General features: G+C 44.8%; 4 protein-coding genes, 1 long non-coding RNA gene, 1 other non-coding gene and 1 pseudogene across 22 annotated transcripts; all 7 read left to right on the top strand.

Annotated features, from left to right (window-relative positions):
- Nucleotides 1-62860: 62860 nt before the first annotated feature.
- Nucleotides 62861-118165, top strand: LOC134728369 (putative L-type amino acid transporter 1-like protein MLAS). Of its 8 annotated transcripts, XR_010110249.1 has the most exons (6): nucleotides 62863-66393; nucleotides 82269-82390; nucleotides 82811-82952; nucleotides 110234-110272; nucleotides 113307-113470; nucleotides 118026-118165. XR_010110249.1 is itself a non-coding variant. In XM_063597549.1 (5 exons), exons 1-4 carry the CDS (start codon nucleotides 65856-65858, stop codon nucleotides 83553-83555), a joined length of 915 nt encoding a protein of 304 aa, XP_063453619.1. In that variant the 5' UTR covers nucleotides 62861-65855; the 3' UTR covers nucleotides 83556-83597; nucleotides 83806-83942. The 8 variants fall into 8 exon arrangements, 5 of the variants coding, with proteins under 5 accessions (XP_063453619.1, XP_063453618.1, XP_063453620.1 ...); XM_063597549.1 differs by lacking the exons at nucleotides 110234-110272; nucleotides 113307-113470; nucleotides 118026-118165 and adding exons at nucleotides 83443-83597; nucleotides 83806-83942 and having other exon boundaries at nucleotides 62861-66393; XM_063597548.1 differs by lacking the exons at nucleotides 110234-110272; nucleotides 113307-113470; nucleotides 118026-118165 and adding exons at nucleotides 83440-83597; nucleotides 83806-83942 and having other exon boundaries at nucleotides 62862-66393.
- Nucleotides 118166-119462: 1297 nt separating this feature from the next.
- LOC129394219 (serine/threonine-protein kinase SMG1-like) lies at nucleotides 119463-134382 on the top strand. 2 transcript variants are annotated; one of them, XM_055099850.2, is made up of 9 exons: nucleotides 119463-119523; nucleotides 120800-121013; nucleotides 124679-124804; nucleotides 125182-125254; nucleotides 126177-126274; nucleotides 127998-128170; nucleotides 130619-130843; nucleotides 133123-133224; nucleotides 133943-134382. In XM_055099850.2, exons 7-9 carry the CDS (start codon nucleotides 130634-130636, stop codon nucleotides 134210-134212), a joined length of 582 nt encoding a protein of 193 aa, XP_054955825.2. In that variant the 5' UTR covers nucleotides 119463-119523; nucleotides 120800-121013; nucleotides 124679-124804; nucleotides 125182-125254; nucleotides 126177-126274; nucleotides 127998-128170; nucleotides 130619-130633; the 3' UTR covers nucleotides 134213-134382. The 2 variants fall into 2 exon arrangements, with proteins under 2 accessions (XP_054955825.2, XP_063453626.1); XM_063597556.1 differs by having other exon boundaries at nucleotides 130723-130843.
- LOC134729279 (serine/threonine-protein kinase SMG1-like) lies at nucleotides 134263-173778 on the top strand. Of its 6 annotated transcripts, none has more exons than XM_063597492.1 (17): nucleotides 134263-134352; nucleotides 137969-138124; nucleotides 138832-138949; nucleotides 139420-139507; nucleotides 139597-139698; nucleotides 140318-140458; nucleotides 141008-141207; nucleotides 141595-141791; nucleotides 141960-142124; nucleotides 143224-143378; nucleotides 145862-146004; nucleotides 146153-146354; nucleotides 149232-149374; nucleotides 150351-150498; nucleotides 150873-151032; nucleotides 151762-151841; nucleotides 165014-173778. In XM_063597492.1, the coding sequence occupies exons 3-17, from the start codon at nucleotides 138871-138873 to the stop codon at nucleotides 165114-165116; spliced, it is 2106 nt and encodes a 701-aa protein (XP_063453562.1). In that variant the 5' UTR covers nucleotides 134263-134352; nucleotides 137969-138124; nucleotides 138832-138870; the 3' UTR covers nucleotides 165117-173778. The 6 variants fall into 6 exon arrangements, with proteins under 6 accessions (XP_063453562.1, XP_063453561.1, XP_063453560.1 ...); XM_063597491.1 differs by lacking the exon at nucleotides 134263-134352 and adding an exon at nucleotides 137572-137814; XM_063597490.1 differs by lacking the exons at nucleotides 134263-134352; nucleotides 137969-138124 and having other exon boundaries at nucleotides 138506-138949.
- Nucleotides 134492-136346, top strand: LOC134729282 (putative uncharacterized protein encoded by LINC00269; annotated as a pseudogene).
- Nucleotides 140040-140143, top strand: LOC129394350 (small nucleolar RNA U13). The gene has a single exon (XR_008621553.2). It is a non-coding gene; the product is annotated as a small nucleolar RNA U13 (small nucleolar RNA).
- Nucleotides 172413-192997, top strand: LOC129394197 (nuclear pore complex-interacting protein family member B9-like). Of its 4 annotated transcripts, none has more exons than XM_063597513.1 (8): nucleotides 172413-172501; nucleotides 172725-172811; nucleotides 181672-181854; nucleotides 185465-185564; nucleotides 185728-185872; nucleotides 190006-190066; nucleotides 190176-190211; nucleotides 191562-192997. In XM_063597513.1, the coding sequence occupies exons 1-8, from the start codon at nucleotides 172445-172447 to the stop codon at nucleotides 192930-192932; spliced, it is 2040 nt and encodes a 679-aa protein (XP_063453583.1). In that variant the 5' UTR covers nucleotides 172413-172444; the 3' UTR covers nucleotides 192933-192997. The 4 variants fall into 4 exon arrangements, with proteins under 4 accessions (XP_063453583.1, XP_054955692.2, XP_063453584.1 ...); XM_063597514.1 differs by lacking the exon at nucleotides 172413-172501 and adding an exon at nucleotides 178213-178298 and having other exon boundaries at nucleotides 172689-172811; XM_055099717.2 differs by lacking the exon at nucleotides 172413-172501 and having other exon boundaries at nucleotides 172684-172811.
- A 4840-nt stretch (nucleotides 192998-197837) lies between these two features.
- LOC134729284 (uncharacterized) lies at nucleotides 197838-201005 on the top strand. Its single transcript, XR_010110252.1, has 3 exons — nucleotides 197838-198262; nucleotides 198391-198484; nucleotides 200827-201005. It is a non-coding gene; the product is annotated as an uncharacterized LOC134729284 (long non-coding RNA).
- Nucleotides 201006-205131: the final 4126 nt, after the last annotated feature.

Here is a 205131-nt window from a genome sequence, read left to right on the forward strand (position 1 = left end):
AGATTGTGTTTTCAGCAACTTGCTCACTATGGTAGTCTTAATGCTTAGCACAGTGCCTGCAAAACCACAGGTGCTCCATAAAGATTTATAGAATGAATGAATGAATGAATGAATGAATACATTCAGGGGCTGCACAGAAAGGGAGAGCTCAAGGGTCTCATTCATTCGTCAGCCTTTGGGGATGGAATAGGTGGTGACAGTTATAAAGGGACCCAAGGGTCTAAAGCCTGATAGAATAAAAGCCCAGGGAACCAGCCTGGGCTGGGAACAGTGGCACTAAGCTTCACACTAAAAGGCTGATCCCCGAAAAGGTGATGTTTCAGTTAGACCTTGAATGAAGAGACTGCCTGGGGAACTTGCACAGGTAAAGCCTATAGGGTGGAAAGTGCTTACTGTCCAGAGTGACAAAGGGCTTAGGGTGAGCAGAAATGGAGAAGAAGGGTATGACTAGTAAAGTGACATAGGACAAGATTGTAGGTCCAGATTGCAAAAGCCATTTAGCCAGTCACTTTGGGCTTTAGGAAACACAGAGCCATCCAAGATTGGTTTTGTTTTGTATGAATATTTAACAAGCAGCTTAATAATTGGAAACAATGCCAATTAGTTCTCTGTCATCGTTTCCATGTCACGTTTGCAAATTCAGCACACACAGATATGCCATGAGCTATGTCAAAGAAAACCCAAAACATACAAACAGCTCATTTGATCTGAAACTCTAAGCTCTTTTACTCAAAAAATGTTACAGGAAACAAGCTTATAAACAGTGTTTACAGGCAGTGTCATTTGGGAGCTAAAGCATTTCTGTTTTGCTGAAGCTCTTTAAAAAATTTATGGCAAGATCAACATTATAATGCCAATAAAGGGAATTTTTAAAAGGCTGAATAAATAAAGAAATGTAACCACTGGTTAAACACAGGAGGATATGACGAGACTTGAGCTGAAGAATTGTTAGACTAGAAGAGCTTTTAAAAATTTTTAAACGAAAATAATATACGTTCATTGTTAAAAAAAAAAAAAAAAAAGAGGGTGGAGGGGAAGAAACAAAACAATACAAATAGTTTTTTTTTTGTTTTTGTTTCTGAGATGGAGCCTTGCTCTGTCACTCAGGTTGGAGTGCAGAGGCGTGATTTTGGCTCATTGCAACCTCTGCCCCCAGGTTCAAGTGATCCTCCCACCTTAGCCTCCTGAGTAGCTGGCATTACAGGGACATGCCACCATGCCAGGCTGATTTTTGTATTTTTAGTAAAGACAGGATTTTACTGTGTTGAGCAGGCTAGTCTTGAACTCCTGACCTCATGTGCTCTGCCCGCCTTGGCCTCCCAAAGTGCTGGTGTGAGCCACTGCACCCGGCCAAAATATTTCTTCTAGTAGTTACCTCCATATCTCTACATAATATGCAAAAACTGTTGTTTCTTGATTTATCAATTGTGGACATTATGTATTGACTGCCAGCCATGATGGATGAGGATTTAACTAATTTTTCACTACATTCCTTTTTCTTTTTTTTTGAGACAGAGTTTCACTCTTGTTTTCCAGGCTAGAGTGCAATGGCAGGATCTCAGCTCACTGCAATCTCTGCCTCCCGGTTTCAAGTGATTCTCCTGCCTCAGCCTCTCCAGTAGCTGAATTATAGGCATGTACCACCACGTTTGGCTAATTTTGTATTTTTAGTAGAGACAGGGTTTCACCATGTTGGCCAGGGTGATTTCAAGCTCCTGACCTCAGGTGATCTACCTGCCTTGGCCTCCCAAAGTGCTGGGATTACAGGCGTGAGTCACTGTGCCCGGCCACATTTTTTTTCTCTTCCCTGTCTTCCTGCTATGATTATCTTATTATATATATTTACCTTTGCAATTTTAGGGACAAATTTAGGCTAGAGTTCTACATTTTAGGCTGTTATAAAAGCAACGCTTATGACAGCCCTGGGGAAGGAGGCCAGGTGGCCGCAGGTGGCGCAATATGGGTGGATGGCAGGTGAGGAAGGACAAAGCCTTGGGGGCATCCTTCATATTTCTCTTTCTCGGACAGTCCATGTCCATAGAACCAGATGATTCTCTTGGCTCTGCCTTCAAAATATATCCAATTAGACTGCATCTCTCGATGCCTGCGATGCTTCCATTCCGATCTGAGCCGTCTTCTCTTGCCTGCGTTATTGTAATTGCCTTCTGATGGGTCTCCCTGTTTCTGCTATTGCCTCTCTGCCAAAGGAGACATTTAAAATGTAAGTCAGAGCACACCACTTGTATTCTAACCACACACCTCCCCCACCGCCCCCACAGCTCTCCACTTCATTCAGAGTCAAAGCCAACTCCCTGCTGCCACATCTGGACCACAGCTGCTGCCTGGGTTTCACCGCCAAGACCCTCCTCCTTTCTCACTCTGTTCCACACTGGCCTGGATGTTTGTTCCTCAACCAAACCAAGCACACTCCCACCTCCGAACCTGTGCATTTTGATCCCTCTGTCTAGAATATTCCGACCCCAGCAATCTGCATGGCTCATTTCCTTTCACCAGCTGCTCTGGAGGGAGTGGCACTAAAGCCAGGAAATGGCAGGTGCAGATCAGCATTTGAGGGAGCTTGAGAGGTGGGGTAGAAGGAGAATCGGGCACCGAGGAGGAGGAGGACCCAGCCATGCCTCTAACATGATGGCCTCAGGCCTGATTTTTGGTTAAAGTAGAAGGAGCAATGGGAAAGGGAGACGCTAGAACCTGAAAAAGAAGGAAAAGTGGACCGGGCACGGTGGCTCATGCCTGTAATCCCCGTGTGTCCGGAATTGGTGGGTGCTTGGTCTCACTGACTTCAAGAATGAAGCCGCGGACCCTCGTGGTGTTACAGTTCTTAAAGGTGACGTGTCCAGAATTCGTTCCTTCTGATGTTTGGATATGTTCGGAGTTTCTTCCTTCTAGTGTGTCTGTGATCTCGCTGGTTTCAGGAGTGAAATCGCAGACCTTCACAATGAGTGTTACAGCTCTAAAGGCAGCACATACATAGTTGTTCATTTCTCATGGTGGGTTCATGGTCTCGCTGGCTTCAAGAGTGAAGCTGCAGACCTTGGCGGTGAGTGTTACAGCTCGTAAAGGTAGTGCAGACCCAAAGACTGAACAGCAACAAGATTTTTTGCAAAGAGCAAAAGAACAAAGCTTCTACAGCGTGGAATACGACCTGAGCACATAGCCACTACTGGCTCGGGCAGCTGCTGCTGGCTGCTTTTATTCCCTTATCTAGCCCCACCCACATCCTGCTGATTGGTCCATTTTACAGAGAACTCATTGGTCTGTTTTACAGAGAGCTGGTTGGTCTGTTTTGACAGGGTGCTGATTGGTGCATTTACAATCCCTGAGCTAGACACAAAAGTTCTCCAAGTCCCGCTAGATTAGCTAGGCACAGAGCACTGATTGGTGCATTCACAAACCCTGAGCTAGACACAGGGTGCTGATTGGTGCATTTACAATCCCTTAGCTAGACATAAAGGTTCTCGAAGTCCCCACTAGACTCAGGAGCCCAGCTGGCTTCACCCAGTGGATCCCGCACCAGGGCCACCAGTGGAGCTGCCCACTAGTCCCGTGCCTAGCCTGTGCCCGCACTCCTCAGCCCTTGGGCGGTGGATGGGACCGGGTGCCGTGGAGCAGGGAGCGGAGCTTGTCGGGGAGGCTCGGCCGCGCAGGAGCCCACGGCAGAGAGGTGGGGGTAGGCTCCGGCATGGTGGGGTGGAGGTCCCCAGCCCTGCCCTGTGGGGAGGCAGCTGAGGCTTGGTGAGAATTTGAGCGCAATGTCGGCCGGCGGGCACTCCTGGGGCACCCGGCGCACCCTCCACAGCTGCTGGCCTGGGTGCTACACCCCTTACCACTCGGGGCCGGTGGCGCTGGCCAGCGGCTCCGAGTGCCGGCCCGCTGAGCCCACGCCTACGTGGAACTCGCGCTGGCCAGCAAGCGCCGCACGCAGCCTCGGTTGCTGCCCGTGCCTCTCCCTCCACACCTCCCCGCAAGCTCAGGGAGCCGGCTCTGGCCTCGGCCAGCCCAGAGAGGGGCCTCCACAGCGCAGTGGTGGGCTGAAGGGCTCCTCAAGCATGGCCAGAGCGGACACCAAGGCCGAGGAGGCTCTGAGAGCAAACGAGGGATGCGAGGGCTGCCAGGGCTGCCAACACGCTGTCACCTCTCACCAGCACTTTGGGAGGCCAAGGCGGGTAGATCACTTGAGGTCAGGAGTTCGAGACCAGCCTGGCCAACATGGTGAAACCCCATCTTTACTAAAAATACAAAAATTAACCGGGTGTAGTGGCACACACCTGTAATCCCAGCTACTCCAGAGGCCGAGGCACGAGAAGAACTTGAACCTGGGAGGAGGAGGTTGCAATGAGTCAAGATTGCACTACACTCTAGCCTGGATGACAGAGCAAGACTCCGTGTCAAAAAGGAAAAAAAAAAAAACCAAAAAGTTAATGGGGGAAGAATGTCCCTAAGGAGGGAGAGGGCGCAAGATGAAAAGGATAAGGGTATGAAACAAAATTAATTAACAAGTTCATGCCTGAGAGCCATACTTTTCTCTACGAAATGGAAGGCAGGGTCCAATCCAAGGGGGCTGGGGCCAACTTAGGGGACAGAGAAGTGATCACGTGGGTTTCAAGCTCATCAGCTGCTGAGGGGTACAGGAGAGGGAGATGACAAGGGGAGTATAAATGGATTTCCCAGGGAGGGATAGCATTAGGAGAAATACCTAATGTAGATGACGGGTTGATGGGTGTGGCAAACCACCATGGCGCATGTATTCGTATGTAACAAACCTGCACATTCCACACATGTATCCCAGAACTTATAGTACAGTTAACAAAAAAAAAAAGTGAAAAAAAAAAAGATGATGTTTCCACTGAGACGCACTAATTGTGAGCGAAGTAGGATCATGGATAAACATCAGCAGGTAGGTTTTGCATTTGCTCAGTGTGAGACAACTATTGTATGCCTACATAGTGCATGGCCTTGTGCTTCCTGATCCATTCTTCGTGATTCCCTTGCTCTATGTGTACGGCAGGTCTTCACCCCTGCAGGTAGTGTTTCCCAGTCTACCTTGTCAGCTAAATTTTGGCAGCATATGGCACCTATTAAGAACTGGCTGGAGCTTGGAAGGCAGAATAAGGCAAAAAGGCGAGTATTTCTCCCTTTTTTTTTCTGTGCTTTAAGTGTGGTTTCCATCAGCAGCTACTTCTCTTCCATGACTCCAGGTTCCTCCACACAGTTCCGGGTTGTCCTCATTTATTCCCGTCCAGTAACCCTGCCTTCTGCTTTCCCCCCTGCAGTGAAAGGATGGCAAAAACATCTCCTGTTACCTGAGGCTTATGAGCTCTTCTAACATCTGTATAAACGACTTCATAAATTAAATTATCTCTATTTCAAATTTTAAAAAAAAGGATTTCCCTGAATGCTGAGCGACCCAGCAAAACTGGAGTTGAATTTGAAGTCTCCACATTTGTGCTTGTATGATGTATGCTTTTCCCCTAGCAGTGCTTGGCAGTATGTTGTAATAATAACAACCACAATAATGATAACTAACATTTAATAGAGGATTATTATTTTCCCTATTTAAAAAATGAGGAAACTGAGGCACAGAGAGGTTACATAGTCAGTGAGTAGTCAGTGTTACTCAGGGTTCTCCAGAGAAACAACAGAACCAGTAGGATATTCATTCATTCATTCACTCATTCAGAATTGGCTCATGTGATTATGGAGGCTGACAAGTCCCAAGATCTGCTATCAGCAAGCTGGAGATCCAGGAGAGCTGATGGTGTAGTTACAGTCTGAACGCTGGTAACCTTTATAGCCAGAAAGAGCCCATGCTGCACTTTCAGTCTGAAGATAGGAAAGAACAAATGTCCCAGTTGAAAGAACTGTCAAGCAGAAGGAATTCCCTCTCACTTACGGAAATGCCAGCCTTTCTATTCTATTTCTGCCTTTAACTGATTGGACAAGGCCTGCCCACATTAGGGAGGAAAATCTGCTTTACTCAGTTTACCTATTCAAATGTCAGTCTCATCAGAAACACCCTCGTAGACACTTGTAGAATAATGCTTGACAAATGTCTGAGCATCCCATAGACCAGTCAAGTAGATGCATGAAATTAACCATCACGGTGGTGGAGCCTCAATTCAAACCCAGGCAATCTCTACCCATTGGAGTCTGAGGCTGAGCAATTTTGAGATAGTGGCTGAAATATTGTGGAGTGATTGAAGTAATGCTCTAACGGAAGTGTAAGCTGGGAAATATTAGTACTGATGATATTACTACTAATAATTATTGCTTTTAGAGATCAAGCCAAGATAAAGGTTTGGGAGTGGGAGGTATTGGAAGTCTCCAGGGAGCTTAGGAAACAGTTGAAACAAAAGTGCTGAAAGGTGTATTATGGAAGGTATAGGAGAAGCTGCTGCAACAGAAGGACCAGAAAATACAGAGGTTTAAACAGAATGGAAGTTTATTTCTTCCCACATAACAGTTCAGAGGTGGGTGAGAAGGGTTTGCCAACCCCGATACATAGTTACCATCTCTAGCCCAGCTTTTCCAGTTGTTAGCACCTCCCAGCCAATGGGAAGAAGGATTGCACAGAGCAGTGCATGGCTACCTTTTCTAGGATCTGCACCTGAGCTGTCTGCCATGGCGACCATCTGTGGCTATTGCGCACTTGAAATATGGCAAGTGAGAATGAGGACGTGAATTTTGTATTTAATTTCATTCTAATTAGTTTAAATTTACATTTTGAAAAATCATACTCCATTCAGTTATTGTAAAGCTTTTAAGGATGTTTGAATAACTTGGATATATTGAATGTGCTTTTTCAACTACAAATTGTATAAAACTGAAATACAGATCAACTCTCCCTTCCTTCCTTTCTTCCTCCCCCGCTTCCTTTTTCTTTCTCTTTCTTTCTTTCTTTCTTTCATCTTTTTCTTTCTCTTTCTTTTTGAGACAGGGACTTGCTCTGTCACCCAGGCTGGAGTGCAGTGACACAATTGTAGAGGACTGCAGCTTTGACCTCCTGGGCTCAGGCAATCCTCCCACCTCAGCCTCTCTAGGAGCTGGGACCACAGGTGTGCTCCACCATGCCCAGCTAATTTTTGTATTTTTTATAGAAACGGGGTTTCCTCATGTTGCCCAGGCTGGTCTCGAACTCCTGGGTTCAGGTGATCCACCTGCCTTTGCCTCCCAAAGTGCTGGGATTACAGACGTGAGCCACTGTGCCCAGCCCAGATCAACTATTTCTAATGAAAATGTAGCATCTTCATTGAAATGCGCTGTGAGTGTAAAATACCCACTGGATTTTGAAGACTGAGCGTGGAAGAAAACAATATAAGTTATCTGATTAATACTTTCTTATATTGCTTACATGTTGAAATGATAATATTTTGGACATTTTGGGTTACATAAAATATATTATTGAAGTTAATTTCCCTTGTTTCTTTTTACTTTTAAAAAATACAGCTACTAGAAAATTCAGAATTACATATGTGGCTCACGTTATATTTCTGTCGGACAGTGCTGGTCTAGACAACTAAAAAATGTACACGTCACTTGAGCTCACATCCATTGAGCAGGAATTAGTCACGTGTAGGCACCAACCTGCAAGGGATGCTGGGAAGTGTAGATGTCATCTCAGCTAAGCAGCCAAGTATCTGCAGAGAATTAGCAGTGATGGACAGTCAGCAGCCTCTGCTTTGGAAAGACCAGAAGTTATGATCAGAGATGGTACAGGCATGACAAGGTCCAGGATGTAATAGAGTGTAAATAGTTAATCCAGAGGAGGAGGTTAAGCAATTGTGGATAATCATTTTGTCATTAAATGCAAGATACTTATCTTCCTATTTAGTCTACCAAAAAGACACAAATACAATTATTTTCAACAACTGTCTTGGACACTATTACCAAGTTGCACCTTAAATTTTAAGTGAGCATTACAATTTTATACATATCATCATATAATCCTTATAAGAGCCAGCACTCAGCACAATGCCTGGCTTGTTGTAGGTGCTCAACAAACATTAGTTGAACAAATATATGAATGAATTAGGCCATTTAGATGGAGATAAAAGAAAAGGAAGTAAAAAATACATAATTCATTTATTCAACAAATATTTGAGCATTTACTGTGCTAGGCACTGGGGATATAGCAGTGAACAAAAGAGACAATTCTCTTCTCTGGAGGAACAAGGCTTAAAATAAACAAGCAAGCATACAAATATTGTAATATGATATCAGTTCACAATAAGTACAGTCATGTGCTGCATGACAATGTCTCGGTCAATGACAGACTGCATGTGTATGATGATAGTCCCATAAGATTATAATATCGTATTTTTACCGCATGTTTTCTTTGGTTAGATACACAAATACTTACCACTGTGTTACAGTTGCCTACAGTATTCAGTACCACAACATGCTGTGCAGGTTTTTAGCCTAGGAGCAATCGGCTATATACCATGTAGCCTAGATATGTAGGAGGCTCTACCGTCTAGGTTTGCGTAAGTACACTCGATGATGTTTGCACAATGACAAAATCACCTGACATTGCATTCATCAGAGTGAAGTGAGTAAGGTAGAATTGGAGATGTCTGTGGGAAGAGCATGACAGGTAAGAGGAACAGCAAGTTCAAAGACCCTGAGGCCAGAATGTGTTAGCGTTAGTGGAGTAACAGCCAAGAAGCCCAAGTGGCTGGCAAGGAGTGGGTTAAGAGTAAGAATACCAGAAGATGAAGTCAGAACTGGTGACAGACTAAGATTGTGTTTGATTTTTATCTTCAGTGAGAGGGAGACCCGCAGAAGAGTGTCCTTCTTTGAACCTGTTTAAAATTGTTACTGCACCTTTTTGTAAACAATTCCTGTCACAGAAGGCAAGGAGGTGTGAACAACCTTGTGAATAAGAGCCCAGGTAGGGAGAGAGCCAAGCTTTCTCTGACTTTTGCTAAAGAGCTTTCAGAAATTGGTTTACTTAGCTGTGTTTAGCTTTCCCACACTTCCTCTTTGGCGGACTGAAGAGACAGCAAAGTGTTATTTTGGGCTTCCTTCCAGACTTGGAATTAGTTTGTTTTCGTCTTTTATCACAAACATCCTGCTGCCCTTTGACAGTGTTCCTGGTAATGGAACCTTTTTGTTTTGTTATATTTTAATCTGCTTAGTGCATGTGGCTTGTCTATCTGGCTTCACAAATCACTGGTTATCATCACAGTCAATGGTCTGTGTCCAGCCAATTTCACAGACAAACACCTCTTTCCTGGTCACAGTCCCTGATGTGGGGAAGTCTGATTTACAAAGTCAATAAAAATGCATTCAGGGAATTACTGGGCCCTGCTGGCTTAATATACGAGATTAAAATCTCCAAGTTTGGGACAACAAGAAGTCATTTAACACACGTAAGATGGCAAGTGGGTTATGGAAATGTCAGCTGGTCAGGGTCAGGCACCACTGGGAGGGGATTTATTGGAAGATGAAGAGACTAATTGATTAATTGCCTTCAGTACTTTTCCCAGGGTGACCTGGGGAAGATATCATACTACATCACTGGTCACTTTGGAGAGTGGACAATTTTTCATAGTGGAAGGTCATCTAGACCCAAACCAGGAGGGTATTTTTAAAGAAAAATAATTTTTTAATTAAAAGTTTTACTCATTGCCAAATTAGTAAGTGTTCCTTTTACATGTTGTAGTTTGGCTAACCTGGAAGGTGGACTCTAAGAGAGGAATTCGCATGCAGTTTACTAGGGAGTACCCTTGGAATCACACAACTCAGGGAGGGAGGAAAGCAGGCCTGGCAGAGGAAGAAATTGGGCTGTGATGCAGTTGCAACAGAGGCTTAAGCTGATCGCGGGAAAACTCGGGAACTGGGATTAGGGAAAGGGACCAGTTATTGGATGTAGATATCCCCAAGAAAGGTGTGTGACCCTGAGTGAGGCTGCTCTCAGCTGAGGACAATTCTTGGAAAGTGTTTCAGCTGAGAGTTGTTAGTGGCTAATGTTCCCAGCAGCTGAGGAAGGAGTTCATCAGGCCAGCAGTGGGGATCTGGGTGGCACACCACAGCATCCACTACAATAAACATCTTAGAAAATAGAAGCAAAAGGAAGAAAATAAAAATGACTCCAGATTCCACCATGTTGAGAAGAGGATTGTTAACTTTTTGGTGTGTATCTTCTAAATCTTTTATATCATAAATATATAGGTAAAGGCATAGATACCTATATCTATATACAGATACATATATAGGTATATACATAGAGATATATGTACATATATCAATTGTGTATTGTGTATTTTCTTTATACATATGCAAAAATGAATCATGTTATTTCATCTTGTTTTTTCTTAACATAAACTTTTTTTCTGTGTTAATGTAGATTAAAACAGATACATCTAGTTCTTGACCCAGAATTTCACAGCAAAGAATTTGCACTGGGGAAATAATCTGAGATGCACATACAAGATGTTTACTGCCGTATTATTTATAACACTTAAAAAATCTGGAACAACCAAATGTCCAACAGTTAAGGGTCTAATTAAATTACATTATAGGATATCCCTACTGTGACCATCAAAGTTTAGAACAGGGGTCCCCAACCCCTGGGACCGGTACCGGGCTGCATAGCAGGAGGTGAGTGGCGGGTGAATGAACACTACCAACTGAGCTCCGTCCCTGTCGATCATCGGCAGCATTAGATTCTCATAGGAGGGCAAACCCTGTTGTAAACTGTGGATGCGAGGGATCTAGGTTGCACACTCCTTATGAGGATCCAATGCCTGATAATCTGAGGTGCAGTTTCACCCAAGAATCCTCCCCCAACCCTGCCCCAGTCCATGGAAAAATTGTCTTCCATGAAACTGGTCCTTGGTGCCAAAAAGGTTGGGAACCACTGATTTAGAAGTTTATTTTAATGATGTGAGAAACTGTGACCAATATATGGTTAATTTTTAAAAAATATACAAACATTAGCATTTTGTAGAAAAAAGCTTATGTGCATTGAAAAAGAAATAGTAGAAGCCAGGCACAGGTGGCATGTGCCTATAGTCCCAGCTACTCTGGAGGTTGAGGAAGGGTCACTTGAGTCCAGGAGTTCAAGGCCAGCCTGGGCAACATAGTGAGACCCGGTCTCAAAAAATATATATACAGAAACAGTAGAATATCAACCAAAATGTTACCAATGGTTATATCGGGTCTCGAATTCCTGGCCTCAAGTGATCTGTCTGAATCAGCCTCCCAAAGTGCTGGGATTACAGGCATAAGCCACTGAGCCTGACCCCAATGGTTCTGGCTAGTGCCTTTTCTTTTCTTGTTTTTAAAAATTGTTTTGCATTCTTTTTCTTTGTCGGAATGTGTTCTTATTATTAGAGTTTATAGATTTAGGTGGTACAAAATGCAGTTTTGTTACATGGATACACTGTGTAGTGGTGAAGTGTGGGCTTTTGGTGTAACCATCACCTGAATAATGTATATTGTACCCAGTAGGTAATTTCTTATTCCTCACCTGCCTTCCCATGCCTCCTTTTTGCGTCTCCAATGTCTATGATTTCACTCTGTATGTCCATGTGGACCCATTGTTTAGCCCCCACTTATGAGTGAGAGCATGTGGTATTTGACTTTCTGTTTCTGAGTTATTTCACCAAGTATAATGGCTTTCAATTCCATCTTTGTTGCTGCAAAAGACATGATTTCATTCCTTTTTTAGCCAGATATGTATCACACTTTCTTTATCCAGTCATCCACTGATGGACACTCAGGTTGATTCTCTATCTTTGCTATTGTTAATAGTGCTGTAATAAACATATGAGTGCAGATATCTTTTTTATGTAATGATTTCTTTTCCTTTGGGTAAATATCCGGTAGTGATTGCTGGATTGCTTGGTAGTTCTATTTTTAACTCTTTGAGAAATCTACATACCATTTTCCATAGAGGTTGCATTAATTTACATTCCCACCAATAGCGTATAAGCATTTCCTTTTATCTGCATCCTCGCTGACATCTGTTGTATTTTTTGACTTTTTAATAACACTCACTCAGAATGTATTATTTTGTAATTAGAAAAAAGCATTTAAAATATTTTTGGTTGGTCCCCAAATATTTTTAACACTACTTAAAAGTTAAACCAGTAATTAATGCACATGGCACAACAGTCAATAAAACAAAATGCCATACAATGAAAAGTTGTCTCTCATTCCAGAAACCTCCTTCTTCTCCAGTTCTTTCCCCAAGAGGCAACCGCTATAAGGAGTTTCTCATCCATCCTTGTGGAAACGGCATATGTAACATATACACACACAATAGCACAGTCTTTACACTGTTCAACACCCCCCAACTTAATGTACCTTGGAGAACTTTCTAAATCACAACATATAGATCAACTTTATTCTTCTATTGCCTAAGTAGTATATTACTATATGGCCATATCATACTATGGATAACTTTTTATTTTTGCAAATATTGTTGTAATGACCATTATTCTACAATGTTAAAAAATACTCATGTATGGGTTTTTGTTGGACAAATTCCTAGAAGGAGAATTGCTGAGTCTGTTGGTAAGTGTATTTTAAATTCTGAGAGGTATTTTCAGACTTCTCTCCAAAGAGGCTGCCTCATTACCAGGAATGTGTATGCCTATGACTTCACACCCTTGGGATATCTTGTTCTATCAAAGTCTTTGTTTTTGTCAGTCTGGTGGGTGAAATGTACAGCTTGTCAATGTTTTAGATTGCATATCTTTATAAACAATCATCTTTAAGGGAAGGACAATAAAGTAAGGTTGTGAGAGATTTTGTATTTTAATTTTCCTTTCTTTCCTCTCTCATCTCCGCTTTCCTTGTTCCCTCCCTTTGAGTTTGAGATGAGAATGTCTACAGAGGATGTAGGGTAAGGGTGGAGGAAGAAATAGAGTTAGCAAATAATGAAGAGAGAAGTCCTGTAGGTAAGGAAGGAGGGAATGGAATTTTCTCTTACCTCTGAAGTTAGCTCATTCATCCGACAAATACTTCTTAGGGAGTATATTAGGGAGTATCATTTACTCTCATCTGCCTCCCTCTGTTGCAGGGGAGTTTACTTTTCCACCTCATTGATGTTGAACTTGACCATGTGACTTGCCAGTGAGGAAGTAGCAGATTTGATGTAAGCTGAGGCTCCGTACTTGGTTGCACCATTGATGTGACTGCATTTGACTGTGTCCAGTGATTTACCATGACAAGAGCTTTCTCCCACATGGCTGCTGCCCCTTTTTCCTGGGCCCCAGTACAAGTACACTTGGTCAGACCTAAACTCATGCACAGCCTGGAGCCAAGCAAGGCTGAGCTGCAGGCTGAAGCAGAGCTTTCCGGGTAACCTGAACTCCTGTTGGCCTGCAGATTCATGAGCTTGAGAATAAATGTTCCTTGAATAAATCATTGAGCTTTGGGGTAGTTTGTTGTGCAACATGGTGACTGTGGCAGTAACTGACTGAAACACCCACTCTGTGCCCAATGTTCTTTTAGAATATTCCAGTAAACAAACAAAAATAAATAAAAAAACTTTCTTCTACCACTGAGTTTACTTTCTTGTAGGGGGAGATAGACACTAAGCAAATATGTCAGATGGCGATAGGTGTCATGGGCCTCTGCTGTCAACACAACGTGTTCATTATTCAGGCCTCCTTAAGGCAGTCTCTGGTTTCTGTCTGAGGACATAGTTGGGCTATCCCTGCTATGGCCTCCAGGTTGTGGACAAACCGATCCTGTAGTTCCCCCCCCCCTTTCCACTGTGCCCTCTCCTTCCTGTGCTCCCTGTGGTCCTGCCAATTTCTTCCTGGCAACACAGGGCAAGAGCTGGCATGAATTAATAGCCACCATTCATTGAGCATCAAGTTCTATGTGCCTGGCACTGTGATAAGCATTCTATATGTTTGAATGTGCACAAACTTTTATGAGATAGCTACCGTTATTATCTCCATTGTACAGATGAGGAAACTGAGAATCACAGAGAAGAGGCGGAATCAGAACTTGAACCATGGCAGACAATCTCAGGAGTCCATAATATCTTAACTGTGATACTATAAATGCGTGTCAACAGAAAGCAAATCTTTCTGTTTCTTCTAAAAAGTTGGATATTTTGACTTTTGGAGTAAATATTCCTAGGATCACTGATTTTTCACTCACTGGCTCTTGCTTTTTTGCAACAGTTAAAGTCATAATCAATTAAATTATTTAGCATATAAACCTAATCTGTTCCAGGAGCTCTCTACACTTTAGGGATATAAAAATTAGGATAGACTTGGTATTCTAGTGAGTCTAGAAGTTCACAGTCTAATAATAAAGATGTAAACAAATGACCACAGCAGGCTGCAGATTGGATTATATAAAAATATAACAGTAATAATAACATAGCAGATAACATTTGTCGAGCACTGACAACATGCTAGACATTGTGTTAAGTACTTTACAGACATTATCTTGCATGAGATTCTACAGATGAGGAAACTAAGGCTTAAAGAACCATCCCCTGCCCACGGTAGTGCTGCCAGATGAAATTCAAATTTCAATTAAACTTGTCCCATACTTATACCGAAAAATTATTCATTGTTTATCAGAAATTCAAATTTAACTGGGTATTCTGTATTTTTAGTTGCTGAATCTGGCAACCCATGCCCAAGGTCACCTTTGGACCCAAAGCTGTTTCACGCTGGAGATGAGGCTTGCCATCCCCACCACACACTGTACCTAAAACACCCACACAACCAACAGGCAGCATGCTTTCAAATGCCCCTTGGAGCCGGGTAATCTTCAGACCTTACTGGCCTTCTAGAGTCAATGCACCAGAATGGTATAGGCACTCAGAGAAATTAGTGGTGTGTGTGTGTGTGTGTGTGTGTGTGTGTACAGAGATGGAGACAGGAGGTAAGGGGGAGTCTTGCCACCTTTGCCCTCCAGGTGCCGAGGAGACAGCAGCTAAGCAGCAAAATGAGTGGCTCATCTCTGGGCTGCTCCTTCCGGAGGGAAATCAATGATTTAGTTAAAGCCTCGCCTGCCCTGTGCTGCGGATTGGGGCCATCCCGAAGGAGCTGCTCTGCAGAGCCTTTTTATAAACCGGCATCAATTTACACTCCAAATGAAGTCCTAATAAACTGCTGCCGCAGCCCTGCCAGGAGTAGGCCGGGTAAACACTTCCTTTTAATAAAACACGTGCACACTGGTCTCAGCAGGGCTGGAGCTTTTGTGCACACAGCGTCGGAGCCTGGACCCAGGGGCCTGGGGGAAGAATCCCTGCACAGCCCATTGGTGTAAGTTCATCTGTTCTCACTCGCCCAGGTCGCTGCTCCTGGTCTTTAGATTCCTAGTGTGGGAGAAGCCTTAGATTTCCACCAGGACAATCCCACATTGGATGCTGCTGGAACTCTAGTGTTTCCCAACAATCCGTCCACCATTCCTCACCGCTTTCCTTGGGGGAACAGTGAAGCCATGCTTGTTAGGAACTCTGGTCTAGAGTCAGGAAGTTTGAATTCACGTACAGATTCGATCTCTTGCTAGCTGTGTGACCTTGAGTATATTTACTCAGCTTCTCTGTGCTTTGTTTTATCATTTATAAAATAAAGATAATAGCATCTACCGTTTAAAGTTGTTGCACAGTGACTGGCATAAATACTTAATTACAACTGTTATTGTGATTTTATTACTAAGCTGGCTTTATATATCATGATGTGACATTGTTAGCACATAATGAGTGCTCAGTAAATGGTATAGTATTTGTATTATTATATTTAGTATGATTACAAGAATTGGTAGTCCATATCAGAAAAACCTTTATAACTTTGAGACAAGGTTATGTTGCTATAAATTCTATCTGTTGTCCTAACTCCATCCTCCTGAAACTAAACAAAACAAATTTAATCCTAACAACCTTCAAATATTTGCCCCACTCTCAAATGTGTCCTAAATTCTGTTTCATTTAGGTGAAACTGCACCAATTACTTCAGCTACTGATCCAAAGATGCCCTAGTTTTTTTCCTAGGAAGCCTCATGTTTAAAATGGGGAATCAAATACTTATCTTCCAGGAGGGCCTAAGTTAGTGCTCATTAAAGCTCTAAGTTTGTAGCACAAAGTAAGTACTCTTTCCTTCTGCCTCCCACGTGAAAACAGAGCGTGCTAGTCCCACCTCCCGAAAGCCAGCCCAGCTAGTGATTATGACTGGGGTAAGTTTGCCTGGGTGCAAAGCTGGCTTCATCAAAGCCGTCTGACCTTGGGCAAGTTATGTAACCTCTCTTTGCTTCACATACCTCACCCGTAAGATGGCAATAATAACACCGTGTGCTTGTGTTGATTTGCTGAGACAATCCGGGTAAAGCATGTACCACAGTGCCTGGTGTACGGTAGGTTCTCAATCCATCTTGGGCGATTATTATTCCAAGTGAGCCACACAGAACTAAAAGTAGTGCTCAAAAGGAGAGCACTGTTTCTGCCTTAGTCCTTTTGTGTCGCTGTACAGGAATCCCAGAGCCTGGGTAATTGATAAAGAAAAGAGGTTTAGCGGGGCACGGTGGCTCACACCTGTAATCCCAGCACTTTGGGAGGCCGAGGAGGGCGGATCACGAGGTCAGGAGATCCAGGCCATCCTGGCTAACACGGTGAAACCCCCTCTCTACTAAAAATACAAAAAAATTAGCCGGGCGTGGTGGCGGGTGCCTGTAGTCCCAGCTGCTCGGGAGGCTGAGGCAGGAGAATGGCGTGAACCCAGGAGGCGGAGCTTGAAGTGAGCCGAGATGGTGCCACTGCACTCCAGCCTGGGCGACAGAGCGAGACTCCATCTCAAAAAAAAAAAAAAAAAAAAGAAAGAAAAGAAAAAGGTTTATTTGGCTGATGGCACAAGAAGCATGTACAAGAAGCATGATGCCAGCATTCGCTTCTGGTGAGAGCCTCGGACTGCTTCCACTCATGGTTCAAGGGAAAGGGAACTGGTGTGTGCAGGGACCACATGGTGAGAGAGGAGGCAAGAGAGAGGGGAGGGAGGGTCCAGGCTCTTTTTTAAATAACCAGCTCTCATGGGAACTAATAGAGCAAAAACTCACTGCCCTCCTCCCCTGCATGGAGGCCATTCAACTATTCATGAGGGGTCTGTCCCTATGACCCAAACACCTCCTGCCTCCAACATTGGAAATAAAACTTCACCCTGAGATTTGGAGGGTCCAAACATCCAAACTGCAGCAGTTCCCTAACCCTTTCTTTGGTCCAGCATCAATCCATCCTCGTTGGCCATTCCAGCATCAATCTGCCCTTGTTGGCCATTTCAGCATCAATCTGCCCTCCTTGGCCATCTTCTCCCACTGTCGACTTGTTTCAAGCTTATAGTCTTTTCTACACAAGCCATCACTAAGTGTCAACACTCCTACCTTATCCTCTACCACCTGTTATTTCCTTTGGGCTCAAATATAGGCCTTCCCATTAATCTGTATTGAATTTCATCTTGCTAGCTTTGTGCCATGATTCCAATTGTTCAAGAAGCTTTTGGATGCTCCGTCTGTCACCAAACACTGGCCAGCACTCCTAGTGTCCTGGCTCACAAACAAAGTGGATGTTATAAAACCTGGAGGAAGAGCCAGAGCTTGTAGTGGACTTCTGTTGCTCCTGCCTGCCCAGAATTCATGCCCAGTTTTTGCTAACTGCCCTTCAGTATTTCTTTAGTAAACCATCCCTTTCCCATGGAATGTGGTTTTGGTGGGGTTGTCAGTCAAGGTGCTGGAGGAGGGTGCAGGTCCCAAGCTGGGCCAATAAGAGTATTTCTCTGGGGTTTAACTGTTGAGAATGACAGGAGGAACTCTCCCAATCCCAAGGAAAAAAGAAGAGAAAAGAGGCTGGGCATGGTGGCTCACACTTGTAATCCCAGCACTTTGGGAGGCTGAGGTGGGCAGATCACCTGAGGTCAGGAGTTCGAGACCAGCCTGGCCAACATGGTGAAACCCCGTCTCTACTAAAAATACAAAAAATTAGCCAGGGGTGGTGGTATGCGCCTGTAATCCCAGCTACTCAGCAGGCTGAGGCAGGAGAATCGCTTGAACCCAGGAGACAGAGGTTGCAGTGAGCTGAGATCACACCATTGCACTCCAGCTTGGGCAACAAGAACAAAACCCCACCTCTAAACAAAACAACAACAACAAACAAACAAACAAAAAACAAAAGAAAAAGGTAGAGCTGGTTTATTCTGAGGACGGTAGACAGTGGACAGGAATTTGTTGACTATTTCCTACCTGTGGATCCTTTGTGCTGTCTTTTTCCTGTCCTTTTAGGGGCCTACTTCTTCAGTTTTGCCTTGATGTCATATATCAGCTTTTATTGCCACAAGAATGCTGTGTAACAAACCATCACCCAATCTAGTGACTTAAAACACTAAGCGTTTACTTAGCTCATGAATATAAGGAAAACCAAGTGGGTTTTTGGGTCTTGGTTAGGTTCACTCATGAATCTGCAGTTACCTGAAGGTCAACTAAACAACTCTACTGGTCTTGGCTGGACCCTATCACATTTGTAGGGGGTCAATTGGGAATTGGGTCAGCAGTTCTAGGATAACCTTCACTGGGACACCTGGGGTGACTCAGCTGTGTTCATCGTGGCATCCTCTAGCAAGTTAGCAGGGCATGTTCTCAGGATGCAGGCAGAGGAGCAAGAGAAAGGACTGCCAGGGCCTTTCCAAGCTCCTGCTTGTATCACCACTGCTAGCATTTCACTGGCCAAAGCAAGTGAGAGAATCCACAAAGTCACAAAAACTGTGGATACAGAGAGGGACTGAGAGTTGAACATGCTATTGGATCAACCACATGCCATGAGCTACTTCAAAACCTGAAAAGTTTATTTTATACCCAGTGTTTGTTTTTGTTGCTTGCAACTAAAGAGCCCTCACTGATGAAGAACTGGAAGGTAAAATGGACTTACATCCACATCCTAGTCTTGGAAGCCAACAGAAGAGAATGTTTCAAAATAGAAGCCATGTCAACACCTTTGGCTTCCCTTGTTCTGGGGCTCTTGGAGCTGGACTGAACCACACAAACAGTATCCCAGGTCTCCAGCTTGCAGATGGCCTGTTGTGGAACTTCTCAGCCTCTGTAATCATGTGAGCCAGTTCCCCTAATAAACCCCCTCTTTATCTATCTATCTATCTATCTATCTATCTATCTATCTATCTATTATATCTCTCATCATCTATTATCTGTCTATAATATCATCTATTATATCTGTCATTATCTATCATCTATCTGTGTATCTATCTATATATAATAACATCTGTTATATCTATCATCATCTATCTATCTCTCATCTATCTATTTAGTCATCTATCCTATTGGTTCTCTCTCTCTGAAGAATCCTGACTAATACACCTGGTAAACTGAGAAAATCAGAAAAGGAAAACTTACCTCTTATGTAACCAAATTACATCTGGGGAGCAGCCCCTCTGGAGGGCAGAGTGGAATGAAAGCCAGTTCTAGGGAAAAGAACTAGGGAAGGGAGGACAAGGTCTTAATTTGTGTCATCTGTGACAGCTGGAGCCAACTCATGTAATAGGGTCATCTAGCTCCACTAGTTACTTCTGTGTGACCTTTCATGGGTGAATTGACCTCTCTGGGCTTCATCCTCAAAGGATTATGAGACTTGAATAAAATTCCACCCGTAAAGGATTTGTAAAGCATGATGCTTGCCTCGTAAATTGCCCTTTCTTTTTTCATCCACTGTGCAGCTACTAAATTACTGTCTCTTGGCTCCAAACCCAACTTTCTATATTCAGCTTTGTGCTGCTGGGACTGAGACTCACATTTCTGCAGTGTCAGCTGCTCCCTGTGAGGCTTAGTCCATAAGGGGCACTAGTGCGAGACCATGAAGTGGGAAGAGGAAGTAGAGACCTGCTTCTTTCTGTTGGCTTCCTGATGCTGCAAGCATGTTCTTAACAAGCTTCTTCATCCCAGGTCCAGCCTATAGTTTTTCCTAAGCTCACAAAACCAGTCTCATCGGAGACTCTAACACCGGCACCGGCTGGCTAGCTGCCCCCTCTCCTCAGAGATTTGGGTCCCAGACCCAGAGGAACTCTCCTCTGAGTTTCTGAGTTTTTTTTTTTTTTTTTTTTTTGACAGTTTTGCTCTTGTTGCCCAGGCTGGAGTGCAATGGCGTGATCTTGGCTCACTGCAACCTCTGCCTCCCAGATTCAAGTGATTCTCCTGCCTCAGCCTCCTGAGTAGCTGGGATTACAGGCGTGCACCACCATGCCTGGCTAATTTTGTGTTTTTAGTAGAGACGGAGTTTCTCCATGTTGGTCAGGCTGGTCTCGAACTCCCAACCTCAGTTGATCCGCCAGCTTTGGCCTCCCAAAGTACTGGGATTACAGGCATGAGCCACTGCACCCGGCCCATGTCTGAGTTTTAATAATTCCAATCTCTTCTCTTGGTGCCCCAGTCTCTGGTGGCAGCTGCTTCCTGCAAGGGCTACTTCTGTGATACCTCAAGAGTTTTGTTTATCTTCTTGCAGTTACCTAGTCATCACCTTTATATCCTGTTGAAAATACATCACCATGTACCCCATAAACATATACAGTTATTCTATGTCAATATAAAAGAAAATATAGCATGAAAGATTTTTTACACTAAATTCCTCCTGTTCCAATAACTAGTATGACTCCTGTCTCCTGACTGGACCCTGACTGAGAAGCCCGTTTTCTCTTTCACAGAACCTCATACACAGTGCTACTAAAGGATCCTTTCCATTGTCCTGAATGTTTCTTTCCTCCTATTCCCATTGATACAGATTTTTGTCTTATAGTGATCACTAAACTTGTTTGTGTCAGAATCCACTGGGACCTCTGTTAAAACATTTTTGGGGATGGCACCTCTAGAGAATCAGGTGAGAATCTGGAATCTGTATTTTTATTTGTATTTATTTATTTTTTGAGACAGGATCTCATTCTGAACCCAGGCTGAAGTTTCAGTGGCACAATCTCGGCTCACTGCAGCCTCCACCTCCCAGGTTCAAGTGATTCTCCTGCCTCAGCCTCCCGAGTAGCCGGGACTCCAGCACATACCACCACACCCGACTAATTTTTGTATTTTCAGTAGAGACAGGGTTTCACCATGTTGACCAGGCTGGTCTCTAACTCCTGATCTCAGGTGATCCACCTGCCTCGGCCTCCCAAAGTGCTGGGATTACAGGCATGAGCCACTGTGCCCAGCCTGGAATCTGTATTTTTAATAAATGCTCCAGGGAACTCTGAGGCATAGTTTGGTTTGGGAAGTCACTTTTCTGCAGGCAGAGACCAGGTTTTTCTGTCTTTGTTTTCAGGACTGTGGCATTGGGCAGTCCTCAACATGAATGCTTATTGAATGAATAGGTACATGTTGTAGTTGCACGACTCCGCAGCTATTTCCTCCCCATAAAATTGAGAACCAAAAAGAACTGAAAAGGACTTTGTTTTTCTCTTAATGAAAGCATGTATAAGGGTGGTCAGTAGAATAGAAGATACACTCAATCCTGCTTGCTTCTAAGATAAGATGCTGGACCAAAAGACCCAGGCCTGAGTTTATTAAGAATAATTGTAACAAATATTTTGAGAAATTATCCTGTAAAATAACAGATCATTGTTTTTTATTAGTATTCATCTTTTTTTATTATCATACTTTAAGTTCTGGGATACATATACAGAATGTGCAGGTTTGTTACATAGGTATACATGTGCCATGGTGGTTTGCTGCACCCATCAACCCATCATCTACACTAGGTATTTCTCCTAATGCTATCCCTCCCCTTGCCCCCGACCCCTGACAAGCTCTGGTGTGTGATGTTCCCCGCCCTGTGTCCATATGTTCTCATTGTTCAACTCCCACTTATGAGTGAGAACATGTGGTGTTTGGTTTGGTTCCTGTGTTAGTTTGCTGAGAATGATGGTTTCCAGCTTCATCCATGTCCCTGCAAAGGACATGAGATCATTCTTTTTTATGGCCTTAGGAAGTACTGAGCACTTAAATGGTGGGCTAAGCTAAACTTCTTAGTTAATTGATGTAAATAATGCCGTTGGGAAAAGGTCTTTTTTGTTTTTTGAGATTTATTTTATCCAATTTAGTGAAATCAGGTGAAAGTGGATTACTAGTCCCTTCACCAGTAAAAGCTGGTTTGGAGGCAGCTGTTGGGGAAGTTCATCATGCCATGAAAGTTGGGAAGAGGAAGATGGTTTTTCAATAGTTTGCCTCTCATAGAAGGGAGAAAAGCTCTGAGAGGTTAAGAATGAACCAATATACAATACTTATCCCTAAGTTAAATAGATGGTGTGTATCCAGCACTTGTTTCAACTATATTAAATGAATCTGTAGGAAAAGTGACTATTAATTGGTGGATCAATATTACTTTCTCCTACAGAAGTGATTCTTGGAGATATAACAACCCTCCACGTTCAGATGTCTCCAGGTAAAGCTTAGCCAATCCTGGAATGTTGGACCTCAGGTGTAATTATGAGAGTTATAAGTATACAGACAATATAGGGGCAGAAATTATCAGTTGATAGTAGCTAGAAAGTCTCTATTTAGCAACTGTGATAGGAGGAGGAACACATGTTGAAGTATATCCATACTATTGAGGCATTGACCCAATAGGAAGAGTACATTTCCTAGCATAGGGTATAAATCTAGGAGTTCAGAACTGGATACACTAACATTAACTGGGATTCCTTTGGTTGGCCCATCTCTCAAATATGTTTTTTCCTTACTGTCAAAGAAGAATCTTGACAGACAATTCATTTCCTAAAACCTAGCCTTTTGCAGATGAACCTGACAGATCAATGTCTGTTTGTAAAACCTTGTCCATCTTATACATTACAAGAGAGGCTTGTGGGTCACTGGGAGGTAATATCTAGGAAGTTACCATGTCTGGAAGGAGGTTTAGGATTATAGAGCTGTCATTGCTGCCTGAAGGACACCATGGGAGTTGGGTAAGGATCATTCTTCTGAATTAAGTTAATTACATGTGGTCAACTAAGTCTTTGTGTGAGAAAATCTGCAGGCTTTTTTGGACTTGGCTACCTGCGTAACGAGAAAGCTCAGTGTGAAGCCAAGGAAAAAGAATGTATAGTATGCCTGAGGCAGAAGGAATAAATGGCAAGGAACAGCCTCAGGGGCCAAGCGTTTGGCAGAGGGGAAATTTGAAAGGCATCATAACTGAAAAACAAAAGAGGCAGGGAATATGATCCGTTAGGGGAAGATAGTTGGGTAGATTTCACAGGCGGATGAAGGATGGCTTAATTGGATAGCACATCATTAGGCTGTGGAATTGGCACAAAGGCCTAAATCCGTTTAGATATTATTTAGCCCATGATGTAAGGACTCACATCTGCCTCAGATATTAATAATAGTCCCTGCCCCCTCAAGAGCCACACAAAGGAATATGGGCAGAGCCAACTCTACTCCAAGGAAAACACTGGGGCCTAATAACCCACTCTTGTCCCTAGAAGTTGAAGCTTTTGCTCTCAGCCAATCTTAGTCATGCCATTTGCCTAACCTTGATAATAAGAATGTGCTGGTATTTCAGTCTTTTTAGGAGATGCACTTTGAGGCACGGGGGAGGGTATTTCTGTTGCAGAAACTATTGAACTGGTCATTGTTGTGTATTTACTTAGAATAAATGAAGCAATTATGTTTGTTGCCAACAAAACACAGCCAAATATGTAAGTAGTTTGATGATAGGGCATCAATGGCTTCCCAAACCTGTGCCTGTGTGAATTGGCTCTTTGGACTGGCTTTGGGGCTCCTGATCACAAATGGCCCCCATGAGAATTCTCCAATGTCCTGGCATGGCACAGATCAAACCTATACAATGTGCTGTTTGTTTCTACCAGGTCAGGTACCAGACTACAGGAGTAGTTGTGGCACTTTATAGGGAACATTGATCATGGTAAGAAAACCAAATTACCTGGTGTATTAGTCTGTTCTCATGCTGCTATGAAGACATACCTGAGACTGGGTAATTTATAAAGGAAAGAGGTTTAATTGACTCACAGTTCTGCAGGGCTGGGAAGGCCTCAGGAAACTTACAATCATGGTGGAAGAGGAAGCAAACACATCCTTCTTCACATGGCGGGAGGAAGAGGAAGTGCAGAGCAAAGGTGGGAAAGTCCCTTATAAAACCACCAGATCTCATGAGTACTCACTCACTATCACGAGACAGCATGGGTGAACCACCCCCATGATCTAATCACCTCCCACGAGGTCCCTCCCCGAACACATGGGACTTACAATTTGGATTATCATTCAAGATGAGATTTGGATAGGGACACAAAGCCAGACCCTATTACCTGGGCTAGTGAGTGATAAGAAAATAATAAGTTTATACTCGTAATAGGGCATTTTTCCTAGCTAATGCTGGTAAATAAAACATTCAATCTCTCCTTAACCACCCTCTCTCACCACTCTGTCCCCATCTGTCTATATCAATTCACACCCATAGAAGCTTGTTTTATTTTTTATAATTTCAACTTTTATTTTAGATTCAGAGGGTACATGTGCATGTTTGTTACATGGGTATATTGCATGATGCTGAGGTTTGGGGCATGATTAATCCCATCACCCAGGTAGTGAGCACAGTACCCAATATGTAGTTTTTTATCCCTTGCCCTCCTCTTGCACACTCTCCTCTAGTAGTCCCCAGTATCTATTGTCATATTTATGTCCATGTGCATTCAATGTTTAGCTCTCACTTATAAGTGAGGAGATGCAGTATTTGGTTTTGTGTATCTGCGTTAATTCACTTAGGATAATGGCCTCCAGCTGCATCTATGTTACTGCAAAGGACATGATCTCATTCTTTTTTATGGCTGTGTAATATTCCATGGTGTATATGTACCACATTTTCTTTATCCAATCCATTGTTGATGGGCACCTAGGTTGAGTCCATGTCTTTGCTATTGTGAATAGTGCTGCCATGAACATATGAGTGCACGTGTCTTTTGGACAGAGCAATTTATTTTCTTTTGGATATATACCCAGTAAAAAAAATTTGTTTTAAATAGGAGGCGGGGGAAGGAGTTGATATGGGAAAGAGGTCAGAGAAAGGAAGAGGATGGAGGAAACAGAAGTCCCCCATTCTAAAGTTAGGAGTTGGATTTGGGAAGTCACAGGGCTGTGGAAATGAAATAGGTCTGGGTGACACCTGAGGTCATGCATTTCCAACAAGTCCTCAGAAGATGCCCCTTCTGCTGGTTCTTGGACAACATTTTGCATAATTCTTTTTCAAATAATTTTTTGATCACATGCCACAATAGGCATATGTTTATATTTCTAAATTATACAAATATGATATTATGTATATTATAAAGCATACAAAAATAGGAAAAATTAAAATGAGATCATACTAAGTAGAAATAGAAATCTGCATGTTTCCTTCCTATATCTCAGTTAGTCATCTTGTCATTCCTAAGGAGGTGTGCACAACACTTTGAGGGGGGTCACTGCTCCAGAAGGGAGATGTACAAACTCACTATGGAGAGCCCTCAAATTTTTCTGACTTCTGTTCTTGCTGGGGATTAGATGTCTGAAACATCCATGAACTGCCTGATATCCCAGTCGTTTTCTGATGGTTTCCCTACTGGGTTTTCTGTTACTTGCACCCAAAGGAACTGCAATGGACCGAATGTTTTTGTTTCCTCAAAAATTCATATGTTGAAATTCTAACCTCCAATGTGATGGTATTTGGAAGTAGGGCCTTTGGGAGGTAATTAGCTCATAAGAGTGGAGCCCTTGTGAAAGGGATTAATGCCCTGATAAGAAGAGACACAAGAACTAGCTAGCTCTCTTTCTGACATGAGAGGATACAAGAAGATGACCCTCTGCAAACCACGAAAAGGATCCTCACCAGACACTGGATCTGATGGCACTTTGATCTTGGACTCTCCAGCATCCAGAACTGTGAGAAATAAATGTTTGTTGTTTATGCTACCCTGTCTGTGTTAATTTGTTATAGCAACCAGAATGGACTAACGCAGAAAACTTGACTAATAAATGGGCAATTGGAGTCGTCACACAGACAGAAGGAAAATATGAGTTATAGGCAGGGAAGAGGGCAAAAGAATTCCCAGGGTCAGGTACAAAAAGAGACATGAGGCTGTACATGGGAAATTGAGTCAGGGAGCAAAACAGGCTATGGAGCATGAAACTGGTTAGGATAGGTGATTTAGTTCTAAGGACCTGGACAATGCAAAGATGTCAGAGATTGTTTTCCTGCTTCCTTCTGCTTAAAGAAATGGGCAGTAGCAGCAGCAACCAACAGAAGAATCTGCTTCTGTTCTACAGGAAACCAATTAGCGATAATACCAGTATGGGCACACCTACCCTTAGCTTTCATAGTCAGGGAGGAGGTATGGGACTCTGAGTGTTGGGGATTCCACACTTACAGAATCCTCTGAAATGATGTCTGGTAGGAAGGTAAATCAGTTTGATACAAATCCCACAAGAGGTGGACTGGTGTGAAAGAAATTTTGAAATTTAAAAGGTGAACAAGCATGTGAAGAGGTGCTCAAACTCATTAGTAATAAGAGAAATGCAATGACCGGGTGTGGTGGCTCACGCCTGTAGTCCTTGCATTTTGGGAGGCTGAGGCAGGAAGATCGCTTGAGACCACGAGTTTGAGACCAGCTTGGGCAATGTAGCAGACCAGACCTTGTCTCCACAAAAAACAAACAAACAAAAAATCCAGGTATGGTGACATGCACCTGTAATCTCAGCTACTTTGGAGGCTGAGGTGGATAGATCGCTTGAGCCCAGGAGTTTGAGGCTGCAGTGAGAAGTGATCATGTTACTGCACTCTAGCCTGGGCGATGGAGTAAGACTCTGTCTTTAAAAAAAACAAAAAATAAAAACAAGAATTCCAGAATATATCACTTTATACTCTAGACTGGCAAAATTAGAAAGCTGGGTTATACTAAGTTTTGGTGGGGAAGGGTGGTTTCTAGGAGCCTTATGTATGTTGAAGGAAGTACAGACTGGTACAGCTCTTCTGCAGAGCATTCTGGCAATACTGAAGCAAACAGAATATTCACTGAACCAGTGGGCCCTAAAGGTGACATGGATGATAATGATCCGCACAGCATGAATGGTGGCAGCAGTCCTGGTGTCACTGGCAGGATGGAGAGGCAAAGCCTGGAGGTCTATACAGCAGTTAGAAGACTAGTTACACAGAAAGCAATATGGATACATCTTAAAAAGAGTGCTGCGTTGTCTATGGTGTGGAAAGGCAGTGGGGTTAAAAGGGGATACCCCAATACACAGGGGAGGGGCCTTCCATAGATCAATGATAATATTTCAGGCTGAAAGATTTATTTATTTTCTTATTCTTTTTATATTTTAGAGACAGGATCTCACTCTGTCACCCAGGCTGGAGTGCAGTGGTATGATCACAGCTCACTGCAGCCTTGAATTCCTGGGCTCAAGCGACCCTTCTGCTTCAGCCTCCCACGTAGCTCAGACTACAGGTGAGCAGCACCATGTCTGGCTTCAGACTGAAAAAATTTTTTAATCTAGAATTTTTTTTAGACTAGAAATTATTTTTGAGACCAGAAAAAAATTCTTCTATCTAGTTAAGTCTTCTTTGTTGTACTTCTTCTGCAGAATAGTGGTGGAATTCAACAACTTGACTGTTAGTTGAAACTAAACCCAGTGTGTAAGATGTAAAATGGTGAGTGGGTGATCTTCCCAAAAGGATTTCCTTGGCTCCAACTTCACCACACACCACACACACACACACACACACACACACAAACATTCACACACACACACACACAGTCCATTTCTTCCTCTATTTCTCGAATGCTGTTGCTTCTAACATCCCATTTTTTTGTGTGTTAATACACCATGTGGACTTGTCTTCCTAGGAGAGGATTTTAACTTGTGAGTTAATTAGATCAGTAGTCCCACTGGATATTCTAACTGTCAATTCCCAAGGTCCATCCCAGACCTGTTCCATCAGCATTTTTCATAGTTGAGGACCGTGAATCTGCACTTTTATTAAAATAGATGGTAAAATTGGTATTTCAGCACCCTACGTGATTGTGATCATCTGGCAACTTTGGATGTCAGGATACTAGCCAGCATTTCTCAACATGGATGGCATGGTACTGTCAGCAGGAGAGCTAAAACCAATCAAGCAACCTAAGGAACAGCTAACCAAACCAACCAACCAACCAACCAACCAAACAAGCAAGCAAGCAAGTAACCAAACAGCTAACCAACCAATCAACCAACCAACCAATAAACCAACCAAGCAAACAAACAGCAAAGCAACCAAGCAACTAACCAACCAACCAACCAATGAACCAACCAACCAACCAACCAACCAATCAAACAAACGAACAATAAGAACTGGCCCCAGACCAATCAACTAGAATCTTAATAAATGGGTCCTTTCTAGGGGATTCTACTGTGCAGCCGGCGTTGAGAACCACTGTCTCTGGGCAATATTCCCCAAACTTCTCTGCTGATGTGAATCACCTGGGGTGCTTGTCAAGCTTACAGCTTTCCAGGATTCTCTGGAGATTCTGACACCCATGCATCTGGTTTGAAGCCCAGGAATTTGTGTTTTTAACCAGTACAAGGCTTGATCTTGCCTACAATAGTGAGATAAAAATAATCATCTTCTACCAATGTGAAAAGGAATCCCCTTCACTGTTCTCTTTCTTCCCGTATCTAACTCTGGGAAAATTTCTCACTCAAAACAGGTGCATTTTTGGTAGTTTGTTTACCAGTGTTCACCACTGAGTAATAAGGTATTTAGTCTTTAGACCTGTGCCTTTTTATGCAGCGATGGCTTTGTTCATTGTCCTTAGGGGCTCTCCTCTGTATTTTTCTCCCATGTAAAATGTACATTTTAGAATGTAGCCCTACTGCATTCCCTGGAGTTGATATGGTATTGACATTCCCTGTCTGTAGATCCACTAGTGTGGAGGTTAGGAAAGCAATGTGGCATGGAGTAACTACTGTCACTTATAAGGAGGGTCCCAGGATGCTCTTTGAATGGCTCTCCTGGCTTATGTCAATCCTTTTTTTGAGACCAGCAGGTAAGGACTCTGGATTAATCCATTCTCATCAGCCATATCAACATATCTGGGAGATCTCCATTCTCTCTCTGGACCAGACATTCTTCTTGAAATTCTTTTGGGGGTCATTCTCAACTCTTGACCTTATCTGAATTAAACTTATCAATATATTTGATAGATACTACTATCTATCCCTTCTCCCAAATGGGCAAAGGACATAAACAAATTATGGGAGACAAACTATAAGTGATCAGTAATGATAACAAATGCAAATAAAAGAACAATAATCCATTGAGTTTTCACTTGGTCTGGCAAAGTTTAAAGATTAATAATAGTATGCATTGTTGATGAGGTTGCTGTGAAAAAGGCAATTCCCATTGGTGGGAACTCTGAATTGGTCCAACAACTTTGGAAGAAAATCCGGCAGTAGCTATCAAAATTTAAAATATACATATCATTGAGAAAGCAATTCTGGCTTTAGTAATTTGCTTTATAGAGCTATGCACAAAAGTATGCAAAGACAGACAGATAGACGGACAATTTATTGCAGCACTTTTCATAATAGGGAAACATTGAGAAACAACCTAAATGTCCAGGTAAATAATCTATCGTACATCCAGATACTCTGCAGCTGTTAATGTGAGTGAGGTGGATCTGTAGGTGCTGACGTGGAAAGACAACTATGTCATTCACTAAAGAAAGCAAAGCTTCTACTAATTAAATAGTGAGGAATACCCAGCTTGCTTATAACTTCTTAAAAACATTTGTTCTGAGGTTATAAGAAATAAAGCTATAAAAGCAAAGGCTTAAATCTCATTTCCATCACTTATGAGCTGTGTGATTTTGGCCAAGTTACTTCTTTGAACCTCAATTTCTTTATATGTAAAGTGGGAGTCATAACAGCCACTTCACAGAATTCTGACGATGTTTAAAAGAGATCATGTATAAAACCCTTGTCACAAATAACACTCAACAAAGGTTAACTCCTATTCCTTTAAAAGCAAAAATTAAGGTGATATACATGAAGGTCTGTATAAACGGTAAGAGTAGATCAGCTCCTTTTTGATATAGTTTGGATATTGGCCCATGCCCAAATATCATGTTGAATTGTAATTCCCAGTGCTGGAGGTGGGGCCTAGTAGGAGCTGTTTGGAGCATGGGGGCAAATCCCTCATGAATGGCCGTCGCATACCCCCCATACCTCAAGTGAGCTCTTGCTCTGAGTTCACATGAGATCTGGTTGTTTAAAAGTGTGTGGCACCACCCACCCCACACACTCTCTGTTGCTTACCCCTGTTTTCACTATGTGATATGCTTGCTCCCTCTTCACCTTCTGCCATGATTGGAAGCTTCCTGAGGCCTCCCTAAAAGCTGAGCACATGACAGCATCATGCTTCCTGTAAAGCCTGCAGAACTGTGAGCCAATTAAACCTCTTTTCTTTATAAATTACCCAGTCTCAGGTGTTTCTTTATAGCAATGCAAGAACAGCCTAATACACTTATCAATCATAGTTATCCTCTATAAACTATGACAAAGTTTTCTAGAATTGGCCTAGCTTTTTTTTTTCTTTTCTTGGAATCTGGGTTTCAGGGAGGCTGCAGCTCAGGGGTGGGAAAATGTGGAGTATAGATGGACTTATTCTAAGACCCACATAGCGCCCCTTAGCCTGATTCAGTCTTAATTCATTTATTTTCTGTCATTCTGAGCTCTTATTTGAAGCCTTTAAGACAGGGATTTAGCTAAAGCTGTATTTCAAGGCCCTAAATCCAAATGCTTGCCTGAGTTTGAAAGGTAACAAAAAATGAGTGAAGTGGGCAGGAAATTCAATATTAAAAACTAGGAAAAGTCTATTTCTAAAAAGAAATCTGTTCATTCTGTCCTCTGCCTATCCCCATCTAGTTTTTATTTTCCTTTTTTTTTTTTTTTTTTACTAGATATAGGAACAGAACATGTTTTCTTTCTTTTGTAACTCTAAGAAAAACAACACAAGTACAATGATAAATGAGAACTGAAATGCAGTCTCAATATCGAGGAGACTATAGGGAGTGGTGGAGGCTGCAGCAAACAGGAAATGCTACATCCTGGCTTAGGGTGGGCCGCTGACACTCAGCTGTAGCCCAGTGATGCCATGCAGAATCATAGGCTTAGTGCTGCCAGCATTTCTACTTTTCAAGAGAAGCTGGAAATTTGTTTTTTATGTAAAACATCTTGATTATTTTTTTTAGTGGTGACAACTATTCTCTCAAATATAAAAGCATATAAGATCCCAACATGGAAAGCCCAACAAGACACATCTGTGGGCCAGATGCGGCCTGAGGGACTGAGCTTGCAACCTTGGTTTTTGCTTCTTCACAGAGAGTATCAGAGAAAAGAGCGACGAGAGTGAGTTTATTAGTCAGATTGCACTCAGAAAACAGATGGCGCACCCAAGTTAGTCTAATTTGTGAAGGATTTATTAAGAAGAAGACTGAGCACAAGAGTGTGAGTAGGGTGGTGGGGGATCTGAGGCATGGCGCAAGACCTGGGACTGGTGGTGGTGGAGTTGCCACCTCCCACACATCAAAAGGATGAGGGGAGCGGGAGTTGAGCAGAGCAAGCCTCTTTGAGACGTACAGTGACTTTCTCAGAGATGGAACCAGATAAATAAATATCCTGACCACCTTCCTTCCTGCTCCTGGTGCTTCCCATTGGCCAAATCCAACCGGAACATGAGGACATGGCAGCCCATGGATGTAATGCAGCCAGCTTAGCCCCTGGGGCACACAGGAGGATGCAAGGAAGTGGAGAGGAGATCTGGTGGGACAAATGGAGACATCTGGCATAGGGAATGCAACCAACAGATGTTTGAGGATTCCTAAGGCTTCTTGTGAGTCAGGTCCCAATTCTCAGAGTCAAATCAAGTCACATTCAAGTCACCAGCCCTTCCCACATTTTAACTAAGGAGAAGGAGAGCCTGGGAAGAAGCCATCACTAGGGGCAGCCCAGAGGACAGCTGCAAGGGAACTTGGCGGGGGGTGGGCAGTGCAGGCCTTCGGAGAGGATCCATCCTCTGCTGCAGGAACACAGGATTGGGAGTGCATTAGGCTTGTTGGCAGCTCCGCAAAACAGAGATCTGAATCTGCCTTGTTCCTTTGTTCCTCAAGCAGAGTCTGGCATAAGCAGTTGCTCAGTAAATGCTTCCTGAATAAATGAGATGTTTGGGTAAAATGTGGCAGTCTGATTATATTCTCAATGTAGAACCATCTTGCTGCATTTCTGAGCAGATAGACCACTGGGGACTGTTGGGGTATCCTGGTCTTTTTAGGAACTACTCTTGGGGATACCCCAACATCAGAAGGGCCCGGATGGAGCAGCTATATCCCTGTATCACTCTGGGATTTCCTGGTTCAAGGAACAAAACCTAAATTCTCTTCTCCAGCTGCCTCCCACTCACCAGCTGGAAAGAACTCTGGGAACAAGTGGCTTGTGTCTCTGCATATTCCTCACTTGGCAAATCAAAAAACAGTTGGATTAGAGGATTAGGCATTAAATGAATGGCTAATGGCTTCTGTGAGACACTGCACAGAGGCCATAAAGCAGGTGGCAGGGCACAAGCTGAGCTGTAGAGTTTACAAAGGCAGGCCTCAGGCCTTCATCCTGGAGAAACTCTGAGAAGAAGGAGAACACGGGAGAAGATGAATCTATTCCTCCTTCGTAAGGCCCAGCTGGGCTGTTATCTTAACCCCTGCTCTATGGATTGCTAAATCAAAACAAAGGATTCGGGTCAGAGGCTTGTTTTCCTTCAGTCAATTGATATTTTTTAAACTTATACCATGTGGTAAGCTTGTTCCAGGGTCTGAAGACAGACATGAATAACATTGGCACTCTTCCTACCTTTACCTGAGCTTATAGTTGAGAATATATATCAGAATTACATGGAACTTATAATGCAGAGTCCAGGGCCTCATTACTAAACTATCCTGACACAGATCTGGGGCAGGTATCAAGAACCTGTACTTAAAAAAGACAAACATCCTGGGTCCTTCTAATGCAATTGGTCCAGCCATATCTTGAGAACCAACTGGTCTACCAGGAATCTTACACATTGAGAAAGAGTTCCCTGGCCAGACAATTAATACCCAGCTCCCCCAAATTGGAATTCTGCTTCACCTTAGGGACTCAGGTAAGCAGCAGAGAAAAAACATCTCAAGTAGGAAGAAAAAGAAAAAAAACCCCACTTACATTGTCAAAATTACTCTTGAAAATCACTTAGGAAGGTACCATGTTGGAGGTTGTTCTATCAATTTTAAAAAGACCAGCCCAGTCATTTTCTCTCCACTATAGGAAGAAATCTGTTTCTTCAGTTGGACACCAAATGAATGGCTAGATTAGAGGTCCTGCTGTTTAAAAAAGTTAATAAAGCTGAAAAAAAGAGCACCATTCTTTAAATACTCCATATGGTGTGGTATTCTGTTTGTAGGAGGCACACAAACAATAGCAGATTTGAAGCCCCATTTCAGGCTCACTATGGGGTCTGCACATATTGAATGAAGTGGCAGGCAGAATTGCCTGTATTATTTAAGTTATTATTATTTTTTCTTAATTTTTTTCCCAAATCAAAGTGGTTGGATTTGCAGAAATTAAATGTGCATGTGATACAACTCCACAGTTCTAGATAGACCATGAAAAGTGCCTGCCACTTACATTTTCCCATCCTGGGAAAGCCCAGCTTGCCTCCAAGCCCATCACTGTCTTTGGAGGAATTCTTGATGACTGAGTCCCTATTCTTTGCATCACGTGAACAATGGGTTATTGCAACCAGGTTGTATACTGCACAACCTTTGGGGGTGCCATTCACAAAGACTGTAGTGTGAATGGTGTCCCTGGAATTATGCAGTACACAACCTGCACAGCCTAATGTGCTGGCCCTTATTGTGCCCAAAGGCAGTCAGGAAGCCCTAAAAATCTGCTCCAGGCTTTTCACTGGGTGTGTGGAAGGTACACTTAGGTTATTGTTTTCAAATAACACAGCAGTGAAAAGCCAGACAAATGAAATACCCAAGAGAATCCGAGTATCTGTATTTCCAATTACACTGAACATGCATTCTTCACCCACATAAGTGCCAATTTGTATTATTCTAAGTTCCACTGAAATTGGCCCAAGCCCCTGGGGCACTTCTTGCCTAGTTTCACTTGTTACCCTGGGATAATTGGTTTAAAACTGATTACTGGGTCACTAATTATGGAGCCTATTGACAGTGTATTTCAGCTTAGGGAAGCAATTAAAAAGTTCACCCTAATTAATCAGGGGTAATTAACAGGTCTTAAATTTCATCAAGAGATTAATTATCAAGAAATCCAGAACAAATCAATGTGCATTCCAGGACGGTGAAAGAGGACTTTATCATTGGAGCTGGAGGTTATTTGGATTATCCATTCATTCATTTAACAAATGTTTACTGAGCACCTACACGGTGCCAAGCACAGAGCCTAGTGGCTTTGCAGTTCCAGTAGCTTTGCTGATGTGACTTTCCATTAGACAGGGAATGGTGGAACACATGACCAGGCACTTTTTCAAATGGTTGCAGAGAGGCTCCCTGAAGGCATAATCACAATATTTCAAGTTAATTGTTTTGAGCACTTATTACATGCTATGTGCAGGACTAAGAGCTTCTATCTATTATTTCATTAAACCTTCACAATGACCCTATTATGTAGAAGCTATTGGTTATCACCATTTAACAGGTAAGGAAACTCAGGCATAGCTGGGTTAAGAAACTTACCCAAGAAGACACAGTTAGGAAATAGTAGGGCTAGGTTTTGAATCCAGGGAGAGTGACTCTATGCTTTGGTACACCTCTCAGTGTGTCAGTGTTCTGAGAAAGGATCAGGTTACCCTTTCCCCAAGGGAGGTTAGTGGAAAGACAGCCAAATGAAGTGAAGTGTGGGGCTTTAGAGTCAGACTACCTGCGTCAAATCCTGGTGCCACTGACTAACCATATGAGCTTGGGCAAGTTCACCCCACCTCTCTGTGACCCCACTTTCCTCTTCTGTAAAATGGGCATGTAATGGTACCAACCACACCATGCTAATTTAAGGTGATGCATGTAAAACATTTCAGATCGTTCCCGGCGCCTGGTAGCTGTTGGGGCCATTTACTACTGCCTTCTTGCTGAGCCAGGAAGTTACTGTCTTAGCTCTTTTTCTACCAGCTGGCATAATTCTGCCATACAGATCCTTGTTTGGGTTTTAGGAATGATTTTCTATTTAGTTTGGGAGTGTGCTATGATCTGAATTGTGCCTACCCAAAATATGTTGATGCCCTGATCCCCAGTGGGATGGTATTTGGAGATGGGGTCTTTGAGAAGCAATTAGGTTTAGATGAGGTCATGCAATGGAATTCGTGTTCTTATAAGAAGAAACATCAGAGCATTCACATTAATGTTCTCTTTCTCTCATTCCTGACCATGCTGGCACTCTAACCTCAGACCTTCAGCCCCCAGAACTGTGAGAAAATACATTTTTATTGTTTAAGCCACCCAGTCTAGGGTATTTTGTAGTGGCAGCCTGAACTAATACAGAATGTTTGCTAATTTTCCAGAACTGATTGCTTGGGGCCACTTCAGAGGTTAAGCTACCAGACATCAGAGTGTCATTCCCATCACTCTAATACAAAAATGATCTGTTGCCTGCAAGGCAACTTTGATAACAGGGAGTATGGCAGTCCTAGAGAGTGACGCTTCTGTAAATTCTATCCTTGCTTCTTTTCTGGGGCTGAAAAGTAATAGATCAGGCACACAGAGGTGGAGGCAATGGGCTCTTCCCAGTGCAATGCTTTGGTGATGTCCAGAGACCTATAGAGGTGAGAAATACTGAAGAGGACATCCGCCATTTTTGTCTGTCTAGCATCAATCCTAATTCCTGTAACTACACTCTGGTTTTTCTCTGATGATGTTAGAGTACTATCAGTAAGGAGATGTGGGCTGCAAATAGAGCCCAGATGTCCTTGTGTTCATCTCAACCACCAGCCTGAGACTACAAAAATAAGGATGCACTTCCTAGGTCTGACCGACGGCCACAGAAAGTTTATACAAGTTATGGTGGTCAGGAGTGTGGCAACTGGAGTCAGATGGCTTGGGTTCAAATCCTGTCCCTGACACTGCCTAGCTGGGTGACTGGGTAGGTTACTTAACCTGCATAACTTAGCTTCCTCCTCCATCAAATGGGGATTCAGTTTGCCAAGAGGATTCAATGACACTGAGTATGTAAAGTGAATAACTCAGTGCTTGGGACATAGTGATCACCCCGGATAGCCTTTGTTGTTATATAACAATCCCTAGAACCACTTGGAAGATGAGGTGAACATTCAATTTACTCCTAGAGTTCCTTTCCCAAAACAGTCCTGAAGACTCTTAAGGTCTTCTCCCCACTGTTTTCTGCCTTATATATCAGGGAATAGTCAGAAAAATACTTATGAACAGAGAAGGTCAATAAACTTGGAATGACTTTCAGTTCTGTAGTCTCTGAATCTTTTCCCTTTGGTCTTGCAAAGCAGCAATTTCCCACCTTCCCCTAACTCCTTGGTGGAAGTGCTTTATATGAATATTGTTTCTATATTGAATTAAGACATTACTATAGTGCTAAGCTTTAGTGGAAGACTTTCTGTAGGGGCAGGGAGCGTAGTTACAGGGTTTTTCCAGGGCTTTGCACCTGGAAAAGAGGTATGTCTTGCAGACCAGAAGAAGAAACTGGGAAAGAACTCAAAGGATCATTCAGGGCTGGGCTCAGGTTCTCTTGTTATGTACAGTGAGGATGTCTAGCAAGATGGTCCTTGGTGAGGGAAGGAGAGTCTGAGTTGCACCAACCTCTGTGGTCCAGAGACTATCTTGTTGTGTCAAGACAGTGTGTGAAATGCTATAAGGCTTAAGAGTTCTGGGAGCAAGCTAACTGTGGCAGGATTATACACTTTACTTGTTTAGCTAGAGTGTTTTTCTAATTTTTCGGGGGAGTAGGGGTGGGAGTTTCTTAGTGTTTGCTTCTCTTTTGTTCTCTCTTAGCACTTGGCAATTTGAATATCCCAGCTAGCTTAGCTCTGCTACAGGGCTGGGGTGGTTATATCCATGTTGGAGCAAAGCTTTAAAAGGCAGCATGATTTTTTTTTAGATTAGAGGTGAAATTCTTTAATTCTTCCTTTCTTCCTTCCATCCATCCCCATCCAACCAACCATCCATCCATCCATCCATCCATCCATCCATCCATTTGTGTACCCATTTGATAGCCCATTTATCCTTGCATTCATCCATCCATTTACCCATTTAATAACCCATTCGTCCATTCATTATTGCATTCATCCATCCATTTGCTCATCCTTTTATTTACCCATACATTTAGCCAACAAATATCTCTGAGCACCTGCTGTGGGCCAGGCACTGTTCTAGGCATTGGAGATACAGCAACAAACAAAACAGAGACTTGCTCTTAAGGAGCATACTTCCTAGTGGTAAAAGATAAATGACAAACAAATGCAGTATGTAGTATACCAGGTGGTGACAAGTGCTTTGGAAACTATAAATCAGGGAAGGGAAATAGGGAGTGTTAGGGGTGAGCAATTAGAAAAGGAATTTGAGAGGACAAAACCATGGCCACAGATTCTAGCAGTTCTTCCCTACCAAGAGACTTTTAAGAACATGTGATATTAACTTAGTGACCTCCTGAGGCTTATTACATTATAGAAACAGAGGCAGCTCAATGGCAGGTGGTTGCCCATGCACAGAGTCATTTAGCTTGTGCACGCATACTTGAAGAGGACATCTGCCATTTTTGTCTGTCTAGCATCAATCCTAATTCCTGTAACTACACTCTGGTTTTTCCCTTGGGGAGCCAATCTGCTCCCTTTCTCATGGACCTTCGTTTAGAGGGGGCTGATCTCCCTCCCAAGCTTTATAATGAACACGTGACCCAGGATTGGCTCAGTAGGTTCATTTTTCCTGGCCACGTGGATGGTTTCAGGCATTACCTGACCATGTAAATCTAAGGAGAATTCCCCTGGACTTTGATGGGAGCCAGTGAAGAGGAGGATCTCTCTTTTTTGATGGTTATAAATATATTATAATGAAATGAGATATAATTTAAACATCTACAACTGCCAGTGGCCACCTTTGCACCTAGGGAAGAGGCTACCTGAGAATGAAGCCAGCACAAAGGTGACCTGGGAGATGGAAAGAGATTAAATCTTGGATCATCTGAGCCTGGTCCACCTATCCCTAGACCATCAGCTTTGTGAGCCAATAATTTTTTCGATAAACTTATGTCATTTTTGTTTTTAACTTTTAAGTTCAAGGATACAAGTGCAGGTTTGTTAACAGGTAAACTTGGGCCATGGGGGTTTGTGGTACAGATTATTTCATCACCCAGGTATTAAGCCTGGTACCCATTAGTTATTTTTCCTGATCCTCTCCCTCCTTCCACTCTCCACTTTCCAAAAAACCCCAGCATGTGTTGCTCCCCTCTATGTGTCCATGTGTTCTCATCATTTAGCTCCCACTTGTAAGTGAGAACATGCAGTATTTGGTTTTCCATTCCTGTGTTAGTTTGCTAAGGGTAATAGCCTTCAGCTTGATGCATGTCCCTGCAAAGGTTATAATCTTGTTCTTTTTTATGGCTGCATAGTATTCCATGATGTATATGTACCACATTTTCTTTATCCAGTTTATTATTGATGGGCATTTAGGTTGATTCATTGTCTTTGCTATGGCGAATAGTGCTGCAATGAACATATCATTGCATGTGTCTTTATAGCAGAATGTTTTATGTTCCTCTGAGTATATACCTAGTAATGGAATTGCTGGGTTGAATGGTATTTCTGTCTTTAGGTCTTTGAGAAATTGCCACACTGTCTTCTACAAACTAACTTACACTCCCACCAACTGAACTAACTTACACTCCCACCAACTGTGTATAAGTGTTCCTTTTTCTCCACATGGAGGACTGATGCTCTACCTCACCAGCATCTGTCATTTTTTGACTCTAATACTAGCCATTCTGACTGGTATTAGACGGTGTCTCATTGTAGTTTTGATTTACATTTCTCTAATGATCAGGGATGTTGGGCTTTTATTCAAATGATTGTTGGCTGCATATATGTCTTCTTTTGAAAAGTGTCCCAAGAATCCTGATTAACATGGTGCTCAGTGAATACTTATTGAATGGATAAATCAGAACTTTGCTGGAAGGAATCTTAAGAAACCAGAATTCTGCTCCCTTTGTCCCTATATTTCACATTGAGAAGTTCAATGTGACCTCTAAGGTGACATCAACTGGCTCTTCGCAGGTACCTTTAAAAAGATGTTTCATTTATGTTCAGAATCATGATGCATAGGAATTAGACATGCCTTATAAGTATGTTTAGGTATGATTTCAGTGTATTTCGAAAGTAATACATGCTCAATACAGAAAACAGAAAAGCGCAAAGAAGAAAATAAAAATTATGTATCTATCCAGCCCCTAAATAACTTGGCACACCAAGTTTTTGCTTTGCCTCCATGTTTTTAAAATAAAATTTAGAATATACTCAATAAATCTGTATTTAAATCTGTATTTATTTTCACTGAAAATATATTTTTACTATTTTCCATGCCAGTGATTACTCTCCCATAACAACATATTTGACCACAATCTGGAAAGAATTTAAAGTTCTAGAAAAGTGCAAAGAACAACTTAATAGACATCTATACTCCCACCCTGTGCTGTTAACAACTATTAATATTTTATTATATTCACTTTCAGTCATTTTTCAAAGGGAAAACAGTACATAGGTAGCTAAAATCTCCTACCAGTGAGTCTTTGTTTATTTTTCACAATTGTAAAGGCACTCTGAAGAATATCATTATTGAGCCTGTACACAATACAAAATTATACGACCTTCGTGTACATCCACCACTCCCTCAGGGTGAAGTCTTGGAAATGGTGGAACTGCCAGATCAGTGGGTGAATTTGTACTCCTGCCTGCCATAAACGATAACTCCCTTGTCCCTATATTCTAGCCAACACTGGCTCATTCTAATTCACTTCAAAAAAAAGTTTCATTTGAGAAAGGTGACATTTTATTATTGCTTTATTTTGTATTTCTTTGATTTCTAGTGATGTGACATATACACTTAATATGTACCAGCCAGTTTATAATTTTTCTATTATTAATTGCATTTTCACATCCTGTGTGCTTTTGTTTGTTGGGTATTCATCGTTTCTTTTTGAGTTAAAGGAGCTGCTTCGATATTAAGGATATCATCATAAATGGCAAACATATATTCTGCTGTGTATCAATTGCCCTTCAGTTTTATTTATGATGGTTTTTGACATAAGTTGTTACTGTTTTTTATGTGTTATAATCAAGTTTGACAGACTTTTCCTTTATGTTTTCTGCATTTGGTGTCATGCTTAGAAAACCCTTCTCCATCCCTAGTTTCTAAAATTGTTCACCCATGTTTTCAGTGTCCTTATGGTTTATTTTTACATAAAATTTAAAAAAAAACTAGAATTAATTTTGGGGTATGGTATGGGCTAAGATTCTAACAAATTTTTCCCAGATGGGTATCATGTTGTCTCAACATAATGATGATTGATTAAAAATGCCATATACTACATTGACTTTTATAGATCTATGTCAATTTCTGGAAATTTTATTCTGTTCCATCAATGTGTATGCCTTTGCTACACATCACTACAGTGTTTTAATTATTACGTCTTTATAATATAGTTTCCTATCTATTTTAATGAATCTCTCTTCTTCTTAAAACTTTGGTCAAACTTGTGTTTTCCTTTCTCTAAATGAGATTCTTAACCAAGGGTGAGCATAAAAACAATCTGTGGAGGACTTTAATTAATCTGCCCAGGGCTCACATCCCAGAAAATTCTGATTCATTGGGTCTGGTGTGGGAGCTGGGCATCTTTCAAAAATAAATAAATAACACATGCATATACACATAATATATGCATTATATATAAAAGACTCCCTAGTTGATGGGGAGGCCCCTAGATTAAGAACCACAGCTCCCACGTGAGAACACATGGACACATAGAGGGGAGCAGCACACACTGGGGCCTATTGGAGGGTGGAAGGTGGGAGAAGGAAGAGGATTAGGAAAAATAATTAATGAGTACTAGGCTTAATACCTGGTGATGAGACAAGTTTACCTATGTAACAAACCCGCACATGTACCCTGAACTTAAAATAAAAGTTAAAATAAATAAATAAGAAGACAAAACCAAATAAAAAGAACCACAGCCCCAGCTTCAAAAGATTTTTTTTTTTTTTTTTTTTTTTTTTGAGACGGAGTCTTGCTCTTTCGCCCAGGCTGGAGTGCAGTGGCCCGATCTCAGCTCACTGCAAGCTCCGCCTCCCGGGATCACGCCATTCTCCTGTCTCAGCCTCCCGAGTAGCTGGGACTACAGGCGCCCGCCACCACGCCCGGCTAATTTTTTCTATTTTTAGTAGAGACGGGGTTTCACCGTGTTAGCTAGGATGGTCTCGATCTCCTGACCTCGTGATCCGCCCGCCTCGGCCTCCCAAAGTACTGGGATTACAGGCGTGAGCCACCGCGCCCGGCCAAAAGATTTTTATAATTTCAGAATCCTGTGTCAGAGTTCCCCTCTTCTCCCACTTCTATCCTGTTTCCAAGTGCAAGATGTTCCCTGGGGGCCACCTGGGGTGCTCTTATGTAATTGGTCTTGAGGATTTAGCTCAGGCTTTGGGGTTTTTGAAAGCTTCCTCAGTGATTCTAACGTGCAGTCAGGGTTGGTGATGACTGGTTTAGAAACTCCTTCTCAGTTCTGACCACTAAATCCTTGCTCTACTGTACAGATAGAATTCTATCTGTGAATTAGTATGGATTTCAATCCTGGTTATATATCAGAATCATCTGTGGTTCTTAAAAAACAGACTGAGCTGAATGTATACATTAAATATTGACCATCAGCATTAAAAAAATACAACTGGGTGTGGTGGCTGACACCTGTAATCCCAGAACTTTGGGAAGCTGAGGTGGGAGGATAGCTTTAGGCCAGGAGTTTCAGACCAGCCTGCGCAACATAGCGAGACCCCTGTCTCTACAAAAAAAAATTTAAAAATTAGCTGGGCATGGCGGCATATACCTATGGTCCCAGCTACTCGGGAGGCTGAGGTGGGAGGACGGCTTGAGCCCAGGAGGTTGAGGCTGCAGCGAGCCTATGATTGAGCCACTGCACACCAGTCTGGGCAACAGAGTGAGGCCCTGTCTCCAAAAAAAAAAAAAGAAGAAGAAAGAAAATAAGTCCAATTTCATAGTTGATTCTGATGCACAGCAAGACTAAATGGCCATTCTCCAGGTAACTGTCCTTTTTAAATGACTAACTCTATTTTTCAGGTGAGAGACCACCTGTTTAAATACATGCATGTAGAACTGATCCTTATTGATATAAATGTTTCATCATGTTTTAATAGAAAGTGGTTCTCAGACTTAAGCATCAGAGCCACCTGGAGAACTTGCTGAGCCCCAGCTCCAGAGTTTCTGAGTTAGTTGACATGGGCCTAAGAGTTTGCATTTAACAGGTTCCTTGATGCTGCCCCAAGGACCACACTTTGAGAAACATTGAGCTGTGGCATTCATACAAATTTTAGACTTGTTGTGTCACGGAGAAATTACTCCATAGCAATGATCTTAAGTATGCTCTCCAAGCTTAAGATCTGAAGCTGTGATCTGAAGACCCCTGAGAAGTGATGGCAAGGGGTATCCAAAACTCTCTGTGCACCTATCACTGCTGAGAGTCACTGCTAAAGCATCTTATTAAACTCCTAGGGCTGTACCTTCAGTCTGACTTTATTGAGCTTCTTACACATCCCCCTCCAGTTCCAATGTTGCCCTCATTATTGTGAGTGTGTAACCCCTGATGCATGACCTCAGTGGTTGTGGTGTTGCATGACATGGTGTATAGGGTGAATGACAAGTTGTTCCCTAAAGGGTAAGACCTTGCCAGGATTATCTGGGGAAGGGAACATGTCTTAGAATGGGTTGAGGACACTTAGATGGCCAGAAGAACTGCCTCCATACCCAACTCACTTGGAAGCATCATCTTCCAACCCATTTTCTCCAGAGGAGCCAATTAAGTGTTCTACAATGCAACTCCAATCATGTCACTCCCTTGCATAAGCCCTTCAATAGTTCCCCAATGGCTCCTAGAATAAAATCCAAAATTCTGGACATGGTGGTATAGGTTGGGTTCCCCAGAAAACAGATGGAGTTTGGCATGAAGCATGCTCATTCTTAATCCCTTGGGACAAACACTCATGGATGCAGGAGATGGAAACACAAATGGGCAGAAAGAGTTAAGCCAAATTGCTGGGATTACAGGCGTGAACCACCGCACCTGGCCGAGTTAGACCTTTGAGAAATTAAAAGACCTTAAGAGGCTGAGTGTGGTGGCTCAAGCCTGTAATCCTAACACTTTGGGAGGCCAAAGCAGGCAGACCACCTTAGGTCAGGAGTTCAAGACCAGCCTGGCCAACATGGTGAAAGCCTATCTCTACTAAAACTACAAAAATTAGCCAGGCATGGTGGCGGGTGCCTGTAATCCCAGCTACTCGGGAGGCTGAGGCAAGAGAATTGCTTGAATCTGGGAGATGGAGGTTGCAGTGAGCTGAGATTGTGCCACTGCACTCCAGGCTGAGTGACACAGCGAGACTCATCTCAAAAAAAAAAAAAAAAAAAAAAAAAAAAAGACCTTAGGAGGTAAAAGACCCAGCCTTGGGGGCAAGAGTCTATGCTTCATGGGTCAGGGAATGGGAAGAGACTTGAACAACCCTCTCGCCTAGAGGCTCCTAGCCTAGGACTTCTGGGAGCTTCTCCCATAGCACAGTGTATCAGAGAGCCCCACAGTTGGACTCCTGGGTCCAGAGCCCTGATCCACCATGCCTGAGCTGCGCACCTCTGAGCCTCAGCTTCCTCGCCTGTGAAATGGAGATGTTAAACATCCACAGTAGCCCGGGCGCGGTGGCTCACACCTGTAATCCCAGCACTTAGGGAGGCTGAGGTGGGTAGATCACCTGAGGTCAGGAGTTCAAGAACAGCCTGGCCAACATGGCAAAACCCCATCTCTACTAAAAATACAAAAATTAGCTGGGTGTGGTGGCACGCTCCTGTAATCCCAGCTACTCAGGAGGCTGAGGCAGGAGAATCGCTTGAACCCAGGAGATGGAGCTTGCAGTGAGCCGAGATCATGCCACTGCACTCCAGTCTGGGTGACAGCTCGAGAATCCGTCTCCAAAAAAAAAAAAAAATCCACACTAGAGCAGCATTCTCACCATGTAATGGAATAAGGAGCATGTCTGGTTCTTGGTGAAATGTACAGTTGAGTTTAAGGCCCAGCTGTGGCCAACACTCACACACACACGTCTGCTGTGGAATGCACAGGCGGCTGCTGCCTGTCACGAAACGAAAATCCACCAGCCCAATCACTAAGGTTAAAGTCGCTTTTTGTTGCTGCGGGTGCTTTCAGTCAGCTGATTCCCAGAGAGAGCTATTACCTTTTGGGAGTCCATGAAACTTTAGAATGATGGCCTTCTGATGGAAAATGCTAGAAGTGTGGTTGAATCTAACTCCTGATTGGTGGGCAGTGCAGGGCAGGACGGGGCCGTGGTGGCCTCAGGCTCAAGGGCAGATGGCCTTGGCTTCAAATCCCAGCTCTGCCTCTCACCCCCGCGGACTCAGCAGTCCTCACCCAGGGATGGGCTCACCTGCAGCTTCTGGGCTGCTTTCCTGGTTTCCTCCAGTTAAGGAACAAGCTGTCCTGAACTAGGGCAGGAAAGACCAGAGTCACGTAGTCCCCATCATCTCTCCTAGTTCCAGGCTGGTCCAGGCCCTGCTGTGGAACTGACTCGGCAGAGACCCTCCAGGAATGCCTGCCACGGTCATTCCCTGGGGACCCAGCTGGCTTCTATGCAGTGCTCAGGGCTCCAAGGGTGCATTTCCAGAAAGAGCCAGACGGACACGATGTCTTTTCTGCCCTGGCTTCCAGAGTCACAAAGCACTGCTCCTGCGGCATCCTGTTCACCACTCCCGCCAGGAGCACCTGCCCAGGCTCAGGGCAAGGGGACATCACCCCACACTTCGGTGGGAAGGGTTCAAAGAAGCGACAGCCCTCCATATAAGTTATCACACTGAATCTTCCAATCACTCCACGGGGCAGGGCCTGTGATTCATCTGTCTTGCACACACAGGGAAACCAAAGCTCAGAGAGGCAGAGAAGGCCTTGCCCGGGCACACAGGTGGCAGGTGAAGAGCCCGTTTTTAAACCCAGGAAGTGGGTCCACGCAGCCTGAACTCCCAGTCGTCCCAGCGCCCACTTCCTACATGCAGTCAGAACCCAGGCTGAGCTCCAGGCCCTGCTGCACATTTCTGAGCTTTTCAGCAGCTTAGAGGGAAACACAGGCAGTGTCTATAACCAAAACCACATTAGGCGCTGCCTGGAAGCCCGGACCCCCACCCCCACCCCCAGCGCCGTCCCATCTGCACAGGCCCCTACCAGTGCTGACCTGTCACTATGCACTCAGCTCCCAGCACGCAGGCACAGCCCCAGTGTGGCCCCGGTGACCCTGGGCAGACAATCCCAGAATGGAGACCTCGAGGCTTCGCCTTTGACCCTCTCACCATAGCCAGAAGTTTTGGCAAAAACTGCCCACAGAGGGTCCCCACCCTCCATGTCTGGACAAGCTGCAAGCTCCTCAGGCTGCTGGGGCCCCCCCTCCTCCCTGCCTTCGCAAGAGTCAGGGCTACAGGGGAATTGGCTGCCTTGTGGAGTTGGAAACAGCCCACCAGGTCCAGGGGATCCAGGGAATGGCTCTATGCCCTGTGGGGGCTCTTCTAGCTTTGGCAGCAGCAGCGGCAGCACCTACTGAGCCCCACGCCCATGTGGCAGGCACTGATGGAAGCCCATTACAGCCACCACACAGCCTGTCGTACACCTGGGGAAACTGAGACTCTAAGAGGACAAACCAAGGGCAGAGTTAGGCTGGGTGGGGCTTGACGCTCATAAAATGTGGGGTCCTGTTTAAGAGAAAGAAGACAAAACCAGGAATAGAGCGGTGGCTCACGCCTATAATCCCAGCACTTTGGGAGGCTGAGGCGGGTGGATTACCTGAGGTCAGGAGTTTGAGACGAGCCTGACCAACATAGAGAAACCCCATCTCTATTAAAAATACAAAATTAGCCAGGCGTGATGGTGCATGCGTGTAATCCCAGCTGCTAGGGAGGCTAAGGCAGGAGAATCGCTTGAACCCGGAAGGTGGAGGTTGTGATGAGCCGAGATCGTGCCATTGCACTCCAGCCTGGGCAACAAGAGCGAAACTCCGTCTCAAAATAAATAAATAAGAGAAAAGTGGAACAAGTCACCAACCCACTTCCGCCAGCAAAGGCTTGTGGTGCTTTCCACAGGTAGCTGGGCCATCCGTGCTCAGATAATGGATGTGATGGTCTTCAGCCTCATTGGTGTGCTCACCGGTGTCCCATTCTAGCTGCCTGGGGCTCACCACACGCATAAAGGAAGGGCCCTGACTTCCTTTGGGGGCCCTGAGGGGGAGCAGCTTTCTGTAACCACATGGCTGCTCCAGCCCTCATGCATCTTAGAGACAGGACAGGAACTCCTGGGGACGATGAGGCAACACACAGGCATCCTCTTCTCAGCCCAAGGCTGGAAAGCTTAATTGGCAGGAAACCTGCACGCAGTGGAATGGCTGGGGCCTGCCGCTCCCCCGACTGATTCCTGCAGTCCTGGGGAGGGAGAGAAGAGCCCGCACCTTGGAACGGGCCAGGCCTCAGTGGCCCTGACTGGCAACGTGGCTTTGGGCAAGTTGTTTATATCTGTCTGTCTGTCTTCATCAGTAAACTAGAAATACTTCTTGAAGGGTTGTTCTGAAGATTTGAAGTAGTTGCTCAGAAAGTGACTGGCACATCTGTGCCCTGGGAGCGGGGACGTGTGGCTGGCAGGAGGAGAGGACATCTCACTGCACACCTGCCTGTTACCCATGTGCACAGACCAACGTCTCACTGCACACCAACCTGTTACCCATGTGCACAGACCGACATCTCACTGCACACCCGCCTGTTACCCACGTGCACCAGACTGACGCCTCACTGCACACCCACCTGTTACCCACGTGTACAGACTGACGCCTCACTACACACCCACTTGTTACCCACGTGCACCAGACTGACGCCTCACTGCACACCTGCCTGTTACCCACGCGCACCAGACTGACATCTCACTGCACACCCGCCTGTTACCCATGTGCATAGACTAACACCTGACTGTGCATCCGCCTGTTACCCATGTGCACAGACTGACGTCTCACTGTACATTCATCTGTTACCCATGTGCACAAGCAGCCTGCTCCTTCACAGCCCAGCTAGAGTGTGCAATGGGATGTCAACCCAGCTAGACCATGCAATGAGATATTACTTGGCAATCAGAAAGGACACAGCTCTAACTCACGCTGCGGTGTGGGTGAGCCTCAAAAGCACCGTACTAAGTGACAGACGCAAGACACAAATGTTCCACATGTTACATGACTCAGTTCCTATGAAACCCACAGAGACAGAAGCAGCACGGCGGGGGTGGGGGCAAGAGCTAAAAAGTACCAAGCTTCCTCCTTGAGGTGCTGAAAATGTTCTAAAATTGACTTGGGATGGCTGCACAACTGTGAATATACCCAAAACCATAGAATTGTACACTTCAATTTTTATTTACTTTTTCTGTTTTTTTTTTTTTTTTTTTTTTTTTTGAGATGGAGTTTCACTCTTGTTGCCCAGGCTGGAGTGCAATGGCATGATCTCAGCTCACTGCAACCTCTGCCTCCCAGGTTCAAGCGATTCTCCTGCCTCAGCCTCCCGAGTAGCTGGGATTACAGGCATGCACCACCACGCCTGGCTAATTTTGTATTTTTAGTAGAGACGCGGTTTCGCCATGTTGGTCAGGCTGGTCTCGAAATCCCGACCTCAGGTGATCCACCCGCCTTGGCCTCCCAAAGTGCTGGGATTACAGGCATGAGCCACCGTGCCCGGCCTATTTACTTATTTTAAGAAAGGATCTCACTCTGTCACCCAGGCTAGAGTGCAGTGGTATGATCACAACTCACTGCAGCCTCAACCTCCGGGGCTCAAGCCATCCTCCCACCTCAACCTCCCAACTACCTGGGACCACAGGCATGTACCACTGCACCTGGCTAGTTTTTGTATTTTTTGTAGAGTCAGATTCTTGTTATGTTGCTTAGGCTGGTCTCAAACTCCTGGCCTCAAGCAGTCCTCCCACATCGGCCTCCCAAAGTGCTGGGATTACAGGCATGATCCATCGCACCCAACCAGGTTGTACACTTTAGATGGGAGAGTTGCATGGTATGTGAATTCTATCACAATAATGCTGTGGGTTTTGTTGCTGTTGTTGTTGTTTGAGACCGAGTCTCTCTCTGTTGCCCAGACTGGAGTGCAATGGTACAGTCTTGGCTCACTGCAACCTCTGCCTCCTGTGCTAAAGCAATTCTTGTGTCTCAGTCTCCCGAGTAGCTGGGATGACAGGCACCTGCCACCATGCCTGGCTAATTTTTGTATTTTTAGTAGAGATGGGGTTTCGCCATGTTGGTCAGGCTGGTCTTGAACTCCTGACTTCAGGTGATCTGCCTGCCTTGGCCTCCCAAAGTGCTGCGATTACAGGCATGAGCCACTGCGCCCAGCCTATAATGTTGTTTTTTTTTTTTAATTAACTGGATAATTATAAACGTGAACACGTGTGCACAGAACTGATGCATGTGTCTGCCGGCGTGGACACTCCTGGGCTTCCTTCTGGTAGCTCAGCCGCCTCTCTTGACCCTGACCCTCACTGCTTGATGTTAGGAGACAAGCCCAAGGCATCTAGGTTGCCGGCTTCCACCTTGGAAGGCCAGGGCCCAGCAAAGTCAAGGTGATGTGATGTGGCTGAGCAGGGAGGCCATCTTCCTTGCAGACAGGGACTCTGTCACTTTGGACTGGACTCTTGTCCCACAGTGCTGGCCAGGGACAGGTGCAGAGTTGTGCTTGGTTGGCATGGGACGCTGATGAGGGCTGTGTTGCGGCCAGGCCCAACCACCATGAGCCGAGATCATGCCACGGCACTCCAGCCTGGAAGACAGAGTGAGACTCTGCCTCAAAAAAATAAAAAAAATAAAAAGTTATAAATAGAACTACCCTATGATTCAGCAATCACACACTTCTGGGTATATATCCAAAAGAGCTGGCTGGGCACAGTGGCTTATGCCTGTAATCCCAATATTTTGAGAGGCCAAGGCAGGAGGATCACTGGAGCCCAGGAGTTGGAGAACAGCTTGGGCAAGATGGCAAGACCCCCTGGCTACAAACAATTAATTTTAAACCCTGGTATGGTGTCCTAGCTACTTGGGAGACTGACGCGGGGGGATCGCTTGAGCCCAGGAATTAGAGACTGCAGTGAGCTATGATGGCATCATTGCACTCCTGCCTAGTTGACAAAGTAAGACCCTGACTCTTTTTTTTTGTTTTTTGGCTGTGAGTGTATTCAATGCAAAATAATCCTCTCTAATTTTACTGAGGTGGCTGGCCATGTCCACGACCAAATCTGCCTCTAAACTGGAATTCGGTTGCTGACCCAGCCCGAGCCTCGGCTTTCTTGTCGGCATCAGGGGCACAGCACTCCGTCTGTAGGTATGTCTGTCGGCTTCCCCTCTTGTAAGTCTTGCAGGTCGCCCACCCTCCAGACCTTTAGGCCGAGGCCTGCCAGTCCCTGGACGGCTGCAGCGTAGGGTGGCAGGCACAGTTTCCAGGGACAGATGAAGGTAATCACGGAGATACTGGATACCCTGATCGGTAAGGTAGCAGTAGAAATGTCTCCAGGCAAGCCAGGCACGGTGGCTCATGCCTGTAATCCCAACATTTTGGGAGGCTGAGGTGGGCGGATCACGAGGTCAGGAGATCGAGACCATCCTGTCTAACATGGTGAAACCCTGTCTCTACTAAAAATACAAAAAATTTGCCGAGCGTGGTGGCAGGTGCCTATAGTCCCAGCTACTGGGGAGGCTGAGGCAGGAGAATGGCATGAACCCAGGAGTTCAAGGTGGTCTTGAACTCCAGGAGGCGGAGCTTGCAGTGAGCTGAGATCACACCACTGCACTCCAGCCTGGGTGACACAGCAAGACTCCGTCTCAGGAAAAAAAAAAAAAAAAAAAAAAAAAAAAAAGCAACAATGCAGGGACTCCTGATACATGCTCCAATGTGGATAAACCTGAAGGACATTATGCCCAGTGAAATAAGCCAGACACAAAAGACAAAAACCACAGGATCCCACCCACATCAGGTCCCCAGAGTCCTCAGATTCAGAGAGATGGAAGCAGAATGGTGGGTGCCAGGCCTGGGGGAGGAAGCTGGACATAGTGTTTAGTGGGGTCAGGACAGAATTTGAGTTTGGGATGATGGAAAAGTTCTGGAGACAGATGGTGGAGATGGTTGCACCACAATGTGACTGCATTTAACGCCATCAAACTTTACACTTAAAAATGGTTAAGATGGGCCGGGCATGGTGGCTCATGCCTCTCATCCCAGCGCTGTGGGAGGCTGAGGCAGGTGAATCACCTGAGATTGGGAGTTCAAAACCAGCCTGACCAACATGAAGAAACCCCGTCTCTACTGAAAATACAAAATTAGCGGGTGCCTGTAATCCCAGCTACTCAGGAGGTTGAGGCAGGAGAATCACTTGAGCCTGGGAGGCGAAGGGTTGCAGTGAGCCAAGATCGCACCATTGCACCCCAGCCTGGGCAACAAGAGCAAAACTGCACCTCAAAAAAGAAAAAAAAAAGGCTAAGATGGTAAATTTTATGTTATGTATATTTTATCACAATAAAAAGTAATATTTTTTGCAGCCAAGGTATGCTAAAAGAAATGGCTTTTTTATTTTTTATTATTTATTAATTATTATTATTATTATTTGAGACAGAGTCTCACTCTGTTGCCCAGGCTGGAGTGCAGTGGCGTGATCTCAGCTCACTGCAACCTCTGCCTCCTGGGCTCAAGCAATTCTCTTGCCTCAGCCTCCTGAGTAGCTGGGACTACAGGCGCCCACCACCACATCTGGATAATTTTTGTATTTTTAGTAGAGACAGGGTTTCATCATGTTGACCAGGCTGGTCTCGAACTCCTGACCTCAAGTGATTCACCCGCCTCGGCCTCCCAAAGTGCTGAGATTACAGGGGTGAGCTACTGCGCCCCAAGAAATGACTTCAAAAGGAAAAATGTAAGCACCAACATAAGCTGGTGTAATGTAATGTAATTCCCACCAATGTAAGTTGGCAGGAATCCTTGCTCTGTATAGAAGGGTCACATTTTCTTATCACTGCTTCCAAGTGTGACAGCAGTGGCCTCATGGCCTTATCTCGGGGAAAGCACTTCCTTCCAAGCACCATGAAGGTCTCCCGTGCTGAGACAAGATGGAAGCTCCTAGTCCCGCCTGAGGACTGACACGGCCTGTGCTTCTCGGTCTCTCAGGACGCGCGGGCGGCCATGCGCCCCTTCGACCCCTCCACTCTGCTGCCCACCTGCTGGGATTACTGGACCTATGTGGGCTCGCTCACCACCCTGCCGCTGACTGAGTCGGTCACCTGGATCATCCAGAAGGAGCCCATTGAAGTGGCCCCAAGCCAAGTGAGCCATGCCCGTAACTGGCATGATGGCGCTTCATGGAAGGCGTCTCTCTTGCTTGGCAGCGTCACTAAGATGCTGCATAAGAGCCTTGAGGAGTTATATATATTCTTTCATGCATTTGGGGTGTTCTTACACAAGAAGAAAGTTCCAATTGAAGTAGGAGCTTGTTGAGATTGGACAGCGGTTCCAGTGATCACAGCGAGCATGTTCTGAGCAACGCCATAATCTATCACACACAGACACACAAGGCATCCATGGGAGTTGTCCCAGGGTCATGGGTCTGCATGGTTTTTGTTTTCTTCCTTTTTCTTTTCTTTCCTTTTTTTTTTTTTTGAGACAGAGTCTCACTCTGTCGCCCAGGCTGCAGTGCAGTGGCTCGATAGCTCACTACTACCTCCACCTCCTGGGTTCAAGCAATTCTCCTGCCTCAGCCTCTCGAGTAGCTGGGATTACAGGCACCCATCACCATGCCTGGCTAATTTTTGTATTTTTAGTAGAGACGGGGTTTCACCATGTTGGCCAAGCTGGTCTTGAACTCAGGTGATCTGCCCACCTTGGCCTCCCAAAGTGCTGGGATTCCAGGCATGAGCCACCGAGCCCGGCCTCCTTTTTCTTATCTAAATAGTTTCATTGCTTTTTTTTTTTTTTCCAAAAATTAGTTAATAATCCTTGTATACATTTTTAAAAGTTATACTATTGGGCTGGGCGTCATGGCTCATGCCTATAATTTTAGCACTTTAGAAGGCTGAGACAGGCAGATCACTTGAGGCCAGGAGTTTGAGACCAGCCTGACCAACATGGTGAAACCCTGTCTCTACTAAAACTACAAAATTAGCCAGGCGTGGTGGTGCACGCCTGTAATATCAGCTACTTGGGAAGCTGGGGCAAGAGAATAACTTGAAGCCGGGAGGTGGAGGCTGCAGTGAGCCAAGATCGCACCACTGCACTCCAGCCTGGACAACAAGAGCAAAACTCCATCTCGAATAAATAAATAAATAAAAATACAAAAATTAGCCGGGCATGGTGGCGTGTGCCTGTAGTGCCAGCTACTTGGGAGGCTGAGGTAGGAGAATCACTTGAACCTGGAAGGTGGAGGTTGCAGTGAGCTGAGATGGCACCACTGCACTCCAACCTGGGCGACAGAGTGAGACTGTCTCAAAAAAATAAAATAAAAAATAAATAAAAGTTATACTATCATTTTTTTCTGGAAATCTTAAGAATCTATAGCAATTCTGTCTGTCCAAGGCAGTTCAGAGCCACAGGCATGCTGCCTATGCCCCGCCCCCGCCCCCGCCCGGCAGACATTTCTCAGCAGTCGCAGCAGGACTTAGCATCTCTGGCTCATCTCTTTCCGAGGGCTCCAGGTGAGCTCTTAGAGGGTCTTTCAGTCTCCTGGGCCTGTGAAAATATTCCCTTATATACAAATCATGGCATGATGTCATTTGCACGTGGAGATGTGGGATGCAGAATATCTGCCTACCTCCAAACCAGAGCTGTTGGACGTGGGGAAGGCTTTTGTTGAAGGTGGCCCCTTGTCAGCAAGGCCCTTATGCTACTCAACAAGCATATATGTGACAAGTGCCCATTCTGGGTCTGTGCCACCAAGAGAGGGTGGGAGGGGGGCAGGTGTGGAGGGGCGGCACAGGAACAGGGCATTCGTCTCAGAATACTGCTGTCTGGCAGGAAAGTAGAAACGAAGCCAATAGTATTAAGCCAGGGTGGCTGGTGTCATATAAAAATGCAGGGCAGGAGCCCCTTATCCTGAGCAGGGGAGCCAGGGAGGCACATGTCCTGGAAGGCGGGGAGTTTTCCAGGGGAGGAGAAAGGCTGCCTTTCTGAGACAGTCAACAAATGTGCAGACCACAAATGTGGATGAGCACACTGTGGTCATGGCCCAGGAGGCCACGTGCACCATGCGCGCGCAATTCTAGGGGGCGCTGGATCATCACGCAGGGCTAACTGGCCCAGTATGCTGTCAGCATGTAGACATAATCTCACTTCTGAATTTAATTAAATGCGTGAGTTGCCTCACAGAGTTCATAAGTATATTCTGTGAACAAGTGAGATAATACATAAAAAGTCTTTTTTTATTTTTTATTTATTTTTTTTTTGAGACAGAGTTTCCCTCTTGTTGCCCAGGCTGGAGTGCAATGGCGTGATCTCGCTCACCACAAGCTCCACCTCCCAGGTTAAAGCGCTTCTCCTGCCTCACCCTCCCGAGGAGCTGGATTACAAGCATGAGCCACCACATCTGGCTAATTTTGTATTTTTAGTAGGGATGGGGTTTCTCCATGTTGGCCAGGCTGGTCTCAAACTCCTGACTTCAGGTGATTCACCCACCTCGGCCTCCCAAAGTGCTGGGATTACAGGCATGAGCCACCACACCTGGCCTCCCAAAGTGCTGGGATTACAGGCATGCGCCACCACACCTGGCTAATTTTGTATTTTTAGTAGAGACAGGGTTTCTCCATGTTGGCCAGGCTGGTCTCAAACTCCTGACTTCAGGTGATTCACCCACCTTGGCCTCCCAAAGTGCTGGGATTACAGGCATGTGCCACCACACCTGGCTAATTTTGTATTTTTAGTAGAGACAGGGTTTCTCCATGTTGGCCAGGCTGGTCTCAAACTCCTGACCTCAGATGATTCACCCACCTTGGCCTCCCAAAGTGCTGGGATTACAGGCGTGAGGCACCGCATCCAGCCATAAAAAGTAGTCTTTTAGTTCCTTGAGTGAAAAGTAAATTCAAATGTTACTTTAGCATTTACATTATAGGTGTTAGTTATCTATTGCTGTCTAACAAATAGCTCCAAAACATAGTGGCTTTAGAAAACAATCATTTGGGCCGGGTGCAGTAGCTCATGCCTGTAATCCCAGCACTTTGGGGGCCGAGGCGAGTGGATCGCCTGAGGTCAGGAGTTCAAGACCAGCCTGACCAACATGGTGAAACCCTGTCTCTACTAAAAATACAAAATTAGCCGAGCTTGGTGGTGCATGCCTGTAATCCCAGCTACTCGGGAGGCTGAGGCAGGAGAATTGCTTGAACCCGCGAGGCAGAGGTTGTAGTGAGCCGAGATCGCGCCATTGCATTCCAGCCTGGGAAACAAGAGCGAAACTTTGTCTCAAAAAAAAAAAAAAAAAAAAAAAAAGTCTTGATCCAGAATGTTGGGTCTGAGTGTGGCTTTTCTGTCTCTCTTTCGTGATGTTGTCTCTCTCTTGGCAAGCTCATTCTTTTGGTGGAAAGAGAGCTACCACTTGTGCCAGGATGGTTTCCATTAATCTATGTAACATTTATTGAGTGCCAATTACGTGGCAGGCTCTATTCTAGACTCTGGGGACAGAGCCTAGACTGTTTCAGGTCTGAAGAGCCTTTGCCTCGGAGCTCACATTCTGATGGAAGGAGGTAGACCACAATGCATCAACACAGAAAGTCTGGGGTGGTAAGTCACAGGGAGAGGACATGGCTGGGTGGGGAGGTCTCTTCTACAGGGGCCATTTGGGCAGAGACCAAAGGAGGAGTGAACCACATGGCTACCCGAGGGCAGAGAATTCCAGGCAGAGGCTGGAGGCAGGAGCGCCCTTCTGGTGTTCAAGGTGCAGCCCGAGGGTGAGGGCAGCCAAGTGCAGGGGTGAGGAGAGAGGCATGGGAGGCAAGGGTGGGTACTGGGGCCCCATAGGCTGGGTGGAGACTTTGGAGCTGCTGCTGGGTTCTGAGCAAAGGGCATTTTCGAGTGGAAAGGCTCAGTTTGGCTGTGCTGCCAAAGAGTTTTCCAAAGTGGTCGTTCCTGTCCTTGCCAGCAGGTCATTGTGTGCTTTCTGGAGGGTGTGCCCAGGTGTCTCCTGTGGATTTAATTTGCACTTCCCTAATGATTCATGATGTGGAGCACTTTGTGCAGATTCATTGGCCATCTGCATATCCTCTTTCACCAGATACCTACTTGAGCCATTTGCCCATTTTTCTCTTGGGCTGTCTGTGGTTTTCTTAGTGATTTTTGGGAGTTCTTTATATATTCCAATTATAAGGCCTTTGTCCATTTTACAAATCTCTTCTCCCACTCTGGGGCTGCCTTTCACCCTCTTTTTTTTTGTTGTTTTTTGTTTTGTTTTGTTTTTGAGATGGAGTCTTGCTTTGTCACCCAGGCTGGAGTGCAGTGGTGCAATCTTGGCTCACTGCAACCTCCACCTCCCAGGTTCAGGTGATTCTCCTGCCTCAGCCTCACGAGTAGCTGGGATTACAGGTGTACACCACTGTGCCTGGCTAATTTTGTATTTTTAGTAGAGACGGGGTTTCTCCATGTTGGTCAGGCTGGTCTCGATCTCCCGACCTCAGGCGATCCGCCTGCCTCATCCTCCCAAAGTGCTGAGATTACTGGCATGAGTCACCGCGTCGGGTCTGGATCAAGCTTATAGCAATGGTTGCACCTGATCAGTTACACAAGCCAATAGGTGCCCTTTCATGTAAGCCAGTTTGGGTTTCTTTTTACCTATTACTTGCTTGGAAAAAATCCAAAATCAGTACAGTGTTTTTCTTTTCCTTTTTTTTAGATGGAGTGTCGCTCTGTCACCCAGGCTGGAGTGCAATGTCACGATCTCAGCTCACTGCAACCTCTGCCTCCCGGGTTCAAGCAATTCTCCTGCCTCAGCCTCCCGAGTAGCTGGGATTACAGGCACCCGCCACCACGCCCAGCGAATTTTTTTTTTTCTTTGAGACAAAGTTTTGCTCTTGTCGCCTAGGTTGGAGTGCATTGATGCCATCTTGGTTCACCACAACCTCTGCCTCCCAGGTTCAAGCAATTCTCCTGCCTCAGCCTCCCAATTAGCTGAGATTACAGGCATGGGCCACCACGCCTGACTAATTTTGTATTTTTACTAGAGACGGGGTTTCTCCATGTTGGTCAGGCTGGTCTTGAACTCTCAACCTCAGTGATCCACCCGCCTCAGCCTCCCAAAATGCTGGGATTACAGACGCAAGCCACTGCGCCCAGCCTTTTTTTTTTTTTTTTTTCATTGTCAGTAGAGATTTGGTTTCACCATGTTGGTCAGGCTGGTCTCGAACTCCTGACCTCAGGTGATCTGCCTACCTTGGCCTCCCAAAGTGCTGGGATTACAGGCATGAGCCACCGTGCCTGGCCCAGTATTTTTATTTTCATAGCATTAAAAAATATTCCTGCCAGAAGAGAGAAAGTTTTACAATCAACCTAATTACATTATCTTCCAATGTTACCTTACAGTCAGATAAGCACAGAAAATTAAGCAGATGCTAATCTGTTTCCCAAGGTGATAAAAGCCGTTTCATTCCGGGGAGATAAAGAATAAGTAGGTTAGGTCAGGCACGGTGGCTCACGCCTGTAATCCCAGCACTTTGGGAGGCTGAGGTGGGCAGATCACCTGAGGTCAGGAGTTCAAGACCAGCCTGGGCAACACGGTGAAGCCCCGTCTCTACTAAAAAAAAAAAAACGCAAAAAATTAGTCAGGCATGGTGGCAGGCACCTGTAATCCCAGCTACTTGGGAGGCTGAGGCAGGAGAATTGCTTGAACCCGGGATGCAGAGGTTGCAATGAGCCAAGATTGTGCCACTGCACTCCAGTCTGGGCGACAGAGTGAGACTCCGCCTCCAAAACAAAAAAAAATACAAAAACTAGGCTCACGCCTGTAATCCCAGCACTTTGGAAGGCTGAGGCAGGTAGATCATGAGGTCAGGAGATCAAGACCATCCTGGCTAACACAGTGAAACCCAGTCTCTACTAAAAATACAAAAAACTAGCTGGGTGTGCTGGCATGTACCTGTAGTCCCAGCTACTCGGGAGACTGAGGCAGGGAGAATTGCTTGAATCCAGGAGGTGGAGGTTGCAGTCAGCCGAGATCGTGCCACTGTACTCCAGCCTGGGCAACAAAGTGAGACTCCATCTCAAAAAGAAAAAAAAAAAAAAAAAAAAACTAAGGCTAGGCACGGTGGCTCACGCCTGTAATCCCAGCACTTTGGAAGGCTGAGGTGGGCAGATCATGAGGTCAGGAGTTTGAGACGAGCCTGGGCAACATTGTGAAACCCTGTCTTTTCTAAAAATACAAAGAAAAATTAGCCAGGCGTGTTGGCATGCACCTATAATCCCAGCTACTGTGGAGGCTGAGGCAGGAGAATCGCTTGAACCTGGGAGGCGGAGCTTGCAGTGAGCTGAGATGGTGGCCACCGCACTCTAGCCTGGGTGACAGAGCGAGACTCCGTCTCAAAACAAAACAAAACAAAACAAAATCTAGCCAGAAATCGCTTGAACCCGGGAGGTGGAAGTTGCAATGAGCTGAGATTGTGCCACTGCCCTCTAGCCTGGGCAACAGAGTGAGACTCCACCCCTCCATGCCCCCCCAAAATAAAGTGTCTGGCTCTTTAAAGGAGATCACACTTGGTGGTGATGCGGGTGAAAGAGGATTGGGTTGAAGGAGTCAAAGTAGAAGTGGGAAAGCACCAAGCTGGGAAATGGGCACATTTCTGTTCTGCGTCTAAGGTGATGCTCCTGACTTCGATTCCATCGATCAAGAGGAGTTTGCTGAAGGACAGGGTGTACAGCTGCCTTGCCCGCTCCTGAACCAGGCCCGGGGTGAAGTGTGTTGTGCACATTCAGCAGCTCCAGCCCCGCTGTGGGTCGCACTGACATGCTGGGCCCAGCCCACGCCCCAGAAGCTCGCAGCGCCGTTGGTCTGGGGAATGGTGTTTTAGGAGAAACTCCTGAAGTGACAGGATGGTGTCATTGGGCATAAGGGCCATGGCACTCCCACTGAGTTGCGACAAGTTCTACAAAATCGTCCCTGGTTTTTAATAAGGAAACTGAGGCTCACTTGACAAGTTGAGAAAGTTGTCGCTGACCCGCTAGGCCAAGGGATACGCAGCATTTCACTCTTGCCTTCTCTGATTTGTGCAATTAGTCAAGGAAAAAGTGCAGCAAAGAGAGAGTCCTGAACCTTAAAACCCAGGAGAAAACTTATCCTACAATGCCGGGCAGTTCACGCTGATGGAAGCAGCAGCCAGAGGAAGGCACTTGGCTGGGCTTCCTGCAGCGCTGTGAGAATAGCCCGCTCCTCTGGTGGGGAAGGGGTGACACAGTCAATGGAGGGGGTGGTCTCTGAACCTGGAGCTTGGGATGGGGGCAGACAGCAGCTATTCAGCCATTCTCCATGGGCTGCCCATTTCCATGGGGACCTGGAGACAGAGAAAGGCCCAAGCGGCCAGAGGGGCCCTGGGCTCCAGTTCTACCAGCCCCACATTGACATCGTGTCCAACAAGATACCAAGAGAAGCAGGGAGTGGCTGACCTTCATTTTCCGTATCAACACAGGGGGCCCTCTGCACGCACCAACATCTTTGTCTCCTGAAAAATGGCCTTTGTCAGTTATTTTTAAAAACTGGTGTTAATCCTGGACACGGAGATACTCCCAGGAAGACATCCGAGCCTGGACACACTGAGATGAAACCACAAACACTCCGAGAGAAAATGACATTGATTCCAGCCCTCAAAGCAACGGGACAAAAAACAAACAGGAGGCTTACCTCCCGCCCCAGGGGCAGCGGCCAGTGTCTGCGGCTCTGCGGGAAGGGCTCTCACTGTGACCAGATTGTGGCTTCTGATTGTATTGTAGAATTTCTGGCCCAGCTTTTAAGGTTCAAGGCTTCCTCCCTTTGCTTTTATGTTATTTTCTCGTTTAATAAAGATACACCTGTGTGAGAAGCATTGCCTGTTCCCAGCTGCCACCGCCTCCTCCTCCTCCGCTTCCTCCCCATCCCCAGCACGTCCTTCCCATCGACCCTCCAGAGAACCAAGCTCAATTCAGAGCAGGCCATGTTCCCAGCTACATCCCCTCAGCCTTGCCCCCCTGAGACAGAATCCACATTCCTGCCCCTCCGCCCCCACCCTCTCCTGGCAGCCCACTCTGTGCCGACCAGAATATCGGCCCCCTCCCACCCCAGGGCTCTTGTGGCTGTTCTGATGGACCTAAGGGCACCCTTCCCCGCCCGCCCCACACCACCTGCTCAACACCTGCTCCTCCTGTTCCCTCAGCCTGAGCTGAGCCCCCAGATGGCACCTGGCACACAGCGGTGCCCAGCAGTAACGGAGCTGTCATTTTTTGACACTTGTCCCTCCTGCTGAAAGGTGGGCTGTCCATGCACTGCTGCATCCCCAACTCTGTGCCCACCAACCCCGTCTTGATAAATGGTTCCTCCATCCACCCGACGCCACAGGCAATCTCGGGAGCCCCCTTGGGCCCTCCTCTCCCCTCACTCCTTGCACCCAGGGCAGCAGCACGCTCTGCTGGAGGACCCTCAAACTGCTGCCTATTCCAAGTCCGTCCACTTTTCTCTGTCCCTTCTGCTGCAGCCTGAGTGACAAGCTGGGCTTCCAGTTTAGCCACTTCCTTTCCAGCCTCTTCCCCTCTTCCCTCAAATCCCTTTTTCTTTTAACAGTGGGTTTTTTTGAGAAACCGACACTTGGCCATTCTGCTGCCCTGTTCAAAACTGAGGCTTTCCACTAGGCTTGGGATCGAGCACGAGCTTCTCCCAGCAAGTTTCGCAGCCTGGCCCTCTTCCACGTCACCTTGTGTGTGTGGGCCTCTGGCTGGGGTTGCTGTCCCCACGGCTGCTTCACAGTCACTCCTTTCCATCCTCAACCAGCTCTCAGACACTTGTCCCAACCACGGTCTCCCTGTGTCCCCTCCCCAGCTGTTGGCATCAGGCATGTGTTGCTGCATGATGCTTGCATCCCCCTCTGGAATGTGAGCCCCCAGGGGCGGGATCCTCAACCATTCTGCTTGCCCACGGCACAGAATAAACGAATAAACGCGGTCGGGCGCCATGGGCTGCAGTGCTCCCACTTGTAAGCTCGGGGACTGCTGTGCACTGCCCCTGGGCCTCCAGGCGCTGCTCCCTCTCCTGGGCTCATCCTCCTTCGTCAGTGCCAGCCCCAGGCAGCAGCATCCCCTCCCCCCGCACCCAGGCTCCTGCACATCCCACGTTATCACAGGGGTGCACATGAAAGGGTCACCCGCAGGCTGGGGTGTCATGAGGACATGCATTCTCACAAAGCCAGGCGTATGTCTAGCTATTGTGAAATGTTTGCTGAGTCAATGAATGAATTGCAGGATACTAGATGGATCTGGCTACAAATGTTTAGAAACTACCTTAAATCCAGTTAACTGGGGGCTGTCATCATCGAGAAGTCTAGACAAAATGAGTGACAGGGAGCAGGTGTGATCAGACATGGAGCAGACATGGATCACACATGGAACAGACATGGCTCACACATGGAGCAGCATGGACCACATGTGGAACAGACACGGTTCACACGTGGAACAGACACGGTTCACACATGGAACAGCATGGACCATACATGGAACAGACACAGATCACACATGGAACAGACATGATTCACACATGGAACAGACATGGTTCACACATGGAGCAGCATGGATCTCACATGGAACAGACATGGTTCACACATGGATCACACATGGAGCAGACATGGTTCACACATGGAAAAGACATGGTTCACATGTGGAGCAGCATGGATCACACATGGAGAAGCATGGAACACACATGGAACAGACACGGTTCGCACATGGAACAGACATGGCTCACACATGGAACAGCATGGATCACACATGGAGCAGCATGAATCACATATGGAGCAGCATGAATCACACATGGAACAGACATGGTTCACACATGGAACATACATGGTTCACACATGGAACAGACATGGTCCACACATGGAACAGACAGTTCACACATGGAACAGACATGGTTCACACATGGAGCAGCATGGATCACACATGGAACAGACACAGTTCACACATGGAACAGACACAGTTCACACATGGAGCAGCATGGTTCACACATGGAGCAGGCACCACTCACGCATGCCGTAGCATGCATCAGCCTGGTTTTCGGGCCCACACAATAGAAGTCATTGTTTTGGTGGTAAACAATATCCACCTGGATATTTTCCAAAATAGAGAATTGAATTATAACCTACAAATTTCCATCCTCACATGGAAATTTGACCTGGTTGAATGGCATCTGCCCTGCAGCCACTGTGCCCAAAACTGAGAGGTGGGGCAAAGTAGCTGAAGAAAGCAGCGCTGAAGCTGGCAGCTGCAAAGAGTGCAGGGCCCTCCAGTCTCTACAAAATTCACAGCTGCTTCCAGCCTCATGCTGGGACGTGGGCTGAGCAATGAATTCTTCTTGCAATCCAGGGCAGAGTGGAAGAAAGTTCAAGGTGAGCATCAACTCATTCAATCACTTAACAATAGGCAGGTTTGGCTCATACTGCAGAGGCCAAGCAGGAGAACCTGGCTCCTGTGTCTCTGGAAATGTTAAAATGCCTGTCAACAGGAAAAAAAGATCTGTCTCTGCCATCCTGTAGGTAAGTTTGCCACCTACGCACTAAAGATTAAGGCCATATTTTTTCAATGTTGAGATTATTCCCTTTGTCTGCAAACAGGGGCTTAGGACAACAGCCCTTTGTTCTCTCACAGTCCCGGAGGCCAGAGGCAAACATCAAGGTGGTGGCAGGGCCAGACTCCCTCGGGAGGCTGCAGGACCCCTCCTGCCTCTTCCAGCTTCTGGGGGCTCCAGGTGTCCCTTGACTCAGAGCCGCCCACTCCCATCCCCGCCTCCATCTTCACGCTCCAGCCACTGAGACCACGCCCGACACAGCAAGTGTGGGCTGCTGCAACCGCTGTCCCTCCGTGTTCCCTCTGCACACATTGGAAAGAAAGTCTGAGGGTGGAAGCCAGGCATTCGGCCAGCCGTGGGAGCACAGTTCGGCAGTGACGGCAACACCAGCAGCTCAGGGTCCTCCACCCGCCAGCCCCGGGAGCACAGTTCTGCAGTGAGGATGACACCAGAGGCTCAGGGTCCTCCACCTGCCAGCCCTGGGAGCACAGTTCTGCAGTGATGGCAATGCCAGCGGCTCAGGGTCTTCTACCTGCTGGTCCCCAGGAGGCGGGCGCAGGTGTCTCCCTGCTTCACAGAAGAGGAAACTGAGACTTTGAAAGCTGAGCCGAGTCACTCGCCTGGTGCCACATTAACCAGCAAGTGGTAGAGGTGAGATCTGAACCCAGGACCATTCGATTCTAGGCCTGAACTGCTTTTATCTTTTGGCTGTATAGTTCACACAGAACATAACATTAACCGTTAGTCATTTAAACACGTACAAATCCGTGGTGTTTAAGTCACTCCCAGTGTTGGGCAACCATCCCCATCATCTAGTTCCAAGACATTTTATCACCCCAAAGAGAGACCCCATCCACTCAGCCCTCACTCTCCATCGCCCCTTCCCCCCGCCCTAAGCAGCCACGAATCTCGTCCGTCTCTCTGGATCCTCCTGTCCTGAACATTCGTGCACTCGGAATCATACAACCCGTGGTCACTGACCCTTTCACACAGCCCAGTGTTTTCAGGGGTCCTGCACATTGCAGCGCGTCTTCCTGTGTGCAGCTGAATGACGCTCCAAGGGATGGCGGACTACGCTGGGTTTATCCATCATCCACGGATGGACGGGCCTGAACTCTGACCCTGGCTCCTACTGTTGCTTCCATGTCATCTTTTTTTTTTTTTTTCAAGACCAGTCTCGCCGGGCGCAGTGGCTCACGCCTGTAATCCCAGCACTTTGGGAGGCCGAGGCGGGGGGATCACGAGGTCAGGAGATCAAGACCATCCTGGCTAACACCGTGAAACCCCGTCTCTGCTAAAAATACAAAAAATTAGCCGGGCATGGTGGTGAGCGCCTGTAGTCCCAGCTACTTGGGAGGCTGAGGCAGGAGAATGGTGTGAACCCAGGAGGCGGAGCTTGCAGTAAGCCGAGATCGCGCCACTGCACTCCAGCCTGGGTAACAGAGCGAGACTCCGTCTCAAAAAAAAAAAAAAAAAAAAAAAAAAAAAAAAAAAAAAAAGACCGGTCTCATTCTGTCGCCTAGGCTGGAGTGCAGTGGCGTGATCTCAGCTCACTGCAGCCTCAACCTTCCCCAGCTCAGGTGATCCTTCTACCTCAGCCTCCCCAGCAGCTGGGACTACAGGTGCACCACCACCACGCTGGGCTAGTTTTTGTATTTTTTGTAGAGACGGGGTCTCCCTATGTTGCCCAGGCTGGTCTTGAACTCCTGGGCTCAAGAGATTTTCCCACCTTGGTCTCCCAAAGGGCTGGCATTACAGGCGTGAGCCACCGCGCCCAGCCTCCAAGTCATCTTTGACACGCAGAGCACGCCTGAGAGCAGCAACAAGACTAATGTTGGGGCCAAAGCTAAGAAGTGGGGCGGAGCCTCCCTGGTGGCCAGTCGTCAGCCCAGTGCCTGAAATGCATGCAAAGTCTATTTTTATTTTGCGTAGTTGAACCTGAGCAAAAAATCTGGCCCTACAATCTCTAACCTTGCTCCTAACTGGCACCTACCCTATTGCACAAGAAGCTATCTAGGGGAGGACTCAGTGAGCACTCGGTGAGTTTGTCCAGCCGTGGTGGTACTGTCTCCTTCCCTCTGCAGGCACAGCGGGAAGAATAGGGCGGATGGAGGGCTCTCTGCACCTTCCACAGCCAGCAGCGTGGACGGCAGATTACAAGTTAGTATCTGTGTGACCTCCGCACTCCCCTGCCGGTGGCTGCCTGGGCTGCTGAGATTTCGCTTGGTTTTATCACTGCAGAGGAATGCCCGCCATACCGGGGGGGCGAGCAAGGTCCAGAATGACAAGCCGTGGCATTCCTCAGCCGCCCCCTCCCCGGGGTGGGGCCTGGACATTCCTGGCTGCAGCTAGAGGTCCCAGCACGACAGGGATTCTGACCCCCCCTCCACCACAGCTATTGTTCAGAATTCTGTGGATTCCAGAGGCATCTGCCCAGCAGACTGTCTTGCTGTGAACACCCAGCTCTGCAACCGGTGTTTGCGTGTTTGCCCTGGGAGGCTGAACGCTCACCCAGAACAAAGGCCTCCCCACATGCCTGCTGTGAGCTTCCAAGGACTCGTTAGGACACACGCCAAGGAACCCCGGGTGGGGGTGATACCGAGGAGCTTCCTCCCTGACCCACACACACCCTTTGAACAGGTCTTTGGCTGCTCACCAGTCTGGTCAATCTCAGGGCAGTATTTATATTCCTTCCCGTTTCCAGGCCTAGGAGCCTTGGCATCCTGCTCTCGCCTCTAACTGAAATTACCTCTCAACCCTTTTTAGCTAAGATGCCTCTCGCATTCCCCAGGAATAACAAGCTTTAAAGCCCCTTCACACTGAAGCCTGCCTTTGAATTCCCCAGCTAGATTTGGGGGTGGGGGTCTTATGGCTCCCGGTGAACCCCCGGTTCTGTTGATTAAATTGAGCTCAGGCAGATTGCTGGCTTCCCAAAGCCTGTGTTATTACTGCTTCTCAAAGCTACGGGCACCGGATCGCCATCTTTGGCAAGATTCTTTTGGGATACAATGGGAATTACTGGGTGGCCTCGGTTCGGTTCTTCCCTCGTCTCAGTTCGCGGCTCACCAGCCACATTGATGCAGCCCCCAGGCTGGAAGGAGGCTGCAGGAGCTTCCCCTCAGGTCATCCTCTCATCCCTCCCCCGTGCCCCAGGAGCTGGTTGTGGGGGCGGTTCCATCCCCTCGGCCCATCCGGGACAGGAGCCTAGGTTCCCTTCGGGGGGTACCCCAAACCCCATCCTTGGCCTCAGGCCAGCCCTGGTGCACTGCCCGCTCCCAGGCTTGACGAGAGGCTGCGGGCCAGTGGGTGAAGGGGCTCGCCCTGACTGCCAGGCCCCGCCCAAGCGCACCCGGGAGGACGGGCTGGGATGACGCGGGCGCCGGGGGGGGGTAGGTCGCGAGGCCGGGGTCTCCATGGCGCAGGAGTACGGGGGCCTTCGAGGACCACGCGGGCCTGGGAATCGCCTGCCAGGCTAGGCCGGACGACGCACATGCTCCGAGCGGGGTCGAGGGGGCGGGGCTGAGGGCCGCCGACGGGCCACAGGGCGGGGAGGAGCCGCGGGCGGTGGGCGGGGCCAGTGGGCCGGGGCCTAAAAGGCGGCGCGGGCAGCGGGCAGCGGGCGGCGGGCGGCGGGCACAATCCTCGCTTGGCTGCGGCTCTCGGGTGTCCCAGGCCCGGCCGGTAAGCAGAGCATGGCGGGTGCGGGCCCGAAGCGGCGCGCGCTAGCGGCCCCGGTGGCCGAGGAGAAGGAAGAGGCGCGGGAGAAGATAATGGCCGCCAAGCGCGCGGACGGCGCGGCGCCGGCAGGCGAGGGCGAGGGCGTGACGCTGCACCGGAACATCACGCTACTCAAGGGCGTGGCCATCATTGTGGGCGCCATCATGGGCTCGGGCATCTTCGTGACGCCCACGGGCGTGCTCAAGGAGGCAGGCTCGCCGGGGCTGGCGCTGGTGGTGTGGGCCGCGTGCGGCGTCTTTTCCATCGTGGGCGCGCTCTGCTACGCGGAGCTGGGCACCACCATCTCCAAATCGGGCGGCGACTACGCCTACATGCTGGACGTCTGCGGCTCGCTGCCCGCCTTCCTCAAGCTCTGGATCGAGCTGCTCATCATCCGGCCTTCGTCGCAGTACATCGTGGCCCTGGTCTTCGCCACCTACCTGCTCAAGCCGCTCTTCCCCACCTGCCCGGTGCCCGAGGAGGCAGCCAAGCTCGTGGCCTGCCACTGCGTGCGTGAGTACGGGGCGCGGGCCGGGGGTTGGGAGGTCGTAGTCCCTGGGTCCCTGCATCCGTGTGTCACTACGCCCCTGGCTCCCACATCTCTACATTTTTGCGTTCCTGGACCGTCCCGGCAGTTCTAGGCTAAGGTCATTGGTCCCAGAAACCACGTGCGTTTCTTTCATTCATTCTTTTACACTTCTCCCCACGGGCTGGGAATATCTTCAGTGACGGGACAGTAGGGTCCCTGCCCTGCCCTTCGGTGGGCATTTCATTCCCCCACTTAAGCGGTTCAGGCAAGTGCCAGCCTCCCGTTGGCCCCGCTGAGCAATACTCCCAGCCTCTTGCGTGGCACCCACGTGGAGTAACTGAGCAACCGGTTTATTGTTAAAGCTCCGATTGCTGACTGGTTGGTGAAAAGGAAATTGCAGTTAAAAAGAAAATTATTCATTTCTGCTCTCCACACCAGCTCGTCAGGAATCAGTGACACGGGCTGACTCATAAGAAAACAGTAGTAATAAAATCGTGTGCGGGTAGTGACTGGTGCTGGTTCAGGCTAAGGGATCCCCCCTGAGGATTGCCCAGTAGTGAGAGAGCGGAGCTTGGCTGCAGATTCAGTCTGTGTTGCAGTGAATGGACGTGCGGGTCCCAGGTTACTCTGGGAAACAGCCATGGGGCTCCTGTTTTGGTGGGCATGGTGCTGGTGTGTTCTTCACCAGGCCAGAGAGAACTGCTTTTCAAAATAGTTTTCTTTTCTTTTCTTTTTTTTTTTGAGATGGAGTCTTGCTCTGTCGCCCTGGCTGGAGTGCAGTGGCGCGATCTCGGCTCACTGCAAGCCCCGCCTCCCGGGTTCACGCCATTCTCCTGCCTCAGCCTTCCGAGTAGCTGGGACTACAGGCGCCCGCCACTACGCCCGGCTAATTTTTTTTGTATTTTTAGTAGAGACGGGGTTTCACCGTGTTAGCCAGGATGGTCTCGATCTGCTGACCTTGTGATCCGCCCGCCTCGGCCTCCCAAAGTGCTGGGATTACAGGCGTGAGCCGCCGTGCCCGGCCTCAAAATAGTTTTCTTGTGGGATTTCAGGGGGAAAATCACTTGTACCAGATACCACATGATTTGGTTGGGTGGCGTGGGAAGGCGGGTCTTGGCAATTCTCAGGTTCATCCCATGGCAAGGATCGGCCTGGATCTCAGTAGTGTGTGTACACATTCAAGGTGGGAAGGGTTAATTTATAGTTGGGGTCTTGAGCCATGAAATCAGGGGAGTGGCTTCTGACTGGCAGGACCTGTTGGCGCTGTTTTCTGCCACACCGTACTTTGGGGAGAAGGGGGAGGGGGAGGCATTTCTTCATAAATGTGAGAATGCCCCGAGGGCAAGACTCAGCAGGGCTCTGTGTGGTTTCTCTGAGGCTCTGAGCAGAGCAGCCGCACCACCATGCAGGTCAAAGCCGGGAAAATTCGTAGTAGGACAGGAGTAGGGAGAGCCTGTGGCTTCCAGCTGGGCGTTGGACATGTGAATGTAGGGGATGACTCTGATTTCTTTTTTTTGTCATTAGAATTTCACTGGTTCAGTCTCCCTCCCGCCTAGGTACATGTCCGCCTGGTATGTAACAACATGGATAATAGCTTATGCAGCCTGCACTCTTACCTTTAAAAAATGAATCCCTGTTGGCTGGGTGTGATGGCCCACGCCTATAATCCCAGCACTATGGGAGGCCAAGACGGGCAGATCTACCAAGGTCAGGAGTCCGAGACCAGCCTGACCAACATGGTGAAACCCCATCTCTACTAAAAATACAAAAATTAGCTGAGCATAGTGGCTCACGCCTGTAATCCCAGCTACTTATGAGTCTGAGGCATGCTCCGGGACGTGGAGGTTGCAGTGAGTTGAGATCCTGCCACTGCACTCCAGCCTGGGTGACAGAGCAAGCCTGTCTCAAGAAAAAAAAAAAAAAAAAAAAAAAAAAAAAAAAAAGCAGCCCCTGGGTGCTGAGTGTCTGACTTCCTGTTGGTGCCAGGAGTGAGTTGTGGGAAATGCTTCATTGGCCACCAGGAAGGAGACATAGGATGGGGGCGCTGCCTAGTTTTCTCTTTCTAATAAAAATCACATCAGTCATACATGAATTCATCATCATTTAAAAATTCAAACCAGCCAGGCACTGTGGCTCATTCCTGTAATCCCAGCACTTTGGGAGGCCGAGGCAGGCGGATCACCTGAAGTCAGGAGTTCGAGACCAGCCTGGCCAACATGGGGAAACCCCATCTCTACTAAAAATACAAAAAATTAGCCAGGCGTGGTGGCAGATGCCTGTAATCCCAGCTACTCGGGAAGCTGAGGCAGGAGAATCACTAGAACCCAGGAGGTGGAGGTTGCAGTGAGCTGAGATCGCACCACTGCACTCCAGCTTGGGCAACAAGGCGAAACTCTGTCTCAAAAAAAAAAGCAAAAATCAGCTGGGCTTGACGGCGCACACCTGTAGTCCCAGCTACTGGGAAGCTGAGGCAGGAGAACTGCTTGAACTCGGGAGCCAAGATGGTGCCACTAAGCTCCTGCCTGGGTGACACATTTCTCCTCCTTTACCACCCCCCAGCCCCAGAGTTTCTGTGGCTGACAGTGTACGCTTCCAGAGCTGCTTCTGTTACAAATATATCGCTGGCCTATTTATTTAAAAGATCATAATGTACAACTTGTTCTCCACCTTTTTTTTAAGCCTAAAATGGTTTTGCCATGTTCCCAGGCAGTACGCAGAGGCTACCCTCTTTAGCTGCTAGGAAGACTTCCCTGTGTCGGCAGGAACAAGTGTGCTCACCGCCCCCACCCCCCAACCCCCCGTAGACCCCTGTGGAGGGCATTTGGGGTTTCCCAGCTTTGTGCAAATGGGAAAAGGTTATGTGGTTTTTTGTGTTTTGTTTTTGTTTTTGTTTTGAGACAGAGTCTGTCTCTGTCGCCCAGGCTCGTTGCTCACTGCAACCTCTGCTTCCTGGTTTTAAGCAATTCTCCTGCCTCAACCTCCGGAGCTTAGATTACAGGCATGTGCCTCAGCCTCCCAATTTGCTAGGATTACAGGCATGAGCCATCGCACCCGGCGGGGTGTGGATTCTAATGTAATAGCTAATGTGCCTTCCAAAGAGGCTGTACCAAGTCACACGTTCCTGGATTTATTTTGTGGTAATAGGGCTTTAAAAAGTATTTTTATTTATTTATTTTTATTTTATTTTATGTTTGAGATGGAGTTTTGCTCTTACCCAGGCTGGAGTACAATGGCGCGATCTCGGCTCACTACAACCTCCACCTCCCGGGTTCAAGCGACTCTCCTGCCTCAGCCTCCCGAGTAGCTGGGACTACAGGTGCCCACCATGCCCAGCTAATTTTTTGTATTTTTAGCAGAGACAGGGCTTCACCATGTTGGCCAGGCTTGTCTTGAACTCCTGACCTCAGGTGATCCACCCGCCTCTGCCTCCCAAAGTGCTGGGATTACAGGCTTGAGCCACCGCACCCGGCCTAAAATAGCTTTCCAGCAGTCCTTTTGGTCCCAGTAGGTAAAGCCTCAAGGCAGGCTCTAGAGTGCCAGCCCTCTCTGACCCAGAGGTGAGGGTTAATGTTAATAGGATCCCTTTCAGCGAAAGTTAGGGCCACACTTCTCATGTCCCTAAGCCATTTGTACTTGTTTTTTTTCTCTGACCCACCTGTGTATGTGGTGAGTATGTGTGTATGTGTTGCTTTTTTTTTTTTTTTGGAAAGTGATTTTCAGTAACAGAAAGGGATGTGCTCTCTGCAAGAGTGAGTCTATTCTTGCCCCTGTGTGTAAGGCAAGAAGGAGAAGTTGTGTTCTCTGAACAGGCAGACCCTGCTGAGAGAGGGAGGTGTGTTGGGGTTCAATCATTCTGGTGGGAAAGATATTAGAGATAGTTATAGAAATAGACACAAATCTTGGAAGGCCGAGAAGTTGGCATAACTTTGGTAATTAGCTCTGGCTGAAGGCGGCCTGATCCCTTTACCTTTAGTTAAACAAATAAACATAGAAATAAAAGAAAGGCAGAGTAGTTTACCTAGCTAGCTTGTTTACCCATATAATCTTAAGACCCTGGGTGCTTAAATGCTTTTTACTCGGGAAGTCCACAATGTCTGTTACACTCTAATGGTGTTGACTCAAGCTTTTGTTAATTAATCATACTGAATAAATGCGCGTCTGACTAGCTGATCAGGGCCAAGTAGCAACTGTTTACAGGACTCAGCCGGGAGCCTATAAACGGCTGGGACCCTCAGCTGCACTGGCAGAGCAGAATATCTGTGTGTCTGTACTTTATTCATCTGTCATGGGGTCACGGGTCTGTAACGGACAGACTCCCTGCAGCTGGTGCCCCCTCGAAAGGAGTGCTGTCGCAGAGGTGGGCTTGGCTGAGGCTGGTAGAACTCCAAGCTGATTCTCAGGTCATTCTGACTTCAGTTCGGAAAGGGCAGTGGATGTCCCAGGAAGGGAGACCCTGCCCTTGTAGGGGGACTTCTGACAGGTGCAGGGGGCAGCCTGGAGCCCGGACCAGTGGGCAGGATGGGCGCTCCAGGGTGTGAAGGAGAGGCTGGGCGTTTGATCTGTGGACATTGTTCCTGGAGCAGTGAAAAGCCATAGAAAGTGATTTTATTTATTTATTTATTTATTTTGAGACGGAATTTCGCTCTTTTTGCCCAGGCTGGAATGCAATGGCACGATCTCGGCTCACTGCAACCTCTGCCTCCCGGGTTCAAGCGACTCTCCTGCCTCAGCCTCCCGAGTAGCTGGGATTACAGGCATGCACCACCATGCCTGGTTAATTTTGCATTTTTTAGTAGAGACAGGGTTTCTCCATGTTGGCCAGACTGGTCTCGAACTCCTGACCTCAGGTGATCCGCCCACCTCGGCCTCCCAAAGTGCTGGGATTACAGGCGTGAGCCAGTGTACCCAGCTGATTTTTTTTTTTTTTTTTAAATGATCACACATAAGGTTGGGTTCCAGAATTTTCTGCTTAGGAAGGGAAAGGGCACCTTTTACCCCCTTAGTCCTTGAGCCTGATCCTACAGAAGGTACAGTGCCTTTCGGGTCTGGATCCTCAGCCCTCGGGCCTCTGAGGCTGCCTTGGGAGAGGGTACGGATTTGAGAACAAGGTTCTCAGTTTTGCTGGCTGTCTTTTCAGTCGCCCAGGCACGTCCCACAGAAAGTTTCTTTTTGTGAAATAATCGTGTGAAATGGGTTGGCCTCGGTGCTTAGAACCATCCCACTGACGGTGAGTGGAAAAAATCCCTTGCTTGTCAGTCTGGTTAGGAGATGAGGTCCTTTCACGCGTGTCTTCATGTTGGTGCGCTTTTCACTGGTCATAAAGATGAGAGGAACCAGCTCCATGTGTCTCTTTCTGGATGGCCATATGGAACTTGGCATGACAGTAGGGTTGTGTGGGTTATTTATTGCTTGATGAAGACTTGGCAGCGTGTACTGGAAATTCAAGCGATGCTGGGTTTTATCAGAAGGCGCAAAGGCTGGAGTTGAGATTCTGGCTGGGCCTGGATTTGGTTTGGGCAGTTTATCTGACCTCCCTGGGCCCCAGCTGGCTCTGCATAGTGAGTAGGGTAGCCTCTACTCAAAGTCCCGGCCACAGCCGTGGACCGGCACTGGCCAAGGCGAGCTCTCAGTAAGTGGGAACTCACAGGTTCAGAAGATGCTGTGGGCCTCAGGGGCTTCCACCTCCAGGGAGGTGCTCTCAGAAGAAGGGCCTGATGGGCTCACCGCATCGTGGAGAAGATACCCCGGCTCAGTCTCAGTCAGTTCCCCAAGCGCACAGGTGTTCGGGAAGTGGCCTGCAGACAGCTCCTCCATGCCTTGAAAGCAGAAGTAGCCCCCTCCTGTTTCCCTGTCCCAGTTGGGTGAAGCATGGGAGCCTGCTGGGACAGTCCCAGGCGTGCCATCACGCAGGGGCAGGCCGTCCATCGGTCTCGCGGGACTCTGGCTGCGGGTGGCTGAGGACACCTGGCCTCATGGGAGATGGTGCCAGGGTCCCTGGAGTGAGGTGGGTCTCCTCCCCATGGCTGTCACTCCTCGGCAGATTGGTGTGGGCGGGTGTGCGTTTAGGAACCTGTGAGCTGAGACATTGTCCAGCTAGCATCAGGCCAAAAGCAACCAAGGCTTTGAGAAATCCACCTGGCCCCGCCGAGCCTGTTTCTGGCTGTGGAATGGGATTTGCCCCAGCGCCAGGTGTCTGGGAATCGCAGGCCTCCGTGTGTGAAGGTGCCAGTTGCACAGGCTGTGACCGTCCCTCCACATGCTTGTATCTCCTGCTCGCTGTGCACGTTGAGCAGCCCTCAGCCTCACTGTCTTCTCCTTTGGCAAAAAGAGGGAAGGAGCATGGGAACAAAGAGAGGGAGGGAAGAGCCAGAGACAGGAGCCAGGGTTTCCTTTAGTCTGGAGCTCTGGGTGTGAGATGATGTCACCCACCCACACTCGGCACAGGCCCAGGGTCGGGGGGCTGTGGGTGGAAGTAGGAATCGCCACAACTGTCTCTGAGCCCCTCCCTAAAGGGTGAAGGGTGTAAGGGGTGGGTTTTGATGGCTGTGGGCTTAGCTGTGGTCAGTGGACTCAAAGGCCAGTTGGCCAGTTAGCAGTGACCAGAGAGCAGAGGGGGCCTGTGTGTGTTTTGCCCCAGGGTCTTCAGGCTGCCTGGCTGCCTCTATCCGCCCCCCTGGGGTGTCCAGCACCCCCCTGGGGTATCCAGCACCTGTAACCTGTAGCCCCGCTTCTCAGTCCAGGCCTGTTCCAGGGCCCCCCCGGGGTATCAAGCACCTGTAGCCTGTAGCCCCACTTCTCAGTCCAGGCCTGTGTAAAACCTGGCCCCGGGTTGGGTTTTGGGATCCCTGCACCCCTCCATCCCCAACCCCGCACAGCTGGGACCCTGGCTCAGCTAGCAAAGGTTCTGCGTGTTTAAGGAGCTGGGTGGGCCCCAGAGCTCAAGCCGTGGGCTCATTGCAGGCGGCAGCCAGTGATTAGTGCTGAAATCCGACTTTCCCAGCCAGACATGAAAGTGCTGCCGGCGCCTGGGCAGGTCACGCTGCATCACGGGATTCGGGGCAAGGCCGTAGGGGGAGTTCACAGAAGCACATGACCTGAGCCACACAGGAGAGCCTAACGGGCACTTCTGACCCTTTTTTCTTGGGTCACAGACCTCTTTCATAATCCAGCAGAATGTGCAGAATCTTGTCCAGGAATGTGTACCAGCCACCTTCACACAGAAGGGTGGGCTGCGCAGACCCCCGAGGGCCCAGGCCAGGGTGAGAGCCACCCCCTGGAGAGGGGTGTCCAAGGTAGGGCACATGCTTGCACCACCTCTTGGCACCTCTTGGCCACCACTTTCCACTCCAGCCTTTGAAGCCAGTGATAATCCCCAATTTACAGCTGGGGAAACTGAGGCAGGAGTGAGCCAGGAGCCAGGGGCCACAGTGCCCACCTCTACACTGAGGCCGTTTGTCATCAGGCATAGGGGAGCACACAGCCACGCCTGGGGAGTCTGGTGGGTGCCAGGGGTCTGGGGAGGTGTCAGCAAGACTGGGTGGCCCAGTCGGCCCAGGTAAGGACACAGGTGGGTCAGAGGCTCATCTGTGTTCCCCAGCAACCCCTAGGGGCCCTTCGCACTCCTCCACCCTTCTCCATCCTTCCCAGACTCACATCCAGGTATCCTGGACAGCCACAGGGTTCTGCCCCCCAGTAGGCCTGGCCCTCCCTGGAGCATCACCTGGATGGCTGGCCATGGGCAGGCCTTGCCTGGCCCGTCTGCAGGGACAGGGCATGTGTATGCACGCAGATTGGTACTGTGTGCCCGCGTGCTCCCCAGAGGCCCTGTGGCAGCACCCCCTTCCCGCCGCTGCGCTTTTCCAACAGGAGGCCCCCCCCGCAGCGTCTCCTTCCCTGATTGTGGCCAAATCCTGAACTCTCCCTCTGGAAGGCGGACCCTCCGGGGTGGCCACAGCTCGTGCCCTCCGGGAGCGTGGGAGGCGTCTCTTTCTCTGCATCCCTGGCCGTCAGACCGCCCCAGGTGGGGACCATTCTCTGGCATTGCCCGCCCCTCCCCTGCCCTAGGATTTGCCCACTATGTGAGGAATGAGCACCAACCTCCTATTCCGGGCCTTGGAGCGTGACGCCCGCAAACTCGATCCCTGCTGAGTCATCCTGACCTCGGGGTGGGCCAGCATCTGTCACTGCTGAGACACTATATGTGTGAGCTGCTTGTTAACGAGAAAGCCAGAGTCTGTAAAATATTTGAGGAGATTTATCCGGAGTTAAATGTGAGGACCAAGGCCTGGAGGCCCTGAGGACATGTGCCCCAGGGGGTGGGCCACAGCTGGAGTTCATACCTTGTACAAGGACAGAAGTTACAGGCAGATATCAGTCAGTATGAAAGGTATTTGTTGGTTCTGCCAAGAAAGGCGGGACAACTCCAAGGCGGGATGGGCTTCCTGGTCACAAGTGGGTTCAAAGATTTCTTTTTTATATATATATATATATATATACACACACACACACATATATACACATATATACACACACATATATATACACATATATATACACACATATATATACACATATATATACACACATATATATACACACATATATACACACATATATACATATATATATATTTTTTGAGATGCTTTTGTTACTCAGGCTGGAGTGCAGTGGCATGATCTCAGTTCACTGCAACCTCCGCCTCCTGGGTTCAAGTGATTCTCCTGCCTTAGCTTCCTGAGTAGCTGGGACTACAGGCATGCACCACCATGCCCAGCTAATTTTGTGTTTTTAGTAGAGACGGGGGTTTCACCATGTTGGTCAGGCTGGTTTTGAACTCCTGATCTCAGGTGATCCACCCACCTTGGCTTCCCAAAGTGCTGAGATTACAGGCATGAGCCACCGTGCCTGGCAAAAGATTTTCTGATTCACAATTGGTTGAAAGAGTTATTAGCTAAAGACCTGGAATCAATAGAAAGGAGTATGTGGGTAAGACAGGAGGTTGTGGAGACCAATATTGTGTTTTGTTTTGTTTTGTTTTGTTTTTGTCACCCAGGCTGGAGTGCAGTGGCATGATCTCGGCTCACTGCAACCGGGTTCAAGTGATTCTCCTGCCTCAGCCTCCCAAGTAGCTGGGATTGCAGGTGCCTGCCGCCACCATGCCTGGCTAATTTTGCATTTTTAGTAGAGATGGGGTTTCTCCATGTTGGTCGGGCTGGTCTCGAACTCCTGACCTCGTGATCTGCCCACCTCAGCCTCCCAAAGTGCTGGGATTACAGGCATGAGCCACTGAGCCAGGCCAAGATCTGTGTTTGAATGTTAGTGCTGGTCAGCTGTACCTGAATTCCAGAGGGAGGGGGTATAACAAGGCCTGTGTGACCTTCTTCCCATCATGACCTGAGCTCGTTTTTCAGGTTAACTTTGGAATATCCCTTTGGCCAATAGGAGGGGTCCCTTCAGTCAGTTACGGGGCTTAGAATTTTATTTTTGGTGTACGTGCTCAAACTGCAGCTGCTACAAAACCAAGGCCACGGTGACCCCGGGGCCAGTCCAGCTTTGTCCCTGTGCTCTCGAGCTGCTGGAGGCCAATGCAGGATTCTGCCCACGGCTCACATGTGTGGCTTCAGAGCCTGAGGGTTCTTGGGGCTGTGTCTTCACCTGGTACCGTGTAGGGGCCCTGTGAGCTGAGTCAACTGGAAGAGCCCAGAGCCTCTGCAGAAGGCCTGAGCAGGGCCCGGGCACTGTCCCTGGAGCTCTGAGTCCCTCAAGCTGTGTGGCCTGGAGCCAGGCGCTTGACTTCTCTGGTCGTTTGCTTCAGAGCTGGGAGCCTGGGGTGGCGTAGGTCTTTGGCAGGGGTCAGGTAGGGGAGGGGCCAGCCAGGAATCAAACATCCCTGACAGGTGAGGGGGCAGGTGAGGAGGGCAGGGCAGGAGCCCCTAGAGCACTTGTGCAGCAGCATCTGGACCAGTGCAAGCCCTGAGATGGCTTCAGGTCCTGCTCAGAGCTAAGGGCTCCCCGTCACCAGGGATTCTTCCATCACTGCACCTGCAGAGCCCATCGGGATTGGGGAGAGGCCCTGGCCTTAATTTGGAACAGCTGCATCCGCCTGTCGGGTGTACAGGCTGTGCACTGGTTAAGCCTGAGCGCAGAGTCTGTTCAATGAGTTCACTGTGTGGTATTTGCTTCCGCTTGCTGTTGAGTTGGACTGGCCTGGACGCTGGCCAGGAGCCCAAGTAGACTTGGTGCTTCTCTTTGACAGCCAGGATTGAAAAGCCTAGTTAAGTGGGCAGAGCACGAGGGTGAGATTTAGGAGACCTGGATGTCCTCACTTTGCTGCCCAGGAACTGCTGTGTGACTTTCAGCAAGTGGGACAACCTCTCTGAACTACGTTTACTCCAGCTATAAAATGGAGGTGTTGGATTGGCTGCCACAAGTGTCCTTCCACCTCCACAATACCGTGACTGGAGCGGGTTTTCACTCCTTTTTCTTGTTAGCATAACTGTTGGAGCTATAGAGGGTTTGGAGTGGGGTATGGGTTTCTGGGCCACAGATGTGTGAGGCTCCGCACTTAGCCAGCAGTGGCAACTCCTTATCACTGGTGCCCATGGCTTCATCTGTGCCCTGAAGATACTCATGCTGCGGTGACTGGTCAGATTAATGGTGATGCTTTCATGGGGCGCCGTAAGACATGTCCGCGAGGTATTTCGCCCATGCAACGGGAGGCAGTGTTCCAGTCTGTTGGAGACATGAAAGGGAGGCTCAGTCCCTGCAAAGGAACTTGCCCGAGTTCACACAGCATTTCAGCACCGGGTGGCCTGGCTTCAGAGTTTCAGAGGGAGGGGTGGCCCTTCCTGTCGGTCCTGGGGGTCTCCTGGAGTCAGGACCCTTGGGAAACCCAAATCCACCAGGACGCTTGCATCAGGAGAACCTGACTACATGAGAAGCTGCACTTTTCCGGTTCTCCTGCTTACCCTTGACTTGGGGTGTCGGCAAATTTCAGAGCTTGCCAAATCTGCATCTTCCTGGCCTGTTTAAAATGAATGTGTCAGCCCCATTCTGGACAGCAGCTGACACCTCCTCCCCCATGCCAGCCAGGACAGTGTGGTTGGGTGTAACTCAGCCCCGGTTAAAAATGGAAAAAAGTACAAAGACATGTGTTCAACGGCTGGTGACAGAATTTGAAAATGTGACACCAGCCTGTTAGTAATTTGTTTTCACAGAAACCTGATTCAACACTGAGCAGACAGGTGGGGCCAGGGCCTTGGGATCATCTCTGTGCTTGCCCAGGGACATCTGTATGTCTGGCCCAAAGCGGGGGCCTTGTGCTCTGCAGAGACTGGACATCAAAATTGAGCCATTATAAGCAGACCATCCTGGCCAGGCACGGTGGCTCACGCCTGTAATCCCAACACTTCGGGAGGCCAAGGTTGGCGGATCGCCTGAGGTCAGGAGTTCGAGACCAGCCCGGCCAACATGGTGAACCCTTGTCTCTACTAAAAATACAAAAATTAGGTGGGCGTGGTGGCAGGTGTCGGTAATCCCAGCTACTGAGGCAGGAGGCTGAGGCAGGGAGCAGGAGAATCACTTGATCCCCGGAGGCAGAGGCTGCAGCTACTCGGGACGTAGAGGTGAGAGAATGGCTTGAACTCAGGAGGTGGAGGTTGCAGTGAGCCAAGATCGCACCATTGCACTCCAGCCTGGGCGACAAAAGCGAGACTTTGTCTCAAAAAAAAAAAAAATGGAAACACTGCCTTTGCTTCCCTGCCCCGGAACTGCTTCATTTTTCTTGGGGTTTCTGGACCACTTTGACCTCTCTCTGTGGCCAGCAATGGTGGGGAGGTGGGTGGATCTGGAGCTGGCATGGGCAGGCTCAGCATTCCAGCCCATTCTGGGGTGAGGTTGGCCTTGGGTGAGGACAGGCGTCACTGGGTCAGACATTCATTTTCTGGAGCCCAGGGGCGGTGACGTGTCCATCAGGGAAGCACGCGCCTATGCTGGGGGGGGGGGGGGGCTCCCTGGACCAGCAGCGCCGGCCTCCCTGGGACCTTGTTCTGTGCATATGTGTTGTCTCCCTCTCCCCCGACCTGCCTGATCAGAAGCTCTGGGTTTCCATCCCACTCCCCCACCACTGCTTTTACAAGTCCCCCCAGGGGATGACACGGGAGATGGTGGGGGCTGTCTATCAGTGGAGAAGGTGGGGGCTGTCTATCAGTGGAGAAGGTGGAGGCTGTCTATTGGTGGAGATGGTGGGGGCTGTCTGTCGGTGAAGATGGTGGGGGCTGTCTGTCAGTGGAGAAGGTGGGGGCTGTCTGTCGGTGGAGATGGTGGGGGCTGTCTGTCAGTGGAGATGGTGGGGGCTGTCTGTCGGTGGAGATGGCGGGGGCTGTCTGTCGGTGGAGAAGGTGGGGGCTGTCTGTCGGTGGAGATGGTGGGGGCTGTCTATCAGTGGAGAAGGTGGAGGCTTGTACTCAGAGCAGCGGATATTTAGACTTGAAGGGGCCAGGGAGGAAGGTACTGGTTCTACTAAGCCCCATGTTCACTGGGCAGCCACTAAGTTTGGGACTGTGTGTGTACCGAGTGGATTCCGACAAAGAAGCAGTCTCAGGAGCCCCAGCCAGCTGCAGAGGGGGGCCCAAGCTCCAAGGCTGGGTGTCAGGTTTGCCAGGTGCTGGCTCGGCTAGGGGCCGCAGGCTGCGCTGGGCGGGACTGGGCTGGGCTGGTACCTGTGCCCGGTGTCAGGCCAGCTGTAGTTGCAGCGGTCAGCTGCCGCTCTCTGGCCCCATGCGAACTGCTGTGCCAGGTGCACCCTGGGGGACCAGGCTGCCTGGGCTTTCTGGAACTGGTGAAGCTGCCGCCACTTCCTCTATGCTGTCTCCAGCAGGCAATTCTGGGTAAACGATCTTCATTTGCCTATAAAGCTGCACAGCTCACAGGCCTTGGACCGTTTCTGCCCAGCCCCAGCATTGGCCCTTTGGACAGACTCTGAAACCGTGCGCAGAACGCACCCTGTCATTACAAATGACTCCTGGAGGCAGTCCCCGGGGGCCTGGCAGGAGCACCTCTGTTTCTGTTGGGTCTGAAAATGACAGACCAATCGCTTGAACCCGGGAGGCGGAGGGTGCAGTGAGCCGAGATCGAGACATTGCCCTCCAGCCCAGGCAACAAGAGCAAAACTCCGTCTCAAAAAAAAAATCTTCACAAATGTAATTTGTAATGGCTGCAGAAAATTTCAGCTTTGAATGTACTGCGTCCTAATCAGTTTCCTATTGTTGAGAATTAGTATAATTTCCAGGTGTTTTGTTTTTGTTTTGCTATTAATAAGTAAAACTGAGATGAATACTTCTGTATCAATCTTGATCCTTATTTTAGATAATTTCCATTTCATTCCTCCCATTTCTTGAGTGCTTCCTATGGTCAGGTGCTGTGCTGTGTGCTGAGTATGGAGGAGGTAGGCTGAGATAGACGTGACCTTTGCTCTTGCAAAGCTGATATCCTAAGGGTTGGACAGATGCTAAATGTGCAAAGAAACCCAATACTTGCAGATGGTGCTGGGTACTACCAAGGAAAGAAATAGGGTATATGACAGAGTACCTGGAAAGAGCACTGGCCAACTTTTATGGGCAGGGAGGTCAAAGCAAACCTGTCTGGAGATGAGACAGGCCAGGAAAATCAGGGCAGGGGCCAGAGTAGGGCAAATGTGGTGTCTAGAGCCTCATTTTTTTTTTAGACGGATTCTCGCCCTGTTGCCCAGGTTGGAGTGCAAAGGCAGGATCTCGGCCCACTGCAACCTCTGCCTCCCAGGTTCAAGCAATTCTCCTGCCCCAGCTTCCTGAGTAGCTGGGATTACAGTACAGCCTCAAATTTAAGGAGGGACTCACTCACAGGATTGTGCAAATGCAAAGTTGGCTTTTGCATGACCCTGGGAGTAGGTGCCTCCTTAAATTTTGCACCCTCAGCAACTCCATCCCCTGTCACTTTGCTAGTCCCAACCCTGATGGGAACAAATGCAGGGAAGGCATTCCAGATGGCGGGAACAGCAAGTACAAAAATCCAGAGGCCAGAAAGGCTTGGTGTGTTTCAGGAACAGAAACTCGGTTCCCATGACTGAAATGGAGTAGGGAAATCCTAATGGAGCCAGAGAGGCAGAACCACCAAAAGGAAGAAGAAAAAAATGTTGGAAGTTATGAGAGTTGCTCACGTTTGATTCATTGGATTAATTTTATTGAAATGGAGTCTCACTCTGTTGCCCAGGCTGGAGTGTAGTGGCACGATCTAGGCTCACTGCAACCTCCACCTCCTAGGCTTAAGTGATTCTCTCATCTCAGCCTCCTAAAGTGCTGGGATTACAGGCGTGAGCCAGCATGCCCCACCTGAAGCAATTTCTTTGTTGTCTTTTTTTTTTTTTAACTTCTCCCATAGAAATAATTAACCCTCAAAAACACTCAGTGTTGACAAAGGGTGGTGTGAGGACACAGAAAGTATCAGACTATCATTGGCAGAAACTTCTGGAAAGCAACTTAACAGTCTGTGTCCAAAGACTTAAAATCATTAACAGCCTTTTCCCCAATAACTCCACTTCTCGGAATCTATCCTAAGGAAATCTGCCACAGCCAGAGTGATTTTTTCCGCCCCCTTAAGAAATGGTCTCATCCTGTTGCCCAGGCTGGAGTGCAGCGGCACCATTATGGCTCACCACAGCCTGAAACTCGTGGGCTCAAGCGATTCTCCCACCTCAGCCTCCCAAGTAATTGGGATCACAGGCATGCCTCCACATCCATATGCCTAGTTGGATAATATTTTGACCAATAAAGGAAAAGAGGGCCAGGCGCGGTGGCTCACGCCTGTAATCCCATCACTTTGGGAGGCCGAGGCGGGCGGATCACGAGGTCAGGAGATTGAGACCATCCTGGCTAACACGGTGAAACACCGTCTCCACTAAAAATACAAAAAACAAAATTAGCCGGGCTTGGTGGCGGGCGCCTGTAATCCCAGCTACTCGGGAGGCTGAGGCGGGAGAATGGCTTGAACCCGGGAGGCAGAGCGTGCAGTGAGCCGAGATTGCGCCACTGCACTCTAGCCTGGGCGACAGAGCGAGACTCCTTCTCAAAAAATAATAATAAAATAAAAAAATAAAAAAGAAAAAGAAAGGTAATACCAGAGATTGTGTCCAGTTGCTCAAGCAATTTCTAACTTGTCTAATTTTAAAAAATTTTAAATTTTTATACAAAATTAGCCAGGCATGGTGGCATGTGCCTGTAATCTCAGCTACTTGGGAGGCTGAGGCAGGAGACTCACTTGAACCTGGAAGGCAGAGGTTGCAGGGAGCTGAGATCACACCATTGCACTCCAGCCTGGGCCACAAGAGTGAAACTCCGTCTGAAAAAAAAAATTTTAATTTTTTTTTGTAGAGATGGGGGTCTCACTATGTTGCTCAGGCTGGCCTATAACTCCCAGGCTCAAGGATCTTCCAGTCTCAGCCTCCCATCACTGGAATTACAGGCATGAATCACTTCACCTAAATGATTTTTTTTTTTTTTTTTTGAGACAGTCTTGCTCTGTCACCCAGGCTGGAGTTCAGTGGCACGATCTCGGCTCACTGCAACCTCTGGCTCCCGGGTTCAAGCAATCCTCATGCCTCAGCTTCCCCAAATAGCTGGGATTACAGGTGTGCGCCACCATGCCTGGCTAATTTTTGTATTTTTTTGTAGAGACGGGGTTTCACCATGTTTGTCAGGCTGGTCTCTTGACCTCAAGTGATCCACACACCTCGGCCTCCCAAAGTGCTGGGATTACAGGAGTCAGCCATCCATGGTGCCCCGCCTTTTCTCTTTCTCCTCCCTCCCTCCCTCCCTACCCTCCGCAGCCCAGCCTGGAGTGCAGTGGTGGGATCATAGGTCACTGCAGCCTCCACCCGCTGGACTCAAGTCATCCTCCTGCCTCACCCTCCTGAGTTCCTGCGACCACAGGCACGCGCTACCACGCCGGGTAATTTTTGTAATTTTTGTAGTCCCCATCATTTAGAACTGGCAGGATCCTCCCTTAGTGAGGGATTGGTGGCCATAAGCAAGGAGCCCAAGGTGGAGGGGATATGCATGTGTGTGGAGGTGTCAACTCCTCATAATCTTCAAGTACTTTTGGTAACAATTTTTAATTGCACAAGCGATATATAAAGATGTTTTCTTTGCAACATAAAATGATAGGTTGACTCCTTATGCAGATAAGGTTTAGACACTTGTTTAAGGAGCATTCTGGCCCACCTTTTAAAAAATGTGTATGCATTCACTTTATGCATCAGATGGTTTAGGGAATTTTTTTCCCTGGGGCATGGGGCATGTCATGGGGTAGATGGTCAGGTACGTCTCCTCTACCCAGCTGATTCTCTTTTTTTTTTTTTTTTTTTTGGAGACGGAGTCTTGCTCTGTCGCCCAGGCTGGAGTGCAGTGGAGCGATCTCTGCTCACTGGGAGCTCCGCCTCCCGGGTTCACGCTATTCTCCTGCCTCAGCCTCCGGAGTAGCTGGGACTACAGGCGCCCGCCACCACGCCCAGGTAATTTTTTGTATTTTTTAGTAGAGACGGGGTTTCACCGTGTTAGCCAGGATGGTCTCGATCTCCTGACCTCGAGATCTGCCCGCCTCGGCCTCCCAAAGTGCTGGGATTACAGGCGTGATCTACCGCGCCCGGCCTTCTCTCTTTTTTTCTCCTTTCCTTTCCTTTCCTCCCTCCTTTCCTTCCTTCCTTCCTCCCTCCTTTCCTTCCTTCCTCCCTCCTTCCCTCCCTCCCTCCTTTCCTTCCTTCCTTCCTTCCTTGCTTCCTTCCTTCCTTCCTTTTTCTTTCCTCCCTGCTTTCTCTCTCTCTCTTTTATTTTTTTGAGACAGAGTTTCACTCTTGTTGTCCAGGCTGGACTGCAATGGTCTGATCTCGGCTCACTGCAACCCCGGCCTACTGGGTTCAAGCGATTCCCCTGCCTCAGCCTCCCAAGTAGCTGGGATTACAGGCGCCCTCCACCATGCCCGGCTAATTTTTGTATTTTTAGTAGAGGCGGGGTTTCTCCATGTTGGCCAGGCTGGTCTGGAACTCCTCACCTCAGATGATCTGCCCACCTCGGCCTCCCAAAGTGCTGGGATTACAGGCGTGACCCACCGCGCCTAGCCCCCAGCTTCTTTCACCAGCAGAAGGCGGGCAAGCCTCAGGGTGAGAGGACTTCAAAGCACATTTCACATTGCAGAGGACAGGGTTTGGTGGTCGTGGGTACTCCCTTCCCTTCCATCGTTTAGTTTTTTTCATTGGGAAGAAATGGTAAAAGGTGCTAGGACTCGATGGGCACATTTCAGGTGGAGGTTGGGAAGGTGGATATCCACCTCTCGATCTTACTATTTTCACTTTCCACCCCGCCCCATAGAAAGTGGGAAAACTGGCGCACGTGAATCCAAGGACACGCCTGTGTGCGCTCGCACCCCAGGGCACCAGCCCCCACCACCCACACCGCAGGTCCTTGATTGGACGCCTGTTTTCACCTGACTGCCCAGCCCTCCGGTGCTTTCCGGGAAGCGTTTGGGAGAAAAGTGTGTGGCCGCAGTAGTGGAGAGCCCCTGTCTTAGGATTCGTCACTGCTACGCCCAGACCTCTTCGCCGTCCAAGAGCCTGGGGCCGTGGGGGGCGGGGCGGCCTGCTATCGGCCCCGCCTCTCTCCCCAGGCCCGGCGGGGCCGACCCCGCCTCTCGCTCCCAGCATGCCGTGCGACAGTGGCGGCGCGGCGGGCGGAGCCGGGAGGCGGGGAAGCAGTGGCCTTGTGAGCATGAGGAGCTGCCGCCACCGCCTGCTTCTCGTCGTCCTCGTCCTCCGGGGCCCCGGCGTCGTGGGCCGCGAATGGCCCTGGAAGAGACGTCGCTGCCCCTTCATCCGCCTCTCTCTCACCGCGCCGCTCTCGCCTCCTCATCCTGCGCTGCGGGCTCAGGCGGAACCCGGAACGGCCGTCCTCTTACCCCGCCTTCTGCCGCCGCCGCCGCCTCCTCCTCCTTCTCGGCTTCCTCCTCAGCCCCGGGCCGGAGCGGGGTGTCGGCGGCGGCCGGTTCGGGCGGCGACTCGCGCTTCTCTGGGCGGCGGCGCTTGGCCATGTCGTGTCGGGGAAGGTAATGAGCCGCAGAGCCCCGGGGTCTCGGCTGAGCAGCGGCGGCGGCGGCGGCGGCGGCACCAACTATCCGCGGAGCTGGAATGACTGGCAACCCAGGTGGGTGACCGGCCCGGGACCCCGCCCCGACCTCCCGGGCTCCGCCTCGGGCGGGCCGAGGCCTAGGGCCGCGGGGCTGGGAGGCGCGGCCTAGGCCCTCCACCCACCGGAGCCGGGCGCGGCTTCCTGGGTCTCCTCCGCCCCGGCTGGGGGAGGAAGGCCGCGGGGAGGCGAGGCCTAAGTGCCTCTCCCCTCCCTGCTTGTTCAGCCCGGGGCTGAAGCCGAGACCCGGGGCTCCTGGCGGTGGCACTGGCCTAGGGTCCGGACCAGGAGGTGAGAAAGAGGCGGGGGTGGGGGGGCGGGGGGCATTCCACTTACCGCCTCCCCCTGACCCCGAGTTGGGAGATCCTGAGAGTCCAGGACCCTCCCTGTTACTCATTCACTTTCTCGGTTCCCCAGTCTTTCAGCCGCCACGTGAGAGCTCTTATAACCTCTGTTCCTTTCTGTGACCCCCACGTGTTAATATTGAAAAAACCAAAACAAAACTCCGGCTAAGGCATTGCTCTGACTTTAGGCAGAACATTCATTAGTGGAGCATGAGATGAGATTGTGTGACTGTTGATGGGATCGACCCACTCTGGTCTTGGGCGATGGAAGTTTTCCCTAAGTGCAAGGCCAGTTACTCTGGTGAATCGTAATTCATACCTGGACACTTGAGTGAACTCTTTGGGCACCCACTTAGAAGTCTAGAGAATTTCCTCTTTTATGGAGGATTTGATGTCAGACCGTTTTGGGGCTTAGTTAGATTTGAATATATTAGGAACATTAACTTTTTAAATAAATGTAATTTCCTGTCTTTTTGAGCAATGGGGGGAGGGCAGCTGTGCCTAATTTAGGATTGATTTATTCTAACCTCTCTTTCTAAATAAATGCTTGTATTCAGAGTCTGTTTGGAATTTAACCCAATCCTTAGAACTCCTTAAATATACAGAAATATATTTTAGGGGCAATTGATTCATGGAACTCTGCTACTTTGGAGCACAATTGTATTATAATTGTCCGGAAACTGGCCAGATAATGTAGAACGCACAAGTTGTTGAGAAGCCCTTTTGTTTCCTGATAGTCACATGTAATTCCAGCAGTATTTGGAAATAATTTGCTAAGATGTTAGAATGTAACATTTCAAGACTCATTAGAAAAATCAATAAAATCATCTTTGGCTAATGGGTAGTACACATCTTAGTCTGTTTAATATGCCTTTCCAAAAAAAACTGTGTCTGTTGAGAATTGGTGTATATAACTAGATGACTTTAATAATTAGTGCCTGAGTCTAGAATTGAGATGTTTAGTCGTAAAAAAAAAATTGTTCGATAAACAGCGTTGACTTGTCTTGTACCACTTAGGAGTTTGTGAGTGCTTTAAATAAAATTAGTTAAGTATTTTTCTTCCTATGATTGACATGCTTAGTTTTGCCTTTTTATTGAAATGTGTGAAATTTGATTATCTGGCATCTAACAAATCAGGTGGTAAATGAATGACAATGGATTTTCTATTATTTTTCAGTATTGTGATCAGTATAAGTATTTAAGAGAATTTAGTAACCTTTTAGAAGAATAAAGTGCCTTCCCAAATAGTCCTACAGCTTTTGTAAAGTGTAAATTGTAGTTTGTAGTTATAAATACATAGAGAAGAGTCGCAGCCACGTGCTAGGGCCAGCTGACTTCATTGCTGACAGGTATGAAGCCAAATGGCTTATGTAGTTATGGAATATGTACATGAGCTATTAATAAATATTATCCATGTTGTTTCTTTCAAGTGCTTTATTTCTTGGCTCTGGGGAGGGGCGATGGGGGAAGGGAGGAGCTTACAAGAAAGCTTGCAAGGTTTCTTTGAAGCTGTGCTTTTTGTAGGAAAGTTTCAGGATGTAATGCCTTGGTGATACATTTGGTTACAGGGAGTAACAGTTTGTTAGGATGTTGGAAAGATTTGATTTTCTCCTGTTGTAGAGGGAACAGGGAAGTGTGGACATACCCCATAGCATAACTTGATTTGTTGCTAAGATTGTCATAGCTGATTTGTTAGTCAATAAAAATACCTGGGGTGTTTGCCAAGTCATAAATTTTTATTAGTTAAATTTGAGGTGATTCTGTCCCCTATTCAGAAAGATGACAGACTCCAGGTAACTGACGGAATGGATCTTGATCTTGCTTCTTGCTTAAATGAAGGTTTAGAACATCTTCAGATGCAGGCACATTTATTATGGTTCATCTGAATAATTTTGGTGAAAATTTTTTTTGCCTCTTATGTACCATTTTGTCCCTGGTGTTTTGGTTCTGTTTTCCTTGATGTAGAATTTTTTTTTTTTTTTTTTTTTTGTCTTCCTGAGAGGAGTCTTGCTCTGTCTCCCAGGCTGGAGTGCAGTGGTGTAATCTCGACTCACTGCAGCCTCTGCCTCCCGGTTACAGGGAAAAATTCTCCTGCCTCAGCCTCCTGAGTAGCTGGGATTACAGGCGTCCAGCTAATTTTTGTATTTTTAGTAGAGACGGGATTCCACCATGTTGGCCGGCCTGTTCTTGGACTCCTGACTCAGGTGATCCGCCTGCTTTGGCCTCCCAAAGTGCTGGGATTACAGGTGTAAGTCACCGCACTCAGCCGATTTAGGCTTTTGAAAAAGCAATACTTGTTGATTTCTTTTAGTGTTAGTTTGCCAGTTGGTGTGGAAAATGACTGTTGAGTCAATTTTGACCACACATGATACTTCACACATACTGACAGGAAGTGTTCCAGGTGGCTGAATACGTGAATGTCATATGGCAAGAGAGCAAACCCCTGTTCCATAGAAGCATACCTCCAACAGTAAGCATTTATATGGCACTGGCTTATAGTCTTCCTTTTCATTCACTGTGCTCTCAGTCAACTCTTCTGTCAGTTTTTTTGAGACACGGTCTTGCTGTGTCACCCAGGCTGGAGTGCAGCGGCACAGATACTTGGCTTACTGCAGTCTCGACCTCCCAGGCTCAAGCCTCCTGCCTCAGCATCCACAAGTAGCTGGGGCTACAGGGGCTTGCCAACAGCCCGGCTCATTTTTGTATTTTTTATAGAGATGGGGTTTTCACCACGTTGCCCAGGCTGGTCTTGAACACCTGAACTCAAGCAATCTGCCCACCTTCAGCCTCCCAAAGTGTTGAGATTATAGGTGTGAGCCACCACACCCGACATTTAAGAATGGTTAAGCAGGCCGGGGGCAGTGGCTCACGCCTGTAATCCCAGCACTTTGGGAGGCTGAGGTGGGTGGATCACCTGAGGTCAGGAGTTCGAGACCAGCCTAGCCAACCGACATGGTGAAACCCCCGTCTCTCCAAAATAAATAAATAAATAAATAAATTAGCAGGATGTGGTGGTGCATGCCTGTAATCCCAGTTACTCGGGAGGCTGAGGCAGGAGAATCACTTGAACCTGAGAGGCGGAGGTTGTAGTGAGCGACATCACACCACTGCACTCCAGCCTGGGCAACAGAGCAAGACTCCTTCTCAAAAAAAAAAAATTAAAAATTAAAAAAAGAATGGTTAAACAAATGAGTGGTCTTAGGTCAGTTGTATTATTTGAAATCTGTGGGTTCCTCAAGCGTAAAGTTGAGAAGGTTTTGGGAACCACTGGATGCCTCTGGGTTTTTTCATATGAAGAAACAGGGGTGGTGGCTTCTTAGAACAAAGGGATATCTGACCTATGGAGGTTGCCCTCTTTACTCCTCTTCCCTAAAAAAATGACCTATCATTGCCAATAGCTAAAGTCTGTCATTTTTTCCACCTTAGTTTGGAAGATAATCTTCTAGTATCAATCAAGACAGAGATCAGAATGATGTGTTTTAAAATTAAATGTGTAATTCATAATTGTACATTTTAATATTCTAAAGTGACATTGATTAATTTGACATTGGAGTCAAATAGATTGATTAATTCAACAAAGAAGAGAAGGCATTCAACTCAACAGAAAACAAGTAGATTTTACTTCTCCACTCGGGGTGTTAGGACATTAATTATGTACTTGGTCTTACTTGTTTAGTAGTAGATCTATATTGAGTGTCTTACTGTGCCCAAACTTAGGATCTTTCTATATTTCTAAAAGGATGAAACTGTATAATAAAAACACCTTCCAATTTTGGTAGATTGTAGACAGATCAGAGTATTCAAAAGTACACACGTCTTCTCTATTGTGAAAGACCAAAAAATGGAAATGTGTTGTGAAATTAGAAAAGCTGTATACTAGTATGTCTGATGTTGTGAGAAGCTGGATTTTTGAAACCAGAGTTGTCTATTCAGCCTTTTATCAGTCTGTACTAAGTTTGATGTCCATAGGTACATAATATAGGGAAATACATAAAGGATAAAATTAAGTGAAGTTACATATTTTATACTTATTAGGTGGGTGCAAAAGTAATTGAGGTTTTGGCAAAAACCGCCGTTACTTTCACACCAGTCTAATATTAAATGGAACTAGAGTCAAATAGAATTTAGCGATTGCCAGTTCTGTTCCACAGATTTCAAAGTACACTAAGGAAAATTTCAGCAAATTGTGTGTGGCTGTTTTACTTGGGGGGAGAGTAAAACAGCCATAATAAACTAAAAATAAAAATTAAAACTAAAGGAACATTTGTTTTTATGTTTTTCTTTTCTTTTCTTTCCTCTTTTTTGAGATATGCTCTTGCTCTGTTGCCCAGGCTGGAGTGCAGTGGTGCAATCACTGCTCACTGCAGCCTTGACTTCCTGGGCTCTGGGAATCCTCCCGCCTTAGCCTCCTGAGTAGCTGGGACCACAGGTGCATACCACCACACCTGACTAATTTATTTATTTTTCCTCTCTCTCTCTTTTTTTTTTTTTTTTTTTTTTGAGACAGAGTTTTACTTTGTCGCCCAGGCTGGAGTATAGTGGCACAATCTCAGCTCACTTGCAACCTCCACCTCCTGGTTCAAGTGATTCTCCTGTCTCAGCCTTCCAAGTAGCTGGGAATACAGGTGCATGCCACTATGCCCAGCTAATTTTTCTGTTTTTAGTGGAGATGAGATTTCACCATGTTGGCCAGGCTGGTCTTGAACTGCTGACCTCAGGTGATCCACCCGCTTTGGCCTCCCAAAGTGCTGGGATTCCAGGCATGAGCCACCATGCCTGGCCTCCTCTCTCTTTTTCTGAAACAGAGTCTCACTCCAGTGCCCAGGTTGGAGTGCAGTGGAACCATCTCACCTCACTGCAGCCTCCATCTCCCAGGCTCAATAAGTCCTCCTACCTCACCCTCCCAATAGCTGGGACCACAGGTGCATGTCACCACCCCCAGCTACTTTTTTGTTGTTGTTTTCTGTAGAGACGGGGTTTTGCCATGCTGCCTGGGCTGGTCTTGAATACCTAGGCTCAAGTGATCCTTCCTCCTTGGCCTCCCAAAGTGCCAGGATTACAGGTGTGACCCACCATGCTTGGCACGCTAATTTTTTATTTTTATTTTTTTGTAGAGATGGGGCCTCCCCATGTTGCCCATGCTGGTGTCAAACTCCTACTCCATTATGAAATAAGTCATTCCTTATGAAACAGTTAGTAATCGTATCTTTAAGTTGAACCTTCCCCTCACCCCAACTTTTTTTTTTGAGATGGAGTTTTGCTCTTGTTGTCCAGGCTGGAGCGCAATGGTGCAATCTTGGCTCACTGCATCCTCCGCCTCCCAGGTACAAGCTGTTTTCCTGTCTCAGCCTCCCAAGTAGATCAGATTACAGGCATGTGCCACCACACCTGGCTAATTTTTTTATATTTAGCAGAGACGGGGTTTCACCATGTTAGGCTGGTCGTGAACTCCTGACCTTAGGTGATCCACCTGCCTCGGCCTCCCAAAGTGCTGGGATTACAGGTGTGTGCCACTGCACCCCGCCTTTTTTTTAAAGACATAGTTTCACTCTGTCTCCCAGGCTGGAGTGCAGTGGCACGATCTTGTCTCAGTACAACCTCCACCTCCTGGGTTCAAGTGATTCACGTGCCTCTGCCTCCCGAGTAGCTGGGACTACAGGCGCATGTCACCAGGCCCGGCTAATTTTTGTATTAGAGACAGGGTTTCGCCATGTTGGCCAGGTTGGTCTCGAACTCCTGACCTCAAGTTCCCACCTTGGCTTCTCAAAGTGCTGGGATTACAGGAGTGAGACACCGTGCCTGGACCCCCCAACCCATTTTGTTTTGATTCCTTTATAAATTAGTATAATGGAAGGTTTTTTTGTTTGTTTGTTTTTCATAACAGGTAATGAAATACTCTAATTCAGTAAATATTGATGCTTCTAGGGAGATGTGTGTGTGTGTGTGTGTGTGTGTGTGTGTGTGTGTGTATGTATGTATATATAAATTTTTTTTTTTTTTAAGATGGAGTGTTGCTCTGTCGCCCAGGCTAGAGTGCAGTGGTGCATTCTCGGCTCACTGCCAGCTCCACCTCCTGGGTTCATGCCATTCTCCTGCCTCAGCCTCCCGAGTAGCTGGGATTGCAGGTGCCCACCACCACGCCTGGCTAATTTTTTGTATTTTTAGTAGAGATGGGGTTTCACCGTGTTAGCCAGGATGGTCTCGATCTCCTGACCTTGTGACCCGCCTTCCTCGGCCTCCCAAAGTGCTGGGATTACAGGTGTGAGCCACTGCGCCCGGCCATAAATTATTTTTTTTTGAGATGGGGTCTCACTGTGTTGCCCAGGCTGAAATGCACTGGTGCAATCTTGGCTTACTGCAACCTCGGCCTCCTGGGTTCAAGCGATTCTCCTGCCTCAGCCTCCCAAGTAGCTGGGATTACAGGCATGTGCCACTACTCCTGGGTAATTTTTGTATTTTTAGTAGAGACGGGGTTTCGCCATGTCGACCAGGCTGGTCTCGAACTTCTGACCTCAAGTGATCTGCCTGTCTTGGCCTCCCAAAGTGCTGGGATTACAGGCACTGGGCTACTGCACAGGCTACTGCACTGGGCCACGGCCAGGAGTTTTATGACTTGTAAAACCACTGTCTTCAAGGAGGCTATAAGTTATTATGGGAGAAAAGTAAAGGGCTTTGTAAAGGGGAGAGCATGTGGATTTTGTGATGTAATTCTCAGTATACCTTCCTTCCTTCCTTTCTTTTTTTTTTGAGACAGTCTTGCTCTGTCACTTAGGCTGGAGTGCAGTGGCATGATTGACAGGGTTTCGCCAGGTTGGCCAGGCTGGTCTTAAACTCCTAACCTCAGGTGATCTGCCTGCCTTGACCTCCCAAAGTGCTGGGGTTACAGGCCAACATGGTGAAACCCCATCTCTACTAAAAATACAAAAATTAGCTGGATGCAGTGGTGGGCGCCTGTAATTCCAGCTACTTGGGAGGCTGAGGCAGGAGAATTGCTTGAACCCAGGAGGTGGAGGTTGCAGTGAGCCAAGATCATGCCATTGCACTCCAATTTGGGTGACAGAGTGAGACTGTCTCAAAAACAAAAAAACAAAAACAAAAACCTGGAGGGTTAGAGGAGGGAAATGGGGTGATGGAATTGGTCTGTACAATTTTCACTGTGAATTTGGGGGAGAATCCCCCCCAAAATAGAAGAAAATTAGGATAAGGCCAGGTGCAAATTGTCAGTGTGTAGAGGAATTGGGTACTTATGAGGAGTAATACAAATAAGAGGTGAAGCTGAAGCACTGGGTTGGGAACCCTATTGTAGACCTTTAATCATAGTTCAAGTGTCTTTTTGTTTGTTTGTTTGTTTGTTTGTTTTTGGAGACAGAGTTTTTGCTCTTGTTGCCCAGGCTGGAGCACAATGGTGCCATTTTGGCTCACTGCAACCTCCGCCTCCCGGGTTCAAGCAGTTCTCCTTCCTCAGCCTCCCAAGTAGCTCTAGGGATTACAGGCACGCACCACCACACCTGGCTAATTTTTTGTATTTACTAGAGACGGGGTTTCACCATGTTGGTCAGGCTTGTCTTGAACTCATGACCTCAGGTGATCCACCCATCTCGGCCTCCCAAAGTGCTGGGATTACAGGCGTGAGCCACCACCCTGGCCCAGTTTAAGTGTATTTGGATTGACTTTAGGGAATCATTGAAATTTTACCTGCCGGAAAGTGGCACAATTTAGGAAGATTAAATCTAGTTGCTTCTTGAAAAAGTGTGTGGGCTGGCCGTGGTGGCTCATGCCTGTAATCCCAGCAGTTTGGGAGGCTAAGGTGGGTGGATCTCCTGAGGTCGGGAGTTCGAGACTAGCCTGACCAACATGGAGAAACCCCGTCTCTACTAAAAATACAAAATTAGCCGAGTGTGGTGGTGCATGCCTGTAATCCCAGCTACTTGGGAGGCTGAGGCAGGAGAATTGCTGGAACCTAGGAGGCTGAGGTTGTGGTGAGCTGAGATTGCGCCGTTGCACTCCAGCCTGGGCAACAAGAGCAAGACTCCGTCTAAAAAAAAAAAAAAAAAGGAGTGTGTGTGTTAGAGTGCGTGCACACACGTGCAAGAGAGATCGCAGTGGGAGGCAGTTAATTGGAACAATATAGAGAAGGGGCTGCTAAGGACCTGAGTATTATGTTTATATTTAACAATTTAAATTAAGATAAGGCTGTGTATGGTGGCTCACACCTGTAATCCCAGCACTTTGGGAGGCCAAGATGGGTGGATCACCTGAGGTCGGGAGAGACCAGCCTGACCAACGTGGAGAAACCCCATGTCTACTAAAAATACAAAAATTAGCCGGGCGTGGTGGCATATGCCTGTAATCCCAGCTACTTGGGAGGCTGAGGCAGGAGAATCACTTGAATCCGGGAGACGGAGGTTGTGGTGAGCCGAGATCGCGCCATTGCACTCCAGCCTGGGCAACAGGAGCGAAACTCTGTCTCAAAAAATAAATTAATTAACTAATTAATTAAGGTAAAAGTGTTCAGCTCAATATGTGAGAATTTCCATAAGCAAAAGCCCCTCATTTGTTATCTGGTGTTGATTGAGGATGATTACTAAAGTGATACTTTTTATCTGCTCAATCTTCATGTTAGACACATGTATGGAATGTCATATAAGTGTCATATAAAATGGAGTGTGGTCCATGGTGTCTTTTGGGAACATTGAATTGTTAAATTCTTTAGGATTTTCTGCCTTTGTTATCTGGCTCTTGTTCCTTATCCTAATCACCTAAAACAAATCCCTGAGGCTCCTTTCATTGGACCACCCTTAATGATTTAGAGGAGCTGTTTGTTAATCTTTTCACATTGTCATCATTTTGGTTACCTGTCTTTGACTATCTTGAAGTTTTTCAGAGCCCATTTTATTTTTGGAACTATAAAATGAAACATACTTCCCCTTGTATAGAGGCCTAACAGTAAAGATTACAGAAATTTTGTGGTTTCATATGTATAGGAAATGCTCCCTTATTCTGTGTTTTTGTTTTTTGTTTTTTTTTAATGTAGAGTATAACTTACTAAATTCTTGTGGAGTTCGCTCATGCAGAGATACTTGGTTTTATAATGTTATTCTTTTCCATCTTGTATTAAGCGAGTGTACTTTTCCTTTTTAAATTGAATTCGTTTTTGAATTCTATTGTGGTGCTTCTTTGAGATAAAATTTATGTATGTATAGGTGGTGGTGGTTTTTTTTTTTTCTTTTTTTCTTTTGAGGTGAAGTCTCGCTCTTATCTCCCAGGCTGGAGTGCAATGGTGCGATCATGGCTCACCGCAACCTCCGCCTCCCGGGTTCAAGTGATTCTCCTGCCTCAACCCCCTGAGTAGCTGTGATTACAGATGCCTGCCACCACGCCTGGCTAGTTTTTGTACTTTTAGTAGAGATGGGGTTTCACCATGTTGGCCAGGCTGGTCTGGAACTCCTGACCTCAGGTGACCCATCCGCCTCAGCCTCCCAAAGTGCTGGGATTACAGGCGTGAGCCACCACGCCCGGCCTGTATAGGTCTTAAATTCAGTAAATTTTGACAAATGTATACAGCTGTGTAACCATGACCTCAGTCAAGGTACAGATATGCAGTGACTTTTTCACTATCACACCCATTCCTGCCACTTTTTTTCATATCCTTACCACTATCTGGAATTTTTATGTGTGCCATCTCTAGTAAAATACAATCTGCATATGTGCATGGATCTGGTAAAATTGTTACTTTTGCTATCCCCTTCTTTCCTACTAAGTGCACCAATAAATAGCATCCACTCTATATTTGTGTCTTTCCTCAAGTAAATTCATGAAAATGAGATCCTGCAAGTTTGTGTTTTTATATTAAGTGTTAACTCTAGAGATTACAACACTGTTCTTGTAGGATGTGTTTTTGGGGAAAGCATTCCTCTTATGGCAGCCCTGTTAGCCTGAGGCAGGGCTTAAACAAACTGATTGAGCAGGCTCAAAAGGACAGTATCGTAATGGACTGGAGTGGCCAGATCTTTTTACAGAAGAAAGAATACGGTAATTTGGCCATGCGCAGTGGCTCATACCTGTAATCTCAGCACTTTGGGAGGCCGAGGTGGGTGGATCATGAGGTCAAGGGATCAAGACCATCCTGGCCAACATGGTGAAACCCCATCTCGACTAAAAAATATACAAAAATTAGCTGGGCATGGTGGCACACGCCTGTAGTCCCAGCTATTCAGGAGGCTGAGGCAGGAGAATTGCTTGAACTTGGGAGGCGGAGGTTGCAGTGAGTGGAGATGATGCTGTTGTTGCACTCCATCCTGGGCAACAAGAGGAAAAAAACCTCCGTCTCAGGGAAAAAAAAAAATATATGGTAATTTAAGATTCATATGTTTTATCCATCTTGAAAAATACCTTGTGCACATATTTAAAGTCTTTTTACATATTGATTTATCTTGAGTCTATTTTATCTGTCTACATTATTTAAGCAATGTAATCACTAAAAATTTAAGCACTGGGTTGAGCCTTCTGGCATCCCATTAGAATGCCTGGGGAAACACACTTCTTGCCAATTGCATGCCTGCTGATTGGGAAATGAAACGCAAATATTCCAGAATCAATAGATTTCTTTATTTTATTTTATTTGTCACCCAGGCTGGAGTGCAGTGGTGAGATCTTGGCTCACTGCAAACTCTGCCGCCCGGGTTCAAGTGATTCTCCTACCTCAGCCTCCTGAGTAGCTGGGATTACAGGTGACTGCCACCACGCCTGGCTAATTGTTGTAGTTTTTAGTAGAGATGGGGTTTCACCATCTTGGCCAGGCTGGTCTTGAACTCCTGACCTTAGGTGAGGAAGAAATCCCATTTTATAAATCCCAAAGTGCTTTGATAACACAGGTGTGAGCCATCATACCTGGCCTAGAATCAACAGATTTCTGAACATACCGAATTACTTCTTTCATATTAATTTTCAGACCTTTTCGGAAAAGGAATTGGATACCCTGTTGATATTCATATTCATATTATTATGTTGGTATTCATATAATATGTGTAGGACTTTACTGTTATTTAAAAACCTGTTATAGACTTTTGTTTATTATTTAAAACTTTTTTCAGAGGGACTTGTTGCTTTTTTTTTTTTTTTGAGATGGAGTTTTGCTTTTGTTGCCCAGGCTGGAGTGCAAGGGCACGATCTAGGCTCACGCAACCTCTACCTCCTGGGTTCAAGTGATTCTCCTGCCTCAGCCTCCTAAGTAGCTGGGATTACAGGCATGTGCCACTCGCCTGGCTAATTTTTTGTATTTTTAGTAGAGACAGGGTTTCACCCTGTTAGCCAGGATGTTCTTCATCTTCGGACCTCAGGTGATCCCCCCTGCCTTGGCTTCCCAAAGTGCTGGGATTACAGGTGTAAGCCACCTCGCCCAGCCTCAGAGGGATTTCTGGTACCAGAATTATAGATTGTTTTTGTTACCGAACTTCCTAAGTTATGCTCGTTCTTTGTTTATTAAGGGGAGACACTAGATTTTTTTTTATTACCCTTTTTATCATCATAGAGAACTTTAGTAGTCTACAAGAATATTATTAGAGGCTTAGCAGTGGCCTCACTGCACATACAGGTATATGTCTTTGGGAACCTACAGGTTTTTAAGAAGTCGTTAAACTTAATATTTACTAGATATTTGTTTTTGGATGGCATCTAATATATTAATAGCCCAGAAAAAAAGCGCCACTAATGAATATGTCTTGGATTACATAGTGACATATATTAGCTTTTCGTCCACATTTGATAACATTGCTAATATTTTCTTTTTTTTTTTACTGAAGCTCTTTGAATTTAAAGTTTTCTCTCATTTAAATTTATTAATTAAAAACATACCTTTACTCTGTTCCCTTTAGCATTTCAACCTGATGTTAAAAGATGTGTATGTGTGATATGTGTGTTTGAAATTTTAACTTTCATCTTGGAGTATTTAATTCTCCGAAGCAGTGCATGGCTCTTGCTCTTCAGCCTCTTGAGAGTGTCCCTGGTTTATATTCCTGATGATACAAACCCTGGAATTTCTTGTCTGAAGTGTTAACACTTTATTTCCAGGTCCTAATTTGATTGGAATAGTGGAAGTTCAGATTCAATGCACTAATGACGGATTCTATGTTGACTTCTTCAGATTTGCCAGACAGAAAAATCTACTTATGTGAGGAAATCATTAGGCTTTTTGACTATCCTCTTTGTATAATGAGACTCTTTTCTCATTAGATGAGTAAAAAGATCCAGAGATGATCACCAGTATCCCCCAGAATTCATATATATTTAATTGAAAAGAAAACAAATCCTGGGATTCTTTCCTAAAAAGGTTGATTACATTTCTTGCCTGTCTGTACGTTCTTTGTATAAACGTGAAGAAAAATAAAAATATAGGTTTTCCAGCACTGGGACTATGAAATTTGAGATTTAACATTTATTCATTAGTCAGATTTAAAGGAATCTACCTTAAGTCATAGTTTATATTGTTTTTGAAGGACCTGAATAAGGATTCTATTAAAAATGATTAATTTTGTCATTATTTGAAATATTGATAGGATTTTAATATGTTCCTTTTTTGAAAATACTAAAATTATAAGTTAACTTACACTTAATAGCAAATAGGTCATAAGTATGTGGTAATCAACTTATTGACTAAAAATTTTGTAAAAGATGCCTTTTATTTAAAGTGGCCTATCGTATAGTTACTATAATGCTAGTGCTCTCTACATTTTCATTGTAATCTTACTGAAGAAGTAAAAATTCATCATTATTGTTCTCCCCACTCTAATATTAATTCAGAAATCATAATTGTACACATAGGGTACAACGTAATGTTGATATATATGTGTGTAATGTAGTATGATTAAATCATGCTAATTAACATACTATCGCCTTACTTTGCTTACTTATATTTTGTGGTGAGGCATTTGAAATTTACTCTTAATTGTTTGAAATACATTATTATTATTGCTATTGTTATCTCTGTCTTCTCTGCAAATAAATAACCATTATTTACTTATGGCCACCCTGTTGTGCAAAGATTTCAAAAACTATTCTCCTATGTGAAATTTGTTCCCTTTTCTTTTTCAAAAAAAAAAAAAACCACCCGCTGTCTTAACATTGGTGAAGTTAAAAATAGAACCAGTGTGTTTTAGATTCCCCTCTAAGTGTCTTTATTTTTAAGAATTTTTTTTTTTTTTTTTTTGAGACGGCATCTTGCTCTGTTGCCCAGCCTGGAGTGCAGTTGGCACCATCTTGGCTCACTGCAATCTCCACCTCCCGGGTTCAAGCGATTCTCCTGCCTCAGCCTCCCATGTAGCTGGGATTACAGGTGCATGCCACCATGCCTGGCTAATTTTTGTATTTTTAGTAGAGACGGGTTTCACCGTGTTGGCCAGGCTGGTCTCAAACTCCTGACCTCAGGTGATTCGTCCGCCTCAGCCTCCCAAAGTTCTGGGATTACAGATGTGAGCCACCGTGCCCAGCTAGAATGTGTGTATTTTAAAAAGGTGATCCTTCACAGATATTTATCTTAGGAGAGGCTGGTGTCATGAAAAAAGCTATGGACTAAGAATGGGAAGACAAAGATCTTTTGTATTGGCACTACCAGCTGTGTCCCTCTGAGGGGGTAATTTTTGCCTTTTGAAGATGTTGGGAGGGTTAAAGTTCAGGAAATTATTTTTAAAACTGTTTCAGTGAATATTTAGAAAAATATTAGTGGAGATAGAATTAATTGCTCTGCAGTGGAGTGGCTCTCTTTCTACATTTTCTTTTTTTTCTTTTCTTTTTTTTTTTTTTTTTTTTTGAGACGGAGTCTCGCTCTGTCCCCCAGGCTGGAGTGCAATGGTGCGATCTCAGCTCACTGCAACCTCCGCCACCCGGGTTCAAGCGATTATCCTGCCTCAGCCTCCTGAGTAGATGGGATTACAGGCATGTGCCACTGCACCCAGGTAATTTTTTTTTTGTATTTTTAGTAGAGGCGGGGTTTCACCTTGTTGGCCAGGCTGGTCTTGAACTCCTGACCTTGTGATCCATTCACCTCTGTCTCCCAAAGTGCTGGGATTACAGGTGTGAGCCACCGTGCCTGCCCTCTTTCTACATTTTCTAGTGTACTCCCATTAGGCTGTAAACCTATTTCAAGTTGAACAATAAGAAATTTCAGCATAGCTGTGCATCATTATTTTTTCTCCATATCTTGTATTCACACCTTAAGAATTTGTTACTAGTTGAAATGATAAGCCAGCAAACATAATCTAATCTTTGTGACTGTTTGCATAGATTGGAGGGCAAGTACAGTGTAAATGGAATGTATATAGAGAAAGGATAGGATAAAAGGTAGCTTATAGCTTGCTTACCTTTTACTACACAGTTGGAATTTAAGAACTGATTCTTATAAGAACACCAGTTGAACGATGAGTTGCTTTTTTCCCTCTGGTGTAGTGTGTATGGGTGTGTATATACATATTTTTATTTTAATTTTTTTTTTTAATGGGAGGAGGGAGGATGCCAGAAACATTTAAAGGTTGTACTCTGCCAATGTGATAGTTTTAAGTACTTGAGGGGGTGGAGAAGAACCACATGCATCTTCTAAACAAAGATGGGAAATATCATATCATTATAAGAATGTATATACAGTATTAAGTAATTACAAGATTTTGGGCCAGGCATGGTGGTGCTTTGGGAGACCAAGGCAGGGAGGTGGGTGGATCACTTGAGCCCAGGAGTTGGAGACCAGCCTGGGTAACATAGTGAGACCTCGTTTCTACAAAAAATAAAAAAATTGGCTGGGCATGGTGGCTTACACCTGTAATCCCAGCACTTTGGGAGGCCGAGGCTGTCAGATCACCGAGATCAGGAATTCGAGACCAGCCTGACCAACCTGGTGAAACTCCATCTCTACTAAAAATATAAAAATTAGCTGGGCATGGTGGTGCATGCCTGTAATCCCAGCTATTTGGGAGGCTGAGGCAGGAGAATTGCTTGAACCCTGGAGGCAGAGGTTGCAGTGAGCCAAGATCACACCACTGCACTCCAGCCTGGGTGACAGAGCAAGACTCTGTCTCAAAAAAAAAAAAAAAAAAAAAAAAAGCTGGACATGGTGTCGTGAGTTTCTAGTCCCACCTACTTGGGAGGCTGAGGTGGGAGGATTGCTTTAGCCCAGGAGGTCGAGGCTACTGTGAGCTGTGATTGTGCCACTGTCTCAAAGAAAAAAAAAAAGATTCTGGTACTATTTGAAATTGTAGTACTGTAAATCTATAATAAATGATTGCTGTCTCTTAAGGAACTTAGTATCTGGAAACATTGTTTCTTTTTTTCTTGTAAAAGGGAATTATAAAAGTTACTTTTAAATCACTTATGTCAATCTGATTAAAGTGTGTTTAGTATAAAATGTAACAAAAGAAAAAGGGTTTGTATAGACTGTGGGTTTAAAGTGGCTTAAGTGATGATTTTGAAGTTTCCTAGGTGTCTTATACTTAAGGCTAAATACAAAGACCTCAGTAAATTTCTGGCTACTGCTGAGCATGGTGGGAGCATCGTTTCCTGTTCTTACTAGTATGTTTCAGCAGCTAGCAAAAGCTGTCTTCATTTAATACATTTTCCTACAGTTAAAATAATAGTGTGATTATCTTGAAAGGCGTCTTCCTTTTTCAGTATTTGATTTTTGAGACTATATCTTCTGGAATTACTTGAGACCTCTAATTAAATTGACTTTTAAAATTTTTTATTTCATTTTCTTTTAGAGTTGGAGGTCTTGCTATGTTGTCTGGACTGGCCTAGGATGATGACGATTTTTTTCTTTAGAGACACAGTCTGACTGTGTTGCCCAGGCTGGTCTCAAACTCCTGGGCTCAAGTGATCCTCCTGTTTCAGCCTCCTGAGTAGCTGGGATTACAGGTGTGAGCTACTGCAGCCAGCTTGGCCTAGGATTATTTTTATTTTTATTTATTTTATTTTATTTTTTCCTGTTTTTTAGATGAAGTTTTGCTCTTGTTGCCCAGGCTGGAGTGCAATGGCGCCATCTCGGCTCACCACAACCTCCGCCTCCCAGGTTCAAGTGATTCTCCTGCCTCAGCCTCCCGAGTAGCTGGGATTACAGGCATGCACTACCACACCTGGCTAATTTTGTAGTTTTAGTAGAGACAGGGTTTCTCCATGTTGGTCAGGCTGATCTTGAACTCTTGACCTCAAGTGATCCACCTGCCTCGGCCTCCTAAAGTGCTGGGATTACAGGTGTGAGCCACCGCACCTGGCCAGGATTATTTTTAAAGAGAAGATTTAACATATGCAATTGTTAGAAAATCTTATAAACATGTTATTCCCTGGGAATGTGCTTCAACCTGTTGGCTAAAGGAACTTTATCAGAATAACTACAGTTATTATCTGACTATTTTCAGGAGTTGAAAAAAATGATTGCATACATTTCTTTTTTTTTTTTTTTTGAGGCGGGGTCTCGCTGTGTCACCCAGGTTGGAGTGCAGTGGCGCAATCTCAGCTCACTGCATGCTCCACCTCCCGCGCTCACACCATTCTCCTGCCTCAGCCTACCGAGTAGCTGGGACTTCAGGCGCCTGCCACCATGCCTGGCTAATTTTTTTGTAGTTTTAGTAGAGACGGGGTTTCACTGTGTTAGCCAGGGTGGTCTCGGTCTCCTGACCTTGTGATCCTCCCGCCTCGGCCTCCCAAAGTGCTGGGATTACAGGCGTGAGCCACCGCGCCTGGCGTATTCATTTCTTATATTGGTAAACATCACTTCACCTTTACCCTGATTATAAAGTCCCAGTCTACTTTTGAGATTGTTTAGATTTCTGCAGTGTGTAACTCTTTTTTTTTTTTTTTGAGACGGAGTCTTGCTCTGTCACCTAGGCTGGTGTGCAGTGGTGCAATGTAACTCTTAGTGATTCTTAATCTTGGTTGGAATGGGCTATGTTTGGCCTTTTTTTTTTTTTGGAGACTGAGTCTCACTCTGTTCTCCAGGCCAGAGTGCAGTGGCGAGCTCTCGGCTCACTGCAACCTCCACCTCTGGGTAAGCGATTCTCCTGCCTCAGCCTCCCGAGTAGCTGGGATTACAGATGTGCACCACCACGCCTGCCTAATTTTTTTGTATTTTTAGTAGAGACTGGGTTTCACCATGTTGGCCAGGCTGATCTCGAACTCCTGAACTCAAGTAATCTGCCTGCCTCGGACTCCCAAACGGCTGGGATTACAGGTGTGATCAGCTGTGCCTGGCCTATGTTTGGCATTTAACTGGTGGGGGAGGGATGCATATCTTTGTACATTTTCAGCCTTTTTTTGTCCTTCATCTGTTAAAGAGGTCATAGAGTAAGACATTTCCTTTCAATCTTGGCAATTTCCCAGGCCAAATGATAGGTTTCTAGGGTACTTCCAGGACTTAACTGACAAAAGGGGAAGATAAGCGATGCAGTTGAGAGCTGAAGTAGGGTCTCTCTCTCTCTCTCTTTTTTTTTTTTTTTTTTTTGAGTCTCGTTCTGTCGCCCAGGTGGGAATGCAGCGGCGTGATCTCGGCTCACTACAACCTCCGTCTCCCAGGTTCAAATGATTCTCCTGCCTCAGCCTCCTGAGTAGCTGGGACTACAGGCGCCACACCACCAGGCCTGGCTAAGTTTTTGTGTATTTTTAGTAGAGACAGGGTTTCACCATGTTGGTCAGGCTGGTCTCGAACTCCTGACCTCATGATCCGCCCGCCTTGGCCTCCCAAAGTGCTGGGATTACAGGCGAGAGCCACTGTGCCCGGCGGAGCAGCGTCTCTTTTTAAGGTTGTAAGGTAGCTTGGGTTAGAAATAAAGGCAGAGAGCCACTCCATACCTGTAGTTCTAGCTACTGGGGAGGCTAAAACCAGAGGATCTCTTGAGCCCAGGAGTTCAAGGCTGCAGTGAGCTGTAATCACACACTGCACTACAACGTGGGCAACATAGAGTGAGACCTAATTAAAAAAAAAAGAAATAAATAAATGCAAGGAGAAAGTCATGAACTTGGTGCATTTAGGTGTACAATTAGTTGGCATAAACAATTTTTTTTTTTTAGATGGAGTTTCTCTCTTGTTGCCCAGGCTGGAGTGCAGTGGCGCAGTCTCGGCTCACTGCAACCTCTGCATCCTGGGTTCAAGTGATTCTCCTGCCTCAGCCTCCTGAGTAGCTGGGATTACAGGTGCCCGCCACCACGCCCAGCTAATTTTTGTATTTTTAATATATGGGATTTCGCCATATTGGCCAGGCTGATCTTGAAGTCCTGACCTCAAGTGATCCATCCGCCTCAGCCTCCCAAAGTGCTGGGATTACAGGCGTGAGCCACTATGCCAGCCGAGAATTTTTAAAAAAGGAGTTTCATTCAGCCCACCTCATTCCTCTGCAGGGCACCTGTGTGCAGGGCAAAACTGCTCAACCCTACTCAGCAGCCCTGTGAAAGCTGCTATAAGGATGAGCAGATTGAGGCCTGAACTGTATCTTGGATTTAGCAGCCTGGAGGTCATAATGGATTTTGCCAAGAGTGATGGGGCAGAAATTGGACCAGTGTGTGTTAAGGAGCTAGAAGAAGTGAAGAAATGGGAGAGGGGAGTCTAGACAACTTTAGTTTGGTTGCAGCAAGTAAAGGCAGATTGTTCGATGGAGGGACATGTGGGATTGATGGAGTTTTTCCTTTTTATATGTTTTTGTATTTTTCAATGGGATACATTAGAAAGTGTTGCTTGTTTATGGGGGGGATTTAGTTCAGTGGGAAAAGTATTTGCAAAGTTACAGTAAGGTGGAAGTAGATGGAATCCTCAGTAAGGTCTAGAATCGGGTGCAGGTATTTTATGGTATCTTCCCCACCTTACCCCGAGACGGAGTTTCGCTCTTATTATTGCCCAGGCTCTGGAGTGCAGTGGTGCAGTCTTGGCTCACTGCAGCCTCCACCTCCTGGGTTCAAGCGATTCTCCTGCCTCAGTCTCCCGTGGAGCTGAGATTACAGGTGCGCATCACCACACCCAGCTAATTTTTGTATTTTTAGTAGAGATGAGGTTTCACCATTTTGGCCAGGCTGGTGTCCAACTCCTGACATCAAGTGATCCACCCGCCTTGGCCTCCCAAAGTGCAGGGATTACAGGTGTGAGCCACCGTGCCCAGCTGGTACCTTTGTTTTTTTGTTGGTGAAGTAGAATGTGTGTATGGGGAGGGGAGGTGATAGGATATTTTGGAATTTGAAGAGAATGGGAATGTCTGGATAGTGCATGTATAGAATGGGAAGTAAACACTGGAGGACCTGGGAGTGTGGTGCTTATTGATGGATCGTTGGGTTTATCCAGGATTGGGGTTTTGCCAGATGGCTGTGATGAAAATCTTAAGAGTTAAGGGTATAGGCAAGAGTGTTGTTGAAATGATACACAATGAAATCTAAGCTGGTTAAAGAAGTGAAGAAGGGGCCGGGCACGTTGGCTCACGCCTGTAATTCCAGCACTTTGGGAGGCCGAGGCGGGTGGATCCCTTGAGGTCAGGAGTTCGAGACCAGCCTGGCCAACATGGTGAAACCCCGTCTCTACTAAAAATACAAAAATGAGCCGGGTGTGGTAGCAGGGGCCTGTAATCTCAGCTACTTGGGAGGCTGAGGCAGGAGAATCGCTTGAACCTGGAGGTGGAGGTTGCAGTGAGCCAGTATTGCACCACTATACTCCAGCCTGGGCAACAAAGTCAGAGTCTGTCTCAAAAAAAAAAAAAAAAGTGACGGAGGAGGAGAATACTTGGATTAAGATAAAGTAGAAAGAGTCACTGGAATTAAAGTTAACTAAAAAACTCATAAACTTTAGAATGGTACTGAGAAATTGTAAGGTGAACTGAAAAAGGCTCATGGGATTTTAGAGCCAAGAAGGCCTTGAGTGGCAGTTCCTACCTTAGTAGAAATAGCTTCAGTGGTGTGTTGCAGGTGGAACCCAGATTAAAGTGGGTTAAAAAGTAAATGAAAGCAAGGAAGATAAATTTTTCAACAGGTTTGTCTGTGAAGAGTCCAGGCTATTAGATTGATAGAGGGAGAAAGGCAGTTAAAGGGTTTTTTTGTTTTTTGTTTTTTTTGAGTCAGAGTCTCACACTGTTGCCCGGTCTGGAGTGCAGTGGCGCGACCTCGGCTCACTGCAACCTCCGCCTCCGGGGTTCAAGTAGTTCTCCTGCCTCAGCCTCCCAACTAGCTGGGATTACAGGCGCCCACGACCACACCCGGCTAATTTTTTGTATTTTTAGTAGAGATGGGGTTTCACTATGTTGCCCAGGCTGGTCTCAAACTCCTGACCTCATGATCTGCCTGCCTCACCCTCCCAAAGTGCTGGGATTACAGGCGTGAGCCACCGTGCCCGGCCTTATTTTCTTAATTTTAAAATTTATTTTATTATCATTATTATTTTTGAGATGGAGTCTCTCTGCCGCCCAGGCTGGAGTGCAATGGTGCAGTCTCGGCTCACTGCAGCCTCTGCCTCCCGGATTCGAGCGATTCTCCTGCCTCAGCCTCCTGAGTAGCTGGGATTGCAGGCGCCCGCCACCACGCCTGGCTGATACTGGTATTTTTAGTAGAGACGGGGTTTCACTACATTGGCCAGGCTGGTCTTGAACTCCTGACCTCATGATCCACCCACCTTGGCCTCCCAAAGTGCTGGGATTACCAGCGTGAGCCACTGCACCCGGCCTTTAGTTTTTTTTTGAGACAGAGTCTTGCTCTGTCACCAGGCTGGAGTGTAGTGGCACGATCTCGGCTCACTGCAAGCTCTGCCTCCCGGGTTCAAACGATTCCCCTGCCTCAGCCTCCCAAGTAGGTGGGACTACAGGTGCGTGCCACCACGCGCAGGTAGTTTTATTTTTTCTATTTTAGTAGAGACGGGGTTTCACCATGTTGGCCAGGGTGGTCTCAATCTCCTGACCTTATGATCTGCCTGTCTTCGCCTCCCAAAGTGCTGGGATTACAGGCGTGAGCCACCGTGCCCGGCCATTTTTTGTTTTTGTTTTTGTTTTTTTTAAAGTAAGACTTTTGAGAGTGCTCGTATGTTGACGATGTGATAAGCAGTAGTAAAATGGGAGATTTTGCAACGTACAAAAGAAGCAGGCCGGGTGCAGTGGCTCAAGCCTGTAATCCCAGCACTTTGGGGAGGCCAAGGTGGGCAGATCACGAGGTCAGGAGATCGAGACCATCCTGGCTAACATGGTGAAACCCCGTCTCTACTAAAAATACAAAAAATTAGCCGGGCATGATGGTGGGCGCCTGTAGTCCCAGCTACTCGGGAGGCTGAGGCAGGAGAATGGCGTGAATCCGGGAGGCAGTGAGTCGAGATCACGCCACTACACTTCAGCCTGGTTGACAGAGTGAGACTACATCTCAAAAAAAAAAAGACAAGACATACCTTGGAAAATGGGGGGAATAGACAGATCCAGATGATTTCTATGGATAGGAGGTTTATTTGTTCCATTATGCGAAGATGATGGGAAGAAAAGCTGTATGTGGAGATGCAGGTGAATTTGTGGATATATTAGAAGGAAGATGACAGGCAGCGATGGAGTGTTGAAGAGCTCAAACATTAGACAGTACTGGGTCTGAGTTCTGACTCTGCCTTTTACAAGGTGTGCAACCTTAGGCCAGTTATGAAACGTTAGTTATCAAGTTATAACTAATGGGATTGTGTTGAACACGAAATGACATGATAAACATATGTAAACTGCTTGGATCAGTTGCCCACTAGCTCTTGTTAGGAGCTAAAATGTTAGCTCTTGCTGAGGGTGCTGTCAAATGGCTTCTATTTCTCATGGAGCAGAAATCTATAAGGTCATCCACTGGTAGTGGTGGGAGAAGGAAGAAGGTGCAGAAAGTTTTACAGATGTTTTGGAAAGGAAAGAAACCTGGTGAGGGAAATGTGGGCAGCATCAGAGGCCCACTTGAAGTCAGAGAAAAGGAGCATTGGGGCATGGAGGTGAGGAGGTACTTTCTTCAGCTTTTCTCTGAAGACAATTGTGCATGTGAAACAAGGGTTAAAATCAGATCTATTGCCCTCCTGGATTTATTGGCTTCGTTTGCTCTTTCTGGCTAATTTGATTGGAGTTCTGAAAATAGAGAATATTAGAGGTTCCTTGGAAGGAAAATAAGCAACACTGAAGCCAAATCTTTATCATGTTTGCTAGAAATGTTATTAAAAAACAATATTTATGGCCGGGTGCAGTGGCTTATGCCTGTAATCCCAACCCTTTGGGAGGCTGAGGTGAGTGGATCACTTGAGCTCAGGAGTGTGAGACCAGCTTGGGCAGCATTTTGGGAATGTTGTAGAGAATGGGACAAAAAAATACAAAAGTTGCTGGGCGTGGTGGAGTAAGCCTGTGGTCTCAGCTACTTGGGAGGCTGATGTGGGAGGTTTGCTTGAGCTCGGATTGCGCCACTGCACTCTAGCCTGGGCGACAGTGTGAGACCCTTTTTCAAAACAAACAAGCAACTTTTTTTGAGCTACAGTATATTTAATGGTTTTAAATATGAATGCAGAGTAAGAGGGAGTCCAGTCCATAAGATGACCCTTGCTTCTAATACTAGTTGCAAGTTTGGGGGTTCCCAAAACCACTCTTTTTTTATTGAGACAGGGCCTCTCTCTGTCACCCAGGCGAGAGTGCAGTGGCATGATCACGGCTCACTGCGCCCTGACCTCCTCCCTCCCAGGTTCAGGCAGTCCTCCTACCTCAGCCACCTGAGTTGCTGGATCTATGGGCACACACCACCTCGCCTGGCTAGTTTTTCTATATTTTTTAGAGACAGTTTCACCATATTGCCAGGCTGGTCTCAAACTCCTGAGCTCAAGTGATCCGCCTGCCTGGGCCTCCCGAAGTGCTGGGATTACAGGCTTGAGTCACTGTGCCTGGCCAAGACCACTCTTAGGTTGGATGATTTGCCAGGAGGACTCACCAGAACTCATTGAAAGCTCTCATACCCATGGTTAGAGTTTATTGCAGTTTAGGGATTCAGATTAGAATGAGCCAAGGGTAGAGGTGCATAGGGCAGAGTTCGGGGAAGTTCCAAATGTTGGAGTTTTGAATTGTCCTGTCCCTGTAGAGTTGTGAAAAATGACACCTTCCTGGTGGCACTGGTGTGCGACCATACTCATGGATTATTGCCAACCAAGGAAGCTCACTCTATTTTTTATGTCCAGCGTTTTTACTGGGGTTCCATGGTTGCATGCCCATGTGGCTAACCTTAGTCTCCAGCCCCACTGGAGGTCAAGCTGATCCATGTGACTCAAAGCCCCCACCATAAGCCACATTATTAGACTCTGCTGTGGCCTAAAGCCCCCAGATGAACAAGGACACTTTCCCCCCACCGCCGCCCCCCCCCCTTTTTTTTTGGAGATAGTCTTGCTCTGTTGCCCAGGCTGGAGTACAGTGGCGTGATCTCAGCTCACTGAAACCTCAGCCTCCTGAGTAGCTGGGATTATTACAGGTGCCCGTCACCATGCCTGGCTAATTTTTGTATTTTTGGTAGAGACAGGTTTCACCATGCTGGCCAGGCTGGTCTCAAAATCCTGACCTCAAGCGATCTGCCCGCCTTGGCCTCCCAAAGTGCTGGGATTACAGGTGTGAGCCACTGCTCCTGGCCAGGACCCTCTTATTAGGTATGACATTTCAAGAGTTTAGAGATTACCTTCCAGAATTCACTGGTAAAAGCCAGACCTCTCCTTGGTGAAGATACAATTCTTTACAATTTTACAATAGTTAAGTATATTTTATCAGTCTATATTGGCTGTTTAGTTGACAGACAGTTAAAAATTGGTGACAGTCCAGATGTGGTCACTCATGCCTCTAATCCTAGCATTTTGGGAGGCTGAGGTAGGAGGATTGCTTGAGTCCAGGAATTTGAGAGCAGCCTGAGCAACATAATCAGACACCTGTCTCCAAAAAACATAAAAATAAAAAATTAGCTAAATGGAGTGGCATGCACCTGTGGTCCCAGCTGTTTGAGAGGCTGAACCCATGAGGTCGAGGCTGCACCCATGAGGTCGAGGCTGCAGTGAGCTATGGTCATGCCAGTGCACTCCAGCCTGGGTGACAGAGTGAGACCCTGTCTCAAAAAAGGAAACAAATCACCCATAAATGGATAATTAAGATTTGGTTATTATAGACACTTAATACTTAGGTAGCTAAGCTAGTTTTACCAATAAATTATATTAATTTAATATTTCAGTATTGCAAAACTGATGCATACTCATTTACAGTTTTGACGTGGAATGGTTCTGTTTTGTTTTAGTAAATTTGAACTTAAAGTTCTCTGCAAGAAGAGATTTGTATAATAAATTCCCTGAGTCTCTCAAATTAATATTTTAGCCATAGACTCATATTTAGAGCAGTGTTTCTAATGTAATGATACAAGGCCCAGGGTTATTCATAGTTTCACCCTTTCTGTTATTCCTCATTAAAGCATGTTTGAATCCAGGTAAGAGGCATTACAGGGGAAAACCTTGAATTTATTTTTGAAGGGTAAATCATTTCCAAGTGGTATTAACCATTAGTATGGAAAGCAACATATCCTATAACTGCTCTGTGACAGTGAGACTATCTTTGCTACTTTAGAGAATAAGTACATTCCTACTTCATTGGCTTTAGTGCAAATCTCATTTCCTGGTTTATATCCATTACAAATTAGATCTCACCATGAGAGCAAAATCCCTTAATAAACCTAGGTAAAAGCAATTTGAAGTAATATGATGCTTACTCCAGTGACACCACTAGGTGTGGTGTTTGCATCAAGTCATTTTGGGGTGCTTTATGGAAATGCTTCCTAGTAGGGAAGTCCCTGACTTCACACTTTCCAGAGATGACGCTCTCTCTTTTTTTCTCTCTAATACTTACAAGAATGGACTGCAAGGCTACATTTAGTCAGGCGATACCATCCCCAGCACATGGTGGATTGTTGGTGTGAGGTCTAAGGATTCCGGTCATTTGAAACGAATGGCCTCCTAGATTTGTGGCATTTTTCTGTATATTGAGAAGAGGTAACTAAAATAAGTGGTAACTATATTTGCATGTGATTTGTATGTTATAGTTAACATTTAAATTCTCTTATGTACTAAAAATTTTTTGGTTGCCACATTAAGCCTCTTTATCCTGTAAGGCACGGAGTGGCTTTCCACCTCAATTTTTGCTTTAATGTATGAACCCTAATGGGACCATAGTTCAACTAAAGGCACCTAACTCATGAATGATATTTGCTCTATGTTTGAACAACAAATGTTTTAACCCACTGTCTTCGCTAATATTGTAACTACTGTCTTACAGATTGACTTGATGCAAAACATCACAAAGGCGATTTTTGAGGTATGAGCTTTAGAAACTTACCTCTCATGTGGCATGTACCTCAGGCTTTAACTTTAGTTTGATCGTTTTGGGGAAATTTATGCATTTCTTTTTTTTTCTCTCCATGATATTTTTAGAATATTAAAGGGGCTGTAGAAGTATTTTTGGATCCTTGTTAGGATTCTTAGACTTAACAGATAGATTTTCTTTTTTCACTAAATTGAGACACTAATTCTGGCAGATGATATCCCTTTCAGCTCTTCTAACTAACTAGCCTAACATTCATGCCTGCTTCTTGGAGTTCAAATCTGCAGTTTCTATTTTGTGGCTTTGATTGCCTCATTTTAAGTGCTCATTCCCGTTCTTTAACAGTTTTCTATTTATTGGACTGGGATGATCTTGTTGGTGCTAACAGCCTGACATTGACATTTTTTGAAACCTAAGCAGTCAAGATTGTATAAAAATAGAAATTTCGTATAAATGGTAAACCATTTTGTGCTTTTAGGTTCAGAATGCTTACAACCTGAGTTCTGGTTGGGGATGCTTTGATCAATTTGTATTAAAATAATTTGGCAACTAGGAAGTTTTCAGGTATTTCTGAGACAGTGGCTCTATTCCAGTTTTTTTGTTATATTTCTGAAAACACAAATTTTTTTGGGAAAAAAAATCTCAGTGTTCATAACTGAGGGGATTTAGAAACCTTATTTCTAACCAACGGGGAAGCTGCTCCTGGTTTTACAGTTTAGTTGGAAATCAGATGCTTCCTAGTTGGAAACACATTGTTGGTAGCAACAGATGACCTGCTTTCTTCAGTGAAGTATTTAAGTTGCTCTATATTGACTGTAAAAACTTGTTTTGATTATATTCATATACTCATGAACTGTTTGTACATTGTCTTTTAGACTGGAAACTGAGTTTATTTTGTATTATGGTCATAATAACTTTTAACATACCCTGCAAACTAAGTGTTTCTTTATAATTCATTATCTTATTTAAGCCTCACAACAACCTTACATGTTAGATAGGTATCATCCTCATTTTATGCAAGAGACAACCAAGGCTTGGAGATCAAGTAATTTGTGCAAAGGCACACATACTTTTCAGTGCTGGAGCTGGGATTTGAGCCCAGATCTTTTTTTAACTTGTATTCTCTGCTGCCTTATGGTACTACTGTGTCACCAGAAAATGATACAAACATTTAACTCTTAATAGTAAAGGTAGTATAGGAGATAAGTAAACATGATGAAAACAGGAAGTGAAGATATGTTTAAATATTGGCAGACTTCAGTTATCTTTGTGTTTCTGAATTAGTCAAGTGCTTATTTTATTTGCTCATCTAATAAGAGTTTACTGTGGCATACATATAAAGTTCACACACTGTCAGAAAAGATTATAAGCTCTCTTACGTTTCAATCTCCTTTCAGAAAGTAATGGTATGCTATGATTTATATAGACACATGTTAAATGTGCTATTTTTAGGTACATAAGGAATGTCTTTTCATTAGTTTAAAAAAGTTATGGTCCATTGAGTTAATATTTTAATGCTTATAGACTTAGTATACTCAGAAAATATTCTCATACATTTTTCTTGAAATTCCATAGATTTTATTTTCCCTTATGTTTGAAGTACTTAGCTTTATGAATAAGTGAACTCTGAATATTAGAAGATACTCCTTATGGAGCCTTAGTCATTTTAGTATGCTAGGTTTTGAATTTCATGAAGTTTCAGATTGAGATCCTTTATAAGTAATGACTTGTACCAGTTAGATATCCAAGTTTAATTGGACCTATTGTCTGCATTCTGTATTAACAGTGATTGCAGTAAGTGCAGATCAAGGTGTCCAACTGAGCTCATGCAAAGTTTTATGTTTAGTATTTTTGGGAGCAAGGAAAGACTAATAAACTCTAAATGAAATATATACAGTATACAAACACTGCTGTCACTTTTACACCATAGAGGGAGGGGCAAAGCATAGAGGAATAGGTTAGTTTCTGGCCTTGCCAGTGTCCTAAACTTTTCTAAAAGATTCAGGTTCTAAAAGGGTGAGAAAGCATTTTTAGTAAATATCATAGAAGTGATTTTCTTTTCTTTTTTTTTTTTTTTTTCCTCAAAGTTGTTCCTCTCAGGAGAAAATCAGTAGGGGAAGAACTTACTTGGATTTTTCATATGCTATAACAGATTATTTTGTTGTCTTCTTTCTTAATAGTTTATGATTGATGGCTGAAAGAGTAACACTCGTGAGAAGTCTTGTAACTCAGCTCTGTTTTACTTATGAGGCAGTTGAAGCGTAGAGCAGATACTTAGATGAGGACACACTTTTTACCCTTGGCTGTACCCTACTTGTTTACTAATAAGCATCAGGTATTATTCTAAACAGTACCTAAATTTTAAATAGATGATGAACTACAACTTTCCGATATAACTTTATTGCATTTCTGATACCTTTTATTTTCTTAAAATGTCTTCTTTTTTACTTTTTAAAATTTTGATTGCTACCTTTACAATTAAGGCATCTTCAATGGGGTCTTCAATACTACAGTACCTAATCAGTACTTAGAAAATAACTTGGTAAGACATTGCCCGTCCCTGACATGCTGCCAGTGTTTTTTATTTTTATGACAGGAAAGGCTGAAATGTTTTGACTGATTAACCCTCTCCATGGGGGAGAATTTAGAGAGAATTATTCTTATTATCAAGTCATGTGAGGAGAACACTGGACCAGAGTAACCAATTGTCCTGTTTTGCCTGGGACAGGAGGCTTTCAATGCTAAAACCAGCAAAGTCACCCTAATCCCAGTAGTTATTCGTATTTCTGAATGGGTCTTTAGAACAGTAGAAGAGACTGAAAAGTTGGCATTTCATCCATTCAGAATCTCTTCCCAGTGAAAGACTTCTTATTAGATGGCTGAGTGCTTACATATAATATATAGTACATATTACACTAAATACAATAGTAATGGTTAAATGTAAAATTTGGGAGAAGAGAGGCTTGTTTAAAGAAAGATTTATTTATGTTATTTAAAGTTCTAATCTTAAACTTTTCTCTTTTTATAGAACTGATAGTGCATCAGCTGACCCACGTAATTTAAAATATTCTTCATCCAGAGATAGAGGTGGTTCTTCCTCTTACGGACTGCAACCTTCAAATTCAGCTGTGGTGTCTCGGCAAAGGCACGATGATACCAGAGTCCACGCTGACATACAGAATGACGAAAAGGGTATATATATTTTCTTATTGCTACAAGCATGTTTTTTGAACCTACCTATCCCACCTTCCTGCCTTCTTACACCCCCAACTTTCTCGCTTTCTTCTAATATATTTAAAATACGAATAACAAATGCAGTGTTATTTCTGAAAACTTTATAGGACGTTTATCCACTTTATTATTTTTAAAATTTAAAAATTTTCCATACACAATTCATCAATGCAGTTTTCTTACAAAAAAGATACAATACTATTTTTGTTTTTATTTTCAAAAATATTTAGCTAAGGTTGAAGTTCCTCTTGGCTACTGTCTCTAAACTTCAAGAAAGTTTTAAAACAAGGTGCAAAATTTGATTTAATTTAGTTTTCATTTCTTTGCTTATTTTCCAATGAAGGGATCAAAATAAAATTAATTTAACTTCAAAGGTGTATTAAAAGAAATGAAAATGATTTTCAAGGCAGACAGTACAGGAAAAAGGTAGGAGAAGCAAAGGCTGGTTGAGCTGCAGATTGAGTAATAAGATCCTGAGCTATCAGGAAATTGACTGAATGAAACGAACAATCATATTTAAATGACGTACACATGGCTGTTTGTAGGTGGCTACAGTGTCAGTGGGGGATCTGGGGAAAATACTTATGGTCGGAAGTCGTTGGGGCAAGAGCTGAGGGTTAACAATGTGACCAGCCCTGAGTTCACCAGTGTTCAGCATGGCAGTCATGCTTTAGCCACCAAAGACATGAGGAAATCACAGGGTAAGGCTGGGAAAACGGGGACCAATCACATACACCTTCCAAAGACTTGTATCTCCTCTTATTCTGGACGCCTCTTACTAACGCCTTGCACAGGCATAAGTTGATTTAGTCTACTGTGCAGGTAAAAATTGTTTACATTCTTTTCCTGTGAATTGTTAATTTCCCACTAGAAAGGTTATAGTACATTTTAAAAGAGAATTCTCTTAAAACAAGATTAGAAGACTGGATAAGATCTTACAGAAAAGGTTTACCCAATTATTGTGGATATTGAATGTATAGTGCATAGTAGGCTCTTACTACAGCAAGTCCTTGAACTCTTGGGCCTGTGGAGGATATAGATATATATATATAGAGAGAGAGAGGCTCTTACTACAGCAAGTCCTTGAACTCTTGGGCCTGTGGAGGATATAGATATATATATAGAGGGGGTACTTTTCTGTCTTTTTTTTTTTTTTTTCTCTTTTAAGTTCAGGGTACATGTGCAGGGTGTACAGGTTTGTTATGTAGGTAAACGTGTGCCATGGTAGTTTGCTGCACAGATCATCCCATCATCTAGGTATTAAACCCAGCATCCATTAAGCTATTCTTGCTGATGCTCTCCTTCCCCCCGCCCCCTAGAGTGGGTACTTTTCTGGTTTTTTTGTTGTTGTTTTCAATATATTTTTTTGAGCCAGAGTCTTGCTCTGTCACCCAGGCTGGAGCGCAGTGCTGCAATCTCTCCTCACTGCAACCTCCGCCTCCCAGGTTCAAGTGATTCTCGTGCCTCAGCCTCCCAAGTAGCTGGGATTACAGGTACATGCCACCACACCCAGCTAATTTTTGCATTTTTAGTGGAGACAGGGTTTCACCATGTTGGCCAGGCTGGTCTCGAACTCCTGACCTTAAGTGATCACATGTGCTCATTACAGGCCTGAGCCACTGGGCCCTGCCTAGAGTGAGCACTTTTCTAAAGTTAAATACACTGATAGCATTTCTGCCTTATGACGTAGCCTCACTGTATAGGTGAGTGCCTTGGAAGTTCAGAGGATTGGCCGGGTGCAGCGGCTCACTCCTGTAATCCCAGCACTTTGGGAGGCCGAGACGGGCAGATCACGAGGTCAGGAGATCGAGACCATCCTGACTAACACGGTGAAACCCTGTCTCTACTGAAAATACAAAAAATTAGCCAGGCGCGGTGGTGGGCGCCTGTAGTCCCAGCTACCCAGGAGGCTGAGGCAGGAGAATGGCGTGAACCCGGGAGGCAGAGCTTGCAGTGAGCTGAGTGCACCACTGCACTCCAGCCTGGGCAACAGAGCGAGACTCCATCTCAAAAAAACAACAACAAAAAAGAAAGTTCAGAGGATTAGAGGTAATGATAATTTTTTTCCTTAAAGAGAAATTTATCGGTAAAGCTGAGTTATGGGCTTTGTCAGATGTAATTACTTTTTGGACATTTAATTTTTGACTTTTTTTTTTTTTTTTATACTGTGTGTGTGCTTCGTGTATCTTGGTGAAAATCTTTGTGCCTGTAGCTTTTATTGTTGGTATATAACTTTTAAAAAACTGATTTCTTTTTATGTTTTCACAAGTGGAATGAATTCAAAGGCTATGTATGCTGTTTGTTAAAACAGAGTGTTTGAAGCCTTAGACTTATGATATTATAGAAGCTAAACAGTGACTCTAAAGTAGTTCAGTAAACAATTCCTCTTCTTCAAAGGCTCAGGGTCATGTAGTTTGCTAGTGACAGAATTGTAAGTAGAGCCTAATTTCCCAGCTGGTAACTTGATGACATTTTTGGTATCTGTCCTTATTGAAATACTCTATGGGCTAGGGATTTGTAAAAATCCTATTCTTCTCTCAGACATTGTGGTTTCTTTTTTTTTTTTTTTAACTTTTAAATTCAGGATACAAGTGCAGATTTGTTACACTGGTAAACTTGTGTCATGAGGGTTTGTAGTATAGATTATTTTATCACCCAGGTATTAAGCCTGGTACCCATTGGTTGTTTCTCTTGATCCTCTCCCTCCTCCCACCCCCCACCCTCCAAAAGGATCCAGTGTGTTTTGTTCCCCTTGTAGTTATTTATTTATTTATTTATTTATGAGATGGAGTATCTCCCTGGCACCCAGGCTGGAGTGCAATGGCGCGATCTCAGGTCACTGCAGCCTCCACCTCCCAGATTAAAGTGATTCTCCTGCCTCAGCCTCCCGAGTAGCTGGGATTACAGGAGCGTGCCACCATGCCCGGCTAATTTTTTGTATCTTTAGTAGAGACGAGGTTCCACCATGTTGGCCAGGCAGGTCTCAATCTCCTGACCCCGTGATCTGCCCTCTCGGCCTCCCAAAGTGCTGGGATTACAGGTGTGAGCCACCATGCCCAGCCTTCTGGTTTCTTTTATTATCAATTTTTTCTCATACCTTAGAAATGAAACTGTCAGACCCTTTGTGATTTGTTGTTTACGTATGTATTGGCTAATTATGGTGAATAGCACAGTTGAAAATGTTTTGCAAAAATTGAGTTTTTTGTTTTGTTTTGTTTTTTGAGACAGTCTCGCTCTGTCACCCAGGCTGGAATGCACTAGTGTGATTTCACTGCAACCTTTGCTTCCCAGGCTAAAGCGATCCTCCCACCTCAGCCTCCTGAGTAGCTGGGATTACAGGCATGTGCCACTGTGCCCAGCTAATTTTTGTATTTTTCGTAGAGATGGGGTTGTACCATGTTGCCGATGCTGGTCTCGAACTCCTGGGCTCAAGTGATCTGCCTGCCTTGGCCTTCCAAAGTGCTGGGTAATTACAGGCAAGAGCCACCTCGCCCAGCAAAAATCTAGTTTTTAAAGGCATTGTTAATATACTGATAGTATTCACTATTGTTTGCTTGTTCTTGTGATTAAAAAATAAGGGGAGAAAAGTTGTGGTTTGCTACCTTTCTAGTGGAGGCATGCCTTGCATGTGGTAGATGATAATTAGACATTTGTTGAACTAAATGTGTGATTATGGCTCCCCAAAACTTCATCCCAGGGAAATGATGATAATGTGAATAAGAGGCTTTCCTCCAGTGGGATACCTAGATGATAAGTAGAAGCCTATATCCTGTTTTTACTCGATTGAGGCTTTATCCGTACCCCTTGGAAGTTGTTTAATTTACCTACACCCAGGCTCTTTACCTGCATGTTGAAAACAGTTTGGAATGGACCCAAAGAAAGTTGTTACTAAGGCCTTTCTTTTTTCTCTCCCAGCCAGTCCTCTGGAATGAGGTGTTCAGTTGGCCTAGGGTTATTCATTTCTCGTTTCCTTCAGCAAATATTTTTTTGAGGGTCTGTTATGTGCCAGGCACTCTGCTGGGATTTGGAATATAGAGTTGAACAAAAGAGCGATAGGACCTATATTCCCTGAGCTTTTATTGACCAGTGGACTGTGACTTTTGATGTAATTTTATTTTTGAGAGAGGGTCTTGCTCTGTCACCCAGGCTGGAGTGCAATAGGGTGATCTCGGCTCACTGCAACCTCCACCTCACGGGCTCCAGTGATTCTCCTGCCTCAGCCTCCCGAGTAGCTGGGACTACAGGTGCACACCACCTTGGCTGGCTAGTTTATGTAATTTTTTGTGTGTCTGTGGAGACAGGGTTTCACCATGTTGCCCAGGCTGGTCTCAAACTCCTGAACTCATGTGATCTACCCGCCTTCCAAAGTACTGGGATTACAGGCATGAGCCACCATAATAATTTAATTATTATTTAAATAATTTTTAATTTTAAAAATTTAAAAATTATTTTAAAATTTAAAAATTCCTTTGCTTATTTATACTCAATGGACAACAAAATGATTATATATTCACAGAGAGATCGATGTCTTATTGTGATGAGTCTCGACTGTCAAATCTTCTTCAGAGGATCACCCGGGAAGACGACAGAGACTGAAGATTGGTCACTGTAAAGCAGTTGAAAGAATTTATTCAGCAACCAGAAAATAAGCTGGTAAGTATAGTATGTTTGGAAATAGGAGGATTTTTGTGTTTCCATAATAAACTAGGTAATGCTACCTTGAGTAGTTTAAGAATGGGGAAAGTCTGTATTATGATGATCAAGAACTTAATGCTCTCTAATATGTAATTTCTTTTTCTTCTTAAAGACAAGATCTTGCTCTGTCGCCCAGGCTGGAGTGCAGTGGCACAATCATAGCTCACTGCAGTCTCAAACTCCTGGATTCAAGCTATCCTCCCGCTGTGGCCTCCTGAGTAGCTGGGACTTCAGGCATGTGCCACTACACCTGGCTGAGGTGGAAGAATCACTTGAGCCCAGGAATTCAGGGTTGCAGTGAGATACAATCACACCTCTGCATGTCAACCTGGGCGACAGAGGGAGTCCTTGCCTCTTAAAACAACAACAGAAATGTAACAAAGTATAGGAAGGGTTAAATTTTTTTCTTCACTTTCTTTACACCAATTAAGAACTTGATATGGGCCAGGTGTGGTGGCTCATGCCTGTAATCCCAGCATTTTGGGAGGCCAAGGCGGGCGGATCACCTGAGTTCAGGAGTTCGATACCAGCCTGCCCAACATAGTGAAGCCCCATCTCTACTAAAAATACAAAATTAGCTGGACGTGGTGGCACATGACCGTAATTCCAGCTACATGGGAGGCTGTGGCAGGAGAATCGCTTGAACCCAGGAGACGGAGGTTGCAGTGAGCTGAGATCACGCCATTGCACTCCAGCCTGGGCGAAAAGAGTGAAACTCCATCTTAAAAAAAAAAAAAAAAAAAAGAACTTGACAATGAGCAGGAGAAAATTAATGAAAATGGTCTAGTGAGGCAGATGACACTTGGATCAAAGCAAGTTTCTCCTCCTTCCAAATTTTATTATGAGTAGTTTCAAATATATAGCAAGTTGAAAGAATTTGACATTGAATCTGTTAAACCCATCATCTAATTTTTGTCGTTAACGTTTTGCCCTAAATACTGCCTTGTCACATATCTCTCCATCTATCCCTCCATCCATCAGTCAATTTTTCAAATGGATTTCAAAGTAAATAAAACAAGCTTTTTGAGTTTATTTTTTTGTTGATGATCACAGCTCTATGTTTCCAGTGGGTGAATTTCTTTCATAGGCTGAAAGGAAACATGACATTCCTGATACATGCTCATTGGGGAGTGGGAATAATAAAGAAAGTAAAGTACTGTTGAATTAGAATTTGGAGGGGAAGACAAGTAAAAAAGTACACAATGCTATTCTTAAAAGTATAGGAATTTGAAGTTTTCATAAATGTGTTTTCTTTTAAAGGTACTAGTTAAACAATTGGATAATATCTTGGCTGCTGTACATGATGTGCTTAATGAAAGGTAAGTAACTAATAATGGTTCGGTTTAAATGACTTTAAAATATATTTTTAGAAATTACTTAACAATACACAAGAAGACAAACCCACTGGCTTTGTTTATGAACATCTATTGACATTTCAGTGGGTCTTGTCATTTTTATCTGCATTAATTATGTGTTAATTACGGTTGAATACAAATGGAATCCACTTGAAAAGAATATTTATTTTTTGAGCCAGAGTCTCACCGTGTCGCCCAGGCTGGAGTGCAGTGGTGCGATCTCAGCTCACTGCAACCTCCACTTCCCGGGTTCAAGTGATTCTCCTGCCTCAGCCTCCCGAGTAGCTGGGACTACAGGCGTGCACCACAACTGCCAGCTAATTTTTGTATTTTTGGTAGAGACAGGGTTTCACCATGTTGGCCAGGCTGGTCTAGAACTCCTGACCTCAGGTGATCCACCCACCTTAGCCTTCCAAAGTGTTGGGATTACAGGCATGAGCCACCGTGCCTGGCTGGAATATTTTATTTTTTTAATTTGCTAGTCTCACTGGATAACTGAGTCTTGACTTATGGAATGGCATAAACTCTTGATGCAGGCATGAAGAATAAAATTAGTTTTTGTAAACTAGAGAATTTGAAACTGCTTAGAGAATAGAGGTAAAAAGGAATTTCCTTCTTTGGGTAAGAGTGGATCCAAACCATATATTCTCTGGCTATTAGAGTCTCCGGAGGTGTGTGGTCATTTTTTGTTATGGTGATTCCTAAAGATTTGCAGTGTTGGCAAGTACCCAAAATTTATCTCAGCTGGTCATAAACCTTAGTGCCTTTTGATGGTTTTGTTTTATAGTTACTTATTAAAGTTCTATGTAAATCATTACTGTTATCCTTTTAAGTTTCTGTATTTAACTATTACCATTTTATATTTTATAGTCATTACATATTGGATATTATGTAGAATGTAGTTATGTATAGAGTGTTTTATCTAATTATTTGTTGCTGCCCTTTTCTGAGAGTTATTTAATACCGTTTGAGATGGAATTTAGCATTTTTGGGCCTTCCCTCACTGTTTGTAAATAATTGATTTTGTAAAAAGAAAGTAATGTCAGACAGATACTTGAGGGCAATGCAGGCTAGACAGAATGTAGTATTTAGAGTGGAGAAAATTTCAACCTTTTATGTAGTTTGAATAGAAATTTAAAAAACCACTTAAGACATTCTTTTGTAAGATGTATTACTCATGTCATCATAGAAAACTTAAGCCTTTTGTGTGTGTTTTTTGTTTGCATTAAAATAAACACAGTAGCGAATTGCTTCAGGAGTTGAGACAGGAGGGAGCTTGCTGTCTTGGCCTTCTTTGTGCTTCTCTGAGGTATGAGGCTGAGAAGATCTTCAAGTGGATTTTTAGCAAATTTAGCTCATCTGCAAAAGATGAAGTTAAACTCCTCTACTTATGTGCCGCCTACAAAGCACTAGAGACTGTAGGAGAAAAGAAAGCCTTTTCATCTGTAATGCAGGTAAGAATGAAGGGGGAAAAATGCATGATGTACTTGGGAAGAAAATTGTCCCTTAACACATGTCCTTGGAGAGGAGCTTGAAGAAGGGAAACATAGAATAGGGGTTATCTACTGATAGGAAATATGTTTTAAAAATTCCTCTTTCTCAGTTTGAGTAAAGGATACACTGTTCAAGGATCAGTGCTACATACATATATGCATATATGTGGAGAGAGAGGGAGAGATTTCTTCTAAGAAATTGGCTTACACGCCGGGTGCGGTGTCTCACGCCTGTAATCCCAGCACTTTGGGAGGCCGAGGCAGGCGGATCATGAAGTCAGGAGATCGAGACCATCCTGGCTAACATAGTGAAACCCCATATCTACTAAAAATACAAAAAAAATTAGCCGGGCGTGGTGGTGGGCACCTGTAGTCTCAGCTAATTGGGAGACTGAGGCAGGAGAATGCCGTGAACCTGTGAGGCGGAGCTTGCAGTGAGTCGAGATCGCACCACTGCACTCCAGCCTGGGCAACAGAGTGAGACTCTGTCTCAAAAAAAAAAAAAAGAAAAAAAAGATACACGTTGAAGTTAGATTTGAAATAAGTTAGTTTTAAGATTTTTTTCCTCAGCCAAGCGCGGTGGCCTATATGCCTGTAATCCCAGCACTTTGGGAGGCCGAGGTGGGAACATCATGAGGTCAAGGGATCGAAACCATCCTGGCCAACATGGTGAAACCCCGTCTCTACTAACAATACAAAAATTAGCCAGGCATGGTGGCACGTGCCTGTAGTCCCAGCTACTCAGGAAGCTGAGGCAGGAGAATCGCTTGAACCCCGGAGGCCGAGGTTGCAGTGAGCCGAGATCACACCATTGCCTGGGCAACAGAGCCAGACTCTGTCTCAAAAAAAAAAAAAAAAAGGATTTTTTTTCCTCTTTGGTTTTTAGAAATGTTTTTTTGAGATTGCTTAGGACCAGAATGATTTGCAAATTTGAAAATAGGAACTCCGCTAGGAATGCTGGATAGAAGAGTGCTTCACATTTGTAGAGGGAAACAAGAACTAAATATCACAACTTCTTTCTGAGCCTTTTGGTTTGCTAACGTGCCCCAAATTCTTATTCCAAATGGTATAAGATAATTATGTGTAAATGAATACCAGCTCTACTTAGTTTTATTTCACATTTGTGTATCTGAATATATTAAAACATCATTCCTTTTTTTTTTTTTTTTTGATGCAGAGTCTTGCTCTGTTGTCCAGCCTGGAGTGCAGTGGCATGATCTCGGCTCACTGCAAATTCTGCCTCCCTGGTTCAAGTGAATCTCCTGCCTCAGCCTCCTGAGTAGCTGGTATTACAGGAGTGTGCCATTAGCCTGGCTAATTTTTGTATTTTTAGTAGAGATGGGGTTTCATTGTGTTGGCCATGCTGGTCTTGAACTCCTGACCTCAAGTGATCCTCCTGCCTCGGCCTCCCAAAGTACTGTGATTAGTGTCATGAGCCACCACACCTGGCCTAAAAGATCATTGATTTAGTTTTGAGTAAGATTTTAAGTGATTAAATTATGGTATTGTTGTGTTTGGAATATCTGATATTAGGGGTTTTTTTTAATACAGTTTTTGATATGCTTTATTTTGGGTATGTAGTTTAAAAAATATAAAGGAAATATAAGGAATGTTCTTTTTTTTTTTAAATAAAAAATGTATTTTTAACTGGGCATGGTGGCTCACTCCTGTAACCCCAGCACTGTGGGAGGCTGAGGCCGGTGAATTGCCTGAGTCCAGGAGTTTGAGACCAGCCTGGGCAACATGGTGAAACCCTGTTTCTATCAAAAAAAGGAAAAAAAATAAGTCGGGCATGGTGGCATGCATCTGTAATCCCAGCTACTTGGAGGCTGAGGCAGGAGGATCGCTTGTGCCTGGGAGGTTGAAGCTACAGTGAGCTATGGTCAAGCTATTGCACTCCATTATAGGCAACCCTGTCTCAAAAAAGCAAAACAAAATGAAACATTTTCCCCCTTGATTATAGAGGTTTGAGAAAAATTTGAGGGAGGATTCAGAAAATTACCTGTAACTGAACAGAATGCCACCAGCTTGGGCTTATTCTGCATGCATAATTATGAACATTTTCCCATCTCTTGTGAAAATTCTCACATTCATAGAAAGATAGATGCACCAGTAAAATAAATACCTGTAAATATGATAATAATTTCATAATATATGCTTCACCTAGATTTACCAGTTACTAATATTTTGCCACAGTTTTATTTTCTCACACACTTTTGTTGAGCATCTGAAAACCATATACATGATGACAGTTCACCCCATAATGTTTTAGTATGCATCTCCCAAGAATAAGGTTTTTCTTCTGTATAACAAGAATATTGTAATCGTACCTAAGAAAATGAATTTTATTACATATGTGTTCTATATTCAAATTTCTGTAATTACCCTTAAGATGTCTTTTAAATGATTTTTAGCATTGATAGTCTGTGCCTGTGTAGATTATAACATTGGCTATTGCAAAATAATGGTTTTCTTTTTCTCTCTTTTTTTTTTGAGATGTAATCTTGTTCTATTGTCCAAGCTGGAGGGCAGTGGCACCATCTCGGCTCACTGCAACCTCCGCCTCCCAGGTTCAAGCAGTTCTCTTGCTTCAGCCTCCTGAGTAGCTGGGATTACAGGCATGTGCCACTGTGCTCTGCTAATTTTTATATTTTTAGTAGAGACGGAGTTCATCATGCTGGCCAATCTGGTCTTGAACTCCTGACCTCAGGTGATCCACCTGCCTCGTCCTCCCAAAGTGCTGGGGTTACAGGTGTGAGCCACTGCACCCAGCCTAAAATGATGGTTTTCTGATTCTAGCATTTCTTTTATAAGATTGCTATGTAAAGCGCAGCTTTTCCTTTTTTAGGGAAAAATGTTTTTTAACAGCTGCAAAATAAATATTCTTTCAATGGAATGACAAATAGTTATTTATTATTTTATTTTTGCCATATATTTATTTTAAAAATTCATGTATAATGGTAACCTGAGCCTGCATGTTATTTATGTGTGGTGCCATACTGATCTTCTTTAATTTTAATATGAAGCAAGTACTAATATACTAAAGCATAAATTATATAAAATTTGCTTTATATTTTGGATTGCAAAGTAATTGTTGTACTTTATAGAAAAGTTTCCCAAATCCATTTTACTTTTTGGTATTTGAAATTTAATCACAGGTAGAATCTTAGAGCATTTAGGGATATTGTAAACAGATGTTATTAAGGACTAATGTTAACTGATGTCAAAGGACTAATATTAACAAACATTGAAGAAGAGAAAGCAGTATTTGTTTTTAGCTTAACATCTTAGTGGAGCGAAACATTTTCAATTTATTTATTTTATTTATTTATTAATTATTATTTTTTTTGAGATGGAGTCTGGCTGTATTGTCCAGGCTGGAGTGCAGCGGTGCAATCTCAGCTCACTGCAACCTCTGCCTCCTGGGTTCAAGCGATTCTTGTGTCTCAGCCTCCCAAGCAGTTGGGATTTACAAGTGAATTTGTTTTTTTTTAACTAAAACTACAGAATCTATTTTTCTTGGTCTCATACTCAGTTTTTTATGTAGTCAGTAAATAATGAACCTAATTTGCTTGTTTTCTCCCTATTTTGTTGAATGTTCACGGTTTGTAACTTTTATTTTTAAGCTTGTAATGACCAGCCTGCAGTCAATTCTTGAAAATGTGGATACACCAGAATTGCTTTGCAGATGTGTTAAGTGCATTCTTTTGGTGGCTCGATGTTACCCTCATATTTTCAGCACTAATTTTAGGGTGAGTTCCTCATTCCGCTGTTCAGATCATGGGGTGAGGGGGATGGTTGTGTGTGTGAGGAACTGAGGAATCAGATGGAAAACAATGCCTCTGCTCCTTTGAATATAATCAGTGATATTTGAGGTTCCAGAGTTAAATGCCGCATTTTTCTTTCTGACGTTCGTATCTTAAAATATTTGAAGAAAATAAACTATTTCATTGTTGTGAGAAATGTAGTTCTTTTATTTTCCTGCCCCTCTCCCCTTTCTAAGTTTCTAGAATGTCAAGTAGGTGAACATAGATGCTCCTTTTAGGATCTTTTGCTGTGAAATGGTCCACAGGTGAATGGCAGTAATATCTTAAAATGATTGGCCCCCTCTCTCTTTGTTTCCATCAAGGATACAGTTGATATATTAGTTGGATGGCATAGAGATCGTACTCAGAAACCTTCGCTCATGCAGCAGGTATCTGGTAAGTCTTGCAGCCTATACCAGTTATTTAAATACTGTCGGGGAGGAGCAGTGGTCCCCCAATGACCATCTATCAATACCATTTCTTTAATAATGCAAGAAAACTAATTCAGAGAAATGTTTTATTGTAAATGAACATGACTTGTTAGCTAAATATATATTTTCAGAGGAAATTACTAGTAGGTGGGTAGAGTAAGTACAGACAGGACTTCCCCAAGTTATTTGTAGTTTGTACTGGTAGGAAAGTATATGGTAAGAATATATTGCAGTGGCAATACCCTGAAGTGGACAATGGAAGATCCAAGTTATTTGTCACATTTTATTGTTTTTCTGGTTATTTTTTTTAAAAAGGAAATATAGGGTTAATTTGGAGAATTGTCATAAATGAGAAATGGTTTTGTTTCCCATTTTTTTGAAGTTAAGTGAATGACTAGCGTGGCTCATTTGCACATTTCAGCTTGTTTCAAGTGTCATAGTTTCTCGTAACTTACTTGGTGTAATAAACTTTTGAAAATAGGATATTCAGGTGATAGTGGTCTGTTTCATTTTCACTGAGGAGATGAGTATACACCTTTAATGGTTAGATGTGGCCCTGGGATTAGCCAGGCCAATGGTAGATTGTGGCATTTTAGTCTTAAGTCATGTGTAGTGACAATATAGATATGAAATTTACTGAAAAAGTAAGGAAATAACATTTACATGTTAATTTCTGCAGAAATTAAAGAGGTATTAATTAAAGAGGTATTGGTTAATCGTGATCAGCATGTTTAGCAGTCTTCATTTTATGATATAGGACATGTTTTAGGGTATGCTGCTTGAAAACCAGATACTTTTTAAAACGAGCCTCTTATATTTTTTTAATTTGGATTTTTTGGTGTTTTTTCTCTCCCCTACCCTTTCACAATTTCTTATACGATTCCAAGGGTGGTTGCAGAGTTTGGAGCCATTTTGGGTAGCTGATCTTGCATTTTCTACGACTCTTCTTGGTCAGTTTCTAGAAGACATGGAAGCATATGCTGAGGTGAGTATATAGAAAGCTGTTTCTTAAAATTTTGATTAAGAAAAAATCTTAAATTGTGCTAGATTTATTTTAAAATGGCTCAGACCTCCTGACATTTAAGCAGAAATTACAAGCCCATTGCAATATTTTGAAAAAAAATTTTTTTTGAGACGGAGTCTCGCTCTGTCACTCAGGCTGGAGTGCAATGGCACGATCTCAGCTCACTGCAACCTCCACCTCCTGGGTTCAAATGATTCTCCTGCCTCAGCCTCCTGAGTAGCTGGAATTACAGGTGCCCACCACTACGCCCAGCTAATTTTTGTATTTTTAGTAGAGACGGGGTTTCACCATGTTGGCCAGGCTGGTCTCAAACTCCTGACCACTGGTGATCTACCCGCGTCGGCCTCCCAAAGTGCTGGGATTATAGGCATGAGCCCCCGTGCCCAGTCAGTATTTTAAACATTTATTTCAGATGTGTTTAAGTTACCAGGAGAATTATTGGAGAGACTAAAAGAAACGTTGCAAGCTTCGTATTTCGCAAAGCTTTACATACTCTCGGTAGCTGGTATTTTTCTAAAGACATTTTTTGTTATTTATTTTTATTTTTTGTTCCCAGTCTTCAGAGTCTTAAAGCAAATTGATGTTGTGTTATAAAAAAACACAAAACACCAAAAGCTCCTAAAGATTTTCCTCTTACATATGTACAGGAGATCTTGAATCGTACTTTGGAGGACAAGCCTTGGCTTCAGCCAGCTTTTGTGGCCGTACGAATATAGCATAGGAGCTTTAAGAGCGCAGCTGAAGCCTCTGTTACTGGTACTTGGCTTTTCTGGCCCCACTGTCATGGCTTAACTCTGTGCCATCTCTTATCTGAATCTCTTTGTGTTTCTCCCCTATTCAGATCAACCAATCAAGGCTCCCATAAAGATTTTGGCCTCATCTTGTTTTTTTCATCTTTGCTGCTTGTAGTCAACAGGAATTCAGTACCTTTAGCTGTACTGATGTGTTTACTCTTTCCTAGAAAAGCAAGGAAATGTTTTGCTTCTGCGTTGTTTTTTCTTTGCCCCCACACCTAGAATGTCTTTTTTCACAGCCCACGTTTAAAGCTGATCTACCTCTCATAAGCCACACATTCTAGTTTGTAGAGATGTTTCCCCTTGTTATCCTTAAGATCTCATTCTCTTCTGTTATTTTGGTGCTTAATTTTAGGTAGATGTATACATTGGTTCTAGTATCCTAGTTTTTGTGAATCTTGTCCTTTTCATATATCGTACTTCTTCAGTTCCACATCTGTAGACCAGGTCTTGTAATCTCCCTTTGCTCTTCATGTGCATGCTCTTGGTTTGGAGGACTTACTGTTGAGCTGAGTGGCTCAAAGAATAGCTAGAATGAGATTTTTAGCCAAAAACTAATTCAGGAGTGGCAAAAGCTTCCGTCTTCATTTATACCTACATATAACTAGAGCATATGTGCTAGAATTTATTTTTTCCCAACAGCTTTCTGAGTTGATTTAAGAGATTATTTCCTTAATTTGTTGTCTACTGGGTTTAATGTTGGCTTTTTGAAATAATTAGGTAAAACCCATTTTTATATTCAGAGTCATGAATATTCTCATGGGCCACAGTTCTCTTTCTAAAAGCCTAAAAATCTATTCTAAAATGAATTGATTGAAATATTTTAGAGTTTTTTGTTTTTTTTTTAAACAATGTACTACTCATTAAGAATGCTGTGAATTCACATCTAGGACCTCAGCCATGTGGCCTCTGGGGAATCAGTGGATGAAGACGTCCCTCCTCCATCAGTGTCATTACCAAAGCTGGCTGCGCTTCTCCGGGTATTTAGTACTGTGCTGAGGAGCATTGGGGAACGCTTCAGCCCAATTCGGGTCCTCCAATTACTGAGGCATACGTAACAGTTGTAAGTGCTTTTGGGCATTTGAAGTGTCATTCAAAAATAAAATTGTTTTACATTGTAAATGATTCTCTTTACCAGGTGAACTGTTATTAATCCTTCATTTGTTTAGCATGTATGTATGTATGTATATATGTATATATTGTCTGACTGCGTTCTTAAATAACCAGAAAAGCAGAGAATCCTGTTATATCTCATCCTCCTTTCATCCAACTCCCCTACCCTCCCATGACAAAAGGCCACTCTGAATTTTTAAATCTTATTCTTTCATTTTTAAATAATATTTCTTATAATTTTACTTTTAAATTATTGGGTTTCCTTTTAGTTTTTCAACATATTATGAATAGCACACTATAGGAGAAGCCTCAGAAAGTAATCTTCTCTGAGCATAAGATGGAACTCATATGAAAACTTGTATATCTTTATATTCTTTGATAGCTTGATATCAAAGAACATAAACAAATTAAAAATGAGGTAGCTAGATTGCCACACTTCAGCAGCCTCAGACATTAGCTGCACTGTATATAGCACATCGAATGAGGGTTCAGTGGAAAAGACACAAGAAATGAACCCCAGGCATTGTACTCTGCTTTGAATAAGGAGAAAGAAGCATGTGTGATACAGTCATAAAAAATTTAATCTAACTGATGAAAGTTTTACCGTTAGGATAAAACTTGCTTTTCGGAGCATATACTTTTGCTGAACATGTTGCTAAATAAAATAGGATATTGATTATATAGTAAGTTGTGTACTTGAGCAGAAATGTCAGAACTTAAAGATAAATGAAACCAGCATATTGGTATTTTAAACCAATATGGTTTCAAAATGGTTTAATATCTTCGCTTCATTTTTAGTGTCTAAAAGGTGGTGGTTTGAAGACTGTACAGAGTTGAAATAAAAAGCCGTTAATTCAGACATAAAATAAAAGGGACATAATTTATAGGATAGGTGTATATTGATTTATGAGGATCTTTTAGGCCTTTGAGAATGGTAGAATGGTGGGGTTTTTATTTTATTTATTTATTTTTGGAGCTGGAGCCTCACTCTGTCACCCAGGCTGGAGTGTAGTAGTGCAATCATAGCTCACTGTAGTCTTGAACTCTTGGGCCCAGGTGAACTTCCCATCTCACTCAGCCCTACAAGCGGGTGTCATGACCCATACCCAGCTTTTTTTTTTTTTTCTTTTTAAAGTGGGGTGGTGCCATCACGACTCAGTGCAGCCTCTATCTCTTGAGCTCAAGTGATCCTCCCACCATAGCTCCTGCTAATTTTTTATTTTTGTAGAGATGGGGTCTCAGTGTTTCCCAGGCTGGTCTTGAACTTTTGGCCTCAAGCAGTCTTCCCACCTCAGCCTCCCAAAGTGTTGGGATTATAGACATGAGCCACTGTGCATGCATGGCCAAGAATGCTTCCCCCTCCGCCCTCTCCCCGCTACTCCTTTTTTTTTTTTTTTTTTTTTTTTTTTGAGACATGGTCTCTGTTGCCCAGGCTGGAGTGCAGTGGCATGATCTTGGCTCACTGCAGCCTTGACCTCCCAGGCTTAAGTGATCCTCCCACCTCAGCCTCAAGTAGTTGGTGGGACTACTGGTGTGAGCCACCACGCCCAACTAATTTAAAAACAAATTTGGTAGAGATGAGGTGTTGTTATGTTGACATGGCTGGTCTCAAACTCCTGGACTCAAGAGAACCTTCCAGCTAATCCTCTCAAAGTGCTAGGATGATAGATGTGAGTCACTATGCCCAACCTCCAAGGATACTTTTAATGAAAACTATGGGTAGACTAAATAAAATCCTGTATGTATTGGTTGTTAAATATTATAGAAGTATTTTTTAACATTTGCTCTGTTTTCTCCCCTATTTTATTAGAAATTTGGTACACAATTATTGGCCATTATAGTTAAGTGGGGGATTTTGTTTGTGTGTGTATTGGAAATAATATGATTTTTGAAGATATTATGTGGTAAGCATGAGAGTGCTTATCTTTCAAAAGAGACCATCAGTAGATAGAAACTTTAATAAGCTTAAAGTGACTTGTATGTTCAGTTTTGAAAGATTGACTCCCAAAAGCCCAAGAGCTAGCTTGTAGTATGTGTGGGCAGGCTATTCCCATGCTGTCAATACCATTACTGTCGTGGTGTATTTCATGATAAAGATTCTGAGCTTCAGCCATTTAGTGACATTGGGAGAAACGAAGTTGGGTATATGGGAAATAGAGGATGGCAGATTCCATTTCCTGTCATAGTAGCACTTTAGGATTTTTTAGCCAAGATCATGTTTACATATTGTAGTAAAGGCATCATTATTATTCAGCTACTGAGAACTAGAATATTAAGAGACTGCTGGCAAGGCAAGCAGTTAATTTTCAGTTGAAATTGCATTAAATAAAAAGTATTTTCTTGCTTTGTGGAAGCATGTGAATTTTTTTAAAAAGCTGCTTATTTTCCCCATTTACAGGTTCTGTACAGAGTAATGAGATGTGTGACGGCTGCAAACCAGGTGTTTTTTTCTGAGGCTGTGTTGACAGCTGCTAATGAGTGTGTTGGTGTTTTGCTCGGCAGCTTGGATCCTAGCATGACTATACATTGTGACATGGTCATTACATATGGATTAGACCAACTGGAGAATTGCCAGACTTGTGGTACCGATTATATCATCTCAGTCTTGAATTTACTCACGCTGGTATGTGAATTATTCTTTTCCTTTTTAATGTGTTGGTTTATTCAGGCCCTTAAATCGATATGTAAGAAATGAAGGACTTTGTCTGGGTATGGTGGCTCATGCTTGTAATCCCAGCGCTTTGGGAGGCCAAAGCAGAAGGATTGCTTGCATCCAGGAATTCTGGCACAGCTTGGGCAATGTAGGGAGACCCCATCTGTACAAAAAGTCAAAAATTAGCTTGGTGTAGTGGTGTGCACCTGCAGTCCTAGCTACTCGGGAGGCTGAGGGAGGAGGATTGATTAAGCCCAGGAACTTGAGGTTGAAGTGAGCTCTGATTGTGCCACTGCACTCAGCCAAGGTGACAAAAAAGGCCCTGTCTCCAAAAAAGAAAAAAAATAAGGGCTTTGCTTTATTATATTATTTTTTAGAGTACATTCATCAGTCTTATAATCTATCCTTTCATTTTAGTGTCTATTTACTTTTATTTTTAATGCAATTTTTTTTTGAGACAGGGTCTCACTCTGTTGCACAGGATGAAGTGCAGTGGCATGATTTTGGCTCACTGTAGCCTTGACCTCTTGGGTTCAGGTGATCCTCCCACCTCAGCCCCCCAGGTAGCTAGGACTACAGGCGTGCACCACCACACCTGGCTAATTTTTTATATTATTTTGTAGAGATGGAGTTTTGCCATGTTGCCCAGGCTGGTCTTGAATTCTTGGGCTCAAGCAATCCACCTGCCTTGGCTTCCCAAAGTACTGGGATTATAGGCATGAGCCACTCTGCCAGGCCTCTATTTTTAGTGGTTGATAGCTAGTCTCAGTGTAGCTTTACTCGTTTTTTCTGAGGAAACATTGCTCTACACACCAGATTCTTTCTTTTTTTCTTTTCTTTTCTTTTCTTTTCTTTTTTTTTTTTTTTTTGTCACAGGATCTTGCTGTATTCCCCTGGCTGGAGTGCAGCGGTACAATCAGAGCTCACTGCAGCCTCAAACTCCTGGGCTCAAGTGATTCTCCCACTCAGCCTCCCGACTATCTGGGACTACAGATGCATGCCACCATGCCTGGCTAACCTTTGTATTTTTTGGAGAGAAGGGGTCTCACTACATTGTCTAGGCTGGCCTTAAATTCTTGGTCTCAAGTAATCCTCCTGCCTTGCCCTCCCAAAGTGCTGGGATTACAGGTGTGAGCAATCATGCCTGGCCTCCTTTAATTTCTTCTTTTTTTTTTTTTTTTTTGAGACGGAGTCTCGCTCTTTTGCCCAGGCTGGAGTGCAGTGGCACAATTGTATTTTTAGTAGAGAAGGGGTTTCACCATGTTAGCCAGGATGGTCTCGATCTCCTGACCTCGTGATCTGCCTGCCTTGGCCTCCCAAAGTGCTGGGATTACAGGCGTGAGCCACCGCACCCGGCCGGCCTCCTTTAATTTCTTAACCACAAATATCCTCCCCCCACTTTTATTATGGACATTCTGAAGCACATAAAAATAGGGAGCATAGTATAATAAATTTGTACATATTTAACACGCAGCTTCTATAATTAGAAACAAATGGCCCATCTGGTTTCATCTAGGCCTCTTTGCTATCCTTTCATCTCCAACTGGATTATTTTAAAGCAAATTCTAGATGACATTCTGCTGAGCATTTCTGCCGGAATTACACCTCTCTTTGCTAATGTGAAAAAATGCCCATGATAACTGTAAAATACGTGTGTCCTATTTAGGTGTCTAAACACTTTAATGTCACAGTATTAAGGCCTTAAAATATAGCTTAGATATATTTTTCTAAATTAAAAGACTTTCTTTTTTAGATATACAGAAAATTGAGCAGAAAACAATGAGTTCCTATATACCTTCTTCATCCCAACAGTTTCCCCCTCATTAACATATTGTGTTAGTGTGGTACATTTATTACAAAGGAGTGAATATTGATATATTATTATTAACTAATTTTATAGTTTAGTTTGTGTTATGTATTCTATGGACTTTAACATGTGTAATGACATGTTTCCCCTATTACCAGTATCATACAGGATAGTTTCACTTCCCTAAAAATCTTTTATGTTCTACCCACTCCTTCCTCGTTCCCTCTCCCCACTCCTCCCTCCCTCCATCTTAAGCCCATGGCAACCCCTGATCTTTTTACTGTCTCCATCGTTTTGCCTTTTCCAGAATGCCATGTAGTTGGAGTCATATAGTATGTAGCCTTTTCAATTGGCTTCTTTCACTTACCAGTGTGCATTTAAGGTTTCTCCATGTCTTTTTGTAATTTGAGAAGCTCATTTTTAAAAAATTTTATTCTTTTAGATTGTTGAACAGATAAATACGAAACTGCCATCATCATTTGTAGAAAAACTGTTTATACCATCATCTAAACTACTATTCTTGCGTTATCATAAAGAAAAAGGGGTAAGTAATACACTGATAATGAATTTTGACAACTTGAGTCACTGAAGAGTTGGACCTAATGTTGCTTACCAGGCTATATAAGTGAAATTGAGTGAAATGTGAAATGTTTGATTTAGAATATAGTGATTGTATTTGTTCTTTTAAATTTATATTTCTTGATAATCATACTGAATACTTTCATGAATGATGTGCCAGATACTCTTTTCAGACTATGCATCTCTTGCTGTTATTAAATTTATTAAATTTTCATAAGGGTAAAACAAGTTGACATATTTATAAAGTTATAAATTAAGAAGTACTGTATATTTTGTAAACAAAAATGACTGGCTTTTCAACCACCCCCTAGTCAAATCCACCACAGACTTTCCTGGTAGATTTAAGAAACCCAGTCTTAAACTGCTGTTTGCATATGTCTTTTGATGTTGATTATTTAAAAAAAAAAAAAAACGGCCATTCTGGAAATTTCATATTGACAGTTTTCATTTATAGTACTCTTTATTTGTGATAAAACTTAATAGATTTGAAATAGCATACTGATCTGTGTCAGTTTTCTGATTGGTTTTTTAAAAATTAAAATATTAAGTGCTACGGACAGTGAATTGATCAATCTTAAATTTATTTGTATCATCAGCACTAATACAGATAGTGATTTATTTTCCATATAATTTTAGAAGATTTATTTTCCATTTATCACTTCCTTGAATTTTTTGTTTTTCAGGTTGTTGCTGTAGCCCATGCTGTTTATCAAGCGATGCTCAGCTTGAAGAATATTCCTGTTTTGGAGACTGCCTATAAGTTAATATTGGGAGAAATGACTTGTGCCCTAAACAACCTCCTGCACAGTCTGCAACTTCCTGAGGCCTGTTCTGAAATAAAACATGAGGCTTTTAAGAATCATGTGTTCAATGTAGACAATGCAAAATTTGTAGTTAAATTTGACCTCAGTGCCCTGACTACAATTGGAAATGCCAAAAACTCGAGTCTTTAATTGTAATGACTTTGTTTTATCCACAGTTAAGCCTTTTCTCATTACATATTTATGTATTTCACTGTCATGTCAACATGTCTGCAGAATCACTGTATGTAACAAACAGCCATATTTAAGACATGCCTGGATAAATAAAATTGGTAGGAATGTTTTCTTGCCATTATATTTAACTTTTCTTCTTTTTCCTTGACAAATCTTGATAAGTTTTTTTATGTTAGTTTTATTTTCTAGAAAACGTCTTATGAATTTCTCCTATTTGCTCTAGCATGCTTACAGAAAATGTCAGTGTTTCTTACAGCTCAAATTTGTATAGTTGTTTTAAAATGCGGTCTCTTTCTTCTTCCCCTGGTACTTTTTTCTTTCTGTCTACTGAAGTTAGTTCTTATACATGGTCTTATATTTTGGCTGTCTCTTTTTCCCTAGGAACATTCATACAGGTTGAATATTCCTTATCTGAAATACTTGGGACTGGAAGTGTTTTGGATTTTGGATTTTGGAATACTTTTTTTTTTTGGAGATAGTGTTTTACTCTTGTTGCCCAGGCTGGAGTGCAATGGCGCAATCTTGGCTCGCTGCAACCTCCGCCTCCCGGGTACAAGCGATTCTCCTGTTTCAGCCTCCCAAGTAGCTCGGATTACAGGCATGCACCACCACGCCTGGCTAATTTTTTTGTATTTAGTAGAGATGGGTTTTCACCATGTTAGCCAGGCTGGTTGTGAACTCCTGACCTCAGGTGATCCACCTGCCTTGGCCTCCCAAAATGCCGGGATTACAGGTGGGCACCACCATGCCCAGCCGGATTTTGGAATATTTTCATAACACTTACTGGTGAGCATCCCTAATCTGAAAATCCTAAATCTAAAATGCTCCAAAATTTGAAACTTTTTGAGCACCAGTATGATCCCCCAAGTGGAAAATCCCACACCCGACCTCATGCAATGAGTCCAAACTGTTGTATGCACAAAATTATTTAAAATATTGCATAAAATGACCTTCAGGCTATGAATAGAAGGTGTCTATGAAACATAAGTGAATTTCGTGTTTAGACTTGGGTCGCATCCCCCACATATCTCATTTTATATATGTGCAAGTATTCTCAAATCCAAACATATACAGAGTCTGAAACACTTCTGGTCCCAAGCATTTTGAATAAGGGATGCTCAACCTGTAGTCTTTCTTTTAGGAGGGGGGGGAAAAAAGCTTTTTTTTTTTTTTGGAGACAGAGTCATGCTGTTGTCACCTGGGCTGGAGTGCGGTGGTGCAATCTCGGCTCACTGCCACCTCTGCCTCCCGGGTTCCAGCAATTCTCCTGCCTCAGCCTCCCGAGTAGCTGAGATTACAGACACCTGCCACTACGACGGGCTAATTTTTGTATTTTTAGTAGAGACTTGGTTTCACCATGTTGGCCAGGCTGGTCTCAAACTCCTGACCTCAGGTGATCCACCCGCCTCAGCCTCCCAAAGTGCTGGAATTACAGGCACGAGCCACCGCGCCCAGCCCGTGTGTTTTTTTTTTTAAGTAATTTGACGTGGCCCTGCTCTTGATTTGTATTTATTGTTTATGGTTTGTGTATTTCTTCTTCCTATTGGACCACACAGAGTTGAAAAACATTATTTTTAATAGAAAATAATAGGTGTAGGCTGGGCACGGTTGCTGACACCTGTAAACCCAGCACTCTGGGAGGCCAAGTCGGGCTGATCACTTGTGGTCAGGAGTTTGAGACCAGCCTGGCCAACATGGTGAAAGCTCGCCTCTACTAAAAATAGAAAAATTAGCCAGGGGTGGTGGTACACACCTGTAATCCTAGCTACTTTGGAGGCTGAGGTAGGAGAATTGCTTGAACCCAGGAAGTGGAGGTTGCAGTGAGCTGAGATCACACCACTGCACTCCAGCCTGGGCTACAGAACCAGACTCTGTCTCAAAAGAAAAAAAAAGAAAGAAACAAAGAAAGAAAGTAATGGATGTAATTAGGGAATAAAGTTTTTAGGAAGAAAAAGGTAAAATTTGATGTTTGCGCTTCAATGTGCTCCGTGTTGTTTGATTGGATTGCCTTGTATAATTCCATAGCTGCTTCGCTTATTACCAGTTACAGCTTATGTTTGAAGTCACAATAAACTCTTCTTCAAACATGAAAGCTTGATTTTTGAGGAAAATTATTCACATTATTTGCAGATTCAAAGATGTTTATGTCCTGTACTCTAGAAATAAGGAGAAAGTGGGTGGGGATGGGGCAGTCAGGTGGAATGGAGTGTCTTGGCAGTGTAAAGGAAAAAGATGGATGGAAAAGGTGTATAGTGGCAGGGTGTGCCTTTGTTTCCTTATTGAACAGGGCACCTTGCCATTTGCAGTATATGGAAAATTGAAGAAATACAGTCTACTTCCGCAAAAGGCACATACAAAGGGCTCTGTTTAGACCAGAGATCAGCAAACTAAGGTCCGTGGGACAAATACAGCCCAGCACCTGTTTTTTGTTTGTTATTTTAAGTGTATAATTCACTGATTTTTAGTATATTCACAGAAGTGTACAACCATCGCAACACTAGTGCCTGTTTTTGTAAAGAAAGTTCTCGTTGGGCTGGGCGCAGTGGTTCACGCCTGTAATCCCTCGGGAGACCGAGACGGGCAGATCACCCGAGCTCAGGAGTTCAAGACCAGCCTGGCCAACATGTTGAAACCCTATCTCTACTAAAAAAATACAAAAGTTAGCAGGGCGTGGTGCTGGGCACCTGTAGTCCCCGCTACTTGGGAGACTGAGGCAGGGAGAATTGCTTGAACCCCGGAGGCAGAGGTTGCAGTGAGCTGAGATCACCCCATTGCACTCCAGCCTGGGCAACAGAGCGAGAGACTCTGACTCAAGAAAGTTTTCTTGGAACACAGGTACTGTCATTCCTGTGTTTTGTATGTGGCTGGTGTTTTGTTTTGAGAGAGAGAGTCTTAACTTTGTCATCTAGGCTGGAGTGCATTGGTATGATCTCGGGTCACTGCAACCTCTGCCTCCCAGGTTCAAGCGATTCTCCTGCCTCAGCCTCCCGAGTAGCTGGGATTACAAGTGTGCGCCACCATGCCCAGCTAATTTTTGTAATTTTAGTAGAGATGGGGTCCCGCTGTGTTGCCCAGGCTGGTTTCAAACTCCTGGGCTCAAGTGATCTGCCCACCTTAGCCTCCCAAAGTGCTAGGATTACAGGTGTGAGCCACAACACCTGACCTGTGGCTGTTTTCTTACTGTAGCGATAGACGAGGAGTTGCTGCATTGCATAGAGATGCTATATTGCACGCAAAGGCTTTACTGACTTCACAAAAAAGTATTTGTCCCAGGTGTAGTGTACTAGATCCCTTCCAATCTGTAATTTTAATTTAAAAATGTCCAAAAAAAAAAAAAAGTCGAAATACCCCTGTTTTGAAGGATAAACTCTGTATGCTTGTGCTTATTTTGGAGAAGCCATAAACTTACTTTGTTTTGTACATGATCAGATGTGGGCGCTATCTCCAACTGTCTTTGCACTTCTGAGTAAGAATCTGATGATTGTGCACAGTGACCTGGCTGTTCACTTCCCTGCCATTTAGTATGCTGTGCTCTGCACATTGTATTCTCATTGTACCAGGTACTGTATTCACAAATTTTTCTTAAGAAAAGAACCCCACAAAACATTTTATTTTTTTAATGGATAGATTTTAAAGATGTATGTTGATTTAACTTTGGACTTGCTTGCTTTCTTTGATTAAAGATGAAAAGATAATCTATGCTTTGTCTTTCAGGCATGATCACTTTAGTAGCCTCAGTTCTTCCTCTCCTTCTTTGTTTGATGGAGCTGTGATTAGCACTGTAACTACGGCCACAAAGAAACATTTCTCAATTATATTAAATCTTCTGCGAATATTACTTAAGAAAGATAACCTTAACCAGGACACGAGGTAACAGATTTTATATAGTATTAACTATTCCTAACTTTGTTAAGTTGTCTTTATAATTTGAGAATAAGAAATGTGGATTACAAAAAATTTTTAAAAATGTGAGTTATAGAGGTGAGGTAGAGCAGCTTCTTTACTGTCAAACACCTTATAATTTGGTTTTATTATTTAATCTAGGCTTTCTTATTCTTTCTGAAAAGAAATACATGAAAAACCTCAATCCCCCACCCCCAGTGTTTCATAGAAGAATATATATAGATTTTTAATATTCTATGCTTTTTTTGTTTTTGAGACGGAGTTTTGCTCACTGCAACCTCTGCCTCCCAGGTTCAAGCAATTCTCCTGCCTCAGCCTCCCAAGTAGCCATGATTACAGGTACCCGCCACCACACCCAGCTAATTTTTGTATTTTTAGTAGAGATGGTGTTTCACCATGTTGTTGGCCAGGCTGGTCTTGAACTCCTGACCTCAGGTAAGCCACCACGCCCCGCCTCTTTGCTATTATCATGCTGCTTTGGGAGGTTTTCTTAAAAGGCACACAACAATTTTGACAGTAATTTCTATAGTTTCATTTTTTATTTTTATTTTTTATTGTTTGAGATGTTTGAAAAACCAAGAGAAAACCAATGTAAGAAGACTAGGCTTTTAACTTTGTTTGTTTTTGTTGTTGTTTTTTTTAATGTACAGTCAACTGTGTATTTTGTGTTTCAGGAAACTGTTAATGATTGGGCTTTGGAAGTAGCTGTTTTAATGAAGAAGTCCGAAACATATGCACCTTTATTCTGTCTTCTGTCTTTCCATAAATTTTGCAAAGGCCTTTTAGCCAACAGTAAGACTCTGTTTTTTTTTTCTATTTTGCTTATCAATCCTTAAAAGGGTCTTTGGTAATGGGAGATGGTCATCAATCGAGCTCTTTTCCTGACCTGAAGTTGTGTAATCCTCATTTTAATGACAGATACACAGTCTTGATTTTTTTTCATTCTTAGTATTAGAAAAATGTTTTGAAGTGATTGTCACATTTTTAAACTTACGTGAATGTTTATAGTTTGCATATACTTTTACATTTTCTCTCAGAAAAAGTTTTGTGTGATGACCCATCAGTTACATTACGTGGGTTTTGTTGAATGTGTCATTTTTCCAAACGTGACAGTCAATGAGGATTCTGGACAAGAACAGTGCCTAGTCTAGAGTAGGCACTCACTCTTTGTTGAATGAATGAATGGATTCAGATAATTATGACAAACTGGGATATAATTTCTTTTGGCCAGCTGAAAGTAACTGTCTTTTAATGTTTAATAGCTCTCATTGAAGATGTGAATATCTGTCTGCAGGCATGCAGCAGTCTACATGCTCTGTCCTCTTCCTTGCCAGATGATCTTTTACAGAGGTATGAAATTAAGATCATGTCTTTTGACATTAACCCTAATAACCTTGAAATGTTAACACACCTGCTTTGTCTATTTCGTTCTTTCATAGATGTGTTGATGTTTGCCGTGTTCAACTAGTGCACTGTGGAACTCATATTCGACAAGCATTTGGAAAACTGTTGAAATCAATTCCTTTAGATGTTGTCCTAAGGTGTAACAGTTGTTTTGGAGCAAAGACATTCTGTGATATTTACAGCCTCTACTGGTTGTCTACTTTAGGAGAAGACAGATCACCTAATAGAGCATTAATGACACATCTTTTATGGCCCTGCTTGTCAGCGATTGAAGTGATGTCAAATAATCAAATTTTGCAGGTCTGCAAGAAAATTAAAAATTTTTAATGAGCTTTATAGGCTCACAATAATTAGTATAGAATAACTCATGTAGTGCCAAAATATGTTTCTTAGTAGCTCAGATATTTGAAAAACTAAACAGTAATCTTTTATTGTTTTTGATCAAGTTGATTTGGGAGCTTTTAAGAGCCTAAACTTGATCCTTTTGTAATACATAAGCATAATGATTGGGTTTTTATGTTCACATGTTTGATATGCCTCCCTCAAATCCTCTTATGATGTCGGCACATGACCCATCTGAAGTGAATAAAAAAAGGATCTAAAGTTGTAATCACATCTCCGTATCCATTTGAAAGTCTCAATTTTACTATATTTTTACCTCCAGTGAGTTAATAAGTAAATAATCCACTTACAGTATGTGCTTACCTTTTAAGCTAAAATATTTTGCGTAACAACAACTTTATTTTCTGTCTACAGCAATAACAATCACACAGAAATTCAAGAAATTTCTTTAGCATTAAGAAGTTACATGAGTAAAGCACCAAGTAATACATTCCACCCCCAAGATTTCTCTGATGTTATTAGTTTTATTTTGTATGGGAACTCTCATAGAACAGGGTAAGGCATTTCTTTGACTATTTTATCTGGGAAAGATAATTTTAAGATTCCCTTGACTTCACATGCAGTTTTGACGAGAAAATATGTTTGGGGGTGGCAGAGTATCAAGTAACATTCTTCTCATATGGGTTATTTCAGTTTTCATCAATAGGAAAATTGCTTTGAAGATAGCATCTGTAGAAACAAAAATGGGCTTTGAAATTGAGTAATGAAATGTGGTTCACAGTTAACTGATGTGATGTCATTAACACTTTGGGGAGTGGGGTGGGGGTGGAGATATTCTAGAGATGCTTAGTTGCATTGAATGAGTTTCATTCCTGACTGGCATGAGCCGTTTACCCTAATCATCCTTCCACACTGTACCTCATCCTGTTAACTATAAAAGACCTCAAAATGAGAGGGGGGGACATAATGCTTCTCAATTTCATAGGCTTTGCCTTTTTTTGGAGTAGGGAAAATTACAGTTCCTTATTCCCATTCCCCTTGCATTTTTTTCATTATTAAAATGAAGTTGTCATTGTCTTTTAAATATGAAACTACTTTTCCCAGGAAGGACAATTGGTTGGAAAGACTGTTCTATAGCTGCCAGAGACTGGATAAGCATGACCAGTCAACAATTCCACGCAATCTCCTGAAGACAGATGCTATCCTTTGGCAGTGGGCCATATGGGAAGCTGCACAATTCACTGTTCTTTCTAAGCTGAGAACCCCACTGGGCAGAGCTCAAGACACCTTCCAGACAATTGAAGGTAACTCGCTCAAGCTTTGTGATGTGAATACTTTCAAAGCCTTATTAAGAAATAATGGATTTTAAAATCTTTGTTAAAGATTTGAGAGTATATGATTTTTTTGAAAAGAAGTCAATAATTTTCAGGTATGTTTGTTAGAATAAGCTTTCATTGAATAATTGCATTGGAAATATGTTTGTTTTTTCCCCAAAACTTATGGGAGTTGTGTGGAAAAAATATATATATTTTTTCCCCTAAAATGAAAGATCTTTCATGTTGGGATTTTTTATTTTTAAATGATGGGTAGACAGAGGATACTTGATAAATGTGAATTTGTCATAAAAAACTCACACTTATTCTAGGAACTTTAAGATTTTTAAAAATTCAGAATGTTGTCTTTGCTTTCAGGTATCATTCGAAGTCTCACAGCTCACACATTAAACCCTGATCAGGATGTTAGTCAGTGGACAACTGCAGACAATGATGAAGGCCATGGTAACAACCAACTTAGACTTGTTCTTCTTCTGCAGTATCTGGAATATCTGGAGAAATTAATGTATAATGAATACGAGGGATGTGCTAATGCATTAACTTCACCTCCCAAGGTTGGTTTCCATGAGATAGTGTTGTTTTATAGCAGTTTAATGGTCGCAGCTGGCAGTATGTGCAGAGCTGAAATCACAATAGACTTGTGTATTTGGTTTATATATAGGTGAGACATCCTTACCTACAAATTGAACCAGTCCTGAGCTTTTCTTTCTCTTCTCGTAAAGGTCATTAGAACTTTTTTCTATACCAATCGCCAAACTTGTCAGGACTGGCTAACGCGGATTCGACTCTCCATCATGAGGGTAGGATTGTTGGCAGGCCAGCCTGCAGTGACAGTGAGACATGGCTTTGACTTGCTTAGAGAGATGAAAACAACCAGCCTATCTCAGGTAAAGTGGTGTGTATGAAATTCATTTTAAGTCTGTTAATAAGAAAAACATGGTTTAATTCCTTTGGTATGATTTAATCTATGGATAAAATAAGTTAAAGCTTGGATTCATTTTCAAAGGTTTTGATCCTGTATTTTGTAAAAGCAACAACTGCCAGAGTTACCTATTTTATTCGTGTTAAAACAGTGTTAGAAGTTAAAATAATGTTCTTGTTTTTGTTCATGTTAAAACAATATTCATGTTAGAACACGTTAAAACTATATTTCTTACGTGCAAAGTTTAGAACTTTAAAGGTAATTCTGAAAATTTGTTTATGGGGGAAATTTTTTATTTATTTATTTATTTTTTTGAGACACAGTTTCACTCTGTCGCCCAGGCTGGAGTGCAGTTGTGCGATCTCGGCTCACTGTAAGCTCCACCTCTCTGGTTCAAGCCTCTTCTTGCCTCAGTCCCTGGGATTACAGGCACCCACCACCATACCCGGCTAAGTTTTGTATTTTTAGTAGAGACAGGGTTTCACCATGTTGGCCAGGCTGGTCTCAAACTCCTGACCACAAGTGATCCGCCCACCTCGGCCTTCCAAAGTGCTGGGATTACAGGCATGAGCCACTGCACCTGGCCAGGAGAAATTGTTTTTATAACGTATGACAAATGCTTGAGTAATTCCTGGCTTGAAAGTGGGCTCACAATAAATAACTGGAATCCAAAAATAACAAAATGTTTAGCAATTCAGGTAATGTCAAGCAGTATTCAAACACATGAAGTTAATCATTCTTTAATTCCTGTTTATTTATATTTAATTTTTGCTTTCTTTTTACTCCATGTGTTATTCCTACAGAGGTCACAGGCTAAATGTTTGGGTAACTTTGGGGTGGGGGTACAAACATCCATGTGCTGCTAAGGTTCTGTTAGTCACCCTTTGTGGCTATTTTATATGTAACATTTTAAAGAATTCTGAGCTAAATAATGTGAAAATTGTGACAATAATTGTTAAATACATTTGGCTTTAAGCAGGCACAGACTGTGATCAGTTGTAAATTTTATAGGGATTTATGTTTTAATGGTATTGGGTGACTAACTTTTCTGAATGCGTTTTCAGGGGAATGAATTGGAAGTAACCATTATGATGGTGGTAGAAGCACTATGTGAACTTCATTGTCCTGAAGCTATACAGGGAATTGCTGTCTGGTCATCATCTATTGTTGGAAAAAATCTTCTGTGGATTAACTCAGTGGCTCAACAGGCTGAAGGGAGGTAGGTTGGAGGGAAGGAAATGGGTGATAGAATTACTTTATGTTTAAATTCTTTGTATTACTCACTGACATTGTAGCCAAATCTTAAAACAGCTTTGTTTGCTTTCAGCATTGAAGCTTGCTATAAATCACTTCACCAGGAGGCATCTTCAGTTTGTTTTTTAGTTAGCAGCAATACTTGAGTGCCCTTCTTATTTAAGAATTAGTGGCAAATCACACTGTAAAACAAGACCTGTCAGTTGTTTTATAAATGCTTTTGAACTTGATCCCTAGTTGAGCTCCTTCCCCCTCAGAGTCTGATACAAATTACCCTTTATTGTCAGAGTATTTGCTCATTAGTCCTGTGAACTCTACATTCAGACTCATTGCTTCCTCCAGATAGAGGAGCTTGTACCATAATATTCTGTGTCCATTTATGTTAGTTTAATGAAATCTTGCGAATTTAGGAAAATAAAAGAACTGCTCATTCTTCCATATCTTTGTAGTAACTTCTGTTGTGTGTCCTTTTGTAGTCCCATATTTCCATATCCAAATGCTTTGTAATTCTTTTTTCTTTCATGTCGTTTTCTCCATTCTTCACCAAAACAGCAGCATACATAGGCACATGGTTTTATGATCTGTTTTTCCCACTCAATATTTAAAAAAAAAATTTGCCATGTTAGGTAGGCTGGGTTCGGTGGCTTACATCTGTATTCCCAGCACTTTGGGAGGCCGAGGCAGGTGGATCACCTGAGGTCAGGAGTTTGAGACTAGCCTAACATGGTGAAACCCCGTCTCTACTAAAAATACAAAAAATATTAGTGGGGTGTGGTGGCACATGCCTGTAATCCCAGCTACTTGGGAGGCTGAGGCAGGAGAATCGGTTGAACCCGGGAGGCGGAGGTTGCTGTGAGCCCAGGTTGTGCCACTGCCCTCCAGCCTGGGCAACAAAAGCAAAACTCTGTCTCAAAAAAAGAAAAAAAAAATTGCCATGTTAAATATTCTACAGTGTTATTTTTAATAAAGATTTGTATTTATGAGTGTACCATAATTTAATATTTCTTACTTTTGGGCATTAAGGTTGTTTCTGATTTTTTTTTTTACTAAATGTACCATAGCACTTAATATCTTTGCTTATATTTTTGATTACTTTCTTGGAATCCATTCTCATAAACTGATTTACTAGAAGAAAGGCTGCCAAACCATAAGTCTTATGATATATTCTATTGCTAAGTTACTCTACAGAAAAGATGGCTGCAATGTATACCCTTAATAATAGAGTACCCCCTTCCCTTCACCTTTGTGGATACTGAGAGTCACTGAGAAACAAGAATGCTGCCACCACCATCAGCGAAAATAGTTATTGTACTTTACATTTCTATATGTATTAATGACTAATAGTAGAAGTTGCCCCATATAGTAACCATTTGTGATTTTTTAAAACATGGATCATGTCTTCATGGCCTCTCAATTTTTCCTGTGTTAATCTGTGAAATTTTATTAAATACTAAGATTGTTGATGCTATCCAATTTCCTGATTTATAATTTGCTTTTAATGTTTAGTGTTGTATTTCAGCATTATGCATCTAGATCTGTTACTTGTGCATCTTTTCTTGCATTTTATCCTTCTACAAAGCCTTTCCACACACTGACATAAGTTACTTATCAATATTTTCCACTAGTTCTTTTATACTTTTACATTTTTTAAAAAACATTTAACCACTTTTAAATTTAGTTTCATAGTTGTGAGGAAGACATCAAACCTCCCCCCACCATAGTCAACTCACTGTTTTAGCTCAGTTTATTCTTGCACCATTTTTTGTGGGAGGGGGGAAATGAGATATGTGTGTTTAAAATAACAGCCTCCTTTGGGGCTGGGCGCGGTGGCTCACACCTGAAATCCCAGTACTTGGGGAGACTGAGGTGAGCAGATCGCTTGAGTCCAGGAGTTTGAGACCACCCTGGCCAACAGAGCAAAACCTTGTTTTAGCCAGGTGTGGTGGTGGGCGCCTGTAGTCCCAGCTACTTGGGAGGCTGAGGTTGGAGGATTGCATGAGCCTGGGAGGGCAAGGCTGCAGCGAGCCATGATCATGCCACTGCCCTCCAGCCTGGGTGACAGTAAGACTGTCTCAAAAAATAAGTAAGTAAGTAAAGGCCAGGCGCGGTGGCTCATGCCTGTAATCTCAGCACTTCGGGAGGCCGAGGCAGGCGGATCACCTGAGGTCAGGAGTTCAAGACCAGCCTGGCCAACATGGTGAAACCCCGTCTCTACTAAAAATACAAGTAAATTAGCCGGGCGTGGTGGCGAGCGCCTGTAATCCCAGCTACTCAGGAGGCTGAGGCAGGAGAATCGCTTGTACCCAGGAGGCAGAGGTTGCATTGAGCTGAGACCGTGCCATTTCACTCCAGCCTGGGCAAGAAGAGCAAAACTTCATCTCAAAAAAAAAAAAAAAAGTAAGTAAGTAGATAAATAAAGAAATAAGACTGCTTCAATTTGCTTTTCAGGTTTGAAAAGGCCTCTGTGGAGTACCAGGAACACCTGTGTGCCATGACAGGTGTTGATTGCTGCATCTCCAGCTTTGACAAATCGGTGCTCACCTTAGCCAATGCTGGGTGTAACAGTGCCAGCCTGAAACACTGTCTGAATGGTGAGCGTTCAGTATTTTTAAATAAAGCAAAAGTTATAGTAATATATTTCGTACTGATGATCTTATCATGTTTTTAGGTTTCTGTGTTCTTTGAAATATTTCTAATTGATCTGAATCTCTCTCTTCTTATTTTATAAAATACTTTCAGGTGAATCCAGAAAAACTGTGCTGTCCAAACCGACTGACTCTTCCCCTGAGGTTATAAATTATTTAGGAAATAAAGCATGTGAGTGCTACATCTCAATTGCCGATTGGGCTGCTGTGCAGGAATGGCAGAACGCTATCCATGACTTGAAAAAGAGTACCAGTAGCACTTCCCTCAACCTGAAAGCTGACTTCAACTATATAAAGTAAGGCTTTCTGTTTCCAGATATAAAACAAATTTCCAATAACTACGATGTTTTTCCTATGGCAAAAAAACATTAAAATTGGTCATATGTAGTAATACAAAATGGTTATATTTCTAACTTACTGCCATTATGAAAATGACAACAGGAAACTGACATCAGAGATGAGGGAAGGTATTTGTATAATGGGAAAACTGCTGAGATAGTCATTTGGTATTAATTTTCAGAACCTGTTGTTCTAAAACCTTAATACAGTTTGAAGATTATGCCAGAGTGAATATAAAGAAAAATTTGTACTGCCTTAGAAAGAATCACATTTGATGGCTTTGTTTCTAAATGAGGTCTGAATATATCAAAAACATTTATTCTAATGAGGACAGAGTTTGTGAACATCTGTAAATTAAACTTTCTTCTCATTCCTCTGTGCTTTTATTAATTCTGTAATTCAAAACTGAGCACTCACTCTGTTGCAGACACTTGGCTGGGAAGATAAAGGTCATTAGACTTTGTCTGATACCCTTGCCCTCTACTGCTAAATGGGTTAATGTGTAATTGCTTCACTGAGCATGTGCTATGACCCAGGCAGCACATAAAACAGACATAAATTCCAACCTTTTAAAGCAAAGATTAGATAAAGATTATTGATAGAAGGATTAATTGGACCTCACTCACCTTTTCTGTGCCATAAGGAAAGCAGTTAGGTAAAGCTGACCTTCTTTGGAGGGAAGACACAAGGTGAAGGCATGCCCATCGGGATGCCCTTTGGGCCTAGACCTGATGTGAGAATGATGGGCTTGGAGTGTTCTGGAAATAGCTGGGAGGCCTGTGTGTTTAGGAGCGCCTTAAACAGTAGGATATAAGGGCAGAGAAGTAGCTGGGAACTGAGAAAAGAACTTTGGCTGTTATTCTAGTAAGACTGAAAATTTCAGGTGGGATTTGAACAGAGATGTGTTGTGATCTGACTTGGTGGTTCATTCTGCTATGGTGAAGAGACTGGAGGTGGGGGGCAAGTATGGAAGCATGGAGACCATTAATTTATGGGGGCAATGGTAGAGGGAAGAGAAACAATGCTATTAACTGGAGTAGGAGCACACAGAGAACAAGCCATGCTTTAAGATTTCTAATGAAATGTGCAGACGAGATTGTTGGGTAAGCTGTTAAGAATTGGATTTTGAACTAAGGAGAAAGTCTAAGCTTGAGAGATTTGCAGATGATTAGTACACAGAAAAGGCCCTCTTTCCTTTTCAGTCTCTATACTCTAGAGCCTTTGTAAGCAACCAAACCAGAGAGAAGCCTCTGGAGAATAGTGAGTGAAGAGGAAGGAAGGCCTGGGTCAGAATCCTAGTTTAGCAATTTTGTGAAAGGATAGAAGAGGAAGCCATTCAAAAAAATACAGGGACATTGAGAAGGGAAGTGTCCTAGATATAGGACATCCAGATGGGAGTAGTCAGCCTTGTCAGATGCTCTAGGGATTATAAGGCAAAAGAGTTTTGTAGAGAGACAGAAGAAGCTAGATTGAATACTATTGAGTGGTAGAGACATTTGAAAATGAAAAGCTTGAGGTGAGTTATTTGGTCAGTGAGTTTTTCTTGAAGTTGAGGATAGGAAGCTGTTGCTGGAGGGAAATATGAGATGTTTATTTTAAATGTTGGAGAGATTATGTTCTTTTGGCCAAGGGGAAGGAGCCACTAGGAAGCAGAGGTTGAAGAAACAGGAGAAAGAACATTGATAGATTAACTGGCCCTCACCTTTTCTCTGCCTCAAGGAAAGCAGTCAAAGTTGGTATAGACAGAATTTTGGCAGTGTATGGTGGATTGGTGGTAGGGGTAGAGGAAATTAAAGCCTGTGTTTTTTTGTTTATTTGTTTGTTTTTTTCTGAGGACTGAGTCATTAGCTGAAAGCATAGGGCATTATAGAGCATAGTGGGGACTTGGGGAACCTGCCACTGGAGAGAGCTTAGGACCTTTTAATGGCAGAAATGATGACTGTGTTGGCAGCAGTTCATCAGTGCCCAGTACTCAAGGGTCCCCCTGAGAAGCCAGTGGTTGCACTGATCTAGGTAGAATCAGGCACAGAATAAGTCAGGTGATGTGCCTTTCTAGCACTGGCCTCAGGCTGAGTTATAAGGGAAGTTACACAGCGAGAGGGACAGGCAAAGATGGAAAAGAGAGAGAGTGAGAAACAGTGTCTTCTTCCTGGCTGGAGAGCCCGTGTCATGAAAATGGGGACAGGGTAAGGGATCTGAAAGGAGCAGCATAGAAGCTGGAAGGATGAGGCCTGTCTTCCTGGCATTGATGCTGCAGGACTACAGGAAAGAATTTCAGAGGTGTCATTATTTTTCATATAAGCAGATGAAAGAGAAGAATTCTTTGAAAAAAGAAAAGTAGGTGAAAAAGGGAGAGACGGACGGATGCCAGCAGTGAAAGAAGCCAGGACTGAGATACAAGATTGTGATGCTGGGAGAGCTGCAAGGGCTCATGCTGTAGGTGAGGAGTGAGGCTGCACAGGGAGCTCACTGGCAGCTTGGAGAGAACTGGATGTCAAAGTTGTCCTGCAGAGGTCTACTGTCAGTGTGTTAGGCTCTGAAGAGAACAGGCTGCAACACATGAAAACAGGAAGGAGACACAGGGGCGAGTCAGCTCCACCGAAAGTCTGTAGCTGTGACTTTCTGGTTTGCCACTCCAATTTGAGTACTAATTAAGTGGTAGTCACATCTTCAACATAAAAACCAAAATAATGGCATCCTCGTGGAAGGAATTTTGTCAGAAAAATGCTGTGTACTTTGCTGTCTTCCTAGGATTTGTTCTGTTTTTGTTTGTTTTTTTTTAATGGTTCCACAGGCTGCATAGGAATACAAACTAACCAATATTTTAATTACAGATCATTAAGCAGCTTTGAGTCTGGAAAATTTGTTGAATGTACCGAGCAATTAGAATTACTCGGAGAAATTATCAGTCCTGGAAATTATCAGTTACCAGGAGAAAATATCAGTCTACTTGCTGGAGGATCAAAAGAGAAAATAGGTAGGTATTTGAGAAAATAGTTTTAAAGTTATTTTAGTGGACAAGTTGCTCAAAATGTTTGGCTTAGTATATTTTACTGGAAAATCTGGAAGTTATTTTACATTTTTTGGGGGGGCAGAATCCCATGTGAAGCAACAAATTTAGGGCTGCCCTATTTATGTTTGATTTGGGAAATGAAAAGCACTTAAAATTAAGTCAAATAAAAAAATGACCACCTTAATACTTTGAGATTTATCTAGCCATTTTGTTTGATAAAGGACAAAGTAGTGTTTCAGCTAAATATTTTTCTTGATTTTCATCTTGATGTGGCTCATTAATTAAGTTCTTTATCACAAATGGAACACTTTATAAAATGTTATTAATAAGTTTAATGAGTATTCTGGATTGAGCAAGATTTGCTAATGCAGGTCTAGATTTGTCCCCTTAAATAGTAGATTGACTTACTGACTTTCTTTTTTGTTGAGACAGAGTCTCACTCTGTTGCCCAGGCTGGAGTGCAGTGGCGCGATTTTGGCTCACTGCAACCTCCGCCCTCTGAGTTCAAGCGATTCTCCTGCCTCAGCCTCCTGAGTAGCTGGGATTACAGGTGTCTGCCACCGTGCCCAGCTAATTTTTTGTATTTTTAGTAGAGACGGGGTTTCATCATCATGGCCAGGCTGGTCTTGAACTCCTGACTTCGTGATCCACCCACCTTGGCCTCCCAAAGTGCTGGGATTACAGGCGTGAGCCACCACGCCTGACCTCGACTTACTGATTTTTGAGCCTTTGAAGGCAACTGCTTTTTAGGGGTCTGAGGTACAGTAATTTTGTATGAAGTATGATTTTTATATAGCTCTCAGTAATGCTTATAGTGTTTAACTGCCTGAAATAGTAAAGGAGCTGTTCATTGGTGATTAGTTTTTAATAATGCCAAACATAAATCAAAATTTATAATAAAAGCACATTAACTTAATGACATTTCATTTAACTTCTGTAGACATGAAAAAACTGCTTCATAACATGTTAAGTCCAGATCCAAGGGAACCTCAGAAATCCATTGAAGTTCCATTGTTAAGAAGTTCTGTTTGTTTGGCAACTGCTTTAAACCCGATAGAACAAGATCAGAAGTGGCAGTCTATAACTGAGTAAGTTTACTCTTACGGAGGTAAATGTACATTGTGTATATCATGTGATAAACATACATGGGGTGAAGAGGGCTGGAAGGAGAGTTACTAGATTACTAAATACTAGTGCTAATAGCTTCATTTTAGTTGTAGAAGTCATATGATATATGAATGCTGCTTGCCAACAAAAACTGAGGTTGAAATGAAATAAAATGTAAAAATCCCCAAAAGCAAATGTCTTGACTTGCTAATATCATTTTATTATAGAGCAGGCTGCTCCTCTTACTGCCCCCTAACTTTGGATGTCAGTTTGATAGCATCTTACCAATTGCTTTATTCTTTGAGTGGTTATGAATTGTAATTTTTATTAATTGACAGTAAATATTTTGTTTCAGAAATGTGGTAAAGTACTTGAAGCAAACATCCCGCATCGCTATTGGACCTCTGAGACTTTCTACTTTAACAGTTTCACAGTCTTTGCCAGTTCTAAGTACCTTGCAGCTGTATTGCTCATCTGCTTTGGAGAACACAGTTTCTAACAGACTTTCAACAGAGGTCTGTATAGTTTTGCAAGCACACTCTTATGACTATTAATGGTCATTACTGTAGAACAAAGACCTTATTTTTTGAGTTTTTTGGAATAGGATTTGTAGTTGGGCAAGCTGGTAAATCCAGAAATCTAACATGCTGTTTTCAGGCAGTCTTTCATTTGGGAAGTACATGGGGCAGATGGAAGAACCTGAGATAATCGCAAGGATGGCAAATTGCTCAGTTTTTTCTTCTATTTTTGGGGTGGGAGGTGGTGTATGTAAAGACAGTTCCTTTAGGCGGATTACGTAAATTTTAGATTTGCTGCAAACAAACATCTCTCCTCTTCATCCTAAATGGGGTAAAATTCGACCAGAGATGGGGGCTTCTGAATGAATGGTGATCTTCGAGAACTTCATAATAAAGCATTAGTTGTAATGTTTTTCTGCAGTCTGCTTTATAGTAAATGTGCTGTGACTTTTTTTTTGTAATGTGCTTTATTAAGTATATTGATAAATGAGACTTAATATTCTGAAGAAGATTTCCCTTTAAAACAAAAGGCTTTCTCTTACTGTGTGCTTGCCTCTTGTGAGTAGAAGATAAATGATGTAAGGGTATAGTGTAATAGATAAAACTACTGCAATCAATCTGAAGTAGCCAAACTATATTGCAGTCTTGGACTTAAGACTTGCTATATATCTGCAAACATATCAACAGCCTGTTTTACGTTGACTAATTTTGGTTTTTCTCTGGCAGGACTGTCTTATTCCACTCTTCGGCGAAGCTTTACGTTCATGTAAACAGCATGACGTGAGGCCATGGATGCAGGCATTAAGGTATACTGTGTACCAGAATCAGTTGTTGGAGAAAATTAAAGTTAAGTGGTTTTCCTTTTTTTTTTTGTAAGAGAAAATTAAAGGTGGTTTTTTTTTTTAAATTTTGCTTTATTGAGGTTTATATTACACATTCTAAGTGTATGGTTTGATGAGTTCTAACATGTCTTCGCTTGTGTGACCACCAATACGATCGAGATACAGAACAGCGTCTTACCCCAGAAGGTTCCCTTGGGATCATCTCCTCATTTGCCCCTGTCAGCAGTTACTGATTTGCTTTCTGTTACTATGGATTAGGCTTGTCTTTACTAAAGTTTCATGTACGTGAAATCATAACAACATGTTCTCTTGTGTTTGGCTTCTCTTGCTCAGCATGATATTTTTAAGGTTCACCCATATTGCATGTATCAGGAATATAATCCTTTTTATTATTGAGTAGTGTTCTATTGTATGTATATACCACAGTTTATTTCTCCCTTCATCCTTTGCTAGATTTTGGGGTTTTTTCACATTGCGCTATTCAGTATAAACCTGCTCTAAACATTCATGTGCAAGTCTTTGAGTGGACATATATTTGCGTTTCTCTTGAGTGAATGCACCTTGTTGGGTCACGTGGCTTAACTTAAAAAAATTTTAATCACTGTGGTGCATATGTAGTGATTATTAGTGATTATCTCATAATTTTATTTTCTTGATGATTAATGATGTTGAGTGTATTTCATTTGTATTTTAGTTTGCAAATGTTTGTTCAAATTCTTCACCCGTTTTTAATGAAGACGTAAGACTTATTTTTGTGTTCTGAACATAAGTTCTTTGTCACATAAAATGTGCTATGAATGTTGAGTTTTAAATACTCCAAATGAATGGCTAGAGAATTACTATTTGTAGAAATATTTATATGTCAAAGGGATGCTAAGAATTTACTTTTTTGCACTAAAATAGAAAAGTTGCCAGAATGCTGTGGAGTTTTAGTGGAAAACATGATAGCTGGTGTTACTGAGTAAATTTGAGTGTTAATTGTCAATGTAAGCTAACGGCCAAGATAGGGACCACTGCAGGGTGGTTACTTGCAGCTATGACTCAACTGGTCCTTCACTGCCAAACATACCTGGGGTTGGATCATTGGCCTGACGTTTGCAAATCGAGGAACCTTAGGGCAAATCAGTGAACTTCTGAACTGCCTTCGTCTTCAGTTATATGGGGATTTCCCCACTTTTGAGATACTTGTAAGGATTGTATGAGATGAAGAGATGAGACAAGGTATATAAAAGTCCTAGCACGGAGCGTGTCATATAATATGGCTTCACAAGTACCCTCATCTCCTTTCCAGTCGTTTTTTGTTTTTGTTTTTGTTTTTTTGAGACCATCTCACTGTGTTGCCCAGGCTGGAGTGCCTCTTCATTTTTATTTCTTTATTCAGCAAATATTGATCAAATGTGCTTTGTACCAGGTACTGAGCTCTACGTTGGGATATAATGGTGATCAAGGAGATTGTAGATTCTGGCAGGGAAAACTGACATCAAACACGGTGACCCGACATAGTGAGACCCTTTCTCTACTAGAAGAACTTTAAAAATCACCTAGGTGTGGGCCGGGCACGGTGGCTAACGCCTGTAATCCCAGCACTTTGAGATGCTGAGGCAGGTGGATCACGAGGTCAGGAGATCGAGACCATCCTGGATAACACGGAGAAACCCCGTCTCTACTAAAAATACAAAAAAATTAGCCGGGCGTGGGGGCGGGCATCTGTAGTCCCAATTACTCGGGAGGCTGCAGCAGGAGAATGGCATGAACCCGGGAGGCGGATCTTGCATCGAGTCAAGATCACGCCACTGCACTCCAGCCTGGGCGACAGAATGAGACTCCATCTCAAAAAAAAAAAAAGAAACCAAGGACATAGAATAAAACAAGAGTGTAGATTTGGGCATTGAGGCCTTCAAATTGGATTGTTCCCAATGTCCAGAAGAAAAAAAAAATTTAGAAGAGACCCAAATCAGAAAACAAAAGTTGGGCTGAATTCAATGCAAATTATTTTCTAGCTCAATATTAATACTGCCTATGTCAGCTGAATTTCAGCCTTTCAATAACAGCTAGTCAAGTATTTTTTTAGTTGGTTCCTATTGATCGTCATCTTATTTTAGTGGAATCCATTATATTGAAGATGTCAAGTTCCTCATTTCCCATACAAAGAATGTGAGATTCATCTTTCTTGAATCTTTGCTAAGTGTTTAAGGGGACTTTTGGCATCTTTTCAGGAGGACTATAATTGGGCCCTCTAACTAAAAAGTCTCCTATGCCCCTTAGATAGATGAGATTTTTTTTTTTGACCTTGTACCCACCAACATTGGTGGGAGGCTCAGAAGGGACTGTGTAACTTTGTAGCACTTTCTAAACAGTGACCTGTTGTATGGGCATTATAGGACAGTCCGTGGGGTGGGGCGGGGGATGGGGGAGGTGGACAAATGAGGTCTGGTTTAAAGAATGAGAAGTGTGACCAGGCATGGTGACTCATGCCTGTAATCCAGCACTTTGGGATGCTGAGGCAGGAGGATCACTTGAGCCCAGGAGTTTGAGGTTACAGTAAGCTATGATTGTGCCACTGGGCTCCAGCCTGGGTGACAGAACTAGACCCTGTCTCTCAAAAAAGAAGAAGAGGTGTGTATCCTTCTAAATGATAAAACAGATCACTCCCCTGCTTACATAAAACTTTCCGGTGGCTGGCAGGCACGGTGGCTCGTGCCTGTAATCCCAGCACTTTGGGAGGCCATGGTGGGCAGATCACGAGGTCAGGAAATCGAGACCATCCTGGCTAACATCGTGAAATCCTGTCTCTACTAAAAACACAAAAAATTAACCAGGTATGGTGGCATGCACCTGTAGTCCCAGCTACTCGGGAGGCTGAGGCAGGAGAATCGCTTGAACCAGGGAGGTGGAGGTTGCAGTGAGCTGAGATTGCGCCACTGCACTCCAGCCTGGGTGACAGAGACTCTGTCTCAAAAAAAAAAAAAAGAAAAAAAAATTAGATGGGTGTGGTGGCATGTGCCTGTAATCCCAGCTACTGGGGAGCCTGAGGCAGGAGAATCGCTTGAACCTGGGAGGCAGAGGTTACAGTGAGCCGAGATTGCACAACTGCAGTCTGCCTGGGTGACAGAGCTAGACTCTGTCTCAAAAACAGAAAAACAAAAAAAAAAACAACTTTCCAGTGGCTTCTCACTGCTCTGAGTATAAACTCCAGGCTCTTCCATTGCAACCAACAGGATCTGGTGATTCGACCCCAGCCCCCCTTTCCAGGCCCTCATTACCTTGATCCTCTCTTAACCTATCCTGCTCCAGCTGCACTGGCTTCCTTCCCATTCTTCCAGTATACCAAGATTGTTTCTGCCACAGGGCCTTTGCATCTGCTGTTCTCTTCGCCTGGACTCCTCTTGGTTCTTTTTTTTTTTTTCTTTGAGGTGGAGTCTCACTCTGTCGCCCAGGCTGAAGTGCAGTGGCGCGATCTCAGCTCACTGCAAGCTCCGTCTCCCAGGTTCATGCCATTCTCCTGCCTCAGCCTCCCGAGTAGCTGGGGCTACAGGCATCCGCCACCACGCCCGGCTAATTTTTTTGTATTTTTAGTAGAGACAGGGTTTCACCGTCTTAGCCAGGATGGTCTCGATCTCCTGACCTCGTGATCCGCCCGCCTGGGCCTCCCAAAGTGCTGGGATTACAGGTGTGAGCCACCGTGCCTGGCCATAGAGCAGTCTCTTCCTTTTCCTGTTGGGTCTCTGCTCAAATGTCATGTCAGAGAGGCAGACCTCTGGGGCGGTCTATCTGAGGGAATGCACCCATCTCCCTTCCTCTGACCAGTTAGTTACCTTGCTTATTGTTTCAAAGCTCTTACCACCACCTGAAGTCATCTATCTGGTTTGGTTATTTTATTGTTTAGTAGCAGTCTTTATTTTATTATTATTATTATTTTTTGATGGAGTCTCACTCTGTTGCCCAGGCTGGAGTGCAGTAGCATGATCTCGGCTCACCACAACCTCTGCCTCCCAGGTTCAAGCGATTCTCCTGCCTTAGCTTCCTGAGTAGCTGGGACTACAGGCACGTGCCACCATGCCCAGCTGATTTTTGTACTTTTAGTAGAAACGGGGTTTCACTATGTTGGCTGGTCTTGAACTCCTGACATCAAGTGATCCGCCCACCTCGGCCTCCCAAAGTACTGGGGTTACAGGCATGAGCCACCACGCCAGGCTGGTAGCAGTCTTTCCTAGAATGTGGATGCCTTGGAAAACAGGGGCTTTGCCTTGTTTCCCTAGAACCTAGAATGGCATCTGGCACACAGCAGATGCTACATCTATTGTAAACGAATGAATGAAAGAAGTGTCCTTGCAGCCACACTGGCAGCCGTAACATAGTGGTTATAAATCTAGACTCTGGAGTCTCAAGTGCAAATGTCATTGGCCTCTCCTCCAGCCTCCTCAAGGGGCACTCAATGAAAGAACCTGGAAGCGCCCTGATATGACTGTGGTTGGACTGACATGACTGCCAGATGGTGGGACTTGGTCTGGAGCAGAGACTACTTGGAATGGTAGAGGCAAAACTCAACAGCCCCTGGAGCTGCGCTTGTGGTGGAGCTGGACCCTGATTTTAGCTGGACCTTGTTTTTAGAGACAGGGTTTCCTTCTGCAGTCTCAAACTCCTAGCCTTGATTGATCCTCCTGCCTTGGCCTCCCAAAGTGCTGGGACTACAGGTGCATGCAACCACACCTGGCTAATTTTCTTTTCTTCTTTCTTTTCTTTTTTCTTTTTTTTGATGGAGTCTTGTTCTGTTGCCCAGGCTGGAGTGCAATGGTGCGATCTCGGCTCACTGCAACCTCTGCCTCCTGGGTTCAATCCATTCTCCTGCCTCAGCCTCCCAAGTAGCTGGGACTACAGGTGTGTGCCACCGTGCCTGGCTAATTTTTGTATTTTTAGTAGGGACGAGACTTCACCATGTTGGCCAGACTGGTCTCGACCTCCTGACCTCAGGTGATCCACCCACCTTGGCCTCCCAAAGTGCTGGGACTACAGGCACATGCAACCACGTCTGGCTAATTTTCTTGAGTTTTAGTATAGACTGGGTCTCGTTATGTTGTCCAGGCTGGTCCCGAGCCCTAAGTACTGGGACAGAAACAAGATGGTAAGATAGAGAAGGAAGAGTGGCCTGCTCAGATGGGGTGGTCCAGAGGCCTCTCGGGGGAGGTGACTCCTTTTTATTTTTTTTGAGATGGAATCTAGCTCTGTCACCCAGCCTGAAGTGCAGTCGTGTGTTTCATGTGCGTCCGTGTGAAGAGACCACCAAACAGGCTTTGTGTGAGCAACATGGCAGTTTATTTCACCTGGGTGCAGGCGGGCTGAGTCCGAAAAGAGAGTCAGCAAAGGGTGGTAGATTATCATTTGTTCTTACAGGTTTTGGGATAGGGGGTGAAGAACCATGTTTTGCGGGCAGGGGTGGATCTCACAAAGTACATTCTCAAGGGTGGGGAGAATTACAAAGAACCTTCTTAAGTGTTGGGGAGATTACAAAGTACCTTTTTAAGGGTGGGGGAGATTACAAAGTACATTGAACAGTTAGGGTGGGGCAGAAACAAATCACAATGGTGGAATGTCATCAGTTAAGGCTATTTTTACTTCTTGTGTGGATCTTCAGTTACTTCAGGCCATCTGGATGTATACGTGCAAGTCACAGGGGATGCAATGGCTTGGCTTGGGCTCAGAGGCCTGACAGTGTGATCTTGGCTCACTGCAAACTCTGCCTCCTGGGTTCAAGCAATTTTTGTGCCTCAGCTTCCCGAGTAGCTGGGATTACAGGTGCCCGCCACCATGCCCAGCTAATTTTTGTATTTTTAGTAGAGACAGAGTTTCACCAGATTGGCCAGGCTGGTCTCGAACTCCTGTCTCACGTGTCTGTGTGAAGAGACCACCAAACATGCTTTGTGTGAGCAACATGGCTGTTTATTTCACCTGGGTGCAGGCGGGCTGAGTCCGAAAAAGGAGTCAGCAAAGGGTGGTGTGATTATCACTGGTTCTTATAGATTTGGGGATAGGCGGTGGAGTTAAGAGCAGTGTTTTGGGGGCAGGAGGTGGCTCTCATAAAGTACATTCTCAAGGGTGAGGAGAATTACAAAGAAACTTCTTAAGGGTGGGGGAGGTTATAAAGAACCTTCTTAAGAGTGGGGCAGATTACAAAGTACATTGATCAGTTAGGATGGGGCAGAAACAAATGACAATGGTGGAATGTCTTCAGTTAAGGCTGTTTTCACTTCTGTGGATCTTCAGTTGCTTCAGGCCATCTGGATGTATACGTGCAGGTCACTGGGATATGATGGCTTAGCTTGGACTCAGAGGCCTGACATTCCTGTCTTCTTATGTTAATAAGAAAAATAAAACAAAATAGTGGTAAAGTGTTGGGGTGGCGAAAATTTTTGGGGGTGATATGGAGAGATAATGGGCGATGTTTCTCAGGGCTGCTTCGAGCGGGATTAGGGGCGGCACGGGAACCTACAGTGGGAGAGATTCAACTGAAGAAAGATTTTGGGGTAAGGGCTGATACTGTGGGGTTGTTAGAAGGAGCATTTGTCATATAGAATTATTGGTGATGGCCTGGATACGGTTTTGTATGAATTGAGAAACTAAACAGAAGACACACGGTCCGAATAAGAGAAGGAGAAAAACAGGTGTTAAAGGACTAAGAATTGGGAGGACCCAGGACATCCAATTAAGAGAGTGCCCAAGGGGGTTCAGCATAATTATTTGCTTGGTTGGCAAGTTTTTGGACTCTATCCTTGAGTTTTTTTATGTTGTCATATACCAGGCCAGATTGATTTAGGTAAAAACAACACTCTTCATTTAAAAATATACAGAGTCGTCCTTTTTCAGCAATGAGTAAATTGAGGCCTTGGCGATTTTGGAGGAAAGAGAATTGCAAAGCCAGCAATTGTTTCTTTTTTAATTTATTTATTTACTTATTTTTTTAAATTATACTTTAAGTTATAGGGTACATGTGCACAATGTGCAGGTTTGTTACATATGTAAACATGTGCCATGTTGATGTACTGCACCCATTAACTGGTCATTTACATTAGGTGTATCTCCTACTGCTATCCCTTCCCCCTCCCCCACCACACAAGAGGCCCCAGTGTGTGATGTTCCCCTTCCTGTGTCCAAGTGTTCTCATTGTTCAATTCCCATCTGTGAGTGAGAACATGCAGTGTTTGGTTTATTGTCCTTGTGATAGTTTGCTGAGAGTGATCGTTTCCAGCTTCATCCATGTCTCTACAAAGGACATGAACTCATCCTTTTTTATGGCTGCATAGTACTCCATGGTGTATCTGTGCCACATTTTCTTAATCCAGTCTATCATTGATGGACATTTGTGTTGGTTCCAAGTCTTCGCTATCGTGAATAGTGCCGCGATAAACATATGTGTGCATGTGTCTTTATAGCAGCATGATTTATAATCCTTTGCGTATGTATCCAGTAATGGGATGGCTGGGTCAAATCATATTCTAGTTCTAGATCCCTGAGGAATCGCCACACTGTCTTCCACAATGGTTGAACCAGTTTACAGTCCCACCAACAGTGTAAAAGTGTTCCTATTTCTCCACATCCTCTCCAGCACCTGTTGTTTCCTGACTTTTTAATGATCGCCATTCTAACTGGTGTGAGATGATATCTCATTGCGGTTTTGATTTGCATTTCTCTGATGGCCAGTGATGATGAGCATTTTTTCATGTGTCTGTTGGCTGCATAAATGTCTTCTTTTGAGAAGTGTCTGTTCATATCCTTTGCCCACTTTTTGATGGGGTTTTTTTTTTTTCTTGTAAATTTGTTGGTGTTCTTTGTAGATTCTGGATATTAGCCTTTTGTCAGATAAGTAGATGGCAAAAATTTTCTCCCATTCTCTAGGTTGCCTGTTCACACTGATCCTAGTTTCTTTTGCTGTGCAGAAGCTCTTTAGTTTAATTAGATCCCATTTGTCAGTTTTGGCTTCTGTTGCCATTGCTTTTGGTGTTTTAGACATGAAGTCCTTGCCCATCCCTATGTCCTGAATGGTATTGCCTAGGTTTTCTTCTAGGGTTTTTACGGCTTTAGGTCTAACATTTAAGTCTTTAATCCATCTTGAATTAATTTTTCTATAAGGTGTAAAGAGGGGATCCAGTTTCAGCTTTCTACATAGGGCTAGCCAGTTTTCCCAGCACTATTTATTAAATAGGGAATCCTTTCCGCATTTCTTGTTTTTGTCAGGTTTGTCAAAGATCAGATGGTTGTAGATGTGTGGTATTATTTCTGAAGGCTCTGTTCTGTTCCATTGGTCTATATGTCTGTTTTGGTACCCGTACCATGCTGTTTTGGTTACTGTAGCCTTGTAGTATAGTTTGAAGTCAGGTAGCATGATGGCTCCAGCTTTGTTCATTGGGCTTAGGATTGTCTTGGCAACGCGGGCTCTTTTTTGGTTCCATATGAACATTAAAGTAGTCTTTTGCAACTCTCATCAGCCCAGTTTAATATTACCTATTTATTATAATGTAATGCTGCTCGCACAACTGAGAAAACACTGTTGCTTTACCCCCTCCAGCTCTGTAGCAGCCACACAGAAATCATAGAACTGTAAACATATGCTAATTACACAACCTATGTAGGCAATCAATATTAAGAAAAATTTTTACTGCCCAGTAATTCTGTGGTTGAAAATGTAGAGTCTAATTTTGATCCGCAGTAACATCTAGGTTAATGTTGATTCAGAAGGAAAACGTTTGTTGTTGCCATGAGAAGAGGCATTGAAATGCTGAATCACCACCACAAATGTTACCACTATGAATATAAGGAGATACATAGGAAGATCGAATTAGACCATCTCAGACCACCAGGTTTACAATTCCACCTGCAGATACATGCAAGAAGTATTGTCACAATACTTATGTCACGTTATTCCGTTGAGGTCATCACCAACTAAGCTTATAATTAATGCGTGGTCAATTTGGTCAATGTCACCAGCGTAGCATACTAACAAAAACAAGGGTTGCAAACTCAAATGCCTATAAGGCAGAACGTAAGACGGTAGGAAGCAAAGTCTATAGGGAGCTATATAATAGAGGCTGCAGATTCATGGCAGATTCTAAAGCACAGCAGTCCCCAACATTTTTGGCACCAGGGACCGGCTTTGTGGAAGACAATTTTTCCACAGGCAGCAAGGGATGGGGCGCAGGATGGTAATGGTCTTGGGATGAAACTGTTCCACCACAAATCATCAGGAATTAGATTCTCATAAGGAATATGCAACCTGGATCCCTCGTGTGTGTAATTCACAACAGGGTTCATGCTCCTGTAAGAATCTAATGATGCTGCTGATCTGACAGGAGGCAGAGCTCAGGCAGCAATGCAAGCAATGGGGAGCAGCCAGAAATACAGACGAAGCTTCAATTGTTACCCACCATTCACCTTCTGCTCTGTGGCCCAGTTCCTAACAGGCCACAGACCAGTACATGTCCATGGCCCAGGGGTCAGGGACCCCTGCTGTGGCACATTGCTTAATAGAGGACTGTAGCAGCCATGTGCCCTGACCTTTCCTTTTTTTTTTTTTTTTGAAATGCCAGAAACCCAGAATTTTATTTATTTATTTATTTATTTATTTTTTTAATTTTTTTAAGACAAGGTCTGGCTCTGTTGCCCAGGTTGGAGTGTAGGAGGGCGATCTCAGCTCACTGTAACATCAACCTCCCAGGCTCAAGCAATCCTATCACTTCAGCCTCCCACGTTGCTGGGATTACAGGCACACTCCACTACACCCAGCTAATTTTTTTGTATTATTTGTAGACATGGGGTTTCGCCACGTTGCCCAGGCTAGTCTGGAATTCCTGAGGTCAAGCTGTCTGCCCATCTCAGCCTCCCAAAGTGCTGAGTGCACCACCACACCTGGCCTGAAACCCAGATTTTATTTATTTATTTATTCATTTTTTGAGATGGAGTCTTGCTCTATTGCCTAAGCTTGAGTGCAGTGGCGCGATCTTGGCTCACTGCAACCTCCACCTCCCTGGTTCAAGCGATTCTCCTGCCTCAGCCTCCCAAAGTGCCGGGATTACAGGCATGCAACACCACACCCAGCCTGAAACCCAAATTTTTAATATGAAATCAAAGTCTTCAAACCTCGTAGGTGTCATAAAAAGCACACTGAGGACCACTAGTTTGCAACTGCCAATCTAAAATATCATAGACATTATATCACTTTAACCATGAAAAAAAAAAGTATGTGAGGCAGAAAATGGAAGCAACCATGCCTAATTTATTGTTGAATACTTTTTCCGTATACCAAGAGCTTCCTTTGCACTAGCATCTGAAACTATATCCAGAATAACACTGGTTTCATAAAAGTGTTGATCCTCACACCTCTTTATAGTCTTGCACCTAGCACAGTGGAGTGAAACACTTTAAATAGCACTTGTTCCTTGAGTATATATGGAAAAAAGTGAAGTATTGATAAGTGTTCAGCTAATATGAGCAGCATCTCAGGAGTTTCCAATTCTTGAATTACCAGGGAGTATTTTTACCATTTTCCTCCAGTGAAAGGCCTATTTTGAGAGACTTACCCTCCAAAATGAATATATTAAGTCATGTTCCTTTTTTTTTTTTTTTTTTTTTTTTGAGACAGGGCCTTGCTCTGTTGCCCAGGCTGGAGTGCAGTAGCATGATAGTTACAGGAAAGGGGTCCCAATCTAGACCCCAAGAGAGGGTTCTTGGATCTTGTGCAAGAAAGAATTCAGGGTGATGCCACAGTGTGAAGTGAAAGCAAGTTTATTAAGAAAGTAAAGGAGGAGGGGCACGGTGGCTCACTCCTGTAATCCCAGCACTTTGGGAGGCCGAGACAGGTGGATCACGAGGTCAGGAGATCAAGACCATCCTGGTTAACACGGTGAAACCTCATCTCTACTAAAAATACAAAAAAATTAGCCAAGTGTGGTGGCGGGCACCTGTAGTCCCACCTACTCTGGAGGCTGAGGCAGGAGAATGGGATGAACCCGGGAGGCAAAGCTTGCAGTAAGCCGAGATCGTGCCACTGCACTCCAGCCTGGGTGACAGAGGGAGACTCCATCTCAAAAAAAAAGAGAGAAAGTAAAGGAATAAAAGAATGGCTACCCCATAGACGGAGCAGCCGTGAGGGCTGCTGGTTGCCCATTTTTATGGTTATTTCTTGATGATATGCTAAACAAGGAGTGGATTTTTCATGCCTCCTCTTTTTAGACCATATAGGGTAACTTCTTGATGTTGCCGTGGCATTTGTAAACTGTCATGGTGCTGGTAGGAGTGTAGCAGGGAGGATGATGGGAGGTCAGTCTTGTCTCTATTTTGGTTTTGGTGGGTTTTGGCCAGCTCCTTCACTGCAACCTGTTTTATCAGCAAGGTCTTTATGACTGGTATTTTGTGCTGACCTTCTGTGTCATCCTGTGACTTAGAATGCCTTAACCATCAGGGAATGCAGCCCAGTAGTTTCAGCCTCATTTTTCCCGGCTCCTATTTAAGATGGAGTTGCTCTGGTTCACACACCTCTGACATGATCTCTGCCCACTGCGGCTTCCACCTCCTGGGTTCAAGAGATCCTCCTGCCTCACCCTCCCAAGGTGCTGGGACTACAGGTGTGTGCCACCACGCTCAGCTAATTTTTGTATTTGTTGTAGAGACGGTGTTTTTCCATGTTGCCCAGGCTGGTCTCAAACTCCTGGGCTCAAGCAATCCTTCTGTCTCAGCCTCCCAAAGTACTGGGATTACAGGCATGTCCCACCATGCCCAGACTAATATTTACTTTTAATCAGACTAAGATAGGGTTACTACTTGAGTTGCTATGGCTCCAGCTGAAAGAAAGCCTGTGCAGTCATATCACGCATAAACATTTGCTTTATGCTAAAAATATGGTGGACCTGGCATTACAGCTATTACAAATCTCCTAAGGTGTCTCGGGTAGTGTATTAGTTACTTTTCATACTGCTATGAAGAAATACTCGAAACTGGGTAATTTATAAAGAAAAAGAGGTTTAATGTACTCACAGTTCCACAAGGCTGGAGAGGCCTCAGAATCATGGTGGAAGGCAAAGAAGGAGCAAAAAGGTATGTCTTACATGGCAGCAGGCAAGAGAGCACGTGCAGGGAAACTGCCCTTTATAAAACCATCAGATTTAGTGAGATGTATTCACTATCACGAGAACAGTATGGGAAAAACCTGCCCCCATGATTCGATTACCTCCTACCGGGTCCCTCCCACGACACATGGGGATTATGGGAACTACAATTCAAGATGAAATTTGGGTGGGGACGCAGCCAAACCATATCGGGTAGCAACAACCTGGGGTCAGTTTTGCAGGTGGTAAAGCCATTTACCAAGATAGTTGTAGGTAAAGAAGGGCAGATTTATTAGAGAAATTATGAAAATATGTTGCAATGGGCAGCTCAGCAGAGAAGGGGCTACCTGCAAAGAGGCAAGGGCTGGAGGAAAGTTTTATAGGGTCCTGCTGAAGGGTGCTATGTGTGGAATGAGGTCATTGTGCCCGCAGGTTGTTTGTGATTAGCTGTCTCTAACAAATTGTTCATACAATAATTGTTCATTATTGTTCTCTACTTGGGGCTCTCCCCAACCTGGGGACCCTTCCTTATTGTTGCTTACTTATCAGGACTCCACATAAGGGTGTGGAAACTTCATTCATTCATATCTTCAACACAAATTGTAGGTAGCCTGTTTCTTAAAACATTTATTCAACAAATATTTAGTCCAAGCCAGTATTACTTATTACCTTCTCTACTACTTTATGGACTTTTAACTATCTCTGACACTATTCACTATTCTTCCACATTCTCTATTATTTATACCTATGGTAAAATTTGCCAGTTTGACCATACAACTAATACTCACAGGGAATATATAGAGTCTAGAAGAAAATATACAGGTCCTTAAAGGCTGCCCTGCCAACAAAACCATAATGCGGGAACAAACATCACAACTATGCCAAATAATCAATCCTACAATGTCCAAAATTTTACTTTAAAACTGGAATTTCCAGACTTCCTTTCTGCATTAACCAGTTTAACTAGACAGTAACGAAATATTCCTCCTACTTTATGCTGTGATAGTTTATTTATTTATTTATTTATTTATTTATTTGAGACAGAGTTTCGCTCTTGTTGCCCAGGCTGGAGTGCAGTGGCACGATCTCAGCTCACCACAACCTCCGCCTCCCAGGTACAAGCGATCCTCCTGCCTCAGCCTCCTGAGTAGCTGGGATTACAGGCATGTACCACCACGCCCGGGTAATTTTGTATTTTTAGTAGAGACGGGGGGTTTCTCCATGTTGGTCAGGCTGGTCTAGAACTCCTGACCTCAGGTGATACCCCTGCCTCAGCCTCCCAATGTGCTGGGATTACAGCTGTGAAGCCACCACGCCCGGCTGCTGTGATAATTGAGATGTAAACCAAAAATAAAATTCTAAGCCACCCAATCCGACTGAATGGACCCTTCCTGTTGACCAAGGACATTCCAAAGTAAACTGAAAAGACCAGCTTAGGCCATGATGGGAAGGGGAGGTGTCAACATGCCTCATTCTACCTTCCTCCCTCTGGAATCCAGACACAACTGACCAGCATTAACATTAAAACAGAGATCTTAAGCTGGGCACAGTGGCTCATGCCTGTAATCCCAGCACTTTGGGAGGCCAAGGTGGGATCACCTGAGGTCAGAAGTTCAAGACCAGCCTGGCCAGTATGGTGAAGCCATGTCTCTACTAAAAATACAAAATTAACCGGACATTGTGGTGCACGTCTGTCATCCCAGCAACGCAGGAGAATCACTTGAACCCAGGAAGCAGAGGTTGCAGTGATCCAGGATCATGCCATTGCACTCCAGCCTGGTTAACGGAGCGAGACTCCGCCTCATTAAAAAAAAAAAAAAAAGCCGGGCGTGGTGGCGGGCACATGTAATCCCAGCTACTAGGGAGGCTGAGGCAGGAGAATGGTGTGAACCAGGGAGGCGGAGCTTGCAGTGAGCCGAGATTGTGCCACTGCACTCCAGCCTGGAGAGAAATGCATTTCATAATGCATTTTAATTGCATTAGCAGTGATTTAATTTTTTTAGATGCTAAAACTTATGGGTGAAAGTGGATTAAATGTAGCCAAATGCAACATCAAAATCTTCAGGCACAAAAACCCATTAACTTTTTCATACTCTCAGAAGATGAACCTAATTTCAAATGAAAGCTGCCTCCAGAATATATTGTTAAGCGTATTCTAGATATAATTCATTTTGGCAAACATACTGTAGAAATTCACATAACATTTTACTGTACTAAAAGTAAATTGCCCATGTAACAAAAAATATCTTTTCAGAGCTTCAAATGAATTTTAAAGGATGACTGATGGTCCTTGGAAGAGAAACAGTAAAGGAATAAGGTTTGTAGCAATGATGTATGAGTTAGAAATTGCAGTTCCAGATGATCTCTTTATTAAAGAGACGATCTACACTTAATTTGGTCAACTGTTATGAACATAGTTCATGTTAAGTCTCCATTTAAATACAACCTGAAATACCAAAGTTAATTCTCTTTTCTTTCTTTTTTTTTTTTTTTTTAAGACAGAGTCTTGCTCTGTTGCCCTTCCTGGTGTGCAGTGGCGTGATCTCGGCTCACTGCAACCTCCACCTCCTGGGCTTGAGCGATCCTACTGCCTCAGCCCCCCAAGTAGCTGGGAGGACAGGTGCAAGCCACGGCACTCAGCTAATTTTTGCATTTTTCGTAGAGATAGGGTTTCACCATGTTGCCCAATTTGGTCTCGAACTCCTGAGCTCAAGTGATCCGCCCGCCTTGGCCTCCCAAAGTGCTGGGATTACAGGCATGAGCCACCGTGCCTGGCCAGAAAATTGTAAACACACACAAACTCTCAAGTGGCCTAATTCCCTCTCACCAAACCAATGACAATACAGATAAAAGAGAATAACTTGTGTTCATTTTTGTACAAACAAAAAAGATATAAATTGTGAATGATGCATGATTTTTAATTACAAGTAAACTGGGCAAATGCTTCTGCATTATTTAAAGCTAAAAGGTGATCAGTGGAAACTTTCCTCTGTTAGTACTCTAATACTTTTTATATTTATCGGCTCACTACAACCTGTGCCTACCAGGTTCAAGCGATTCTCCTGTCTCAGCCACCTGAGTAGCCGAGACCACAGGCACGCACTACCATGTCCGGCTAATTTTGTATTTTTAATAGAGACAGGGTTTCACCGTGTTGGCCATGCTGGTCTTGAACTCCTGACCTCAACCGATCCGCCTGCCTTGGCCTCCCAAAGTTCTGGGATTACAAGCGTGAGCCACTGCGCCCAGCCTTATTATAATTGTTACTATTTAAATCTCTTTTGCTCTCTCCTTCAAGAGAGACCTCATCCCATTCAGTTGCATCCATTTATTTATTCATCTTCTGCCTCCTGGGCTCGAGAGATCCTCCAGCGTGAGTCTCCCAAGTAGCTGGGACTACAGGCTCACACCACCATGCTTGGCTAAATTTTGTAGGTTTTGGAGAGACAGGCTCTTGCCACATTGCCTAGGCTGGTCTCAAACTCCTGGGCTCAGATGATCCACCTGCCTTCGCCTCCCAAAGCACTGGGACGTGAGCCACCACGCCCAGCCGCAAGTACTTTTACACAAAATGCAAACACTATTCTTCCATCATAAAAGTGATACCACAGCTTCTGTGAAGTTTTGCCAGGTAGTACTCATAATTACCTTGGGTGAACTTTTTGATGTTAAACTGTATCTTCTTCTTACGAGTTTTTCCATTGTATTAACTGCTTTTACAACAACACAAATAACAAGTTATTTTACAAACCATTTAGAAATTTCTGTACTATGGTCCCAGTAATGTAAAATATATTAATGCCTATTACATTCAGATAAATTATACACTTGGAAACCACATACTTATGACTTACAGAAACTTACAGAAACAAATTATAGAAATTATATGCTCAATTTTTAGGTATATAGTCTTAAATTAAGCTTAAATATACATTCTCAAGATAAATTAACAGTTCAGGGCTTCACAACTTGAAATCTGTGGAAGATGACATTGGAGACAACAGAACTCTGGTGGAATTCTTAGATGGAATTTGCCGAAACTTTTTTTTTTTTTTTTTCTGAGATGGAGTGTCACTCTGTCGCCCAGGCTGGAGTGCAGTGGCGCAATCTCAGCTCACTGCAAGCTCTGCCTCCCGGGTTCACGCCATTCTTCTGCCTCAGCCTCCTGAGTAGCTGGGACTACAGGCGCCCACCGCCACGCCCGGCTAATTTTTTATATTTTTAGTAGAGATGGGGTTTTACTATGTTAGCCAGGATGGTCTCGATCTCCTGACCTTGTGATCCACCCGCCTTGGCCTCCCAAAGTGAAACTTTTCTTTAAAATAGAGATGGGATCTTGCTGTATTGCCCAGGCTGGTCTCAGACTCCTTGCCTTAAGCAGTCCTCCCACCTCAGCCTCCTAAAGTGCTGGGATTACAAGCGTGAAGCATTACATCCAAGTGAAACTTCTTGAGATGGTTACGTAATGTCTAAATCTGCTGGTGTAGAAGTTAGTAAAGTGTAGAACTGAATAAATATTAAATATTAGATCAAGTTTCTCATGTTTACCGTAACGTATAAAGATTTATCTTAAAGCACTGATTTTCACAAAATAACATCAGTGTGAAATTGGAAAAGAAGCCAAATATTTTATTTCATGTATCTGAGAAATGAGGTGCTTTAGTCAACTGAATCTGCCCAAAACTAAAAAGCATTAATTAAAAAGTACTTAACTCAGAAATTATAAAAATAGGAGACATCAATAAAATACATTCTACACAGAATACGCCAACCATACACTACTCTTTTTTGATAATAAAAAATGTATTTACTGAGCCAGTTGTGGTGGCTCACGCCTATAATCCCAGCACCTTGGAAGGCCAATGAGAGTGGATCAGTTGAGGCCAGGAGTTTGAGACCAGCCTGGCCAACATGGCGAAATGCCGTCTCTACTAAGAATACAAAAATGAGCCGGGCACGGTGGCACGCACCTGTAATCCCAGGTACTCCGAAGGATGAGGCAGGATAATTGTTTGAACTCAGGAGGTGGAGGTTGCAGCGAGCCAAAATCATGCCACTGCACTCCAGCCTGGGTGACAGAGTGAGTCTCTGTCTCAAAAAAAAAAAAAAAAGGAAAAGAAAAAAAGTCAGTTGCAGTGGCTCACGCCTGTAATCCCAGCACTTTGGGAGGCCGAGGCAGGCAGATTACAAGGTCAGGAGATCGAGACCACCCTGGCCAACATGGTGAAACCTCCTCTCTACTAAAAATGCAAAAATTAGGCTGAGCACGGTGGCTCACACCTGTAATCCCAGCACTTTGGGAGGCCGAGGCATGGAGATCACGAGATCAGGAGATTGAGACCATCCTGGCTAACACAGTGAAACCCTGTCTCTACTAAAAATACAAAAAATTAGCTGGACGTGGTGGCAGGCACCTGTAGTCCCAGCTACTTGGGAGGCTGAGGCAGGAGAATGGCGTGAACCCGGGAGGCGGAGTTTGCAGTGAGCCGAGATCCCACCACTGCACTCCAGCTTAGGCGACAGAGCCAGACTGTGTCTCAAAAACAGGAAAGAAAACAAAAGAAAATTTGGACTATTGCCAATTACAAATATTTTTAGAGAAGAATTCAAAACAGTAACTGTGGATGATGGAAACAATAGTTATGATAAAAGTCTGATGAAACTTCCCAGTTCACAAGGAAATTTAATTACTTATGTGCAGCATTTTAAGACAGTAATCAGAATCATGACTGACAGCATCATATCAGGGCCACCAGACTTTTATAAATTTCATACAATCTTCAGAAATAATTAATAACTTTTTTTTTTTTTAAGATAGATTCTACCTCTGTCACCCAGGCGGGAGTGCAGTGGCATGATCTTGGCTCACTGCAACCTCCGCCTCCTGAGTTCAAGCAATTCTCCTGTCTCAGCCTCCCGAGTAGCTGAGACTACAGGCATGTGCCACCAGGCATGGCTAATTTTTGTATTTTTAGTGGAGACAGGGTTTCACTCTATTAGGCTGGTCTGGAACTCCCGACCTCAGGTGATCCACATGCCTTTGTCTCCCAAAGTGCTGGGATTACAGGCATGAGTGACGGTGCCCAGCCATTCATGACATGTTTGTACAAATATAACTTTAGCAAATATTTAGCATAACTATCAAAATTACAAATCATATTAAATTTGTATAAATGTATGCAATTTTTGGAACACGTATATCAACAACATACCCATAAATATAACTGAGATGAGATCTAATGTCACCTCACTTGACAGTGCCCTCCCATGCAGTATCGCCACATTTGACAATGCCTGCCCATTTAATCTACCAAATAAATCGAATCACTTAATACCTCTACAAGATGAGAGATACATTCTTTGGACTCCCCAAGGGATGCACCTGAAAAAATCCCAAAGTTAGTTTTAAGCCAAAAAGACTTGATTTAGGATTTTGACACTGGAGAAACCCATTAAAGACGTCAAGTTTGAAAACACTTGATCAAAACAGAATCACAGGTCACTATTAAAAGAGTATTAATTTAACCAGAGACTTCCAAAGCAATACAGAAACTTACATGGATATAAAAACCTTAACCCTTTTAAAGGTCAGATTTGCTAAGTGATCAAAAGGGGTACTTGAATTGAATCAACACAGGAAGAGTGTGTACAGGGTTATGAGTGTAGGCAGATGGTTACTTTGGTCATATCTCCATTTGCCACCTGATTACACATGAGAATGGCATCTTTACTCACCAGAAAGCCAGTATTATAGGAGGTGTAGGAGGCATTCTTGGACTTGAGACAAGAACATTGTTGTGTAGAAATTTCATTGACTGTGTTAAAATTATTCTCCATGGGCTGGAGAACACATAACATGGCCTTTAGAATGAGACGGGCATTGATTGGATGCAAAGTCTCCACACTTACTAGCTGTGTGACATTGGACAGAGTGCTTCATCATTCCGAGACTCAGTTTTTAAAGGAAAAACAACTAACTACCTTGCAAGCTTGCTAGCAGGTTTAAGTGTAATAATGTGTGGGAATGACTGCACCGTGACTAACACGTAGTGACAGCTTAATTAATGTTAACCCTTATCATTATCATATAAGAATGTGAGTTACATAAGAGAGGAATCCTGTCAGTTCGTTCTCTGCTGTGTCCCCAAGACCATGAATCATGGCTGGCATGTAGTAGGCATTTAATAATATATGTTCAACAAGTATTTGGCAGTCTCGGAGGGCAGAAAAGGAGGTGGGGAAGATTTTTAAATAACGTTTTTTAAAAAGTCACATTGTCGTACAATACCGATTTTTCTTGCATATTTAGGAAATTGAGGGTTTTTTCCTAAAACATGCGGACATATGGGAAATAGGATGCAACATTTGCACTAATGTTTCAGACACAGTTAGAGGTTTCCAAGAGATTTTGCGCTGGGGAGGCTGCTTGCTACAAGCTCCCAAAGCTCTGGGAGAACATAGTATTCATTCCTCCCTCAGCAGAAGCGGTGAGGCAAGAAGCTCTGGGGAGCACCCAGCCTTGGACTTTTAGCATAGTGTGTCAGGTCTTCATAGTTTGGGCCCAGGGCACAGAGAAGTCACAGCTCTCCGGCATCCTGTGACCTTTACCCTCTTTGCCAAGGGAAAATGTGGCCCACCAAAGCAAGAAACTTGAGGGCATGGGTCACTCCAGCCCTGGCATCTGCCCAGAGCCCGAGAAGGAAGGAACAATGATCCTCCAGCTACCTCACGGGGCTGGCACAGGTGACCACTGCCCTGGCATCACCCAGCTGTGTCCGGCAGCCTGAACCCCATCTGTGGGGATGTGAGGAGGAAAATACAAAAGTCCTTAGGTGAACACTGAGAAGGCAGATGCAGCAGAAACCTCCAGGCCAGAACTACCCAGTCTTGGACCTATGGTGGAGATAGAGCATAGCTGGCGATCATGTGTACTTACACTCTAAGGTCACCTGGTTGCACTATGGCCTCATCTGTGGCTCTGAAAATGAAGATTTGGAAGGAGATCATCACAGCTAATGTTTAACAAGCCCCTCCTGTGTGCCAAATCATTCACCCCTCACCACAACTGAATGAGCTAAGGATTCTCATTATATATAGTTTATGGAGAGGGAAGTGCAGACACAAAGAGGTGAATTATCTTACCCAGATCACACAGCTGATAAGTGGTGGAGGCAGAATAGAATCTAAACAGTGTGGCTCCGGAGCCCACATGCATTGATTCGACAAGTGTTTATTGAGCACCTGCCACGGACAAGGCCTTGTGTGATTAAATAGGGTTGTGATTAGTAATATAAAAATGAGAAATCACTAATGCTTTTTAGACTTAACATTTTCTTTTTTTGTAGGATTCAGGCACAGAACTGTATATCCAATAATAGTGAAATGGATCCCACTAATTATGACCGAAATGATGATACATTTAAATGACTTGGATGTTTTATAGGTATGATCTCGTGAAACCTTGAGAGCAAGTGAATGACGAATGAAACTATTGTTCCTGTTTCACACAGAAGAAAACTGAGGTTAAAAGGGGTAAAGTAATTTTGCATGGCATGAAGTAGAAATTCAAAGTACAGGAATTTGAACTTGGTTCTGTCCTTTTCTGAAGCCCTTGACCACTATAGACTGAAACATCACCTTGTTTTTCCACTCATTCAACACGTTTTTTTAAAATTATCTAATAGATTGGCACTCATGATGAACCCCTGTTCTCATTCTGCAAATGGTGAAGCTCTCTATTGTCCTGACCCCACAGTTCCTGTCCCATGAGCAGGGCCAGCTCACCAAGGAGCTGCAGCAGCACGTAAAGTCAGTGACATGCCCATGCGAGTACCTGAGGAAGGTGAGTGAGTGCAGAGAGATGGGGCCTGGTGCCCTTGAGCAGTTCCCGGGTCTCAGCTGCCACACATCTCATAGCGGGTGATGCTGGGGGAAGCTTATGCAGTCACAGTACTGGCTTCTTCCTCTTTTTCTTTCCATACAAGTGGCTTAGGGATGGGGTAGAGTAGTTGACTTATTTGGATGAAAACCACTATCTTCTGTCAGAAACTCAAAAGGAATCATTGCTGGCATGGTAACCTAAAGAAAAACAACCAGACAAGTGCCCAACGACAGTTAAAAAGGTTATTTATTATCTTGCCAAGTTTAGGCTGGGCGTGGTGACTCATGCCTGTAATCCCAGCATTTTGGGAGGCTGAGGCTGGTGGATCACCTGAGGCCAGGACTTCGAGACCAGCCTGACCAATACGGCAAAACCTCGTCCCTACTAAAAATACAAAAATTAGCCGGGCATGGTGGTGTGAGCCTGTAGTCCCAGCTACTCAGGAGGCTGAGACAGGAGAATTGCTTAGATTCAGGAGGTGGAGGTTTTAGTGGGCCGAGATCACGCCATTGCACTCCAGACTGTGCGACAGAACGAGACTCTGTCAAAAAAAAAAAAAAAATTATCCTGCAAAATTTGAAAAGGAAATTCAAATCAACAGCTTCTAAACTACTTTTTAACATGACTCATAATAAGAAATACATTCTATAGTACATATATATGTTCTATAATTTTGAATAAAAGAATTAACCACATCACATTTATTTTACAACATGTAATACATATTTTTTATTCTCCTTCATTTGTTTTGAATGCTCTGTGCAGTCTACAAAAAGTCCAATAGTAATAATTAAATTAGTCATTAAGTTGAACATTATCTTGTCTTTTAAAATGATAATCTCAAAAATGATCTTTTATTTTTGAGATTTATATAGATACACACACACACACACACACACACACACACACACACACACACACACACAGAGAGAGAGAGAGAGAGACAGAGTTTCACTCTGTCGCCCAGGCTGGAGTGCAGTGGCACAATCTTGGCTCACTGCAACCTCCGTCTCCCGGGTTCAAGCAATTCCTCTGCCTCAGCCTCTGAGTAGCTGGGACTACAGGTGTGCACCATCATGCCCAGCTAATTTTTGTATTCTTAGTAGAGATGGGGTTTCACCATATTGGCCAGGCTCGTGTCAACTCCTGACCTCGTAATCTGCCCACCGTGGCCTCCCAAAGTGCTGGGACTATAAGTGTGAGCCACTGCACCCGGTCCAAGATAAAATTATTTTAACAATATACTATGAAGAGAAAAACACTGGCTATGAAAGAATATGCATAGTTTTACCCTGTTTAAAAATAAAGATTGAAAGAATACATATGCAAATAAGTTTACTTTTATTTTTGGTAATACTTTACTGGATTGTCTGAATATTGACAATCAGTATGCATCATGAAGCTACATGGCTAACATTGAGTACTCACTGTGTGTGCCAGGCCCTGGGTTCAATGCTCTACATGCACTTATATTTCATTTAATTCTCTCTGCAACCTGAGATGGTATAGCCACCTCATTTTACAGAGTTGAAACTGAGGCTCAGAGACTGAAAGTTAAGCCTGAGGTTACAGTCAATAAGAGGCAGAGCTGGAACTGAAACCTACGTGTGTCTGACCACCAGTTCATGTTCTGACGGCAGGCTAGTCTGCATCACAGAGCGTGGGGTAGATGGTGCATGCCTGCTAGGATGGGCTAGGTATCACTGTAGGTAAGAAACAGCCCCAAACGATGGAAATGTACACCACTGAAGGCTCTTTTCCTGCCCATGCTGCACATCCTCCATGGCTCTCCTGTGCCCTGTGCCCCACATGCCCTCATCCTGCCACGAGAATAAAGGAGCAGCCTCCATATGGGAGCTGTCAGCTGCTCTAAGAGATGAAGGAGAGGGTGGCCAGTCTCAATGGCTCCCAACTCTTTTGCCTCGAGGTGACACGCTTCACTTCCACTCACATCTCTTGGGTCAAAGCAAATCCCATGTGTACATCCACTTTCAAGTGGCCCAGGAGAGAACCTGAAATACTCGGTGGACTCCATTAAGGCCGTCATATGGTGTCAGCCTGCATGGGAGACTGTGGAGGGGCAGAGGAGGAGAGTGGGGAACTGATGGGAAATGACAGGAGGACTAAGTCACCGCAGATTTGCTTTATCAGCCAGGTGGAGTTTGTCCCAGAGCTGCACAAAATCATCACCAGCATGATGAAATGGAGTAGACTTCAGAAAAAGCAGTTTGGTCAGATGTAATCAGCAGTGAACTCAGAATCAACTGAGTGACATTGAGTCAGTAAATCTCTGACTGCCTCAGTTACCCCATATGATAGTTTTGAGGATGGGAACATTGAGAGAGTTGATTTGGAAGGATATCAAGAGTAAAAATTCCAACATTTTAGTTCCTTTAAGTTAAATCCAGGCACTCTTTTTCCTGCAAGTCTCCTGTTCCTTTCAGATTGCACAGGTGAGAGTGCTCAGATTAGGGCTGGAGGTTGTAAACTATTGCTCCCACACTGACAGTGCCCCAGTGTCGTGCATGTATTCTGTGCATTTTCCTGTGCTAAACACTCTCCCAAAACATGGTGGGGCCTGATTCTTCCTCTTTGTTCCAATGGCCCTGGGTGACTCAAGTGCCCATTCAATGACCAGGGCACAGAGGTCTTAGAGAGATGCTCCATGAGGCCCCATGTGCGAGCCTGTACCCTGCCGGAGCATGAGGCAAGGGACAGGGCATCGTCTGTGGGGATAGTGGGGGTAGTGGTCAGCCAGGCTTGGTGACTCTACTTGCTCACCAGATGATCCTACACCTGCCACCTCCGATGGATCCACTGCGTCTGTGCCTGCCTGTACTGCTGATGCTCCAGTGGATAACTCAGCATCCCAGCCTAGGCCCAATGCCACTGAAGATGGACCTGCCCCCTGGGGACCCAGGAGTCCTACCACTCAGCTGTCCCCAGGAGTGCCCAGACCCTCATTGTTATCCAGGACGTAGGAGCCCTACCCCTGGCCTTCCCTCATCAGCCGTAAATGATGATTTACTGCTGTTACCATCATCACTGCCTTCAGTGACCAAGGGCCTTCCAAGGTGCCAGCTCTGGAACGAAGGATGCCCTTGGGAGGTGATGACACTCAGGTACACGGGTGCTCAACAGATTGCTTCCTCCTATCCTCAGACGGTCTTTGCATGCTTGCAGCCATTGGCACTCCCATTGTATGGAAGGAAACCAGCCCAGGGTCACACAGCTGGTCAGCAGCAACATAGCTGGTCTCAAATCTAAGGTGCCTGGCCATGCCTCCATGAGGGACCGCCTGCAAGGGAGGTTGATCCTGGCTTTGGGGAGCCTTCCCTGGGCTGCATGAATAACCTCCATTGTTCGAGACCCCAAACTCTGCTCACATCTTCCTTTCCCTGTCTCTGCTTGGGCTATGATCACGGTGACTCTAGCAGCCCTTCATGGACATTATACTACTCTCTGCCATTCACTTTTGCTCTAATCTGACTTCAACCCCCACTTACTTGGTCTCTCCTTTTACAACCAACACAACCGAAATCTAGGGCTTCTTTTTTTTTTTTTTTTTTTTTTTTTTTTTTTTGAGACAGAATCTCATTCCATTCTGTCACCCAGGCTGGAGTGCAATGGTACGATCTCGGCTCACTGCAACCTCCGCCTCCCGGGTCCAAGGGATTGTCCTGCCTCAGCCTCCTGAGTAGCTGGGATTACAGGCGTGTGCCACCATGCCTGGTTAATTTTTGTATTTTTAGTAGAGACGGGGTTTCACCATGTTGGTCAGGCTGGTCTCAAACTCCTAACCTCGTGATCCGCCTGCCTCAGCCTCCCAAAGTGCTGGCATTACAGGCGTGAGCCACCATGCCCAGCCAAATCTAGGGCCGGAACATGGCTGCAGCATATAAAAAGAATTGAATTCCATACTTTTGTTAACCCTGTTTTTTGTTTGTTTGTAGTTGTTGCTGTTTTTGAGACAGAGTCTCGCTCTGTCGCCTAGGCTGGAGTGCAGTGGTGGAATCTCGGCTCACTGCAGACTCTGCCTCCCGGGTTCAAACTATTCTCCTGCCTCAGCCTCCCAAGTAGGTGGGACTACAGGCGCCCACCACCGCACCCGGCTAATTTTTGTATTTTATTAGAGACAGGGTTTCACCATATTGGCCAGGCTGGTCTGGAACTCCTGACCTTGTGATCCGCCCACCTCAGCCTCCCAAAGTGCTGGGATTACAGGCGTGAGCCACCACACCCAGCCCCTGTTTTGTTTTTGTTTTGCTTGCTTCTTAGGGTTGTTTTTCTATTTATGGTAAAGGCATTGGCTTTCCATTTGTAGCATCAATAGAATATTTCCTGTTTACAATAACCTTATGTCATAGTAAATGGTAAAGGGATTTAAAGCAGTGGTTTTCAGCTGCCAGAGGCCTGAGAGAGTTTGGACACACTCTGTGTGATCGGGCAGAAGGCCTGTGGGAAGTTTAGCAGAGGACAGGGCCAGGAAAGGTGATGGACAGTGGGGGTCTGTCCTGGTCACCAGGCCCCTGGGTCCTGCCCACCTGCTTGGAGCTCCCCACCCATCACACATGATGCTGCCAAGCCCTCTGGGTATTGTGGGCAAATACCTTAGGAGAGAAGCTGATGAACTTTGTTTCTTGAAATGCACAGATTCCTTGGACATCCCTGAGAGGTCAATCATGAAAGTCAACTTGGTTTTCTCCCCCTCATTTGGGTTCAGAATTTAAAGTCCACACACACAGGCAGTAAGATGATATAGATAAGGACATCATCACTCGGTTTCGGATGTTAAAATGTCTAGGTGGGTTAGGGGTGATTTGCGATCACACAACCTTGTGGCACAAAGAGGAATTCCCAGGCCAGAGGGAGACATTTTATTGCCATGTTACGATCTTATCATTGAGTTGAAAGGCAATCTTGTTTCATTTTGGATTCTTTCATATGTTTATGTCTTATAAGGGCACTTTGAATTTCCAAGCAAATAATAATTTTGAATTAGCTTTTAATCATTGACTTCTAGCACAGTTATATGATCAGAAACATGCTGTGTGATTTGATTGCTCTCAAATATATTGAGATTTGTTGGAACAAAATAAGTCAGGTTAATTTTTGTAAATGTACCATGCATGCTTAAAATGAATGTATCTACATTTGTTCCTGAGATACAGGTTGATGGACGGATGGCTACATGGATGTGATGGAGATGGTTTACTATCGGGACCTTCCGCATCCTGCTGATGTTTTGTTGCTTAGGATATGAATGGCTGAGCGGAGGCTGTAAAACCTGGCACCCTGCTTGGGTATGAGGTTCTTCCTGCCATCCTGCCATCATTTGTTTTTTATGTTTTGTCGCCAAAAGTGACCTTGAGGAACCCTGGGAGCTCAGGAAGGAAGGAGCGCCCAGAAGCAGGGACAGGGAGCTGGTTGGGGAGGACCAGAAATCAGGTTTGTGAAGGTTCCAGAGAGGACCTGTCCTTGCGAGGAGTGTGGGAGACTGAGATGGGGGAGGGGTCATTGGAATGATGCGGGCGCTACTTGGCATTGTCCATTGTGAGGCACCACCGGGGTCATCAGGGATTGGTGGAGAGGGAGTATAAAGCCCCAGGGTTGCCAAGGGAGGGCCCAGACCGAAGAAGGTTTGGTGGATAGCAGAACCTTTTTGTCTCCCTCTAATTGCTCCTAAGCCTCACGCTCCCTTGCCCCGCGTGTCCTGTTGCTTCCCTGATCTTCTCCGTGACCTGTAGCTAAACCTTCCACCAGCGCTTGAGAACTTAATTTGACCCGGATCCTTTCCCAGACCCCTTTCTTCTTCTCCTCGTCCTCCTCCTCCACCTCCTCCAGGTGCCCAACAGCCCCCTTCTCCTCCTTTCCCTTCCCTTACTTCCCCCCTTCCCCTCCCCTTCCCCTCCCCCTCCCCTCCCCCTCCCCAACTCAGATCCGGCCCCGGTCCCCGTCCCCTTCCTTCCCCCGTGCCCTGAGCCGCCACCACCTCTGTCCTGGCCACCTCAGGGCGCCCTGAAAGGACCAGGACATGCGGCTGCGGTGGTGGCTCCTCTTTTGGCTCCTGCTGGGATTTATCAGCCATCATCCCACCCCTGTGAGTAGACGCTGGACCCGCGGGGTTTCTTCCTTTTTACTGGGCTGTGTCACGCGGCATGAAATTACACAGCTCAGGCCTGTAATCCCAGCACTTTAGGGGGCCGAGGTGGGCAGATCACTCGAGTCCAGGAGTTGAAGAGTAGCCAGGGCATCATAGCGAAACCCCATCTCTACAAAGAATTCCAAAAAAGATTAGTTGGGCATGGTGGTGCCTACCTGTTATCCCAGTTACTGGAGAGGCTGAGGTGGGAGGATCGCTTGGGCCCAGGAGCTGGACGTTGCAGTGAGCCGAGATGGCCCCGCTGCACTCTTGTCTCTAACAAACAAGATGGACCAAAACAAAGTGAAATGTCATTTGATTTGTGTCATCTGGTTTGATGACTTTTTTTTTTTTTTTTTTAGACAGAGTCTCACTCTGTCGCCCAGGCTGGAGTGCAGTGGCAAGATCTCGGCTCACTGCAACCTCCGCTTCCGGGGTTCAAGCAATTGTCCTGCCTCAGCCTCCTGAGTAGCTCAGATTACAACGCCTGGCTAATTTTTGTATTTTTAGTAGACCACCACGCCTGGCTAATTTTTGTATTTTTAGTAGAGACGGGGTTTCACCATGTTCGCCAGGATGGTCTCCATCTCTTGACCTCGTGATCTGCCTGCCTCGGCCTCCCAGTGCTGGGATTACAGGCGTGAGCCACCGCGCCTGGCCAAAATATATAACCTTAAGTGTAAGTTTACTAACTTTGGAAAGTACATACACCAGCATAAACCAACCCCCTTTCAAGATCTACATTATTTTATTTATTTATTTATTTATTTGAGACAGTTTCTCCCTTGTTGCCCAGGCTGGAGTGCAATGGGGCAATATCAGCTCACCACAACCTCTGCTTCCCAGGTTCAAGCGATTCTCCTGCCTCAGCCTCCCAAGTAGCTGGAACTATAGGCGCGTGCCACCATGCCCTGCTAATTTTTTGTAATTTTAGTAGAGGTGGGTTTCACCGTGTTAGCTAGGGTGGTCTCAATCTCCTGATCTCGTGGTCCACCCACCTCGGCTTCCCAAAGTGCTGGGATTGCAGGCGTGAGCCACCACGCCCGGCCCACCTTGTTAATTTTTAAGCACTAAAATTTGATACTTATTTGTGAATGAAGTAATCTCTTCATTGTATTTTTTTTTTTTTTTTACTTATGCTGAGCCTTAAATGACAAAGATTTATATAATCCAAGAGAGAAGTATTATTTAGAGGGATTCTTTTACCATGTGATATATAACAAATGCATCCAATGTTATACATCAATTTAAAAAACAAGTAAATAACTTTAAAGAAAAGATAACTACTGGCCAGGTGCAGTGGCTCACACCTGTATTCCCAGCACTTTGGGAGGCCGAGGCAGGTGGATCATGAGGTCAGGAGTTGGAGACCAGCCTGGCCAAGATGGTGAAACCCTGTTTGTACTAAAAATACAAAAATTAGCCGAGTGCGGTGGCAGGCGCCTGTAATCCCAGTTACTCAGTAGCTGAGGCAGGAGAATCGCTTGAACCCGGGAGGCGGAGGTTGCAGTGAGCTGAGATCATGCCACTGCAATCTAGCCTGGGTGACAGAGCAAGACTTTGTCTCCAAACAAAAAGAAAAGATAATTACTTTATACTTAGCTTGTCTTAGCCATGAGTGACGGGCTGCATGTGGCCCAGGACAGTTTTGAATGCAGTTCAACACAAATTTGTAAACTTTCTTAAAACATTAGGAGATTTTGGCCAGGTACAGTGGCTCATGCCTGTAATCCCAGCACTTTGGGAGGCTGAGGCGGGCAGATTACCTGAGGTCAGGAGTTCGAGACCACCCTGGCCAACATGGCAAAACCCCATCTCCACAAAAAATACAAAAATTTGCTGAGTGCATTGTCAGGCACCTGTACTCCCAGCTACTCAGGAGGCTGAGGCAGGAGAATCACTTGAACCTGAGAGGCAGAGGTTGCAGTGAGCCGAGAGCACGCCACTGCACTCCAGCCTGGGTGACAGAGTGAGACCCCATCTCAAAAACAAAACACCAAAACAAAAACAAAAACAAAAACAAATGGCTGGGCACGGTGGCTCACACCTGTAATCCCAGTACTTTGGGAGGCCGAGGCAGGCAGATCGCCTGTCAGGAGTTCAAGGCCAGACTGGCCAACATGGTGAAACCTCATCTCTACTAAAAATACAAAAATTAGTCGGGCATGGTGGCAGAGACCTGTAATCTCAGCTACTCGGGAGGCTGAGGGAGGAGAATGGCTTGAGCCCAGGAGCTGGAGGTTGCAGTGAGCCGAGATTGCACCACTGCACTCCAGCCTGGGCGACTGAGTGGAGCGGAACTCTGTCTCCAAAAAAAAAAAAAAAAGAATTTTTTTTTTAGATCATCAGCTATTGTTAGTGTTAGTGTATGTTATGTGTGGCTCAAGACAACTTTGCTTCTTTTAATATAGGCAGGGAAGTCAAAAGATTGGATATCCCTGCTTTATACCAAGAAAGACAGCACCCCACATTTGCGATGCCTAAAAACACTACCAGCCATCTGAAAAACATGAGACTTGTAACTTCTGTTCTTTTTTGTAGCAGTGGAATCCCACGGTGATGTCTGAGGGATGTGGTTACCTTTTGGAGGAGGTTGACGGTTTCTAAGGATGATTCTTTCTGAGTGAAATATTGTCGGTGTCGTTGACCTTTTCATTATTTCAATTATTATTATTCCAGGTTATCAACACTCTGGCTGTCTATCGTCATCGTGAGACTGACTTTTGTGGAGGAGTTCGAGACCACCCTGGCCAACATGGCAAAACCCCATCTCCACAAAAATTGGATAATTTGATAATTATCGTTATTGGGTTTCTGAGACCTTACACATTTACCATTCTCTTCTGCACAAATTACCTTTGTGTGAGTATACTAACTTTCTGTAGAGGTATACTTGTAATCACAAATAAGAATAAATTATATAAAACAATTCACATTTCTGGACTTCATTATGAATATGTGGTTTTACCCAAACAATCAGGGAAATGATTTATTAGCATAAGAATTATGAAAATGTCTGCCATTTACATTATGAAAATTAAATAGGTCGGTGTTTGTTTAATAGAATGTCAACAGAGCTTTTGGTCAAAAATAAGTTTTTTTAACCTTTGTGCTATTTATCACAAATGGAGTATGAGGTTTCGTCACTTAAATAGGAAATTCTTTCTAAACTCTTCTGCTTTATAGTTCTATCGTATGGGTGGAAGGAAAGCTTCCAATCTCCTCTCTGAAGATTCACTGCAGAAATGAGCTGACAACAGACAGCTTAACAGGAAAAGAAAAACCTAGAACAGGCATAAACATGGGAACCAGCTGAAAAATGAGACTGCTAGAAGGGCCGGATGGTTGATGCTTAAAGAGCACCCTCTTCTGAGGGGAGAGGGAGATAGATGGAGATGTAGGCCATTTAGAGGGGCAGCAAATGATTTTTAGGGGAAATGAAAGAGGCCAAGGAACAAACAATTGGCCTGAGACAAAGTTCCTCTGAGGTCATAGGGACGAGGTGACAAACTGCCGGAAGGTGAAGGGCAGAACAGCACTGCGTCTCATGATGCAGAGAAAGCCCCAGAGAATCTCTTAGAACTGCCCTCCAAGAGAATCGATGAAAAGTGTGTCTGGGCAGGGTAATTTTGAATGACATCATTCAAAGTGCATGTTCCCACTTGCAACCGGAGAGAGATCAGTATGTCAAAAGTCTGTACTTGGTAAGAATTTGGCTGCTAAGTTGTGCCATAATTTGTCTTTTGAGCCTTTTTTCCTTTGGGTAAGTTGAGCTCTACATTTTGTCTTGCCATTCATGACAGTAAAAATGTGGTTGTCTGGGGGCTGAACCTCCTTCTGAACAATGATCCAAGATAAAAGTACTAATACCACAATGCTTTTTTATATTCAAGGGAAGAGGAAGTATGTTTCAGTTTCACCACCTAGATAATTACACGTCATTTGGCACTGCCTTTCAAGATATGTAGAAAACAGAAAATATATGAGTTATGAAGATATCTAGGCACATTTAACATTCTCTATGCCACTTAGTCCTGAACAGAGAATTTTCGGTATAAATTGGAGGAAGCTTTTTTTTTTCTTTTCTCACCCCCGAGACGAGTCTCCCTCTGTTGCCCAGGCTGGAGTATAATGGTGTGATCTCGGCTCACTGCAACCTCCACCTCCTGGCTTCAAGCGATTCCCCTGCCTCAGCCTCTCAAGTAGCTGGGATTACAGGTGCCCACCACCATGCCCAGCTAATTTTGTATTTTTAGTAGAGTCGGGGTTTTACCATGTTGGCCAGGCTAGTCTCAAAACCTGACCTCAAATGATCCACCCGCCTCAGCCTCCCAAAGTGCTGGGATTACAAGCGTGAGCCACCACTTGAGCCAGGGGAAGTTGTTAAATTTACCACTTTTTAACAATTCCATTTAGGAAAGTTCAGTTGAGCTGTTGGACTTGGACAACTTCGCACCTCTCATCTTTGTCCTTGTCATCTAGTCATCTATACCATTACCTCCTAAGCAGGGACATCATGGGTGCCATGAAGCATTCATGCATGATGGCATTTCTTTGCTTGTCATTTCTTCATGTTTAACATTTCTCCTAGCTCCAAACTGGGCCAGCTACCTTTCCTATGAAATCTAGCAGTAGTTGTGGGATTGACGTGGTTGCTCTTTTCATCTTTTTAGATTACCCATTGCTTCTCTCAAAATCCTAGTACATGACTTTTTTTTTTTATCCTATGTGCAGAAATCAGGAAAAAGCAAATTCTACAAAGAATTTGAAAGATACTATTTCAGGCCAGGTGTGGTGGCTCATGCCTGTAATCCCAGCACTTTGGGAGGCTGAGGCAGATGGATCACTTGAGGTCAGGAGTTCAAGACCAGATGGGCCAACATGGTGAAACCCCATCTCTACTGAAAAGACAAAAAGTAGGCAGGCATGGTAGCAGGCACCTGTAATCCCAGCTACTTGGGAGGCCAAGGCACAAGAATCGCTTGAATCTGGGAGGTGGAGGTTGCCGTGAGCCAAGGTAGCGCCACTGCACTTCAGCATGGTTGAGAGTGACACTCCATCTCAAGAAAAAAGTCATTTCAATGACTACCTCAGGAGATTCATAGGTATCTGACCCACATCTGAGATGGGATTTGCATTGCATTTTCGCTATGATGAGAACAAATATTTAATATCTTAGAAGATTAAAAGCATACTGTGATAATATGGAAATCTTGGTGGGAATTCAGTCATTAGTGAGAATGTTTTGCGTTAAGTTCAAACCAGCCTCAATGAAGCTGATGTGAGGGAAGGGAAAGTGAACTCTGAGTAGAGCAGGGACAGAAGGAAGATGCTCCAGTGCAGATCAGGAAGGAGCAGGGGGTGAAATGTTACAAATTCTAGAACTCAGAGAGCTGAAGGTAATTACTTCCTTTTCAAGTTGTGAAACATGTTAACCTGTGGTAAAATACTTATAAGATGATAGTAACCATCTAACCATGTTGAAGTGTACAGTTCAGTTGTGTGAAGTATATTCATGTCATTTTTTTTTTTTTTTTTTGAGACGGAGTCTCACTCTGTCACCAGGCTGGAGTGCAGTGGTGGGATCTTGGCTCACTGCAACCTCTGCCTCCTGGGTTCAAGCAGTTCTCCTGCCTCAGCCTCCCGAGTAGCTGGGACTACAGGCGTGCATCACCATGCTCAGCTAATTTTTGTATTTTTAGTAGAGATGGAGTTTCACCATGTTGCCCAGGATGGTCTCCATCTCTTGACCTTGTGATTCACCCGCCTCGGCCTCCCAAAGTGCTGGGATTACAGGCGTGAGCTACCGCACCTGGCCTATTTTTTTTTTTTTTTGAGACAGAGTTTCAATTTTGTTGCCCAGGTTGGAGTGCAATGGCACAATCTCAGCTCACCACAACCTTTTCCTGCTGGGTTCACGTGATTCTCCTGCCTCAGCCTCCTGACTAGCTGGGATTACAGGCATGCACCACCATGCCTGGCTAATTTTGTATTTTTAGCAGAGACAGCATTTCTCCATGTTGGTGAGGCTGGTCTCAAACTCCCGACCTCAGGTGATCCGCCTGCCTCGGCCTCCCAAAGTGCTGGGATTACAGGAGTGAGCCACCGTGCCAGCCTCATGTCATTCTTGTGTGTGTGTGTGTGTGTGTGTGTGTGTGTGTGTGTGTGAGACAGAGTCTCATTCTGTCGCTCAGGCTGGAGTGCAGTGGTGTGATCTCGGCTCACTGCAACCTCCGCCTCCCAGCTTCAAACGGTTCTCTGCCTCAGCCTCCCGAGTAGCTCGGATTACAGGCGCCCGCTGCCATGCCCAGCTAATTTTTGTATTTTTAGTAGAGACGGGGTTTCACCATCTTGGCCAGGCTGGTCTTGAACTCCTGACCCCGTGATCCACCTGCCTTGGCCTCCCAAAGTACTGGGATTATACGCATGAGCCACCGTGCCCAGCCGTCATTCTTATATTATTATTTCCTAGGTGTATTTCCTGAAGACTATCTTCTGGTCTCGAAATGGACATGATGGATCCACGGATGTACAGCAGAGAGCCTGGAGGTCCAAACGACGTAGACAGGAAGGTATGGCTCTCTTGGAGTCCCCATAGTGTGGAAATGAGTTTGCCCTGGAAAGGGAAAGAACAGCTTCTTTTCCTCAGGTTTCTCACCTTCTCTTCTCCTCACTCTCACCAAGGGCTGAGGTCCATTTGTATGCACACAAAGAAAAGAGTTTCTTCCTTTCCAGGAAATAAAATTGGCCTGAAAGACGTCATTACTCCATGGAGACATGTGGAAAGAAAATTTAGAGCGAAAATCCATAAGAGGAAGGTGACAACGAAAATCAACCATCATGACAAAATCAATGGAAAGAGGAAGACCGCCAGAAAACAGTAAGATGTGCCTTGACACAAATACTGTTGTATGAACCATGTGCCAATCAAAGTAGACAACTGTAAAGTCCTTGAGAATATTTTCTACAATATTTGTGGCAAATTCAGTGGGTACAAAATTGAGTTTGTCCTTTCTGCTTCATTAGTTTAAGCTGTATAATTCCTTTCCCTTCCTACATTCTTGTTTGTCATTTTTTCGGGGGAAGAGGAGTTGCTAGTACTGGCATTGGTTTTCCTTTCTCTGTCTTTTTTTTTTTTTTTTTTTTTTTTTTTTCCTGAGATGGAGCTTTGCTGTTGTTGCCCAGGCTGTAGTGCAATGGCACAATCTCAGCTCACTGCCTTTTGGGTTCAAGCAATTCTCCTGCCTCAGCCTCCCAAGTAGCTGGGATTACAGGTGCCCACCACCACGCCCAGCTAATTTTTGTATTTTTACTAGAGATGGGGTTTCACCATGTTGTCCAGGCTGGTCTCGAACTTCTGACCTCAGGTAATCCACCTGCCTCAGCCTCCCAAAGTGCTGGGATTAGAGGCGTGAGCCACCACAGCCAGCCTTTTTTTTTTTTTTTTTTTTTTTTTTGAGATAGAGTCTCGCTCTGTCGCCCAGGCTGGAGTGCTATGGTGCAATCTTGGCTCACTGCAACCTCTGCTCCCAGTTTGAAGCAATTCTGCCTCAGCTTCCCGAGTAGCTTGGATTACAGGTGTGTGCCAGCACATTTGGCCAATTTTTTTTTTTTTTTTTTTTTTTTTTGAGACAGAGTCTCACTCTGTCACCCAGGCTAGAGTGCAGTGGCATGATCTTGGCTCACTGCAACCTCCACCTCCCAGGTTCAAGCGATTCTTATCCCTCAGCCTCTTGAGTAGCTGGGACTACAGGCATATGCCACCATGCCCGGAGAATTTTTGTATTTTTAGTAGAGGCGGGGTTTCACCATATTGGCCAAGCTGGTCTAGAACTCCTGACATCATGATCCGCACACCTCGGCCTCCCAATGTGCTGGGATTACAGGCGTGAGCCACCGTGCCCGGCCAGATTTTTGTATTTTTAGTAGAGACAGGGGTTCACCATGTTGGCCAGGCTAGTCTTGAACTCCTGACCTCAGGTGATCTGCCGACCTCAGGTGATCTGCCTACCTCAGCCTCCCAGTGTGAGCCACTGCACCCAGCCTGGATTGTTGAATTCAATCCTTGGGTCACCTCCAGATTCATTTTCACAGTCTTTCATGTTTTGGTCATATTACATTGTATTTTGCTGCCATATGACTGATCTTTTTCTGTTAAATGTGAGATACTTGTTAAAAAAATATTTAGCAATGAATTGAGGCCTAGTAGCATGTTATCTTGCTGCAGAAGAGATGGGAGTCTACTTCTGGGGGATGGTCAGGGGTCCTCCATACAGGCTGCAATTGAGGTCGTCGGTGCAGGCTCAGTCCCTACAAAGGCCAGGGTATTTTCTGTCCACCTTTATTCTGATGCATGACTCTTCTGGGTCTCAACCAGAGCCAGTGGACTTCAGTATGGGTCGCTTTCATTGGCAGACCCTCAATCCACTTGTTTTCCATCTAATCCCATGCATGTGTGCAAAAGCTGCTGTGCTTCTTTGCATCTCAGTAGTTCCTTCTGGAATTCAGCAATGAAACTCAGGTAAATGGGTTCCAAATGCGAGGCTGACTTTCGTCCTGGGTTTCCTTCTTCTCCATCTTCACCTCATGTCTGTTTACTGCCATGTTAGCAATTTGATGTATTCAATCATGAGTTTTATATTCTGTTTGGTGTCCCCCATTGTTCTCATCGGAGATCAGAAGCTTCAGATGCACTTATGTCAACTCAAGAGTAGAATGCTTCCTTAGCTTCCCTCCAGAGTCAGGTTTTGTGTTTCTAGTTCCCAAGTGCACAGCAGGAGTAGTGATGTCCTCACTGGCTTCTCATTTGCATTAAACTGTGAGCTTCTTTAGCGTGGGGACAGGACCCTGCTCCCATTGCATTCTCAGCACCTCACCACACACTCCTTGTTGGAGGCCACTCCAGACAGCATGTGCTGAAGGATGCCCTGTGGTCAGAAACAAGTTCATGAACTTTCTCTTTGAAGTGTTTTTGTCCCTGTTTCCTAGCGTTCTGGGAATTTTACACATCCTTCCTATAAAACCAAGTATCAGGTGAGATCCTTAGGATCAGGACCATGAATCAAGTGGTGTGAGGGCAACACAGCAAACTTACCCTTTTTAGGCCATTTCCTTTTTCTGCCCTCAATCTCTGTGAACTGAACCTTGTTAAAGTCAGTCAACACCAGGGTGGATGGTTTGCCATTGTCACCTATTTTCAGGACATAACACCCGACTTAGGAGCCATTCCGATCATTTCTAATTCAATAGATGCGCCCAGCATTCAGATTGCCTTTTCTCTCAACCAGGATCTTTAAAGTCGATGACAAGAGTTCCAGTCCTGAATCATGGCAAAGTGCAGTAGTGAACTGCGGGGTTAATGACACCATATTCTGGAACGATCTCTCTATGGCTGATGGTCTCAGTTCCGGCATCAGCCTCTGACGGAGAATCAGGTCTCACACAGGAGGAGTCAGATGAGGAGCAATCCTCTGCTTCTGATGGAGTTAGTTGTGATGAATTGGTGAGGTCTGGTTTTTCACACTGAACTAAAATGAGCTTTCGCTGTGTCAAGCACAAGACTGACCCCAGAGACACACATAGTGCACCTCATAGAAGCTTTTAATAGTCTTTATATTTACTAAAGAATAGGACTAACTATGGAAGTATGAAGATGAGCTGGAAATGACAGGTGACTTGCCAGCAGGCCAGAGTGTGACTTTTTTTTGTCCCTCAATGGGAGGTGTCCATTCTCCCTTTGGTTGTGAGAATCAGTTGGTTCATTTGTGGGAAGGTTGCAGGGGGGATCTTTGAATCACAGCCTTCAGATGCCAGAAGGGCAGAGGGAATCCCACACGGGCTGGTGGATCATGTGTGTGCATTTCTCTCCCTTCTAATCTGAGGAAACTAAGCATGAAAGAATGTGAGCATGCAGAAAAGGAGAGGCAGGTATCAGAGGCAGAGGAAAATGGGAAATTGGATATGAAAGAAATACACACCTACAAGTGAGTTCAGAAACTGAACCCCACCCTCTTGGGAAACGCCCATTGGAGTGTTGTTTTTAACCTTTGTACAGTGTTTAGACCCAGTAAATGCAGAAATAGAAACAAATGGTCAGAAGACATATCGAGAGAGAGAGAGAGAGAGAGAGAGAGAGAGAGTTCACAAAACAGAAAACAAAGTACCTTAATATTTACCAGTGACCAAAAGATGTGAAGCAGCAAAACGTCTCCTGACCCCATTGCCAGCTAGACTGTGTGGAAACTCGGTTCATACCAGCCATTCTAGGGGTGGGGTGAGTTGTTGTCATCCTTAGGAAAGTGTGTTGTAGGATCAACCACATCCTTCAAAAGGACTATGCCTGTTTATAAGCCCAGCTGTTTCTGCCCTGTGAAACACGGTAAGGATATTAATACAAAGAGAATACAGCTTTATGATAAAAGATGCTCAATGAAGGATGAATTAGGGATATACTGAGAATGGGGAAGGAAACTATCATCTCAGAAGTCAGCAGGCAGTAAGCAAGAGGAGGAATCAATATAGCAACAGTTTGGATCAGACCATACAGTTTTTTTGTTTTTGTTTTTGTTTTTGTTTTTCTGAGATGGAGTCTCGCTGTGTCACCCAGGCTGGAGTGCAATGACGTGATCTTGGCTCACTGCAACCTCCGCCTCCCAGGTTCAAGTGATTCCCCTGCCTCAGCCTCCCGAGTAGCTGGGATTACAGGTGCCTGCCACCACGCCCGGCTAATCTTTTGTATTTTTAGTAGAGATGGGGTTTCACCTTATTAGCCAGGATGGTCTCAATCTCCTGACCTCGTGATCCATCCGCCTCGCCCTCCCAGAGTGCTGGGACTACAGGCATCAGCCACCGCGACCGGCTCAGATTGTACTCTTATAGCCATCTGAAATACGTTTTCTAGGTAGAGATAGATTGTGTAAGGGTACAGTTGTGAGGATAACAGAAACATGGCAGATTATTTAAAATCATCCTGAAAGTGGTGCTTTATCTGATGAAAGTGATTGTAATCCATAGGAAAATGTTTCAACGTGCGCAAGAGTTGCAGCGGCGGGCAGAGGACTACCACAAATGCAAAGTAAGGAGCTTCCTCCCCGCAGTTGCAGGATAGTTCAGTGCTGATGCAGATGATGCCACGGCTCTTAGACTCTCTCAACATTCAATTTCTCATGTGTTGGCTTTTTCAGATCCCCCCTCCTGCAAGAAAGCCTCTTTGCAACCGGGTAAGTTTGTTTGTTTTCCTTGCTTTTGAACATAGTCTGCCAGGTCAGGACATGGATACATTTTTCTCCCTACAGCTCTGTGCTCAAGCCCTGCAGAGGGAGATGGCAGAGAGAAAGGCTGCCTACAAGCATCACAGTCCCATCCCTGTTGGTAACCGTGTTGTGCAAAAACACCTTCATCCCCACCCAGTGGGGCCCCTGATCTAATATTCAAAGTGTCAGAGGTTCCATATTTGTAATAGCAAATGGGCCCTGACTGTAAATTAGTGAAGAGTGAATGTAACTTATTACCCACAGGGACAATTCCAAATGAAGGCCTTAAATGATGCTCAGCTAAGCTGGTTCTTGTGTGGCCTCTGTACCTTCAAAAGCTGCCGAGTCCTATGATTACACGTGATGGGACTTGTACACTTGAAGTGGAACACAGTTTTAAAACTTGCTTTGTTTAGAATTCCCACCTCATTTTTCCATGGACAAAAGTATTCTTTATGTCCTAGTGCACTTACAATTTGGTATTACCTGGGAGTGAAAAGAAATATTACAGCCATGCCTAACTGACTTCTTGAGGTAAGATTGTTCTGTCAGAAAACCCTCTCCCAGTTCCCCTGCAGCTCTTCAGGAATCCACATCTCTCCAGAGCTCTTTGTTCTCATGGGTGGCACCTCCAGAGTGAAGAAGATCCTTTGTCAAGAAGGGAAACAGAGGGGAAATGAGAGGGGCCTGCAGGCAGAGCTGGAATCAACTTCCACTCTGCCTCTTGCAAGCTGTGTGACCCTGGGCACAATTTCTCCTTCCTCTGGAAACCTCTGTTTTCTTAGATTTGGAGCAGGGTGGTCACACTGACCTTGCAGAGTTCTGAGAATCAGAGACAGAACATAAAAGGCCTGGAAAACATTCTCCAAAAAGAAGCTGCAACATGTGTGGACAATGGGCTTTTCATTCCTCTCTTACTGTCTGTTGACCTGGTGCAAGAAACATGCTCTGGTGATGGCTGTGAGGGAGGAATGAGGATAGACATAGACACTCCTGTGTCTCAAACATGCTTCTTTATTACTCTGTTATGACTCTGTCTTCCCTGGGGCAGGACCCCAGCCTGCCTACATTTGCAGACAGACACAGTGGCATGTGGAGACAAAAGTGTGTCCCAGTGACTTTTCTTTACCCCCCAGCTGTCAGCAGTACTCAGTGGAAGGGTGATATTATGACACTGATACTGCTATTTTGAAACCTGGAGGATGGAAAGGTGCAAAAATCTATCACCAGCAACAGAAGGTGCAGACCGTGTTGGTGGCAGTAATTTTGTCCATCAAATGAATATGTGTGAAAACATTCCCTTCTTCGGCCCTACAGGTCAGAATGGTGGCAGCGGAGCATCGTCATTCTTCAGGATTGCCCTACTGGCCCTACCTCACAGCTGAAACTTTAAAAAACAGGATGGGCCGCCAGCCACCTCCTCCAACTCAACAACCTTCTATAACGGATAACTCCCTGAGCCTCAAGACACCTCCCGAATGTCTCCTTCGTCCCCTTCCACCCTCAGTGGATGATAATATCAAGGAGTGTCCTCTTGCTCCTCTTCCACACTCTCCTCTTCCACCCTCAGTGGATGATAATCTGAACGAGTGTCTCCTTATCCCTCTTCCACCCTCTCCTCTTCCACCCTCAGTGGATGATAATCTGAACGAGTGTCTCCTTATCCCTCTTCCACCCTCTCCTCTTCCACCCTCAGTGGATGATAATCTGAAGGAGTGTCTCCTTGCTCCTCTTCCACCCTCTCCTCTTCCACCCTCAGTGGATGATAATCTGAAGGAGTGTCTCCTTGCTCCTCTTCCACCCTCAGTGGATGATAATCTGAAGGAGTGTCTCCTTGCTCCTCTTCCACCCTCAGTGGATGATAATCTGAAGGAGTGTCTCCTTGCTCCTCTTCCACCCTCTCCTCTTCCACCCTCAGTGGATGATAATCTGAAGGAGTGTCTCCTTGCTCCTCTTCCACCCTCAGTGGATGATAATCTGAAGGAATGTCTCCTTGCTCCTCTTCCACCCTCTCCTCTTCCACCCTCAGTGGATGATAATCTGAAGGAGTGTCTCCTTGCTCCTCTTCCACCCTCTCCTCTTCCACCCTCAGTGGATGATAATCTGAAGGAGTGTCTCCTTGCTCCTCTTCCACCCTCAGTGGATGATAATCTGAAGGAGTGTCTCCTTGCTCCTCTTCCACCCTCTCCTCTTCCACCCTCAGTGGATGATAATCTGAAGGAGTGTCTCCTTGCTCCTCTTCCACCCTCAGTGGATGATAATCTGAAGGAGTGTCTCCTTGCTCCTCTTCCACCCTCTCCTCTTCCACCCTCAGTGGATGATAATCTGAAGACTCCTCCCTTAGCTACTCAGGAGGCTGAGGCGGAAAAACCACCCAAACCCAAGAGGTGGAGGGTGGATGAGGTGGAACAATCACCAAAACCCAAGAGGCGGAGGGCAGATGAGGTGGAACAATCGCCCAAGCCCAAGAGGCAGAGGGAGGCCGAGACACAATTACCCAAACCCAAGAGGCGGAGGGCGGATGAGGTGGAACAATCGCCCAAGCTCAAGAGGCAGAGGGAGGCCGAGACACAATTACCCAAACCCAAGAGGCGGAGGTTGAGTAAGCTGAGAACACGCCATTGCACTCAAGCCTGGGCAATAAGAATAAATCCGTGGGTCGAAAAAAAGAAAAAAATCAAAAAATAAAACAAAACCCACACTCCAAAAACAAACTAACAAAGAATAAATAAATAATATAAAAATAAAATAAATACTGCAGTCCTTATGTTATTGCTTTGTTTCAGTATCTGGTATGATTGCCTGAGGGACCTGAGGTTTTTAATTAATTGTGGGGTTTTTTTTTTAATCTTTAGAAGTGGTTGGTTATGTAAAATATTATTATTATCATTATTATTATTTTTTTTGAGACTGGGTTTTGCTCTGTCACCCAGGCAGGAGTGCAGTGGCTCGATCACAACTCACTGCAGCCTCAACCTCCTGGGCTTCAAGCAATCCTCCTGCCTCAGCCTCCCAAGTAGCTGGGATCACAGATGTGTGCCACCACACCTGGCCAATGTTAAAAAATCCTTTAACTCTTTTGTAGAGATGCACTCCTGGACTCAAGCGATCCTCCTACTTGTCCCGACCACCAGCCTCTTTCTGATAAACATTTACACTCTTTATTATCTGATGCCATTTCTATCTTCTTCCTTGTCATCCAGACATCAAAGAATTAGGTTTCTTCAGGGTTTTCTTTTTCAAGTCCTCATTGTTAAAGATCACTCACATTAGGGCCAGACACCAGGACTCATGCCTGTAATCCCAGCACTTTGGGAGGCCAAGGCGGGCAGAGCACTTGAGGTGGGGAGTTTGAGACCAGCCCAGGCAACTTGGTGAAACCCCACCTCTACTGAAAAACATACAAAAATTAGCTGGGCGTGATGGTGCATGCCTGTAGTCCCAGCCACTTGGGAGGCTGAGGCATGAGAATCGCTTGAACCCAGGAGGCAGAGGTTGTAGTGAGCCAAGATCACATCAGCACACTCTAGCCTGGGTGACAGAGCGAGACTCTGACTCAAAAAATAAATAAAATAAATATCACTTACATTAGATATACCCAAGGGGTGTTCTATAGAGAGTTGGAAGCAGTGGTTATTGCAACAGGGGCACGGAAGTCATCTGGCTATGCCAGGATGCCCAGGGGATACTCGGGGTGGGTGGCATAGTGGTGCTGGGGACTCACCGCACAGGACGCTCTGATTGACGCATTGCCAGGAGTCGCGCTCTGTCTTGGGGCTGCAGCCGGCCTCCTCAGCTCGAGTGTAACAACAGTCGTGGCCATGGCAGCACCTGCGGATGTCACATGGGCAGGACAGCAGGTGGGTGAAGCTCTCTCCTGGCCCTCCTCTCTTGCCAGGACCATGGGTGACTGAAGACCCCCAGGGAGGCACAGCATCCTCTTATCTAAGTTTTTTTTGTTTTTTTTTAAGAGACAGGGTCTTTCTCTGTCACCCAGGCTGGACTGCAGAGGCACAATCATAGCTCACGGCAGCCTTGAACTCCTGGGCTCAAGCGATCCTCCTACTTCAGTGTCCTGAGTAGCTGAGACTACAGGCACACGCCAGCATGCCCGGCTGGTTTTTTAATTTGTATTTCCTTTGAGACAGCGTATCTCTCTGTTGCTCAGGCTGGAGTGCAATGGCTCAATCAGCTCACTTTAGCCTTGAACTCCTGGGCTCAAGTGATACTGCCACCTCAACCTCCCAAGTATGCTACTACAGGAACACAAACTCCTTTTTTAAATTTTTTGTGGATATGGGGGTCTCACTATGTTGCCTAGGCTGGTCTCGAACTCCCAGGCTCAAGCAGTCCTCCTACCTCAGCCTCCCCAAATGCTGGGATTACAGGTGGGAGCTACTGTATGCCTGGCCTTATCTAAGCTGTTTCCCTGAAAATCCCCGACTTGGGTAATGATTCCATTGGCCCCACCATGCCCTGTCCTGCCTTCCTGGCTGTGCCCAAGCTTGGTCCCTGCCTGCCTGCCTCACTCTCTGGGTCTCGAGCTTCTGTGACACATGACTCCTCTCTCTTCCTGGAGTGATCCAAGCCCTGCCACTTCCTGACTTTGCCCACACTGTACCCTCTGCCTGGGGCAACTTCATGTCTGCCCATTGTCCCTTAGGCCTCAGCCCAGGCACAAGCCCCTGCCTCCGGAGGTCATCCAGGCCTCACCAGGCTACACCCTCTCGTAAAATTGGATTCCCTCCCTTCAGGGCAGGTTTATAATGAAATCCTCCTCAGAGGCCAGGTGCGGTGACACCCATCTGTAATCCCAGCACTTTGGGAGGCTGAGGTGGGAGGATCACTTGAGGCCAGGGGGTCGAGACCAGCCTGGGCAACATAAGAGAGACTCTTGTCTCTATAACAAATTTAAAAATTAGCTCACCAGGCCAGGCTCAGTGGCTCATGCCTGTAATCCCAACACTTTGAGAGGCCGAGGCAGGTGGATCACGAGGTCAGGAGTTCGAGAGCAGCCTGACCAACATGGCGAAACCCTGTCTCTACTAAACATACAAAATTAGCCAGGCATGGTGGCACGCACCTGTAATCCCAGCTACTCGGGAGGCTGAGGTAGGAGAATTGCTTGAACCCAGGAGGTGGAGGTTGCGGTGAGCCAAGATCATGCCATTGCAGTCCAGCCTGAGCAACAGAGCAAGACTCTGTCTCGAGACAATAAAAACACACAAAAAATTAACTCGCCAGGATGGCACATGCCTATAGTCCTAGCTACTTGGGAGGCTGAGGTGGGAGGATTCCCTTCAGCCCAGGAGTTTGAGGCTGCAGTGAGCCACTATGATTGTGCCACTGCACTCTAACGTGGGCAAAAGCGAGACCCCAGGCTAGAGTGCATGATTTTGGGTCACTGCAACCTCCACCTCCCAGGTTCAAGTGATTCTCCTGCCTCAGCCTCTTGAGTAGCTGGGACTACAGGCATGTGCCACCACGCCTGGGTGATTTTTGTATTTTTAGTAGAGACAGGGTTTAGTAGAGACCATGGTGAAACCCCGTCTCTATTAAACAAATCTCTACTAACCCCATCTCTACAAAAAACAGCTGGGCGTGGTAGTGCACACCTGTAATTCCAGCTACTTGGGAGGCTGAGGCACGAGAATCATTTGCATCTTGGAGGCAGAGTTTGCAGTGAGCTGACATCGCACCACTGCACTCCAGCTGGGATGACAGAGCAAGACCCTGTCTCAAAAATAAGAAAAAGGAACAAACAACAGCAACGACAACAAAAACCCTCTGTGTCAATCACAGCGTTCAAGCTAGGGGAGAGGCGGCCGAATTCTGCCCTCTGCTAACTAACTATAGCTTTGTGGAAATGGGTGAGTGGCGTGCCCTTTTGAGCCTCAGGGCCCCATCTGTAAAATGGGCATAACCGTCATGCCCGTATTTAAGAACAGCCTTGGGAGTAAATGAGTGGAGCTCATGGAAAGATCTCAGCCCACAACCTTCCACAGAACAGGCGCTTCTCACACAGTAAGTAGCAGGAGTGCAGAGGCTGCAGGCATGAATCCAGCCAGACTGCCTGGGTTCAAGTCCCAGCTCCCACATCTTGGTAACTATGTGGCCTCAGACAAGTTACTTAATATTTCTTTTTTTTTTTTTTTTTAGAAGGAGTTTTGCTCTGTCACCCAGGTTGGAGTGCAGTGGTGTGATCTCGGCTCATTGCAACCTCTGCCTCCCGGGTTCAAGCAATTCTCCTGCCTCAGCTTCCTGAGTAGCTGGAATTACAGGCACCTGCCACCACACACAGCTAATTTTTGTATTTTTAGTAGAGACGGGGTTTCACCATGTTGGCCAGGATGGTCTCGAACTCCTGACCTCATGATCTGCCTGCCTCAGCCTCCCAAAGTACTGGGATTACAGGTGTGAGCCACCGCACCTGGACACGTTACTGAATATTTCTGTGCCTAGGTTTCTTCATCTGTGAAATGGGATTGTTGTGAGAACACAAAGGGATTCCCAGGGCAGTTCCTAGTGCATAGTCTGGCTGCCTTTGTGTGTGTGTGTGTGTGTGTGTGTGTGTGTTTGTGTTTAATATAGAGACAGGGTCTCACTCTGTTGCCTAGGCTCGTTTCAAACTCCTGGGCTCCAGTGATCCTCCTGCCTCCACCCAAAGTGGTGGGATTACAGGCATGAGTCAACACACCTGGTCACTTTATATTATTATTATTTTTTTCTTTTGAGACAGGGTTTGGCACTGTTGTCCAGGTTGGAATAGAGCGGTGCAATCTCAACTCACTGCAAACTCCACCTCCCGGGTTCAAGCAATTCTCCTGCCTCAGTCTCCCCAGTAGCTGAGATTACAGATGCCTGCCACCACACACAGCTAATTTTTGCTTTTTTAGTAGAGATGGGGTTTCACCATATTGGCCAGGCTGGTCTTGAACTTCTGACCTCAAGTGATCTGCCCACCTCGGCCTCCCAAAGTGCTGGGATTACAGGAGTGAGCCACCGCTCCTGGCCAATTTTTTAAAGCAACGTTTTCAGCCCATGGCCAGGGTAAGGGGCAGCTGGTACCAAGATCTGGCTTCACTGGCCATGTTATCCAAGAGGCCTCTGCCTGCCTGCAAAGTAAAATCAAAGAGACGTGAAGAGGTCTCACCTGGTTAGCTTTTATTTTCATCATGATAAAGTATGTATATTACTCGAAGTTTACCATTTTATTATTTTTTATCTTACTTTATTTTTTTGAGGCGGAGTTTCGCTCTTGTTGCCCAGGCTGGAGTGCAATGGTGCAATCTCAGCTCACTACAACCTCTGCCTCCCGGGTTCAAGTGATTCTCCTGCCTCAGCCACCCGAGTAGCTGGGACTACAGGCACCTGCCACCACACATGGCTAATTTTTGTATTTTTAGTAGAGATGGGGTTTCTCCATGTTGGCCAGGGTGGTCTTGAACTCCTGACCTCAGGTGATCCGCCCACCTCAGTCTCCCAAGGTGCTGGGATTACAAGCATGAGCCACTGCGCCCAGCCATTTTAACCATTTTTAGGTGTCCAATCCTGTGGCACGTAAGTGAGTTCCCACTGTTGCGTGGTCTGGTTAATTCTGTCATACCGGTGCCTCTTTGCCGAGTCTTCAGTGTGAAAACTTCATCTGCCCTTCTCTCTCTGTTCCCCTGCAGGCTCCAGCTCCAGCCTCTCCCTTCGGGAAAGGTGGACAGTGTTCAAGGTTCGGATGATGGCTGGGGTATGTCCCTGTGGGGCTTGCTCACCTCCAGGCCCCCCACTTATATCTTCTGCCTTTTCCAGGGTCTGCTGTGGTACATTGTTCCTTGGTCGTAGTTTACTTTGCCAAGTATTTCATTAACCAGGGACTTGTAAGTGAGGGGTGCTAGGAGGGGTGTGGAGGTGGCGATTGGGGCTGGGACCCACACGGCCCCGTCCATCTCCCCTGTCTGGTATTTGTTGCAGTTTGAACTCCTCTTTTTCCAGAACACTTCCCTGAGTCACGCTCAGCAATACCGCTGGTAAGAGGAGCGAGGGCAGTGGGCTGGGAGGGTGCCGTGGTGATGCAGCTGCGCTGCCCAGTAGGCACTGGGGGGAGCGGGATGGTCCCTGGAGGAGCCTCCTCTCCTACCCTCAACCCTAACCTCAGGTACCAGATGCTGTACCAGGCTGGCGTCTTTGCCTCCCGCTCTTCTCTCCGCTGCTGTCGCATCCGTTTCACCTGGGCCCTGGCCCTGCTGCAGGTACCAAACCCCTGCCCCTCACTTCACTCCCACCTTGGCTCCCAGCTTGGCTCCCAGCTTCCCCAAACCCCTTGCTTCCCACTATCAGTGGGAAGTGTAAATTTTTTTTTTTTTTTTTTGAGACAGAGTCTCACTCTGTCGTCCAGGCTGGAGTGCAGTAGCGCAATCTTGGCTTACTGCAACCTCTGCCTCCCGGGTTCAAGTGACTCTCCTGCCTCAGTCTCCTGAGTAGCTGGGATTACAGGTGCCCGCCACCATACCTGGCTAATTTTTGTATTTTTAGTAGGGATGGGATTTTGCCATATTGGCTGGTCTTGAACTCCTGACCTCAGGTGATCTGCCGGCCTCAGCCTCCCAAAGTGCTGGGATTACAGGGAAGTGTAAATTGTACACTATCATTTCTTAGCACAGGGAACCAAAGTCCAGCAGAGCTCCATGTAAAATGTATAGCCTCAGGAGCCAAGCAAAACTGAGCTTCAGTACTCAGCCACTGTGTGACTTAGGGCAGGTCTCAGAACCTCTCTGAGCCTCAATTTCCTCATGTATAAACTGGGTGTGGCCAATACCTATTTTTCAGGGTAGTTGTAAGAAATAGAGATGAGAGAAAGAATCGAAGAACAAGATTTTGTAGTGTGTGTGTGTGTGTGTGTGTGTGTGTGTGTGTGTGTGTGTGTGTGTGTGTGTGTGTGTTGTAAGCATTGGGATTGGGCTGGGCCAGGTGGCTCATGCCTGTAATCCCAGCACTATGGGAGGCTGAGGCAGGTGGATCATTTGAGCTTGGTAGTTCAAGTCCAGCCTGGGCAACATGGCGCAATCACATCTCTACAAAAATTAGCCAGGTGCAGTGGCGCACACCTGTAGTCTTAGCTACTGGGAAGCTGAGGTGGGAGGATCACTTGAACCCATGAGGTCAAGGCTGCAGTAACCAAGGTCATGCCACTGCACTCCAGCCTAGGCAATAGAGCGAGACCCTGTCTCCCAGAAAAAGAAAAAAGAAAGGAAAAGTCGGAACCTTCCTCTGTCGCCTAGGCTGGAGTACAGTGGCATGATCATAGGTCATTTACCTCAGGCAAAGAGACAGGCTTTCAAATAATGTTTCTAACTATAAGAAAATATACAGTTCTTTTATTCTAGATAGTTAATTATAATAGAATTGGTGACTTTGAAGTCAGTGGGTTATTTATCTTGAGGGTGGTGAGCAAATTCAACTGCCCTTGGCAAACAGTAGTTTACAGCTTTAAGGGTGCAAACACCCTTCCTTACAACAGTCTAATAAAAGGAGTTTCATATAACCAGCATTCATTGTTTCAAGGTTACAAATCCACAGCCCCTGCAGGTAACTGTTACAATAAACTGTCAACTGTGACAGGAAAGTCCTCTGCCTTTGAAATTTAGGAACTTGGCCAGTCCTGGTGGCTCACACCTGTAATCCCAGCACTTTGGGAGGCCAAGGCAGGTGAATCACCTGAGGTCAGGATCAGGAGTTTGAGACCAGTCTGGCCAACACAGTGAAACCCCGTCTCTACTAAAAATACAAAAATTAGTTGGGCGTGGTGGCACCTGCCTGTCATCTCAGCTACTCGCTAGGCTGAGGCAGGAGAATTGCTTGAACCCCGGATATGGAGGTTGCAGTGAGCCGAGATTGCAGTACTGTACTCCAGCCTGGGCCACAGAGCGAGACTCCATCTCCAAAAAAAAAAGACTTAGGAACTCAATTCTGTGATAGCAAAATACAGAAATAGAGATTATACTTTAGGCTAGGTGTTGTGGTTCACACCTGTAATCCCAATGCTTTTGGAGGCTAGGGTGGGAGGATCACTTGAAGCCAGGAGCTTGAGACCAGACTGGGCAACATAGTGAGACCCCCCACCTCTACAAAAAATTAAAAAAAAAATAAGCCAGGTGGGAGAATTGCTTGAGCCCAGAAGTTTGAGAGAGCAGCCTGGGTAACATCACGAGACCTCATCTCTACAAAAAACAACAACAGGGTGTGGTGACATTCACCTGTAATCCCAGCTACTCGGGAGGCTGAGGCAGGAGGATTGCTTTAGCCCAGGAGTTCCAGGCTGCAGTGAGCCATAATCATGCCACTGTACCCCAGCCTGGGTGAGACCCTATCTCAAAAAAAAAGATTACACTTTCGTATTATGGCAAAAGCATGTAAATATCCTCCAGCCTCCTTCCTTATTTATCTGAGCAGTGCTGCAAGCCCAGGGTTTGTACCCACAAAGCCCCAAATTTATAACTCAGGGTGCTTGTAGATACCACTGAAACATGTAGCTTATGGTTTTAAGCTACATGTTTTTAGCTATAATGTTTTTTGTTTTGTTTTGTTTTTTGAGATGGAGTCTCGCTCTGTTGCCCAGGCTGGAATGTAGCAGTGCAATCTTGGCTCACTGCAACCCCTGCCTCCCAGATTCAAGCGATTCTCAAGCCTCAGCCTTCCGAGTAGCTGGGATTACAGGTGCGCGCCACCAAGCCCAGCAAATTTTTTGTTTTGTTTTGTTTTGTTTTGTTTTGTTTTTTAGAGACAGAGTTTCGCTCTTGTAGCTCAGGCTAGAGTACAATGGCGTGATCTTGGCTCACTGCAACCTCCGCCTCCCAGGTTCAGGCGATTCTTCTGCCTCAGCCTCCTGCGTAGCTGGGATTACAGGCACGTGCCACCACACCTGGCTAATTTTTGTATTTTTTAGTAGAGATGGGGTTTCGCCATGTTGGCCAGGCTGGTCTTGAACTCCTGACCTCAGGTGATCCACCCGCCTTGGCCTTCCAAAGTGCTGGGATTACAGGTGTGAGCCACCACACCTGGCTAGAGGTGTGTCCTTTTTAATGCTCATCTTTAAGTCCACCTCAGATTTAATGAATTAGGACCTCTAGGGTAAGCCCCGCTTGGGGCATTTGTACCTAGATCCCCAGGCGATTCTTACATATACGAAAAGTATGAACCACCAGGAGGAGGCCTACACACTGCACAAGAGGCAATGTGGTGTGGTCAGGGCTGGGAGGATGGCACCTCCTTGAGAGACTGGGGCACAGAGGTGGGACCTACACCCTGGGGTGGGGATCAAAGAGGCTTCCTGGCCAGGTGCGGTGGCTCCTGCCTATAATCCCAGCACTTTGGGAGGCTGAGGCAGGGGGGCAGCGACTGCTTGAGACCAGGAGTTCGAGCCCAGCTGAATAGGATGCCCGGCTACTCCCACCTTGTTTTACCATCGTGAACCAACGGTTTTTCAAACGGGCAATTTTGCTGCCCAGGGGATGTTTGGCAACGTCTGCAGGCATGCTTTGGTTGTCACAACTGAGGGATGCTATGGGCACCTAGTGGGCAGAGGCCAGGGATCCTGCTAAATGCGCTGCCATATACAGGACAGCCCTCACCATGCAGAACAACCAGCACCAAATGCCAAGAGTGCTGCAATTGAGAAATCCTGGTTTCGATGGTCCCACTTCCTTTAAGAAGCCTCCATTTTTTTTTTTTTTTTTATGAGACAGGATCTTGCTCTGTCACCCAGGCTGGAGTGCAGTGGCACAATCATAGCTTACTGCAGCCTCCACCTCCTGGGTTCAAGCAATCCTCCTGTCTCAGACTCCCGAGTAGCTGGGACTGCAGGTGCGTGCCACCATGCTCAACTAATTTTTAAATTTTTTGTAGAGACGGAGTTTTGTTATGTTGCCCAGGCTGGTCTCGAACTCCTGGCCTCAAGTGATCATCCCACCTTGGTCTCCCAATGTGCTGGTATTACCTGCATGAGCCACTGCACCAGGCTGAGGTTGAGAATTTTCTTTTTTTTTTTTTTGGGATGGAGTCTCTCTCTGTTTCCCAGGCTGGAGTGCAGTGCTGCGATCTTGGCTCACTGCAGCCTCTGCCTCCCAGGTTCAAGTGATTCTCCTGCCTCAGCCTTCCAAGTAGCTGGGACTACAGGACCACTACACCCAGATAATTTTTGTATTTTTAGTTGAGATGGGGTTTTACCATGTTTAGTAGAGACCAGGCCAGGCTGGTCTCGAAATCCTGACCTCAGGTGATCTACCCACCTCAGCCTCCCAATGTGCTGGAATTACAGGCATGAGCCACCACACCCAGCCTATTATGAATACTTTTAAAAGGCAATCAGGCTGGGTGTGGTGGCTTGTGCCTTTAATCCCAGCACTTTGGGAAGCAAAGGCAGGCGGACCACTTGAGGTCAGGAGTTCAAGGCCAGCCTGGCCAACATGGTGAGACCTCATCTCTACTAAAAGTACAAAAAGTAGGTGTGGTGGCAGGCACCTGTGATCCCAGCTACTCAGGAGGCTGAGGCAGAAGTATCGCTTGAACCTAGGAGGCGGAGGTTGCAGTGAGCCAAGATTATGTCCAGCCTAGGCGACAGAGCAAGACTCTCTCTCAAAAACCAAACAAAAAAAGAGAATGAGACAGAGCCATATGCACTGATACAGAATGAGCTGCAAGATATATGAATAATGAAATAAGATGCAGGAAACAATGGTAGAGACAGATATGTTCCAGGTAGACGCACACACACACACACACATACCCTGATCTATATAATTCATATATATATATTGAATATATATATACACACACATATATGTATACATACACACATACAATACATCTATCTATATCCTTTCTGTCTCTATCTAGTCATTTCTTGGTATCCTCAGGGGATTAGTTCTAGGATTCCTGGGAGATACCAAAACCTGTACATACTCAAGTCCCGCAGTTGCCCCTGTGGAACCTGTGGTTACAAAATGTGGGCCCTTGGTATACATGGGTTTCAAATCCAGTGAATACTGTTATTTTTGATTGACATTTCGTTCCAGATGTGGAACCCACCTGTATGGAGGATTGACTGTATTTATTGAATAAAATCCACATATACGTAGACCTACACATTGTTCAAGAGTCAACTCTGTGTGTGTGTGTGTGTGTGTGTGTGTGTGTATACACAAAGAGAGATACGGAGAGAGAGGGCACAAAGGGACATCTGGAAGATAACGCTATAAACTGACAATTGTGTTTGCTTCTAGAGAGAAAAGCTGATGAACATGAGGTCAGGGCAGGAAGGAAACATTTTTTCCTGTCTATTTTTTCTTCCTGTGTATTCTGTTGTACCATTTTCATTTTGTAAAAATGTACACATATTATTTAAAAATAAAGAGAGCTGGGTGTGGTGGCTCACGCCTGTAATCCCAGCATTTTGGGAGGCCGAGGCGGGTGGATCACCTGAGGTCAGGGGTTCGAGACCAGCTTGGACAACATGGTGAAACCCCTTCTCTATTACAAATACAAAAATTAGCTGGATGTGGTGGTGCACGTCTGTAAATCCCAGCTACTTGGGAGGCTGAGGCAGGAGAATTGCTTGAAACTGGGAGGCGGAGGTTGAAGTGAGCCAAGATCATACCATTGCACTCCAGCCTGGGCAACAAGAGCAAAACTCCATCTCAAAAAAAAAAAAAGATATTTATGGATTTACAGATGTACAATGAACCTTGTTTTTTTTTTTTAACTTTTTTTTGGAGACAGAGTCTTGCTCTGTCGCTCAGGCTGGAGTGCAGTGGCACGATCTTGGCTCACTGCAACCTCCACCTTCAGGGTTCAAGCAATTCTCCTGCCTCAGCCTCCTGAGTAGCTGGAATTACAGGCATCTGCCACCATGCCAGGTGAATTTTTGTATTTTTAGTAGAGATGGGGTTTCACCATGTTGGCCAGGCTGGTCTCGAATTCCTGACCTCAAGTGATCTGCCCACCTCTGCCTCCCAAAGTGTTGGGATTACAGGCATGAACCACCATGCCCAGCCTCATATTAAGTTTTGACGGTGCTGGGTGTGTTGTGAGTACATAGATGTCCATTGGAATAATCTTTATTCTTGTCTGTTGAAATATTTCACAATAAAAAATAAAACGGCCACGTGTGGTAGCTCATGCCTATAATCCCAGCACTTTGGAAGAGCATGCTCTTCCCTTCCCAGCACTTCCCTGTCCAGCTCCCCTATCAAAACCACCTTGAAAAATGTAACAGTCCCTTGCACTAAAACCTCTGCCGATGGCGGCTCCAAACCACAGGCCTATAAAGACCTGCAAGATCTAGCATCGTCTACTTTTTTTTTTTTTTTTTTTTTTTGAGACAGAGTCTTGCTCTGTCACCCAGGCTGGAATGCAGTGGTGTGATCTCTGCTCACTGCAATCTCTTCCTCCTGGGTTCAAGTGATTCTCCAGCCTCAGCCTCCCACGTAGCTGGGATTACAGGCAGGTGACACTGTGCCAGGCTAATTGTCGTATTTTTTAGTAGACACGGGGTTTTGCCATATTGGCCAGGCTGGTCTCGAACTCCTGACCTCAGGTGATCCACCCACCTCAGCCTCCCAGAGTGTTGGAATTACAGGAGTGAGCCACTGTGCCTGGCTAGCATTGTCTACTTTTTTTTTTTTTTTTTTTTTTTGAGATAGAGTTTCGCTTTTGTTGTCCAGGCTGGAGTCCAATGGCTCGATCTCGGCTCACCACAACCTCCGCCTCCCGGGTTCAAGCGATTCTCCTGCCTCAGCCTCCCGAGTAGCTTGGCTTACAGGCATGCACCACCACGCCTGGCTAATTTTGTATTTTTAGTAGAGATGGGGTTTCTCCATATTGGTCAGGCTGGTCTCGAACT

The sequence above is a fragment of the Pan paniscus genome, chromosome 18, assembly GCF_029289425.2.
Source record: "Pan paniscus chromosome 18, NHGRI_mPanPan1-v2.0_pri, whole genome shotgun sequence".
Classification (NCBI taxonomy): domain Eukaryota; kingdom Metazoa; phylum Chordata; class Mammalia; order Primates; family Hominidae; genus Pan; species Pan paniscus.

Excerpts from the sequence above, each read along its gene's own strand:
- LOC134728369 (XM_063597547.1), top strand. The coding sequence starts at position 65,856 with ATGGCGGGTGCGGGCCCGAAGCGGCGCGCGCTAGCGGCCCCGGTGGCC. Across the intron at positions 66,394-82,268 it reads CGTGGCCTGCCACTGCGTGC|CCCAGCCTGGAGTGCAGTGG; the intron begins GTGAGTACGGGG and ends TACCCTCCGCAG. Across the intron at positions 82,391-82,810 it reads GGCACGCGCTACCACGCCGG|ACGGAGTCTTGCTCTGTCGC; the intron begins GTAATTTTTGTA and ends TTTTTTTTGGAG.
- LOC129394219 (XM_055099850.2), top strand. The coding sequence starts at position 130,634 with ATGAGATGTGTGACGGCTGCAAACCAGGTGTTTTTTTCTGAGGCTGTG. Across the intron at positions 130,844-133,122 it reads TCTTGAATTTACTCACGCTG|ATTGTTGAACAGATAAATAC; the intron begins GTATGTGAATTA and ends TTATTCTTTTAG. Across the intron at positions 133,225-133,942 it reads GTTATCATAAAGAAAAAGGG|GTTGTTGCTGTAGCCCATGC; the intron begins GTAAGTAATACA and ends TTTGTTTTTCAG.
- LOC134729279 (XM_063597490.1), top strand. The coding sequence starts at position 138,721 with ATGTTTGAAAAACCAAGAGAAAACCAATGTAAGAAGACTAGGCTTTTA. Across the intron at positions 143,379-145,861 it reads GCTCAACAGGCTGAAGGGAG|GTTTGAAAAGGCCTCTGTGG; the intron begins GTAGGTTGGAGG and ends TTTGCTTTTCAG. Across the intron at positions 151,033-151,761 it reads CTAACAGACTTTCAACAGAG|GACTGTCTTATTCCACTCTT; the intron begins GTCTGTATAGTT and ends TTTCTCTGGCAG.
- LOC129394197 (XM_063597513.1), top strand. The coding sequence starts at position 172,445 with ATGACGAATGAAACTATTGTTCCTGTTTCACACAGAAGAAAACTGAGG. Across the intron at positions 185,565-185,727 it reads CAAACGACGTAGACAGGAAG|GAAATAAAATTGGCCTGAAA; the intron begins GTATGGCTCTCT and ends CTTCCTTTCCAG. Across the intron at positions 190,067-190,175 it reads AGGACTACCACAAATGCAAA|ATCCCCCCTCCTGCAAGAAA; the intron begins GTAAGGAGCTTC and ends TGGCTTTTTCAG.